The sequence below is a fragment of the Calliopsis andreniformis genome, chromosome 9 (genome assembly GCF_051401765.1).
Source record: "Calliopsis andreniformis isolate RMS-2024a chromosome 9, iyCalAndr_principal, whole genome shotgun sequence".
Taxonomy (NCBI): Eukaryota; Metazoa; Arthropoda; class Insecta; order Hymenoptera; family Andrenidae; genus Calliopsis; species Calliopsis andreniformis.
The window spans coordinates 5,035,797-5,259,703 of record NC_135070.1 but is presented as its reverse complement, the minus strand read 5'-3'; the positions used below and the strand labels follow the sequence as shown (position 1 = coordinate 5,259,703).

Genomic DNA, 223,907 nt, shown 5'->3' with positions numbered 1-223,907 from the left:
ACTTTGGCTTTTGGCGAAAATTAAGGTAAGTATTAGGAGAACATAATGGCAAAGGAGGTATTTGGAATTTTTGATACTTACCACTTTCTGACTTTGGCCTTTGCCGAAATTAAAGGTAAGTATTAGGAGAACATAATACCAAAGGAAGTATTTGGAGTTCTTGATACTTAGCAATATGTAACTTTGGCTTTTGGCGAAATTAAAGGTAAGTATCAGGAGAATATAATAGCAAAGGAGGTATTTGGAATTTTTGATACTTACCAATTTCTGACTTTGGCCTTTGCCGAAATTAAAGGTAAGTATTAGGGGAACATAATAGCAAAGGAGGTATTTGCAGTTCTTGATACTTACCAATATCTGACATTGGCTTTTGCCGAAATTAAAGGTAAGTATCAGGAGAACATAATACCAAAGCAGGTATTTGGAGTTCTTGATACTTACCAATATCTGACTTAGGCTTTTGCCGAAATTAAAGGTAAGTATCAGGGGAACATAATGGCAAAGGAGGTATTTGGAATTTTTGATACTTACCAATTTCTGACTTTGGCCTTTGCCGAAATTAAAGCTAAGTATTAGGAGAATATAATAGCAAAGGAGGTATTTGGAGTTCTTGATACTTACCAATATCTGACTTTGGCTTTTGCCGAAATTAAAGGTAAGTATCAGGAGAACATAATAGCAAAGGAGGTATTTGGAATTTTTGATACTTACCAATATCTGACTTTGGCTTTTGCAGAAATTAAAGGTAAGTATCAGGAGAACATAATAGCAACGGAGGTATTTGGAATTTTTGATACTTACCACTTTCTGACTTTGGCCTTTGCCGAAATTAAAGGTAAGTATCAGGAGAACATAATAGCAAAGGAGGTATTTGGAATTTTTGATACTTACCAATATCTGACTTTGGCCTTTGCCGAAATTAAAGGTAAGTATCAGGAGAACATAATAGCAAAGGAGGTATTTGGAATTTTTGATACCTACCAATTTCTGACTTTGGCCTTTGCCGAAATTAAAGGTAAGTATCAGGAGAACATAATAGCAAAGGAGGTATTTGGAAATTTTGATACTTACCAATTTCTGACTTTGGCCTTTGCCGAAATTAAAGGTAAGTATCAGGAGAACATAATAGCAAAGGAGGTATCCGGAATTTTTGATACTTACCAATATCTGACTTTGGCCTTTGCCGAAATTAAAGGTAAGTATTAGGGGAACATAGTAGCAAAGGAGGTATTTGCAGTTCTTGATACTTACCAATATCTGACATTGGCTTTTGCCGAAATTAAAGGTAAGTATCAGGAGAACATAATACCAAAGGAAGTATTTGGAGTTCTTGATACTTAGCAATATGTAACTTTGGCTTTTGGCGAAATTAAAGGTAAGTATCAGGAGAACATAATAGCAAAGGAAGTGTTTGGAGTTCTTGATACTTACCAGTATGTAACTTTGGCTTTTGGCGAAAATTAAGGTAAGTATTAGGAGAACATAATGGCAAAGGAGGTATTTGGAATTTTTGATACTTACCACTTTCTGACTTTGGCCTTTGCCGAAATTAAAGGTAAGTATTAGGAGAACATAATACCAAAGGAAGTATTTGGAGTTCTTGATACTTTGCAATATGTAACTTTGGCTTTTGGCGAAATTAAAGGTAAGTATCAGGAGAATATAATAGCAAAGGAGGTATTTGGAATTTTTGATACTTACCAATATCTGACTTTGGCCTTTGCCGAAATTAAAGGTAAGTATTAGGGGAACATAATAGCAAAGGAGGTATTTGCAGTTCTTGATACTTACCAATATCTGACATTGGCTTTTGCCGAAATTAAAGGTAAGTATCAGGAGAACATAATACCAAAGGAAGTATTTGGAGTTCTTGATACTTAGCAATATGTAACTTTGGCTTTTGGCGAAATTAAAGGTAAGTATCAGGAGAACATAATAGCAAAGGAAGTATTTGGAGTTCTTGATACTTACCAGTATGTAACTTTGGCTTTTGGCGAAAATTAAGGTAAGTATTAGGAGAACATAATGGCAAAGGAGGTATTTGGAATTTTTGATACTTACCACTTTCTGACTTTGGCCTTTGCCGAAATTAAAGGTAAGTATTAGGAGAACATAATAGCAAAGGAGGTATTTGGAGTTCTTGATACTTACCAATATCTGACTTTGGCTTTTGCCGAAATTAAAGGTAAGTATCAGGAGAACATAATAGCAAAGGAGGTATTTGGAATTTTTGATACTTACCAATATCTGACTTTGGCTTTTGCAGAAATTAAAGGTAAGTATCAGGAGAACATAATAGCAACGGAGGTATTTGGAATTTTTAGTACTTACCAATTTCTGACTTTGGCCTTTGCCGAAATTAAAGGTAAGTATCAGGAGAACATAATACCAAAGGAAGTATTTGGAGTTCTTGATACTTAGCAATATGTAACTTTGGCTTTTGGCGAAATTAAAGGTAAGTATCAGGAGAACATAATAGCAAAGGAAGTATTTGGAGTTCTTGATACTTACCAGTATGTAACTTTGGCTTTTGGCGAAAATTAAGGTAAGTATTAGGAGAACATAATGGCAAAGGAGGTATTTGGAATTTTTGATACTTACCACTTTCTGACTTTGGCCTTTGCCGAAATTAAAGGTAAGTATTAGGAGAACATAATAGCAAAGGAGGTATTTGGAGTTCTTGATACTTACCAATATCTGACTTTGGCTTTTGCCGAAATTAAAGGTAAGTATCAGGAGAACATAATAGCAAAGGAGGTATTTGGAATTTTTGATACTTACCAATATCTGACTTTGGCTTTTGCAGAAATTAAAGGTAAGTATCAGGAGAACATAATAGCAACGGAGGTATTTGGAATTTTTAGTACTTACCAATTTCTGACTTTGGCCTTTGCCGAAATTAAAGGTAAGTATTAGGAGAACATAATAGCAAAGGAGGTATTTGGAGTTCTTGATACTTAGCAATATGTAACTTTGGCTTTTGGCGAAATTAAAGGTAAGTATCAGGAGAATATAATAGCAAAGGAGGTATTTGGAATTTTTGATACTTACCAATATCTGACTTTGGCCTTTGCCGAAATTAAAGGTAAGTATCAGGAGAACATAATAGCAAAGGAGGTATCCGGAATTTTTGATACTTACCAATATCTGACTTTGGCTTTTGCCGAAGTTAAAGGTAAGTATTAGGAGAACATAATAGCAAAGGAGGTATTTGGAGTTCTTGATACTTACCAATATCTGACTTTGGCTTTTGCCGAAATTAAAGGTAAGTATCAGGAGAACATAATAGCAAAGGAGGTATTTGGAATTTTTGATACTTACCAATTTCTGACTTTGGCCTTTGCCGAAATTAAAGGTAAGTATTAGGGGAACATAATAGCAAAGGAGGTATTTGCAGTTCTTGATACTTACCAATATCTGACATTGGCTTTTGCCGAAATTAAAGGTAAGTATCAGGAGAACATAATACCAAAGGAAGTATTTGGAGTTCTTGATACTTAGCAATATGTAACTTTGGCTTTTGGCGAAATTAAAGGTAAGTATCAGGAGAACATAATAGCAAAGGAAGTATTTGGAGTTCTTGATACTTACCAGTATGTAACTTTGGCTTTTGGCGAAAATTAAGGTAAGTATTAGGAGAACATAATGGCAAAGGAGGTATTTGGAATTTTTGATACTTACCAATATCTGACTTTGGCTTTTGCCGAAATTAAAGGTAAGTATCAGGAGAACATAATAGCAAAGGAGGTATTTGGAATTTTTGATACTTACCAATATCTGACTTTGGCCTTTGCCGAAATTAAAGGTAAGTATTAGGGGAACATAATAGCAAAGGAGGTATTTGCAGTTCTTGATACTTACCAATATCTGACATTGGCTTTTGCCGAAATTAAAGGTAAGTATCAGGAGAACATAATACCAAAGGAAGTATTTGGAGTTCTTGATACTTAGCAATATGTAACTTTGGCTTTTGGCGAAATTAAAGGTAAGTATCAGGAGAACATAATAGCAAAGGAAGTGTTTGGAGTTCTTGATACTTACCAGTATGTAACTTTGGCTTTTGGCGAAAATTAAGGTAAGTATTAGGAGAACATAATGGCAAAGGAGGTATTTGGAATTTTTGATACTTACCACTTTCTGACTTTGGCCTTTGCCGAAATTAAAGGTAAGTATTAGGAGAACATAATAGCAAAGGAGGTATTTGGAGTTCTTGATACTTAGCAATATGTAACTTTGGCTTTTGGCGAAATTAAAGGTAAGTATCAGGAGAATATAATAGCAAAGGAGGTATTTGGAATTTTTGATACTTACCAATATCTGACTTTTGCCTTTGCCGAAATTAAAGGTAAGTATCAGGAGAACATAATAGCAAAGGAGGTATCCGGAATTTTTGATACTTACCAATATCTGACTTTGGCTTTTGCCGAAATTAAAGGTAAGTATTAGGAGAACATAATAGCAAAGGAGGTATTTGGAGTTCTTGATACTTACCAATATCTGACTTTGGCCTTTGCCGAAATTAAAGGTAAGTATCAGGAGAACATAATAGCAAAGGAGGTATTTGGAATTTTTGATACTTACCAATATCTGACTTTGGCCTTTGCCGAAATTAAAGGTAAGTATCAGGAGAACATAATAGCAAAGGAGGTATCCGGTATTTTTGATACTTACCAATATCTGACTTTGGCTTTTGCCGAAATTAAAGGTAAGTATTAGGAGAACATAGTAGCAAAGGAGGTATTTGGAGTTCCTGATACTTACCAATATCTGACTTTGGCTTTTGCTGAAATTAAAGGCAAGTATCAGGAGAATATAATAGCAAAGAAAGTATTTGGAGTTCTTGTTACTTACCAATATGTAACTTTTGCCTTTGGCTAAAGTTAAGGTATCAGGAGTAAGTATCAAAAACGCCAGTTTTCGATACCAAAATGGTTGTCTTTGGATGGAAATAAAGGAACATGTGGGGAATATTGGTGAATAAATTTGTAGATCCAAATTGCTTTTACAGTGACTTTTATTTTAATAAGTTATTAAGACGGATTTTATATAAGTGGATTGTGTAATATTGTATATACAGTAACAGAAATTTCCCATGGTTATTTGATGTGGCACTGGGGAGTGTAGTCTAGGAAGTAACAGAGGGCCACCAGGATCCGTACCTTTCGATATCTCAGGAACGACTGAGAAGTATGCAGTTTGTGGAATGTATTTGTCATTTTTGTGTGGTGCGCCAGGGGTATACCGGGTGACGTGGTTAATTCATTATTAGTATTGCCATATGCTGGGGCAGAATGTCCTTCAGTGACGTCAGAAAGTAGAAAAATGGTGGTACCGTAAGCAGTGCAGCCTCTACCTGTGCTCCCTCAATGAAAGATTTGAATGAATACGATGCTTTCATTCAGTATGTGTTTGTCCCTGAAAAAGACAGAAGACATATACTTGTCTATAAAATTAAGGGATCATTAAAATTTGAACGAAAAATGTCATTTTTTGTATTGCTACTTATAACTTTGTGAAAATAAATCCTTCTTGCAACAATCCACTTGCCTTGCTTTCACATCCCAAAGTTGAATTTTTTCTACGATCTCTTTTATATATTCGAAAATTTTACAAATTCAAACAACTATATCGATTTTAGAATACTGATTGTAAGAACGATGTCATAAAGTGGTAAGGTATGATACACACTAAGCATGAGTTAAACACAACACGCGACGTATTAATGCCGGCAGCTCACATTTCATTTAAAATATTGGCAAAACTTACCAGTGATCAAAAATAATGAATGGTCAAGCTGTCCATTGGCCAAGATAGTTCAAGCGGTGGCGACTGCCTAGCGGCTGAGATAGTGCGTGGTAGTTCGAAGGCCATTCAGTCCCTCCAAACTCCAGAGGATCACCAGGACGATCTGTACCCTCTGGATAGCAATGCCAGAATGACGAAGTAGACTTGAAAGTATCGCTTCTTTTATTTGGTCGGCGGTCTGTCAATGAGTGGTGATGGTTGAACGTGACTACTTTCTTAAAAATTAGTTAACTGATAGTTAATCAGTTGTTCGTGTTTTGTTCCTTTTCCTATAAACAAAGAGCGTATAAATCTGTGGTTCTAAGTTAAAATGATCTAAGACGTATGCATTTGTTTTTGAGATGTTGGCGTTTATAGTTGTCAACTTCAGTACTGTCTATGGACTTGTACTTTTTTGAACCCTTACTTTTATTTGAAAAAATTCTTTTAATATAAAATATAAATTTTACATTCTAAAATCTAATTAAGGCTTTAATTGGAATTTCTTGAAAATATTACCTTGGTCGTTTTGCCTTACAGCTACAGATATTAGATTGAAAAAGAAATAATATATGATTGATATCCATCACTGTCAAAAAGCGATATTACTTCTCCATATCCCAATTTGCAATAAATTCATACCTACTTACAATATAACAAATTTGTCAATGACGGGTTATTAAACTCTGAACATACTTTACTTTTCATATTAAAATTACCAGAACTGGGTAAAATTGCACATGGAAACTGGGAATTGAGACATATGAATAAAAAAAAAGTACCACAGTTATTTTCACAATTAGTTAATATTCTCAATTTAAAAATAATATAACAATATACAATAATATAAAAATAATACTATATTAATATCGAATCTACGTACCGTATAAAATCACGTCCAATGCAGCGAATTATCGTAGGTCTTCACCGCATGCAAGATTAAATCACGTCATTAAGTTTACATTGTTTCGCATCCTTGTGTTGTATTTGCTTGCCCATCAACAGCGAAACGAAATTTCATCGTGCATGACGGCTTGCATACCCGTGCCGTCATCGATTTTCTATTCACGGCGCGTAATTTAACCAGCGTCATTATGGGATTACGGTGACGTTCGCATTATCCCACCAGAGTAATTCAATGTTCCTACGGTTATGGTGGCCGTTTTTCCCTTCGATACGGTCCACGTTTAATCGCCATGATTACGCTTGCATGCGACTCCTTCGTGAATTTCGCGCTGCCTTAAGCTCTTTGCAAAAGGGAAACGTGAGACTCGGCGAGTGTGAATTATTTAGCGTTGCAGCCTCGCGATCTTGGTACCTACTTTGCGTGATGACTGCCGTGGGAGAGTCTTTGCGCACAGGATGGGGTTTTCCATGAGACGTCTAGCGTTTATCTTCCCAGGGAGAGTCCTTCGTTCTGTTCTCTGCTCTCTATTGATAAGCAGATGCTTCGATGCGACTTTCCTCCTATGGCGTGGGGGCAGTCTTACGTGTTGTTTCGAGATGTAAGGCGATAGGGGTAATCGAAAAAAGTGGCCATGTAGTAAGGTCTCTTTCTGGCTGTCATATGTTGTTATATGTTCGGTTTTTTCTTTGTAAGCATTCTGTTAGCATTATTGGAAATAAGGTTGGGATATCGAGAGTATCGAGTAGAATGGATGCTACAAATAGACTTGGAATGTCTAACGAGAAAAGCTTCCCAAGTATAATGGACACTTTTATTGAGTTTTTGCTAGTTTATGGAAGTCATCCGACTTCTTTACGATAATAGACACTTCCGTTTGAGAATACAATGTAGACATATTTTGAAGACATATGGCTAATAATTTACGAGATATTAACTATTAAAGTTGATCCGTACATCTTACCATGAAAGATTAGAAAACTGGAATATTTGGAACCTTGAAACGTTTAAAATTTGAAACATTCGAAAATTTAAGATACATATTTGAAAGTTTAGGATGTCTGAAAATTCACATTTCAATAGCATAATTACTACATATATTTTTATTTCTTATTTAAGAATCCATTACTAATCACTAACGATTTGACTCCCGTATAACATGAAACAGTAGAATTACCATCAATTGTCTACGATTCTGATAATGTAATTGCGCACTGTAATTGTCCTTTGCTCGTTCAAGGATTATCCACTTAGGGTAAATGTGTCTTTATAGCAGATTAAAGAACCTGCCCTTTCCCATTTCAAAATTCTTAATTCTGTTCCAATTGCTTATTATCTTTCTACAATTCTCTGGCATGCAACAACGACATTAACATCGACTGTTGTCATCCCTAGATTTAATTGAGTCTTTCCTTTCCTTTCTAAATTACCAACCCACCCATCGTGCGAATAATTCTACTAAAGACTGTCTTTTACCAGTTTAACATTTACTATCACGGAAGACTGAAATTAGCATAAAATACCTTGTTTAACCAGTAATTACATCTCTCTTTCTGTGTTACTGATAAAGGGAACACACATCTTTTTCCAAATGTAACATATTTTTGGAGACTATACAAATATTTCTATATAAGATGTTTCATAACATGTGGGACCCACTTCGGGAGTCAAAATTAGAGTCTAATAATTTTGAAAATTGGTATTGAACAATGCTTTTGTGATGGGCGACTCTAGACCCCATGATTACCAAAAAAATGAACAAAACTTGATATACCTATTTGTTCTGATGTGAATATACAACTATACAAACACGAAGTGAAGTTAAACTAAATCCAAGTGATAAGAGAATATTAAAACAATAAGCAGAGACTTATAGAACGTTCAACATTAATTAGTAGACAATGATTATTTACACAAATTCGTCTAATTAAAGGCACAATTAAAAGAATGAAATTAGGGTATAGATTTGTTTAATCCTCTACTATTATCACGTCTACTTAAATTTCAACCTATTTCATACATCTTTGCATATTATGTACAATCTAAATTTTTGTACACATTTAAAATCGGTAGTCTATTACTTATCATTAAATAAACATTAAGCGTCAAGACCTAACATTTTAACGACAGTAATAGAATATTTATCGCAGTGTCTGTTGCCCTTGTATAGTATGAATACACTTTCAAATTCGCTCTTCCGTATAAATCATGTCGTTAACACATAACGATCTCATTATAAACTCGTGTGACTCCATTGCACGTAAACACAATTCTATGTACCACTGTTATTCTCAAGCGTGAAACTACCTATCTTAATCGGTGCTGAAAAACGATAAACCACATCCACTATATCTGCTTTCCAGATTCGCGTCGGTTTCATGCGCGAAAAAGTCGCCACTAAATGCCAACGCGTTCGTATTACTGTCACGTTGGTATAATTACACCGTCGATTTTGTCGCTGCCGATTTAAGAGGTGCAATTAGTCCTTTGACTGTAGCGTCGTCAAGTATACTTCCCCTTTCATTCTGCCGATTTTATCGCGTTTCAGCCGCATTAAACGCATCCTGTTTTCGTGTACGAACTCTGAACGCACAGAAATAACGATCCCAAGCTTTTATCGTTAGACTGTAACAATCCGTGGAATGATTTGAAATTGAGAGATTAATTAGGTAGGAAGTAGGGTACCATTACTGCCGATTGTTATCGACTGCGGAGAATGTTAGTGATTGTGAAATTGATACAAGTGAATAGAATTTGAAAATTTGGAAGTGTAATATTTGGAAATTTTTGGCGTGGGTAATTTAAAATATTCAGCCTCTAACTATTAGGTCACTTGCTGTGGGATAAATATTTGATAAAATTCAATTACTTTTATTATATTTCTTATAAATAACTTGAAGCTTTTGAAATACCAGAAGCTCGAAATTTTATTATCATTGGAAAGATCAGAGAAATTTAATTAAAGGTTCCTTTAATAACTTTCAGTGAAATTTAATATTTTTGTAGTATTGCTTCAATCAGTGGCAATATCGTATACAGTATTCCACGTTTAGTTTATAGCAAATTATTTGAAAAATGATCAGGGATCACAATTAACGCTTTAGCCGCGGGTGATTTTTCCAATTTCCCGTATAAAAACATTTTCCATTTCTATTCGTCATTGATTTCAGACACGATACATTAATAAATGGCATGTAAACAGAAAAGGAAAAATATGAATTCATAAATTTTGGAAACTATATTTGAGGGGATTTTCGTAGCATTGGCGGCTGGACAACTAATTGGATTGATTTTATGTATTATAACGATAGTATGGCCCCTCGATTTATACAATTAAATTTTGTAATAAACGCTAGTTTCTAAAGAAAGATATTTTTCTCAGATAATTTTTTTCATACACACGTGTCTATATAATGTACATATTTTTAATCCAGCATAAAAATGATATTTATCATAATATTTAAAATTTGTATGTAACTTTCATGAATTTTTTTTTCTTAAGGTTACTTGAAGGTCATAATATTACAAATCACTAGACTTGCCTTGACCTCGATTATCATACCATGATGACAAAGATATGTAGTTCCATTTACATAATATTTGTCCCTTCGAATTAAATAATGTTCTTATGTATAAAAAGAAAGAGAAACTTCTTATAAAAAATAAGCAAGATATTTAAAATGCTAAAGTTAAGTCGTACACCCTGTACATACCCAATATGTATATATCAGTGTTTTGTAACCTTTTTGTTATATCACCCAATGTATATTATATATAATAATATTATATTATATAATATAAGAATATTATATATGATAATATTATATTATATAATATAAGAATATTATACATAATAATTCTTGAATATGTTTAAAGTGATGTCAGCATTCTTTGCTTTATCGCAAGGTAGCAGCTATTATTTTACGACTCATTAAAAATTTAATGCGACCCAATATTGGGTCACGATTGATAGGTTGAAAAATACTACTGTATATAAAACAAACAATAAAATATTGATATCATTCTTCATTTTATAGAAAATTAATCTTACATTTTAGCCGAAAACGAGAATACCGAAGTGTAGCTTCGGGCAATTGAAGGATAAACGGTGAGAGGAGAATGTTTCTAGCTTTCAGTAGAAACAGTCAATGGTCAGACCAAGAGTCGTCTTACTCCATGTACCCTTCAAGCACCTAAAGCTGTATTTTCATGCACTTTCAACTGATCGTAATTCGAACTTAATTTTCTGGAAAGTGAAGCACAATAGTCATCAAATTTTATTGTACATTTTCGACTTATTTTTCATATAGAATCACCATTTCTTTGTTTGCACCATCAGTTGTGAAATTCCCTGTATATAAATATAGTCGAATTTTTAACAGGAAATAAATATCGTTGCCTTTTACGTACCTAGACTATTATTACGCTTTATCGTTAAAAAATCTGTAATACTACTTTATATTAATTTATTAGTGTTGGACGTATTTTTAATTACAAAATATCAGTAGGAACACAATACTTATTGTTTCAGATTGCAGAGGCAACAGAGCTAAAACTTTGTAAAGGTAAACTTCGACTTGCAGAAGTTGGGCTTCTCTGAGTTTGAGTTACAGGGATAAAATGGTGCACCTAAATATGTGATAAGTAATTCGAGTGAAAATAAGTTTAGTTATAATACCGCTCATACGTATTCGATTAGTGTCACATGTTAAGAAAAATGCAGGTTTCTTTGTAGTAACTGATGTATATTCTTTACATTTCTTTCGTATTTCTATTATATCTTAAAATTAAATATACAATAATTATACTATAATTGTATTTTTAACAGTAATTAATAGTTAGTCTAAGCAATAAATAGCAATAAATCTGTAATTTTCCAAACTTGAAAAATCATTCGAATACTTATGGGCGGTGCTGTATATTTTAATTTGTAGAAGTTTTAACATAACGAATTACTGTATACATATAAACTATCATTTCAATAGAAGTTGTGGATATCGACTCTTTCTTATAGACAAAATATGTCTCTTATCATGACAATCCTTAAGCCACCAGTGTACAATAAGAAAACTTCTTTTAATGTCACCTTTTTATTTCAAATAAATGTGTATTTTAAATAAACCGAACAATTTTAACACACAAAATTGCAGCTTAGATTACTACAGCGTCGTCTCTCAAATGCGTCAGACATACCACGTAATTTTGGAATTTCGAAATTACCCTAATGGTGCTCTTCGGTTCGGGAAACTTCTGTAGACGCTGTTAGCGTCTTTCCGTAGTCGAACCCCTGGAACATTGCTTAGCGGTTCAGGGGGTGGCAATTTACTTCGTTAGAACTTACGATGGAGGTACTCTCCATGGTGCAGTTAAGTGGGAGCACAATGATGTTGCTAATGCTGTTTCTGAGTGTCCTCCGGGCATGAATTCGAAGCGGGATGGTTGTGGAAGGTTGGTGGGGACGTTCGACCCAAAAGGTTTTCTAAAGAAATTCGTCAGATGAACATTTGCCGAATATACATTTAATAACTCATCGTTTGTCAGTTTATTCGAATTCTTGGAAGGTGGACGTATCGACCACATGTTGAGTCGCGTGCCTTTATTATCTCAGCTTCATTAAATTTAATTTATACTGAATTCTCTTACAACGGTAATTTTGTGACAGGATAGTGCTGCGTCAGTTAAACTTATTTGAGATGAGGGTCGTTAACTAACCCCCTTGGTCTCTGAAACTGGAGCACTGATAGAAATGTTTGCCAAGTGTCTTAGCAAGCAGCTTAAGCGATCAAAGGTCGTCATCCGAGTCCCGAAACCGTTCGTATTTCGCCACGGGCTTCTGGAAGGTCTCGTAATCCCTCTTTTCGTCTTCCTTCGCCAACGATCGCCTCCTTCCAAGGCTAAGGTATATTAGCAGAGGGCAATAGGTGATGTTCGTCAGTCCGACTATTCGCATCACCCATTGAAATCCGATCGCCTTTACCATTTCGCCACCCAAGATAGGTCCTTAGGCAAACGTTTTCCTTACGTTAGACGATTCTCATGAAAAATATTATAATTAAGTGATTTACCCTAAACTCGTGGTACTAGGATTATGTAAAATTACAATAAATTGTGCCATAAATATTGTCCTTTTATGGTCCACTTTTTGGAGGACTATTTTTTTTTAATTTAATTGTATATGCTTAACTATATGTATAGACAATTTACAAAAAGTTTGAAATTTGCAAATTGATTGTTAATTCACATTTGTTAGTTCTACGTAAAATAAATCTTTTTACTCATTACAAGAAATTCGGGTTATAGAATGTTAAGTGATTATGTGCGAAAATTGAGCACTAATTTTTTTTACAAATAAAATAAAATAATTGAAAGATTTAATCTAACTTATACTGCCCCTGGAAATTTAATTAGAGTTGGATGCAGAATTGTTACTTTCTTAACTAGAATACTGTCATCAATGGAAAGTTGTCCCTGGTTGTCAAAATTATTCTTAAATATGTAAATTAATTTGCAAACACAGCAATTGCCTTTAAAGTATTTAACCCTTATTTACGAGGTGCTACAATTAAGTTAATCTTTCGTGTCTCACTTTGATTTTTAAGTAAATTAAACTGAAAATATTATAAGTTATGCACAATTAAACTAAACTAAGGTCTCCTGTCGGTGTCTAAATATTTTATTATATGTATTCGGATTTCTCTCATGGACAACTTAATTAACCAAAATTTAATATAGAGGAGCAACAAGATATCCCAAATTGTGAAAAACGTACATGTTACTATATGTATAGTCTTGTCAAAGGTAGTCACATCTTCCAGCATTGAATCACAAAAAATGGATATTAAGAATCGCCAATTGTATGGAGGAAAATATTTCACTAACTCGAAAATTTTAAACAATTTTAATTCAATATCCAGGGTCTGTAAAAAATATAAAAAATTAGATTGCTTACCAAGAGAATAAGCTAGACTAACAGCCACTTGTTGAATCGAGTAAACAGGACCGTAGTCGCCATTTTGGTCCACCAAACTGGCCAACAGCGGCACCAATGCAGCGTCTGCCACCCCGATGCCCAAACCCATCCCTAAATGCGGGATGATCAGCTGGGACATGGTGTTGGCCGATGGAATCAAAAGGGTGCTTATACCAACAACGAACATGGCCAGGACCGCGACTTTGCTGCGGCCATAACGATAAGCTATCACGCCGAAGCAATTGGTCCCGACGAGGTATCCGACGCTATCTGGGATGAACACTGTTCCCAATTGCCATTTCTGCAAGAAGTCGTTTCCTTTCATTTTGATCAGCGTCAAATCAAGTGTCACATTTTCAACGAGAAAATTCGGACCTTGGGTTTTATGTGAGTCCGCAGCCATATTGGCAAGCAGGGCTCCAAAATGGCCATTGGCGACGTCGAGCACCAGATTGCTCCGAAGATGATGAGAATGTGTGGATCGGATAGCAAATGTGTCCAGGATGTCTCGCGTTTACCAGGCTGAGCAAATGGTAGAATGTTGTAGAAAATTGTGGACATAAAATACCATCAAACGTGCACGATGAATAATTCAGAGGGATAAATATTCTTAATAAGTTGGAAGGGATGTTTGGAACGTGATCTGTTTCTTGGCAATGCGAACTGTCTTTGGGTCCAATAATCTCGTGAGAATTTCAACTAACCTGAAACCTCTTCTTTTATCTGTGAATATGAGAAAGTTATCGAATTACCTCAGTCTTCATCTCGATGTCCAATGTGAAAATTTGCAAGCCTATTAAGAAATACTAGTTTAAAGGTCAAAACTCAGAGGAATATGAGAGCATTAAGACTTTGACTGCCATGTAATTGCTAAGAATTCTTCAGATTATTCATAAGAATTTTATGCAAAATGAGACTATTTTTATTTATTTCTCTTCTACATTTATTAGTAGTCTCACTTAGATGGCACAATAAATTCTTGTTAACGCCATTTCTTGCCACTTATTACTATTTTCAATTATGTAAATTATTGTAAATAAAAGTGCAACGTGCCAGTCAAAGTGTTAATGCATCTGGCTTACAAGCAATGCATACATATGGCGATGACGATGAAACAGGACACGAGCAAGAAGGGTGCCATTTTTCCCTCGAGATCGTAGAGCACAGAGCCAATTGGATAACCCACGAGAACGCCCAGGGCGATGCTCCCAAGAACGAACCCCATGATCCTTGACCTCTTGTCCTCTTCTGGATACTGAGAGGCGACCAATGACATCCCAGACACTCCGATGCACGCGGAGGATATGCCTTGAATGCTTCGCGCTAAGAAGAGGACCTCATAGGTCTGACCGAACGCGAATACTGCAAAGATTATTGCATTTCAATTTGTTAAATTAATTTATCTAGAGCCAAGGTACTGATCTATGGATAATAGGATGCAGTTCTAAAATTGTCTTGGTATAAATATAAAACTCTTTTAACTTCTAACTTTTACACTGTTAAATATGTGGAAAATTACAAGTTTCTTCTGGCTGATGAATTTTGAAAGGATTTGTTGACATATGAATAAAATTTTCTTCGCCAATAACATTTATGATGAATACAGAATTTTGTCTTAATGCATGAAAAATACATAGGTAAACATTGGCTTGGCAATTTTCACTACATCTGTGACTAGGGGGTTGCCACTAAAATGGTTAAAGAAAGCCTCAAATTTTTTACTATGACACAGAAATTTTTTTATCTAAGAAAAGAAGAAAATAAAAAAGACAATAAGAAAAATTCTCGAACAGCAAATTATAATGTAAATAACAGTTGAATCGTTTCAGTTGAGTTATATTGAAGGTGCAGCGAAGTTGACGATTTTAAAAGTAAAGCAAGCTTACGCATCGCTGCCAATAGGAGACTTAAATTCCCAAGGAACAATGGCTTGGTATATCCTAGAGTGCCAGTCAAAGTGCCCACGGCTGGATTTAGTATTAATTGTACAAGCGCCTTCGAGCTTAACAATAATCCCACTCGACCGTTTTCATCGTCTTCGGTGCTCGTCGTTGAGTTCCCGTCGATGGTGCACAGGTAATCGGGAATAATCGGCACTGAAACGTGTAAAACCCCATGGACGCTAACTAGTCGTAAGACAAAGATTAATAAGGATTAATAGCCCTCGGTTTTTCTCAACCCTGTTCTGTTTTGTGGCTTGTATCAATAAATCTACTTAACTGTACGTCGTGTGAATAATTACTAAATTATTTTTCCCTCATCAATTCTTTTTAGAAAGATTTGCAATCTAATTTAGGTAATCTGTTTCTTATGATATGAAAAATATAGCTAGATTGTTATTTGTATCTGCAGTGGATGTATTTGAAATAATAATTTTAGAATCGATGTTTTAAATTTTGCTAATTGATGTTAAATAAACGTAAAGTTGGTTGGAAAATACTGTAGGATTTTTCATTAGAAGATATGTTGCTATTAATATAATAAATTTATGTTTTAATTTCATGTATGTTATTTATAGTTTCTGTGAATGTTTTTTCATGATTATTAAACAAGATAATTGAATAGACAAAGTTAAGTTTAATAGCATTTTCCAAACAATTTTATATTGTATGTAATAATATAAAATTTGATATGGTAATGCAATATTCAGTGATGAATACTTATGTGCATTATGTATTCCTACATACCTACATATAGTTATTAATAAACTTTGCTATACTATGTGTATCCCATGCATCTAATTAAATTAACTCGTTGACTTTGTACATACAATAACAAGTTCCACAAATAAATTCTTTGAAACGAAGTTTAAAATATTATTTGAAAAATTCTCAAAGAGAACCCAAGTCAAAATATGCCTACTCCAATTTAGAGATCAATTAAAATTAAATCTATCTTAACTACCTACATCTTCATCTTTTCTGATATCAAACAAAACAGTATTATATAATTCTTTTTATCTATATGAAACTATAACTTCCTGCTCCAACCATACAAATCCCCCTACACGCTTCACACAATCCTCAAAAGTATAATCACGATTCCAAAGTATTTACCAACAACAGTAAGAAGAACATTGTCCAGGAAGAGGCTCAGATAGACCACGGTGACTACGATCGTCCTCGAATTCTTCGCATTTTCGAGCATCGTTAATCGTTTAGTCGAACCCTTAATAAGAAGCACGCGATTGCGAGTGGTCCAAACTTCCAAGGGCACGATCTCATTAAGATCCTAAGGATCGCCTCGGTCCTTCCATGTCGACGAATTCTTCTGGTCGATCCAGGCCGATCGTGACGGGTCCCACGAATTCCCGTTTCGATAGCAGGAACAGAGCTGTATATACGTGACTGGAAAGCGAACCGGCCTGGATCGAGCTTTTATAGCGGTCGAAGGTTCGTCCTTGCGCAGAAGCTTTTCCCAGAGCCGCGCGAGGAAGTCCAGCAGCGATCTCGGTATCCTCTTGGGGCCTTTTCACGAGCCGATGCACTTTTCGATTTACCGCAAGGTGATGCCCGCTTATCGTGGCCCGCCAGACGCCGAGCTTTCATTATTTTCCACGGTGGACTCATGGCGTGGAAAAGAAATGTCCCGTGGACGTTTCCACATGAGAACCGCGGGATGGGGAAGCCTTGAACGATTTTCCTGGGTTCCAAGGGAAAATTAACGTGTTCTATTTCCTTGTTCCATTCATGGCTACGGTGATCGTTGCGTTTGTGGAAAATAAAATTGTGGATCTGGCTGTTCTGCTTCTGAATTGTCTGCATCGTTTTAGGTTTCTGATAACCTTTGGTATGAGATGTATTGGTAATGAATTTCTTGAGTTTTATTTTTTTACATTACAATTCTTTTGAGGTTGATTTCGTCCATTTGTAACTCTTTCTTTTTAATTTATATTTCTGGGAACTGAAACTGGACGATTTTCTGCTCTTCTGATTTTCTCGAATACGTAGTATTTTTTAGTTTTATTTTTATCCTACTGGGTTGTGAACTGTGAAATTTCTTTTGTTAAATATTAAAGTCGCGTTACTGGCATGCTTTTCCCTTTTCTTCAAAACATCACAAATGTCAAAGATAGTAAACTTAAACTGTTTAATATGACAATATTTCAAGCAGGATTTGAAAACTTCATTTTGCTTTCATTCAATTTTTTAATTCATCGTCAATTTTCTGCATAGTTATTGGGGCTTTCGTGAAGTCCTACAGACTTCCGGTTGCAGCCCTGTCATCGATATTCCAGCGAGGCACACACCTGTGCCCTGATTGCGGAATTACGATCGTCCATAATGCAATTTCGGCGAGGGAACACGCGAAATTGGTTCTCCGCCCGCGTGTCCTTGCCTCGCAAAAAGGATTTGCTCCCAGTGTTGCTTCGTTTTCTACTTTAATTATAGCGATAATGGCGCCGTCCAAGTGTATCGGAAATTCTACAAAGTCGAACGATGAACAGAGTTCCCGTTTTCACGGTGGAGCTCGTTCTAACTACACTCAAACGCTTCCTATTCTCTAAGTACTTTCAGCTTCAGAAAGAACCGTTTTCCTTTCCTCTTTCCTCTTCCTTATTTTACCGTATTTACAATGCCTATTGTCTCAACACTCCCTTTCACGAAAAATCCTATTTTAAGTACACGAAGACGCTACAGAAAATGCAACGGAAAATCTTGATGCAGCGTCTATAGAATATTTCAATAACGCAACACACGTTTCGTGGAACGGATGAAAGGGGATAGCCGATATTCCAGCGCGGGTTAAGTGATACAAAGAATCTCTCGATAGGGTCGATATCTCCAGAACCAGAGAATTTATTTCATCGCGGGCGCAGCTCTGTGCACGACGCGTGACTACAATATGAACACTGGCGGATTAAGGTCTCAGAATCGCGTTATCCTCGTTACGTTGTCCTCTTCGTCCTCCTCACGGATGGTCGCCTCCGTTTGCGTCAATCTGGGACTGGCGGATCTCACGGGATAAATCTCGTCAATGTGTCTACGACTCGTAGTCCCGTGCTCGTCCTCGACGTACGCGTTCGTCTCCATGTAGCCCTTTTCGTCCTTGCCTCTCTTCTTTCGGCGGCAGTTTGGCCGCGCGTACTGGGAGGTTTTGTCCGTGGTGTTGGTCCTTGGCTGGAAACGTTATTTCCTCAGTTCTTAACGCAACGATATCGCGGCTCCTAAAGAGCTGATGGGTACAATCGGTTAAGGCCAGACACACAATCGACGATTGGTGAACGATCATTTTGTCGAAGGTAGAGGTCACGTAACTATCACCACTGATCGACAGGCACCGACCAAATTTCAGACGTAGACACGACAGGTTCAACATAGTAATTATATTCTGAGAAATAATAATGTTATTTGCAGATTTTCTGCTATGAGTTATCTCTTAAGGGCGGGTCCACTGAGGCAAGAATGAGCAACATTTTGTTGTCGTTCCTTGTTGCTTGAGAAAGTTGCCACTTGTTACTGTAATTTCTTCATGTTTCTATTACTGGTGATAATGTCACTGCTTGTTGCTTGTTTGCATTTGGAACGGTTTCCATTAGCGATGCAAACAAATTTTTCTTCATTCTGTACGTTTTGTCGCCTCCTTTTGTAGCCGCTGGAATGTGTAGCTGTTATACGTACATATGTGGATACTTTGTTGTAAGTAATAAATGTAGTCTACAAAATCCAAATGATCCTTGGATTGTGTTGCTCCAGAGTGAACAAAAAGTAGTTGGCTGGAAACCTGTTAGAACATGTAGCAACAAGAAGCGACAAAATGTTGCTCGTTGTTGCCTCAGTGGAGACGTACCTTCAGATATAATTATTGTATTGAATCTGTAATTTCTATGTTTGAAATTTGGTTGCTGGCTGACGATTGGTGGTGATGGTTGAGTGTGACTGCTCCTTAATAGACGCAATAAATTTTTCTTGTTTGACGACCGTCTACTTCGTTGATCGTGTGTGTAATTTCATTCGAATTCATTATGTTTATTGGAATCGGTAGAATTCGTCTAAAAGGTAGTCTGTGCTAGTATAAAGCTATGCCTACATTGAGATAACATCGAGCAATGTTTTGTCGCCACTTGTGTAAAAAATAAGAAAAACGTAGGACACTTTTAGAGGATAGGTTCTAGACACAAAGACAATGAAGAGTTCAAATGCATATATGCTCAAAAACGCATAGTTTTTTAGTTACACGCTATAAGCAAAAGAGGCGACAAAAGAATCCTCGTTGCTGCTTCGGTATAGACATGGCTTTAAGAACACGGATTGGTATGAATGTGGCTGAGAAGGTTGAAAGAATGACAGATAAATGGGCAGTTTAGCGGCTTTTCCTTTTGAGTATTTCATTTCAGTATTTTCTGGTAGCTTTATTTTATGACTAAAACGAGAAATCAGTTGAGACAAAAAATACAATAATAGAAATGAACTATTTCAACGTCCTCAAATTTCACTTAAACCACCGAAATTACAAGAGGTACGAACATTACGCCAGCCATGCATCCCACATTCCATTGATATGGAAACCTAACTCATCTGGGTGCTTAATTAACACTGGGTGGTGAGTGTGGAATGATGGGTGCCTGGTTAATAGTGGTTGGAGTTAATGCCTCTTGTAATTTCGGTGGCTCAAACGAAGTTTGAATTAGGGAGGTTGAGATAGTTAACTTGTATCATTAAACACCAGGTCACCAAAGAGATGTTTAAAAAAATAACAAAAAATACATTAGTTTTTCGAGCTCCCCCGATTGATTTCTTTTTTTTAGGGATGAAATAAAGTTCCTACCAAAATACAGGAGTGCAATAGCCGAAATTGAGAAAAACTGCTAAACTGTACAATTATTGAATGAGACTACGAGCACATTAAACATAAAGTGACATAGGATGACACAGAAAGGGACGAAATTGTATTTTTATTTGTTGCTTTTTAGAAAAAGGCTGCCCTTTGTTGTGTCATTCTGCGATCAATGTGCGCTTAGTCTAAGGATTTAAAAAGGATCCACAAGATTTTAAGTGAACACAGTCTTAATAGTATTGTAGGGCATTTTTTGGCTGAGCGTGCAGAGGTGTTCGGTTACAGGTACTTTGTAGTTTTTTAGATCTGAAATTAGTCGCAAGAAGGTAGAATATTCTGCTTCAAGTAATAGAATTCAGAAATTTAAGTACATGAAAAGATTTTAAACCATTATTGAATTCGAATATTTGAAAATTTATGAATTTGAATGTTTGAAGATTTCAAAATATGAATGTTTCTATATTTAAAAAATTGAAAACTCCAAAGTATAAATGGGTTTGATTGTTTGACAATATGATAATTGAAAACTTAGAAATCTAAAAATATAAGAACTTTAATGTCTCAAAATTTCAATATTTCAGAATATGAAAATATATTATTTGAAGATTTAAAATCTGAATGGTTTGAAAATTTGAAAATTTGAACTTCTGAAAACTTCAAAATGTATATATTCTTAAATTTGGGAATTTGCAAATGTAGAATCGTTGCGAAAAACAGAACTGATGAGAAAATGAATTTGCCCGAAATTTACCTATACTAATCCACACATTTTGAAACACCCTGTACTCATACTCAGAAAACTATATTTTATATGTTTCATAAGTACTGAGAAAGCGCACCTGGTGTCACGAAACACCTCTGTACGAGTCCCAGCATTAATCACTCTCCAAGCAACCGATCCCATCGCAATAACAAAATTCTATATCCTAGCTTATCAAAAACTACGCTACATCAAAAAGGAAGCCAACAACGAATGTTCCAAAAATGAAAAAATCTCACGTCCGCATCCTCGATGCAGACTTGCGGTAGATTGTAAGAGCTATTCACTTCTCGCATTTCCGTGTGGAAGCCGTAGTTATTATATCCAGGAATTCTCCTGGAATCGACGTCCCTGTAGCGATCGATGTATTTTTGATGCGGACTGGAGCTGCCATAGTAGTTCGGGTACGCGGTTGAGACCGGGATGTTCGTCGTGCTTCCGCCTGGGTGCACGTAGTCGTAAAACGGACGTGTCTGCGCACATACAGTACTTTTTATGAGAATCTCTCGCGTTGACGTAGCAAAAATGCAATCGATACTAAGTTTCACGAAAGAACGATATATTTCTATTGAATCCAACGAAGCTGATTCAGAGCATCGTGCTGACCTGTCTAGTGATCGTGTTGATCCTAGGGTCGGGGCCCAGATCTGTCGATCCGAATCTCTGGCTCAGCTCCTTCCCTCTGGCCAAGTGTGTGACCATGTAGTAGGTCCTTGGAATCAGAACGCCTATTATGATTAGGTATGCAGTGGCGATGATGCCGAAGGAGACCACCGTGTCGCGACATTCGGGCTCGACCAGGATGAAACAGGTGAGCCAAATGGCCCAGGTCACCAGGAGGCCGATAGAGGTCCCGAAGAAACACTTGCCCTCGCGGTAATTGCGCGGCAGTTGGGAGATGAAGAAGCAAACCACAAACAACGCCACCAGCAGAAATATATCGTATCCTGAAATTTGTTTTGTTATCATGCTCTTGGGCTATTTCGATGAACAACACTGCCAGTGTTTTTAGACATTTTTTTTATAGCGATCATATTGTGATGAGTTAGGTGTGATATAATAAAAATTGTTTTAGGAGTTTCTAGTGTTATTCTATTTTTATAATACTATAAAGCTTTTCTGTGGAGGTGGTTATCTGGAAAATTGAGAAAGATTTGATATATTCCCTCGTTAAGTGATCACAAGCAGAATTGTTTAGTGATTGAGGGTTGGTTATGAGAGTTTAGTGTAGTTTTCTTTTATATAGCACTATTGATAGAAGCTTCGTCAGTGAAGTATTTCAAATCATTTTGTAGCCTTCTATTTCTGGTATGCAAGAAAAATGGTTACATTTCCTATTGTTATTGTAAGATGTTTCGCTTTCCATTGCACATCTATCCCATTTGATTCTCACACGTAACTGTACACCCATCATCAATCAAAAGAAAATGGAAAATGTAAGTGAAGTACCTATTGTTTGATAATAGGTATCTCAAGATAGATGATTGTTACCGATACAGGACAAAATATTTACAGTGAAAATTAGTAATACTCATATAATATATTTTGAGCTAAGCAAATTTCCATACACTCGATTAGAATTTCTTGATGAATTTCTTTTAGTGTTACCCAATTATCTCATTACTGAGAGTTAGTAAAAATGGATAATGGACAATTAAAAGTGTGGATAATTAAACATTAAGGAAAGAATAATTTAGTTTGGTAATGTAATGGTTAGAAGGGTGAAGTTTATCGATACTGTAATGAATCTACGTATTCATTAATAATTTTATATGTTACAGAAAAATCTAAGAAATGACGCAGAAAAATTAAATCATGAGCAAATAGTGACAAATACTGAGCATAAGAGACCAAAGCATAGATACCACTAAAGGGATTGAAAAATGATTGAAAAGAAGCACTTTAAAAATGTGATGTTAATAGCATAGAACTGAATGAATTCAGAAATATATGTATAGTAAAGACACTTATTTAAGGAATGGGAAATAGAATGCTGTAAATTATAATGACAAAAGATTACTTATATCAGTTGTTCAAATTAAAACATATATTAAATTACTTGTAGATAATGAGTAAGTTATCGAGTAGGTAATAATTGTATATGAATACTTTTTTTATGTCCTTAATTCTGTAAAATTTTATTTCACATTTAATATTGCTGAATAAAAATAATATATCATTTATTTGAGTAACTGTTCTATTAATTCTATAGATCATAATGAATTGTAGAAAAATGTTTATATAGATATATTGTTATATTATAATACATTCATGAAAAAATTCCAGTTGAGTGTAAAGAAACTAGTTTGTATGTATGAAACTTGAAACCAGTATGTATGTATATACAAAAATTAATGTTAAATTTTTTTGTGCTTCTTACTATAGTCAGCCATGTACAGTTAAACGTCGATTACCCGGCCTTCGATTATTCACAGTTTTTGTTGCTTAGTATTACGCGTATTTTGTGAAGCAACAATAGAAGTATAACAGAAAATCTATTGAGATTAAAATAGTGTTCTACTAATAATCTGTAGAGATAAAACCATCTCTCAAAAAGGCGCTTCAGAATTAAGTCTCGTAGTACAAAAGATAATAAAAGTCATTATACAAAAAAAAGCATCTAGAACCAATCCTAAACATTTTTTCGCTTGCATACATTTCTAATTATCCGTTTAGAATCAATTGAACTAACTGTACTACAAACCACGAAAGAAACTGCATACTAGCAATGTACCAATCGAGAGCGACACAGAAGCTCAAGGATAGCATTATACAAACATGAAAACCATCTCGTGGCCAATTTACCAAGTAGACCAATAAACGTGAGGCTCCTTACGACGACCGCCGAGTCCTGGCTGCTAAGTATGAAGAACATAATCGAAATAGCGAACTGCACGCCGAACATGAAGAAGACCATCAGCCCCTGAAGATAGCCGTTGATGTGGGCAGTAAACACGCCCCCCTTGGAGAACACTAGGAAGAACGCCCTCGACAACATTACCGAGAAGTCGATGCCGAAGGCGAGGGTGGTCACGAGGATCTTCCTCGAGTTTAACGCCTCTGCGCCCAGATAGCTGTCGTTCATGCAGAACGGAAGCACCGTCTGCAACGTAAAAACGTTCGCCAGTATCAGGACGATCGTTAGTGTCGGGTTCCCGTCGAGAACGTCCTCGACGACGAAGCGGTAGATAATGAAGACGGCGATCACGCCGCAGGCGAACGTGCCACACACCACTATCGTAAGGAAAATTGGCACACAGTTGCCGGGCTTTAATAAACCCCTGTCGAGTGTATCTGTAACAAACAAGAACAATGTACTGCGTCGTATTATCGATAAACGCGTCTAAGAGGATGGAGTATCGGTAGTCCCTGATTTTTTTGGAACAAGGTTCGCTGTGATCGTGATGAACGAGGGTGAGGTCGAAAAAGAGAGCACTTTCCTTCGTCCTTAATGAGGGGAAGAATTGATGAAGGTGGCGATTTCTTTTATGAGGAGACAACTTGTAATTTCTTACTTTGCAAGCTGGTAATGTTCAGAGCTTTTGGAGTATATAGGGTGAACCAGCTAAATGGGATCACCTAAATATCTGCTTTAAGTATTGTTTTATGAAAATATTTCTTGGGACAAAATTGCACTGTTTCAAGAGGCATGTGTAATTATGGAAAGAATTTTTTGTGAAGGTTATTTTGTTACGAGATTTCAAAGTTATCAGTTTTTTTTTATGGAATCTAATATTTTTTTCCATATCCGTGTAGAGGACGAAAATAATAATTTCGAATGAGTTTTTCCATATAACAATAAATAAAACATTTAGGTGATTCTATTTAGTTGATCCACCCTGTATATCAGGTGTAGTTACTTAATAATTTTGGAGATATAATTTGTTAATGAAATATTAGAGAGTTTAGTTATTTTAACTATTTAGTTTCTAGTTCGTTTTCCTCTTTTGCCTAATTCCTAGTTGGAGTTAAAGGAAGGGACTACAAAGAAGATAGTAAAGAAGAAATAAGATCATGAAGCTTGAAGATTTATTTCTTTCTACGAGAGATTAAACGTGTAATCTTATCTTTTTTACTTCATCTGTTTTCTTAGACTCCTTTCCTTTCCTCTTATTCTTATTGTTATTTTTTAATCTCTTCCTCCATAATACCAAGATGCTCTCATGCTGCAATTTCTGTTTTAAATAATTGTAGAATCTTTTTGAGAAGCTAATTTTGAGAAGCTAATTTTGAGAAGCTAATTTTGAGAAGCTCATTTATCTTATAATAATTATTTACCTATTAATTAGTTGATTTATATTTATATATTTGTCTTATATTCAAATTCAATTTTTTGATAAGCGTAAAAAATTAAGTAACAAATAATTCTAAGGAAAATCGTAGTGTACGAAATTAATTCCATTTCTTTGGGGTATAGAGGTATACATGTGTATAACTTTAAAAACGAATATCTTCAAAATTATTACGTGTCTTTATCTAACATTCTCCAGCTATCAGCAATTGAGTAATTTGTTCAAAAGTCGGTTCAAACACCACTGAATATTCAACATACAATAGTGGCTCTAAAAATTGCACCACCTTAAAGAGTCAATCTTTTTTATTAAACTCTTACATGAGTAGTAACTGGCTATGTTATTGACTACTAAAAATTTGACTTATCTTTATTATCCGAAGATACGATTTATAAGAAAATTTAATGTAGCTTCTACCTTTGCTGCATATCTACATATTCAATAAACCGTACCTTCAAGTACTGGCACATTTTTTATAGCCACTACTGATCACTAAATTATCCATTAAAATATCAAACCTATAGTCACACTGCGACCACCGAACCTCTTCTTGAAGTTCGAGCAACTCTCGCAATTCTTCGCGTATTTCTTCAAACAGAGCTTAGGCATCTTTGGCACCCTAGATTCTGGCGTGACACGAAACTTGAGATTCGCAGGCTCCACTCTGTACGTGGCCATGTCAATCAGCTCTTGCTGCTGGCTCTTCATCGCCACTATGTACTTGATCGAGTGCAATTTCGGTAGTATGCGAAGCGCGTTGTACACGTCTGCGTTTCGAATGTCCTGCGTCGAGGGCACGTTGAAACGTGGCAGGACGCAGGATGTCTCCAGCTCTCGAGGACAGTTTCGTTTGTGGATGTCCTGGAGAACCTGTGCTACCTCGACTACTGCCTTCCCTATGCCCAGAAGATGGGCTGAATGAATGACGGAATTGCTGACCACTTCGAGGAAGTAGTCCGCTGAGGACGATTCCTGCAGTAGCTCGAGGTTAAACTGTGGGGTCCTTATGGCATACGATCCTGGTGGAATGAGATCTGTAAACGGAAGCTTTTCTTCAAATATAATATATTAGAACTATTTCTTGGGGGTTTTCAATGTGTTCTATGATACGGTAATTGTTTGAACATTTCGATGGATCTTTATATAAATTTATTATGGTTATTCTTAAACGATTTTTCAGTTATAGACATACAGGCTGTTTGACAACAGATGTCAGACATTTTACAAGGTGTTTTTGCATGTTAAAATAAAACGAAAATCAAAAATGATAAAAATTCGTTTGAGGTCTCGTTTCAGAATTATTAATTGTTGAGAAAATACTTAAAATTCGTGTGTGACGAGTCTGATTTAGGATTTATTCTGCTGATTTCACTGTGCCTGACCTGGCTAGTGCACGCAGACAGTAGAATAAGTCCCAAATCAGACACATTTTTCGTATAGGTATTTTAGGCATTTTATCTACAATTAATAACTCTGGAACGAAGCTTTAAACACAATTTTGTTATTCTTGATTTTCGTCCTGTTTTCTCATGTACGATCGCTCTTTAAAAGTTCTGACACCTGTTGTCGAACACAATATCCTTTCAGTGATAGTTTGTGTCATGTATGGATCGCGTAATATGAGTCATATCAAATCATGTAGCCACTTTTTAAAGTGTCTTAAGGTTTTTCCTTCGTTTCCCAGTGAAAAGTAACGAAGACAGACGTACTGCATGTACCAAAGCCAAATCGATCAGTAAAATAAGACACGTCAGACATGTTTTAGACGTACGCATTTTAGTAATTAATAATTTCGGTAATTAATAACTCAGAAATGAGATTTGAAATGCGATTTCGCTATTCTTTATTTTTGTCTTATTTTAGTATGTAAAATCGTTCTTCTATATTTCTAACATTTGCTGTCAACCATGTATGTATGTTATACTCTGTATATTAATATTAATCTTTTAAAGATCGCACATTTCTACTTGTAGAAATACAGAAATGAAAATTATATCATCGTAAAACTTGTGCTTTTTGAGTCAAATTCTTCATACGTATATTGAAAAATTACTATGAAAGATTTTTTGAAAATGGGAGTTCACACGACGTGCGGAGCTCGTTGTTGAGAGGTTAATATAATAAGTATAATACATATAATAATAAGATGATAATATAGGGAGTGCCACGCAATTGGGGTGAATTGTATCACAAATTTGAAAAAAATGCTATAGAGAGATAAATTATTCATTTCTTTTCTAAATGTACAGACGCACCTAAAAAACACAAATGCACTTTACTTTAATAAAATTGCGTCGATTCCGCGAAACATTCTGCGCAAAAAGATATTACCTGGAGTACAATGTCTGAAAAATCAATGTTTCGTGAGATATCGAAAATTTTTGACAAATTATATGTTTCGTGAAAACTATTACAAATATTAAGTGCCGACATTTGCATATTAACATGTCTTCTTTTATCCCCACTTCTATTATTTTAAAATTACACCTATCCAAAAAGACTTTGCGTACAAGGTACACGGAATCCTCCCGAGACTACTCAGATTAATTCTCACCATCAACGTTGGATCCATCAAGTGGTAGAACGATCCAGGTCTTCTTAGCACCCTGGAATTTCTCACCCTTCTCGATCCACTGACGAATATCATTTCTCGCCCCTATTGCAGCGATCACAGCCTCCGTCTCGTTCTCTTCCAATTCGACACTATTCGCGTAATTCTTCACACAGATACCAGCTTCCTTAGTGGTATCCAGAAAGAAGTTCAACGCGAAGTCGTGATTCACTAATAGCAGATCGATCGCCTCAAACCTGGTTGTCAAGTAGTGAACCATCAGGCTTATCAAGGGCTTTGTCAAATTTTGTTCCCTGTAGCTGCTGATGGGAAGAACGCTATAATTGCGTAATGGCTCCAGAATCGCAGAGTATTCTGATGGTAGCAGAAGCCCTAATTCGTAGTGTTCCGTGCAGTCAGAGTTCACTGCTGCCTGCAGTGCTTGTTTGTATACCGTCATCTCATCGTGGCAGGTATCGAAAATTTTAATCCCTGCACGAAATTGAAAGATTGTCACGATTAACTTAACACGAATGTGTTATCCTCGAGGAAATCATGGTTGGGATAGTACAAGGTTTCGATTGCTGTTTCAGCAAGGTTAGAGCTTAATCAGAGTCGGACAAGGTGTCAATTGTGTTCGTTATATCTGTTGATGGGTTTGAAGGTTTCTTTGCGTGTTCTTGCTGGTCGATAGCGCTAAAGTTAACTCTAGCTTTTCGTAGAGACTAGCGATGGGGGGTGTTCGGCTCACCTAATGTCAGTCCAGGTATGAACTCGTATTTGTTCAGTGCTTGCACCACGTAGAGCGCAGTAGAGACTTCTTGGAGACCCTTTGTGGATGTGATGTTGCAGTATGGACCATGATTAATGTCCAAAAGTACTAGAATTTGAGAATGTTAAAAAGGGACAGATTTAAGAACAAAATCATAAGTTATTCAGTAATACTTGAATACTTTAGTCTAAGGTTTGTGGACCTCAAGATTTTTGTTTCAAGTACGGTGTTAACACCATATAATATAGTTGTAAAAGTGGTAATATAATTTGTCTTTCTAGTAGGTACCTATTTATGATTCATACGCTTAACAATTTAAGTCTTTTTATTTTTACTTTTTACTTCATACTCCTTATTGTACTTTGCAAGTAATCAAATTCTCAGAAGATATAATCTACCTTAAATGCATCAGTTCGCTTATGAGAAATACTTATAATTTTGAAATCACATTTTGAAACAAAGCAATCTTCGACCATGTCTTTCTATGTACATATGTGTTGGTAATTACGAATGTGGGTACCTATGTAAGTATGTATATACTGAAGTTATAACAATATCAATGAGGTACAAAAGTAAAAAGTTTCTAATATACAATATATGTATATATAAACATTTCAATATTTAACTCTTCGAACATTTGAGTATTCCATAGGTTGTAAATTTAAATAACAGAATGTTAGAATATCTAAATATTGGAAAATTTGAATATTACAAAATCTTAAATATCTCATAATTAGCATACAACCAACGATGCTTCTTACAAGATAAAACAGCATCACCAGGAACTTCAAACATGCTACGATTCCTCGCACACATGTTCCGATCCTCGAATGCCATGGCCAGCCGAAGAAGACCGAAGAGAAGCACGACCTTGGGCAACATCATCATCGTGTACCCAGCCAAAGATACAAGACACAGCACACAGGTGCTCCTTTGACTCACAAGAACATAGCGATTCGAGTGTCGCCGTGGGCCGAAGGCAGCCTCAAAAGCTAGCAGGTTCCCGACATCGGTCTGTTTAATCGATACCCATCCACGAGGGGGTTAGAATCCGATTTCCGACCAGGTGTGTCTCACTCGATTCCAGTCACGTTGACTGTCATCGTCGAACCACCCGAAAGCTTTTTCTCGCGCCACCTCAATTCAAAGCCTCGTTCTCCTCGCTCACCATCGGCAGCAGTCACATGATTCGATTCAGCTCCCCGAGGGCTGATCCGATCCTTCGCTCAAAGATTGGCGCTCGATCGTCGATGGGAACGGCGGCAGGACACGCAGGACGCGTCACTTATCGCGATGAGTATGCTCTCCGCGAAGCGTTACCCGCTCGGGCGCGAGTCCCTCTCGATCGGATCCATCAAATCGCGTGATAAGCGCCACTCACGGGGTAACAATCGCTCCCGAGCACGCTCATCCGTGTCTTTACGATTACCGTCGCCAGCATTTGACGGTAATAGCAATAGCGCTCTCGAAACCAGGCCGAATCCTCGATACTCCACTTAGCCGCTCTCTTCGCGTGGCAACCCTTCCACCGTCCCAAGGTGTTCCCTTCGCTGAACACGCTGCCTTACGCACTCGCTACGTCGATGAACCATCATCGACCCGACTCGTTGTTAGAACACCGTCACATCGCGCTAATCGTGCCTCCTCGCACGCGAGCAGATCGTTTCGGGCTTATTCAGTCCAGTTGTGAGCGCTGTTCCCTTTGAACGACTCCGAGCGCCGTGGCAGAGGCCCCTCGACCCAGCTACTGAACTTCGCCCTTCAAGCAGAGATGATCGAGCAGGTTCGACGTTTCAGAGTATCCACGCGTGGCTCGGTGCCTCGACTGAACACGTCCCTGCGTTTTCGGTGGCGCTGAACCGACATGAAACTTTCATGACCGCTGCGAAGGGAGCAGCTGGCGCACTGCACACGACAGTGACCACCACGGAAGCCATACCTCTGGCCCTCTCCCTTTTAAACGTATTACAACGTGCAGTCACGTTGGGCGTTCTGCAGCCATTTAATGCCAGGCGCACGCGATCTAATTGACAGTCGGGGTCTTTTCTTGACGGAGAGTCGCGGGAGTCGGTGGAATCGACGGGACCCCTTATCGCGTTGATTATCGAAGGTGACAGAGATAACCCAGATTCGGGATCCACGATGGAATCGATGCTCCGATGAGTCATGACGACTCTTCCAGTGGCGACCTTACTGCCGTGTTTTCTGTTGTCGTTTGTTTTCAGTTTTCAGTGTCGTGGCACGTCGATGCCATTCTGTGTTGAATTAATTGCTTTTGGCGGATTCGGAACGCTCCACAGGAAATTAAGGCTTTATGCAGAATGGATTGATTCTTCTGTCTGTGTTCGGTTCTTCGTTGGGTGATTTATTTCTTTGGAGTTTAATTGATCGAGATTGGGTACTTTGCAGGAGGATTGAATACTGTGCTGGCAGAGAGCTTGGAAGCTCTTACGTATCTTTGATCGAGGTTTCGAGGACGGGTTGCAAAACAATCTTGCGAGAGAACTTCATTCTTTCATAATTTCTATACATATAATGTCTTCTATTTAGTCGTACAATTGTTATATAATAGTTGTCCTTCTCTTCCTACGTCATTTCTTGGAGTCTTTTTTTTATTTTCCCGCAGTTTTGTCTGTGATAGAAAAGAAATGCACATCAGTGGATAATTTTCTGTCATATGTGTCTTTTATTCTTTATAAGCTCGTTGTATGTACTGACTTGTTAATTCTGAACTCATTCTTCCCTTGTAGTTCTCCTTGTAGTTTATTGTTATATGTACAATAAAGGCAAATAAAAATAAGAATAATATTGCATGGTGGAATTTCTTTGAACTTTATTGTAACGTTATATTTTAGAGATGATTTTAGTAATACTTAATATAATACAATAAAAGATAATTCAACTCTTTACATGAAGTCGTCGAAAAAATTAGTAGCAATTTTTGAAATAAATTTTAATATGCAGTTTTTACACTATTTTGTTCACTGTACTTTATTTTAGTCGACAATAGACCAAATACACGTATAAGTAATTCAATACTTATTCCTGAATTTCATTTTTCATTATCAACATAGTCCACGAATATTGATTTATTGTCATAATTTTTTAGAATCTCTGCATTTTTTTAAATTCTTCAACGATTTTTTCCAGTATGATACAAATTCTAAAATAGGTATAATTTTCATAAAAAGAGTGATTTTTAGAAGTTAATTTCATAAAACATAAATGTTTTAGATGACCTTACGATTACATCAATTTATTTAGTAAGAACCTCTTTATCGTCGGTACTCCACAAACTGGTATCCAAACAATTCTGCAGTATACACAGCTAAAGTTCGCTTGCACTGTTTCCAGAAACTGGAGAAGTGTTATTTCAAGGAAAACTCAATTAAAGGAAATTAGATTGGAGATTTTTGTGAAACTGCTGTTCAAGGATTTCGGATAAATATATCGAAGTTGTGCTAAATTCAAAAAACGTCTGTTTTGAAACTAATTAAAAGTTAATCGTTAAAGTAGAATTGCTCGATGCAGATTCTAGAATTTTTAGAGCAACGCGTGGCTTAATTGACATCCAAGGCCCCACTTCTAGCGCGAGGGAAAAGTAGGTGAAACGACAGAGTCTCGCCCGCTTCTAATTATCAGATTATGAGCAATCATAATCGAAGGTGACGGGACACAAGGCTCCTTTTAATCTAAAAAAAACCGACCTACTTTATCATCTCGAACTTCCGTTTCGTGGCCTATTTCATGGAATAAACAAAAATTTTTGACACCAATTTTATAGGCAGCATTATCTTCTTCATTTCAAAGTATTTACAATGGACAACAAAATCCGCTTCATTTGCTTCTCGAAAGGCTGCTTCTAATACTATTCCCCTCCTAAAAATATTTGCATTTGCGTCCAAGTCAATATTTTTCATTCCCACTGAAAGCACTTCTATTCACTCCTCGAATCGCTGTCGAACTATTTCATGACCTAACATACGAGGTGCTCTAAAACCACTAAGTAAGTTTCAGCATTAAATTTTAACAAATCCCCTATTAGTAAACCAAATAAAATGGTATCTATTCTATCGTTACTTAGCTTTAAATTGCCCAAAAATTAAAGAATTTCTAAACACAAAATTTTACGTTTTACACATGTGTCTCTTTTTACATTTTTACTCTTTTTAATTGTAACAAAATTTGTGTAAAAAATAATTTGCAAGTTGTAACTTGTAAATAGTAATAATTAATAACTTCTAACTTCTAACTTCTAACTTACAATTTGTAAGAAGAGATGTGTATTTTCTCCTTAACAATAGAGTCTCAAATTACAGCACAGTAAAAATTCGAAACCAATATCATTTGTCAAACATCATGAAAATTTTTATGAGTTTGTCTTTTCGACTATTATTTAAAAACATCCAATACATTATTTCAACAAAACTAAAAATTCCTCCTTTATAGAATATGTTCCAGTGGTTCAGGACACCCGTTATCGACTAGACACTGCTTCGAGCAACGCTGAGCCACGGGGTACACGAGAGTGCGGTCGCTCTCTAGAATTGTTCATTTATTAGCGTAGTTGTAGTTCAAAATCTAGAACAAACTATGAGGATAGCACACACTAGAGAGAAGCAACGGGCGAATGTCTATAAATTCAGGTCCTAGACTCCAAAACTTAAGATTCTGTGCGCGGGTAGCATCAGCGACGAGGAGGTTGTCCTGAGTCTTCGATTTGTACCACTGGTTGCGTGACCAAGGCGTCGATCCACAGCACTTTGGTTATACTCGGAACGTTGTTAAATACTTCTTTAAACAGACACTTGAATATAAGCTGAACCTAATTAACTTAAGTCAAATATAACTGTTCATAGTTCCTAAAAATGAATCGATGAATTAAAGAACAGCACAAGTTCAAAATTAGCCATTTTCAAATAGTCTCAAAATTATATGAAGACCTCAGAGGCCAAGTGTATTAAGTGAGACAGAAAACAATTGGACTTAACCTATTGAGGCCCAAAGTTAAGTAAACGCAACATTTTATTCGCCATTTTTTTAAGAAATTTACATTACTGAATTCTACTCCTCCATATTACCATTATGTTGCGTTTACGCAGCTTTGGGTCTTAATAGATTAATGCACTCTGATTCTGGGTTCCAGATATGCAAAATGTAGAGGACCACACGTTGAAGTCAAATATCTCAAACTGTGGTTTTTGGACTTGTACTGTTCTTCTACTCACCGATTCAAATAAACTGAATGAAATAAGCTTAGTCGTTAGCCTGGGTGCACACTGATTGCAAGACGATGTGAAGCAGTGGTTTTTTTTAGTAAACAGCGAAAAACAGTATAATACCACACATTATCTTGTCATAAATGCGACACAGTTTGCACTGCCCTGCGTCATCCTGTGTTCAATATGCGCCTAGGCTGATCGTGTCAACTGTGTTTTCAATTCCACGGTGACCCAAGATACGATAATCCATCATAAATAACGTCGCTTACAAATGAAGCGTTCGGAGCAACAAGAACATAATTTATATTGGGTTTATATTGAGCTAATCGACTGCAAAAATTTTCATTAAATTCTGGGATCAGGTACAAATTTATTAACCCTTAACATGAAAGGTGAAATGGAATAAAACTCCGTGTCTTGTGGAGTCCCGGTAGATCCTATTAATATAAGGTCCTTAACACCAAATAATTTAATTTTATTTAGAGTAATTATTTGAATAATTTAATTTAATTTATAATACTTATTAAAATAATTTAATTTTATATTATTTGTTCCACTATATGAAGTGTCAGCACTATTTTTTATTTAGCAGAAAAAGTACACACAATTGTATTGTATATACTTGGAGGCCATGGAAACCTCACTGTCATGTCAAGGGTTAAATTTATGCTGTCTAATGTATTTTCATACAATTCCTGTGGACGATAAGTTTCTTGTTTATCCGCCACGTTGAATTGTGTATGACTTAGCATTTTGTTGACTCAAAATAATATAAATATTTTAATTTGGTAACAAGGAATTTTCAATACGGTGTCGCTCATTTTTACTATTTTCCAATAATTTCGTTACTTTTCTTTTCATGATTTACGATCATTTTGAGGCACGTTTCTACGTAGATACCTTGATCTTTAAAAAATGTGATTTATATCCTTGCAGCACCAAACGCTTTAAATAACAGTATTGTGTTTCCAATGACCCTGCGGTAGCTTCCCGCGGTGGACATGTAACCCTTTCTCAGAGATACTCGCAGAAATGCCATCGGCAGAAACAGAGCGGAGAAATCGTGATGTTTCAATAAAGCAGCGTGTTTGGAGATTGTCGCGCGACATCTGCAATCGAAAATCAGTGGAATTAAGGACAACGTATCACGTTCGAACGAGCTTTATTGTTTGGGATCTCCGAGCCGTAGGATTTTAACGAACGGCAACGATAACGACTGCGTAATATCGTTCCTTTCCCAGTTTCTTCTTCTTTCCTTCGTTTTCTCCGATGGTCGAATCACGCGGGAAATTATCATAACCGCCCGTGTCAAGGCCGGCCCATGACGCAACTGTGCACAGTGGCAAAAGTTTCCGTGTAGAGGAGACGACAAATCGCCGCGTTATTGTCGAACGACATCTCGCCCACTTTGAACTCCGGATTCACCGCGACCTGAAAACGTAAATACGTATATATCGCGTTCGATCATGTCTCCCTATCTTCGCACCCCTCTCCTGTATGGTATCGCGATTTGACCGGCTTCGCCGTCGATTTTATGGACCAAGGGTTATTTATTCGCGTGCGCCACAGACTACAGAGGCGGCACTCTCATTCGATGCGACTGTTATTAATGTCATTGTTGAAGAATCGATTCCACGTTCGATTACGTCTGCTCCCCTTACAATTTTGTTATATAAGCGTTCCTCCAGAGACGATTCTATTCGCTTTTTTAGATAATCGCCGTGACTGTTAGAAAAAGCCTTGTTGATGGTATCATTCTAAATACAGGTTGTTCAAAAAATGTGTTTCGAGACTCTAAAGGCTTATAGTACTCATCGAGAAGAGTGAAAAATGTGTAATCAACGTGGGTCCTATAGTCAATCCTTTCGATGAAAAATTGATATTTAGTGTCTATGTATTATTTGATAGCGTAAATGAGAAGAGTGAAAAATGTGTAATCAACGTGGGTCCTATAGTCAATCCTTCCGATGAAAAATTGAGTTTTATTATCTATGTATTATTTGATAGCGTGAATGAGTTTCTCCACGACGCATTGAATGTAAATAGAGAAATTGATATTAGAAATATTTTTCTGATTGTCAGACCAAGGTTATTAAATTAGCACGTACAAAGATTACTTCATAAATTCAAATGTAGTACTAATTTTCAGTTTTCATTTAGTATTGAGCGTACTTGTGTGTGTAGTGCTGATCTTAGTAGATGTGAGTTTTGCATTGCAACAGAGGGAAGTCACATTGAACATTTACTATAACAAAGAAGGTTTGCACTAAATCTGCATTTATTTATGAACTAATCTTTTTGATGCTTATCGAGTATTCTTGAATATTAAACGTCAATTTTTCGTTGGAAGAATGAAACACTTTTTTTTTAACACCCTGTATATGGGTATACTGGTCTTCAGAAAATTGATATTTATCGATATTGTGATATGTATTGTCAGCACTGTTGAATATATGAGGGAATAAATTGCGTATTGATATTTCGTTACATTAAAACAAATTAATTGAAATTAGTTTTGTTACTTTATACGTTTGTTAATACTGACATTAATAAATTAATGTTTAATGATTTAATGAAGAGATTTAGTAAAACGTAATAAGTGTTATATATTGACTGTAAATATTGATTGTTTGAAGAGAGATACCATTTGTTAATACGTAGAAACTGTTATTATATTGCTGTTGTGATTTGCCTTTCAATGTTTCATTTCATCAGCATTGTATTTTGATTAATTCTTAATTATTAACGAGGTAGAATGATGTTTATATATGTATCATTTAATTAAAAATTGTATAAAAATTTCTAACACTTTCTCTCATCAGTTTTCATTTTCTTTAGTTTCAGATTAGTAGTTCTTCCAAAAAGCATGTTTGACTCAATAAATGTTAAACATGGATATATGAGAGAAAATACCTATTTTGTAAAAGTGAAAACGAAGATATTCATTTATGCATTTTCAATTATTGAAGAATTTTCTCCTAAATTCCCATTAATTATTTGTATGTTATATAATATATAGCGATTACGTATATTATATTACGATCTTTCAATTTCCTCTTTTTTATGGATATTGATGAAGTATAATCATTTTTCTGACGAATACAATTTATTTTATAAACTCACGGATTAAACCTTGATTCAATTATTCGGAGAGGAAATTTTCCCTAATTAATTCGAATAATCAAGTATCTAACGTACTTCAACAGTGTATTGGCTTTGCTTCTAGGTAGCAAGTTTTATGCTATTTTTATTACAAACTTAACACCTTCTTCTATAAAACGATTTTCTTAATAAAACCCTTTCAATAGAGAAAATTGAGAATACTTTTTTTAATAGAAAAAAATGTTTAATTTCCCATTGATTAAATAATATTCCTTATTGATTTTCAAAGTTTCCCACGAATTCATTTCAATGACCCTTATCACTTCATTGCAACTCCTGTCCCTTTTTTCTGTTCAGTGAACACCCTTTATACTACTAACTTTGCAGATTAATCGAATATTCTCTTCTGCTAGAAAGGTATTTCTCAATGATTCGAATGATCCGATATCGGGTATACATAGAAGGTACATTAGTTTCAATTTTAGGTATATCCTACGTTTGCTACTAGACATTGAGCGCTTTCCAGCTAAGATACACTGTGTTACACTCTGTTGTACTGTGTAAAGTACTTGTGGAACACATTATGGTTCCTTAGTGTAATACTCGTTTGAACCTATACACGAATATTTAGCGTATCTGATTAAGTTATAATCTTAATGCTTAGTGAACAAATTTCAAGCTATTTATGACATAATCAAGAAAATAAATTATTTAAGTAAAAAGCTAAATTGTATTGAAAACATTTTTTTTTGTAAGGATTAAATCTTTTGATTTAGATATTATTGAAATTACAGAGAATGAAATGTAAAATTATGTTTTAATTAATGGAAAGTAGAATAACAAGTACAATGAATTCGTCACGCCCTTTGTGCAAAGTGTAAAGGTTTACCATGGCCCTTTTTAGCGTACTTTCTTAGAGCCTTTCCACCGACTATACTATTAGGCGTGAACAGTGGAATCATGGTTACTAAACCAAAATTTTGTATTGTTGGTAGCAAACATGCATCACACGCAATAACTTAATTTTTTGTTATGTCAAGCAGTTTAATGTTGTGTCCCTATTGAAAAATTCTGTGTTGAACACAGTGTTACACTGTGTCGTCCGTGTCTCTAGCTGGAAAGCACCCCTCACAAAGCTAACCGACATCTATATATAACAAATTTTTCCTTCCCACCATTTATCTAACAAAATAAATCTCGGAGCACGAAAAAACAAAATCCCTACAATATTACCAACCAAAAGAAACTCTCCCCAAACTCCCCATTGATTCCTCAACTCCCTAGAAACTCAATTTTAACCTACTTCCGTCTAATCCAATTTCCCCACCTCCATTCTTTCTCCTTCCCAATAAACACTCGTATTATCAATAATTGTCTCGACATCCTGGCTTCAGAGCCTCACAGATTAACCATTCATCCTGCCACCCGCGAGGGTTATTTCCTCCCGCTAATCCGGATGATCAGGCGTCTATCGTACCTTGAAGGTATACTGGCCAGGCCGTAGCTCCGATATGTCCACCCACTGGCAATCGATATTGTGCTTGTATATGTCGCTGCAGTTCACAGAGATTCCTTGGTCACCGTAATTGGCGCATCGGTACCTGAAAACGTGGCTCGGTTTAATTGGTACGCCAATTATCCGCGTCGTCGTGGGCCTGCCCGAAAAATCAGTCGAGCCTACTCCTTCCCCCGCTTCTCTCCCCTCTAGTGTTTGGCCAGCCGACGACGGTATTCGGTAACGAGGCTAATTGCGTTTACCTCGGTTGCACGCCAGGCAGGCATTGATTGTCCTCCAGGCAGAAAGACGCTTTATGCCCCTCCGCAAGTTTGGTGCCGTTCGTGTCGTACACGTCGAACGTGGCGAACACCTCCATCGAGTGGTAATGCCTGTCGTTAACAAGCCGTAATGCGGAATTAATGATCGAGGCGGTAGTGCCGCTTTCCATTCCCCGATTGGAATCGATGCTCTTGCTTATACCTGATAACAGGTACGGTAGGAAGAAGGGGGATTGATAATGGGGCTGCGAAGCGAGGGAAATTGGAGGTGTTGCTTTGACGCTTCGTCGACTATCGACTGGGAAGCGGGAAGATTGTGACGTGGGAACCATTGTTAGTGCTGAATGGTTTCTTCTGCGTTCTTTTTTTCGATCGAGTGGAGATTGGCCTTTAATTGGCGAATTTCCTTTTTCTTCTTCACTTTTAATTTACCCAGTTTGATACTTGCTTCTTTATGTACGTATTTGAAGTGTGTTAATTGTTGATGTTTTAAATTTAGTAGTGTAGTCTTAGAGGAAAGAAAGATACATAGAGGAAATATTTGCAATGTTTTCTGAGAACAATTTGTACATGATCAACATGGCAGTTTGTTGACAATTTTAGTTTTGTTTCAATAAGTAAAACCCAGGCGATTGTTAAAAAGCTGTCAGGTTAAATTGGCATGACTGATCGAATCAGGATGTTTATTTAAAATTTAATTTTAACAAAGTTGATAGAACTGATCTTGCAAAAATTATCCTCAAAAAAATAATCGAAGCAAGGAAATGTTTCCCATATATTTTTTTTCCTCTAAGAGTATACAGTGATAAAGCAGGCGTTACTCCTGATAGTAGAAGGAAATATTCTGTCGTCGAGTATTACAGAGATATAGTTCAATTTTGGTAACTGGAATATGTATAATTAAATTTGAAAACTTCAATAAGGCTACGATTTTGAATATTTTTTTCTGCTTCGTTATTAAAATCTCTGCAAATCGAAATGCAAACTTTCACTCGAATTATTTATCACATATTTAGGTATACTATTATAACCCTGTAACTCAAATTCAGAGACGCCCAACTTCTGCAAGTCGAAGTTTACCTTTACGAGCCAAAGTTTTAACAATGTTGATTCTACAATTTCAAATAGTAAGGGTTGCATGTCCCTAGTGGTATTTTGCAATTAAAAGTGCCTACGTTTAACACTAATAAATTAACAAAGGCAATATTACAGATATTTTTAACAGTAACGCGTAATAGGCTAAGTCTGTAAAATGCAACAATATTTATTTTCTATTTAAAATTCGTTCTACGACTATGTTTATATACAGGCTGTCTCAGAACTGATGGAACAAACAGTATAGTTACATAAAAAATAAGTCAAAAGTATAGAATTAAATTGTTGGACGTCCTGTTTGGATTTCGAGAAAATTTAATTTAAATTGCGATCAGGTACGAGTGTACGGAAGTACATATTTAGGTGATTCAAGGGTCCTCGGGTGAAGGGGTATACTCACAGTCTGACCATTGACTTTTTCTACTGCGAGCCAAAAATATTTCGTTCTCCTCGTTCACTCCCCAAATATTAAAATTGCACTTCGGTACTTTTGTCCTCTACTAAAATTCAAAATTAATTTTCTCGAACGAAGCATGATATCAAAGAATTTTGTTCTATATTTTCAACTTATTTTTTTAGCTAGAATTAGAACCATCTTTCGTTTGTACCACCAGTTCTGGAACACGCTGTATATTGTATATGCACAATAAACTATTAACCTCTAAAGTTCGAATTTGTCCTGCTTGAGCCTTTACAATTTGTAAAATATTGATCCTTATACATAGCGCCTATAAGTCTAATTTTTGTCGGTTAAATTTTTCGTACTCAAAAACTTTAATAAATTGAAACCTTAAAAATCACAGGTGTATGATTGAATCTTGCTGATGTCAAGTCATGGACAAAATTGAAAAGGTTAAACGTACATTGTTCCCAAGAAAAAGCAAATAGCAATTTTTCTAAAACTACCTAAGAGAAAAGTCGAGATCACGTCGCACCGAGCAACTTGGAAACTGGCAACGCGACCGATATTACTTTCCCTCCTCCCCTATCATACTTTTATAAAACAACCCGCTTGCCAAAGGCAGAAGATAGCCCCAGCGTCGTAGCTGCATCAGTCTTAAACTTGCCCAGAAAATGTTCGATAACAACTTCGAGCAGATAAAAGGAAAATCAGGGAAGCACGAACACAATGAACCCGCCTACACCAACGCATCCTACAACCTCTCTCGTGATGAAATAATTCTGCAGCCATCGAAACGGTGTATTTCATTAAATTCCCAACTCTTTCGAACACAATTCATCAATTACGTTCAACACGGTCATTTTATCGAGGTTGTACACCTCGGGTTACCCTTCATCGCCAGGGCCGTATTTACCATAAGGTGCAAATTGGGGCCTCATTTTCTCCATAGGGGTCACTTTTTAAAACTTTATTTAGTCTTTGCAATTATATAGGATGTTTAAAAAAAGTATTTCAAGACTTTAAGGGCTTATAGTACTCAGCTAGAGGAGTAAAAAATGTTGAATCAACATAGGTCCAAAAGTCAATCCCTTGAACGAAAAATTGACTTTTAATATCTAAGAATATTCCATAAGCATTAAAAAGGATTAGTTTATAAATAAATACAAATTTAGTACAAATCTTTTTCGTTATAGTTAATGTTCGATGTGACTTTCTTCTGTTGCAATGCAAAACTCACATCTACTAGGATCACCACTGTACACGCAAGTACGCTCAATACTAAATGGAAACTGAAAATTAGTACTACGTTTGAAGTTAATGAAGCAATCTATGTTCATGCTAGTTTAATAATCTTGTTTTGACAATCTGGAAGGTACTTCTGAATCAATTTCTCTATTTACATTCAATGCGTCGTACAGAAACTTATTCACGGTATGGAATGTACGTAGATAATAAAAGTCAATTTTTCGTCGAAAGGATTGATTTTAGGACGTATGTTAATTAGACAGTTTTTACTCCTCTTGCTGAGTAATATAAGTCCATAAAGTTTTAAACCTTATTTTTTTAACACCCTATATAAAAAACAGCCAAATGTAGAAAATTCTTTAAAATATATCGTGCTACCCCTGCTTTTGAATAGAACAGATGTGTTTATTTGAACTAGGCAATGTAGTTATTACTTTCTTTCTCATTTAATTTTGAATATATTCATTTTTGTACTTTTTTTCATACGAATATCTGAGTGTAAGGCAATACGACCTATGTCACATTTAAAAAAATATTCGAGTTAAAGATTTAATTAGAATCTAGAACATAGAATTTATATTTTCAGAAAAAAGTAAAGGTAACAGAAAAACTTTGTCACTTAGAAATAACAGTTAGTTCAGACGATGTGGTTTTTGGACCGATTCAGTAATTTTGGCGAATCGAAGACAGCGTTCACACAATATATTGATCAAACAAACAAAGAAAGTAGACATACGCGAGAAAGCTGAATTTTGGGTAAAGATATGGTATCATGTGAACGCTACCTTATTATCGATTCGGCAAAATTACCGAATCGGTCCAAAAACTGCATTCTCTGAACTAGCTGTAAGGGTCCAAGAAGACAGAAGTTCATGAAACACTATTGTGGTTGAGAACTCCAAACACTAATATCTTGAACACAAAAACATGTGACACAGAATGGCATAGATCATTTTGTCTTATGACCACAAATATGTGTACCAATACAATATTCCCTATATATAAGCTTATTGCTCACTAGCAGCAATTTTACAGCGTGAGTAAAGTTTTCAAAGTCAATGACGCTTCTGTTCCACTTTGGTTTGTTGCAAAAATTCTAAGCGAGAGTGCACTCAGATACAACCCTTCTACCCTAAATAATTTCAAATTATAACAAATATATAAACGAGACTATAAAGAGGTAACACTGTATTGTGTTATTTGATTTTAGTGAAATCGGTTATTGTGAAAATTTCGACTTTACTTTTCAACAAATTAAAAAAAAATCTGTATGAATTTGATTAATTGAAATAGACTTCTTCTCTTAAGACCCCATAATGATATCGCGCCCAGGGCCTCCAAAGGTGTAAATGCAGTCCTGCTCATCACTCACATGTGACACATGTGCCATTCCCAAAGGTGTTTCGGAATGGAGGGCCGGAAGTCGGCAGTCCCAGCGTTCAGGATCCTCGCCGTGAATCGCAGCAGCCTTCTAGTCTCCAAGTGCCAGTTCTCTGACTCCCTCTGTATCTTATACGCCTGTGAGGCTACGCAGTTCTCTTCCATGGCGCATTGCAGCCAGTAAAGCTGTTTGTCTTCCAGGTGAGCAGTGCGCATCAGCTCGATGTGGTCGAACACCAGATCAGGCATGTCTCGGAGGCAGACGACGCTTGCTACGTTCTCGGCGACTCCTGGGAAGAGAAGTGCGCGAGTTTTACTAGAATTTAAGCTGATTGGCTGCGATTTGTTGCTCCTTAATCTCTAGCACCTTGAGGACCGATGTGATTTGTTTTAACTTTAGCGTTGTTGGTATACTTTGTGACATAAGTGAAAGAGGCGTAAACTTCTGTGTTCGGTCTTTCAACTATTAACTACTATAATATACAGTATCGCTCATAAATATTCGAACGATTTCACAAGTTTGGAAAATTACAGCCAATATACTGTATACGGTCAACTCAAGTGAATCTGGTCGCACTGACTCTCTGTATCTCTCTTTCTATTATTCAATGGCTCTCGTGTAAGAAAGAGATAAAGAGTGTCGGTGCGATCAAATTCGTCTGAGCTAAATATATGTAATAATGCAATAAACATTAGCAGTCTGTCAGACCACCTACTATAGTTACATGTTTCAATGTCCATAGTACCGTCACTGTCCCAATTCCTGACACATAATTTAATTTTCTAAAATATTACATTATCTTTGTAAGAATAGGTACATGTTTAAAAAATCGGAATATATTTATTAACTGTCCTAAAATTTATGAATCACTTTCAAAAATATGTAATTATTTTTTACGAAAATAAATGTGGAAGTTTGGTGGTTTTTACTTTACCCATGTCGACGTCACTTCACTGTTATCCGGTGTGAGATTGAGCTGCGAAAAGTTAAAATTATTTCGGGGGTGTTTGCAACGTCTACAATTTATTGAAACGTGAAACATATGCTTTGATTAGGAATTGGGCTTATACGTGAATTTAGTGATCAAGAATTGAGACATTGGTGGTAGTTAAGGGTCAATAAGACCGAGCAAGCGAAAATAGAAGCGATTGATGGCGCTATGAAATATGGTTTCGAGAACACTTTCGTCCTGAAAACGATTTGTCAGTTCAGAGACTTGAGCCCTAGTTGTCAACAAGATTCTTCATAAGAGACTGTACTCACGGTATGATAATTCTCCACTCTGTTTTATGACTCATGACGACACTTGCCTGTGTAGCGCTGCTTTGAATTCTGTTTGTGAATAACCGACAGCGGTTTTGCATTTGGAGCCAAGCAGGGCTGGGCTGTGTGTTTGAGACTTTTCGGTGTTTTTGTCTTCAGATAGTGGATTAATACTTCGTCGATAGGTACAGTTGAGAGCAGTTGAGTTTGGAGCTGGTTATAGTAGATAGTATGCAAAACACGAGAAGAGATCCACTATTTAAATATGCTTGTTTAACGTTTTGGTTCATTGCTCACTAATCAAGAGTCTTTTTCTTAATTGTTCAGCTGATCAAACTGGAGAGATCTTGGATAGTGAAAATTGAGGACCATTTCATAATAGGTACCTTTATATCCAAGCTTGTTTGTTCTCGACTGTAACTGTATCGAATTACTATGGTCGTATATTGACTGCACTTTATGGCAGATGTCTGGAACTACTATTTGTTTAGAACAGTAGATGTACCAGGAGTGCTTGCTTAGGAAGTACAGGGTGCTTCAGTTGAAGTGATAACTTAGTAGACTATTTTTTCCTAACTAACAGTATGATGTTTTTATAGTCCTAGTATTACTGTAAATTATGTATAGTTATTTATTAATTAAACAACTTACGTAAGGCGAGCTATTTATCCTCTGTATAAAGTAAAAAATACTTTCAGTACATATTTAGTAAATGCTAAACACAAAGAATAGAAACAGCTTAGTCTTCTTTCTTTTGAAGACCTATTTAGTGATGATATACACAGAATTCCGATATCATTTCTTCAACACGATCAAATTCAAGTTTTCCAGTTTCCAAATCCTCAAATTTCCAACTCTTCAAATTTTTGAATATCTAAATCTTTAACCCTTTCGTGGTCGAATAATATTTTTAGAATCTTTTACTCATTCTTTTTTTGATAAGTAGACGTCCATTCTAAATTCAATAACAGAAATGTATGAACGAAACACGTATATATGTTCTACTAGTTACGAAAGGGTTAATTTATAAAATTTCAAAATCTTTTTATGAGTTTAGTTGCTTTAATTTACTGAATTCCAATTCTTAGAAATCCGTATTTTAATTCTGCGCAAATCCTATCTCGATACGATAAGGATTACCAAATCATAAGTAAAAAGTATTTATTGACATCATTAATTTCGGAAGAAACAGTTACTATCGCCTCAATTGAGACATCCTGCATAAAAGTACTTTAGTATAATAAAAGCTAAAATATGGCATCGATAAAAATCAAACATCAATAAAGAATCCAATTACAATCTAAATGTTCTCAAATATCCTTAAATACCGTACTCGACCAATCTCAGAACTCATAAAAGATTAAAGTTTCACTATCTCAAGGAAGAAACCACCTAAAATCTCCCAACGGAGCACAGCTTACACCCAGAAGCCTCCAACACTCCCAATTGCAAAAGCAAGCACATCGCGTAGTAAGCGTGCTCGTCATTCCCTGAAATCAACCCTTCCAACAACACGCCAGCCGATTCACATTCCTTCCTCATTCAATAGAAGCAGAAGTCATCTCGGGAACGCATTTCCGCCACCTTCCCCTCATCGAATCGCATTCGTCATCACGAAACCACCAAGTGGCCATCTCCCCTTCAAGCCCTTCTCTCTCCTTTCTCTCGACAGTTGATCTCTCGTTTACCTGGACAATCTACAACCTTGTCGTGCAAACAATCGCTCAGACTGTTCTCATCCCCGTGACACTGTACCCCGCTGATGGCCATCGGGATCTTCTCGCCGCCGAAAAAGTTCGTCTGAACGGCGTCGGAGGCGTAACCGAGGCCCAATTGCCTGCACACCACGGCAGCCTGGAACAAGGACCAACCGTCGCCACAGACAACGCCCCAATCTGAAATGAGATTGCGTTACTGCCTCTGGTTGCTTCGTTTTCCATGTTCCCCGTGCCTTCGCATTCCGCCGAGAGAGGGATTACGAGTAATTACGTAGGGAACACGGTTGAGGATAAGCCTCGAAGTATTCAAAGTGTTATAAGACACTTGGAAATGAAAGAAGCCTTTGCGGGAGTTGCAATGAAGACTCGTTGCAAAAAATTGCTCAGATAGATCTTTTATGTCGATTGATGTGTTTTGTTGATTGAGAATGGAAGAGAGCTTGTGTTTCATTTCGGAATGAACAGAGCAGGTTTGAGTAACAAGATTTGTTATCTTGTATGAGTAATTGCAATTTAGGACATTGGTTAACAATTGGTTACTAGTCACTAGTCAGTTTGGTTCTTTTTTCAATTATTTTTTAGTTTTAAAGCGTTGCATTCGGGTAGAAGGATTCGAGCTGGATAATCGAGGATTTTTAATAAGCTACAGATTAAGAGAGAAATTCAAAGAGAGAATAGGTATAACAAATTATTTAGGTACGTGTATTATCAATAGACTGCGGATTTTTACGTATTTATGGCAAATTTTGACATTCAGAAATGTATAGAATCTATATGATGAAGAAAATCTACAAATTATCGAAAGTGAAATACAAATAGTTAAATACAGTTTGTTTGGTAAAATAAATCTCCAATTAACCCTTCATCAATAATAATTTTTTTAGGAACTCTGTCAACAATCTGGGACCTTCATGTTTACCAAAGATTTTTTAATATTCTCGGGTTTTTAAAAAATCTGCAAAAGTTCTATCTTACTTCTCAATATTTGCAGAATATCGTCAAATAGTATTCGTTTATAAATGTCACACTATTTTTTTTACTTTCTTTTTAATTTCCAAAAAGAACTCGAAGAGAGTAACAAGGCTTGCACCTCAAAGTACCCAGTTTGCTAACGAAGAATTACATTACACTTCTCTAACTGTATTAATAAAAGTAGGAATTTACATAAACATTCGTAGTCTTAATATCATCATCCAGAAAACCCGACCTTCTAAATCATTATCGGTTACAAAATAACCTAATAATTTCCACGATATTCACGTACGTAGATTAACCAAAACGGATTATCCCGTACGTTGAGGTCAGCTCTTTCGTTGCATCGAATAAAGTAACCCAATTAGGCGGTCCCCCAATATCCAGCCAGCGTAATTTCGTTCATCTTCGCGGCATTAGAAGAACCGTCATCATCGGTCCAGCGAGGCAATAAGTACCTGCGGGTCCTAGCTTGACCTCGACTCTGCCTTCGTTGTGGACCCGTCCACCAGCCAGTCTTATCGCCACTCCCTGCTGATGGATATCCTTGATTTTCAACTTCTCGGGCTTCCTTTTGGGCTTCATCCTCTTTATCGCCTTCCCTTCGCCCTCATCCTCGTCCTGTTCACGGGCACAAATTACACCAGCAGCCTCGCTGCTCTCGCAGTCGGACGTGCCCCATCCGTCGAACCGACATTTCGAGAGCTCGTCCTCGCTGCCGTCGCAGTACACGTTGTCCATCCAGTACCTTCCTGGAACGTTTTTGCCCATTTCCTTTAGCCTACCCTCGCATTTCCTGCAACCCTTTGCGGTTCGACGTCGAGCTGTCTTGCGCATAGCCTTCTTACTCGTCCAGATAAGTACTACGTCCTGGATAATATGGTTCTTGCAGCATATAGCTTAATGGACGTTCGAACGAAAGGTCTCGTAGATGGTAGATGAAAGGACTTTGCTGAGAGGAGATGAAATGTGATGAGGCAGCATTTCTTGATATACTGAGTGGAATCACGTTAGTGGTTGGTTTAGAGTTCGTGTTCCTGGACCACTCGTGATCTTTTATCTGGGATAATTAATTAGCTCTTATGAGAAGAATGATGTACTTACTGAGAGAAGAATGGATGCAAAATGGATGAGATCACACTAGGGTTTGCATTAGAGTTTGTACTTTTTGACCGACTGTGATCATTTACGCGGGGTGACTAATCAGCTCTGATTCGGAGAATGTTAAATTGAACGAATAGTAGACTTAAAATGGATGGGCTCAGTATTGAATTTATTGTTAGATTAGAGGTAATACTTTGGGACTGTTCACGATCTCTTATCCAGAGTAATCAGTACCTGTTTATTCAAAGTGTTCTAAAATACGTTGGACATTTTTGGAGGATAAGTTCTAGACAAGATAACAATGACAAAAGTTTATGTACACATATGCCCCTGGATTTGCTTAGTTTTTTTATTTATACACTATTTTGTATTACGTACAGTGTGATATTTTTTTTGAGATCCATGATCGAAAAGGACCGAAATACCTTTGAGCCTAACCCAACCTTGAGGGTTGGACCTTAAGGGTAGAACCACAGTATCAATACGCTTATGGTCCGCTCACGTTCAATTCTTGGAGCTACACTCTTCTATCACATGGTCGAATAGAGATTACAGTGTTACTGATAACATACATTTAAAAACAATGAAGTACAATTAAATATTTGATGGGACCGTGAACGAAGAATGATTGTATCTGCGCAGATAACTACTCACTTAGTGTTTTATATAATATAAAATAGCATATAACTAAAAAACGTTTGCAAATATATTTTTTAGTAATGCTGAAAATGCATTGTCAGGCATATGTGCATTTGAACTTTCTTCACCGTCTTTGTGTCTAGAATGTAGCTTTTACACCTATCCCACAGGTTTATAAACACCCTGTACAATATTCTACTGAGAGTAGAATGAACATGAGAGATATGAATTAATAAGTTTATTCAAAGTAATCCAAGAGAATTCTTTTTAACTCAAATTCTCGAATGCCAAGTTCATGCAACCAGATTTATGAGTCGTCCCACTAATTACGTACATCAAGTATTCAGATAAATATGATGTAATAAGATAACTCAGTTTACCATTCAATTTCAAATTGCCATACTTTGCTTTCGACTCAAAATTTTATCCAGTTAGTGCACTATTCATTGAGAGTCAAATATTTTATAGTAAATCACATAAAATTGTCTCCTGGCTCAAATTTTCTTCAACAATGAGAATTTCTCATCAGGTCGACAAAACTCGACGCAGAACCGCTAAGGATCAAGTTTCTCTGCAAACACGAGAACAGCGAAGCGAACAGAGGCGGACAGTAGAGTTTCTTATACTTAATCGACAAGACTCTTTCTTTCTCTAATTTGTTCGAAGTAATCGGAGACAATGTTCCCCTCGTGGTAGATTTATCGAAGCATGGAAGGGAGAAGGTATCGATCGGAATGAAGTGGCAATATCATCTCACTTCTGGCCTGGCCGAAGTGACCGTTCGTCGTCGGTTTAATTGCACCGTCGAAGCCTAATTGCCTGCAAACCACATTGGCCTCCAAGTAATCCCATTCGTCGTCGCATATACTGCCCCATTTCCCATCGTGAAGTATTTCCACGTTTCCTGCGCAACCAAATCGAATTACGACGACCTTTACATAGTTTTCTGGTCCTGCTGTAAAGTTTATGAGCGACCACCGGAAATTACTCGATCGAATTTCCCTCGCGATTTCCGATCAACACAAATAAACGGTATAACGACCATAAATACGAAGGTTATGTGACTTTTTGTCTGTTTACCGAATGAGTATGCAGCAAAATTTGTTTACGAGGATCATTCGACTTTTTTGTTGCTGCTTGCAATGACTTTGCATCCAAGTGTGTAGTATTCATTGGTCCACTTATACTCTGTTTTAAGAGGGTGAGTTACAATAAACTGGGTGAGGTACAGTTATCGTTTCATCAAAGATGGAATAGAATAGCGGAACAAAGTATCTCCTAAATTCAAATTTTTAATGAAGTCCTGGTAGAAAATGGCAACATTTTGTGTGGTATTGCACGTATATTAATGTACGTACATTATACAAATATTGTTTCTTTTTGAAAAGAAGAAAGTAAGCTAGTTTATTTAAAACCATTAATAATTTGTATTACATTTCTTATAAATTTCTGTAACACTTTCTGATCTATCTATTGATTTTCCAATCCTTTTTCTATAAAACTGTATAACTATGCAGAATTGATAGTACTACATATGTTGTATTTATAAAATATTTCTAATAATATTTCTATATTTTTCTGTCACAAAAAGTAACAATTTCGAAATATTCTATTATATTTTAAAAAATCTTGCATTTAAGGATGAACTTTTATTTCAATTATATCAATACTGATATATTATTGCATTTCTGAAAAAGAGTCTACTCTGCTGAAAATAAAGATCTTCTCACGATGCTTACCTTTCATCTCATAACATTTCCTCATCTTTAAGAGAGCAAGGATTACAGTCTAACGATACGTTTCTTATGAGTATTCATTAAATTTACCCATTAACAAAATGGTTAAAAAAGAACAGTTTAACGATAACGATCTCATCCAAAGTAAGTATCGAGAGAACATTTAGTCTAGGAAGAAGTCGATCACTTTTAGGAAATGGAAAATGAAAGATACATGTGGATCGTAATGCATGGCATGGGAGAGTCATCAAAATTGTCACGTAAACGTCTAGGGCGAGCTTCCATCCCGTTTTATGGACCAACTTGACGGTGAGACCGTGCTCGTGAGTCGCGGTTCTCCGACTGCGTAACGTTTAGCACGCTGACACATAGTCGTTGACATAAATCATCCTCGAGTTAACCCCTTTTTAATCGTGGTTGCGCAACTTACACGAGGAATACCAGATGAAACCGCAGAGTTTCACGTAATGCTGCGCTTTTATTTTGTCGTCGACGCGGCGGGAATCCCGAATTTTAAAGTTGCGAGGAAAGGTTACAAATGAGACTACGTATTTTAGGGACAACTGAAAGCAGTATATAGAATGACACCGAGTATAAATGGACCACAAAATATCGAAGTAAGGCATATGAAAATATCGTTTTGCATGGGATGGATACTTTGAACGACAGAATTTTATAAAAAGTAATTGTTATTTTATTGGGTTCTCTGGAATTCGTGTCGATTTTGAACGAAAATAAGAAGCCTTATATCTTAATGCATTTTTAATATTTTTTCTACAATCTTTCACCATCTTAGGGATAATTTGAAAATTCCATTTTCCTAGAAGGTGTCAGATTTTGTAGTAAATAATGCATTAAAATATTAGACTTCTTATTCTAATTAGGAATTGGCACGAACTTTCCGAACAACCTAGTAGATATAGATACATGTTTTTCAAGAATATCCATCAAAAGCATTCTTTTCTGATTAAAATAAAGAAATGTCATTGTGAGCTAGCAATCGTTAATTTCATTCAAATCAACCACAAATTATTATTAAAATCTACTATTGCTGTAGAAAGTAGCTTGAAAAGTAATTTTCAAAATTTTATCCCATATTCCTCTCACCTTCATGGCTATTATTCCCACCACCCACTAGCTTCACCGCACCCTCCTGTTTCTTCAGCTTCCGAAAGTCCTTCTTCAGCTTCTTCACCATCCGCGCCTTCTTCTCGCGGATTTTGTCCAAGGCAGGATCGTTGGTCGAGCAAACATCCACCAGTATCACCACCCAGAGGCTAAACAGAACTACCTTTCGATTCATCTTCGATCTCTTCAAGGTGCACACGATCACAGCATGTTCTCGCTCAGAGTCGCGATAGGGTGACCGAAAGTGACAAACTGCGGGACATTGTCTCAAGGGGCAGGCAGATTGTCCCGTGTCTGTGTAAAAGCGTTCTCGATCGAACGACCAAGCAAGATTGATCTCTCCTCAACAAGTGGTTGATCTTCCACACGCAAAGGGATATCGTTGTTGCTCTAGTCGCGAGGGACAACGCTGTTCACATTAAAATCACGACACGTGTCTTTCGTTTACCGTACCAGTGGCAACTGGATGCGTGCTACGTCGATCACGCGATGCAATACGCGTTTGCCCTGGTTGTAAGGCGAGAACATCGCGATCCAAGCGCGTCCACGGTGGAAGCTTGGCCCGCGCACATGGCAAGTCGTTTTTTACGTTCCTTCTTTTTCTTACCGCTCTCTGAACTCTAGATATGCGTAGATCGTTAGATCATCCAAGAGCTATGCGTCACTGGTGTGATCAGTGTGATGCTATTACTAGACTTCCGTGTTTCAATGGGTATATTGTCTCTTGGTGACGTCTTCTGGAGCTCGTTCTTGAGGAAGTAGTAATAACAATAACAATGTTTGCTGGTTTCGAAAACTTGTTAAGCTGAATACTTCAATACTCTCTCTTTGAGGCATGTGGTCGATTGATCGAGCTTCTAATATTTTAAATTCCTGTTCTATAGTGGAAACAGTGGAATAATAGCAATTTGCTGAAGAAAATAAAGCTAGTTACCAAAAGGATACTTCAAATTTAAATATCGTGGTACGTAGGATAAACGAGGTTCTACTGTATTAATTATTCAAATTGATCCGTTCCATTTGAAGATTCAACATTTTGAAAAGTTAATAATATAAAAATGTGCATACCAAAAAGGTGAACACATCAAGATTTTAATATTTGAATATTAAACTATTTAAATAGTTAAGTATTTAAATATTTCGATTCCAATATTTCAATGCTTCAAAATTAAAAGGTTCGAGTATTTATTTAAAATTCTAGAAAGTGTATACCTATTTAAATATTTGTTAAATCAGTGTATTTAAAACTTTGAAAAAATGAATACCTAGAATTTTGAGAATTAGAAAATCTACAAATCTCTCGAGAATTAAGTATCTGAAAAATTACTTAATAATAAATATAGGTGAGGAAGAAACGACAATTGTGACCATCGTGTCCTAGTGCATCAGTGGCTTGTGTACAAAACTGAAAGCGACAAGTATCGTACAATTTCGTTCAACGAATCCGACAGGAGCTCGAGTGTCGTCGGGCAACGGGTCAAACGAGAAAGGCAATTCGATCTGGAGAAAAAGATCCGCAACTTAGAAAGCCTCTGCGGCCGCCAGAATCGTGGTTCTCGTTACTCGATACTCGTAACGTTCGCCATTGCACAATAGTTGTATAGATCGTTTATATGTGGTTCGAAAAATAAGGGCAGTTCGTGGCACTGTTGCGAAAAGTGTTTGGACCTCTGGCAACGTATCTTAACCCTTTATCAGCTTGATAAAATTGCAAATTTTGCTAAAGAAATATTTTTTGTTCTTTAAAATGTTTCTATACGTTGTAACAAACGTACAAAAGATGTTTTATTTTTTATTTTATTTTTATCGATGTCTTGTTACGTCCAAGTCTCACTCGAGAAAAACTGTCAGAAGGTTAATATTGTGATCAAAGGTTACTGTAAAGTAGTGGAATTAAGCAAAGATTCTAATTAAAAAGTATATAAACGAAAAGAATTGCGAAGCTGGAAATAAACACTGTCTACCTTGTGGAAGAATTTACAGTCGAGCACCCTAAACTTAATGAAAATTGTACTTTGTTGAACTGGACTCAACGCAATGTAAATTAGAGTCGAGGGAATAAGAACGTAGCTGGTTAATTGAAAATGGCAGGGATGTCCTTCGAATCAAACTGAAATCGGTTCAGTGATCGGGAAAATGGAAGCTCAAGCGGGCACTGTTAATTGGGATTAATTAGGCACAAGAAATGGCTGAAATTTTAATCGCAGAAGCGAAACCTAGTGCTTGAAACAAAAATTGGGGCCAATTATGACGAGAGATCCTTGAAGTTGAACAGAACCCTGCTTACTGAAATTAACGCGATCAGTGCCAAGGGGGAGCATTGGTGGTTCATGATATAGCTTCTAAATGAAACAACTGGCGAACAGACTGTATTCTTCAATTCGAAGGTAAAACAAAAGGAGCGAAGAAACGCAAAACTGCAAAAAATTTAATAAAATTTTTCCCTAAATTCGAGTACAGTGAAATCTCGAAGTTTGAATATAATTCGTTCCAGGATACAGTTCGACTTTCAAGTTGTTCAATTTTCGAGGGAACTTTCTCATTTTGAATAATGTAAATTGAATTAATCTATTCTAGACTCCCAAAATTGAAATGATACGAAACATTTTACGTGCTCATTGTAAAAGATCATATTATTAAGTACCTAATGATACATGCACGAAGAATACCGTATAGTAATTAATTAATTACCAGTCTTCATCTGGAATCCATCAGTGAAGTGTTGTGGTTCATTAATATTGTATTATCATTAATATTTCCACCACTTAAAAAGACGTGTGACTCTTCTTGGCTTTCCAGCTTTGATTCAAGTTCTACATGATCTTCCTCAAACTTTTTGTCCGAGTTCCAAACTGTTCAAACAGTAAAGCTTTCGAACTTCGAGGTTCCATTGTACTATAATTTCGTTTTCTAATTTAATCTTCTAATTAATCTTAAAATTCCTCTTGACACGAAACGTATGAATCTTGACGGTGGACGGTCTCAAATAACCTTCAAACTACATGAATATTCATCTAGCAGCGCTCTTGCGTAAGAAGCTCCGAATTTCGTCGGCGTGATGAAGGAACGAGAGCGTGAAACGGTTAAGGCACCGTCAAGAAGCAGAATTTCGCGGTCACGCGACCCACGAGCTCTCCTCGTGGAACCTTTTTACCGTTCTCCACTTGATCATGACCTCACCGCCGTCGAGGACGCAGCAAAAAATCTTATAATTCAAGTAACAGGCCGCTTTTGACACGGTTCGTTTCGTGTCGCAACCGCGGCGAAGCAATTATCGTGAGCTATTAACGAAAACGACCCACGGCGAAATTCTTGACATACTTCCGACATGAGGCACGCCGCCAACGGGGCGGAGGGATGAAGAGGAGCTTCTTTCATCCGGTGCTCGACGAGCCAGAGGGAGGAAATTTCGTCGCATGCCCGAAAATTGAGTTTAGCAACACGTTTCACCGTGAAAATTCCGTGCTCGTGCCCCTTAATCAGCGTCGGTACAAATTTAATGATATAATAATTAAGGAAATTTCTGACTTTAATTGAATGGGATTTTCTGACAAGAATAGGACTCCTTGCCCGGGGTGACTGAAAATGAGATCATATACCTTGCATTAAACCCTCGTTTTTCGCTCCAAAAAATTCAACTGGAGAGCACGTCTGCGGAAAAGATGAAAATGCTCTACTTCAGTGTTGCTACGAGTCCTAAATCCTTCAGCTGTGACCGAAGTCTGTTTATTGCATTCACGGTTCTCGTTGAATGTGTTTTGTTCATATTTAGTTCTTTTGAAAGCTTGTAAGCCATTATGCATATCTATGACGTAAATATCTGATTAAATCATTAGATTTTTCAGATCCACTTAATAGGGAATTTTACTTGAAATGCAGTACAATCCTCTATGTTCGGATCTCCATTACCCAAAGAGCCTAATATCTGAACATTTTGTTATCTGAATAGATAGCTTTCTAACGATCTTGTCCTTTGTTATAAATATTCAGTATTTACATGCAATATCTACAAGTATATACTGCATACATTTGATTATAATGGGACTGTTGAAGAATTCTGTTCGATTTCCGTACTTTGTCTATTTATTTAAATTGGACAGAACTTTCTGGTAGATCTAATATTTTTATGTAATATAGACGATATGATTCGTAGACAGTGAAATCATGCATGCAATTCTTACACAAACTAAAACAGCTAACAAAAGTTATTTGAAAAAAGAACTTAGATGGGTTCAGGTATATAAAGAATGTAACTTTATAAAATTGTTTAACTACGTTGAAAAAATCTGTATAACAATATAGAATTCTTAAATATAGAAAACATTGTTTATCTTACTCATTGCGACTTGACTAAATGAAATTTAATGTTACTGTACCTGAGAGCTAGACTAATCAAAGTCCATTTTTTTTTTTAAATTAAGTTTCATACAGCATCTTACTGCTTTCTCTATATTTGATTACAATAATAAAAATCTATTTACGTTATATTATAAATGAAGGAGTAGAAACTACTTCAAATACTACGTTAAGAAATGGGCAATCGCATTTATTTTTCTGCTCTCCTGAAAAATGACAAAAAAAATTTGGGTCAGATTGGTTCTCGGGTACAGATTACAAAATTGATTATTTTATCATTTGAAACTTCTCATCTGAACGCTGTGGTTCCCTATTACTTCGAATAAAAGAGTCTCAACTGGATTAATTTTCGCCATTTCAGGAAAGAATTCACCTTTTCAGAATGGTCAATAGCGAAATTGCAGCGGGGCAACAGAACGATCATCAAGCCTTGAACGAGCAAAAATAGACCGTCTTTCGCTTCAACATGGACAATGGTAAATCGGCTTGCGCGCATAATACGCTACATCGCGAACACACGACCGGGTGAATTATAGTTCTCGATTCCCTCTAACCGCAACCGCAACCATTAATGACACACATGATTGATACTCCAGATGCATTGTTGCATGCGTCGTTCCTCGCGTTATTCGTTTTTGCGTGCTGGAAAGGGGGGTAATTTTAGCGCGAGCCGCGGGAGAATCGAAATCAGGGTCGGCCCGCAGAAGGTATGAAAAATGTCCGCTGCTGCGTCACCGCGCCTTGGAGATTTCAACGGAAAATAAGGTATTGCGATTCGGTGTCTTTTTTCCCCTCTCGGCGTATCTCGGCTGTGGGAAGGCTTACGAGGAATTCGCTTCTGAAAGGGCGCGTGCAGTAGCGCCGCGACTAGTAAATTGCAATGACTCGCAACGTTTCCGCAGAATCGCTTTACCGACCAACACGCGTCTGCGCTATGCTACTAGTTTTCTACCTTCATATGAGAATTATCTTTTCGTACAGAAAGAGTATCGCGATTTTGGAAAAAATTCGTATGATTAGCATTGAACAGAAATTAAAATTGAATAGAAATAAATAAAGTCTATGTAAACTGTACATCGTAAGATAAAAGATAATAAATTATTTAAATTGACTTTCTATTTCGTGATTTTGAATTAAACCTAGAAGATCCAAAAAAGAAGGTGTTAAAGGTAGACTTTTTTTAATCAAATAATTTGTGTTTTCATTTGAAAATTTTTGCATGCTAAAAAGTAATTGTACACGATGGTTCTAACTAAAGATTTCACAAATTTTACTGTGCCAATCCCACCCTTTTAATTTTGCCAAAATTATTTCTAATACTCCATTAAAAATATTTATTCTAAATAATTAAATTCATATATTATTGTCAACGAAAAATACGAAGTAATTTGTGTTTTATTATTCGTGTATGTACAGAATTTATTTTTTAGAAATACAATTACTTTTATTTGCATGTACAAACTTTTAAGAAAAATTAAAAAATATTTCACAGTATCCTAAATAATTGAAACACTTCCAAGGGCAGTGATATCCATTTTAAGGAAAGTGTTCTAAGTAAATGTACACGAATTACAGTATAGGTCTGATCTTAATGTTCCAAAACTTTAGGCTCTTAAGATTCTAAGATTCTACGCACCCAATGATAATCATTCAGTATACGTTTTATAGCTTACAGCTTTTTCTCTTGACAGGTAGTATTACAAAAGTGCTCGAATATAGTTACACTTTCCATGCGAAGTTATAGTTACGCAAAATATTCCTACCGCTTGATATTTTTTTATAGCGTGAGTGATTTCTGATTTTCAAATCCTCAAATAAGAATTTTAATATTTAAACGTTCGAATATTCTAATATTTAAATATTCACAACTTCTCAACTTCTCACTCTTTTCATTTTCAACGTTGTAATTTCTAGAAAAAAAAAACATCTTCCCGCAAACAATTTCACGCACTAATCTAATTAAATGACACCTCAACCAGACACCCAAAAAACCCAAAACAGTCACATATTTTACATTTCTCTCAATTACCCATTTTTTCGACTACAAATAAAAAATCAACCAGCCTACAGTACCTCTCTTAACCTCCCTCAAACCTCACTAAAGCCCTCAAGAACATCCAACCCAAATACCTCTCCTCCCAAACGAAACCCACGATCCTCCATCCTCTCTTCCCAAACTCCCGATTCAAATTTCCCCCGTCGGCGCGGCAGGAAAGATGGCGTCGCCGAGGATCGCACCCGCAGTCGGTATATCCGAAGACGAGCCTAGGGGACTCTACCACGCCCAATCGGAGTCGTCCGCGCGTCTACGCCTGTCTCTGTCCCACGGTCTGCGTCGACGTCGTCGTCCTCGCTCCTCCGAAGATGTCCCCTCCCGCCCCACCGCCTAACCTCTGTTCATCTGTGGCGGTGCATCGCGGCTCGACACGGAGCATGCCAGTCAGTCGGTTTTTATCCAACGAACGGGACGGTGCGCGGCGGTCTGGCGCGAGTGGCAGCGGGTTCATACGATCGGACAGTACGAACCGTCCCTGCGGCTGCGTTCCGTGAAACGGCAGCGAAAACGTCCACGGGCGGTCGCGGTTTCCGTCGACCAGGACGAGGCGTGCCGCGCGCGTGTGTGTCGGAGGAGCCAGACAGACGACCCCAGAGGCGGTGCGTGTGTGCACGAGCGTATCCTCGTGGTCGCGGAAGGATCGAAGCTACCAGCGGAGGTGCAGCGGTCGGCCATTGCGCTTTCTTCGTGTCGCCGTTACGGCCGCGCGGCGCTCTGCCATCGGTGCGTGTTACATTATATACCGGATGTACCGACACCGTGCGCTTCCCTCTGCCCCCCTCTGACCCCCCCACCATCGACTCGCCACCCCGAATGGCCGGTGCACGGCGACGTACGATCGTTTACGCCCGTCTCGTGTTTCACGAAAACGACGATCGCCGTGACTCGTGCTCGGTGACGTGCAGCGAGCACGCAACCACGCGGCTCCGTCGGTAACGGCGTCCTTTCTTCCTCTCGTTTCTCCTCTTCCTTTCATCCGTCGCTTTCTCCGCTGCCGTCCTCTCGATCCTCCCGAAACGGACGGCCCAGCCGCGTGCCTCACGCCCACGCACGCAACTGGACACGCTACGTCGCCGCGGCGAGGCGACCACGGACGCGCGTGTCGCCTCGCGTGACAGTTTTCACCCGGTGTCCTGCACGCCATCCGAGTAGTCACGTTTCGAGAATATTTAGGCGGGCTCCGAAGAGAGACTCCCGCGAGCCTGGCTCGAGATTGAGGGCTGTTTTCAAGTTCAGGGCCGGGTGCAGGTGCCTCTTCCTCTAACGAGGCTTCCTCCTATCCACCCGCCGCCCCTGTTTACGTTATCGGCGATGTCATTAGCGCCGCGCTCGAGTGGCTTCGTTTCCCTCTTGCTCCTTGCTCGTGGCAAGGGGTAACGCCGACGGTGGATGAATTAAGGATACCGTGTTCGGTCTGAATCGGGGCAAGTGTCTCGCAGTCTGCGCTGGATAATAGGCGCTTTCTTTGGTCGCGTGCGATCTCGCGATTTGTTGCACGCGCACAAGGGGCGCTCGGTGCGCGCGGATGCACGCGTGTCTCTTGGTTCGCGGGCAAAAGCTTCTCCGGCTAGCTCGTTCCCTTTCAATGAACTCGCCCGTGCTGCCATCGACGTTCATTGTCTCTCATTCAATCGGGCCCCCTCGGCTCGCGAGCTTTCCGCGTTCTCTCGTTATCGTTGCCGTCTCGTTGCGTGCTTTTTCGCCGCGGGTTCCTCGAGTGCATGTACCGTTAGCGTTGAAATTCGCCTTTGTTCCTGGGGCAAAGAACGGACCCTACGGTCGGCGAGCAAGCTTCCCCCGACGGCCAGGTATGCCGCGGACGTTTCGGCTTTCGTTGGGCACACGCTGCTGACGAGGGGAGGTCACTGTTGAAATGGGGCGAGGAAGCATGGAAGGCGACGGATATAATGAATCTTGGAGTATTGCTTGTTAATGGATTCATTGCTGTACATTCTGATGGTCGTGTGGGAGTTTATGGTTAAGGTTGCTATATGCGCTCTGGGTTATAGTTTGAGTTGGGTAAAATGTTGCTTCGAATAGTGTATAGTCAATAGTTTGTCTTATTTTAGATTGTACGTATACTTTTGAAAAGAAAATATTTCATTTGTGAGAAAAAGTTTCGAAAATAATATCTGAAATATCATTTTATTTGATGGATATTGAAAATACTGATACTTATAATTCTAACTATTATTTATTTTATTTTTTCTTTATTCGTTACGATCAAATATTATCAATACTACTTTTCAGTCAAGGAGTTTAATAAAAGATAGACGTAATTATGTTCGAAACAAATACATTATTGGAAGCTTTCCTTTGCTTTGCTTAAACAATAAATTAATTTGGTTTGCAAATGTTATGAGTTCTTCTAGTCTAATATTAACTCTTTCCTCAATCTATTTTTACTGCCAACAAATATTTGAAATACTATTTGTAATACCAAGTTCAAGTATTTTATTTTATGCCTCAAATTATATTCAAATAAAAGTTTTTTATTTGACGAAATTTTACTTCTTATTTAACATACTACTTTATTAAAACAGTAGAATTACTATTACTTAAGATAGTATTTGAAATATTTTTTCTATAATTTATACCTAGCCCTGGTTATAGAGAAGCATGATATTACTACCACTTTCAGTTTCTTTAGACTGAACGAGTTTTAATTTTTAACTTTTTGATCAATTGATCAGTATTTATATTCAATTTTCTAATAATCTAATATCATGTATACTCCAATTTTCAAATATTGAGATATTTAAATAGTAAAAATTTTTAGTGACCTAAAATTCAAATTTGTTGATAGTTAAACTGTCAGATATTCTATTTATTCAAATATTTCAATATCTATCTATTCAAATTTTCAGATAGTCAAATTTTCAAATATTCGAACTTTTATAACTTTCAAATATGATATCTATTGAGATATCCAAATTCTGATATAGATTTTCAAATATTCCAATATCTAAATTAAATGTTTCAAATTTTCAAATGTTAGACTGCTAAATTTTCAAATAGATACTCAAATATTCAAATTTTCACTGTTTTTATTCCCTTCAATTTCCAAATTCTAATTGTTATAGCAGAATCACCTACTATCTCGTCACAAATAATTTTGCATGCGATTCTGAGAGACAGAGATAACTATATTCGAATACCTTAGTACTTCATTAATTATGCTGGAATTTAAGATCCTCGAGGAGATTTCCTTAAATTAGTGTACCTTTAGATGAAATATTGCAGAGTGGCGAAATCTGAAAGTGATGACACTAATACCTGATTTTAGACCTACAATGATTAATGGTTTAAAATATTCAAGTTCAACGTCTCAACCAAATATTAAATACTAACTCTCGTATTATAAACTCAGCTTTTCGACGATTTTACAGACAGGAACACATTTCCGTGTACAGCTCAAATGCTGATAGTCCATTTCAGTCTTATCAAAAATGTGAGTGACAATGCATGCAAGCAGAACTCGATAAATAATTTCAAACTCCAACGAATATAGCAAGTTTATAACTTGTGACTATCGTGTTAAACAAACTATCACAACAATGTCCAAGTTTAAAATTCTAAAGTTCCTTGTTACATCTGTTTGTCTCGTGTACCAGTTTCAGTCCCCGTGATTCGTTTCATATCACAAGATCGCTGTTCCAAAAATCTCCGCCATTCGGTTCCATCGATTGTTACAACCGTATGTATCCTGAATCGTAAAAAATGACCATTTCGTAGAATATGACGTTCGTTCCCAATAATCGGCCAATTGTTTTCCGCTTCGAGTATCGAATAGCCAATTAACTCGCGAAAGAAGATCCTGCACGGCAGGAGATTCGATTTGCATTTGAAAGGCTTTTCGTTCCCATGTCACTGGAAACCGTACCGCGTATTTAGTTGCGCACGTGTCGTTTATCGTTGCTTTTTGTTGCGCCGTTGATCGTTCCTTCCTGTCCGTCCGACAGTTATTCCTGCTGATACGGAAGAATTAATTTCTGTCTCTCTTCCTCCCCCTTCCTCCCCCTCTTCCTCGTCCATATTGTTCTTTTCTAATACTTTCTCGCGGTTACGCTTCCCCGTTTCCCGCTGCCTTCTTCTTCGACCTCATCTTCCTACCCTCCCCTTCCGCCTTCCTTCCCCACATCCTCTCCCCCTAGTCCGGTCGTAACCACCTCTCTTTTTCAATCTCCTTTCTGCTCGACGTAGTTGGCGATACCGTTCGTTATGAACGAGGAACGCATTACCGGCTGGCAGGTTGCGGATGCTTTTAACGGATATCAAACGTTGCTGCATACGTGCAACGGGATATCGCTCTCGATTGATCGATCATTGGCAGTTTCTATTTCCGAGCATAATCCGCTGGGAACCGGTCGACAGAAAACAAATATCTCATGGCTTCGTTTCCCGTTCCAGCCGTACCTCTGACAGTTTGCACTCGATGGTGGTTGCTTCGCTAGCTGAACGTTATGATCGCTACGACTGTACTCGCTTGGTCTGGCGAAAGGGAGAGCAAGGGTTAAACGCTGCTGGTACAGTGCAGAGCTGTGCAGTCAACACTCCTACAACGCGATTAATTCGTACCGTTTTATAAGAAACTCAGATTTAATGTAAATCAGAATAATTCGTAGCGCGTTATAGGGAAAAGAGGAAAATTCCCCATTAATTTCAACCGTAAAAGTGTACTTATTTCAGAAGCATCGCATTTTAACACTTAGCCAACCGAATGGGGAGATCTCCATTATCTGTGGCGCGCGTAGTTGGCCAAGTATTAAAGCTATTGTTGCTCCGCGTTATAAGAAACTCAGAATTAGTGTAAATCAGAATACAGTAGTTCCGCGTTAGTTGGCCATGGTTCAGGACCAGATCTGGCCAGCTACAGTGGTGCTGGCGTATCGGTCTGGAATTCTCCTGGGTTTACGGTTCGTTTCTATCCCCACCAATTTTTGGAACTGGCACCCCCGAGTGACACACGACAAACCAAGTAGCCCATAATGAGCTTCAATGACCACGCAACCCCCTGTTGGGTGTCCGTGTCTCACTTCCTCTCAGGATTTCTCACTCCACTTTCACACCCGCCCTGATGAAAGCAAGCCCAAGAAAAAAATATTCGAATGTTCCTAAAACTAGGATCACCCTTGATAATGGTCCAGATATGGACCTATGGACCGTTAATCTGGCATCATTGTATTTCGGGAGGTTCACTTCTAGGAATTCCCGAGCGTTTTCTTTCTCCGAGTCGTTCGTCTCAGAATGGATAAATAGGTAGAGTAAGAAAGAATGAGTGCGAGTGAGATATCGTTAGGACATAATGAGTAAAGGGTCTCGTTCAAGGAAGTCACGCTTATTTACTTTAAATTCATCATGCTGAAGACACTTGAAGTCATTTGCAAGAAGCGGTAGGGATAGCGATGGCCAACTATAAATTTTGGTCAACTAACCGGGAGCCACTGTAATTCGTACCGCGTTATATGGAAAAGAGGGGAATTTTTTATTAATTTCAACCGTAAAAGTGTATATATTATGCCCAGTCCGCACTGAAGGGAACTTTTCACGAACACTTCGCGAGCAGCTCGCAAGTAGTTTACGAACGAAAACAGTTACGAACAATTGTAGGCTGTGAGCTTAGGAATAGACCCTTCTACTGGGTCCACATTGCTGTTGGTGAACAGCTCGCGAATTGTGTTCGTCAGTAGTGTAGACATTTTTGTGAACAGCGAACAGTAAACAGCAGATTCCTCAGCGAACAGTGAAAACTGTTCAGATCTGTTCAGATGAGAATAGACTAGAGTTCGTGAACTGTTCGCGAACAGTATGGAAATTAAATTTCCTAGAAACCATCTGTTCGTGTATGTGTTTGTACACTGTTTTTGTATTCTTCCAGTCTTTGTATCTGAAACTTATCCTCCGAAAGTGTCTCACGTTTTTCTTATTTTTTAAGTGGTTTGAATCAGCGATTTATGCAACACCAAATAACGTGTAACTAAAAAACTGAACATTTCTAGACAAATGTTCATTGTCTAGGTATATATGTAGAACCTATCCTCCAAAAGTGTCCCATATATAATATTTGGAAACACATTGTATAATGACTTAGGTGAGGCCCACTAAAGTGATGCGTTATGCAATACTCTTGCAGGTGCAAGCTGTCAAATGTGATCTCTATTTGATTCAGGGCTGTATCTCATGCCGCCATATTTACATTCTTATCCTCTACAAGGCTCATAAGCACTCGTTTGGACAATGTTACTCTAGGATTCCAAAGAACTAGTATCGTACCTGAGCCATTCCCATTCGCCTGACCAGTCTATCAAAACGCTCATTATCAGAGGTGTAAAGAACTTGAACTCTTGCTGTTTCTACGAGGACACTATATTTTCGAGAGGTACTATGTTGTCGTGCGAAATGCATCGTTTCGAGGGAACATGAAGTTTTGACGAAAGTTTAAAAAATTCAGAAAGTGGAGCTAATCATTTTGATCTGTGAATAGTTCACATACTGTTCCACTATTCACGAAAGGGTTAAGAGAAGATAAGCAACCCATATCTCAACACTACATTGTCAATCCTACTTTACACTTCTTCAGACCCACTTTTGGGGAAACTATTTAACCGTTTGAGTGCCATGCAGCGTGACTACGCTGTTCAGATTTGATGTCGTAAAGTGCCAGTGCATTAGCCTGCGATGTGCTATAGCGCTTTTCAATATACGGTATTGCCCAGAAGAAACTTTAAAATCTAAAGAGAAATCATAACATCACGTAAAGTTACAAAATTACTTCAAAATAAATTAATAATATTAATTGATAATATTTAATGATAAAATAAAAATTACTTTTCCATGTATAAGACAATATTAATGTTAAACTTTTTTCTGAAATGAGCAGAATAGCGCCATTTGGCATTTTTCGAGCAAATTTTTGCAACAATCACTGGCACTCAAACAGTTAAGACAGAACAGACAAATTTTTACTTCAATGTAGACATATTCATCTACAATTGCTTAAAAAGCTTTGAAGCTATAAAAGGAATGATAACTAAAAACATATTCCTTGAAACTTTGATCTGAAAAATATTTTTTTGTAATATTATTTATACAACAGTTGCTATTGTGTCCACTGTTTCTAATTTATTTGTGATTTCTTATTGATTACTTACATAAGAATTGCCTAAGCTTATAAAATTAGACCTATCAGTTTAAAAGAAAATGATATCTAATAATAATAAAATATAGATCCGAAAAAAAGTAATTGAACTGTCAACTCATGTAGTATATAAGAAAAAAGCATGGCACCTAAAATAATACATATGTAATCAGCTTTGGAAGAAACAAAAATCATTTTACGTAGAAAAGAATCGGTTTTGGATCTAAAAATTGAATTTTTCTGTCCATTTACTTTCTGTCTCCCCTTTTCAAGATTAAGATCAAGTTTATTATTTATGAAACCGTGTGACTCGGTTCTCCACTCCTGAAAATACCAGTGGTTTGCCTTCTTCCTCCTTAGAACAACTGGATGCCAGTTTGTTCAGTGATTAATCCGAACCAGTCGTTTTCTTAACGTTGTACAACTTTTTCATGATTTTTTACATGAGGAAAAACTCGCATCAACGATATGACTTGTTGATAAGGAGATTCACTGACTTACTGTCAGCGGCTTGGAGAGAAGATACAAATCCAGGATCTGTTTATTAATTGTTTGTTAATAATGTTGAAATAGGAAAGATGAAATTTTATTGGTTTTTACTAGTAATTGCTGTTTTGATTCTTATATTTACCTGGTATGATAAAGTAACAATAATTATGTTAATCAATTTTCAACATTTAACATAAAAAATATCTATTAATATCTTACAGAGATTAATAAACTGAAATATTGTGAACTTTTTGTATAAATAACTATATCAGAGGGTTGAACTGACAATATCTTGATTAATTTTATTAATACAATATTGTCTCCGTCCAAGCTTACAAATTGTAATTAGTTAAGTTCTAAAACGTAAGGAACTTATTTCTGATACCAGCGTGCAGCCTACCAACTCGAACTAGTCTTCCTAAAACTGATGATCAGGTAAAATGAAAGAACAGTTTCCACTCAGCATGAGTGTATCATCAAGCTTAATAAATATACATATTACTCAGTGGAAAAACCAACTGATTTAAATTCTACTTTGTAAAGGAATTCCTGCATTCATATCTTCTTTCGCAGTCTCAAGGTAGATAAGACTTCCCATATAGATAAAGTAACTCCCCAAACGATTTGCTTTCCTTTGTATAGGTGTGCGGTTTCTATAGATTTCGTCCTGTCCGCTAAGAGGACAGCGAAAGAGTTTTATCGTTTGACGTATAGAGGAAACAGGAAAAACAAAGGCTATCGTTATTTCCTTCGTTGTGATGTTCAATTTTTTTTCCCCCCTTTCATTATCATCGCTGTTCGCCGCTTCCTAATCCGGTTTCGCGGAGCAGGAATCGCGTCGTCGAGAAAACGCGTTTAAAAAACCTTTAACGATCCTCGTCGTATTTCTCCCGCTCCCCTCCTTCCGGGGCCCCCTCTTTTTTCGTCCGTTACTTAATTTAGAGCCCGTGTCGGGTTACCCCATTCGTTAGCCGTCGCAGTTTAATAGGATTTACCGGTGTAATGCAGCTACCCGTAAGATCCACTTCGATGAGAATCCATCTAGTTTGAATCTAATTCCGCGGCAGTCCATTCGGCGACTGTGCTGTCGTGCTTGCCTCAGGTCAGGGGCCTGAGGGATGTGTGCCGTACGGATCGGTGGAAATTGTTAATGCAGCCGGAAGTAGGTTCCTTCTGTGAGAGATAACTCGAAGGCTTTGTACGTTCATTTCAAATTTTGCACCTTTGCTTAGTACTTTTGAACCAGTCATCGAATTTAAAGGAATTAGGTTACGAAAATGTAACAGATTTCAGGGCTGTGGAGTTGGAATTAAAGTTCGGGAGGAATTTCTGATCGCTTGAGTTGGAGTCGAAGCAAAATATACTCTGACTTAATGTTAGTAAATTTTATAAAAATCAGAAATGTGTTCGAAATAAATGAATAATTAGTTACGTCTGTACAGCTAGGTGCTGCAATTTAATTTTTTAAAGATGAATAATTTTAAAGATGAGTTATGTAGTTGCTTTAGCTTTTTGTACTGCATATAATATATACAGTATACAAATGTGTTAATATTAAATATCAATAATTCAATTATAATATACATACATATACTTATTATGTTAAGTATCTGTTATAATAAATACAAGAATCGGAGTCGGGGTCAGAGTCGAGAATTTTGACTAGACTCCGCAGCCCTGGTAGATACTCTTTTGCTGTAAGCTCATTGGTATTCACCGTATCGAACGAGTTTTAATTATTATTTGTTTTCACTCACATGACTGGTAATATAACTAGATTCAAGTTACGTGAATTGATTTCACGGTAACTCTCTATAAGTGTAACGCCCACTTTTTAATAAGTCTTCGATAACTTTTAGGATTCGTCGAGCCGAAAGTGCTAACAGCCCCAATTGCAAGCATAACAATTTACGTGATATTAATAATTAAAAATTGCTTTGTGTGATTTGGACGTTCGAATTTTTAAATATGTTAGTGATTAAATATTTTAAAATTGAAAGATTTGCGTGATTGAAATTTTGAGTTAAAAATATCTAGATTTCAATATTTGAATATTTAAAACCCCGATAATGCAAATATTTGAATAGGTATTGGAAATTTAATAATTAAATAATTTAGATATAAAAAATATTAATACGTGGAGATTTAAATATTTCAAGATTTCAAGCTCCGAATATTTAAATATTTGAAAATATATAAATCTTCAAATTTTTAAATCATTTGAAGAGAAGATAGAGAAATTTAAATTATTAATATGCTATGAATTACTAGCCACATACCCTCACATCATATTGCCAAAGTGTGTGCATTACATTTAAAGAATAATTTTCTTGTTTCTAGAAACCTATGCTTTATCATTATAAACACCAATAGCCCATAAATTTGTAGGAAAAGAACACTGTAAATCGTTCACTCTAGAAACAACTCCACGAGCTTACTCTTGCAAAAAGGATTCTCTAGCCGGCGAGTTTCCTGTTTCTCCTAGTTCCCTCGCCACGCACACTTCCCTGCAAAAGGCAAACGCGCAGAAAACCAGATGGGGATCGAAAAAGTTATTAGATTACCGCGACGGGAATTAACGCCGACGATAGCGGTTAGTCGACTCGTTATCTTTAATCCCTGTGGCGCACCTGCTGCGCGCGGTGTCCACGCACATGTGTGCGCTGCAGTTTCGTATGCAGAACAGACGACGATAAGTGCGTGTCTCAGATAAACCGAGGAGAAGCGCGGGAGGAGTATAGTGACTTTTAAAATTCACTCACGCCACGGAGAAACGAATAGGCGCGAACCATCGTGATAATCCTCCTCCCCAACTCACTGAGAACCAGTGGCGTAACGCGACACGTCTTCGTGGCACGGGGGGATCGAACGCTGAGACGTCATCAGCATTGTCGACATTCACGCTACACAATACTACATACATTCGAGCATTTTCACCCTAATAACACGACCAATCTCGAATCTCGTTCCAGAACGTGCATCCTGAGAACCTGCGCGAGGAGCCTCAACTCGGCGGGAGATTCAAACGAAGAAAGGGGCGGAGCCTGAGGATCTCAAGCAGGAGGCCTAGTCTGTATCGGAAACATTGGTACACAGGAAGCAGACCTCCGTCGTTCGTGAACCGAAGAACAATTAGCCATCTCTTCCAGCGCCTACGCAAGAACAAAGAGTCGCAAAGAGTAATAAAGAGCTAAAGCGAGGCGTGATTCGGTGGTAGCAGGAGAAAGGAAGAAACGACACACCGCAGGCATCTCGCGCAAAAGTCATCCTCGACGATCGCAAGCACGATTCCCTCGAAGGATCCAGCGGATGTGAAGGCATCTCTCGCGGTGTCGCTCGAGTGAAAGGCTCCACCGTGCACGCGAGTGTGTCATCCGTTCGTACGCGAGTCCTGCGGTACCCACGTGACATTTTTACGATGGCACGTTAACGCGACTGCGATCTGCCGTGACGATCGTTAGCGGCGTGTCTCGTGCACGATCTCCGCTGGTATTTGAGGGAGACACGCTCCTCTCGTGTACTGCTCGTCGCCCGATTACGTCTCCCGCTGGTGATTCTCTCGCTGATGCGAACGCGCTGCAATCGAGCGCGGCCCAATCGCGTGGAGAGGATACGAGGTACGCCGTGGGACGAGTCGTTCGTTCTGGATGCCTGGTGACGCGCAACTCGCCGAGTGCTGCATCCCCATGAAACCATCTGCGCGGCGTTCCTTTCTTCGCAGATAAGAGGAAACAGAGGTGCACATAAACTAGTGCAAGCTAGTGCCAGCAAGTACAAGCTAGTATAAACTGCTGCGCCACGATCGACGATCGATAACGAGGAATAGATATAGAAGTGGCTGAGGAAAAAGGTGGCCTGCTGATCTAAGGTCCACGTGGAATCGAGAGTTAAGGAATTTACGAGGTGAAAAGTGAACCCTTCGCATCGCAATCTTCTGTAACGTTTAACGCCACCAGTGTACCGAAGCATCGCGGCTTTTGACCGACGACACAAGGGCCAACGAACTCGAGTCGACTCAACACGGTTCCTCCGGCGTTCCACGCAGATCCGCGCGGCCGGACGTCCTCGAACCTCGGACACGAGTCGACTCGAGCGGGTACAAGCGTCCAGCGAGCCTGTCGACGTCCTTCCTGTTGTCCTTGGTCCTCGGTGAAGGGGACCGATCGGCCCTCGTGGTGTCCTGGGGCCGCAGATGGGAGCTGGTCTGACGGAGCCCGACAGGGTGGCCAACCTCGGAAAACGACACCAAGCCGCTGCACTTCCGCTCGAGGCGTTCGCCGCCAGCCCCCTCCCCGCTCGTCTACCGCCGCCTGGCTTCTCCCTCCTGAATCGGCCGCACAAACCCGATCAAGCTGGAATTGATGGAGTTGGAGAATATCGTGGCGAACACTGTGTACTTGAAAGCGAGGGAAGGTGAGTGGCTGCTTTGCATTTATTTCAAGTAGGAGCGTGAAAGGAACCTGGAAGATTTTGTTGCGTTGCTTGTCGTTCTAGGAAATGGAGTTAGCGCGATGGAGGGTAGAGTATAGGAAGTGGTGTGTGGTATGTCCACTGAGGGGGTCATTGACGACTGATCGCGCTGTAGTGGCATGTTTAGAGTCTGGTCACACGAGCATTGACGGACGTCGAATTTTATAGACAGTTGTAGTTGTGTCTTTGTTATTTTCAGCTGGGAAAACAAGGGAAAATATACGACGGACGTCGTGACGTCTATTACAGCGCGAACACACAATAGTGTGTGATAATAATCACACGTCACATAGTATAGCAAATCCATAATGTGAGCCGAGGTTTTCCCCTTGTTTTAGACTTATTTAGCTGTAATATGAAACAAGTTTGCCATAATATGTAACGTGATTCCACGTGACGTGACAGTAATGTGTTTGCACCCTTATATTAACGCTCGTGTGACCAGGTTCACATCAAACGATGCATCTGAAAGCAAAAAGCCAAATCGATATTAAAGATAGATGAAATTTAGAAGACTTTGACGATTTCACTTTGCAAAATTTTGTTTCCAATTCTTCTATAATTAAAGATCTTCTATAAGATACGATTTTTCCATCATAATTCCATACTTTCATTTTACAGGGCCACCATTTTATAACAGAATGCAAAATTAAAATTCGACGATCATCAAAGACTTCTAAAGTTTATCTGTATTTGATATCTATTCGGCTTTTTGTTTTCAGATGTATCGTTTGAGTTAGGGAATGTTCACAAGCAAACGCCTAAAAATAAAACATGTCTCCTACTAAAGACAATGTCTCCATAAATTAATAATGTTTCATCGTGAAAATTTAGAATAATATAGCTAAGAAATGCATCTTTTAGTGAGAAACATTTGGCATCATTTCCATTGACAGTTTTTATTAAAAAAATTCTTAAGCTTGTAAGTTTCCTTTGGGTCTCTAGGTGGATGTAACTCCTTAATCATTTAGAATAGTGGACATATGTATTTGTGGTTGTAAGGCAAAAGCAACGTGGGTCACTTATTGGTATTTGTGAACACTTCTTGTGAGTAGTTTTCAGTCTTAATTCTGTATATCTAATTCCATTTTTATACGGTATATAGGTGTTCCTTTAAAAAATGGTGCACGAAAACTATGCAAGACATATATGTATATTATGGACAAGGTGATCGACAACAGGTGTCAGAAATTTTAAGAGGAGATTCTACATGCCAAAATAAGACGAAACTGAAGGTAGACGAAATTGCATTTCAGTTTGAGAAAACGCCTAAATACGCGTGAAATATGTCTGACTTAAAACTTATTCTACTGATTTTATTGTGTCTGGTTTAACTACTGCATGCTAGCAGTAGAATGAGTTCTAAGTCCGGCACTTTCACGCGAATTTGAGATGTTTCTGTAACAATTTATAACTCCGAAACAAAGCTTCAAACACAATTTCGTCATTCTTTATTTTCATTTTATTATAGTACGTAGTATCACTCTTCATAATTTCTGACACTTGTTATCAACATTATACAGTCACTACAAAACAATAGAAATTTTTGACATAAAAGTTCAATAAGCTGTTTCCAATTAAATTGTATCAAATCTTCAATTTAATCTTTGTTCGACTTTGAATAAAAATTTGCCATTTGAACTATGTTAAACCAAAGTGAAAAGGAATCGATTCTTTTTATGAATCATTAAATTAAAATTGAGGAAAACGAATCCGTATAAAGACAGAATCAGGTGTATTGTAGGCTCATGTTTTATCATATTTTCGTTTCTAAGAGAAAAATTCCTTTGATTAAATCTTTTTTATTAAAAATGTAAATATATCGTATAGATTTTAATTAAGGTATAAATTTATATTTTTTGAAAATGTTAAGTGCTTTACCTTATAGCTACAAGTAATGTTTAGAGTAGGCTATATGCAACGCTAATAGGTTGCCGATGGTTAAACAAATAAGGGCGACAAAAACGGGTATATTTTCGCTTATTCTAATTGCTGTAATAAATAATTCTTTATGCAATATGTGCCACAACTTTGCTGCAGATTTTTCCATTACTCTATTTTTTGTTCCTTTCGTGTGCTAATGCTATTTACTTCTTACATTGTAATAAGACGGTGTAGAATCAATGTTTTCCCATATTAACTAAGTATAATTATATTGATAGAAATTTGGAAAAGTTTCAAACTTTAAACTTTATTCACCCTTATGCAAAAGAACAATTTGTCCTAAACATGTAACTTCTATTATTATTATATTTTCCACATCTTGTTCCAGACACATTAGTATGTATATTAGATACATACTAGAAAGAAAAAATGAAAAGAAAAATTCTTAGCTTAACATGTATTAAGAAATATGTAGAATTCTTTACAAGTCCTTTCAACGAATTTTTCCCTTAACTACATTTTCAATATCTTTAGGATCACAAGTGCTAAATTTCTCCACAAAAGTGTCGTTCTTCCTAAACGAATACAAATTACAAATGAACATTGATTCCTTCGCATAAAGTGGGTGTGATGCGCCCATTAGTGAATCGACGAGTCGATGGAAAAATAGAAGAAGTGAATTCTAATTAGCATAGTGCCGAAGCCGCATCCTGTACGTGTCTATTCGTCGAAGAATTGCAAGCCTGTTGCGTGGCTAGCAGAAAAGTAGGTAAATGGGTTCGCGTGATGCGCCAACGACGTCAATGGGCTTGTAATCGCATCGCCTTGGTGAACTTTATAAATATATAAGAGCAGAACGAGCACTAACGCGACGCCTGTAAATTACGTAAGAACCGCGAACCCGTGGCGGGTTAATTACGAGGGCGACGTTTCTATCGTAACCGTGGACGCGACGGGGATTAATCGCTGCAAAAAGAAAGGCAAGGAACGCGAAAGGGGTGGAGGGGGGACAGATAAAGAAGCAAGAAAAATTGTTTCCATTAGGCGGGAGAAATTGTTTCGTTTTCATCTTGGGAAAAATCTTTAATATCTTTCTTTTAATTCGTTGGCCACAGAGTGTTTCACTGTGTAGGTACTTTTATGTGGATGAATACTCGCTATTTCAATAGAAACCAAAGATCAATTGATGCCATATTAAATGTAGTTGACAGATGAAAAGGAGATAATTTTTTGTGAAAAATAAGTCGAAAGTATAGAACAGAATTTGTTCATATGAGACTGTGTATCTGAGAAAATCGAGTGTGAAAATTCGATAAGTATCTGCTTACTTACATACATCTGTATTTAAGCATAATCTTCGTTCATCCAATTCAATAAACCATTGTCATTCATTTATTCTTTTTTTGTATTTAAGTGCAAACAATGTCAATTAAGATTTTAAAGAATAATGAGTAAATTTTAATAATATATGTCTTATGTCTAGTAGTTTAAGAGATGCTGAAAGTGTCGTTTTTGATATCGCTGCATTATCAGAAACACTTATAAAAAAGTTATTGTTAAATCAAAGAAAATTCTCATACGTTAAAAAAAAGACACTTAAAAAAACAAATTTGACTGTATTATTGTCAGTTCACGATTTTGTAATTCATCAACTTAAACTTTGTTTGCGATATCAAGGGTGACATTTTTAGCATCTTATTGTAAACTAAAATAAATAAATTACTGAAAATTGCCGCTTATTGTTCTTTGAAAGTACAACAAATCTTTACTGATATTGTCTATAATGGAACAAAAGCAGCGCCGAGTAGCGTTGTCTAGCGAAATTGAGTGAATGAAGCAAATTGTATCCAATATAATATGTAGATCAGTGCATACATATTTATCGAATTTTCAAATTCAGTCTTTTTTAGCACAAAGCTCTACATGACAAAATTTTCGACTTATCTTTGTGCCAGAAAGCACTTCCTTTTCGATTGTATCACGATTTCGAAAACATCTATAGAATAAATAGGGTTGTAGTAAGATTCTGATTTTTTTTCTTTTTTATTAAACTATACCATAATATTTCATAAGTTAGACTTTATTTCCATCGTCTCGCAAATTTAGCTTCCAACATTATAGTTTCGAAACAAATTATTAGTGCATAAATTGATTTCACAAAAGTGTCTCTTAGACTCTATAAGTTCGCTATTAGTAACAAAGTTCGAGTCAGCGACGAATAAAGCTTGTATACATCAACTGTAGGAAAAAGTTAAGAGTGTTCTTTAAAAAGAGTGGAGTAACACCTTGAAAACCTTTTAGTGCCTGATTCTGCGCGAGAAGTGATTTGTAGAGAGGAGAAGTCTAGTACATGTTGTCCAAAAGAGAAAAAACATTAAATTCGACAACTCGAAGGTCAGGTTCCCTCCTTGTAAGAATGACGAAAGAATTTTCGTAACAACCCAACACGACTGTAACGCGATCGCTTTTGAAAACTCGTACGTTCGAGTGATAAGAATAAGAAATCGATGATACACTTTACTGTACCGTTAGATGCATACGTGACCTGGTTGCATTCGCAGTTTTGAAAAGGGAGCGACGATTATTTTAAAGGATCACGTTTCTCTTGACGCACGTCGACTCGTCCGACAAATATTAAATTCAAAACTATATAAAAGGTGTCGGCGAGCTGGTGATGCAACCCGAAAAGGGATGGTGCTACGTGAAAAAAGAAGCGAGTCCAAATGAGAGAAGAAATAATGCAATAACGATTGTACAATACTGATCAAACATTCAAAAACACATCCTAAGTAAATTTCTTTCAAGACACTTTTAAAAATTATAGCTAAGTATGTTATTCGTGTCAATACATTAAAATCATTAGCTATAGTATTTGTGTAGATATAATTTTTTAAATTCAACTCATAAAAAAATCATTATTTCTTAACACTTTGATTTCCACACCATGTTCACTAAAAATTCTATCACATACACAGTGATTTTAATTTTAAATATTACTAATTTTATTCATTTTTATACTCATTACTATATTGCAAATTTTTATGCAATTTCATATTTTGATAAATACAGTTAAAGAAAGCAATTTGAAATGAAAATTTTGTTTATCTTTCAAATACTATAATTTTTACTCCGTTCCATAATTTTCTATACATTTCAAATTTCCAGAAATGCATAGAAATCCGCAATCAACTCATTATGTTGTGTCCCTTTTGTCTAATAACTTTCATTATAATCCCTTGTAAATGTAGTTCGTAGTAAGTAAATAATTATACTATTTATTCATAATAGTATAGAGATTGTCACACTCGTGTAGGCGATATGGCAATCGCAGTTAAGTAATTAATTTTAAATTACAATTTCAGTACGCCTATTTGTATCAGTAAATGTGAAATCGAACTACGAATGGAATGAATTTTTTCTCGCTAGAATTTAATTGGGAAAATAACTCTCGCTTGTAATTAAATTTCATTCTTGCAAAAGTCGAGTTTTCAAGATTTCCAATCACTTTTTATTACGTAGAATCAATTCTCCGTGATGCCTACTATCACTTTACTAACTACCATCACACTTTATTGCCATTACTCCATTCTATATACCCGCCATTCTGTTTCGTTCCAAGTTGAAATGGTTATTAAGCTAAAATAGTGTTTCACATCATAAAGAAAGCTCGTATAAAAGTCGCGAAGCCGATTTATCATTGTCACTGTGCTCCTAACATCGTTTCGCTAACAGCCATCAGCGACATTATTTCCTCGGCTTTCTATCCATCGTTCGACAAAGGCCAGAGAAGAAAGAGAGGGGGCACAAACGCACGGATCCCAGAATTAACTTCGTTCATTAATTTGCAAATGTATTCGGGTTGGTAGCGCCGCGTCATTGGCTGTGATGCCGTAATACCTTTATGGCGCTTTAAAGATGAATGAACCGTGCAGGCCGCAACCTTGCGCGATTATTTTCACGAATACTTTCTCTGTCCACCGACCGATTCCGTTTCAGTTTAAATAATGTTCATCATTAATGAAGAGAAAAGCTCTGATGCTAGGAAAATGAATTTCAATCCAATCGTCACTTTCTGACGGTTGATTATCATTCGGAATTCAACACTTTCACATTTTGAAATTATTCTTCCATCTTGTATTGTAAAGTTTCATGAGAAAAATATGGGCGAGAAAACGCGTAAATTCGTACAGAGAAATGTCTCTTGTTTTCTGCAAGCTTATTACTTTTTTATAGCGAGGAAATGCTGTGTACATCGTTGTTATAATATTTGCTGTGTATTTTTGATTAATTTATTCAAAGGTACGAGCACATACGTGCGCGCGTGCATTTTTAAAAATTCGTATGGTGTTTATATGCATGTATGCATGTACGTATTATTCATGTGGTAATTTGAATTTTGATTGGCAAAGATGTAATGAATATTGTGATGCATAAATATTCACCCCGAAGTTTCTCATTGAGAACAAAACGAATTTGATTACATTGAACAAGTATGTCAGTTGAAACAAGAATTAAATCAGCTTCAGCTAACAATCATAAATTCATTCCTGAAAAGGTTAATGGATATTTCATTTTATAATTAGCACTATTCGTCAAAATCACTAACACTGTGGTTTAAATACATACATTGCCAGTTTGATCGTACTTATATGTATCATACTAAACTGCAAGGCAATTTCAATCAATAAAATTAAAATAAAAATGACAAGAGAAATACCTTTGAATTTCATTCTTTGAATTTCATTCCACAAAATTCAGCCATACAGAGATCAGAGTAATTAACTCCATTTTTTGAATTTTTACAATTTTAGTGCCAAAGCGCTTGATTAATACCTAACTGTTTATACAGGGTGTAATAAGTATACATTGAAATACTGATATTGAAAATCCGAGATCCATTTCCCACAATCATCTTGAATTTTCAAAGCTTTATGACAGTAAAATCATAAGAGATATAATAAAATTTATTAAGCCCTTTTTGCTCTATTTCTAATCGTCAATGAATTTGTAAACAGAATCCTGTGATCGTTAGTTTAGCATATAGATACATTAACCTTAAGGCATTACTATTACAAATTGGAGGCATATTGGACGTTACGTCATAGGACATTTTGTGTTCCATTTGAGCTCCCCTACAACCCCTTAGAATACTTCAACGTATACTTGTTACAGTCTGTATACAAAATAGATACAAAAATTTCTGCTTCGTGAAGTTAATCAATTTGGCGAATGAGCGTTTCAATCAACCGATTTAATCTGCATTCAGGAAGAAAAATCACATTCATCTACATGCCGCCAAAAAGGGGTTAATGTTATTTAACGAAAGTGTACGTCCAGTACAACAGTTCATTCATACCCACCAGTCCCCAGAAATCAAGCCCAATTTTGTTTAAAAAGCAACCGCCTCTCGTTAGATCTACTCTGAGATCCGAGCTATGGCACGCTCGCCGGACGCAGTGAGGACGTAATCGTTCCGAGTCCCAATTCAATTAACAAAATTGCCACGGGAGAGAAGCTTCGATCTCGAAGATCAAAGGCGGCCCAAGCCACCGCTATAAGAGATCGTGGCAACCCCTCGGTGATTTATCGCTGGACTTCCCTTTCTTCTCCGCCAAGGTGGCGAAGGAATGCCAGTCCACCCCTCGAACTTCCGTTCGCGCGTCGAACGATCGACTGCACGCGGAAATGTAATCACTTGTTCACGGAACCGCGAAAAACCGAAGGAGGGAGACACTCTGCCCTCTCTCAGACGGCAGCTTGGCCTTCTTCGGGGCGACGATCGATGATGAACGCGTTTCGAGGAGATTTCGTCCCGTCCCCCGTCCCCTCCGTTTCCCCCCCTTTGCAACGAATGAGCATCCTTTCGGGGCCTCGAAAGCCGATTGGAGCCAGCGCGCTTGAATCGCGTCGGATGAAAGACAACGTTAACCCACTTACAGCCCCGTGAAGGGGTGGCGGCGTGATTCCTGATGCGATGGAGGAACGAAGTCGATTCTTCGAGGCGAAGCGAGTTGAAAATGTCGAGTTAGATTTTTGCTTAGGAACCGTTCTGGGGAAAATGCCGTTGTGAGGTATTGTTAGTGAGGGGATTGAATTATTTGCGACAGCTACTCGTGTAGGCTAGGTGAAATGAAATGTAAGGGCAAAGTTCTTTGGATTATTTGTAATCTCTAATAGGGCATAAAAGTTATCTTGTGATAGTGATTTTTTAGTTGTCAATATCTGATTGAAGGAATTACGTAAAAATTATTTTTTATATTTAGCTGTTTCTGTTACACAGGTTGAGGTCACGTAACTGTATTATCTGAATTTTCTTGTAAACTGTTTATTGCAAGAACAAATGTTTTTAACGAAAGGTGTTTGGTATCAACTTTCGTTTGAAACATTTTTTCATGCAACAAATAGTTTAAAGAAAATTCAAGTGATACAGTTGTGTGATTTGCCCTGTATAGTTAGCCTTCTTAGATATTATAAAATGTTATGAATTCTCTTCCAAAGTGATACTAAGTAATAGTATGTAATGATATTTTGTCAAGAAATTTTGTCTATCTTTCTAAATGAATTTCATTGTTAAAAGAAACATGATAGTTCATTTTTGGATTTAAAAAAATCAATAAATACAAAATCCTTAAAATATTTTTAAACGAACATAAAATTTAAAGGATTAGACCTTACAACATCTCAACAATTCTTTTGATAGAAATGAGTTATCGCAGATTAAATTTGCAAGATCGAAGGCAGATTTTGTTGCTATTAGAAAATAATGAAATAATTCTGATTTTAACGTTCTACCTTAATGTTTGTACATACCTTTTATTCTCTTTTATGCTGAGTTTTCTATCTGTCTGTGGGTGTTGATGATCGAGTATACAGCGATTAATGTCCTTAATAATTATTTTTTTGTTTATATATACCTATAAACTGCTAGTACGGAATATTAGTTTTCAAAATAAATTTGAATATAAAATAAAAGTTTAATGATTTAAAATTATTAAATTAAATTTCTTTTTATACGAGGTCGTTTTATAAATTATTGTATCCTTCATATCTTTCGGAACAAATCAATAAAATACACAAGCGAATGGAACCTACTTTTCATTTACGTAGATATAAAATACAATTACCATTACTTTTAATAAAGAAATTGCTGAATAATTCATGTAAAAATAATACAAAATATAGCTGTTATTTTATTTTAATGACCCCGTAGTTTACATCTTCACAAATAACAATTTAAAACCCCGTTTTTATGATCAGATATATCTTGACATATCTGATCTAACAAACTCTGAAGATCAGGAAAATCAGATTTAAACCAAATCGAAACGAAAAAAAAAATGAAATATTAAAGAGGATATTACTGACATGGAACAAGCTAATAATAATTACTTTAATAAAAAATTTTAATTCCGTTAAATTATTTATAATACTAACTTCCTTCTCCCTATCTTATTTTATCATCAAATACGAAGCATATTTTTAAGTTTGATGTGCATCGGTGCTTCAATAAATATTCTAGTTCTAACGGTGATCCAAGTGCAGCAAAACCAGTTAACAGTTACTACAACTTTATTTTTCGACAATTTTTTGCACAAGCTTCCAGAAATTGCGTCCAGTTCTTCCTCCCATTTCGCCCCACCCCTAATAAACTTGCAGTAACAAGTCTCGTAATTTAATTTCGGGGCATTCTCGAGAATTCGATTATTTGGAGGTAATTTTCGCTACGCTGAAAGCCACGAAATGTACGGTCTTTAAACTTCAGGCTCGTGGAAACTCCTAAAACTAATAATTACAGGCTCGCAAAACGGAACCGTGCCACTTCACCTGCGGTTAGTCGAACCGAGAAACTATTTTCCACTAGCCCCGTCGCGTATCGATTATCTGCGAGACTGTTTCCATTCGCGCAGCTCAACGGAAGCGTCGAAAAGCGGATTCAAAAGTCGCCGAACGCGAGCGATTGCTTCTTATCGACACCGCGCGCGATCGATTTTAATTTCTCTCGTTTCGTTTCGTTCGTATTTGTGTTGATAAATGCTTCGCTCTTCCTCCCCGAGAGCTCGAGATTTTTCTTTCGAACTAAAATAAAATCCAAAAAAAAAAAAAAAAAAGAAAAAGAATGTCTATCGTCTCTTAAAGCGAAGCTTTTGCAAGGTTCGCCCTCCCTTTTTGAACGTCTGCCCTTCGAATCGTCGGTGAAGTGAATTGAATGGGATTGTTGGACCGAATTGACTGCGTTGGCGGTGACACTAGATTGAAGTTTTTATCCCCGACATTTTTGGCTGAATGTATGGCCCAAAGAAAGAAGCATTCGTATGGATGGCCGAAATAGATTGCGTGTAGTACACGATGGCGTCAGATGGAGAGGGTTGGGGAGCGATATCGAAGGGCTGTAATACAAAAAGCCTTCGGACGCAATCGCGTGGACAGTGGAATTTTTTATTACACCCATTTACAGAGGGGAAAGATATTGAATCGCTTTGGGAAGATGTAGTCGAGGCTATAAGAAAAGATCAAGAATTAATTACGGATATTAATTTCGCCCTCGAAATGTCAAACTAACTTTCACGTGTTTTTTTTTTGTTTCAGGCGGTGGTGACAGCAACAAGGGGAAAAGTAAGAAATGGCGGAAGATACTTCAGTTCCCACACATCTCCCAATGCATCGGCCTAAAAGATAAGCTTGGTGAGTCTCAAAGTTTTATACGTATTTCAGGTTCTGAAGAAAATTAATTTTTTATAATTATGGCGTAGTAGACAGATGAAGAGACGATGAGTTTAATAACTTGAACGAAGGTTAAATTGGATGTTTCATTTATTATAAATAAATAAAGTAGCTGTTTCTTCTTGATCTTCTACTATAGTCAGAGCGAAAAATATTGGTTGTTGGAGATCGCTAGGAAATCGTGCCCCACTACGTCTAGCTACTCTCACTACCAACATTCAGCTGCCCTTCATTACCAATATTTGTCGCTTTGGCATTGTTTCAGAGAAAGATTTTTAGTAGTAGAAATATGAAAAGTGAACATTTGACAAACTCTCTATCGCTTCTAAGATTTTATTTTTATATGAAATTTCTTTAACTTCTTAAAGGATGCATTTATTGAAGTTAGAAAAAAGTGATTCAAGTTTTTTTTAATTTTACTTATGCAATATTATCCTTACTATACTAAGATAAGGTCACTTAAATCTGAAATATAAAATTTCAAAAATTCTGAAGTTTGAATGTTCAAAATTTTAAATTTCGAGAAATTGAGAATCTCTGTCTTAAATACTCGAAAATTTGAAATCAAGCAAGTTGAGAAAATGTTACGTAGTATTACAACTTATAACTTAATTAGTAACCTTGTCTTAGTGTATTAAGTAAGGTTTAATTACCTGATGGAATTTCTCACTTTCTTCTTAAGAGATTTCCTAATGAATATTCAGTGCATCAGACATATCTTTCTTAACGACGTTTGAATATGAAAAGAAAAGTCAGTACACACATAATGTGTTTGTATCCTTGAAGAGTTTAAATATTGTACAATACTTCTGCATTATCGCATTATTACATATTTCGTTGCAGACGAGCGTTGGTACTGCTCGCTAATAAGACGCTCGGTGAATCCTACTTTACATCGTCTAATCTTCCTGTTCTAATCCGACCAGCGATAACGGTAATAAGATGACGATGATAAGAAGGATAAGCACGAGAGCACGTCTCTGGCAGACACGCCAATTAAAATATCGAGCGAGCGTTGTAACAGACGAGTCAGTTCATGAACTCTCGATTTCTCTCGCGTAAGATATTGGAATTTCAATTGTAAAGAAAAATAAATTCACATCGTATCCCATTAATTAAGCGTTTCAGTGTCCATGACCTATATACGATCTATACTACTAGTATCACGCGACACGTTCAAGTGGCCACATGTGACACGCATATTTTTATGAAGCATTCGAGATAGTAATGAAATAGGTAACTAATTTTTCGACATTTTTTTTATAATCGATTATTGTTAGTATAAAATATGGATCTAAAATTGAGATACTTCATTTACAAATAATTTTTTCCCTTATTAAATCATAAAATTTGTAATTAATTGACAGCATATCTACCCTCCATTACTGATCAACTTACAAATTATTGAATCAAATTATATAAAGCTTATAACAGAAACACGAAAATATAACGAAGAAGAACGAAGGAGGTGGAGGCTGGATAGAGAGACAACGTTTATCCCGCTCACCCACTCAGATAAGAAGCTGTTGGAACTTTGTTGTCTCAGTTAATTAAACCGTAATGCTCGATCGTTGTATTGCCGTCGAAGAAATTATCTCCTTTCGAACAGCTCGAGGGCCTCTTCGATCGAGCTCGCTTCGTGGCTTCTTGTTGGGGATAATAAATGGGGTTAGGGTAAAGAGAGAATCAGGGTGTATTATAATTGGAGCATTATCTAGGTGATTTTTAGTCCATTTCAGTTGAGAGTATTGTTTAATCCCTTGCCTTATAATAATTACACTCGTAATACGAATGCTTCAAATATTGGAGCAGACAATGGTATATCTTTGAACTTGGTAAAGAAGGCGAAATTATATTATAGGTAAAGGTTTATTCATTTAACTTGTAAGAATGGTTTACCTACTGATTATTTAATTTTGTATAAAGTAACTTAAATGTATACAAACTCTAAGAAAAATCGTAGAGCAAGAAGTGTTAAGGAGATTCAGTTAAATTAAATTTTGTGATCAAGAGAAAGAGTTTAATAAACGTAGGGTTGAGGATACTTCAATTTTGAAATATGTTGCATAGTTAGGTTTAAAACATTAAGAATCTGGTCCTAGGTTTAGAAATTCATCCCTTTTACCCAGCACAACTATGGAGAGAGTGAATACGTAATAAAAAGTGGTAACTAAACAATATGATAGGAATAATAATCTTTTAAAAACCTCAAACAGTTAATTTTGTATCAACTTAGTATAACTAAATGACGTACATCCTTTTGGTCAAAAGTTTACTTTTCATGTAAACTAAACCAATAATGTGACTATTATCATTAGACTGCACATTTTTATGTCAATATATATTTTTGAAGATAGTTAAAAAATGGAGCCTAAATAAAAATTTGTTTCACCCCTCAAACATTATAATTTGTACTTCAATTCTCATATTTTGCATATTTCTATGTATTATACACAATCTATTACTTTTCACTCATTTAAGGTTCCCAACACATAAAAATCTGCAGTCTAATTATCACGTAATAATATCATTAAAATTTCTTGACATTTTTAATTACTAACTTGACGATGATTGTAATATTATTGGTGTTAATGCAATTAAAAAAATGAATGAATGAAGAAACTTCATTACTAGTTCAATGAAAAATTTCTTCCTTCAATTCACAAAGTGATTCCATACTATCGACCGATAGCGTGTACGCGTTCTCAATGATCTGTTCAATAGTCAGTCTACTGTATCGAGAGCTGAAGTCTCTTTAATTTAAAAGCCAGAAGTTCAAACGAACCATGAATTTACATATTTATATTCTTCGTTACATATGCATGGTGTATTCGTCCCTTATGGTACATCCTGTAGAGATACTCATGAAGCGAATATCTTAATGCAATATCTTAGGGAGGAATGTTACTTCTCTTGTGTCTTCAACTTTATCCGTTTAATTACGCGTCGCGTGAACATCCTCGCGAGCAGAAGCTTCCATAGCTCCTCAATTATGAAACGTTACGTCGTGAACCGTGGGATTCGGAGGATGGAGAATTAATCGAGGTCGCAAGGGAATATTCTCGACGATGTCTCGCGTGGCTGCGTGGTCGTCGAATAGAGAAGCCAGGAGACTTCGATGCGATTTCGTGATTATCGGGAATCGCGACGGCTTTGAAATTTCGCTGTTCGCTGGCTCGATTGGATTCGCGCTGGAAATTAATTCCTGCGAGTCTGTCGTACACATTGCCTTATCACAAATAATTATCATGTTAAGTTCGAAACAGATGGAACACAACTTAATGCCCGAAGTAAATTTAAAATTGCACAGGCAAACGATATTGATAGTTAAGTTACATCGAATACTACCAGTATGTATAGTAGTGCATGTTTAAATTCCAATAGAGTTGTTTCACCTAAATTCTAATGATTCAGCGCCACTGTTCATTATCTAAAGGATCAGTGTAACCTAACTCTACTAAACCTATTCAAACTCGAGTTTTTTCCTGAATTAGGGAAATTATTTTAAAACTGTTGAAATTTACCACATTCGAGATCAGTGTATTCTGCTACGATTATCTCACTCAGTAGCCGACAATAGTCTCCTAAGCCTTAAAATCAGCGCATAAAAATAACTTAAATGTTGTGACCTTAGCGAATGAGGAAAACTATCTCCTGACCCACCAACAGGTGGGTGATGGGTCTCCAATGTGTTAAGCGAGCACTGCTTAATAAATTTAGGTTTCTCATTCAATAAATACATTACGCTATTAAACATTGAGTATATGAATCGCCTAGAAAAAAGTAGTCCACTTTAATCTTAAATATTGTTAAATTCAAATTGAATCTAATGAGATTCTCTGAGATAAAAGAGATTCAAGTTGAATCTCTTGACTGAAATATTCTAAATAAGATTTTACAATTCGCAAAAATATCATGTCTTCATCGTATGAAAATAGAGTATTTGTTTAGACATCAGGTACAGCTATGTGGTGGACCAGCAGCCGATCGGTCGCTTGTTGTTCAGGCAATTTTGCCAGGACAAGAAGCCGTCCTACCATCGGTACAATCTCTTTCTGGACGCGATCGAGAAGTACGAGATCGAGATGGACGAGAATCGCACCGAGCTGGCAAAGGACCTGTTTGAGCAGTACCTGAAGAGAGAGGGCTCGGAGGTCGTCGACATCCTGAACGACTCCTTAATAGCTCAGTGCGAAGAACGACTCAGCACCGGCGGGAAGGAACTCTTTGTCGAGATCGCGCAAACCGTGAAGAACTTCCTCGCGGGGGAGCCTTTTTCAGCTTTCCAAACTAGCTTCTATTTCTACAGGTAATTCCTAGATATAAGAGTCCTTTATTATCTTTCTTAAAGATAATCCTGAAGCGTTGTACCTCAGTGTGATGCTAGATAATCAATGGATGGTTCACACAATGGAGGCCTCGTTAAATGTTCAACTCATGGTCTAGGTTGCATGCATTTAACGAAGTCCCACTGTGCATTAACTACGTAGCACTTTACGATATTTCTACAGTTCTTGTTCATCTAATTAAGACTGCTTAATATCTACATTATAAAATTGGAGAGTTTTATTATCATTTTTTTGCGATTTGACGCTGACAGAGATTGTCATCATTAGCAAGATTAGCGACAGAACGAACTTTTTGATCTAAAAATCAGAATTCAAGAAAACACAAGCCCATAAGACAGCATTGAAGCTGAAAACTTTAAACGCCAATATCTCGGAAACAAAAACATATGACTTAGTTCGTTCTGCCTTACATTCACTGAATTGAGTCTTAACTTGCACACTGAAATCTGAATACTAATATAATAACCTAATATTTTAGAACACTCTAGATTTATTCCCCACATTTTCAATAATAATGAACCCTCATCAAAGACACTTCGACTTAGCTAACATCTCCATTCCTCAGGTACCTTCAATGGAAGTGGCTGGAGGCTCAACCAGTAACATACAAGACCTTTCGCATGTACAGAGTCCTCGGGAAGGGCGGTTTCGGCGAAGTTTGCGCTTGCCAGGTGCGGGCGACCGGCAAGATGTACGCGTGCAAGAAGCTAGAGAAGAAGCGGATCAAGAAACGAAAGGGGGAGGCGATGGTGCTGATAGAGAAGAACATTTTACAGAAGATCAACTCGAAGTTCGTGGTCTCGCTGGCGTACGCGTACGAGACCAAAGACGCGCTTTGTCTGGTTCTAACTATCATGAACGGCGGTGACTTGAAGTTCCACATCTACAACATGGGCGGGGAGCCAGGCTTCGACATAAATCGCGCCAGGTTTTACGCCGCGGAGGTGGTCTGCGGTCTGGAGCATCTGCACCTGCAGGGGATCGTGTACAGAGATTGCAAACCGGAGAACATTCTGCTGGACGATCACGGACACGTGAGGATCTCTGACCTCGGACTGGCCGTAGAGATCACCGAGGGAGACATGGTGAGGGGTCGAGTGGGCACGGTAGGCTACATGGCACCGGAAGTGATCGACAATGAGAAGTACACCTTTTCGCCAGATTGGTTCAGCTTCGGCTGTCTTTTGTACGAGATGATAGAAGGCCAGGCGCCGTTTCGGGCGAGAAAGGAGAAAGTGAAGCGGGAAGAGGTGGACAGGAGAGTGAAGGAGGATCAGGAGAGGTACTCGCCAAAGTTCACCGAGGAGGCGAAGAGCCTTTGCCAACAGTTGCTGAAGAAGAGCCCGAAGAATAGGCTGGGGTGCAAGTGTGGCCGTCACGGGGCGAAGGAAGTCAAGCTTCACAGCTTTTTTCAGTGTTTGAACTGGAAGAGAGTCGAGGCTGGTATGTGGGAACCGCCGTTTGTGCCGGATGTGAGTAGGTGTCGTTCAGATCAATCCTCTTCTTGCCGTCCTTTCGTTTAGAAGTCAGACAATCGCGACTTGGTTTTTAAATGTATCTAGTCTTGCCATCATTTCTGTTGCAAATGTATCGGGTGATTACAAGAAAATGGGAAACGTTATATTTAACCCTCCCACGCTCAGAATTGCATTCTATCTTACAAAAACTGAATGCAACGTTTGTTTTTCTATAATGCTAAACCTGAGAACCTCGAATTATTAAATTTTATAGAATCATTAAATTTTACGTGAAGGTTTTTAGTTTTCTATCATTAATGACTAATAGAAAAAATTTTTCTTACAGGCCAAAAAGTTTGGTCCTGAAGAAGTTGACTAATCAAAATTTAAATATATAAAAAATACAGAATGCATAGAGGATGTAAAAATACCGAAAATATTCAAAAGTAAAGTACACGATAGTGTTTGGAATGTGAAACAAAGCTTTATTTAGTTTCCATTATTTCAATTGCATTTATGAAGACGTGAATTTCCATGAACAATCCAGAAATATCTAATGAATCATATCCAAGGGTCTTATTCGAAATGATTACCTTCTACCTTGATGTGAGCTAGCAAACACTGCAGTCAGTCAACATCGCAACACGCACGCTTTATAAGGATATTTAGGTGTAATCACTGTTCATTTCTACGAAACACGTGTTGAAACTGGAAATAAAACCTATCACACAGACTGGAAGGTATATTAAAACTCTTAATAACGTTCAGGAACAAAGATGGATTTCCCAATGGAATTCTGTTCCAGCTAACGAAGCAAAAATACAAGAGTGATTACGAAACAACTTTTCAGAGTTCATTACTGCTTAATACGTTCACTTCCAAGAAATTTTTCTAAATTTGTTACACTTTTTATTCGTGCAGAGATATATTACTAAAAGTAAGAATATTTTATAATTTAATTTTTCTCATTTTAATTAAAATTTTAACTATATATATTAAGCTTGCTTAAAGGTTGATGTATGTTAAGATATACTTATACAGATGTTTCTAGAAAAAATTCAATTTAACATTCAACAATTCAAAGTATCTGCCACCAGTAATCATCACGACGATTAATGTATTCAAAATCGAAATTCAAATTCGCTAAACTACACATTGTGATCAGAATTGGAGAATTTCACCTATAGAACTACTCATACAGATCTTTATGGTTTGAAGAAAACATTGATAAAAGCAGCTCGTCAAATATCCTTACAAATCGTACACGTTACTATAACTGGCCAGCCGTAGGGATTGCAAGCTCATATTACAGAAAAGAGTAGTTACTTAGAATCCAATCCTTGAATTTTTTCTTTATAGCATAAATCAATAAATCGTGATTACTTAAAGATATAAACGTCCTTTAACGTCCTTTAACGTCCTTCATTTTCTTTTTATATCACCCAATATATTTGCAACACAACTTATGTCAGGACTACGTATCATACGATAAACGAATTTTTTTTATTCCACGTTTTAAAGTATCTGTCCAGGTCGTGATTTCCTTATATTAAAAGAAGATTCATATAATCTGTAGAGATCATCATCGAGGAACAATTCTATTTACAGCCCCACGCTGTTTACGCTAAGGACGTTTTGGATATCGAGCAGTTTTCCACCGTGAAGGGTGTTAATTTGGACGCTACCGATGACACGTTCTACAGTAAATTCAACACCGGCAGCGTTTCGATCCCTTGGCAGAACGAGGTGAGCCTTTTAAGCACGATTTTCATCTATATCGAGCTGCAAAGTATACGTCATCGTTGCCGTCTCTTGCATCTGTCCACTTAAACTGAAAAATATGGCTCGCTCGGAGTATTCGTGTACGTCAGAGGTCGCAAGTGGCTCGGTACCGTTGCTTTCATTTAACCGAACCTATTTTAACTTTAAAGTGAACTACCCGCTCCACTACAGTTAAACTTTATCGTGTCGTCGTTATCTGTCAAAGAGGCGTACTATGTTCTGCAGATATTTTCTGTAGATGGTATTTTCTATCTTATTCTTCTTTCGTTTCAGATGATAGAAACTGAGTGCTTCAAGGAACTGAACGTGCTAGGCCCTAACAACACGCCCACTCCAGATCTGCTGATAAATCACCCTCCACCAAATAATGAAAATAGAGGCTGTTTCCCATTCAGAAGACAGGTGAATTGATATCCTAGCTTTATTTTCTTTGGATTAGTTGGTAGAAGATTAAGTTTGAAAAATTCGATAAACATAATACTTCGAAAATTTAAATCACAGCTATTTCACTGCTTATGTTTTAATTAATGAGGAAATTTAAAAATTTTCGTCTTTTGATTTTTTCAAAACTTTCGTTCTCCAAAAAAATTTCTACATACTTGAATTCATTGAATTTTTAAGTTTTAGCTCGTATTATCAGATTACAGTTTAGTTAAATTGATTCAACTTTCCGTACATGGTGTTCGACAACAGGTGTCAAAATTTTTGAAGGGTGATTCTACATGTCAAAATAGGATGAAAATCAAGAATGACGAAATTGCGTGTGAGGCTTCGTTTCAAAGTTATTAATTATTCCAAAAATGTCTAAAACTCGTGTGAAATGTGTCTGACTTATTCTACTAAATTCACTGTGTCTAATTCTCGTAGGCACGTCAGCAGTAGAATAAGTTAGGATTTAGGAGTCAGGAACATTTCACTCATACTACAATCATTTTCTAAGCAATTAATATATCTGAAATAAAACCTTAAACGCAATTTTGTCATTCTTGCTTTTCGTCCTATTTTACCACGTAGGATCACATCATAAAATTTCTGGCTTTTATTGTTAAACGCCCTGATTGCTAAACAGAATGCACATTATGATGGAACGAATTTCGTTTCCAGAAGAAACAGAGCGCGCGTACAAAACAAATACCGCTGTCGGAGTGCCATTTGCTAGAGCTGTCGCAGAGTCAGAACTCGGAGATGCCAGCCAGCTGATCCAAAATGAACGCGAATAGTGTGAATCAGCCGACATCGTCATCCCTACGGCGTCGTCGCTGCGGACGACGTCGACGGGCACTGCGATGCTGCCCGAAGCTGCTTTAAAACCCAGGAAAAACGGCCCTACAGGTTTTGGTGCCGATCCTCAACGCGACGACTCGTCGCGCTCGTCCATGTAAGAATGGTGGCACACTAAACACACTTTTCTCAGGTTTCTCGAAGCAAAGAAGAACTACACTTGAAGAGCGACTTGTCGATATTTATTACGGTACACTTCAGTGTGTATTTATCAGTCGTATTTATTCATTCTGCAACAGGAACGATAAAACTAGAAAATCGAATGCCTTCAGTTTTGACAGAAGGAAAGATTGAAATTTTGAAGCTTGGAAGGAAACCTCACAAGCGTTCTAATGTGTAACAACGATGATTAAATGAAAGATTACTGCTACTAGTAGTGTCGTATTTGTTGCGAATGAATATTCCTGCCTACTCATACCTATAACACATCGAATTATGATTTGTCGCATACGAATTTGAACCGGGAGTGTACTTGTAAGCGTGTGCAATGTGCGCGTGTACACTGTGCATGGAATGCACCAACATATACACAAGATCATTCCCATTGAACAGTCAGAGAGCGTACTGTATCGAGTATTTCCTGTCTTGGCCATTTTTACACAATGTACATTTAAGTACATTAACTATCGATACAACATCCATGACGGTATGATGTAGCGTTCACACGTTGACACGTGTGTAATGCTAGTAATGTATGTAAATGCATTTAGGATGCGAGAATATGGTGGGGATAATCGCTCAATGGCCTCAGGCAACCAATAATTTCTTCAGAGTATACCCAGGTGGACGGTTGCCACGTGTGTATCAGGTGTGTGTATTTAATGCAATCAGTGCACACGAGAGGCGCGTACACGCACGATATATATGCAATGCGATAAGGATGATATCATTGGAAGAGAGTATTATACGCGTAGAAATTAGGGATTGTATTCATAAGAAGAAACGTGAATTTTTCGTGAATTAAAATCCATTCGATTCTCATTCAATTATTCAACTCATTAATTGAACATTGTTGTAATGAATGCGTATGCTGGCTCAAATTAATTAGAGCATCGCTTGTTTATCCACTATCCTTGAATCTTAACGAGATCATCCCAAGCAAACTCCGAAAAATCGATACATGAAACATTCTCTATGGTACGTTCTTCGTTCTCAATTTCTGCTTGATTTTGTCTTGAATTTCCAATTTGCGTGAATATATGATCCTTTAGTTATTTTGAGCAGCACAATTACATTTTACTCGGTTTCGTTAAGATTCTTTTCGATACTAGTGGCAAAGGGGTCGAACAGAACGGATTGCATTTAGTCTAAGAAGTCTGCGTTTTGATAATACTTTCACTTTTTGACGATTATTTGCTGTCGATGCGACAGAGTGCTTGTGTATATAATTCTTTTTTAGTACATCTAATTTCCTTAATGAGGAGTAACCCGTCCTGAGATACGCACAAAACGGTAGTGATTGTTTTTCTTCTCTATTTTTAAATGATTCAGTTCAGTGCGATGAATTGATTAGAAAAGATTGCACCATTCGATCGCGAACGATTGAACATGCACCATGGCCTTTTCGAGAAGCGATGAATCGCACAGATGACGAAACGTACACGAATAGGCACATACAAAGATATATTTATACAAAGTCGGGATAAACGCAGATGCTTGTAGCGTGTGATAGAACTTTTTTCTGTCGAAAATTGATAAAGGAAATCGATAATGCTTCAACGAGAAACGAGGCTAACAGTGAATCCAAGTGCGTCTATCTCGTCACTTGTTCTGTTAGCCTCTGGTTCTCGTATTCTTCTCTTTTCTCACGTTAATTCTGTTTTTTTTTTTTTTTTAAGAATTGTACAATATGTCATTATCGAAACAAATTTTATCGTACATTACGAATGAACTGCCAAGTGAAATAGCGATTAAAAGAAATATAAAAATCGATACACATTTTTGACTGATTTTAATCGATGACTCGGATGATCACGCACAGTTTTTGTTGTTAGGTTTCGTTAATTCTGAACAGTCATTTGACAGTCCATTCGCTGGTAATATTTATGTACCATTGCATATTTAAAATTAAACACGGCGTATATGTGTAAGTAAGCGGTAACGATCTAGTAATTTAAACGTATTAATAATTAATCCACGAATAACGGTGCAACCCTCCTATATGGATAGAACATGATCATATCTATCATTCGTCTCGACTCAATCAGTAAACGTTCTAGCGCATTAATAATCGTATTGACTCCTTAGAAAAAGAAAAACAACAGTACGATCGCCAAAAGCAAGAGCGACGTTTAACGATTGAGTTCGAAATTTTCAATCGCTCACGATACATCGTGTCATTCGTACAAATTGCGGTAAAGTTCTTCATTGTACAGCCACCAAAAACGACTTCGAGAAGGATCAGAGATTACGTCACTTGAAAAAATTACGCGATTTCTGATCGGTCAAAAAATTGTTTCAGAAATCGGTAAACGATCGAAGAGACCAAAAGGTGCTTCTTTTCTGCACAAGTACTTTGCACAAGTAATGATATCGTTCAAGTGAAAAAACCATGGAGAGGGTCACTTCTCGAATCGTCGAGGTGGTTCAAAATTTAGTGACGTAATTTTTCATTACTCCGTATATCGTAAGTTAGCCTAAACAGACTAATCACTAACGGGGGAAGAAAGAATATATCGTGTAACGGAGACTGCGGTAGTTTGATCCATTGTTCGCGTCACGCCGCCAAAGTGTGGGTTTAAACTGACACTTCCGATTTTTGTAAAGAATCTCTTACAAGGGGATCACACGAACATCGAGTCACCAATTTGACTCAAGTATTATACTTAACGTATATCTTGTACAGTCACTCGCAAGAGCATCTGTTTAAAACTTTTGTATTTTCCATACGTTCAACACGCATGAAAAAACGGCGCGTGACGATATAGAATTCGCGTCTTTCTTGCGTTTGAAAGTTATAGTCAGGGCGCACGTTCGCAGAGGAGCGAGTTTCGAGTGAAATTGGTGACTTAAATGCCATGTTGTTCCCTTGTCAGTGCTTTCGACTGTGATTTCTCTGATGTCCTCCAAACCATTATTAATTTATTAACCTTCCCACGAGTTACCGGATGGCTACTCGTCTCAGTAACTCGGTAGATCGTGTCCGACGAGGAAAGACGACGATGCTCGTGCGTGTCTTTTGCTCAAAAAAAGAAAGAAACTCGTTTGGACGACGTTCTCGCGAAGTACCTCGAATTCTGGTGGACTAATGTCCTGGAATCTCGTTTTGTGGTCGTCGAGTAGGTTTATAGCATTTTTTTTTTCTCGTTCTTCCTTGGAAGAAACGTGTCTTCGTCCATTCGCCAGTCTCATTGTCTATGTTGTAAAGTATGTATTTAGGGATTTAATGTTCTTCTCCTTTTCGTTTTTATCGAATGTTTTGTAAATTGTATCGTTTCGTGTGCTGTAGGGAGCGATACCTCTTAGAAGAGAAAAAGGGGAAGCGACGACGCGAATAATATTGAATGAAACCATTCCACTTTTCCGTGCAAGTGTCCGAGTGTAACTGTTTTTACCTTCTCTTCGCGCGACTTTTGAGTGCAATGTTGAACGCGTGTGCGCAAGTTGGGCACCTCAAGTGGCATTTTTATTAAATAAATTGCACTGGAATAACCGATAAATACGAATACAGAGTTGTATTTTTTTAATTTTGTTTCGCTTCCAGAAGTTACGAGTCATTTTGATTTGAGCATCTGCACAGATTTGGTATTAGAAAAATGACAAAGTAATATGCTTATGTGTAAATAAGGCTAATTTTATATGTGATTATTTTTTCTAATTTTCTAATTTAACTATTCATTTAAAGTAATGAATTACGGACTAATCTTAGAACCTGGAAGTTTAATATCTTGCACAATTCAGTATTGTTCAAACGATTAGAAATAATTCAATCAATGAGATGAAGAACAGTACAAATCTAAAATTAACAATTTTTAAATAATCTCGAAACTATATCTGGACTCTCGAGCCCAAATGTATTGACTGTAAGTCACACATAAAACAAGTGGAGTTCATACATTCTGGCTCTAGGGCCCATACGTGTATGCAAGATGCACAGAGCTATATGTTAAGACCATGTATCTCGAAACATGATTTTTGGACTTCTACTGTTCTTCAATTCAGGATTCAATTATGCATTCGTCTATCTACTTAAACTATTAAGTCTATACATTTACGAGCCTAATTAAGAGCCTAATTACCAAGAATTAAAAATCTTATTTATGTATATTAACGTACGATTGAAAAACGAAGAATCGTTATTTATAGTCAATATTGATTTGTTTTTATTCCAGTGCGATTGTTCAGTGCACCGACTGCACAAAACTCTTGTCGCTGGAGCGGACAAGCGTTTTCATGTGTGTTCCCGAAGGAGAGCAGTAAAGCTCTGTAAGCACGTGAAGGTTCTCCTTTGTACATACATATACAATAGTAACGATATTAATGGTATAACTATAGTAATCGCGGAACAGGATTGCGACTAAGTATATAGATGCGTGTTTGTATAGGTGCAAGAAAGGAAACAGCGGTAGGAACTTCATCATCGAGAATCATTCGCGAGATGCGGGGAATACCGACGTGAGATTATCATTGTATTTATATCATACACTATCTTTCACGATACTTTTTACCCGCCGCCATGTGCAATTGTGCGCGAAACTATTCGCGCAAAAGAGAGCAAGGTTCAATTCGCATAAATATGTTTCACGAGTGCAGTGGGAGTAAAATAGTATTTGAAATAGGTCAGTCGATTGTCCTCTTTCGTCGATATTTTTCCTTCTTTTTACAAAACGATAGAAGTCATTTTCGACGAATATCTTTTTAAAAATTATTGTTTTTCATTTTCGGGAAATTTTATTTTGTCCCAAAACAATGTTACAGAGAGAGAGAGAGAGAGAGAGAGAGAGAGAGAGAGAGAGAGACATGCAAGATTATTGGAGTATACGATTTGAATTAATTGTTAGCTTTTATTACAAATACTATTTGCACCCGAGATTGCGTATAACCTCGGTTGGATCGAGGCCAGTGCGAAGTATAACTTAAGTTTCATAGGTCGCGCGATGAGCTTATTCTTTGACTTTACGGAGATCAAAGTTATCAGTCGTCTAAATCGCGTTATCAATGTGGCCTGACGTGCAACGCTCAAGATGTTTCTCATTGTTCTGTTTGAATATATTCAGTCAAACGAGCGTGGGAAGAGAGATCGCGGGTTTTACACCTAAGTAAGGCACTAATCGTGAAATTTAATAATTCTCGTGAACTACACAAGTTCGATCTTTATGGCTCTAGTAGATAAGAAAAAGCGGTACTAAACTGATTAGTGCTAATCGAAATGAGCTTTGATATTGCTGATTCAATTTATGTTACTCCGAGTTAAATAATCTATCATTTTTGAAAAGAAGAAAATGTATGCAAATTTTGAAAAAATTGCTAATTCATTTTTATGTTATTTTTGAGGAAAATGTTACATTCTTTCTGTTGTTTTTAGAGGCTTAATCTGACCGCGACTCTCTTTTCATACTCGAATGCATGGTAGAAGTATGAATTAACTGAAATCGTTCTCGAAACTTCGTTTCGAGCTGAATTATTTTTTATAAACGTGTTTACTTTATTCTTTGTTGTTTTGAGATCTCCTTGAAGATCGAGGAGAATCTTAAAAAACAAGAAAAAGCAGATTTTTTGTTCCTGATGCGCCGACGAAGCCAAATGAAACTTCATTTTTTTGTAATCTCTGTATGTTGTACAACTGCTGTGGACAAAGTTATAAATACTATAAATATATATTATATATTATATATATACCTTGTATAAGTTATAAATATGTGAGCGATATATATTTATAACTTATATGTTTATACATACAAATATAGACGCGTATATAACCGAGTGTTTATTATTTACTGCTTTTGCAAACTACCCTTCCAACAACGAATTCTTTTATTGTCGCTTTTATTAGTAACAACTTTGCCTAAAATTTATTTAGAATTTATAACTTTACGAATTTATGCGACCTAAATTGATTAATTTATTGTTCTATAAACACAAGACTGACTTTTAGGTCCTCTGTTTAACACTATTTCGCCATTAAATTTTTTATTATGTAATGATCAAAGACGAGATAATGAGTCCATTGGTTCAATTTGTTTCTTATATCATTATAATAATTATATTACATAGTAATTTGGTGTCACGATTAGTAACAATACCAAATGGCATCGATTACTCACATGGGTTAAACTAATTTTGACATCCAGCTGATATTAATTAATTTATAAAAAAGGGGGAGGGGGAACTCTCTAAATACCTACACAAGGAGACTTAAAAATTAAATTTACAATCGATATTAATTAGAAATATACCAAACTTAATATACCTAATTTTAAATTTGGTATACTTTACACAACTGAAAGTAGCTTAATATACTTAAGTTAACTTAAAGTACCCAAAGATACTTCGAATTACCTTTTTTTAAAATAACTTCATTTTTCATAAAAATATTCTTCACGTATGTTTTATTTATATATGTATATATCTAAATAAATCATATATAAACAAATTGTACATTATAGTTTACGTATTTAAATTTTTTGATACTTATAATTATTACTATTATTATTATGGAATATAATAATTCATTGAAGAAGAAAGCTTCCAAGTGCATTCAATAGTTACTGCGTTAATTGAATGAGCATGGAAAACAAACTCCTCTGGAATACTTTCCCCGAAATAGTATCTACAATCCTCTCTACCCATAGAGACAATCTTATAATGTGCAGCACAACTTTGCGAAAAATGTAATGCAGTTATCTCAGCGAATTTGTGATTTTCAGGTCCCAATATACTCTTTTGAACATTTCTTTCTCTATTTGCAACTAGAAGCGCGGTTACTTCGCTATGTGTCGCGGCTCTAATTTAAAATATAAAAGTGTGTCTTTAAAAAGAAATTAAAAAAAAAAGAAAAAGATTTTATCTAAAAAAAGAAAAAAAGATTATCAATGTTATAATATGTATTCAAAGGAACGCAGTTAATGTCATAGTAATAATGCAATAAAAAATAATTAAGATAATTATGCAATATTAACTGGAAGTAAAACCTCAAAATATAATCATTCCTAGAAAACCGCGACCAGTATTTGGTTGCAATTGCGAGAGTAATTTATCCCACAATTATTTTTCGTAACCATAATTCAAATTACGTTTTGCCCAATATCTATGTGTTGATAGGCTACATCAAATTTAAACAACTACTATTACAAGCGAGCATAGTGACAAAGTAATAACAAAAATGACTCTCCATCCGTGGATGGCAAATCATTAGTAGTTTCCCATTCTTGCAGGGACTCTTCGGCATAGCCTCTTCTGTCTTCGGGCGCTCCGCCCAGCTGGAATTTAAATCTAGGTGTTCGAGATTCCTCAATTCATCGAGGACAAACTTAAGTTCATTGCCATTACCTTAAGCAAGCTCGAAAATACGACCAGCAATTTTGTGAAATTCTACGACTTCCAGAAAATTTCTGTTCATGTACTATACATGATCCCATGAGAAGTGTCCTGGAAAGCACTAAAGGCAATGTTTCCAGGGGATTTCTCATGAGACACGACCAGTACGTATGACAAATCTCGATCACAAATCAACGTTCGAACCTATCCTTCCGACCGCGGCTCAGCAACCCTAGTGCAATGTCGCTGAACTTGAAAAGTCAAGGAGCAAAACTGAGGCAATGGCATACTCCTATCGCGCCAGCTTCACTCTCAACTCTCCAAATGGATTAAACCCAGAGGCAGATCATCACACGAAAATAAATCCACCCGATTAGAGACTGCGATGACCTGCCCTGGCCCTACCTACTTACGTCTAACATTCACGCCAGAGTGAGCTACCTGCCTGCCTAACGCTATATTTAAAAAATGGCAAAAGACAATCACACCAACACATTGCACTCCACGGTTCTCATACATGACACTCGGGTGCAAAGACCTACACTAGGGAGAACGTCCCGGGACGCTTCCGTCACCCGAGTTTGGCACACACAAGCACACACTAAGGTACGTACCATTTTCCTGAAATCGACTGGCAAAGACTAGTGACCATTGCGTGTGTCTAAAGTATAAAAAATTTAATATTGACTTCTAATCTTGTGACTTGAGCTGCTTTATAATACACTAGTCTAAACTAAATAGTAACTAGTTTATATATTGTGACTTAAATTCATTTTGACAATATAGTAACAGTTATAGTATGCACAGTGTATACTATACACACTGTAATATACTGTCTATATTGTAATACACTGTGTGTATTATTAAAATTTACTATACATATTCTTTAAGGATTTATTATGTCATCATAAGGAACAAAAGAATATGTATTCTTGTGAAACTACTTTGAAGGACCGACGCAAATCCACAGCCTAATCACACACACACACCAAGTGGAAAATACGTCGTGCACGATACACTAATCTGTACCAATCGCTAAGAGATATTATAATCTTATGACTAGGTTATCGTGCCCCATCGCCTCCACCCATTCAAGTAACACCTGGGCACGTAAATGAGTTACAGGCAATGAGTACGGGATTGATACCTGAAAATCCTGAGCTAAAAAGACTGATTAGTAGAGAAAATCTAGCGATCTAATTTTATTTTCAAATTTTCAATCAAAATGAGTCAGCTTTATTGAAATCCTTTAATAAGAAAAATTCTTTTTATTTCTATAGATTCAACAAGAAAAGATACTAGTTATATTAAGAGAAATATCTATCTGAAAATTTCTTTATTCAGAAAAATATTCTATGCAAAATTCCTTTTATTAAAGAGGAAGATTTTATTTGAAATTATTTTTATAAAAAAAAGATTCTACTTGAAATTATTTGTATAAAAAAGGATTCAACTTTTTTCAAACAAGGTACTCTACTTTGCATTGTAATTAAAAACTTTATTTAAAAAATGTTATAGTCTTCAAAATCAATCTCAAGCGATCTCGTCGTCAAAGTAAAGTTTCTAAAAACAAACTGAAAGAGAAATTTTTTTTCATGCTGGTTGCTTGACAACGAAATCTACTCCCGAATTGTCTTCTTGTACATACATAGAATGAAACATTTTTAAACGATGAAATTTTAATAACACACTGAAATACTTAAAAAATTCTGACATTGTTAATAAGTATAATGGGTATTCATGCTCATCTATTATCGATAAATAATAAACAATAATAAATAGTGTCAAGATAATTATATTGTACTTAAACTTTATATTCAAGTAATGAAGTCAAAGCATTCAACCTTACTATAAAATATTCACATTTATGTGTACATATATTTTATATTTCATATTAAATAAAATATTTATTTTACTTGTAAGAAACGCGGTGTACAAGAAGACCCTAGCCTGAGCTAATACACGTACAGAAAAAATGTTATTACTCACGGGTATAAACTATACCCGCGGTCACTATGCTCGTCAAATAAAAAAAAAACAATACAACCAGTCGCTCGTGTCGCTTCGGACCTTTGCGTCCTACGACATGGTTGAGCGACCGGAGGAACTGTAAACATGCGTTACCTTCACACCCACGGGATGAAGGCAGCTCGACGATTTACCCAGGGGGTGTCTGCTGGGCCTGAAACGAAAGAAAGAGGAAATATTAGAAAATTAGTTTTCAAATTCCAAATTTTCAAGTTTTTAACACTAGAACTACCATGAATAATTCGTATCACAGCTGGCTTTAGTACTAATCATGCTCAACGAAACACAGCACCACTGCAAGAGTCCGATTTTGTATTTGACAGAAAGAGTACGCAGCATTGTGTGTCTCTGTCTACCCAATACAAAATCGAACTTTCGCAATGTTGCTGTTTTTGTTGCTGTGCCTTAATTACAAATGTCTGTAGAGGTATGTAATTTACAGACATAACGTTTATTCATGTTTCTTTTGTACTATTCCGTATTAACTAAGAAAAAACTAAAGTCTGTAAAAGATAAAATGTGTATAAGGAATAATCAAACTGGTCATTTTGACAGATTTGGTAGTTCTAGTGTTAGATCTTAAATTTTCAAAACATTCAAGTTTTTTAATTCTAAACTCTGATCTTTTGGTGGCAAGTGTTGAATTAATTTTTAAATATTAGTAAAATCAGATAATACTTACATTATTCTTGACGTTCCGGCGCCCGAACTCGCCAACACTGGAAATCATTTCACTGGCTCTAAATACCGATATGAGTCGCCCGAATAACGAACTGATCAATTTCGTAAAATAAAAAACAGAAAAACATAATGATACGATAAATAAGTTATTTAAAATAATCCATTTTAATGGATGATTAGTTTTGTTCCTTAGATATAAGATTCTTAACTATAGATACAATTATGCATGTAAATTTTTCACCTTGCGAAAAATTGATTATTGATCTATGTTTCAGCAATAAAATTGAAATTTTTACAAAAAATGAAATTGATCAGTTTAACTTTTGCAAGACTTTGCAAACTGGGTTTGCTTGCTAATAAAAAAAGTAAAAAAAAAAAAAAAAAAAAAAAAAGACTACTAAAGCGACCGAAAATAATTAGTCGACGAGCAACACTGACTCTACCTATGTACAAAATGCCCAAAACACTGACTCTAATACCACGCGACCCTGCTATGTAACCAGACACTATTGAGCCAACTCGCTCTTCAAAATCAAAACAAATGTTTCTACGCAGCAACTCACTGACTCTACAATCACATTGCGCGTGATCAACAAGTTTGCTGGAAAAAAGGAAAAAAAAGCTTTATTAATGAGGTTAAGGTAGAAGTATAATGAATTCAAGACTTTATATTTTTTCTTCCTTGTAAATGTTCATTTGGAATTATGTACTACTCTGTTTGAAATAATATACCTAACTTTTTATTTTTTTAAAACAAAATGAAATAATTCGATAATATTTAATGAACGAATGAGTTTACAAATTTTCGAGTATTATATCAAATTCTTTTGTTAGGTAAATTGTAATTACAAAACAAACTCTCATGGCTTTTGAAGCTAAATAAATTTGATAGAAACAGTACTGTAAAGAGTTTAATATTGCTTGGAATGCAATAAGATATAAGTACTTTGTTTTTTATTTTCGTATAATTAATATAATAACCGCCATTTCATTTCATTAAAAAAATTGAAGTAAAACATTTCTTGTTTCATTTCATCACTATTTAAGTGACAATAAAAACATAATAGAAATTCAACAATAAACAATAAAAATATATATGCAAATCTTACCACTCCATTGTAATCCGAAGTTCAAATCGTAATAATCCTCCGTGAAAATTTATTTGAATTGATCGTTAACTGTCATGGCGTCGGTTTCACTTTGGCGCCATTTCCTTCCATTGTGATTTCAGTCAGAGATTTCTGACAAAACAGAAATATGAATTTAAAACAAATATGTTCAACTAAATACTCGAATTAAACTAAAATCCAAAATAAATATTCAACTAAATATTCAACTAAGCCCGAAATGTGTTGCATAAACTTTAATTAATATACGTTAATAAATATGGGATACGCAATAGATGAAACCGGTACAACTTTTCTTAAAATATCAATTACACTTCGAATGATAAATGTTATAATATTAAATGGAAGTAACAAAAGAAACCACACGAAAGTATTAATAGTAATTAAAATCAATTATATGTTAACGGATAAACGATACGCACTTTAGTATCACCAGAATGTTTAAAATGTCCGAGCACGTCAAAACACGTCCGAACAATCCGACAACCACCAAACGAATGACGTCCTTTCGTCTCTATTCGCTAGGTTAATGAAGTGGTTGCTAGGTGGCGGGAGGGGGCGACGAGCTATCGCGAAAATTTATTCTTTTTAGAAACTGCCAAACACATCTAAATAATACGTTTGCTATAATTTCAATACAGATTACTTGAACTCTAGCTTAGTTAAAGACAAAGGGCCATAAAAATTGAAAGCATTTCAATTTAACCGACTTGTTTATTCACAAATACTTAATAGACAGAACAATGTATTTTTTCAACATTGTCTTATTGCGAATCCCGATGCTTCTACTAGTAAAAATTTTACTTCATATATATAGAGTTAGAGATAAATTATACATCCTAATTGCACAGTTATAAGATTGAATAATATATTAATAGTTTACCTTTCACTTGGAATCTTATTTTTCATTGCTGAATTAGTTTATGAAATGATTGTAGCACCTTACTTGACGTTGCTTTAAATGTGCAAAAATCTGCCTGTTGAGGGCGCTGTCAACAAAAGCGGAAGTACATAAGTGTACTACAGGATGTTCGATAATAAGTGTGGGAAATTCAAAAAAGAAATTTTATATGACAAAATAGGATAAAAATCAATAATGATAATAATATTCCTATTTTCATCTTATTTTGGTATTTAAAGTCATCTTTTAAATTTTTTGACATCTCTTGTTGAATACTCTGTATATATAATATGAAATTTTTTCAAATAATTTGCAATCTACATAATAACAGTTTTTTACTTCTGGTTAATACTATCAACTGTAAGTACTTAAAAAAGCATAAAATATAAACATATATGTAAGGTTGGTCTCATAGTCATACTATTTATATAGAATATTAATTAATCGTAGATATTCAAAACGATATTCTTACTCATTTGCATTGCTTAATAAATTATAAAACATCTATGGGAGCTGTGGCTGTCCAAATTGGAAATGATTTAATCTCAAAATGTTATTTAATTACTATAATGCATTATAATAAGTGTAAATGATTTGAATTTTTAAGAAACAAGTAACTTTTAAAAATATGGTGGGTAATTGAAATTTTAACAGCTTATTAAAAAAAATTAATCTTTTTACATTTATTTCTATATTGTACTTACCTTCAATTAATTATGCAACATCTATGTTTAATTATATTCTATATTGTTACTCAAAAAGTTCTATCTGCAATGATGATAATAGAAGTTATATTTGCAACTACAACTCATTTGTTACTTATCGTTGACAATAAGCTGATTTACTTATCAAATATATAATAAATATCTTACAATTATGAAGGGGATGTGGTGAAAGTAACACACAACATTTATACAATATAATATATATTGTCACAGTTCGCGTGTTTTTTAGACCTTTTTGTTTTCGTTTCTTTGACTCGTTTAGATCCTAAGCTACTGCTTTTCTTGTGTCGCTTTCCTTTTATGTTCAACAACATTTTGCGGTTTTTAGTTACACACGTGAAAAAATGGTTTGCAACATTGCTATTTAACACCATAAGTTTTTTTCAGCTCTCTTTTCAAACTAAATTTCCTATCAATTCTTTGATAAAAATTTCCAGTTCTCCATATGTGTCATCTCAAAAACCCTATCCTCTTCTCTATTCTAATAGAGAAGTTCTACGTTGTTATATTATTGTTATATGTACAATATAAAAATAATACAACGTTTCTTCTTTCAAGTTCGATCTTTTAAGGCATATTATTAATGTTGCAACCACCATTCACGAATATAGAGAGTAAACAATTGTGATATATTCGTTTTCATCTTTTAACGCGTTCCTCCTCGCATCGTTCGTATTCAAGTACACGCTGCTGTTTCCTCGCGGATCAAAACATAAAAAAAATAATACAAAAATGCATACTCGAATTCTGACGTAACTGTCTCTCTCGCTTCTTTTCTTTACATCTTATCTTACTGCATTTTCCCGACTAATTAATTAATAGATACTTATTGTCACGCGTGTCAGAGTGCCTATCGACGGTCACTGTTTCAGTGTAATGCAAAAATATACGACTTTCATTCTCTAAATTTAACTTATCTTAAAAAACCTCTATGTCTCCTACAGTCAGTCCAGGCGCAGGCTTTTCCTCTTTATTTAATTTGTTTGTTTTCCTTAACTTAATTACAAGTTTCTTAAAAGTAGATGAATTATATTATATAATTGATATACAATGTGTAATCGTTAAAATAATTAATTATTTCGTGAACAATATTGTGGACGTTAAAATGATTAAAAATTACGTTTCAAGTGTCTGGAAATGTTTCGATTTGCCTTATGCGCTTTCAACTATACTTCCACTTTCAAGCGTACTATCTGTTATAAATCATAGCCTAGATGAAATACTGAACTATCAGAAATCGAATAATTTCGCTTCGATAGACACCCTGATGAGTGTTTCAAAGGGATGCATGATCGTCGATATGTGTCCCATAAAAAATAGAGCTAAATGATCAAATCATATCAATTATGATGGTAGCATCGGCGATACGTCTGTATTTTTGTAAAATTGTGCGGAAAGAGAAAAGAGTACAAATTGCATTGAACAATTCTTCTTCGGTTGTGTTATTTTTTTTCTGATAGTACAGTTTATTTGTTGCGTTGGAACGAACAAAATATTTTCTTTCAAAATATTTTTTATTTAGACGAATCGCAGAGGCTGGATATTAGGATGAGTCTGTGAAACAATTAAAATTATTTAAAATTCTACTTGCGGAGACGCAACAGGGCGTTCCTTCAACTAGGTGATATCTAGTTTCAAGAACACCTTGTAGAAAATACTTGGTCCTAGAGAAGTTTGCTATAGATATGCTGGGATTCTGACACTTTATAGTCATAAATTTGTGTTTTAAAAAACAGAAGTACACATTTGATTGCGTCACTTCTAAAAAAAAAAGAAAAAAAATGGATGAACAGCATTCTGGTTATTTTCATATAATTAATTTAACAGAAACTGCTCATTATTATTGAGCGACGCAATCATACTTCATACATCAATAGTACAGAGATGGATAACATGTCTTCTTTTATTGTCCACGCTCAGATCAAGTTTAAGAACAAAAACTCGCGGAAATTACAACTGCACTATATATTTTTCAACTTTTCCAATTATTTTAGTATAGTTTTTTTTCTTTATTTGTAATAGTTTTCTACTGAAATGTATTGTTGTAACTTTTACGAGTTATAATAAATTCCACTCCTCGTTTTTGTACAACGTAAGCAACACAATTGTAATATGTCTATTAAAAGTACTTGGAATTACAGTTTTATTTTATGCTTCTCGACTTGATCTGTTCTACAATAATTCTCTGTACCTAGCCTCTTTTTCTGTACATCACATCCTTTTTTAAATTATTTCGAGAGATTCGTACGAGGGTAGTTATTTTCAGAAATCTGTTCACGAAAATCAACACCCCCATGTGTACAAGTAAATAAAAATCACAGTGCGTAAAGGTGGGTGAAAAAATAAACTGATAACGTGAGCGCGAGATAAAATATTAAGTCTTGATTTATAAAAGATGCGGTATGTACTCGGCTGCCACGATGCCAGATAGTCACACGATTTTGCTAAATGATTGATGAATATCGAACAGGACAATCTTACGAGCTGTGTAAAATAAATCAGCTACAGATCATTACCTCTAGTCGTTATAAAATTTAATCGAAGTATTGTGTATGTAACATACGGATTCTGTCAATTTCTTGTTCTTGAAAGCAAGATCATTGAACAGAATCCTTAACCCTCGACTGGTAGGATGAAATTTATTTAGATCTCACCAAGGAAGTAGCATACTTTTATATTTTTATACGATATAAATTCAAGGTGTAAAAATTATAAATTCAATTTTCTCATCAATAAAATTGATTCTTCAGTCTCTCATAGCAAAAACCAGGGAACAAATAGAAAGAAAGACTTTAAGCTCTAAAATTTAATTTGTACAGGACTGATATAGAATACACGAGATATGCAGAATTTTCAATAGATGACAATAACTTAATATTAAAATGATTAACAGTGGTTAACATGAAATAAGATCAATCATTTTCAGTTCACCCTACCAATAAAGAGTTAAACTTTCAGATTCGCATCTAAATCAAAATCTTTCAGCAAAATGCACGCATAAATGACAAAACTATACTCACGACGAAACAGCTATCACCGGAATAACATTCACCATACATACATTTTGTACAAGAAAGGAATGATTAATAATAAAAAATTAAAATAACGATTCAAAATCTGCTAAAATCGTCCTACGATGATCGTAGGACGATCATCGACCGCGCTTAAAAAAGTATAAAAAATCTAAAACTCGAACGATTCAATATCTTCAAAGCTTTCGAAGAACACTCGTAAGCTTGTCTGTGATCGGTCATGCGACTGAATCTTAACGTTTTTCGATTTCAGATCAATTTTAAACGGTCAGAGTCGTTCGAGTGATATACAAATTCCTTTTTCTAATCAGTAAATTAAGATTTTCGACGATTCCATGGAGATTGCAGAGAACATGTACACGTTCGCGTATATATATATACACACGCACCAGTGGCAGTAAACATGAATATGATAATCTTATTATGCGACGTTGACAATGGAATGCCAGCGCGTAACAACGGCGTTCTCACCTTTCGTTTCTCAGTTTCTAAATCGACAAAGAAAATCTCGTTTCGCGACGCTGTTCGATTGTAAGATGAGAGGTCAAATAGAGAACGATAATAAATTATCAAACGACGATGCACCGAAAAGCTACGAACAAAGTCTAAATCGAAATCTGGCGAAGATGAAGACTTGAAACGAAGGCTCGAGCTACGAAAATGAGAGAATGATACAGCATGGAATGACGAAAAGGTAACACCGTCGACGATGCTTGCCAAATTGTGAAGTAGAATTAGATACACTCGCCTGTCCAGTTAAGGAGAATAGTACACATTTCTTCATCGATGATTGAGTGAATTTTTAATTTTAAAATATGGAACTTCTTTCGTCCCTTTCTCGCGATGACAGTAATATTACTTCCTTACTAGACAGATAAGACTCCAGTTTAGCTAGGATGAAATCCAGTAGATAGAACGAACCATAAGTTCGTTGAGCAACTTCTGATGGCGTCCTGCTTTGATATGGCTGTCTCTTGTCAGGACACCTTCTATTCACTTGAAGAATAAATTCGGATAACATTTTAGTTACTAGATTTCAGGGATAGATTTCGCTTTTGTAATTCATTCTGTTACACTTGCATAACTGAAATTTTGGGTTAATTTAGACACCAAATTGTAATTTGTATCGATATCAATTTACCCTGAAACCTCAATTTACTATTCCAATTAAATTTAAGGTTCCTTCCAACATAAATAACGGTGAGTGACAGAATTTTTTGAGCTATTCTTCGTCTGGTAGCTTCGCTTTGCTTCTTGTTCTCTGGAAACTGGAAGTCATCCTTGTGGTGGCTGAAGACACAATCTGACTGTGTTTAAACCTGAGCGGGTTTCGATTTGCCGACGACCAGCATTATCTTCTGCAGGAACTTCGTAACGCTTACTGTAAAGGACAGTAACAAGTTATTATTTCATTGCGTAAACGAGAAATAGTTTCAGTAGAAGATAGCGGAATGGACAAATTCGACGTGCAGTCGTTACTCCGTGAATTAATGATATCTTCTTAGTAGATGGCAAGTTAATCTCGTTTCAGCACATTATGTATGAAATGACACAGAAATTGATTTATACCACTTGATTTAGTATAATATTTATATGTAACTTTTATATTTTATATGAAACTTTTCAGCATAGTACTATTCCACAGTTGTCTCTTCTGCGAGTAACCATTTTAATACAATTACAAATAAATAACTACTATACATAAGTATATTAGTTGCCAGATAACAAGACCACGCGATGAAAAAACTAGTCGGTAAATATAACGATTCTACATTATCAAAAGATTAATTCCAAAGGTACACCATTAGTCACACATGTTACCAGTGCATTGTATAAATTGTTGTGCGTGGTGCCTGTTGTGTGGGTGCAACATGCAAAATTAAATATTAATCATGTTCGAGACAACTCAAGTAAAAGATAATGAGACGATGAATTAACATTTCTAAACACGATCTCTATAGATCTTTAATTTAATATTCACAAAACTGAAGGCTGTTTTTTTAAACAAGAATTCTTGTTTCCTACTAAATCGGCGATACGTACGTAATCAAAAGTTTCAAGAAAATCCGTGACCGTAAAATTACTTAGAAAACATAAAAGTAACATATGGTTGTTTTAAAAATAATATTGAAAGAAAATTTATAAATACTCGCAGCGATTATGTGTCAAGCAAGATGGTAAGGTGATAACTTAAAAACTGTGAGCACAGAAAATATGTACCAAAGATGATTGAACCATGCAAGAGTGATAAAGAAGAAAGCGAATAGCTTTTCATGTAATGACGATCGGCAATGAAAATCAATGAATGCTAAGCATGCGTGACATGACAAGAGTAAAATTATGTTACAGTGTATTCTTGAACCTTAGTCTTTGGTCCGACGACTACCATCAGCTTCTGCAAAGTTTTGGTAACGGCGCCTGTGGGAATAAATCGATTAAAAAGAAACAGAACAAAACAATGTGACCTCGCCTATATTCCACCCACATTGGAAACAACCCATTGAAATGATAAATAAGGGATGTCTTCATATGTTTAATAAAGTAAGCAACTCAATAATCAAGGGATGAAATCGAGTATCTCGTTGAACAAAGATGAAAACTACATATAATTGTGCATGAAATTTTCTGTTATTATGGAAATACTCGACTTACCGACTCCTTTCTGGAAGAACTTCGGCTTATTTTTCCACGCGACAAATATGAAGTACACCGGTACCGCTGAGAATATCATCAGACAACCGTAGCCTAGAAACGAAGCAATTCATTTCATAAAGTAATTTGTACATTTGTACCAAAGAAAAATTGAAGAGCTCATAATAAAAACGACCCTTGCTAGTTTTTGTCCTTTTCTAGGAGAGCATCTCTAATTCTTGTTCAATTAATTAATGTTCTTCTTAAGAAAATACAGGTTCTAATATTCTTGTTCTAATTCTTGCTCAACTGATTAATGTTCTTTTTAACAAAATATTAATTATAGTAATAGATTTCATTATAGTATAATATAATAGATCTTGTTTCTGATCAGAGGTCACCAAAATGTGTTCTAATTACAAAAAAATCATAAAATCTTACAAGAGTTGTTTGTGTTATGAAATCTTCAATTTAAGGATACTGGCACATATAATTAATCCTTACCTGTTTCTACGGGGCTGGCGTACATTGGTACAATAGTTACAAAGAGGGTGGCTAGCATGTACACTATTGGGAAAAAGAGGTTCACTCTGATCGGCCTAGGCAGATTCGGTTGAGCCCATCGAAGCCATGGCAGACACAGTACTGACACACCTATGCTTAACTGTAAACAATCAAACAATATTCTCCAAGTTTCTGCACTTAATTATTTTATTATTCAACGATCTATCAGTTTCTTTTGCACGCAAAAATTAAATACTGGAAGTAAATGACTATTATGTATCAGATTATTACATCCTACACGAAAAAAATAGTCATATAAATCCTGCAAAATTTTCTTGAATAGATTTAAGCAGGGTAGACTTTTGTAAGATCTGCTATAGACCTTTGTAAAATTAACAAAGGTAGCTTGACTATAATAGGAATAGCATTATTAAATGTACAAAGTACACGCTGATTAACTCACAAATGCTGTACAGTACAGATGCTGTTAAACACACTGTTAGAGTACTTTTGTAAATTCTATAAAAGTCTTCAATAATTTCAGCTTAACATTTTTTTTCGTATACCTAACATACATCATTTTACATACTAACTAAAAAAAATTAGAAATTTTTCATTTAAAAAATAAGAAACATTTGTAAAGAGCTATGATTAATATATCAATGATTAATTATGAATGTAAGAATATTTTTCCAGATAAAATGATGTTCAGATTATTCAGATCTACTTTAGGAAGAACTAATAGAATTGATGAAACAGATCTCAATGGGAGGAAAGAGACAACGTATGATTTAAAAGGCATTGCATTGAATCAAGGTGGGCGCGCGTTTATCGTCGTCCGTAAAGTCGGACAATACTGTCAATTACAACGAGCTGTATGAGCCAATTAGAAAATTATCACTCGTCCGGTCGGGTTAATAATTCGTGCCGAGCAGGTAGTCTCATTCTGCCTGCTGCAAAGTCACACCGAGACATAAAATGCATTTCTTGGAACACAGTAATAAAGACAATCATACGATTTCATTTTCGTCGTAGCGAATCGCGCAAACGAGCCTACATTCATTTATTTTAATGGTCGAACAAATGATGAAAGTGCGTGCGTGGATTGCATACTACATTTCTTGTGTTCATTTCACTTTACTGAATTACGTAGGAACGTAGTAATCTTGTTCTTTTTTTGTAAAAGTTAGACAGCAGAGTTAATTCTTTTGATGTTATACAATATTAGCATATATAGAGTGTCCCAGTTTTTTTCGCAAAACTTTATCAGCATGTTCTACAAGTAAAAATAAGAAGAAAATGTTATATGAACATTGGCTTTTAAATGCTCTGTTAAAAAGTTATAATAAAGATACGAAATGATAACGGGCTGGTGTTTCATTGACACAGCGTACGATCACATTGCTGTTATCATTTTGTGATGTATTTACTGCAGTGAAGGAAGGAAGGAGTTATAACATAAAATATCGATCAAGAAAGCAGTCCGTTATAATTTCGAATTTTTGTGGTAACTTTTCAACAAAGCATTTAAAAACCTATGTTCATATAATACTTTTTTTTATTTCTACTTGTAGAATATGCAGGTAAAGTTTTGCGGAAAAAAACTGTGACACTCTGTATTTAGTATATTTATGAAAAAGAGCACGTACCCAAGTAGCGAAACCAACGTAGTTGATCAGGGCGAAGATGTCAGAAGAGCAGAGATACAACATGGACAGGAGGGCCTGAAATAAATTAAATTCTAAGATTTCAATCATTATTTGAGTTATGATTTTTTTCAACTTTTAAATTGAATACTATAGTAAATTGAGTGCAAGAGTGACTCGTGACTCACAAAGTTCTTGTACTTCAAGAAATGAAATTAATTAAGGCACAAAATAGATACAATGGATAGCAAATATATAATTCTAGAAAGCCTTAAACAATTTTAATGAAATTCTGGTATTAACTTATACAGTAGGTCAACGATTAAAGGACTTGACACAATACCCTAAGTTAGGCTGTGATTAAAGTGGATGCGTTTTCTGGCGAACTGATGTTTCTGATAAATATTTGAACTATTTTTCGTATAAATGAGACAAGTTCAGACATATTCATCAGAACATTAGCTCATCAAAAAACGCATCCACCATAACTGCAGCCTTAGACCACCCAGTTAAAAATGGCTACTACTTTCATGTTTTGTGATGTCCTACTGTGCTGTTATTTTTAATACAGTCCTAAATCGAAAGCTTGTACGCTAAATATCATGAATAATTATGACTCAGATAATCGAGATCCTATTGTACAATTAATTTCCAGTTTTCTACAACATATCGTAGAAAATAGTAAAAATATAGACGTACCATGCAAATAACGGACGGCGTCGGGGTGAGTCTGGAAGTTTGAATCATCGTCAATATTTCAGGCATCTGACCCTCGCAGGCACCCGCATAAAAGAGACGCGAAGATGTCAGAAGAATTCCATTCACTGCCCCAAACGTCGAGAGGGCGACAAACACTGGTATCGCCCAGGCAAACATGCCAAAAAGACGATTTGCGAAAGTCTATGAGGTAAACGAAAAACATTTTTATATATTTTATATTATATATATTTTAATGTTTTAGAAAACTCAAAATATTGGTTTCCCATGTAGCATAGAAATGTCTCAAAAAACGTCTTAAAAACATCCAGTAAAGTCTTAAAAATGTCCACAATACTTTGAAACGTCTGAAATTATAAATCAGTATGTCTTAAAAGACATTCATAAGACGTTTTAAAGAAATCCAAATTAAAAATAGACATTTTTAAGACGTCCAAAAGCGTAAATCTTTAAAAAGTCCATGTAGTGTGTCTTTAAGACGTCTTATGGACGTAAATTTCGGAAGTCTTTAAGACGTCCAAATTATGCCGTAAGACATTTTGGCATAAAATGGAATAGATGTTTTTAAGACGTCGTGTGCTATCTGGGTTAAAATCTTCATCAAAAAAGAACAATTAATAAACTTGTTATTTCTACCCAGTTAAGACCTCATCACGAAGAAATAGCACATATGAAAAATAAATTCGACATAAAATTGCAGGATAACGTCACCTCAATGTGTATAAATTATTATAATTTTTAAGCAATTTACCACTGCCACAGCCTCGCTTCCAAGAACTTCCACGGGGCTCAGAGTCGTGTAGAAGGCCACATTCGCGAAGACGTAGACCAGCGTGACGAGGACGCAGGATATCGCGATGGCTCTTGGTAGATTTCTAAGAAGAAAAGTCCTCGTGACTATCGTTGCGAGAAATTGCAAGGAGACCAATGAATTTCAAGGGAATATGACATTGAAAGGCCAAAAAGAAGTTTAGAAGTTTAATCTTGGAAAACTGCGGACTAGGAGCAAAAACCCTCGGTTGACCTTTTGCCCAAGTCAATAGAGCTGCGCTTTGCGACTCTCCCTTTTAATTAACAGACATACAAGACTGGCTGTTGCAATCACTGTTAATCGTTGCACGAGATTTCAACCGAGGAGGCCGGGTCACTAGTGTTAATAATCTTTCTTTTTAAGTGAATTTATTGACACTGGAAAGGAACGTTATGTAAGCCAGAGATTTATGGGTGAACACGTATGCAGCGAGGGAAAACACGGAAATTGATCGATTGAACTTCTACAACTGTAGTTTACGATGGATTAAGGACGGGAAGTCGTGGGTAATGGCGCAAAAAGTTATCTTAACACCAGAACTACTGAGGCTAATGTAGGTCTATTTTTATCGAAGCGTCAAAATTAAAGTTTTCTGAAAAGGTTTATAAATCACGGAGATAATGTTTATTCATACATTTTCCTACTTATATTCAGCATTAATGAAAAATCATAACAGTTTTAAAGAATAGAATGTACGTAAAAAATAAACTTCTACGACATTTTGAACCCTTTTAATATCTCTTTTTAAAGATCTTGGGTGCAGAAGTTTAAATAATAGGATTTATTTCTGGAGAGCTTTATATTTAAATTTTCGTATCTTTTACGTCTGCTACGTGCAATTAAAGAATTTTTAAAAATACTTTTTCTTCTCTAAGAATTCATTTTTTACTACTTGATTTAAAACACTGAAATTTATGTAAACGACAAATCCATCGTAGATTTTTCATTAGAGGTTGGGTTTAATCGACTTTGTTCAGATATCTAGTAAAATGACTAATCGATTGCTTACTTGACGGGATCCTTCAACTCCTCAATGATGAAATTCAAGTAGTTCCAGCCATTGTAAGCGAACAGTCCCGAATAGAAGCTGAGTGCTATTGAAGTCACTTCTGTGTTGGTGTTCTCGAACGTGAAATACTGCGTATGTCCTGCAAAACAAGTAAAGGTAATCGATCAAACACGTAAATGATCTCAGAGATCCATCTGTCTTTTCTTTCGTAACGAATTCCTTCATAATGATCTAGACAAGAAAATTATGTACTATATGATAAATTCTACAGTAGAAACTCAGAGAGTTCAATCAAAGGGAGGAGATTAAATTGTATCAAATTGGATCAAATTGGATCAAACGAAGTGCTTTAAATTTTGTAACTTCATTTAATTCATTTCAACTTCTAATAAAAGTTGCGAAAATATTATCTATGTTATGAATTTTCTATTTTCATTAGATAATCGGCCTCGATTAACTGTATCTTCCTGAGGGTTAATTGTATTATTTTCAGTGGTCTACTATTAATTATAATTCAAGTCTCAATCGATGTTTTACTGTACTCTTATTGTCTTTACATCGAATTCTTGTGAAAGTGAATAAAACAGACTAGAAATAGCTCAGACACAATTAATCGAGGTTCTCCTGTAATATGAATTCCCTGTCATTTTAAAAATTTCTTTAATCCTTTCATTAAAGCTATCATTAATTAAAACATGATACATGTTTAAAAAGGACCTAAAACATAAATTGAAAGAAAAGACAAGCATCTAAAGTTCTAACACACGTATGGGAAATGCAGTCTTGCCCCAAAACAGTTAATAAATCAATTTTTAATTGAAGTTCCTTTTTCCCTTTCAAAAAGTAGATACACTAAATTGTGTGCTGTAAACCCGACATAGTAGTATTCTCCCCAAGCATTTTACTCGCAGGAGATGAAAAGAAACATCTTGAAGACTAATTTTCCGGTTGCTTCAGAGACGAGGCAAGGCTGCGAGCGTGAATTATCGAGATCAAAGGAGTTCTCACGACGATGATCGGGGCGTGGAGTCAGTTGAAGGGCTGAATAGCTCAATTCAAACGATTCCTTGCACGCGCGTTGTGCGCCTCGAACCGTCCGCGTATTTAATCCACCGTTTTGATTGGGCAAATTGTCTCGTCCGGCGAATGAAAAGACGCCTAACCGTCTTACGCCATTTCAAGGGGTGGCGTGGGTGGCGAAACATTAACGGAAGCTTCCTCGTTCTTGTTGAGACGTCGTTGCTTTTCAAGGGGTTAGTACAACAGTGTACAGTACCTTCCAGACTATTGCAAATTTTTATGTGAAAAAATTTATCTAACTTCGTAGAACATTTATACATGTGCATGCAATGTTTTAAACGAATGTTCTAGTAGATTACAGAATCTATAGAATTAGAAGATTCTAAAAATTGTCCATCTTTCATGTATTGGTCTGTATTGGTCCTTTAAGGAGAGAAGAAGATCAAGATAAAAACGAAAACATTATGAATTAATTTTTTTTTATTACATTAGCGAAGATTGATATGTACTAACTCTTGTTTGATTGTCAATTTTCGTAAATTATGCGAAAAATGATGGCTTTTGCTAATAGTCCTCATCCTGTCATATAAAGAACACAATTAGTAGATTCTATGCTATGAAATCAGGCAATATGTATATGAATTCTAACTGCTAATTAAACACATATAAAAATTAAATATTAATAAAACATTACATTAAATATTAATAAAATTTGTAATACTATTATTAAGTCCTCATTATTTAACATGAAGAATAATCGGAACTCTTAAACAATTTTTTGTGAATACAAACTTAATAATAGAAATTTGAAAAATTTAAAAGAAAATATAAATTTAACACTTGTAGAAGTTAATGTAATTGTCAGCATAGTTCATCGTTGCTTTCTGAAATCTAAGACGAGTGATTTTTCATTGGTAAATGAACAAAAGATAAAATTAACAAATTTCATCGACAACAATATTCTACGAGAGATTGTAGAAAGTAATATAAATCAAATGATAAGAAAAACTAAGTTTCAAATGTCTGTAAGGTATTCTACAGTTAATCATTTTCTTCCAGTAGAAGCGTAAAGAAAATAGGTACATAAATGGTTTTCACATGAGTCAAGTGGTATGCAGAAGTCATTAGGCAAATGGAAGAAGCGATATAAGAACCATTATCTTATCGAAAATAATTCTAAACAATTTTTAACGAATAAATTATATCGAAATGAAGAAATTGTAAAAGCGACATTTCTAGATCTTTTTAGTGAATTTCAAATAATAAAATTAGTTAATCGGAAATTTCAAAGAATCACACAAATTCATTTTGATAAGATAATGTTTTGAAGAAATTAACATTCAATATTAATGTTTTCTTTAAAAACATTACTTTTGTAATTGAAGTTTCCTTTAGAAACTTGACTTTACTTTTCTAATTAAAGTTTTCTTTAAAAACACGACATTTCATATCCATCAATCTAATACAAGTGTTTTAGATCCTCCTATTGACGTATTCGATAATTAACTGTTCTATTTCTTAACTTTCTAAAATATGAAAATCTGTTAGAAAGTTGCAAATTTGTATCTCTCAGCATTCTCTACAGTAAGAAAACGTAAGGACGAGGTGGCACGAAACTTCACGGTCGTTAACTTTTTCCAGGGATACAAGACTCTTGCTCGACCCATCTCAGCAATCGCGATCGGTTCCCTTCCATCTGACAGCCAACAGAGACAATCGGTCTCGCGCGTTTTTGCCCCATATATCGACAGTGACAAAGCAAAAAATCAGTCCAGAATATTTCGAGCATCCGCAGTAATGTATAGAACGTTTTATACGCGAGAGAAAGTCGATCTGATGCAACACTGGTTCTCCCTTTGTCGCGTGTAAGCACGTGGAAAAAGGTTGAGCAACTGGACAAGGGGAAAAAGTGATCGTGCAGAGAATAAGAAACGCGAAGCACAGCCTTGATTTTTATCTCCTTGAACCGTTCACTTTAAACAGAACCGTGGGTCGTTGGACTCACCGCTAAAAAGCTGATAAGCGCCGGCGAAGATGATGATGAAGAGCGCGAGCAGCTTCGCGTAAGTGAAGATGTCCTGCACTCGCGTCGCCCACTTCACGTCCCAACAGTTGACGAATGCCAGGATGCCTGAAACAGGTTGTTGAGGAAACGTTACCAGGTTTTTAGCTGTTAATATTCTGGGAACTTTCCCTTGGTTAATCGTTCGAAGAAGGTAAAGTGACATGTTCTTGGTTCTTGGTAATTTAGTAAACTGGAGTCGAATGAAAGGCTTTAAACGAGTAACTTTAGTAAGATAGGTGATCAATCTGTTACTTTTTATATTATTCCTTGAGGACAGCTCAGTGCGATAGACGCAGCCTGAGTTGTCATTTGTGAATCGCAATGTGTAATTATTGTAACTAATTACAAGACAGCTACCTACAGACTCGAAGGAAAGTATCATTTAAATTTGTATTAAAATGTATTCATAAACAACATAGATATATATCTCCACAGTGTAGGTATTTGTAGACAATCTTCTAAAAATATTAAATAATCAAATAATCAGAGTCTACAGACTACTAATGTCTAAATGCTTTAAATATCAAATTTTTAGATCTTTCAAGACATTAATAGAAGTCGCTAACGACTTTACTTTTCCGATTTCAATCTTAACTTTCTATTGAATACAAAGAAGATATTTCTGTATTTAATGTGTCGCATTTTTCGTCTCAAAATAGTTAGGACTTTATGAGAGAATAAAAAATTCGAAATCACTTAACACATCTTATGTATTGAGTCTACTTCCAATGTTAAGTGAAATCCAAACATCTCACCGTTCCGTGTACACCAGAGTGCAAAGTGAGATGCTTCCCGCAGAATTGAAAGCTTCCATCACTGGACGGCTACGTTAATTAAATTCATCAGCGACTAGAATTAACCGAGGAAACTTATCAACATGATCGCGTTCCACGTTGTAGGAAAACGAGAGACAGTCTGTAAAGAATTTATCGTTGACCATGTGACACGCAACGTTGAACGATGGTTGATGCCAGGAAATTGCCCTGCATGGGGATTGCGATAGTTTCAGCCCGATACGGAAAGGTTAATAAATGTTAATGAAGGTGCGATAACGCGAAACGAAAAAAAATTCATGTTTTTGTTCGTACACTTTGTTCCTTTTTCATGTCTTACAAGCAGAGGTAAGTCCTGAGATGAGTGATAACACTTTATGGGGAATAAGGGGTGAAAATACCACAATTACACTTAGTGGCTTATTAGATTGCTATCTAGTTGTAATAAAAAGATGACTACAGTAGGCCAAGTACATCTTTATCTTTTTTATTACTTTTGTGTTATGTCATGAGACCCCTTGCACAATGCTTACAATAATTTTTTATGTAATGTTGTATGAAACAATATAAGTAGTCCAAAGAAGAGACCTCTTCAAGTATAACATAGTTTTTATATTAACAATCAAAATTGCTCTGTACGAAAAACCTTTTCGAAAGATTTGAAAATTTGGTAATTACAGCACGTAGAAATTAGTAATCTTCAGATTTCGAAAATTTGAATACTTAATAATTAAAGCAGTTGAAAATTTTGACATTTTTAATCTCGAGATTTTGAAGATTTTAATATCTGACAATATGAAAACTTAAAAATTTCAAAATTCGAATGTTTAAAAATTTCAAAATTTCAAAATTTCAAAATTTGAATATTTCAAAATTTCAAGATTTGAATATTTAAAAATTTCAAAATTTAAATATTTAAAAATTTCAAAATTTGAATATTTAAAGACTTGAAAATTTGAATATTTAAAAATTTCTTAATTTTCAAATCTTTTAAGAAAGTAAAATCATAGTAATCATAGTAATCATAGTAATCATAGTCATTATAGTAAAATCTTGTAATCTTTCCCCACGGACCAATTTTAAATTTGCATGCAGTGAATATCCTCTTATATATCTAAAAATCAATTATTTTTAGAGTAAAATATTCTTGAATATATTTTCTTCGGAAACATGATGATAGGCACCTGTGACCTCCGTGGTCATGGCAATCATGACCGCCATACCACTCAAGAAGCTGTTAATATCTCAAATTATCTCTATATTCCAGAACCAACTAATTTTCTAATAAATGAACATACATAACAAAAAAAACAAACCCTATTCAATATCAGATACCACAACCTTACTATAGTCCATTCTCCACATTATGTACATACAGTGCGATTATTGATCGTATCGGTACCTTTTCACAAATAGCAAAAAATTACCCTAATTTCACGTTAACTAATCTCTAAGCCAAAGTAGAGCGATTTCTTGTCGCTATAGTAATAATTTACGTAATCTCTAATACGTCGATTAAACATCATTAAGACATTCATTTGTTCTGAAACCATAGGAGGTAGATCGATAGCATTAGTGTTGTCCAACATTTTATTTCACGAAACCGGTTGTGTGACCAGTAGCCTAGCGTTTCAGACTAACTGGCACCAGTCCAGCCAACCATGACGACGGAAAGGGGTAGAAATCATCATGGATGGTTATCGACCTGCTCGCTTACGAACTGAGAAAAGGGATGGTTTGGACGGCCTATTCAGGCCGGTGGTGCACAAAGCCGAATCTGTCGAAGATCAAACGAACGTCGTGTGTACCTCGAAACGCTGTTGTGTAACTCGTAATACAACGACACGATTATCGATATACTTGAGAAATTGCAGAGGGATGTCACTATGTCAGCTTTTATGCAATCGTTACGTGTATTCAATGTCATGGACTCGCCTGTGATGCAACCAATTATATATTTTGTCTGTAGCAAACGTTGCTTGTTCTAATTGTAAGAGACGACAGTTCGTCACAATATTATCAGGTATGGGCTTATTGTTTGTTAGACGCTTTCTAGTTCGTTAGACGCTTCAGTACCTTCTTCATTATTCATGGTTTTATTGAGCACACCTACGCTAAACTGAACTACATTCTGATCTACAATACTACCTATGTCAATAGTACTAAAGAACTACGACCTCTGCAGTTGGATCGATTTCTTGCGAGGAAATGTTCCGAGCTTGGGATCGGGGAAAATGAATTGGGGTTGGTATACGAAGTTTTCGATTCTAAGAAATGGGATGAGTTCTCTATTTTCGTTAAAAAATAGGAAATTTTATTAGATAATGTCATGTTCGATTTTATGAGTGCTGAAATCAGTAATAAACATGTAAAGCTCTAATGACAATTATCATGTCGCAAATTTTTGTAGAAAATTGTTATCACTTATTAAAGAATTAAATAGACAGTAATTAATTGACAAAATAAAAAATGAAATATCGTACATATCATAAGAATTTCCTCCTAGTCAAATAGTAATTTTTATATCAACTTTCTAAGCAAGAATATTAGAATTTACTAAATTTAAATGTGAAAGATATATTTGACAAGCATCGCGTGTTAATTCAGACCAAAGTACCTATAATCATAATCGTAGACGCACCCGACCAACAATTTTGTGGGTCTGACTAAAGGTTAATTACGAACTGAACAGAATTTTACATATCGATTTTCTTCTTTTCAAACACAAAAGGAACGATTATTCAGACTGTAATCGGCCTTTAGTTAGACCGACAAAATTGTAGGTCATGTGTGTAAACTACACCAGAAGGTTACGAACCTGTCAACGCACCACTACTTCATTTCTGAATAAAAATATGAATAACATTAAGATACAATGTCCTCTTACATTTTTCTTTTTAATATACATATACAGTATAGTCCATTAGAAGGTACTACTCCATTAACCTAGCCATTAACCAAGCTTTTCAATGGCGCAGTGTTTTCTTGGTAACTTAACTCCCAACTATAATAGAAACCCTTCACAGAAAGTTCATTAGAATCGTTGCAGCTACTGACACAGCAAACCATTCTATTACAATAAATGCCTTTCTTTCCAGGAAGCTACATTGTTAAGAGTGGGTGAGTTTTAACCTTATCAGAGTATAAAATTTGAGGAATAATATCATTTACTGAAATATTAACGGTGAACCGTTATACAGGATGTCTTATTTTAATCTTTTTAAACTATTCAGTAGTCCAGTATTTGTTACTTAAGAAAGTACTAGAAATAGAATTCACTTTGCCTCGAGGAGATATCTTACAATGGACACAAGTTTTACCTATGTGGAGGTGCTTTTACATTTTTAGACTTATCTTCATGACTTTTGTTTTTTCATATGAAACCTTGAACAAACGTCATCGAGACAGAATTTGTGACCATTATAAAATACCACCTTCAAGTAAAGTAAATTAAATTTGATGCTTGTAAAGATTAAGATGAGAAAGCCTGTGTAATGTTTTATTCAATAAATGATATGATTCTTCAAATTTTTTACTATGATGGATAAAATCGGATTATATACATTTAAGCACACGTGTAATCCATTACGAGACGAATTGATTGACCTAGAATACGTTCCTCTTTCAAGATCCATCAAAGTCCTTTCTCCATCATTTAGTCCTCCTACGATACCTCCCTCGAAACAGAGTACCTAAAGTGTTCAGTTGAGAATAAAACTATCGTGAGTTACTCTCGAGTGAATTTCTCGCAAATCAACACTGCATTCAAGATTTAGTATCCGAAATGTATACACTATTTAAGAATATTTTAGAAAGCAAGACTATTGTACAAAACTCAAATAAACACATACCTTTTATTCCCAATGCTTATTTGAATAACCGACACTTCAGGAAATAATTTATTAGAAGATTAATAGAGATTAAAATGGAACACCCTTGTATGATACCACCTACAGTAGAACTCCATTTATCTGAATTTCATTTATTTGACACAATATCATGACAATACCTGGTTTACCGAATATTTTATTCGGCAAAATCCAGAAATATGAAACTTATCTCCAATCACATGAATGGATAAACAGCGAAGTAGGGGATAATCTATGAACTCCTATTATTCGACAAATCTAGTTATTTGAACAACCTTGTTCCCCCATCATCTCAGATAAATGAAGTCCTGGTGTATATGAATAAATAATAATCACAGGTACATTACAAAGAAATATTTCCTACAGCAAATCTGAAGCAGTCTTCCACATCCTCTGACCTCACGGTACCTTCCACGTTAAAATTCTGCCCTCTACACTAGCAAGTCAGTGCTTGGGCAAAGGCTCTCCCCAATCGAAATGATTCGAAATCAAAAATTCGCTCGTGCATCGTTGAAAGTTCGCACGTGCTCGCACGACCCTGAAAAGATTCCACCTTACGACTGCACATCGCGTCGGTTGGGCCAGCAACCCGTGTCCTTGGTATATTCGTTAGCAACGACCAAAGAAAAGTAAGAAATTCCGACTGACGCAACATCTCGAGAAATATCGCGAGACTCTTTCCACCCTTCCCCTCCTGCCAGTTCCTTCTTTCGTTTCCCGCCGTTCCTCCTCCATCGCCGCCGTCGAATCAGCGTCCTCGCGCGCGCGCGTCTTCCCATCGTCTACACGCGTCGCGTCTCCGCTGTCCTCCTTCGTCGCCCAGGCTGCGGCCTTTTCGTCTTCGTCCCGTATCCCCCTCGACGAATTATGCTCTTGTGACCGTCAGTTGACACGTTATTAGAAGATTACGTTTAATCGCAATGGGACGTGATTGCTACCGCAGTCTTTTGACTCGGGCTACGCTGACGGCCGCTGTCGATTCATACAAGCTCCCCGACGACGCCAGCCCGATCGGATAGGTCTGTTTCCACTGGCTGACATCGAGGCTAGTGGTCGATGCCTCCGTTTCGCGACAACTCGTGACGTTCGATACGTTAACCCATTAAGGCCCAAAGTTGTGTAAACGCAACATTTCACTCGATATTTTTTTGTGAATTTACATTGCTGAATTCCAGTTTTTTTCGTGTTACTGTTATGAAAGGGGATCTCGAAGATTAGTTTAATATTTTGTTTATTACTATTTTTTATCGTCACGATTTTGATATCTAATTAGGACATAGAGGTATTGTTATGAAAGGGGATGCTAAAGATTACTTTAATATTTTTTTTGTTACTATTTTTTGTCATCACGATTTTGACATCCAAATAAGACATAGGGTTACTGTTATCAAAGGGGTCCCAAAAATTAGTTTAATATTTAAATCATTACTATTTTTCTTTTCTGATCTAGATTCTGCTACGTTTTGAAAATTCTCAAAATTGAAATATTTGTGACACCACAGTATACCAGTTTTTGAAAGTCAGACTTTTTTTTGTGGATTTTTTTTATTTAGTGGACGTCTATATAGTATCTACTATTATAAATTTATTTTATTCTTTTTTATCTCAGCAAAATAATCTATAAGATGTATAATATATAGGATGCATTTACGTTTTTCAACAATGGTGCGTTTACTCAATTTTGGGCCTTAATGACCCAAGCTGTGAGCCTTTCATCTGTTTTCACTGAAGTAACAACAAAGAACATCTTGTCATCTCTTGTCTCCCAAAATGTTTCCAACAAAAACCAACTTGTAGAAACATTTTATCCACATTGAAGCAACATAATCCGTGGAATATTTGGGTTTTATTTTGGTTTCAGGCGAAACTTTTTGTTGGTAACAGAAAGACGAAGAATCCTAGAGAAAAATTTGACAACAAGTGGCGATTTTCTCAAGATATCTAGAAAAGCAACAAAAAGATCCTTGTTGATTCAGCGGAGACAGCTTTAACTGCCTCAGACTCGAGGGGTTACACCACTGCGAGAGGTTGAACGGATTGACTTGATTTAGTTTTCTTCTTGCTGGGCAGATGGTTTTGGTAATCCTTTACCTCTGACTTCAAAGAGAAAGTTTACTTGAGTCGTCGCAGACCTCCCAGGATTACTGATTGTAGTTTGAACAACTGTCTTATAAATCTTAAGTTAAGTTATTATCCTGATTTGGATCGCTATCAGTTACAGTCAAATCTAAAAAATGCTTCATCTCATAATTTTTTTTAGAAATGTTCTTGACTTTTGTTTCTCATTCGAAATATGAAAAAATTACCAAAAGAGAATATTGTTCAAGATATTTGTGACACATGCATTAAAACAGACAATATCGTTATTATTATTATGATGCCTTCATTAAACATTTCTGAGTATTCCATACATTTTCGAAATCAATGCCTTCCAAATAAACAGCTTGTACAAATGATCTTTGTATTGCAATTTAGTTGCGTTCTTCGTACACTTCCTCCTGCGCGCGTGTAAGATTTATGATGGAGCAATGCACAGTTACAGCGAGCCTCTATTGGTTTCAGATTGACAGACATTGATATTGGTTTATCTTCATCTTTAGATCTATAAACAACACGAAGACATCGAGGAGTAATTGTGACACTGTCGACAATAATGCAAAACGCTCTTGTTACAACCCTAAGATAATTGTGGGAACATATTGTGTCAATTTAAATAATAAAATATTTAAAAAAAAAATACATTTCTTGTACTGTGCACTAAAAATAAAATACATGTATCTGAATACTTTATATGTTCCATTATCATGAGAATGTCATTTTCAGAATCACTATTATCTTCTATTCTACTAACACTTTTTAAACATTATATAAAAAAAATTGTGTATACAGTGTTAATTGCAACTGTAAATATGTAAATGGATATGAATTTCATCAGTACACAATGCAAAAGTGACTATTTCCGCAAATAATTGCATCTTGCGTAGCGATCGGTTTCCCCTTGGACTTAATGATTGATCTTCATCACTGGAAACTCGTTCTAGGAACTCATTTTTCACTATACCACTATGCGCGCTCAGAACACAGTCAGAGATATTCTTGGTGTGTTCAAATGTAATCAACCCTTTTCACTATCCACAGTTTGATTATACAGGCCTAGAAAAACTCATTTTACGAGACCAGGAAAATGTTTTATAGGTAAATAAGTTAGAAAAAAAGAAATATGCAATCGCGAAAAGAATTCATCCAAGGGTATAACGAGAATCTAGGAACGAGGAGCGCGAGTAAATATTTAATAAGCCCCAAGCATTCAAAATTCAAGAACTTAATCACTTTCCATGATGTTCGCGGAACTCGTTCGCAACAGCGATAGAAACGTCAGAAAGTCATTCTGTTCCTTACAGGAAACTCTGTCCACGGTTCCCAGAACGATTCATCGGAAATTAAACGGAATGCTCTGGTTTCTCGGAGTGTCTCGTTTCCTTCGGAAGCACGACAGCCTCGCGGTGCTTTGGAAAATCCTCTTAGCGCGTTCCTATCGTAGTTTTCGACTTGCCATTAGGTCGTACTGCGAAGAAAATTCTCGGCAAATGGCAAAGTCGCTATTGTATGCAGAAGAAGAATACCATGTGTTTCTATGAATCTAATCGTAATTAGAATTCAAGCACGTAGATGATTGGCTTAATGAAAAAATGTAAGAAGATTTTAGAGAGCAATAGGATTAGGCGATCATCCATGATGAAGCAAGTGTAATCATGTTGAATGTAGGTGAACAACTGGTTCATAATGGCGACAGAAAAAAGGAGGATTTTGCTAATCTGGCACTGTATGTGTATGTAACTTGATTTGATAATAGTTCGACAATGAGATGTATAGTGGTGGACAGAAAAAGTTAATAATTTCTTTATATGTATAGTAGTCACTACCATACTATATATTTGATCTCGTATTTGAAATACTTAATTATTCTAGCAGTTTTCCATCATTTCCAAGATGAATATTCTGTAGCTCTTTTTTCGTAAAATTATTGTGTCTCTGTTTTATTTAACTAATAAATTTTAATTTTTTTCAAATTCTTAAATTTTAATTTTCGTTTTCGAAAATTTCTTTGGTTAGAAGATACAATTGTTTTAGAATGTTTAAATTTGGAAAGTAACTCTTTTACGACTATACGATTTTATAAATAATTTCTAAAAAAATGTGATTTGTAATATTTCAAATAATTCAAACTATTCCTAAATTAATGACAAAAATGAAAAATCACATATTACGAAAAAACATGAAAGTTGAAAGCAGACATATTGAGCAGTATTTTATGGTTATAGATATGTTTCATTAATAGTCTAATTTTTATTCTTAATATTTCATCAATAATAAGACTACCCACCTCTAATATTCGGAACTTCTAAAAATATTAAATAAAACTATAATGCCAATAATTTAATTTGATCAAAACGCTGTAACTAAAATATAATACGAAATACTGCATGATAAAAGTGCATTCAAATTTAAACTGGCACTATTGAAAATATAACTGAAACATATATGTATAATAGTTAGGTATTATATAATACGTATAATACCTGCTAGGTATTATATTATCAAACTTACATTACAACAATGTAGATAATAATAATAAAATAATCACCATAATAATATCATTAGTATAATAACACCACCACTACAATAGAACCACGTAGGTACTATCAGTACGAATTCCAGTAACAGAAAAATGTTATATAAAAAGCAACGTCGATCCGATCTCGATACGGATTTCCATTAGGCGTGGTGTTCACGACACGCGAGCACGTTTCGTGAAGAAAAAGCATCACTGCTTTCGAAACGATGGAGCGGAGATAATTGGCCACGAAATGCAGGTTTTCGAGGAACACGACGTGTTACGTTATTCTCGCAACAAGAAAGGACTCGTAGTTGCGAGAGGAATTTCCGCGAGCACGTGTTACATGGCGTTTGCAATTCTGTAAAACGATACGAGGCGGCACAATCTTGGTACCGAAGCGGAAGGGCAAGCCACGTATAGACCACGGGAACACGATATCCTCTCTGCGGTTTATTTCTTCTGTGGAAAGGTTCCCCCCAAAAATTCGCTTCTTCTGCTCACCTTGTGGTATCGAGCTGGTGAACATGATTCCGTGAACACTATCGCAGTGTGCGTGGTCAGCGTAAAAGTGTACACGGAAAATAACAAACAGGTAGACGGAGTCGAAGCTGTCTCTCGAGTATCGATTTATGTTTATCAATTACACGGTCTTTCAATCAAAGTACGGTTGTTAAAACGTATGTACTCTTATGGTAATGTGCATAGAATGTTGATCGAATGAGTGTTGTAAGTATGCTGTGGATGTTTATGCAGTTTTGGATAATTTAAATATGCAAAGAAAGTATATACAGTCGTGTGCATGTAGGTATACTAAAATGTACGAAAGAATAATCACACAGGTATTTGGTCTTCTTTAGTAGATCAAAAAGTTACGTTCAAATATTTTCTTGCCTCAAGGCAATTTTAAAGAAATGCTATGAGATGTTAGAAATACCGTGTGAGTGATGTGGCAGTCAAGTTGTTAAAGAATAAAATATTTATATGTGTACATGAAGAACAATCATGCGAATTATCTGGACTTCTCTAGTAGATATGTTAACAATGTTAATCCTCATCTGTCTCTAATGTTAATTTGATATATCTTACTCTCGATATGTGATAAATGCAACAATTTGTGATTATATCACACTTTAAAACCCAATGCACCTTGAACTCTCACTGATATTTCAAATCTGCAATTACTATCAAGTAAGTTACTGTCATCATTTCTATCAAAATCAGAAAATAAATTGAAATAAATTCCATTTCAATATATACGTGTAAAAATGTTCTGTTACAGCTCAATTAAAAAACGTCCATAAAGTAAAAGAACAACAATGAATAACAGCAGCTGTTATGGGATAGTATTTATATTTAATTTGAAATAATTATTAAAGATGTCAATATCGTGTACACCTCAAAACCTTAGTGTCTCATATTTCTACCCCATCTCATATTCCTACCTCTTCTTCTACTTCTGCACTAAAAGGGTTAAAGAAACACCATCTCACGCAATTCATAAATTAGAATTCATAATATTCATTATAAAAGCACCGTATTAAGCAACACATCCAGTACTTCCAATCATGGAAAATACTACGACTAAATTACCTGAATCAGTTCACAGGGAATTCCTAGTGACGACAGTTTCCAATACAGGGCACGGAAATCCTGTTACCACGTTCTCGCAACAAGCCTAGCCTTGTTACCCCAAAAAACGTATCGTTCCCGGAATTCTCGCATAGTCCTCGATAAGTTGCAACTTGATGTTTTGTCTCGCAATTACTCATGCCTGTTGCGCGCAGAGACGGAAGCGACAGCTCGAAGGCCGCGACCACGTGAATTCCCGCTCAGAGCCAGCGTGTCTCTTTCTTTCGACAGATTGATCGCCAGCGAATCGAATTGTTCTCGAAATGGGAACGACGATCCCCCTCGGGAGTTCATTAGACGCTGAAAAAGAAGCTGCCAGCGTCTCCGTTGCTACGCAGGACATCCAGCTCGATCCGAGAGAAAACAGGAAGGCTGGGGGACTCCAAGGCTGGGATTATTGGAAGAATTACAAATTGTTCGCGTAACGGGACGCGGTATTAGCGCTGAAAGCTCCCTGAAGGACGCTGCTTACGCCTAGCTCGCGACAATGGAGCACGCTTTTCTCTGCGGGAAAGCTCGAGAGAAATGACCAAGGACGAAGCCCGACCGCAATTCCATAGACCATTAGAAATATTGCTGATCTTTCAGCTCTGAGAAGATGCGAGAGCGCAAAGAGGCTTGTAGGTTCAGCAAACTGAGCGGGATGGTTGCAATTTGCAGAGGGAATTACATTCGAAGAGAACGTTATGGAAGCTGATATTTTACTATTAATTTAGTTTAGTATTAGAGGAAAGGGGGCAAGATGGGGACGTTAAAGAAAAATTATTACAGACATTATGCTTGCTAAAGATGCACCTCTAATTTATCCCAAATATAGTATTACTATTGGTTTATATTTCAAAATAATTCTCTTACGTGTTTAAGAAAAAGTGTAAAAAAATAATTATTTGCGTAACCATAATGCACCATCTGGCCCCATATCCAAGGCAAGATGAGGTATATAACTATTTCTTTCAGATAATTGAGCAGTTCAATGCATAAAGACTGCACTTGATGATCTGCAGTTTTTAAGTAGCTGATGAGCATTTTATCCCTAAAAGGCTATTTTGTTTCCAACATAGTTTGGGGAACTTCAAAAGTAGCGACTGCCTTACAATAGCTCGTTTTCTTTTTTATAACAGCCTCAATGGCTTGCTGCATTGACGTTTCAGACCAATTTTGTCAATCTGTCTTTTTTTATAAGTTCGTACCATTTTACTTGAATATTAATATTCAGGTGGAAGTGTCCCTGTCTTGCCCTAAATACTATATGTAACCAAAATTAATGATAATATTAAATATTTTGTTATGAATAACTTCCATAAACATAAAACAATATTTTTTAAAGTACACTCTGATTGGTAGTATGCAATAATTATTGTAAATTATAACTTGACAATCGAAATTCAAGAGATAACAAAAAATAAGATCAAAATTTCGCAAAAAAGAAAAACAGTAACTGCACATATAAAGAAGCTATAAACTGACTGAAATCGTTGCTATTGACGAAACTTTTTTTTAAGTTTTACTATACATATCTCTAATACATGACAATAATGATTACAAAAAATACTAATTGACCCTGTTTTGCCCTCTCCCCTTTCCCTGCGTATTTTGCATTCAATTCTTAGTTCTACTATTATTATTCTATTATTATAATATTGAGATATTTATTTTTATTTTTTATTTTATTTTAACCCAGATAGGAGGGTGTTCCGTTAAATTTGAATGTTTGTTAAATGTACATCTCCGTAAAATGGTTTTTATACAATAAAACAATTTATTAAATCACAAATTATCTATTTTGATCATTTTGGAATATGACAGAAAATTTGTGCTGAGGCTCGTCTCATTAAATTTTCTTATAAGATTTAACATTTCATGTCTACAAATAAGGGTATTTCTGAACTTAATAAATGCTAAATCAAACCAAACTATTTGATCTTATATAAGTACACAATACAATACTTTTCAATTTTGTACAGTAAAACCTCAATTAATCGGATTTCAACAATAAAAATACAATATAATATCGACTGAGACTTGAATTATGATTCAGATAGTCTACTGGAAATAATAAAATTAAGTATCAAGAGGGTGCCTTAATTAAATCTATTAAACCATGGTTTGACAGGATTGAAACTATGTAGTATAGTAGGTAATTTGTGGCAGATTTTAAACTTCGCCCAATTCTCAAGTCTTCAAACACATCAGTACCTACGTGGTAACATCCTGGATCAATTCAAATAAAGTCAAAGTGGAGCCGACTCGGTGAATACGAGTAGAGATAAAAGAAGAGGTTGAATAACGTTAAAGCAGAGAAAATGACTCGATTAGCCGACAACCCAACCACGAATTATTGTAGAACGACCTTTCAATTATAACAAACGACACGACGGAGTTCTTGGAACAGCATAAAAATCCAGAGGGTCAATCAGAACAATTCTGAGGGGGGTCCTTTGATGAGACGACAGAGATATGTATTGATTAAATGCTCGAAATAGTATTTAATCGACGCAAGAGATTAATTTCCGTGAGAATAGACCAGCAATGATTATTGCTTCAGATTCTTTTCAGTCCACAATGCAGCGACGATTTAAATTTAAATGTATTGTCCAAACGTAAATGGTTATTCGAAAAATGATTCCATATTGAAAATAATAGCATGCACAGTTTTGTACAATACATGAAATACGTCTTAAAAGACAGGTTCTGATTTTGAGCTTTCAAAGACTTGATTTTATTTAGATTGTTTGCTTCTTTAAAAAATATGTATAGCTTAAAAGAAATTTAATAATTCTAAAAATTACCAAAATTGCTTGCTTTTAAGATTGTCATTTTGCTTATTTTGTTTCTATAAAAAAATCTTAAAAATGATCTTTTTATGGGCGTCTAGATCGGAACTTTCCCTTGAAGCTATTGAAGACCATTGTTTAGTGAAACCTTCAACAATGAGCTTATAGCAACAGTGGATTGAAAAAATAAAAATTCATAAAGGAAAAAAGTGCACTTTTCTACGTTGTAATAGAGTAGATACTCTATTCTGTAAAAGGTAACTTCTTTAAATTTATGGATACGCAATACTCGCATTAACGAGTAGAAAAAGTAAATATGAATAACTAAATGAATAAGTAAATAGAAACATAGTTACTACTAAAACTTCTACTAAAAGGGGAAAACTACATTTAGCTACTGATAACCACTGAAGCATTCTTATCTTATTAAAGTAGTTTCACCCTCCAGTGTGTCTGCCATAAATTCATGAAAATTTATAGGTATACGCCCTCTATTGTTAACAAAAAGAGCCAGACTGACGTAACATCCAATTGCAAGTAAAAGTCGTACATGATTCAAGCTACAATTAGGAAAGTGGAGCAGCCAATTCTACTTAACTATCATTGTCACATATCAAAGAAATACACAACAGGGAGAGAGACAATGCCTTTGAAGAATATAACTGAGATCATTGAAACTGATTACAGAAGATTATAGAAAAAAATTGATTACTCACATATGCAGCAAGCAGCGAGTATCCTCGTTGCATCGTCTGGCGGTGTGCAGTCTGGGAACACTGGTTTCAGAACGTAGACGCTGAAAGTCAAGGCTACGATAGCCTGACTGCAAGGTCGCACTATCATACACTCGACCCAGAGCCTGATGAACGCCAGGAAAGGTCCGAAGGTCTCCATTATGTACGCGTAATCTGCGCCCGACTTTCTGATCATACACCCAAGCTCTGCATAACAGTATGCTCCTACCTGTGATGCAAGCAGAGATCACCTTATATTTTACGGTTGTTTTAATTTCTTTGGGATATGAGAAATATAAATTTTTGATTATGAATTGTTCGTGATACAAGCCTACACGAATAAGTTTTATATGACTTCGTGATTTTAGGGTTTAGTGTGATGCTATTAGAAGAACAATTTTGTATATGAAAGTCCACCGAACTAAATATGCCTTTTGTTTAGATTTTGTGAATTAATTACTTTGGCTGGAATTTAATCAACGACTACGTGACCTACAAGCGTATCATACCACAAGTGGGACATGTGCAATTCAGTTTTAGACCAAAGTAGCTATCACGTGTGGGATATAATTCCGATTCGTGTGCTTAAAATACAGTATTGCCTATAGGTGGACGTGAAAGGATTAAGGTGGGATTTCCTGTTCGCGTCTAAATCTAATTTATTGTATTACTTGTTTTTCATTGATTTTATGGTGACTGTGTGTACTGAACGCTGTATCTAGCCGTAACGCTGAACACACATAGAGAGTTCAACCACAGATGTCAGAAGAGGTGATTCTGTGTAAAAATAGGACAAAAATCGAGAATGACAAAAGTGCATATGGGCCTTCGTTTCAGAATTATTAATTATTGAAAAAACATTTAAAATTTTCGTGAAATGTGCCTGACTTAGGATTTATTTTATTACTATCGTGTATTAGTCAAATGAGATGCAGTGAAATCACTAGAGTATGTACCAAGTCAAACACATTTCACATATAGGTAGTTTAGATGTTTTCTCAAAAATTAATAATTTGGAAATAAAGCCAGGAACGCAATGTCACCTACCTTTACTTTTGTCTTATTTTACCACGTAGAATCACCCTTTCAAGTTTCTGACACCTGTTATCAACAGTCTATATAAAAAGTCTCACCTGTATAGCGCTGAATCAAACCTGCTGTTACAATCTACTTTTGTCAACGTATAACTTTGAACCACCGAAATTTAATGAAATTTATTGAAAAATCTGTTTCAAAAAATTGTATATCTACTTAGTTTCAAATAAATTAACTGATAATGTGGAATTCACCGATTAATCTTTAAAGAAAAATGATACGAAAACATCTTGGGACAAAATATCTACTCAGTTTGCAGTGGACCAGTTCACAAGACAAGAGTAAATAATCACCTAATAAAAATCAAGACTTCGGCATAATTAACACTTCAAAAACAAAGCAGGGTCACCTGCAGAAGCACTGTGCAAATGAAAATACCAATATGTACCATTAACACGCGGAGTTAAGTTCTGTTTTTCTTTCCATTTAGGCGATAACATAAATACTATCTTTTACTATCGTCTCCAGGAATTGACATAGCATTTAACATGTTAAGAGGCTTGTGGTTTCTAAGTTAAATGGTACATATGTGTGTTACATTTAGTAACTCTTTGCCCTTCAACTTTTCTTAAATTGCAGAGTTAATTCAAATAAAAGAAAAATATATAAGTTAACTAATTGATTGTTAAATATATAATTATTACAAGATAAATAAATAGATCTCTGGCTTATGAAAGATTTTAGGAATTTTACTTTCCCAAATTCAGCAATATAACACTGCCTATTCCATTATTTAGAACATAATTTATGTTACCAATGTGACTCGTTACAAGGCAAGAAGTTACAAAGAATTTAGAAAAATTCTTTAAAGAATCTTTTTGATACCTAAATATACATAATGGAATATTTTTCATATTACCTTGAAAAATTAAAATTACTTAAAGCACAACAATTCTTTGTCTAATAATTAAAAACAAACCTACTTTGTTAAATTTCATAAGAATAAAATTTCTCTGCAACATGGACCTTTTTGTTTTCTAAAACTTCGTGCTTCATAGAGTTAGACAAAACTGTGGCACGATGTATTCCATATAGTGTCCCATTTGAAGTTTCGCACAGAATCTTGGCAACCTCTTATAATGTTGGACTTTACGTCTATGTAACGTCTTACGTAAAATGCCCTCCACCTTCTCTTCCTCTTCCTCCTCCTCCTCCTTCGAAATAGAATAAGTTCTATTTTAAATATTTTTTAGAACGAGCTACAAATTGTGAGGTAATTACGCGGAAAACTTCAAATGGAACATGTATACGTTTGACGAAGATATATGAAAAAACGCGAGTCTATAAGATCCACAGACAACGTACGTCCTCAAACGATTAAAAGAGATCAAGGAAAATGGTTTCTCATTTGCTCGGTCAACGACCGCAAGTAAGGGTAGCAGCCATTGCGCAGTTGCGTTTGGTATACCGTGGAGAAAATGCCGGAAGCTGTCCACACCAGAAGACTCGCATTCACGCTTCCCGTGTACTTGAGGACGCCGGTGGGGCTAACGAATATGCCAGAACCAATAATGGAGCCGACGATTACGGTGATACCATTCAGCAGGGACATCTTTGCCTCCAGTTTGATTTCATCGTTTGGCTTGTCGCCTGTCGGGACTGGGTCGTATGGCCCCTTCTCGCCATCCTTGATGCTCCCCGATTTCGACATCCTCCCTGGAATAAACACATCACAGTCACGTTAATACCATTTAGAACACACGTCACTTATGAAGTTATGAAATTTATTTCTGCATTATTGCTCAGCGTCTTCGAGCCACAGTATTGAATAAAGTGAAAGAGGAGAACTTGTAGTTTTATTCTTGTTCTTTTTATGCGTGTACTGTCAAACTATGGAGAAAAGCAGTATCTACTGAAAATACTTTACTGCTACTTTACACTGAAACAAGATTCAAAATGTTCAAAATTATCCACAGATGCGAAACACTCAATTTCATATTTTTCTGTAGTTACTATCGTCCTGCATAGTTGAGCAGTGGAGCGCTTATTTGACGCAACTTCGCAATTCAATAATAAACAAGAAGCTTACTAAAAATGAGAGAAACTTTTCTGTGATTAATTTCTGCGATGTTGAGTCGTTTTTATCACATCAAAGTTGAGAATGAGGAAATAATTCTGGGAAACAAGGGGAATAGGAAAGAGTATACAACCAGATAACACTATAGTTATTTGCATTTGCTTTATAAATAGATATTTTTCTTGGTAAAGTATTGGAACTATTTGGAACCACTCGTTCGAAACCGAAAACGCCACCTGTTGATCGACCCTGAGTGCACGAAACAGCTACAATGCGGATTCAATTTATTGTATCGAGAATGTGTGATTTTTCACTCTTCGATGTTCGATTCATTAGATAAAAGCATCTCGAGCACTGCTGCAACCGCTGCTTTTTATCCCTGCTGCTCTACTTCTAAACGATTTGAGAAACTTCCTCATAGGAATTTCCATCGTTCCCCTGAATAATGCATCCCATAGCACCAGCAGAGAAGCTACCATTCCGAGAGCTCGTTGATTCCAGAGCTTTTACTTTGTAACAGAGGGAACCAATTCATCTTTTAGTCGTTCTTGAAGAAATGACTGGAGATAAAGCTCGGTGGGAGGAAAATCTAAATCAGCAACATGTCTCTTGGTTTCTCAGGAGGTTGAGTTAATTTTGGACTTAGAAAATTCTTAGTCTTCGAAACGTCACAAAGAGAATAAATTTCTAAGCTCTACTGTAGGTGAAACTATTTCTAGGTTTTTCAAAATATCTTGATCAAAAGTTCGAGAATCGATTTAGTACTTGAACTTACTAATTCAGCGTTAGAAAAAATCATGAAAATTCAAAGGATGAAAATGAAAGATTCGCAGAAAGTTTTTCTAATCAAATTCTGTGAATGATAATATGCCGAGGGGAAGCGGACGTAAATATACTTATATTTATGAGATAAGACACGACCTTCGTAATTCTCAAATTTATAGTCGATACCTTCCGGGTAGAAGTCGTGTTTACGGAAGAAAAGAAGATAATTTCGATGTTGCATTAGCGTTGCATACAGTTTCATCAGAATTTTCATATCTGTTTCTTGAAAATGTTTACATTATAACTTATTACTTGCTACGTTTTTCAACCACAGCTTTCGTGAACATTGAATTGCTTGTTTTCCCATTTGTAAGATACCTGTTCCTACCGAAACTTACATATAATTAGATCATTTTAACAATACAGAAATTCTATGAAACACTGGGAAATCAAAGATCTCTCTGATTTGTCAGTAACGAATCACAGAAGTAGAATCATGTTTCTTGAAAAGTTAATGGTCATTGGTTCTCATGAATTGGGCGACAGCGACGAAACACTGAGAAATAAAAGATGTCGCGAAGTAAGAATGCAATCAATGTTGAAGACTCGAAGAAAAGAAAACACAGTTGACAATAATAGAAATAGAACTTACAGGATTAAACAGTTCGTTATTTATGGATGATCAATGATTCCTTGTCGTTGATGTGTACACTTAATTATAATTAAATAATAATCAATGAATTTAGTCGAAAAATACATACTGTCAACTAGCAATCCTTGATTTTTTCTGTTAATACTATTAGCGTCATCATTTGCCCAGGTAGCCACACTCTGTGAACGTACAGTGAGCCAATGAGGTTCATATACGTCAATACACACCTTTCTAATACCTTCCCCGCCTCTTTAATCACTAATCAACATTCGTTTTTTTTTTGGATTCCAGAAATTCCTTAACTGTTTGTTGGTGACAAAGTGATTATAAGCATGTCGAGCTGGAAATGTCGTAGATAATGTTGTTCCAATTTTTCTTCACTCACTAATTTTTTTCTTTAGCCCATGATTAATTAGGGAAAGATAAACAAAGGAGTCATTATTGAGAGTTATTGTCTGTTAATGATAGAGAGACTATATAAGCGTATAGAGCTGAAAATATCGTAATAATGTTCCAGTTCTCTGCTCTCAATTTTTTTTCTTTACCCCAAGATTAATCAGGAAAAGAGAAACAAGGGAGTTATTGATGAAAGGGGAAGGAATGATGCAATGTTCTTTCCTAACTGAAATTAAGGAAATTGAATAGAAATAATGCAAATCATCCCAAAGAAATTTGAACAGAATAATGAATGAGAATGTATTTTGCTCCACTTAAGAAGAAGAGAAGGATTCAAATACTTTTTCATTATGATAAAATACTTCGATAATAATTACAGTATATACTTTAAATCTTTAAAATTGTTAGCAATTTTGATGACTAACTTAAACCTGATAGCCTTATCAAAAGTCTTTGACAAATTAGTTTGAGAATCCTAATGTGTGAATTACTATTATACTATCATACAGATATCTGGATCCCAGAGTCAAAGTGTATTAAGTTACATAGAAAAACAGTTGACTTAATACACTTTGGCTCTGGAGTCCAGATATACAATATTAAATGATATAATAATCGTATTAAATGTAGTTTAAAAATCGTAGAAAGTCTAAATAACCTATGAACTCTTGAATCTTGATAATTATTTAAAGGTCCTAAAGAACCTCGAATAACTTCAGTACCCGAATCTGTCAAAATCTGTTGTTAAAAACTTCTTACTAATAGTATAGAAAATTTACGCAATTATAACTTCTCGTAATCCACTACTCCATAATACTATTCTTCTGAATAGTAATTAAATACAATTTACTCAAAACTGTCTAACCAAATCCAGTCACCTAGTTCATGACGTGAACTCCATACCTACCCAATCTTAAGTAGTATTGCCTCATTTGTCCACAATCTCTTTCTCGAATTCAGGTAGCAAACTTAGTAAAACTATTATTTATAACGATCCACTTATATTCACAGAGCCTTCACTATCACCGATCGTCACTAACAGTAAGCAGAATCGGTTTTTTGACCAGCACACAAGTCGAATTAACCTTAACTTTCGTGGACCGATTTTATCGCGCTGTTCGACAGTCACGTTCTTTCTTCGCCAGTACCAAATCGACCAATCGTATTTACGAACGTCGACACACCTTTCTATCACTTGGCGAACTTGTAACGATAGTGACAAACCTGTTTTTAATACGCTGCCCGTCTCAGTGATCTTTTAATCGCTACTTATCCACCAAATCTCGCAAATTCCCTAATTGCTTGATAATACGTTCCGCGACGAAAACGCGAATCACTGCCACATGGAGCATGCACCTTCAGTCTGAGTTTCCTCCTGTATCCAGGATCAGCGATGAGGAAGCGAGGAAATTAGCATCGTAACTTTCGGAACCAGTGAACAAGATTATGTCACGGTTTATCGTAAGATGAGAAGCTTTGTGGAAGTTGTCTCTTTAAATTTGAAAAGAAGAAGACTTTAATACACTATTCCCTTTTTTTAACGATCATTCAACGAGCATATTAGGATCTTTAATGTCAATTCTAAAAATAATTTCCCTTACAAAAATTATAATCACTCAATCAAATTTCCATCAAATTCCACGATGTTTAAATATTCAAATTTTTAAATTTTCAAATGTTAACATTTTTGAATTTTCAAGTATTTAAACTATCAAGTTTTTAGATACTATTTAAATATTTGAGTTTCCAAATTTTCTAACATTACAATATTCAAGTTCTAAATTCAAATACTCAAATTGTGTAGTTTCCCAGGTTTCAATTTCTCAAATTTTCAAATCTTAAACTTCTTAAATATTAAAATTTTCGAACATGCTAGAACTTGATTTTTCATTTTTCTTTAGTCAATGACTTTTCACAAACTACACATGGAATGTAACCACATAACAAACAGTGATCCTACTTTTGCAATCCAAAGTTAGCAGGAATTATTCTTGTGAAACCAGATAACTGGATCTTAGGTATCTTACTAAAAGAATCTCCTTTCCTCTCAATCGTGAAAGCAGCAAAAGAACAAAGAAAAATGATGAAAAACGACACAATTTGTCTATGTATACAAGCAGCTACACTTGTTTGCATTCACTTATGCTTTAATGCTATTTTCACCAGTACGTCGTGTATATTTCACTTTAATTCCCTAGCTGACAGGCCCGTATTTAACGTGTCAATCACTGTAGACGCTCAAGAGAAAATTCAAGTGGAAGTAGTGGTGAAAATCGCGCGTTAAGTCTCAATGATGTCAGTGCATTCAGTTTACTAAACAGTATAGAGCAACAAACGAGGGGAATCCCCGATAAAGGTTTATGTAGCAGACATGATGAATTACTGTTACTAATTTGTATGACCTTCACGAAATGAAGATAATCCCATTAAGATAAGCGAGTTGGCCCGGATTTGTTCTTTATTTTGGATCAGTACCTCTAGTATATTGTCGATATTACGCAATGAGTTTTTAGTACATGATAATTAGTGTATTAAAAACCCAGTAATCTTCTTCGAGCGCGATATTCTACCAGGAAATTTCGTTCAACTCGTTTAATATTAGAAAGAGCAATCATAGAAAAGTTTAAATATAGCGTGAGTGTAGTTAGTTTAAAACATTGTTAAATTATGTTTAATTTGAGTATTTCAATTGCAAAAGTATTCTGACAGATTTCAATAGAATGTAATTATTCTTGGTAATAATGGGTTCATGAGGTTACATTTCCATCTCTCGTTTTCCACACGCCATATAAAATTGATAAATTTAACCACCACTTTATAAAATTGAAGAGCTCATAATAAAAACAATCCATGATAAGTGTTATGTTTTTTTTAACGAGAACACATTCCAGTGGTCAGAAATGAGGTTCACAACATAATGTGAACCTTTCCCATAAAAAACGCTGAGTGTACTAGGATGAATATGTTGCTAAAAAGAACTTTAATCAAACAAACAAGAATTACAATGCTACAGTATTCCTTTTGCTCTACTAGAAAAAGAAGAAAATTGATAATACTGGTTTTTGTATTTATTGTATGAGTTCTTCAATTAGTACCTATATATAATAAAACTAGATTTAAATGTATTTAGGTACTAGTTATTATTCTGAGATGATAAAACCGCAAAGTGTAACTTTATGAAATTACTGTAACACACGCAATCAAATTAGACTTAATTTATTACTTAAGATCCCAAGATGATTAACCCGCTCTATGGGCTGTAAATGCTAATTAGAATATATTATTTCGTGGTTAGTGCCAGTTATTACGAACCATAACCATTGCTTTCGTTCAAACTTCAAAACTCACAATTAAAAAATAAAATTACGTCAAATACATAAGCAGTTAGTTACAAAATTTTGCGTGCATTTGTAATGTTTGGGAAACTACAAAACCTTCCAAAATGACACAGATACTGAATTATTCAATTTAGTTTTACGAAGTTGACGGTATCAATATTTACAGAATGTAGGAATATTATACTAAATATTTATAATATAGTACAAACTAATAAAAATTATACCATAAAAAAAGCTTCAGTATTTTCTAAAATAATACAATTATACAGACTCTTGTACCTAATCCTACACAACTTTCATAACTCAATGAAACAGATTCAATGAACAGACTCAAGAATAGACTCAATGAATAGACCTACAAAAAAGTGCTTCATATTTTCATTATCACCCGATAGTATTCACCACTATCACCCCGATAATCTGCTACCGTCCCAAGTGCCCCATCCATTCCATCCACATAAACTTACATCACGCGCTCGTCTGCCTCACCGTGCACGTAAATTGCAACATAAGATTCCCGATAATGAACCTATCGCCCAGTTATCCAGCCAACGAACAGTTAAATCGACATCGACAGAGCACAACACGCCGTTATCAGAATCCCCCCGCAGAATCCCTGGATCACATACCGAAAGTCCCATAGTATAACATGTTCCTCATCTTCGTCCTCCGTAGGTTCGTTTCTCGATCAAAGAAGTCCTTGCCGAGTTGCGCGAGCGACGATATATCGGTTGGAGCGAGCGAAGAGCGCGTAAGTGAACGAAACGGCGGAAAGGATCAGCGTAGATCGTCGTCGAGGAACGAATGAAGCGAGGCTGAGCGGAAGATTGAAAAAAAGAAGAAAAAAAACGAGGGAGAGCTTTGCGAGCGTCAGATTCGACATCGCAGACGCGATAGCTCGGCGATCGCAGGTTCTCCGGCGTTTACTGCGCGATTTCCATGGATCATCGCGGAACAAGGGGCCTCGATCGGTACGACTGCATCCGCCTCGATCGCGGTTCACGATGGTAACCTGAGAACAGGAAGCTACAGATTTCAAGGGAATCCTCTTCCATCGAATTTTTTACGCTGACTCGCTGCGCGACTTATCGCTTATCAGTCCCGCGGAGGAGGGAGGCTTCACGAATTCGCTGTAGGAAATATCTTTCTTAGATTCGACTTTTTGTTTTCTTTTCTTTTTCCAATGTTGGGATTCAAGCACGCTTCTGATACGACAGTCGTACGAGAAACCTCGACACGTAAATCCAACATTAACTGAGAATGGAAATTGATATGATCTGATTCAACGTTTCTACGATCGATCTTGAATCACGAATCGCGCGCGCGCTGTGTGGAAACGGATCGAGTATCTGTTTACGGGAAATCGATTCCGTTTATTCAGTATTTTTTCTGATGTTTCGTGACATGAAAATTTTATGACTGTACAGTGTGTGAAGGAGAGTGGCTAGTAATGGTAGGCTTTATTGTACTATTAATACGCGTAGCGTTTTGAAACCTTTGCATTTTATGTACATACCTCGTGAATCGTATATGACACCAAGCGCATTAAAAGTAGTGTTATTACGAGAAATAATTTAAAGATTGAAATTTTTCAGAATGACAATTGTATAGAATTTACTTTATTGCTAATAATAATATTGGTATCTAGAACGCAATTTTAATTATTTTTCTAGTTATGCCATGTCATACAATTTAAAAATTTTTTTTTCTATTATGTCAGTACGCAAAACGATATTATGCTACTGTAATATTGTAATCAATACGCGTACATCGATCATTCAAACTGAAGGACTCATAATCAAAGCAGCTCGTAAAATCTTACAATTTCTTTTATAAGAACTATATTGCAGGTTGGAAGCCAAATTTGCCAACATAGTAAAATCTATATCATCAGAAACAATATATGTTCAATAAAATGAATATTTTACTTAAAAAAATTTTAATTCATTAAACCAGTAGTAAAAATACTAGAATATTATACATTACTCTTTGTCATTTATGGACAAACAAAATAACAAATGATACTATTAGACCCACACGCAGGTTCAGTTTTGTAAATAAGAAAATAAACATTCTCAGACCAAAATACAATCAAAATTCGCTTGGAGATTCACGCATATCCTGAGAGACTAAAAAACAAAAAAAAAAGAAACAGTAGAGTTTGAAACCTAGAACTTTCTTTTTCTCTCACTCACCCTCACTTCTGTCTGGCATATTTAAAACGATGAAATTGCATTCATTCTAACACTTTTATCTATAGAAAAATCCAAAAATTGACGAAGATCGTTCTTTAAATCAACCCCACCATTTTTACTCTAAATTAGTCTACATCTTTCTTCCCTATATTCTGCATTTGAACGTTCCAAGTTTTCAAACGCTGCATTTTTCCTTTTCGAAAGCTGCTTCAAAGTCGTAGCCATACACCTTTCACATTTTCTACCTTCCCTTTTTCTATTTCGACAGCTGATTCAAAATAGTGGTCGTATGTTCATGTGAGCGTCTAAGCTTAGAATGCTGTGTACCACTTATGGTACATGACAGTTGAACGATTTACTGATGGTACTAATCACTGCAGATAGATTGTAGTCCAATCTCGCAATAGAAACTTTACGTCGCCTTAGAACAGAAACTGATACGATGTGATCGAATGTTTCTACAATCGATCCTGATTCGAGAATCGCACGTGCATTGCGTACTTAGAATTGGATCAAATATTTTTCAGCGACGAGATTACAGGCGTTGTAACGAATAATTTTGCAACTATCTCGCGCCACTTAAATCGTGCGTTGATCGTAGGAGGTACGAAACTGACTAAGCAGCGATTAGTGGCGGTTCAAGAAACTTTGATTGATTAAGATTCATGAGTTACGTATAAATTGTGCAACGTGCTGTCGAGTGGTTACTATGTAGTTTCTTTGGAAACGTATGGCGAACGTTTTGGAGCAACAGATATCTTTCCAAGGGTGGCTTAGAAAAGTCTCGAGCGAATTGAAGAAAGACAAATTAGTTAGCGCGAAAGTTTCTTAATGTCAATCAGTAGGGATACCTACACATATGTGTTGAACGAAATTGAAAGTTTTGTTACTGATGATTATACTAAGTTGTCTTGGACAATGGAGTTCAAAGCTATATAGAGTATTTAAATAGATATACAATATTGTTATGGTTCAAAATTCTAGATCAACTTCGCGAAGATATTGTCTAAAATTTTTGGGAGAGGAAATATATATCTACAGTACTGCTCATAAGTATTCGGACGGTGTTACTGTATTTTTAGCAGTAATTAATGGTTAGTCTAAGCAATAAATATCGGTTGCTATCAATAAATCTGCGATTTTCTAAACTAGTGAAATTGTTCGAATACTTATGAGCAGTACTGCGTATACATATCGTACATGTATTACAAAAGTGAGACAACTCAAAGAAATATGTCTTTGAGGGAATGCAATAATTTTACTTAATAAAAGTTAATAAAAAGTAACTATGTGTTACTTGCACTAAATGATATTCTTGTTACTATTTAAATAATTTAGTAACTTACATTTGAAGAGTCCTTTGAATAAATTCTACAATTTTGATTATTAACTAGTAAACTTTTTACAATTAATAGAGATGCATTTACCAAATTGATTAATAGTCATAATTAAAAGATCACGTTTTTTTAGTTATGTTACTTTTGAAGTATACGTGCGATACATTTACTATGAAATACATAATTCAAGATATACATTTAAAACCACTAATTTTTTTTTTTAATTTAGACAAGGAAAATGTATTCTCGATTAACTCGTTGACTGTCACCATTTCAGTCATACATATAATGAGTCTTATTTACGTAGATATATCTAAATAATTATTTAAACAGTTTTACTTAGTATTAATATTACTGTGCATGACTCGAGAACGTTTCTAACGGAAAATGAAAATGCGTTAAAAATTCATACTTTTCCATTATCACATGCTGATAAATTTTCCAATGTTAAGGATATACAATTTTTTCAAACCAATTAAAATTCGTGTCTTTTCACTTTGAACAATGTTAAGAATAACTCCAATATTTATGGACTTATTATTTTCATGTCTATACTTATCTACGTAGGTTCATAGAATAATTTGAAAAACTGAAAAAAATAAAACTAAAAAACTATGAATAATTATTAGGTACTTAAATTTCACCTTTCATCGAAAAACTTATCCTTTTAAATACTGCAGTAGAAAGAATGACATTGTACCTATTGATATCTCTAGTAATTTAAAAAAAAAAAAAACCAACTGTAAGTAATCCTGATGTTCTACAATCCATAATCGATCATCCAGATTAAAAGAGCGAGCTGCGTCGAACGCAAAGCACGTGAGTTTCACTGTCAACGACCATACAGTGCCACGTTTCGTCCCTATCATAATACAGTATCAAATTTCCTTCGTTGCACCTCGTGTTCAGTAGATAACATTTTGTCTCTATCACTAACTACTTAATCACTCTTGTCTTCACGTATGTAACAATATGCATCACAATAACGTAAGACCCGCTGCTAAAAACCTATGTTACATACGCGAAATTTTTCACACAAAGCTCACGATTCAGATGACAATCATGGAAAATAAAATATATACTACAATCGAAACAAAATCAACTGGTCGCCAATGAAACTAAAAGTCTGCTACCACTACTCATTCCTCCTCACTTGGCGCTATCCATTATTATCGAACAAGTCATACAAAAAAACAATGTAGATAGAAAAAGACTCGCATAATCAGTTAATGTTATTCAAATTTATGTTAAATTATGAAGTATATACACTTTAGGTAAAAGTGAGTTAAATGACTATTAGATAACACGGCACAATTTACTTTAAACTATCAAGACTTATGTATACACAAGTATACAACCAAGTAGATTACTAGATCAATCGTGCGCAGCTGGAAGCTCATAAAAGTAATGCGATTAGTCAAATTAATAATGCACTAGTGGTAGCACGGTATACTATTTTTAAACGCTCATGTATAAATTTTAAAATCTGGCTTTTTCATGGGATACAAAATTATGTAAAAATTTCTAAGTGATAACTTTCTTTTTAGTCGATGAAAATTGTTGCGATAGTTACATCTCCCAAAGTTTGAGCGTAAGTAACGCTCGAGCAAACCCCTTTTAATTCATACTCTTAATACGACAGCCTAGCACTCGTACTGCTTCGAGCATGTTCCTCGAACCACACACACGCCTTTCAAAATCACACGCACACATGTAGGCACCGTCATGTGGTGAATCCTTTCTTTCATCGCCCTGTGTGCAGAAGCAACAACATTGTTCGGAACCTATGGCCCCTGTAAAAATCCTTTTTCAGACAGTGGTTTGAAGTATCACCTTTCCCCTAGGGGACGGTCCACCAAACCCTTACAAACTGATTTAAACCTATACAAAAGTTTTCAATGAGAGGCAATGGTTATTCAAAGTTAGATTTGTGTCTGGAATAGACCTTTACCTAGCTAAGAAATACCTTACTCCTTAATACAAATCTATTACTGATTTGTTCAACTATAAGCTTAAAGGAAATGTGTAAAAGCAAGCATAGGTTCTGTTGCTTATAGCAACGTAGTGCTGAGGTTTGTGTTGAGACTTTTTCGCAAAATGTCTAAGCTCTAAACGTAACTTTTGGTTTCACTAAACAGTATATAAAATTCATGATTTCAAATTAAATTTAATTGAACAGTAATCACGAGACTTATAAATTTCTTTAATAATAATTGACTAGACTCTTAGGAATTAGTTTAATATTCAACCAACTTATTATACGACACATTCGAGTCAGAAACAACGATTTAATTTAGTTACAGTAGAATCCCGATTATTCAAAATACCAGGAGATTGAGACCTCAAGTATTATTTTGATAGCTAATTTGCTTATTTTAGGCAGATTAAATAATTATTTAAATGTCCTACCGAATTCTTGTTATTAACACATCAAATATCCACAATTTGAGAAACAGAAACTGTGAATAATCGAGATTCGGTTAATGGGAAAAGGAAACTGGAAATTACTTGTACAGTAGGATCTCGATTATCCGAGTCATAATTATCCATAATATTTAGCATTCAAGCTCCAGATTACTTAATCACTATATTAACGATAACAGTACAGTAGGATATTTCAACAAATGAAAGTATTAACAATTAATTGGATATTTTAATTCTGAATCTTGTATCAAATCGTCTAAAGGAAATTCTACTATAGTGAATATATAGATATGATACAGATATTATATAGATATAAGTTAACCCAGCAAAATACTGATTTCTGTTACTATACTACAAAATAATTGCAAATGAAAATGTTCTATAATCTTTTTTTAATACTTGAATTTTATAAAATTAAGCTACACACTTGAAAGTATTTCAGTGAATTTTTACAGAATTTTTAATATAGTTAAAATGTGTGAAAATCACGCTAATATTTCATTTTTAATAATGAATAAATAACAATATTTAATTTTTGGTTTATACAAGGATTTTTTTGATGATATTGAAAATTTGACGCCGTATCTTAATGCAATAGGCACTGTAACAATCTTTATTTATTCAAATAACTTATAAAGTTATATACCTATAAAGTTACTACTTAAAATAGAACACTTTATCTTCAAAATATTAAATAAAAGCAGGAAAAATCACGTAACTAAAGCTGATCGAAGATGTTAAGCAGTGAAATGAAATAGTAATATTAACAATACGAAAATAATAATAATAAATTTTAGTATTATCAGTATTGCTTATACAGTAATATTCTTTTTGTATTGAAGCTTCTTGAAAAAGTCTTTAGCTGCTGGGCTGCAAAACACTTTTAAATTTCTCCTTAAACATTAAAATTTCTCGTGGACTTATATTATTCACCTGTTTCTCACGAACTTCTCAAATTACTTTCCTGTACACGTTTTAAAAAAATGCTTACATCTCGGAATCTATCAAGAATCCTCTCCTTTCGCTTTGAATAATCAAAATGCTCCATCTTATCTACCAAATGACATCAAAAACAGAAAATCAGAAAAAATGAACTTATCAAGTTCTTCTCCTGGAGTCTTCATTCATAACCCATTGCATCTATTTTGTGTTGGAGATTCTACTGTACATTAATTTGCAACTTAGCTACCATTACAGCCTTCGTATAAATGCTTCAACACTGTGCGATAGAATTACAATTTTAAAAGTTATTTATCTTTTCCTAATGTGTTGATACATAGAGCTACGTAATCGTGACTGATCGAGGAACATCGCAGAGGAACTGGAAGTAGAACCTGAAAGTTCGTTAAAAATAAGCTATTGAAGCGAGACCGTCAGTAACGGTCACCCACGTGTACAGAAACGGAACTCGAATGAGCCTGGAGGCTTCCGAAACTTTCGTCGAACATTACGTCAGTTTTTATTGATCCCACACCGACGCTCTTCGCCGTCTAACGGTAACGCACCTGTGCTTAAGACACTCATGGTAGATAAGCACGCGATATCGATCCCTATGTGCAACGCTGATTGACGGCAATCATCATTGAAGGAAAAAAATTGCACCTCCGCTGACGTACAATAACCACGTCTAACGCTAACTTCTGATTTATGAATGCTTTTTCAGAAAAAGTGCTTGGAATACAAAATTTATGAACGTTATAAATTCACCTTTCATCGAAGTATCTGAAGCTGCTTTACTAGTTTTCATGTCAGCAATGTAGAAGTTTCCTGGAGTAAGTTAGTTAGGAGTAAGTTAGTTTCTTTTTAGTTTACTAAAGGCGAATGATAAAGAAATTTTCAAACCTTTGAATATTCAAATTTAGAAATTTTGAGATACTGAAATTTTGCAACTTTTCAACTTTTATAATTTTAAACACTTTCGTATATTTTTAAGTCTCCAACATTCAAATATGTTTCAAATTTTCATACCTTTGAATACTACCCCTCGGTATGCAAATATTTTTCCCATAAGGTAGACCAATCGAATCGTTTATGTCTAAACCCAATTTTTGTTACTGTTCTACGCTTTTAAATAACGGAAAAAATTTTGTAATACTTAACAAAATTTGTATTATACTATGGAATTATACATTAAGTCAAATGTTTAAAAGTGGTTTTTATAAAAATAAAAGTTTGAGAAATGTGCAATGTAACTTGTGCCATCAACAACCCAAACTGTCTACAGGAGGTTAAAATTCTTAAACTTTCGAGTTTGCAAAGCTTCAGAAATTCAATTTTGAAACTTTCAAATTTTCATAACTGAGACAGGACCATCTGCATGTCATGATTAATTTCGCATATAAGGGGAAAAGATGCTATGTACAACTAGGCATCTCTGTTTACAACATGCAATATTGATCAACATAATTTCTATATATAAAAAAAGTTACGAAGTATATGTCCTCTGTCGCATCTCTAGTTAAGTAAACATATGCTGAATAGATATTTACTACACAGAGGCATGATCCTATTGTTTGCCAAGTTAATACTGTAGGTAGCGACTCCACAAAGCTGTCAGAAATTGTAACTAAACGTTTTCGAATCACTTCAGGTAGGTAAGTGCTATCGATCCGTTTGCTGGAAAACGACCGATTGTTGTGTTAAGAGACGAGGGGCATTTCGTAACGTTAGAATGATGAATCGTTCCAACCGAATTCCATTATTCGGTTTAAGAATGCAAGTATTGTGTTTCATTTTCAAAAAAAGAAACACATATACCATAAATAAATATTATGAATAATGGTACTACATATTCAATCATTAATTTTTTTCGAAAATAACGTACACCATGACCTCGATCGCAGAAAATAATGATCTTAATTGCATCTTTTATTGTATCGCAATATGATCCCTTTCACGATGGAAAGATAAGCATGCTCGAACGTGATATTCGCACAGTGCGCCAAAGCAATGGAGAAAAGGGCAGTTTCCACCACCACGAGCGTCGTGGCGTGGCGGCCAAGAAAATCAATAGGCCACGTGGGTCGCCGACCGGGTTTTCCGAACCCAGTTTTCGTCCTATGTTCGCACTAACTCAGCAGAATCCCCAATAGACATAACAGGTACTAGATACACCAAAACCTAAATACAATCAAAGAAACAACAACACTTCACGTGGAAGGGTTGTTTTCACTCAAACTCTAAACACGCCCCTAGTTCCCTATAGAATACCTCACACCAATTTTATCAAACTCTCCGACATCAATAACCATAAAATCGTCTCCATATTATCTCCATTTCTCGCCAACCTTCAACATCCTTCACTCCCTCATCAACACCATCCACCACTTCCGCAACCTCTAATACTACCTTCCCAATCCCCCATATCGCATCCCTGTTACCTAACACATCGTCCCTGAGCCGTTCACGCTCACCCCTTCAACTTTTCATTCAAGGTTCACCGAAAGACGCAGACGAAGCGTCCCTCGGCGAGGACACGCTCAGCCTCTGCTGACCCGCGGACGTTATCGGGAACTCGTATTGTCTGACTCACCTAGCGTCGTAGCGTCCCGTGGATGTGTGATTTGCTCAGGAATCAGTCCCACTACGAAACTGTCACTGGTCACTGTCGCGTGGTCGATGGATCACGAAGCAAGGACCCGCAGGAAACGTGGTGTGCGGCGTCGACGATCGGCCCACCCTCAGAGCATCGTTCCAGTTTGTGTCGGTCGCCTCGGTTCCTGTCCACACTTCGGACGGCTCGAACGTCGACGGTGCGTACGAAGGATGGCAGGGCGGATGTGATCGGGGCACGGTGGAGCACGAGGATGAGAGGAGCCACGAAACGTACCGCGCACTGGCCGAGCTCTGAATGACTGTCGAACGTCCGTTCGTGGGCTTCGCGCATTATAACGCGCGGCAACGAGGACCGGCGCATGTCGTCTGCTCTCGCTCCCTTTCTCCCTCTCTCTGGCTCTCGGCATGGGTGCCATGTACCGTGGATGCGTGGCTCGCACAGGAGAACGCGTATAAACGCTTGTGCCACCCTAAGTTCTATCGACCGGTCTATCGGTCGTTCCTTTCCGATAATTATCTATCGCCAGGCGTCGGGAGATGACTTTCTGAGTAGCGTTCGTGTCGCCTTGGAAGTTTGATCGAGATGGTCACTGTACTCTTGCGGGTTGGAGAACCTGGGTCACGTGACACTTGGAGGGGATTCCTGTGGAAGATAAACGGTAGAAGAGGTTGAATAGGTATACAGATATCCCCCTATCTGTAGGGAGTAGTTTCGTTATACGAAACTAGGAATTAGGATATAGTATGTAAATAAACATAGGATTGGGATAAAAAATTGCGACCTATTTTCTATAACCTACAAGCATTTCGGATTTTGAAAGTTTTATCAAAGTTAAAGCGTATGACACAGTAAAATGTATTGAGAATTTTTTACTCTTTTTCTGTTCTTTACCCATATAGCACAGAAATGTCCTAAAAGTGTCCAGAAGACGTCTTTGAAACGTTCGAAGTTATAAATCAGTATGTCTCTAGGACGTTTTAAAAGACATTCATAAGACGTTTTAAAGATGTCCGAATTATATTTCATATTATTATTTTATATTATTATTTTTGTTCAGACAAAAAATAGACGTTTATGACGCCCAAAAGCACAAGTCTTTATAACATCCATATAATATATCTGGAAGACGTCTTATGGTCGTCACATTTTCTTTATTCATACTTTTGTAAACATAGAAGAAAGATTTTTCTACATTATTTAATACAATATTAAATATATACCTCCCTTACATGCCTTTTCACTTAAAATCATTCATGTACTTACTGCAAATAAAATAGTCCCCATATGTTTTGAGAAGAAAACAGATATAAATATTATGTACTACTTAAAAAATCTTGACACGAAAAATCAAATTTATAACATATGAAAGAAAAAATTTATGCATACACTTAAATGTGGACACATCGTGGACAGATCAGACCGCATGTTGCATTATAAGAGATCAATCGATACGGTTGGTATACTGGTAATTTACGATACTTTTCTATGTCCGAGCGCTCGTAATTCCACCACTAAATCGCACTACAAGTAATTATTTACAGGCTATTAACTTGTATTCAATCGCTATTAAATTCAAGTCATGACTAAACGTCACTTCCGTGAAAAGAATATTGCGACATTATCGAAGGAACATTCTTCATTTGTTTATTAGATTATTTGATAGAGGATCCTAAAACAGAAATTGCGATCCAAAATTTCAAACCATCGTACCGATCGTTTGAAATCGAATTGACTGGTGCATCAACGTTGCGCTAAGCGCCAAGTAATCACATTACGCTTTGTCGCGGGATAACACCATTGTTTTCGTTTGTTTTACAACAGAATAACATCAATGGGTGCATGATCAACCGTGGAATCGATAAAATTTGAATAACTTAAGAATTCAGTCGCCCGTTTACGGTCCATTTCACCGTCTCTTGTAGATGTTGCAACAATTGATTTATTGAGCAATTCACTTCATGGAAATGAAATTTTTTACCAGGCGATTCATTCATTGCCCTGGGATACGAGAACGGGATTTTCGCATCCATCCGCAACTATCGTGAAATGATGTTATATTAACACAATCTGAAATAACGATAGCGTAGATATTCCTTGGAAAAGACGCTCGACGTCGTCGTTAGGAAATGGTACGTGCTTTCCCATGATTTTTCATGAGAACTCTCGTTCGCTCGCCTCGTTTTTTTTCCTGGATCGCGCGATGAACCATACGTAAACAATTTCGCTGGAAATTGGGTTCAATTAAAAATAATCACTCGGTGAACTCCCGATTGACGCTTCGATATCTGTTCCTTTTTAACCCATTACATGTTGTGTCATACACGTACGAATGACATTTCTTCCCTTGTAGGTCCTTGTTATTTATTTATTATCTTTGTTATTATCGAACAGTAATGTTGCAATTTTATAAAAAAATATATAAAAATTGTTATACAATCAATTTAGTATTCATATAAAAATTTTCCTACAATTCCTAAAATTAAGATAACTTATTTCATCTCCATTTTCAAATATAAATACATTTTTGAAAACGTTAAAAATATTTCTATTTAGTCAAGAAATGACTAGTTTCCGACTCATTGTCGGTTATCAAGCTAATAAATATTTAAAACGGAAAAGCAATTTTATATTATGTTGACTGTTTCATAAAAATTGCTGTCATTGTTTTACTCTAAATATACCTCAACCTTGATTAGAAAGTAAAAGTACAATTTAAAATTTCACGTGGCCCGTACGAACGCCGAAAATTGTCTCTCTGCAAAGTACAAAGGACCCTGCAGCTGGGCCTGGTCCGAGGACTTTGAATAGCTAGACAAAGCAGAGGAGCACGATATAAAGGGGTGCAAGATGGCTCCTACAAAAAGAAACCGTCGAATTGGCTTTCATCCCTCGTAAGTCCCCTCCAAGTCCCCCTGGACCCAGGTGCCTGGTTCCTTTGTACCCATGTCACGACGTTCCAACGTGCAACGTGAATTAACCCTGTAGTATGACGCAATTTTTGTCCCTGAAATATTTACAGGAACGCACATCCGACTTAGAAAGCATAGGCAACTCAGAAAGTTACAATTTTTGAAAAAATTTAACAGGAACAATTACGTGAGTCTTCCATTGTCCCTCACTCGCAGAGTAGGTAGTTTATAACGTAGTAGTTGGTTCATTATGTATGCAAATTGCTGCATAACCTTTCCGTGATAATACACTTGATCAAATTTGGTTAACATTTCATTCACTAATATTGATACGTTAGTATGACCCAGATAATGAAATCGAAGTAAATAATGAGACTTAGTTTTAATTACTAAATTAATTACAGTTATAGCTAAACTGGTTAATTAAGTTGTTCGCCAAGGAGACACTGTACACATAAAACATATTTTCACGTGTTTTGTCAACAGTCTGTCTGCTTAAAAACACCTTACTTTATCGCTGTCGTCTAAACAATTTCTCAGAAAAGTTACCTCGCATATTTGCATTGGAAAACGTTGACGTTATTTGCATCTCTCTGGCTTTTCCTTGTTTTCCGAACGTAAGGAAGAAATGTTCAAGAAATTTTCCTCTACTTTGGAAAAAAGCTGCTCTTTCACTTTCCTCTCGGCTGAACTCCCAATGATCTAATGTGACCAAGCATCGCGTGCAGCAGGAGCAAACGAGAGGGAGTCTCACGAATTCGGCGACAAGCTTGTTGCGTGGGAGCTCACAATGACGTCACGGAATCAATACCGAAGTCTCAGCCGATCTACGTCACTGATGACACACGTCCCAAGCCAGCGAGTTGAGGTACCAGAAACCAGGGTACCGTGTCATCGCGCTTCGCTCGTAGATCCAGCTAAACGTGCCTCTAATGCAATTTGTCGGCTCTACGGAGGCGTTACAACGAGCAGAACGCGTCGAGTTACGACTCAAACGGAATTACACGGTTCTCCTTCAATTTCGTCCCATTCAACTCGCGGTGCCTCGCGAGGCACGTTCGTTTATGAACGCGGCGAGAAATGCTTCTCGAGCGATCGAGAGGTCTCTTTATATGACACACAGGATGACGACGAAATAAATAGTCCTACTTTGATAACATATTCTACTCTTCCTAAGGATGAGAAAAGGTCATGTAAACATAGGTCCAGAAACTGTTTTTTTGGATATAATACAGTTTTTAAAAAGTGAAGTTTCTTTACTGTAAGTATAAGAAATTTACACAAGTATTAGAACTGTATAAAAAATCTTTGGTAATAGGTACTCGATTGTGTTTTGCACTCGATGGAGCTCCTGTTCGTTTTAGTCGAACTACTTGAGATTATTTTAATAATAGTTAGATGCACCAGTTCATGGTGCATAGAGAAAAGGAACCAGTTGCATGGTCTGTGCAGGCTTCCCTGACCTAACTGCTTTGGACTTTTATTTATGAGGATATCTAAAAAGTTTAGTTCATGATTAATGTTGACAATTTGGAAGTATTCTGGAGCTGGATTATTAATGCACGTGACAAACTTCACAATACACGAGGAATCTTTAAATGTCTTCAACAGTCCATGAAACGTCGATGTAAAACATTCTGCATTACAGTATTTCTTCGTTATTATCTCGTTGTCACATTTGCTATAGTTTGAAACTATTTAGAGTAGAAGAACTTTATTTAGCACTGTCATTCACCATTTTTAAGAAGTCCAAAATGGTAATTTTGTAAGCATGAATTTACACACTGTGGACAGAAATTATTTTCAGCAATTTCTTTAAACAAGTTTAAACATTCCTAAAATATTTCTTCATAAGCAAAGAATCATAAGGAATCGAAAGGAAGATTTCCCATATCCACGTTTCTATGATCTTTTTTCATCCTTAGGAGGAATAGAGTACACAACCAAAATGAAACCACCTACTTTGGTGTCACCCTGTATATGCTAGATCGTGTTTTTTTGAAATAATCGAGCGATTGTTATCGCATATCAATGATCAGAAAGTGTAATTAGAATGGTAAACAGCCACCGGCCGCGAGAGACCTTTGCTTAGCGAACTAACTATGCGACCAGACGCGCAATTCCGTTCTCCCTCAACGTGGCAATTTTCCAATTTGTGGCAAAGCTCGCTAGCGTAAGTCTAGCCTGCTCAAGCGATTATTGCCATCTCTGCGCTATACCGATACGTGATCGTTATCCGTGCAGTAGCGCGAAACGTTTCAGTTTCCTTCACCAGCGCCGGATGAAACTGTTAGCGAGAAGTAAAGGGTGCACCCCCCTCGCGTGCTTTATCATCCGCGATGCATATTCCCTATTTCGCGAAGCAATCGTTATATTATGTCGTAAACTACTTATCGTGCTCAACGTGACCGAACTAGTCAGTTTATTCTGGCATTCGTGAATTGAGCTGCTCATTTGCTAGATCGATTAACTCCACAAGATAAAAATATTTGTGTTTATTTCAAACATGAAATGTTAAGCATCAGTCAAGTGCTTTGACGGTAATATTTTTAAAAGTTTAAAAAAGGTGTTAATCACGTTCGCGTATGAACGGCTTAATTGTTTGTTAATGTTTCATGGAAAATAGATTGCTTATCTTTCTTTTAATTGTTTTAAATTTATAATACTTGAATACCTAAGAGTTAAAATTGTATAATTTTGTGTTTGGTTCGGAATTACCAAGTCATTTGCTGTTTACATAATCTTTAATTAAATTAGTAAGTTCAAGAACAGTACAAGTCCAAAATTAGCCATTTTCAAATAATCTCAAAACTGTGCCTATTGGAATCAAATACCTCGAAATATGATTATTGAACTTGTCCTTTTTTTCAACTCATTGATTTAATTACTTGCGTAATTTTGTATAAATTGTTTACATAAGTACTTCTCATTATGGCTAATTAATTTTAATCATACAAACAATACTTTTAGTAATACATAAGAAAATTTGTGAGATTACAAGAAAGAATAATACCTAGAATAATTTGAGAATTTAAAAAATTGAGTAAACAATTGACAAAGAAAATTAAAGTTCACTCGTTTTTCAAATTCCAAACTGCAAGAGAAGTTAAAGTAACATTTCGTTTCAAGAAATAATATCACTCAGATATCGATCGATTAATGTGTTTCAGTAAAGAGTTCTCAAGGAATGTTCTACATTCTACATCGTTTGACCTAGTTACAAAAAGTTATTATGTCGACATACTGATCTACGCTTGAAAAATTTCTTTATTTTCCACCAAAAACATACCCCAAATAAATTATTCCATGTTTATAGCGACATAGAAAAAGTTACTTCGAAAAGTTGTTAAATCAACAGTACTCATTTATTACTCTTGTGTATTGTTTGGGTCAATTTGATCCGATACTTAATTTTAATCTTTGATGCATTTTTAGTATCTAAAAATTCAATTCATATAAAATTTATTGACTTCTAACAAAATATCTATATTTAAAGTATACATTCTTGTATGTAAATAGAATTTGCACTATTTGTGCTCGCAAATTGATTCAAGTCTTGACTGAAATTTAAACTATCGTTTTCGAGGCATTAAAAAATTATTATCGATACTGACGCGGATATTGGAAACGTAATCACGCAAAACCATGCATTATAATAACGAGTAATGTACAATGTTACGAAAGCGATATCGATGAAGAAAATACAAGAAAGAGAGTTGTTCGTGCACGAGCAAAGGATTCTTGCGTAATGGAATTTGAAATTCTTCATAAGAACTCGGAACTTAATAGGGTAGAAATATAAGTTTCGTTTCGAACGATTCTATCATGAATAATATTGAGCATTAATATAATTAGTATATTACTGTGTATTGTATACAAAAAACATAAAGAAATAGTATTACATTTTATCTATTTGTAACAAAAAAGTTGATACCGTCTAAAACTTATTGTTTGGCCGAATCCTCTCGTAAAAAGTTGCGATAATGAGATGATTAAAACTACTATATTATAACGATAATGTTATCGTTTATCAATAACGAGAATTAATCAATTTTGTCATTACTTTCATAATTGTTAATTACCTCCACCCTTTACGTTACTCCATCTTTAAAAACGTAAACAGAGAAATTGCATAAGTTAATGATTCAATATTATATCATAGTACCGTGTCATTATTCTTCATTTGCTTTCATTTAAAATATTTATTTCTCAGAAATTATCTGCAATTCATTGAGAAGTTTAATTACTAAAGAATTCAATAAGAAACTATAACTGATTCCTGAATATTTCGGTCAAATGTTTTACTGACAATACTAAGCATTCAAATTGTAAAAAATTTAATTAAATCGCAAGATGCAGAGCATGCAGAAAATGCATAGTACTGTATCGATTACGTAGAAACTCTGCGATGACGATAGGAAACTTATGCTGCCATCTACTGACAATCATTAGAGAATCATTCGACTTTGATGTAGCCGACTGAGCTTTGAGACCTTCCATCCAAGCACGTGTAGAATGACTTAACCTCGTTCCATTCTTGACATTAAAAAGGACAGAGAAAAAGTATATATCACGTGTATTGGATTTCAATATTTAAACGTGACAGTTGTAAATATCATAGCGAACAATGGGTAAATTAGGGCCACGATTAAGTAGTAGGAAAAAGGCAAAACGCTGGGCAAAGGGTCAAAGCTCCAGTTCTAATCCAGAGACGACTAAGCATCGTGAACAAGCATCATGGATGTTTTTTAAAGAAACTACAGGTTCGTTCTTGTGATCAGCCTATTTAATTTAACACTCACTCTTCGTAACGACTATAGTCATTCATAGACAAATAATCATTGTATACTTTGTCTTTCTCACAGGAAAGCCTGGTCTAACAAAGGAAGATTTACAGAAACATGATGCTATTCAAGGTATTCAGCCTCAATTTGAAAATCTTGATCTCGATGAAGATCATACTGAAACATATACTGAGAATACAGCAGATACATTTAATACATTTGCTACTAATTATAGCAATTGTTCAAATGTGTCATTTAGTAGGTGAGCATGAAATTGATTTCATTTTTCATTTAATGAAAATCTGAGGTTGTTACTTAAATTGTGATGTTACAGATTTTTAAATCATTTTCAATCAAAGTCATTATTGCATAAGGAAATGTTAGCTGTTCTATCAGCAGTTACTGAGATCATAAAGCAGAATGGCGGAAATGAATCTTCCACAGAATATTTTGCTGCATTGGTATATACATTAGATATCACATATTTACACATTGTGAAAACAATTTAATAGTTAATCATTCTAAATATTAATTTTCATTAATAGATGAGTACTTTGGAGGCAGTTGAATCAGACACATCAATTGCAGCTACATTATCCTTATTAGGAATGGGTTTGAAAACAGTACCAAAAAATGTTTTAAATGTACAATTTGGACCAGCAAGTAAAATTTTCCTTGATATCATGTCTAAACATGTATCATCAGAGGATTTCTTGATATTGCGCCATGTAAGTTTAAACAAGATGCAATAAGTTATTTCTTGAATTGCACTTGGTTTGTCTAAAAACTTAAGTGCTATACTTCATAGATTAATTAAACTTCGAAAATGAAATGTGTATAGTTGATCATTATAATTGTTTTGTAGTGCATTCATTGCATTTCATTACTTCTTCGAGCACAAGAGACAGCAGCATGGTCTAATGCATCTACAATGCAAGTATTAGATGCTATTTTATCATTTACTATACATAGTAAACCACGTATACGAAAAGCAGCACAACATGGAATATGTGCCATATTGAAAGGTATATTGGACTATAAATATTCAAGTCAATTTAAATATTATGCTATATCATTAATAATTTATAGGAAGTGATATTATGAAGGGTGATAATCCGCCACAATACCATCCAGCTTCGCCACAAATTGCAAAACATTGTATTAGTCATTTGCAAATTGACTCTGAACCAGGTGGAGTTACTACCCTCCTCCATATACTGACATTATTGAAAGATATCACTCATCATTTACCAAAAGCACATGTAAAGGTATTTATCAACAATATAATTACATCAATTGCACATATTTTAAAATTAACACTAAAAATTATTTTATTTTTTCAGACCATTTGTGAAGCATTGCTAAAGATTATGACGTTGAAAAATGTTTTATTAACATCTTGTTGTCTACAAACTTTCCATGGATTGTTTATCTCTCGACCAGGGGAAGCAGTACTACCAGGACAAAGGAATGCACAAATTATTACTGCTCTTTATGATTACCAACCTCCACAAACTGATACACAACCAACCCTTGCGTGGCTAGCAGTCATGCAAGAGGCTCATTTAAACTTAGCTCAGTGAGTGTAAATTATAAATCTAAATTCTTTAGTGTTACCATGGAAACAGAACTTCTTAATTATCGTTTTTAATTACAGCAACACACTATCCCTGTGTGCAGCTGTTTTACCGAGGATAATACAGAAATGCGCGGAATTATGGCTTTCAGACAGGACAGAAATTATAGCTGGTACATCGAACACAATAAAAATATTATTAGAAGATTGCGTTGGTAAAATGTGTGAAAACGGCGAACAAATGGCAAAGTAATAACAATAACATTATTTTCTGCATATTATTTACTTTCCGACGTTCGTTTTATCAATGTTGTTTTGTTTTAGATATAAAAATACAATTGATCAAGTCATTTTTATAATGCATCAAGAATTAAAATATCAATATGTGGAGGCGTGGTATCATATTCTTCATTTGGTTGCTTTACTTTTCCAGGTAATATTGAATTTTTACATTGAGCCTGAGTTATATTTTCTATTCATTTTTGTAATTCACTTCTTCAACAATAGATAACCGGTAAATCAGGTAGCCCAAATCTGGGAAATATGTTAAAAACATTAGCAGAATTACGTGATTCATATCATTTTGCGTCTAAATACGACGCTGAATATGCCATTGGAGCAGCAATAAAAGCCATGGGTCCAGAGATAATATTGAAATTAATTCCACTACGAGTAAGTGATTTTACGCAAATACAAGTAAAATTAGTATATCATGCTTTTATATCGTTGTTCTACAGGAGTCAGAAGATGTAATTAATTTGAAGAGAACGTGGCTGTTGCCATTATTAAAAGATTGCATAATAGGAGGATCACTGACTTTCTTTTTAGATACACTGCTGCCTTTAGCTACGATATGCGAGTAAGCAATTACATATCTTATTTATAAAAAGTATATATATTTCTCCATTAATTTATGAATTTCAGAAAAAAGATGAAAGAGCAAATAGGAGGAAAAACTTACGAATTTTTACTATCTCAAATATGGGCTATTTTACCCAGTATATGTCAGAATGCTAGTGACGTAAAAGATACGTTCAAAGTAGGTATTTCTATTGTGAATGACAAATATATATTCTCATTAATCGTAAATATATTTTATAGAACATTGCTAAACTGTTAGGAATGACTTTTAATGATAAAAAAGATTTGAGACTTTCGGTTATGTCTGCTCTACGGAAATTAGTTTTAAAAGCAGTTCAAGATAACCATGAAGGAGATATAGCAGAACTTTCTAAATTTGCAAAGAATTATTTACCACTGTTGTTAAATCTGTACACAACTAGACCAAATGGAACCGATGAAGAGGGACATCGCCTTGCTGCATATGACACAATTAAGGTTACTTATAATTAATAATATTTAAGGTGAATATTTTAACATTGTTCTAATGAATTAATTTTAAATCTTCCATTTCAAAGGTATACCTTAAAATAACGAATACTGAATTAGTTCACGAATTATTTGATCGTGCACTGAGTAGGTTAAACGAACCTAATGTTGATGATTTCTTTAAAGAAAGTGTTCATGATATAATAAGATTATTGGTTGAATATACTGATGGCAGTAGATTAAAAATTTTCTATGATTTATGTATACCTTTTATCCGAGACGATTCTAAAGTTAAAGAACAGAAAAAGGCATATAGGTAAGCTTTAATTCTAGTCCGATTCCTATTTTTGAACCATTTTCTTCGCGATAATAAAATATTTCATAAATATAAATTTTCAGATTTTTGGAAGAGATATGCGCTAGTGAAAGGGAGACATGTAAAACTTTCATACAGCAACACAGACGCGAAATGCAAAAATTGTTAATATCCTCTGCAACCAAAGTTACAAAACCAAGTAGAGGAGTAAGTATCATAATCTTATTAGAAAATTAAGATGCTGAAAAATGTAAATCTACTTTTATTTAGGCCCGTTTAAGATGCTTGATCCACTTAATTCAAATTCACCCACAACTCGAAAACACTACCTTTTTGGAAGCTGTAGTTCCTGAAGCAGTGGTGTACGTGAAAGATTTAAATACAAGGTGTCGTACATGCGCTTACCAACTTTTGAACACCATTGCTGAGAAATTTTTAGAAAATCCTGAACATCTTAAAAATTATGTTAATATGTTAACGGTTGGTATATTTGGGTCACCAAAATACTGTACAGCATCTATGTTGGCAGTCACATCCATTACGTACCATTATAATGGTAAGAATTAAAGGTATAAAAATAAATCAGTCAAAACAAACATTGGAATTAGCATTTAAATATTGTGGAATGTTGCAATAGGATCTTTAGGCGTGGACACAGTTAAGGAAATATTAGAACATGCGTGTAAACTAGCATCAAGTTCTACAAGGGAAGTTGCAGAATCTGCACTATCTTTCATTAAAGTGTATATTACTGTGATGCCTTCTCCTATTGTTGCTACAACTCTATCCAAAGTGGTAAGTGAATAATGTATTCAAAAATCGCAATATTAATTGTTTAGACTGAGATGAATTAATTAAATTGCAGACGGAAGCTTTGTGTGTTATGAGTGACGATTGTCATAGACATTTTAGACAAAAAGTACGTGATATTTTAGTAAAATTAATAAGAAAATATGGATTCGAAACTATATCAGGTATGATACCTTCTTCAAATGCAATGTTACATAAAAGGTTAAAGAATATAAATAAAATGGAAGAAGCGAAGAAGAAAAATAGAGAACTTAAAAAGTCAAAGGAATTAGAGACTGAAGATAGTGAATTCAATGCAAAAAGAAGACCTAAGAGGTAATTTTGAATACGATTATGTGTGAACTATTATTTAAAGATTGATATTACCATTGCTTTTATTGCAATATAGTATGGAAGAAATATTAGCGGACAGTGAAGACGAATTTGGTGATACGGAGAACAACCAATCAAAGAAGAATAAGAAACGAACGTCACGAAAAGAAGCTTGGATTCAAGAGAACGAAGAAATTGTTGATTTAATCGATCCGGCAGCTGCTCGAAACATATCAAGTAAAACTACTTATTTTATAATAATTACACTCGTCATTAACGTTATACGTTAAAATATTGAAAATTTTTAGCAACACAACCTAGGGTATTAAAACAAAATGAAACAATTTCGAACCAAAAAGATCGTGGTTTCAAGACTGCACCAGACGGTCGTCTTATTATCACAGAAAGTAATGAGAAAGATGATGAAGTGAGTAACAAGAGAAAAAGGAAAGTTCCATTTTTACATAGTGACTCTGAAGATGACTATTATGGTAAGGAAATGGTATACACTTATGTTAAAACAAAAAGACATGAGAAAGTTACATTTTATGTTATTGCATTTTCAGAGGAAGAAGATGATACCCTATCCATGGTTACAGCACAGCCAACAAATAGGAAACGTAAACATAGTGATAATTTCGATAATGTTAGTGTAAAAAGCGCAGCCACGTCAAAATACCAAGGTATAAAATTCACGAATTTTATTATATTTTGTAATGATCTGTAAGTTACCAAAGTTTATTATTGCTAGCTGGAGGATCAGGAATTCATCGACCATTAAAAAAAGCGAAAGCAGAGCAATTACCTGGAGCAGAATATAAGGCAAAGAAAGCTGGAGGAGACATTAAGAAAAAAGGCAAACCGGATCCATACGCATACGTACCTCTTTCAAGATCAGTGTTAAACAAAAGGTAAACTATGCAATTTAACTTTCATTTCAGATGAAATATAACTATTATATTAACTCATTGGGATTTACAGAAAGAAGAAAAAAAATGCAGGCAAATTCAATAAGATTATTAAAGGTGCAAAGAAGGGTGCACAAAAAGGAATGAAGAATAAGAAACATAATAATAATTTGTGAATGTCATTAAAATGAAATGGCACATAATTGCATTGCTGATAGTCATGTAATTGATGCGATCTTTTGTATCAAAAATGTAAAAATATGGAAAACATTTTCAAGTGAAGAATAATGTAACTACAATAGAATTGGTAAACTTAAATGTGGATTTGTTTATAATAACTTACAGTTAATGTATATTAGTATATTATATTGTTGAAAAATATATGTTGAATCAAGTAGAATACTTTTTTAAAATAAAACGATGTCATGAAAATTTTAACTTTTATGCTTTTTAACATGTTTACAGATATTAAAGTCATTTATGAAGCAGTGATTGTTTCATCATTAATTTTATTTATTACATGTTTTAACAAATCGAATGATCAAAATGGTTTGTAATTGGTACAAAATAATTTAAGATTAATATTAACATAAACTTAGGTTTTGAAAGAAAATTATTCAATGTTCAGTCAGTATCTAATCTTATTTTTGCTAAAGTAAAAACAAGGGCTATCACTCACTCTTCTTAGGCAACATGCTTTCTAATTCTCCAGCTTCACTCATTTCTCTTACAATATCCACTCCCCCAATGAGTTCTCCATTAATATACATTTGTGGATATGTTGGCCAATTACTAAACTTCTTCAATCCTTCCCTAACATCATTGTCTTGTAAGATATCAAATGTCTGGTAACTTGCTTTATAAGAATCTAAGATCGAGACTATTGTTCTAGAAAATCCACATCGTGGACTTGTAGGGCTTCCTTTCATGAACAGCATACAAGGTGCTTGATTTATTAACTTCTTTAGTCTATCCTCTAAATTATCTTTCACTTTACAGGTATCTGTTACACTAGAACGCAAGTCTTTGTTAGCAGCATGCTGTTTAACTTTGTCTGTTACAGCAGAGGGATTAGCTCCATCGACTCTGTCGATTATGGCACCACTTCTTGCTAAAACAACTGTTGGCACTGCAACAATGCCAGCCTTTAACGATACATCAGGTACTTTCTCAGCTTCAATCTTGGCAAATTTAACTCCTTTGTATTCTGCCAGTTTGTTCATTTCTTCAAGCACATCATTTATTTGAGAACACTGATCAGCCCATGGGGCATAGAAATGAATAACAGAAAGATCCTGTGACCTAATGTGACAAAAAAAACATGTTCTTGAGAATCTCAAAGTCTTCTATTTATCACCTCACTGTATCGCTAAAAATTCGTGACTTTCGATCCGAGGGGAATTTCCACTGTGACAAGAAAACGTGACGCACACACAAGCTGAATGTTTCATTTATAATGAAGATTAAATAATTATTCGAATATTATCAGCAGAATAAATTTTGTCTTAACACGACAAGAACGAGTAACATGATTGACAACTTTTTAAATGAGAAGCGAATTTTTTACAGCGGTATGTCAAATCGAGAGAGGTTATACTGGTTTCTTTCATCGAACCAATGAAACTGCAATTACTTACTTGATATATTCCTCATATTCTTGTTGAGAATTGAGATCGGTGACAGCCATTCTGTCACTGCAATGTTCTTTCTCTCGATATTTGTTAAATATACGTTACTAACGAAATAAAAAATACTTGAAACAAGCTTCTACTCCTCACGACGTCTACGTGACTTCTAACACGAGCTTTATGAAGGATTTGAGATTTCAAGGGTTAAGTTGGCGTTCTGCAAAACTACTGCTTCGACGCAGAAATTCACCAATCTTTTCCGAGTTCCAGTAGAATGTACCTGTTTCGCGAACGACAAGTCTAATATTTCAAAACAAGTTTAACTAGTGCCTTAATTATCGTTATCGCGGTACCTGTCACGCAATGATTGCATAATTAACACATATTTAGAATAAACTACCCATATTGTTCGTCTATTTTAACAAATATTGACAATTTCAGTGATTCAACTGAAGCTTGATTCAAATACGAAGGTGAAGTTTAGAATGCATTGTGAACACGTCATTATGAAAGAGGTTCTCAAATAGAAATTTCACAATGTAATGAGAGACAGTATTTCAATATTAAGATTAGTTCTAATAGGAACAATTTATTATTACTGAAGTAAGCATTCGCAGTAGTTCACACATTTTTCTGAACCCTGCACAAATTTATGCATTCCATTTCTAGTACTCTAATCCACTTGCAGTACTCAGAGTTTAAATGGAGCATAATAAAGACAGAATGTTATTATTACTGTTTGTTCAATATAAACTGACAGCTATCTATATCATCTTATTATTCTCTTTTGGAATCACTTTTGTCTCCTTTCTCTTCTTTTTATTTAACAAAGATCATTAAATAGATTCCCAGTCGCGCCTCTGACAAATACAAATACAAATGAATTGTTTCAAATCTCCCAAATTCGCTTCAAATCAAACTAATCTCGAAAATATGTGCCTTACACTATATAAACTAAAATTGATAAATCACGATACTATAGCAATAAAGAACTGTATTTCTCCAAATTTCAGAAATTATGTATACTTAGAATGACTCGAATCAGCGCTACAAAAATCTTCTCTATCTACCAATACAAAGTCCTATCGCTTCCAGGATTCCTGCATTTAGTGTATTATGCATAATAATCATTGCACAAGACTTATGACTCGTAACTACCAAACGCTCATCGACATCCACCAGATGTGTATCAAAAACTGAACGAACTGAATCCGCCACAGAAAAAGAAAGCCATGGAATGAGAGCCACTGACACAGGATTGTGCCCGATAAAAACAGGTGCACCATAAGAAAGTGACCAATCCCAGCCGCCATGGGCAGTTGGTCGTACGGGACGTTCGTCATCGGGGACGTCAGCAGGCAAAGGGGGGGGCGAGGGAGGAAAATACGAAGCGACGGCGAGGGCTGTCAAGACACCTCGCCCACAAAAAGCAGATGCAGATGCGACCGGGCGGCGAACACGTGCGACGATTTTTTTGTGACGGGCGCGCGGACACGCGGGTGCAATGTTCAAAAAGTTGTCGCGGAGCGACGCCCTCGAAGACATATCCAATTGGAGCACCAACGACGTGTTATGCCTGCTACGAAAGGTGAGTAAACTCCGGCGAATGTTCGCCTTGCGCGAGCCGATCCAGGCTCACAATCCTGAATGAACTACCTATTTTGTGCATGTGGAAACTCTCAACGCATTCTTGGATCTCTATTCAGGCACCATCTATCGACCGTAAATCCATATTATCAGGACTACTTGTCGCTAGATCACGAGGGATATAGGAGATGCTGTTGCTCGATTAGTAATCGTTTCTTCAATGAGTTTGATAGGAAAGCGAAGTAACATATGAATCTATAGCTGGAATAATACGAGAAATCAAATTGGTCGACTTTAATTTCTGTAAAATTTGAAGTCTTATCGTCCGAGCACGTGATCAGTGGTTAACTAGAAAAGTTGACGCGCATAAGTATACCTACTGCCATAAAATAATAAAATTATGCGTGGCTGTCGCATGAGGTGCTTATTTTTCAAATTGATTAATTTCACAGAACAAAAATATTTATATTTATTTTAAATATAAAAAGCTAGGCATTGATCAACTTTTACACTAGAATTTTACAAGACTCAAAAAATGAGTTTATCACTTTGGCCTGTGGAGGGGTCATATAACGCTGAATATATTTCTGGAGCCATTCTGATGAATTTGAACACCTTAATTAAGAATACAATATCTTGGAAACAAGACACATCACCTCTTAAATATTTTACCGCATTGTATCACTTTGGTATCGCTAGTTTCCTCTACTTTTCGTTTTATACAGTTGCTCACTTTGACATGTGAGCAGCTCGTATTACTGATAAGGAATTTTTGAACGATGTATCGCTTAGTTCCGATAAAGTAAGAAGCTAGTGGAGTTACACAGAGAATGCAATTGGTAATCGCTTGAAGAAACATGATCAATAGATACGAGTTGCGGTGATTCAGCTCGAGTCGTGACACTTTTAAACGGATTAGTACACCTCGCAGAACCATTGTCAAACAGCGACAAACCGGGAGTGCCAGAGCACATGTGTACAAACACTGGATCACGTGCATATTTTTAGCCTTTAAATAAAACGAATATGCGAAGTTCATGTACTATATTGCACTTTCTTTTCCGTGGGGAGAGTCGGCATAGGATCGTAACGGGAGTAGAGTATGAAAAAACAACTGTACAGGGGTATATAGGGGTCATGTGAACATTTCTGAACAAACGAAATGATATAATGACGAGAATCATCGACTGAATCTATTAAATGTCCTTATATCTGTGTTTTTTAGACAAAATACTATAAGTCATACATTTTCATTTCGAAGAAATCCACTTTCTCCGTTTTAAACTTTAATTTTGCATTTTAGATTTGTGTTTTATTATATCCTCGTTTCGTGATAGGAAAGTTTCTTCAGTTTGATCTTTTTCTGTTAGAAACACGTTGAATATCGCAAAATTGTTCGACGTTCTTCAGGCTATTTCATTTCTTGAAATAGAATATGTTTCTGAATCCTTCGTAGGCATATTTGTTCATATAGTGTAGATAAAATGGATCGTTTATATTCAAGCCGAATTTTTTTACCGTTTTAGACTTTCAAAAAATCGAAAACAAATTCTGAGATATTTATTAATGTCTCTACGATACATTTCTGTTACATGTATAGTTACTCGTATTTATTATGTTTAATATTTAAAATCTAATATTAAAATTAAAAATTTCAAGAAAACATTGGGAAATGTACAATTTTACTTGTGTTGTTAATGATTTAAATTGCTCACCGTGGATTAAAAGAGAAAATAATGAGAACCTATAACTCGCATTTAGCATTTTATATCGTTCTTATTGACACAAGTTTTTCAATATTAGGATTTATTTATTATAACATGTCGATTCTAATCTAAAGTGCTGATCACTAGTGGTGGCCTTGGCATTCAACGTGTTAAATAGTTATTAAAATGTAAACCTACATTTTTTGAAAAATGTATTTTATGTCGTTTTGTCTTATAGTTACGTATCCTCGGAGAATAATATTCGAATAATAAGGTATATAATTTTCTCTACAGCCTCATTCATAGACTAGAATATTACAATTTTTAGTATATCAGTAAGCTTTAGTGATACTTTACATGTATTAAACGCGTTACTATCACAACACTTCCTGTGTACTATGGACAGTAATGATTCACAGATATAGACACAAGCTGTTTTTTTACAGAATGGTTTGGAGAATTGTTGTAATGCTGTTGCAAAGCGACAAATCAATGGCGATGAGTTATTGGTGAGTAAATTACTCGGAAATAATTCCGATGATTTTTTTTTGTTTACGCATCATTGGTAAACGTAGACATCATACTATAGGTTTATTAATATTTGTTAGTAGTGTGCATACTGCATACACACGTTGATAACAACTTGTCGCTTGAATCGATAATGAGACATTCAGCGATCCAAGCGATGCGTTCATTAAAAAATCTTTGGTCTAATAAAAAGACAAATTGAAACATAAAATATTTGGCGATTTATAATAATTCTATGTAAAAAAAATTAGTTCAACGTATGAAATTAAGTTTTGTTGCAGAATATATAATTTTCGAGAAAAATTGATTTTGAAAGTACACGAAACACAAAATCCCAGAAAAGTAACTTTTTAAAAAAGAATGTTACGAAAAATGTTATACTTTTGATGCACCATATTTCACGAATTCTTTTACGAGAATTTATTAATTTTGTATGATTCTATCAGAAAGATATTTTACTTTGTGTAAGAAATACGGGGAAACTGAAGAAGAGATAAATGTACAAGCCGGAAATGAAGGAAATAAATAAATAAGATATGACACAAGTTTGAAATTTAATTGAAAAGTAAAAGGAAAAAACAATGTATAAGTATCGTAAAACTTGAGAATATCAATCTCTATAAATTGAGAATATCAATTTTACTAAAAAAATGGATTCGATACATTTAACTATTTTGACTATAATAAGATTCTAATTAGGCATTATTAAAATACACCATATTCTTTCGCATATAATTGAATACAAAATATCTTAAAAACAAAAATTCTTTATTTTTCCTTCTACTTTTCATAGTTAATCCTCTGAATACATGCAAAACAATTCGTGAGTTACCACATTCTTCTATGCAAGATTATTTTACATAACTCATTGAAAAAAACACTCCTCTTGAAACTAGTACTTGAATAGAATAGAAACTTCAGAAACTTGAGGAAAGTTATAACTGCTGAGGTAGAGAAAACGCGGGGAGTACCATTCATAAACTCGACGCTGACTCGTGTTTCGTTTCGACCGGCGCGTGCTCGCTTATGCCTCTCTTAATTAATTGTAATTATTCCAGCACTTGACAGAAGGGAAGTTGTCTCTGTGGAAGGGTGACCTCACGCGTCCATTGATATGGTAAGAGAACTAAATACATGCGTTGCCTCATTTCTCTGTGCCTTAGTAGAATAGTATAGGCCTGTTCCCAGCAAATAGGATTACAAAGTCTGTGTCACGGTCTAACGGTTCATCTCTGAAGAATCTCCTTGAGACACGCCTCTGGATCACACGGTTGCTTTCATGTAGACCATATGCATCAAAATGTCTAATAAAATGCTTACTGCTGCTCAGTATGACCAAAGGTGAAGGTACAGTTGAGAGCAGTTGAGTTTGGTCTTGGTTGCATTAAGTCGTTTGAACGGTGCAGCTGGATATGCACTGTCTGACCCATGCGTGCCAAATAGAGTGCAACTATGCGTACACTGTCGTCTATTATGCTTTCATTTCTGTACAACACTTTTAACTTGTTACTATTACCTCTTCAAGACATTCAATCTTAAGATTTATGAATCTAAAACTTTTGAAAAGGAAACACCATTTATTGATACTGCATCTTTAAAATTAAATGAAGAAATTGGGTAATTGGATTTTGTAATTGTGAAATATAATGAAAGTATACTATGTCAGAAATGTTGTAGTCTATCTTTATTTGTTCTTTAAAAAATATCATCTAGGGTGAAAAGATACATAAACTTTAGATCCCATTTTCAGTGAAATTTTAATTTTTATAATTACTCTATGTTTAATTTATATAATATAAAGGTTTACGTAACGTAATGTTTTATATGTTATATATGTATCAAACATTTATAGATTCGAATTTCTTTTTACCAGGAATAATTAATTATTACAAACTCTTTCTAGTGAAACTAGCAAGTGTTTTGTAAGAGAATAATATACAATTACAAACAAAAAATATTCCTCTACTCTTATATGTAATATCCTTTAAGTCCAAACTCATTCCCATCTGTAACTTTAATTCTAGAAGTTCGAGGCTCCAGCAAACGCTCAATAGAAAAATTTGGCGAGCGATGCCCGTAGAAAGCACCGTGCGACGCAGTGTGCATATCGATAACGAGGTTCAACGGCTCGAACAAAATTCAAATATGCTGTAGCTAGCAAATCTGAAGGCCATGCTAAGATAATAGTCTCGTCCGTCATTCGATTCGACTACAAGTTGTGCCATAAGCACGTAATTCTATCGTGTGGGCCGTCCTTGATCATTCAATGTATCGTACTGACGCTGGGAAATTTATCATCTTCTTTTATTGAGGAAATTTCATTCGAGAACAACGCGATCGTTAATGTAAATTGTCAGACATATATTAGTGATCATTTTATCGTATATTCAATTTTGTTATTAAATCCTTCAAAGCGTTGATCCTATTCTTTCGAGCAGTACAGTGAAAACAGGAAATTAAATATGACTATTGTCTTCTTGTAGGAGTCTCTGGACGTTTGTAGAAGAGTTGAGGAGGATACCAGAGAAATACGTGAGGGACAAGGCACTCGAATCTCACAAAAATGAGGATCACCTGAGCGATACTAGTTCCTGGGGAACAGATTTCGAGGATGAAACGAACGAGGAAGCCTCCTCGCAAGAAGTCCAGAAAAGACAATCGAACCACGGGATTGTCAGTAAGCAAAGTGTGCAAGACAATACAGACTCGAAGCAGGTGGATATCATCAAACAAGAGGATGAAGGAACCTATGCCAATTGTGGTTCCTTTCAGGGTGAAGAGAACTTGTATGTAAACTGCAAAGAGCCGAAGACTGTAACCCCCAAAAATGTATCCAGAGTGCTTAGCCAGACTGAGAAGTCGTTGGCCGAACAGCTAAAGGAACAACTGCAATTGAGGAATACCCAGAAACCAATAGCTAAGCCGAAACCGCAATCGTTGCTTGACAGAAAAGTCAAAGCTACGTTCTTGGGAAACAACCAGCCACAGAAATCATTTTTGCACACTGCTTCGAAAGCGAAGACAAACGATCTTAGTCGGGCACAAAGTTAGTAGACATTGTAAATATGACTGCAGTTGTAAAGCAAACTGGCACAAGTCAAGCATTTCCATTTTTAGCTATTGACAAGATATCAATAAACTTCAGTATTCCACGTTAAATAGTTCATAGGTAATTTACAATTATTAAAAAATTCTGTTGGAAAATTTTCCTAAACAAAATCATGGTACGATACATTATATGCATTTCGTTGTGTTTTAGAATATAGGAAAAAATGGGAGTGTATACGTCGTAAAGAACTTGTCGCCGAGGGATTAGAAAGTTGAACATTAATTGTGTTTTATAGCTTCTACTTGCTAAAAATATAGATTTCATTTTTAAGGAGAAATTTCGTAACAATTTGACTTATGTTTTCTTGTTTTACAACCACAGATAAAGAAAGTATTACGTTAAAGATTAAGTGTAAATCAGAGTTAACATTTGATTTAATTTATGGTTACAGAAAGGATGAATGTACCCCCGCCACCTGAACCAAAGAGGAACAAAGATCAGTCGGTTTTTGTGGAGAAGTCTAACAAAGATCAAACAAAGCCTCCAGCCACACTGAGGAACCTTGATCTCGTCGCTAATTTACCAACCAGAACAGAAGAGAGTGAAGACGAGTATGAAGTCTTCGATGAACAAATTATCGAGCAGAATCAAAAGAAAAACATGCTAAGAGTGGATAGCAAACAGTCGCTGACCAGTGGCCATCAAAGTTCTGTAGAAAGTGTTTATCAGCCACCTAGTGTTACCAGCTACGAAGAAGAGGAGGAACATTATGAGATTTACGAGTCCATTACGGAAACAGTACGTTTGAAGAATGGTTTTTGCTCTACGATTTTAGTTGGACAAAAAGTTGAACGGCTCTTATGATCTTTTTTTAGCCAGATGATAATGGGTACTATTTAAATCCCATTCAGAGAACGAACACAGAGCCGCCACCGTTGCCTACGAAGACGTCTGCCTCTCCCTCTCCAACTTCGAATTGGTCCAGTTCGGAGAAATTGAAGGGTTGGTACTCTTACTCATATTACGATATTATGATATTAATTGATACGTTAATGGTTTGCAAATCTATGTTTATCAAGACATTTTCCAAGGTAGTAAATACTAAATAAAGCAGTTCTCATGATAAAATAAAACTGTTACGTCAATGGTAAAACGGTCGATAAAAGAAGAAAATAGACGGAGGACGTTGGATAGGGGATGCAACGTGTTACGCTAGGGAGCAAAAAATGCAGGCCACATTGAAATTAAAAGAGTAAAACGCTCGGTAGAACAACTTCCCATAAACATCTGGGCGGCAAATGGTTGACTACGATATTCCTGCAACCTGATGCACAAATGTAATTGCAGTCAGTCATGAACCAACTATGGTTCTCTTTATTTCAAGTTACTTGATTCTTCTGGATGATATTGATTTAAAATGACATAGTGCTTCATTTTCACGTGTTCAGTTAACAAGACAATAGTGAAATTAATTCTTAAGAATTACAAGAATTAATCGTGTGTTCTGATTGTAAGTTCTCTAATATGAAAAACGATAAGGACAAGTGCAATACTCCAAAACCGTTGGTCAAGTTTAAAAAGAGAACCGTAGGGGAATTGTATTTTTTTAAAAGCTGATAAAACATCACAGAATGAAACAAAATATTACGTAATCTAATCAGTAGAGAATCGAAGAGGAAACAGTGTAATGGAATGTGTTCCTGCTTTTATCTAAGGTTGAGCAAACAGCTCTTAGGAGGTTTAGGCGCTCGTCTGGCTGATGAAGTATCCGATATGATAGTGAGGATCAAACGAGGACTCTCTACGTGTTGCTATTCTCAACCACCTGAGCCACCAGGTACAACAACAAACATCTCATGAAATGAATCCTCTGCTCGCAATACTTACACAACTTTCTCAAACGTTGCACGCTTCGAGACTGATCCATAGAATCGCTGTTGCGTTCTCAATGAAATATTTCCTGATCAAATGTTTGCTGTTACCTTTTTTCCTAAATTGGAAGGGAGACGAGGCTTAAACAACCCTAGAAAATGTATATATTCAGAGTAGTATATTTTTGAACTTTGTGGAGATTGCGTAGCCCCATGCTGAGAGACCAACGGATGGTCAAGTTTCATAGTTTAGTCGAGTTCTTCTTGAGTTAAATGTCAGACAGTGCAGTGATTTCGTCGCGGTCGGATCGGAGCGAAAAACGGGAAATTGTGAACATTTAAAAAGATACGATACTTACTAAGATAAAATACTAATAATAAGTGCGCGAAAGGTTTCTTAATTTTGCTTCAATGTTTAAACTGCTACGAGATCTGTTTAATTTGATCGCAACATTTCGTGTTTCGTCGTATGTCAACAAGTTAAAACTTGTGCTAACAAGCTCATGCTCGTAGCCAGATACCTGCAGCTCTATATATGTTTCTGGAATCATTCGATGTTACCTAACAAAATCGCGGAGTGATTTTTTATTTCGTTTTTCGCCAGTTTCGACGTTACCAGCATCACGAAACTGGTAATCCTTGAAGTTGATCTTCGCGTGATTTTGTTTACGGTCATCTGCGAGTTAAAAACCGGCCGCAGGCGCGTTGCTCCCTGCCCAGTGCTATTTTTGCACTAGATTAGATTGGTTGAATCATTTAAGCCGTGATCTTGTTTTGAAACTAAAAGACGCGTTTGTCTTGAGACAGTCATGGACAAAGAAAGATCCGATGACGACGTGCTGGTGCACATACTTCTGTTAAACGCGTGAACGACCAAACACAAACTACGATTTAGGTGTAACACGTTTTTGTGAGAAACGATTTACGAAAATGGCAACCATTATTGGAGATTCGAAAAGGAACGTGTCGTTAAATACTGCGATACGCCGTCAAGCTAGTCTCTCAGAGTGTCTGACCCAAGCAACCCTCACGCAAGCTCGTCTCAATTTAGCAAGTTAGTGATATACTGGTTTAATTTCGTATCAACAATTTTCAAAGTCTTCGGAAGGTTCAAACGTGTTTTAAACGCACCGTCACTCATACAAAAACAATTTTACTGAAGTCATAGTTGCGGTTTCATGACTGATTCTCGTAGGCGTAATCTCTGATGTCTGTTGACTTGTATCAATTTAATAGTGTTTTTGATAATATCGTGAGAAAACGTAGCTTATACTTTAAAGTGTGAATCACTAACAACAGACCCATGAAAACCTTGACCATTAAAATTCAGAATTCAAAGTAGGTTTAACTCGTACTGCTTTCGTTGCAGAACGATCTCCTGAGAAGAAATCAGCGACGCTGCCTCATTCCAACAGTAATACATCATTATCATCGGAAAGAGCAACGAGACCATTGCCACCGCCACCTGAGAGGCATTCCTACATCGACAAACCTTGGTTCCATAATATTACAAGAGAACAGGCGACAGCTCTCATTAAAGAACGTGTGTACATATTTTATTATTTGCGTCTTTCAATCAAAAGTCAAATATTTAGATTTAAGTTTTTTCCAGAAGAAAAGTTTAAACACTTATCAAGTTTCATAAAATCTTATGAGTTGTATTTAGGATAAGGGCACCAATTATGTACTATGTACTGATCAATTACATATATACTGTGGTCACCTTTTTTATTTCCATATAATATAACAAATTGAGCAGTTTGATTTTAAGCAATATTTGATTTTATTAAAAAAATTGGTGCTGCATCTTACATGTGAAAATAAAAGAGAGCAACAGTAATTGATCAACACGCAGTAATTGACACTCTTAGTTTAGATGTTACTTCATTTCTTTTCATTAATCTTATGTGATTTCTGACATATAGAAAGTACTTACGGTAATCCACAAGACGGATACTTCCTTTTGAGACCGTCGACCACGAACGTGAATAATCCGCTGGCCCTAGTCCTCTGGTACAAGGATAAAGTTTACAATGTCCCGGTCAGGAAAAGGCCAGATAACAGGTAAGGATTTACATTCAAATTTGCAAAGCATTTTCTGTCCGTATATATCACAGTTGCGTACGGACTTTTCCTGTAACAAAAATACGCATAATATTTTATATCAATGGTACAGATGTATTAAAAGTATTCGAATACTTGAACAATCTGTAAAACAAAAGATACGACGTATCGCGTGACGAAAACTAACAAACTTAAAGAGTTTAAAATTAAACTGAGAAATATTTGTTTTGCTGATAGGTATGCATTAGGCTTCGCGAAGGCGAATGAACAGTCATTTTCAAGTGTGGAAGAAATTGTAACGTTTTATATGAGGGAAGAGCTGCTACTTCATAGCGGTGGCATGCAAATGGGAAGTACGAAATTGACTGACACACCGCCCAAGTAAATTTATAGATGATCTTAAGCGATAGAGAAACGCAAGTGTCCTTAATACTTAAGATAAACTTGTATAATGCAAATACTTTCCGACCAAGAATCCTGGATAAGGTTTGAGCAGAAGCAATCTATATGTATTTATTTGAAGAGTGCCTTTTGTAATTGTGAGAGAAACTTGAACAGCGTAAATTTAATTTTGTACATTTTTTACCGAGTTGTATTTACCAATGAATTTAAATTGTAGATTATAATATGCGTGAATGAAAATGTTTATTATTATACCAAGAAAATGGATCTCTTCCAGGAAGGTAAATCAAACATGTAATATTTTTAATACGAAGAGATACCAATTGTATTTTTGTTAATTTTAGATTTAAATATTCAATTTTCGAATATCATTATCTTAAGCTACATGTTAGTCATTTTATACACATATCAATACACGACTCATTGTTTTTTATGTGTACCCGTTTTCTGTAAGTTTTTTGTAAGATAGTCTTAAGAAGCAAAATTTTAATTAGCTGATAACGCGTGCTGCATATATGTAAATAAAATGTGCCTTTTAAATTTGTATGTAAGTTAGAGTATTTCGAGATATCGTCGAAGATCTTTTATACTGTATTTGGTTTATTCTTGTTTTTAACTTTATGAAAATAAATCATGCAATATATTTACTGTGTTATTCCTTCTTCGAATCTAGATGGTAGAAAACACTGTTTGGTGTGTTATTTTTAACTATTCAAATATGAACAGTAGGCAATCAAAATATTCATGAATAGACTGTGGATCTTTATGAATTTTATGACAAATTTCGATATGCAAAAACGTACAGAATTCATATAATATACAAAATTCGACAAAATATCAAAAACTATAAACACACTTTATAGCATATTTGGAATTTGAAAAAAATCTCTAATTAGGTTGCACCTCTCTATTTATATTTATAAAAACCGTAAAACAACTCAAGATTATCTTAAGGTTATTTCAAAGTTAAATAAAAGCTGCTTAAGGTTCTTCCAATTAACAATCTTTCGAATAAAAAGAAATTGAAAAGGACATATTGTTACCAAGGTCAAAAGTGAAAGAACAGTACCATTAAGGTCATCTCAAGATCACTTCAAGATTACTTAAAAATCTTCAGTGAACAAAAAATGGAAGAATAACAATTTCCTAAAATATTTTATAAAATATTTTTTAAAAGAAACTTAAGACTTAATCAATCGCAGTCCCCTCCATTCATTATGACAAGCAACACAATCGAAATTCTTAAATACGAATCAATGCCTTCGCCTATTCGTCGCTTAGTGTTTATCTAAATTTTCAGCGATAATGATAACGATAACACCGATTAAGTAAATACTACTGTGGTCAAGTGTTCAGTTTATGAAATTTACAGCAATTGTGTGCTGCTGCGGTCACACATAGTCTTAATCACGAGAACATTTTGGTCGTGCAGTGATAATATACATGTGCATATACATGTGTACATCCATCGTTTAAAGTTTAAGACGTGCATATTTACTGTCAATTTAACGTTTCTTAACGGTGTATTCGCGCGGTGAATTTGTGTATGTACGCGTGAACTTTGAACCAGTTACACAACGATTGCAGGAGAACTAGAAGCACGAGAGAAGACGGTCCCGTGCATTCGACTTATTCGTTAACAATAGCGCTCTTAATACCGCGGATCCTCGCCTGTTCCGACCAAACCATTTATACACGAACGACGGTTGTCCTGAAGGGAACCTCGACCTCTCCAGAGATTATATAACCCAATAATTCATGTGAGAAGCAACAAAATATACTCGTCAAAATTCCATTCCATCCGTGTGCAACGCAGATATAATGCAATAATAACTCGTACGAAAGAAGAAGAAAAAAGTAGAAAATAAACTTACTAGAAATGAAAACCTTCCGGAGCCCTTCCCTATAAGATCTTTCGTTTGCTAGACACTTCGAATTCAACTCCGCGCTATCGAACGAGAATCGCAAGGAAATCGTTGGGAATCGACCGAAACGAGGATTTCAGGGTGAAGCGTATCGCGCGGGAATCGGTGTTCTCGAATTTAATCCCGACAGGTGGAAAGGTAATGCATGTTGAAATTCCCTAGATTTGTCGGTGGTAGTTACTTTCGTGACGTCACGTTGCTGTCGATCAACGAGCGCTGTAGTGGGAGGATGTAGCGATGAAATACGCGACAGGTTGTGTTGTGCGCACCGCCTCGTTAACTGCTTATGACTGAACGCCAATTGAACGATTCATTTAGCTTGTCACTTGGAGCATTTTAAGTAGCGCCTCGTAGATCCAGAGCGTTGGATCCAGCATGATCCATGAATCGTGAACGATCGCGATACGGTTGTCGATAGTGTCGGTCCCCCGTTTCTGAACAGTGACAAAACAATGTTGATACATGAGTAAGCCGTTACAGGTGCGTAGTTTTGAGCGAGAATAGTGGTGCGTTAGATATGAAACGTTAATTATTGGAGAAATCCCCTCCCCCCGGGAAGCAATGGAAGATGAACAACCGGCAAGGGAAGCCAAGATCTGCGGGGTTTGCGGCGATCGCGCGCTCGGTTACAACTTTAACGCGGTGTCGTGCGAAAGTTGTAAAGCTTTCTTCCGTAGAAACGCATTAAAAAATAAGGTGACAAGTTTTAAAGTGCTTCACGTTTCCCTGTTTAGTCCCCTAGGCACCTAGGTCATTAGTCCTATAGGATGTTGTTTAACTTTTCTTTCCTTCTGTCAACACACTTATGTCTTTTAGAGTAATGTTTTATGGCTTTATTTTCTGCTACTTGAACCTGATGCTGTGACGCAAACGGGCAGCATCACTAGTTAAATCAAATTTGAATTTAATTAAGTGATTACCATTCAGCAATAAGGTGACAGAAAAGAGATCAATGTTTACGATCTCTTGAATTATTTATATAGTAATGACAGATACGTTGTGGTTTATTGTATGTGTCAGTGCATTATTGTACAGTCATGATTAAATTGCTAAAGATTTTAATGAAATTTGTACATTATAATTTAAAATATGTATCGCAAAGTGTTTATATTTGTGAACTTTTCTGGAACTTGTATAAAGATTCTATGTATACGTTTCATCAAATCTTATCAAAAGTTTTGGAACTCATTTATATGCTTGTGACAAATTTTATTTAAGATGGTGTGGAGAATATTTCAGAACCAGATGTATAGGATAACATATAGAAAAGTAGTTTTATATGATGCAATGCGAAATTCTGTTTCTGAAATATTAGTTGTTCTAACTTAGAATAATGATTGATCACTATCAGTTAGTCTTCTCATGTTTTTAAGTAGTCTACAAATAGTCAACAAGTATTTTCTACTTTGCTTTTTGAATCTTTTAAAGATTTCATTATAGATCAATGTTTATAGCTATTTGATGTTCTACCAACATGCCTAGGAATCAAATTATAAATCCATAAAGCACTTTTTCATTTTTTATTGCATAAAAAGGGTCTGCATGCTTAAATTCATCCTATTACTTTAGAATATCCTATATAAACTTAAGATTTAATATTGTTGATCAATTAAGTTTGCACTAATAGTCCTGAAATATGTATTCTTACAGGATTTCCGGTGTCCTTTTACAGAAAATTGTAATATTACACCAGTTACCAGACGATTTTGTCAAAAATGTCGTTTGGACAAATGTTTCAGTATAGGTATGAGGAAAGAATATATTATGTCCGAAGAAGACAAAGTATTAAAGAGGCAAAAAATAGAAGAAAATCGGGCAAAGAAACGACCTTTAGAAAATGCAAAACCATCAAAATCTAAAAAAAGTTGCACAGAGTATAGCAAGTTTGATGATGCCTCTGTATCCGTTAATTTAGTTGCATCAACTGTATCAGATACATACTTCTGGGAATCAGATAGAAAATATACTGATTTAGATGCAAATAGGCAAAATTTAACCGAAAGTATGAGTCCTGTAACTGCAGCCAGTGTTCCAAGTCCTTCTAGTCCACCAGAAAATAGAATTATAATTGGATCAAAAACACTAGATATGATGAAAGATTCTTCTCAAAATTTTAGCTCTAGCTTTGAGAGTTTTGATCATTCTCCTTCGAATGAAGAAGACAAAAGTGATGTGAAAAGACTAAAGATGACTTTGCCTTTTCCTACACAAAGTCCTCAGAGTTTCGAAAAGGTTAAGCCTTCGTATCATAGTTCAGAGAAAGAGAAGAAATCAGTAATAAGTTCAAAAAAATTTGAACAAAATGTGCTAGATCTTAATTCTGAATTTGGTTCTACTAACAATGAATTGTTAAAATATTCACCTGAATTCGACAGTATGTCTAGTTCTGATAAATTTCATCATAGCCCTGTACAAAATTCCACATATTCTGATTATTCACCTCAACCCAGAAGAACAAATTTTGATGGGAATGTAGGATTGAATGCAAGTTCACAAACCTATCCAGAAGAGCTGATAGTATGTCAAAAACCACATAAAGAAACGTGTCCTAAGAAAGATAACTTGAGTGCTAAATTTATGGAAGATCCAGAGTTAGTCACAAAACTCATTAATAATTCCAATTTTTTATCAAAAGTATTTCAAAATCAGGAAATACTTTTAAAGATTATGACAGATTCTGCTATTGTTAGCAAATTAGAGGAAGATCCACAAATTTCAGAAATCCTTAGAGAAAATAGTGCCATTGATGAAAGAGAGAGAAAATCTGAGAGCGACATAAATATTCAATTTAAAGATAACTTAAAGCCTACTAGCATTTCAAGTTCTGTATTAAAGCAAACAAATAAACAAAGACAAGTACAACATCCTATCTTGACAGACTTAATCACAAATTCTAATCAAGAAGAATCTAGAAAGGAACAAGAACCTAGCAGTAGTAGTGACTGGAATAAAAATGTAACAGATGTCACAAAAGATGTGGTTCAAGATGTACAAAGGTGAATATCATTAAAACTTAAATCAAAATAGTTTTTAACAACAAAAATCAATATTTCAGTAACTTATCAATTATTAATTTTTTTAGGGTCCCAATTGTAGCAAATTCCATTGAATCTATTTTGTGTGAAGCAATTAAATTAGAGTTTTCAGCATATTCTGGTCTTGGTGGAGTGGAAACTAGGAGAGAATTGAATGATGCTGAAAGAGCAAAATTAAATGAATTAATAGTGGCTAACAAAGCATTATTAGCTCCTTTGGATGAGGACATAACAAATTTAATTGGCGAAGACTGTAAAATTAAGGTAATTTTTAGCGTGATTACTAATATGGAGAAAACTGTAAAATTTATCAGCCATAGTAATTACTGACATTTGATAAAAATATGATTATATTACAGAATATTTTTAGCCAATCTGATCCAGGATTATTAGATGTTATAAATTTAACTGCTATTGCTATTAGACGTTTGATAAAAATGGCAAAGAAAATAAACGCTTTTAAAAATATGTGTCAAGAAGATCAGATAGCTCTACTGAAAGGAGGTTGCACAGAAATGATGATTTTAAGATCGGCAATTAATTATGATGCTGAGAAAGATATGTGGTTGATACCACATAGTCAAGAAAGTATATCAAACATAAAAGTGGATGTTCTAAAAGAAGCAAAGGGGAATCTTTATGCTGAGCATACGCGATTTATTAGTAGTTTCGATCCAAAATGGAGAGACGAAAATATTATTTTAATTTTAAGCGCAATTGCTTTGTTTACACCTGACAGACCAAAAGTGGTACATAACGACGTCATCAAATTAGAGCAAGTAAGTGAATTACAATTTTTTTCATTCCTGTAAATTACAGTAGTGGCATACCATCTTACAAATATCAATGATTTGGACTCAACTGTCAAATGAGAAGTAATCGTCCGTGCTATTTGTCATTAATCGAATTCCCCTTTTTTACTTGAAATTTTTATTTTTATAATAATTTAGATACGTGTATTCAGGTATCACATTTATAATTACTTTCATATTCAACAAATAGTATTTTTAGCGCGTATTGAAATTTTATTGGCCACTATTGTATGTATACTATAATTATCTAAATTAATTGTAATTGTCTTTTTTTTTACAGAATTCTTATTATTATTTACTCAGGCGTTATTTGGAAAGTGTATATCCAGGCTGCGAAGCCAAATCTATGTTTTTAAAATTAATTCAGAAAATATCTGATTTGCATAGATTAAACAATGAAGTCGTTGGAGTTTATCTTAATTTAAATCCATCAAGGGTGGAGCCACTTCTTATAGAGATATTCGATTTAAAACATTGATTCGACGTTTTATCTGTGCAATAGTTTCAATGTATTAGAAGAATAACTAATTCCATTATTTTAACAAATTTGAAAGAAGGCCGTTAGAGGGGTGTTGTAGTAATCGTATGATTTTACGAATAATACACAGTGATAATATGTCAAATACCTAAAAGTAACTGACGTAAAATCATGATCAATTACCTGAAACAGAGTATATGATTAAAAATATATGCACATGTGCATATACTAGACATTACCATCCATATGGATAAACAATATAGCAAAAAGATATTACTCATTTTGACTCCATAAATATATGGAAACAAGATAATGTAATATTAATGTAATTAATTCCTCGTTCGGAATATAAAAGTTGTATATAATCAAAGTTCTTGTGTAAAAAGAGATATCAATTATATCGTTGAATCAATATTTAATAGTGTATGATAAATGGAGATTATAGTTCTAATTGAACATAAAAGTATTTCATCGCATCATTTCTCGAGTACTGATGATAAACGTCTAAACATAGATTTAATGTAAATCTACAATTGTTACAAATGTTATGTATATTTTGTCAAAAGTATCTAACTGTTATGTCTAGAGAGAATATTTGTTATGCTTATAGCAAGTTCTATAACTTCATATTTGATATGTTGTTGCGTGCAAAAGAAGAAAAGTATTTGTTTTAAACGGCTGTACATGAATTTTTGGTATAGAAATATAAGATAGCATAAAGGAATATGTTAGACATGACCTGAATAATGTACGTTCATGTTATGATGATTGAAATGTACACAATTGTGATATCGCGTCAAAATATATTTTTCAAAGACTTGTTATACTTCTCTCTAAACAAATTATTTGAGTCCCTTGTTAATATTGTCAGAGTAATACATGTTACAAATGATTGAAAAATCGAAAACGTGTATGTACCTTCTTTAACGTTACTCAGTGTTGTTGCTTGTAATGTCATAACCAAGCAAATGTAAAAATACGATCAGAAGAAAGCTTGTGGATGCCACGAAAAATGTCACGCTAACGAGCACAAGAAGAAATTGTAGTGAAACCCTAACAATTACTGAACAGCCCCAAACCAGCCAGTCCCATAACGACTTCAGTATCATTTTTTTCACACTTTAGGATTTGTTCAGAAAAATTAAAAAATTTTGTTTTAGATGCGTCATTTTTACGATTAAATTTTCATCACAAAACCAGACATTGTACATAGAATTAGAAGAACTGAATAAGAATGTCAATTGTTATATTAAAACGATAGTTTTATTGCTTTGAATTTCTGCGCATTTGTATATACATAAATATCATCTTTTTTAGATTTGTATAAAAACTGTACAAAGTGTATTCTCATTATAGTCTTTACTGTTTGTACCTTATTTATATAATATTTTCCTTCTCTTTTTTATTTAACATTTTAATTTTCTTCCGCGGTCTTATTACTGCAAGGAACTAAGACTATTTTCGATTCTATCGAACTTTCTGGCTTTACATAATTATCACGTTTATAATGATAGAATATCTCGACATTCTTGTCGTAAGGTTTATCAAATATGCAATCGATTTTCTCGGCGGCGAGGTAACAGGCACCCACCGCTGCTGGTTTTGTTAAACGTAGTAAACTTAGTTCATCCAGAATACGAGAATTATGAATCTCCTCAACGAAACCATCCTGCATAAATTTCCACGATTTCCAAACCGATCCTACACAGATGACGTTTAGGCCGCCACGACTTAGCTTGATATCCTGTAAGAGATGCAATTTTTTAATCATATTCCATCAATTATTTAAAGTCAAAGCAAGGTGCTTACACTATGAGCTTTCTTCATAAGAGCCACGACATGTTTTGCAAGAAGTATTCCACTTTCTCTTAAAATATGCAAGGACAATGGGTCTCCTTTCTCGCAACCGATCGCAACCTCTATAGCGAAGCTGGCGAACGATTTTTTATTAAAATTACCATAGATATGTGGCAGCATTCCTTGCCTATCTGTTACATTAAAGTAATTTCTTATAGCTGGCCAAACATAGTGTATTGGTTGTGGAGCTTGGACCAAACCGTCAATATCATCGAAAACGTATTTACAGGCTCGGTGGGCAATCCAGTACGCTGGAAATTAGATTCAAAATTCAAAAATTGCGCCGCAAGTCTTTATACAATTATTTCAACTACCTAACATACTTTTCAGTTTTAAAACGTAGAATGTACCATTAGTGTCTCATGAGAAGTCCCCTAGAAAGCATATTCCTTAATGCATTCCAGGGGACTTCTCTTGGTACACTTAGTATGTACATATTTCTGTTGGTACATACCACATGTTCCTAACAGCACTTTTGAATCGCTCTTATATAATTTTGTCTATATATACCACTGCCTTCGTCTCCAAGTATGTGTCCCCAGCCTCCACAGCCAATAGTTTGACCATCGGGATTGATCAACAACGCATTGCTTCCGGTGCCAGCGATTAAAATGATTCCGCCACTCTCCAAACCAGTCCTGATGCTGCCTAGAGTGTCTGAACTGACTACATACTCCTTAGCTATGTCAGGATAATTTTTTCGTAATGTGTCCTCGAGAAGACGACTGGTGCTTTCTTCCTCGCAACCGCTCAAACTAAGACCCTGAACATTAAAAGGTAATGAAAAAGAATTCACTTAAGGAAGAAAACTACTGTGACAGCTAAAAATAGAAAAACCATTTTGAAGAATTTTTTGCGGAAAAATTTAAAGTTTTTTCTGAAAAATCTTTAATGCTTTAATAAAGTACATTTCTTGAGCTACTTCTTATACAAATTTCATAAAAAAATATTAATTATTTCAGTCATAGTAGAAACGTGCGTAAAAACTCTTCAAAAAGTGGTTGAAAACAGGCAGACATGTAGCTTTTCACTGCAAGTTCTCAAAAGAGAAATAATTCTATTTTCTTAAGCTATAAGACAGTAGCTCTAGTTGCACATATAGATTTGAAAAAAGAAAAATTCGTTATAAAACGGTAGAACCTTGAAGAAAATTTTGATTCTTTTTAATCAATCACTGTGGTTTCCCTCCTTAATTTTATCAATGATAACTACACGAACAAATTAATCACCCAGTTCAGTGAAATTCTAGATAAGTGATCTTTTACAGTCATTACTTACTAAGCAATCTAAAGGGACTGATTCAGGTATCTCTAAAGCTGCCTTCCCTCTCTGTACCATAGCATTGATCCTCGCAGTAGTTTCCAACATTCCAAGATTCTAAACACAAAAATGAACATGTGTTAGCAAACTGGATGAAACAATAAAGATCATTGTTTCTAACACTGTATAATTACCCAGTGATTGGTTTCGGGTCCTTTTACTTCTGTTAACGTTTTTCCTTTCCCATCTATAATTATCAAAGTGGACCGAGTAGCGCCGCTGTAAATGATTTATATTATAATAATACGACGTTAACCGGTTATACAAGTATGTATCGTACCTCTGGTCATACTACACTATTAATTGTAATAGTTTACAGCAAGGGTCGGCAAACTACGTGTAAGTTGAGAAGTATTTTTAGTTTTAAAAAATTATTAAAAAACAGAATTCAATTTACCTCATTTTCTATTTCTGTTTATCTATTCTATGTATCTCATTAGTAAAGAGGTATTACAAATGGTTGCACTTATGAATGTACCTATTTTAATTTCGTCAATAAGGGATTTGTGGAGAAATTGTTCATATTTTAAGTATGTACCAACATAATTATCTCAATCTTACCTTGTGACCTGGAGAATCTAAAAATATCTAATATCTGATCTTTTACATAAAAATAAGTTTGCCGACCTCTTGTACACAGTATATGTAGAACGTAATACTTGGAAGTTAAAACAAGAAAGCATACATGACCTGTTAGAATCAGTTAAGGTAATTACAGTCGAAGTAGACCATGAATTGCATTTATTTTGTGCACGTAGAAGCTAGATTATAAAATAAATCGAATAAAATTATGCATGTAATGGTATCCAATTAGTTGAAATACCGAATACGCGTATTAAATAAAACATTTTATGTTTAAATTGTTAACAATTTTTCGATTTACATTTATATACACACGCAGGGAAGTGCAATATTGCTATAGTATAAAAATAGACAAGCTGCAGACGTATTTATTTTTATCTTACTTTTGATGATACCGTGCATAAGATAGTTTGCAAATATCCGTATTTACATAAAGAAATATCTAGTGATAACGATAACGACATGAAGGCGAGGACATTCGTAGAAATTTGATTAAAATAACAAAAAACAATACGTCTGGACAAAATATTACGTTTTTACTGATTTCGATAAATTTTGATAAATGTATTCATATTTCTTTAAATTTGTTATCTTGTGTGGCAGTGTTCTGATAAGCATAAATCTAGTACTTAATTGTGATAATGTTGTATCAATTAGATCGTTTTTAAAGGCCTTTCAATCAAGTATTTTTCAATATTTATGATACCATTTAACATATTTATCTAACCATTGAATTAAGAAAAAAGAATGTTTATACATATAACAATTCAAACAGTCCATAAAATGTAATTATTTTTATTCACAAGGAATTCTAAGATTCGAAATAATAAAACACGAATTCTAATTCTAAACATTATGAAAGAAAGAATAATAACAGGTATTCCAATTGTTATATTCAAATCCAAACTCAGTTACCTTATCAACTGAGCAACTTTAACCGTCAACTTCTACATCATAAATTTAATATTTGAAAATATTTGTTCACGATTTCATAAACCTTCTTTTCCAGTTATTCTGAAATGATACCTCACAATTGAAGGGACTAAAGGGACAAGAATCAATTGAAGCTTCACACGAATGCAGAAGTCGATGCGACATTCTTCGCATAAATTAGAAATGACGAATAGAACGCGTAGAATTGTGCACTCGACATAAAACGACAAATCTGATCTTATCGACACGCATTAATAAAAAATGCATGCGTTTATGGTTACGATAAGAGACTGCATTCTGATTCCAATATCGAACAATACAGTTGATGATCACTTCCATAAGATTTACGCAAAGTTATGTACAAACATTTAAATTCAAAGCATTAAAGAATTAAAGTAAACGTTTAAATTCAATTTTATCGAGTAATTTTTAATTACGCACCCTTCGATACCACCGATTCTGATCTGCTCCGCATACTGCGACAAATCCACCTTCTTCGGCATCATAGCCTGCTCCTCAAGGTCCGCTAGGTAACTTCTACGTGCCTGTTCCCTCAAGTCTCTACGAAGCTGATACTCATCGACACGCTGCTTTCCCTTTTGTTTGCGTTTGCCTTTGCCTTTCTTCCCTGCCATTTTTTAAATTTGTTTCTGTTCTTCAAATCTTTCTTGTTGTCTAAGGGATGCAAGGATTTAGGTATGGGATCTAGGTACGCAGCTACGCATGACCAGTCGACACCGTATGAAGATGACGCGCAAGAGTAATCACTTCAAACTTATTATTATATTTAAGCACTGAATATGTAAAAAGTTTTCATCGCCAGAAATAACTGATAAAAACAGAAATAGGAAGTAGCAGTTGCCTTAACTGACTTACGATATCGCGAAATGTAAGCGTACATTTTTGTTTCAGGAAGAGGCGACAATCTACTTAGAAAGATAATTTTCAACATATGGCAATGTCTCTTTAACTGCGACGATTTTTGCCTTAATATCTGCGATTGTATGTTTACATCAGTACTTAGAACTCACTTCGCAGAGGGAATAATTGTGTAAGAATCTAGTTCATATCGTATTTCTTCGCATTGTGTTCTCCGTTAACTTCTCTGAAAATCCTTCTCCCTGATAGCTGCAACGATAAGGTTCTGAACTAATCGCAATTAATGAGACATCACTGTAAAGGTATACAAAGGACGAAGGTATATAAAAATATTCGAAATATAATAAATCCCTTAATAAATAACGCATAAACGACGTGATGCATAGTATTCAAAATTCAATTTTTTGTGCAAACGAAATCTGTGCATTAACTTACAATAAAATTGTTAACGGTTCTCGCATCTTGAATTAAAGTATCATTTAATTATTAATTAATTTATGTGTTACGATGTGATTCGTGGAGTGTGACTCCACATGCTATGGTGCAAAAAATTCCGGCAAACTCACGGAATAACGGATGTGTTACCTGAAAGGTGCAGTGGCTGTCACAGCTTACAGAATCACAAAAGACGATACTGCCTCACTGTGCGAAGTTGCCTTCGTTACTGCTACTTACTGCTTACTTGTTGTTAGTCGTTGAACCTTTCACGCTGAATGCAAGCAGAAGATAGCATCAACTTCAGGTAGATTCACACTATCCCTCTGACTGACAACTGGTTGCCAACAATCGACACTTTTTTCGATGGGTTTTATGTAAACAGTGTTGTTCAGGTTGCACCCTTTGCTCACTGATAACAGGTTATTATTTAAACTCAATGGGAGAAAATTTTGATGATTGACAACTGGCTGATTTATAATGTGAATTAGGCCTTAAACAGGATTTTGCCAAGTGTCAGAAAGGAAAGCGGGGATTTAGCGATCGGGCATGAATCAGATATCAATTTGTAACAATGTAGATTGGAAAATGAAAGTATATTTTGCTGCCATCTAGTAATGAAAACAGAAATGGGCGCGGTAAATTCAAAAATTCAAATCGATATATTACATATATTTGATTTGAAATATATGCCTTCTATATATTATTTAAATATCTCAAAATGAGAAAATTTGAATATTTGAATACAGTAGACTGTATTTGAGGTAATAAATAGATAAAAGTGTTCCGATAAGGGAATTTTCGGATAATAGAACAATCATTTTTCTAATATTAAAATTTAAAATGTATTCATACAGAAATGAATAAAATTTATAATCTTTACAATATTTAAGGATTCAATATCTTTCTAGCTGCTAAATTACGTAAGTATAATTATAGATGTGTAACAAATTTAATATCTGAACATTTTAATTTTTTTAATTAAATTAAGAGATATGCATGTAGATATCATTAACGATGAAGCAACTTTTTTAAGAAAAAATTGTTCTAGTAACTTGGAACCAAATTTTATGAAGGAATGCATTCATTTTAAAGCTTAATGCTTTGCAAAACGATGGTATGAAACTGATACATCGATCAATATCGCGACACAAAATGAATCAAAATACTGGAAAAAAGAAAAGCGAAGAAGGGTGATTAGTTTATTAAATTAAACAAAAAAGAACGATTTCTATACAATACACTCTAAAATGATCTTGCATTTCGTCCTATCAATTATGTTTTTACTCTATTATTTAATATTCCTAATCATTCCCATTAGGATCGCTAGGTAAAATTACCGAATCCGTCAAAAAATTACATCATCTGAATTATTCTGTTCAACTATGGAGAAAGGCACTAACTGCACAAAAATATAAAATTCAGTTTTTTGCATTCTTTGACATTTTTGAACATTGTCTATCTCATTTTAGTGCAAAATAAGAGTAAAGTGTTTTTAGTCGATATTGCCTTTCTCAATACAATTCAAAGTGTACAAAATTGGTTTATGAAACCCGTAACGTGTAGAGGAAACGTTTTCGCGCTTTTGATTTCCTTATGTATTATTTCTTCTTTTAGTATATACCTCTAATTGAATCTATGAAGGACAGAAAGCGATCATGGAAAGTTTCGCAGTGCATTATATTATATTGTTAGCATTTATTAAAAAGTAAATATGATCGGAATTATATCGTGTTTGGTACCATTTTAATCAGAAAAATCTCACCAATCAGTCTGTGAAGTTTTCATTAATGAGAAACTAAAAATAAAGAAATTTTAATAGTCCATTAGTATTGTCTCACCTATATAGAACCCAGATACACTAGTAGAGACAAACCTACACTGGATAGTGTAGAAGATAGACTTGGTACCACTAATGTTTAGCTCCAGAGAGCCACGAGAGAATACTGTACAATACCCGCAATCGAGAGAATGCTGTACTTGAACAGTATTATAAACATAACGAAACTCATACAAACGCATATCCAGTACGCCAATCCGAACCTGTTGTATAGCAAGTTGTATTAGTCCAATTTGTCAATCTGCGTGTGTGGAGAAATATTAAAAAGCTATTTCAAATGAAAACACCTTTTTTTTCAATAAGGGGGAAGGTGTGTAACAGCATGTAATGGTAACTTCAAGGGGCGCGAAGTTTAAACCGAATCACGAACGTAATAGAGAAAGGAGTTAAGAGTGAAGTAGTATAAAATAGATTTGAATTTAGTTTAGAAGATTTTCAAATAGGTTATTTCAGGCAATGAATTAATAAATCAATATTTCCTTAGAAACATTTTATTAAATATAAAAACTTTATCTTTTCCCCTCTTTCTAAGAAAATAGGCTGATTCCCAAGATGTCATGTACTCGTATTTATTAATATTAATAAATAATATTCTCATTGGTTTTTAATAACTAAGTTTTTTAGAAAAATCAACAAGATGTATTTATTTTGATTTGTGAAAGCCATTATTTTGTATACTTAAATCCAGTTAATCCTGATCAGACGCATTTTTACGTTTCTTGCTTTACAAAATCTAATCATTCAAGTTTGAGTCTAAAATTATCTAAATTATTTCTGCGAGCAGAGCGTTTCCCATTTTCAAAAAATCCCTAAATACCATGCAACCTCCCTCAGCAGTGCCACCTTTCGGCATCTTCCGAAACCCTCGAGCAACAAAACGTCATCGAGTGAACGATCTACCTAAAAGTGCGGCTCTCCCGTTAATCCGTGGTTGCGACACCGTGAGAGCCGCGCGGTGGCGACCGCACACTCTCGACTTGGTCAGCGCGCAGCGAGGCGAGCGAGCGAGTTGCATCGAGACGCGAGAAGAGTACGCAGAGGTGGCCGTATGTATCTGGCTCGGTGGGTCGCCGTCGGCCATTGTCTCTGACATGGAAGCCCATCAAAATGGCAGAGGTCGTGCAGATGTTTTTGTTCCTATATAAATCGAAGTACCGTCGGAAAGAAGGGCAGTGCCGTGGTGAAGTGGTACGGGATCAGTGCGGTGTAATTGCGGTGCGGTGGCCGATACTGTGGGCGGCGCTGTTCTGCTGGGTGGTGCATGGAACCGCGGCCGCCTCCACCTCCTCGTCCTCGCTGACGACGGATACGACCTGCGACACGGACACTTGCGTCAACGGGGACTGTGTCAATGGCACCTGCGTGTGCCACGAGGGCTGGCAGGGCACTGCGTGCCAATTCTGCGGCGGAAAAGTCAGGTGAGACGGCACCTAATACGTACACATCTCGCGCCGATGATCGTTCACCTCTCTCGTTCCGCGTGCCCCGTTCCTATTAGAAGACGATAGAAAAGGCCCCTCTGGGATCGCACGCGTCGATACCTCCGTGCCATCTCTGTGCCACCTCTGTCCGAGGCGCGATTAACTGTACATTCGGCGAGCGTGCGTGCAGAGGTGTCGGTTTTTAGGTCGACTTTGATCTAGCTCGCCTACGTTTTCGCCACCCCTAGCTGGAGGAGGCACGTAAATAAACGGCGAAGCGCGGAACGTGCGTACGCGCGGCTCTCTCGGATTTAATTGCTTCGCCCGTGCCGCGTCTCGAGCGCGGCCTTTTGGAAGGGGAACGATCGGTCATTGTCTGCCACGGCGCGAGCAGGCTACGCGATGGAGGAGTAATCGGGACATTTCGCGAATATAACGGTGACAGTGACCGCAGGAATCGGCTGGGTTACGTGGTCACGCCGCGCTGTTACGAGGGCCTCCGACGTCGGGGATTAGATTTTGCGTCGATCGATCGACGGCTTTAAACTTGACAAGGGAGAAACTAGGGATTCTTCTGCACACTGTCAAGGGTAGTTCGCTGTTGTTTTTCTTCTTTCCTCGTCCCGAGATGGGAGCTAAGTTCGAGTCCTGACGCGCTTCAAAATCGAAACGCCGCGGTTGTGCAATGTTTATTCTAGAAGCCCGCGTAGGCGCTGGGAGCATAGAGAAAGAACAGTTAGCATCTCGGCGCCGTTGAGCAACCGCGGTATGAAACACGATGCTAACGTTGTGTTGGGTTACGAGGCCTCTTGCGTTTCGTATTCTGAGGCTGTACGACACGGGGACACAAGTGCGTTCAACCGTCGCGACGATTCAGGGAAACGAAACTACTGTGTGCATGCACGCACACAAATTCGATAACGACATCCTAGCGTTGCTCCTCTCAGTTTTTACGCATCACGCGAAATTTTCACGATCCTTGTGTATCGGGGTTCGCACGCTTGGGACGTTTTACGAGCGGCAGATAAGAGACAATAGATATACAATGGGTCTGGAAGCACAATAATACGCTGACTTACGTTTCCCTGGCTTACGTTAATTCAGAATAAGATCCCTCCTCGTTTTGAAGTTATTAGAAATTCTGTGTATTACAGTCGTTTTCGTGTAGTAAACTTTCTTCAGGCTTTGTCAGGTTCTGATAATGTCCAACGTGTTTAAATGAAAAATGAATGATTTTATTTGATTTCACTTGAACAACATATTTCATGATTTTGTCAAATATACGTACATACTCACTATAGTATGAAGACATGAGTTTAAAATACACATACTTAATGAGAAATGAAAGATAAATTGTATGTTGTCTCGAGATGGAATTAAATCTCTGTATTCGATATGTGGTGACGATTGATTCCAAGGGTCAGTCACAGTAAGAGTCAAAACTGTATGCTAAATTTTGCCTACATACTCGTTTTTATTAACTCTCGCATACCAATGAATTACATCTCTAAAGATTCTGGTCTTTCTACTAATATAGTATATTATACTACAAAACTTTACCTTTTTATTTTAAAATCGATCTTAAAATCAATTAGGTCGTAATTTCAGGTTATTACTTTAAAAAGAATTCGAGTTGGTAAAAAGTCGATTTCTTATAGGAACAACTCTGAAATCTGAAACTCAACATAAGAGTTTAGGTTTTGAAAGTTAAACATTATCTCGTGCGAGTTGAAAGTCGATTAACTGTAATACGAATTTAAATTTCTTTTGTGGGATCACTTGTTCCATAGTTTCACTGTATTTTTTAATTTTACGTTCTTTGCTCTACCACACCAGCGAAGTTTCCTCAAGGAAATTCCAAACGTCCATCCATCTACTCAGCCTCCACTGCGTGCTAACAAACACTGAACGCATTATTAGTATACTCGAAAAATTCGATTTTAGACACTGAACAGCGTTATTTTAACGATGTCAATTGATCAGCAGTAAAGGTCCTTACGATCGCAGACTTAACCTAGATTCAGCGGGAGACACGCCGTCGTTTCAAATCTTCATCCTGTACTCGTGAATAATTGGCGCTGGAAATAACCGCGCCTCCGGGGCCGCGTTAACGCGAAACAGCCACGAAGTACAAAACAGTCGAGAAGGGAAGATGCACTTTTAATCGCGAAATTACGCGTGCATTGAGGCTGATTCCTAATGAACGTAAAAAGTAAGCATTCATGGGAAAAGCCATTTTTGAAAGAAAACATACAGTTATGAATCTAAATAATAATTATTGGTCAAAATAGATTAATTATATTTTTTATTTTTATTATAATAGTAATTCAAAAGCCTGATGCGCAGGATTGTCATAGCTACATGTGCAATAGTAAAGCAATTTTTTGTAAGAAATTATTGTCAGTATAGTAGCATTTGTTAATGATTTTTTGAAGAGTCCGATTCTTCTTTTAAACTCAAATAATAATACTCGCCATATCCTGTATCTGTTGGAGCGAAATGGGTTAACCTGTTAGTTGTGTATGTACAACTGGTATATTTGTCGTATGTAGGTAACAGTGGTATAAAATAGGTACACAATACACGCTTTTAAAATAAGGTTATACAGTTTGTCCAGAAATATAGCGTAGTAAATTAAAGCTTCGTGTGGATAAGCACTCTAATATAAATACATAGAGGAAACGGAGGTAATATGGAATTCCCCAATGAAATAAGTATTGCACTACCACTTGTGTTATAACAAAGGAATATGTTTGTAGGAGAATGAAAAAATAATACAGAAATAAAAGCGAATGAATTTCAATCGTATTTACTTTTGTAGAAGAGTTGAAGTATTTTCATGAAATCGAAAAGTTTCTAATCTTTTCTGCAACTGTTCCTTTTTATTTCTTGAACTGTTGGCGATTGTTGCGAAGTGAAGATAGTTTGAATGCGTATTCGTTTATTGCGGGAGGTTCTGTGAAATTTTGTGATTATTTGTAAAAATTTTAAATCAGCTTGTTGGTGATACAGAATCCTGTTCTATTAACGATTAATCCACGTTATTTGATTAACGATTTTTTTAAAAATTTTTTAAACATATTTGGTTAGCCCCAATGTATCCTATTACCACCAGTAAAACATAAAAGATTATGGGATACAAATTATACGATTAGAGCCTTTGCAGTAATAAATGCAAAGAAAATTGGTCCAAATAAAGCAGACAAACTATCTTCTGTATTCAAAACCATATTGCAAACAATTCTCAACAGTGATATATTAATATGTTCATTCCACAAAATTTGTCTTCCACAAAAGAAAACCAGGGCTCCATATTATCTGCAAAAAACTCGAATGGAAAAGTACATTTTACCAAATAAAGTTAAAATTTCCCAAGTAAAAGTTTTCTTTTCTGTTTAAAGTTCTTAAATATAAGAGAAATGTACGAGAATTAAATTCAAGTCAAATTTAAACCATTTAATGCATTAGTTTATGAAAAATCGTCAAAAAAAACAAATTCGGCTTCCATATTACCACCTCCTCTCCCCTAACAATTGATCATGATCGTGCAGAAGGTTGAAGCCCTCGTCTTCCAATATTCCTGTCTCTTTACTTGCCTAGTGCCCCAGACATGTTCATTTTTCCATTCGATTAATTTTACAACCAACGCTATGATTATTTCTGGACCACCTATATTTAACAAATCCCTCGGATTAACGCAAATGCATTGTTACTTTGACCGACTGCAGCCCCTGAATGATCTTTGTTACTGTCAGTACATTCATATCAGAACGAAAGATATTTTTCAGCCGATTGTATTGTAAGTTTCAGAATTTATCAGGATGGTTTCATCCAGTGATTAATCGACGATTTCGTTGAGAGTGCACGCGGCGCAGAGATCCCTCCTTACAGGCGGTGCAGCTAGGCTTTCGCGTAGCATTGCTCATCTGAAATGTAAATACGATCCATCAGCGGGGTGTGGTGGTCAATGAGCGGTGGCGCGACAATGTTGGTTCGTTAGTCACTGCGTCTCCTCCCCGCCCTGACATGTTCCAGTTTGAGCTGTGCTAATTATGAAGCCAGGAACGCGTGTTTTCGTTCGCCTGCGTTTCGCACCTGTGCAGCTGGTCGAGAGCCCATTATTAAGCGGTCTAATGAACGATCAAAGCGCCGTTCTCCCAATGGCGTCTATTTTCTCCAAGTTTTACGTATTCATTCCCATTCCGCTCTACGTGGTATGTGGAACTATGGCTTGGTGGCCAGTAGCTATGTATGTGCTGTTTAGATTACCGCTTTCGATCGTTTTGGATCGTGGGAATTGTTCAGTGTAATCTTTTATCGCTTAATCTATTACCAACCACTGATAGGCCGTTATTAATCGACTGTGATACTATTTGCTATTAACGATAGTGTCTGTTGGCTGTGACGCCATTCACACTTCCTCGGCTGTAATCTATAATTTCGTTCTGTGCATTCAGATAAATGAATTGATAAACGAGGATCGTGTTAAGCTCTGTTCTCGTGGATCTTTAATATAGGATTAATATTAATTAGATTCTGGGGTAGTCGCTCTTTGAGCTGATCGGTTCGTTTTCATCTTGAGTTAATGAGCATTCGCGGGAACTTTGACAGTTTACTCTAGCTATTCGCACAGTTGAATTCGTGGGCATACTGCAAAGTCTTCTTTTTATTGAAAATGTAAATTTAGTAGCTGATTCCTGTTTTAAAGGATGAGTGATGGACAGTTTGTATACTTATTGAATATTTATTTTACAAGTATGTTATTCGAATATACATATTGTTGATTCATGTTATTGACGAATAAGTTTGGTTTGAAATAATGGAAAATTTAGTACATAGTTTATGTAAGTAACTTTTTTACTGAATACTGTTAATGCTTTTGAAGGGTTATGATTTATAGTTTCTATGGTTTCTATGGTTTCTATTTTGAGAGATTTTTGGGAAAATATTCGATTTGCTTTATACACTAACTTTTTTCTCAACACTTTAATATACGTGGCGTACGTTAATATAATTTTACAATATTAATAGTAAGGTTGCTAAAAGAAATTTGCGCTAACATATTATAATAAGCATAAGAAACCTTAGATTACCTTATTTTCTGAAAAAAATATTTTATTAATAACGAACAGTAGAGTTTTATTAATCGATATACTCTACTTCAGTAGATCATTTTCTATTTCGAGTAGTTTACCAAAGAAGTTTTATATGATCAATGACATAACCTACACATATGATAAGTATTAATATTAAATAGTAATGTGAAATATGAATATTCGGTATGAAACCTAGTAATCAGTATTCAGTATTTATGAAATATGTACATATGTATAATACATGTATATTTTATGGCTTATAACCTAACCTTAAAATATCAAACTACGGTACCTATATTTACACTCGAGTAACACATCAACAGCGCACGAAAACTCATTTTCTCATAAATTATATCTTTGCAAGCATTGCTGTTATTGATCGATAAATTCTGTTTAAGTAAATAATATTCTCTATTTTGAGCTGCCTGTTTTTACTCTCTGTTTGGAGAAATGCAATACGTATTTCGTTCGCTATTTTTTAAAATGTATTTTCATCATTGAATTCTGTTTCTTCATGTTACTGTTATGAAATAAAATCCCAAAGCCAGCTTAGTATTTTTTTCATTACTGTTTTTCTTTTTTGATCCAGATTTTACAGTGTTTTGGAAATTGAAAAAATTGAAGTATTTATAACACTGCAGTAGTTATTTGCAAGCCATAGATTTTCTTTTGTGGATTTCTTTCATTTAGTGGGCGTTTGTATAGTATATATTACTATCAAATGTTTTTTTGTCTCAACAACAGTGGCGTAGCTATAGGGGGACAGTTGTGTGCAGTACATAAGGGTCCAAGGCGAACAGGGGACTCACTATTTATCGAGTGACATTTTAAATAGCAAATAACCCTTTATTCCATTTTTAATACACCTTTAAACTGTTTGAGAGATATATGAAAAAATTTGATCTTGTAACTATATGAAAAAAAGATACCACAAAATTATATTGCAATATTACTTTAAAGGTCAATACACCACGCATAAAATGGTAGTTTAGACAAAATAAGAATAAATATATTTGTATATACCGTGTTTTTATATTTTCATACCGTGTTTTTATATTTTCATACAGTATTCATCATATTCGTAATATAACTATTTTTCAAATAAGAAGTAAATGTGTTTTTTTGCTTTATTTCTTTCTCTGTACTTTAATGGCTTCCTTATTAACTAGTAACTTAATGATAATTTTTTGTTTGAACCTACATTTCATTTTTATAGCGATCATAACGTAAATAATGTGCTTAAGTAATATGAAGAACATAATGAGATGAAAGGCTCAGAAGATTTCTGGAGAAGGGCTAGGTAGTCCCTAACTATGCCATTGCTTCACAAAATAATGTATAAAATGTATAAGGTATTAGAATGCATAGATTTTTGTTTTTCAATATCGTTTACGTAACTTTGGATCTTAATCGGTTAAGGGACATCATTTTCATAGATTTCATCTCTTCACGGGCGTTCAAATTTCAGCGTAGGTTTCAGTGCAGATTTGTTCGTTTCCTCGAAACGCAATTTCGTCGAACGAAATTATTCCAGTCAACCGCGAAACATTATCGCTCACGGTAGCATGGCATCGTTATCTGTCGTGCGTATGCGTTTTACGGCGAGCATCGTTTTTTCATTGTGAACGCCGATGGAACTTTGTTTCCCCGTTGTTCAGGGACCTCCTCCTTCTTCCTCCTCTTGTTTCCGCACGAAGAATCACCCACGTCGACTTGTTTTCCGACGTGTTCTGCGTTGTTACGCGTGTACGTAGCTACATACCTGAAACAGTGCATCCAGTGTATCCATTCGACTCATTGAGACGTTAAAACCGATAACGCTTCGATTAGAACCAGTGCAGTTCCTCTTCTGTAATCTGTTCTTCAGTTATTCAAATTATTTGTATATCCCTTGTATGTCTTATTCATTTCTATTAAGTTAAAAATTAATTCTAGAGCGGTGATAAATACTGTGTATTATATACAGAGTGTACTATTTAAATTGGATCTGCTGATGAATCTTCGCTGTTGGAAGATTAACTTTTTGTTGGTCCTGATTTAATAGAGTGTTAGTTGATGATTTTGATTAATATAGCACTTGTATATATTTATATAAAAATGAATTATAAAAATCATTGAAGTTTGATCGTTTATATGTCAATATGTATATATTATTAAATTATGTTACATTATATTATGCTTATAACTGCATCATATTCTTATATTTTTCGCATGTAACGGGTCTAACATTTTAACATCGATCTAAAATGTGTCTGTGTAAAGTAGGTTAGATTCTTTTCTCTAACCTTCAGAGTAGCTTATCTAGAGCTACTATCCATTTGTGCCATTTTCAAAATACATAAATGATTATGCAGCACCATTTACTAATGAATGTTTAGTCGATTAGAATGTATAAATATTTTGAAATATAAACTGTAAGTTGTTTATAAATATAGAATGCACACTAAATTTTAAATGACAATTATTTATTTTCTTAACTTTTTTCTAAAAATAAATTAAGACTACTTTCACAATAAATGACCCATTTAACAATCGATCATTACTATTACCGGATCTCGTAATATTTTCGCCTGGAAATATTTTTTTAAAGAAAAGAATTCTTGCGATCACTATGGCAGTAGTATTTTGTTTGAAGTTTAAAGTTATTTTATGATCTTTTTATTTTCATGTGAAAATATTAATTTCCTTCAAACTGTGTATTATAGAATAGATTATTGATTTTGTTTTTTTATCCTGCATAAGAATATAAGAACAAAATATGCGACTCCAGAAAATTTAATTTTGTCTTGGACAGTTTCTGATACACCTATAAATATCCCATGTTCCCATTAAATATTGGCCTTCCAAAAACGTTCTCTCAATTCTATTGAATTATTAATACTTCAGGTTTAAAAATATTTGTATTACCAAGTCTATTACAAATTTAATTGACTATCTTTGAACCGAATATAATTACAAGAGATCTGACTTTTGTGAAATGATAGGATAACAGCCATTATTATTATCTGAAAGTGTTAAGTATAGGCATTCAATAATTTTAGACACGATTAATTGAAATGACATATGTATTGACATAGAATTGATGGAGAGTATCTGTGTAATTTATTACTTTGATTACTTGTGATTTACAATATGTTTGCAATTAATATAGTAAAATTTAGAATATTCGAACTAATCATAGCATAGTAATTTTATTTCTACAGAAAGACAAATCGATTACTTTGAATTATTTTACTAACAATAAATTATGTACAATTGGTGTTAGGTAAAAAAGAAAACCTTTCAATAAAACAGTCATTTTCCAATTTTCGTTTTTGATTCAGAATCTTCTTCAAAATATCATATCTTCTTGAAAGATAATAATTATTCGCTATAAAGTTATCAGCGTTTCTATCATTTGTTTCAAGTACTTTCCTCTAGTTTTAGCTTTGACGAGATAAGATCAGGTTGACAACGCATTACTTAGCCTTAGAACTCTTAACTACTAATCTTAACTTCGCAAGCTCATTGTTAGTAATGAGTTGCAAGATTCTAATTAACAAAGTCTATAATTTGTTCTATCATCAACGTTTTACCGTGCTTTACGTATAAAAATAGTGACTTATATCTGTAATTCCTGTTGAAGATCAAAATCATTTTGGAGCTGTTGGAAGTTTTGAATTTCAATTTTGTGTTATGGATTTGGACTTTACTATGTTCTTCGTTTTTGAAGATAAAGATCTCTTTAATTGGATCTTCTTCTGTTAAAAATACAGATTTCATTCTGTGGACTTAATTTTAGATAAATTGAAACTTTTTGAAAATCTGGAAAATCTGGTGGATTAGAATCACTAAATATATTTATATCTGTACAGTATTTGTATGTATACTCTATACCCTGTATATACAGGGTATCCAAAAAGGTTAAGACTAAAAAAAATTCATATAAGCTTATGTCTGAAAATGCTTTATTGAAAAGATATAAGCTTGTGGTTTATGATTTATTATGGCAGTTATAGGAAATGTTCGAAAATTCCTCTCTCTCTACAAGAATGCAGGCTTCCATTCGTCGAATCAGTCATTGCTGACCTCTTTCAAGTATTTCAACTATATTGGAAATAATAGTAAATGCATTTTGAATACATTCCCATATATTAAATCATACAATAAATTATAAATACCTTTAAAAACTTAAATCTTTTTAATAAAGATTTTCGAATATAAGTTTATATGAACTTTTTTCATCTATTTGACCTCAGCAACACGTAGTATAAGTTTGGTCCCATCCTTCTTGGACACCCTGTATAATATACAACGGAAGTACGTCCATCTAGATAAAATTCGTGACCATCATAAGAAGCCTCCCGCGCCATTTTCTTTCGCCGAAATAAAGTAAAATTTATTTGAAATATTTTTTAAAACGAGTTATAGTTTAGGAGGTAATTGCATGCGAAACTTCAAATGGGATATCCTGTATATAAATGAGTAAAATTATGTTTAAGAATAACTTCTACGTGTGAAAAGTATCATTTAGCATATTTTTACTGAGCATGGTTTAGACGAATTTCATTTACAATAAATACTCCAATTTCATCTTTTATTATTTAACTTTTAATGATTGAAAAATGCAAGACTTACGAGTCTCGAATGAAGTCTGTGATGAAACTATTCTTGAATACGGCCAAAGTGGTTTTACTGGTCCTTTGCTTTGATATGTGGTAGCAACTGTTAGGGTAATTTCGAGTGAGATGATTCGTTTTTTTTAGTGTGCCATTACATAACAACTACAACTATTGCAGTTACAAAAATATATTTCTAAAAGACACTACATGTAGAATTAGAATGTACGTGTACAAATAAAAAGTAAGTTTTGATTGAAGAAAAAAAAAAGAAGTTGCAATATATGCAAACTGTTAAATGGTCCGAGTGAGATGACTCTTTTGTTATTCTATTAATTAACATAGTTTATCGCATAATGGTATCAGCCATATCTCATTATAACAATTGAAATATAGTCTCTAAATATTGTATTCATGCACTGCATTCGGGTAAAGCCATTATTTTTTACTAAAACGTTAGTAAATTAAAAATGATAGAACATGCAGAAAATGTTCAGGAGTAGTCAATTATTGTATTACAAATAACTTATTTAATTTCTCAATGTTAAACAAACAGAAGGAACGATGACTTGTAATCAGTATTAACTAACATCACAATATATGGCGTAATATTCGAGTATATTGATACAATTTAAGATTGACTCATCTCACCCGCAGAGTCGTCTCTCATGGAATTACCCTATTTCGTGACCCATAGGTCGAGAAACATTGACACGGGAAAAGGGGAACACCAAGGTAGCAGGATCATAAAACGTACATATGTTCCCAACGCTAGGTCTTCGCTTACTGCAAATACAGGGTGTTTCATTTGGGGCACACTTCGGGGGTTGATTGTATGCTTAAAAACAATGGAAAAAAGTGATATAGATGAATGTCTTATTACCACCCCAATTTCTAAAACCAATTTTGTAAAACTAACGTAGCTTGAAGGTAGTTGAATTTTGAGATTGAAGGGCTACTGATACGTTATCTCAGATCTATGGACTATCATTTTTATCTTTGGTTCATGCAGTTTTTAAATTTCTAGTATGCGTTTTCTTCAAAACAAAAATGGTGGTCCATATTCCCACTTTGTTCCCTAGGACTACTAAACGAAGAGTAGTCTTACAGTACATAGTGACATATCGTACATCTACTTCAAAAGTGACACAACTCAAAAAGCGTGATTTTTAAATTAGCTATAAATTAGTTTTTTAAATGCACCCCTATTCATTATAAAAAGTTTACTATTTAGAGATCAAAATTATAGAATTTATTCAAACAACTCTTCAAATGTAAACTAGAAATTATTTAAATAATAACAAGAAGATAATTTAATGCAAATAACACATAACTATTTTTTGAACTAATTATTTAAGTAAGATAACTTTCATTAAGTAAAACTATTCTTCATGTTAATTACGTACTGAATAAATAATTTTCTCCTAAACTCGTAAATAGTTTTTTGCTTCCCCTCTAAACCATACTTTTTTGAGTTAGGTCACTTTTATTATACATGCGCGATATCTACCACTCATCCAATAAACTCTCGCCATCGTTCCACGACTAATTTTCATTTTCCTATCATTCTGCGCGAGTTGGAACAGGAATTCGCAAATCACTGGACTGTATGGATCCATGGTTGTTGCAGAGCACGCTATCCGATCTCACAATCAGGAAATTGGAAAGCGTTCTAAATGTCACCTCGTCCATAAAGTTACCTTCCCTTCGTTCACGAACGAATCGCCGTTCGCTCGTGTGCCAAACATCGAATCGACTCGACGAAAAACTGTCTTGTCAACTCTGTCGATGACGCGTCTTCGGAGCTAGAATTTTCGCGTGGAGGATCGTCTCGATCGTTCGATCCAGACGTTTAATCGACATGGAGCTACTGGCTGGACAAAAACCGGCCCGGGAACCGGTAGAATTCTGGCCCTGGGACTCGTTACGAATTCTTCGTTTGCGTTTGCCTCCGCCAGCAAGGCGGCTGTTCTGGAAATCGACAGGCTGAATTTCCTCCGTGCGAAAATTAGCGAACTTGTCCGTCTTCCCTGTCGATCGTTATTCCTTGAAACGCGCAATCGGTGGCACTGTGTCGGTTTCCCGACCGAGCCTCGCATTTATCCATTTTATCCTATCATTGAATTATGAAGAGACTGAAACTTTATATAATAGACGCCTGCGGAGGACGACAGTGGGTGCGAGCTAGAGATAGGCATTGCATAGATAAAAAGTTGTTTAACTAACGATTCGACTAAAAGGTGTTTTATCTTTGTTATTCGAAGGTTTTAATAACGCGAGTTATGTTTGTTCCAAGCGCTATGAATGAAGAGATTTACTCGGTGAGCAAAGATACTTTTTTTATTCGAAGAGTGTTTCGTCTAAAGTGTCGAATAAGATTTTTGAATAATCGTCAAATAAAGTGTCCGAAAATAGCCCCAAAATGGTCCTAAAATGATCCCAAAATAGTTCCATAGATAACCCAGTGTGTCCCAAAGTTATCCCAGTGTTTCAGAATTGAGTCTAGAGTTGTCTCAGAGTTGTTTCGGAAGGGTCTCAGAGTTGTCTCAGAGTTGACTGAGATTTGTCTGAGATTTATCTCAGAGTTGTCCCAGAGTTGTTCCAGAGTTGTTCCAGAGTTGTCTTAAAGTAGTACGAAAGTAGTCCTAGAGTTGTCTCAGAGTAAAGGTGTAGGTTCACACTGTATATTATATAACAAAGTTATATAGTTTTTTAGAAAATAGGAAAAAGAGATATTATACATACATCTTTTTTCTTTGCACATGTATAACATCTCTCTTTCCTGTTTTTAAAAAGTTATATGACATTGTCATATACCATGCAGTGTAGACCCTCCTTTATTCCAACACTGGGACATTGGGATATTTTAATCGACGCTTATTCATTATCTTTTTCTCAAATTGTTGAATGAAACGCTCTTCGAATAATAAAAATATCTTTATTTGTCGAATAAATCCATTCATCCATAACGTTTTCACTAAAGATAACCCTAATTATCATAATTAAATTATCTAATCGGAGTTATCTTTATTCGACAAATAACGAATAAAAATTTACTATCTTTTATTTGAACTTCAACATTTTTATCTAAATAAAAATTTGCACATATTTTATGCAAGCGTCGCAGCGGTCAAATAAAATTACAAAATTGTTTGATTAAAAAGGCTGATTTAATACTCGTTCCTCGACGGGATGGAGCGATCGATCGAAGAAGAGTTTTCCTGTGTTTAATCTTGGACAGAGCTGTACACGACCTTTGGTATTTTTTCCTGCGTAAAGAGGGCCATTAGCCGAGTGATATTTGAAGTTCAGGATGAAATGTATTCTGAAGCAATTTTTAGGCTTCGGGAAGTTGTCTCTTTTAGCTTTTAAGATGGTTGCTAAGTAGCTTAAATAGGATTCGAACAAGATACACTAATCTTTAACTGGTTTGATGGAGATCATAGCATTTATGCTAACTTAATTTTTGCGGCAAAATTAGGTAACTAAACAATTGCATCAGAATCGAGTACCAAGTCAATTCTGACCTTTAGAAAATTGTTTTGTATTTTAAACTTACTATTAAGAACAAAAAATACATTACAAATATTAGAAACAAACATGCACAAAACCAAAAGGAAGTTTTTTTTAAATCTGAAAGGAAAGATTTTTATTGTTATAATTCGATGCAATTTGTGAGGAGTGTTGTTTGTTTTTAATAATGGCATGAGTATTGCAAATGAGACGACAGATGAGTCACGAGTGATCCACCATTTACCAGTCGCGGAGGATTAATATTATATACTTGGTATAAAAAACATCTATAGATAAATTAAGGGGATTAATGAAAAGCTGTAAATGTTTGTATTTTAATCTTAATCAATTTTTATAACGCTATTTTAGTGCTTCTATCATATCGTATTATGGTACTGATAATGTACCATTAGGTCGCTAAGACTTCAGTTTAATCCAGAGATCCGTTGAAATTGTTCGTGTAGAGGTATTAAAGTATAAAAGTTGAGATAGGATAGTAATTCTTATATGGAGGTCTATAAACTATCGTGTACAGTCTGTGGATATTTTTAAGTACTTGAAGCTTCAAGGAAAGATTTTTATAAAAATATTTTGAAAATATAGACTAAATTTCTGTACAAGAGATTTTGTTTCCCCAAGTATCGATTTTGAAATTTTCACAATGCGTATACATATATTTATGCTCAGATTGAATTAAATTTTAATAAGTAATTATCATATGCACAATGATATGTTGATAATAGTAAGTGAATCAAACTGTTGAGATATTAATAATTCAGTGGAACAGGTCATTAAAATAAAGAGTTTGATTTAAAAGATAATTTAACTCTTAACTGCCTGGGAAACTAGTATTTCATAGATTTACATTTAATAATTCTTTGCAATCGTAATATTATAAAACACGATTTAAACCGAGTATATTGATCATCTCTTAATACCTTTTTAGTCTTGTTCTTTAGTACAGAAAAAGACAGTACTTTATCTAGAAAAGAAAGAAATTTCTGTTGTATAATGTAAGTTCACGTTAAAAATTACTATATTTCTTCATTAGCGATTCACTGATCAGAAATCTAACAGCAAGTAACACTTGCTTTGAATAATTCTAAGGTACAGAGCTTATAGCAATGAACTTGTGACGAAGAAATACTGTATTCATATCTCTAACAATAAGAATAGATAACATAGTGTAAGTCTTTACTGGCTATAGTTTCACACCTTGTTACTACAAACGAGCTTATAGGCTACATACTAGATTCACATTTCTAGTATCATAAGTGGGGCTAAGAAAGTATGGAACAGTAATTCAAAGACATAATAGAGACAGCGACCAATTTACAGTGAGTAAATACTGCAAATTAAACTTCTAGCTCTGCCAACTGCCACTAGGATTGATAATTTCCTCTCTCTGAATGCCCTTTTTATCAGTCACTTGAATCTTGTCCAACATTCTTGAAACATCTTTTATATCCACGTAAAATATTTCAGCGGAATAAGAAATATCTGTACCGAGAAAGGAAATGGCGCCTGAATTTGCTAAGCTCGGGCACGAGAGTCTCTGTTAACCAGAACGCTCGATAAACTCGTGAATTAAAGGATCCTCGACATTTCTGTCAGCTCTTCGCGAAATTCCGGTCTCGTCAGGACTGAGAGTGCAATTTGCAGAATCGCCGACGTAAAGGCGGGCGAGAAGCGCGCGAAGAATTCATAATGAAATGCGTGATGCTTTCGTTCCTCGGGGCCTCCAGCTAAAGAGGTCTAAAAACAAATTTCGACGTTAATTCGTCGCGGCTTAAGAGCCTGCGCGTTTGCCAGGAAATGGGTGGAACTAAGCTGGCCAGAGGGTGACAGAACAGAAGGAGCAAACAGGACAAAGTATCGGTGTGAACTGTGAAGGAAAGCTCGTGGATAAGGGATGATATCTTGCGAGAGATTTCCTACGATTTAGCTGGAAATTCAGCCTGAGTCCAGCTCTGGCGAGATTTTTATAAGACTTTTAAAATATGTCAGCGGAGGAGATCCAGGAAATTAGTCTTTAGTCCTTATCTTGTGTCATCTGTGGGCCAAGGAAATTCTTTGTAATATCATACCTCCAGTAGTTTTCAATTATACGGGTGTATTGTTAACTGAGAGAACCATTGTAGACTTTGAAGACTTTGCAGAAAAAGTGTACTTTGTTAATGAGTCGTGCAGGCTCATTTTTGGTGTACCCTTTGGTGTATCCTTTGGTGTACACTTTTTTCCCTATCATTAACTCTTAACTGCTATGGTAGGTTTACAGAATTTATACTACCTCACTTTTAATATTTGTTGCGTTAAATATATGTATGAATTGCTTGTAGATGATGATAATAATCATAAACTGGAGAACTGTGAATTTTCTCTATTCTACTGTTAATTATTTTTGATAAAAGAATGGTAGTATGTAATTCTGCCATATTATACTGACTCCTGACATCACACATTCAGTGGAAGTTTCAAATCGTGAAAAATGTTTGAATTTGTTTGAAATTTTGTTTGAAGAATACATAACCAGATATCCAGGATGCACCACCCCTTTCCACACCACTTTTATTATTTTTGCCTGACAGTTTGAATTCAAGTTACTTTTGAATTCTCGAATCCAAGTAACTTGATTTGTGTGAACACGAACTTGACATCGAGCTACTTGAATCCAAGTAGCTTGAATTCAAGGAACTTGACTAATCCGAACAAGGCCTAACATGCGTATAGATAAAAGTACACGAAGTCCAACAATACCAGTCTTCAGTCTTCGCTGGAAAAGGAATCGAGGATGTAGGAAGACGATGGCGATGATAGTTCTTTGTCCCATCAGGCTGGCATTCTCCAAGCGTCGTCTTCGGGTTTTCCAAGTTGGAAACGTGTCCCGCGGAAGCGCAGCTGCGGCCACGATGCAAATTCACCCTGTCGTCGTTACTTTCTCTTTCGAAACGTTCCGCGCGAGCTCGTGAAGACCGCCACTTCCCTTTCCAGGCCCGCCACTTCCGGCGCCTCCAGCGTCTCATTAGCGCGGGGCGAGGCTGGTTCGAGAACCTCGCTCGCTGAGATTGCTCGGCACGATGAATTCCCTTCAGACACAATTTCAGACTACTTCCTCCGTCGTAGAACACATTTTGTTTAGCGGGATTATCGCATTGTCGCGCTTTCTGCACGAAAATCGCCGACAATGGCGTTAAGTGGCATTCAGCGAGTGCAGGGCAAGAGGTTTGTTTCCCGACAGAAAATTCAGCTAATAGTTTCTACTGTTGAGATAAACTGAGAGTGTGTTTAAAGGCTGAATTTAGTAGATGGCGAATTTTTTACGAGAATGATAACCATCATCGTTTTCTTGTCACGTTGTTTTAAGGATAATACATTTTTATACGTGTGGGCGTAACTGTATGTGGTGCATGGACAGTTAAATTTTCGATATTTGTGAAGAGAGATTACCTCCGTAGTGGTAGATGGAAAGTTACGTAGTCAAAGTAGTCATACTATTTCTCTTCTTTACTCAGCTGCAGCAATTTACGAGTATGCTATTAATAAACTAATAGGATAGTTCGAAGGCAGTTTTCAATAGAATTTGTTCCCCTGTTTATTAGAAACCTTTTATGAGCTCAATTAATAAGGTTTCAATAACCAATTAATTGGAATTTCTGATATCCCGAGTTTACGACATTCATTATACTGGCAGTAACACTTCAACAATACCTCAATTAAAACTCTTTAATATCTAATAGATAGTCTGTCGAAAAATAAACATCAGTCATTGCAAAGAGTTTCAATCTTAAATCCAACGTTAAGTTGTTAACGAAGAATCTTGTGTTTTGTAATTGTAATCAACATGCAATAGATTTGCAGTGTTCTAAAATTAGTTAAGTTCGTCTAATCTATGTAATAATCAAATGAAGTTTGAAAAGAGATCTAATACGCTCTATTTCTCCGTTGCGTGTTTAACGCAAGATTTAATTACATCACGACAGATGACCTAATTGACATCTAACACGCTTCGTCTTCGAACTCTGGTATTTTTTTGTCACTCGACATCAGCCGATCGCGGATCTGTCACTTTCTCAGCTGTCTGAGCTTTTATCGTTATCGTGACCAAGGGACGCTTCTCTGCCGCTATCTACGTGGACATCGTCCTTGGCATCGACATCAGCGGGGAACTTTGAAATTGATCTGCATACTGTCTCGAGCGTGTCGACGAGCTCCTCCCACACTCTCACTGTTGTATGTCAAACAATAGTCGCTTGATGGTATCTTCCTTTGCGTTGCTCTGTTCTCGATGAAATGTGCTTGCTGTTCCTTCGCGAAATTCTCTCTTTCCTAAGATAGTTCTTAGCTAAAGGCAAAGGTTGAAGACTTCGTTCATTTGAGGCCCACTAATTTGAACTACAAGAAAATCTTGTGTAAAATATGGAGTCGATTTACCGTATAGTTATTGAGAAATTATTAATCAAAGATGAGGCATTTTATATCGTAATATATGGTAGAATAAAAAAAAATACTTGTCAGACATTTTTTATGTCTTCGGTAGAAGTTATATTGAAATGTTATGAAGCGAATATATTAATTTCAATAATATTGTTTGTATAGTTTTTTCGTAATTGCTAATGAAAAGAGATTTCCATAAAAATTTGTCTGTCAATTGGAATGAAGCTAGTCAATTGTAACTAAATATTCGTCAATTGAATATCCTATTTTCATATTGCAACCATTATATTAAAAGTCAACTATTTTCAATAAATCTAAATAGTGTTAAAAATTAGTACTGCAATTTACATAGTATTATACCAATTTAATATTCATGGTCTAGTAACGAACTCCCATTTGACCAACATCGTTGGCTAAGAACTACCATAAGGATGCATCACGAAACACCTGCTGTTGAAGCGTGATATTACAACGATGCCCCTGAAGATTGCAATAATTGGCGTAATTATGCACAGTTTTTATATTTGAGGAACGTGCAGTTAGTTATTATAGATACTACTATTATTAACGGTCTTAATCCTTGGCTGGTAGCGCTTAGGACTTTCGAGATCCCTGCAGATGGATTGGCTTGGATCGGAATGGGTTCAAGTGGGTTTAATGCAACTTGAAGCAAATTGAAGTGTATTAGAGCTGACTTGAATCTATGAACTACTCATACATAATCAATGAGAGTTACTGGACAAATGTAACTTATTAAATATGGATTGTTATTGAAATATTCTGTTTGACCAGGCGTAATATCGATATTTGCGTCGTACTTGGCGGAATAAAAATAGTCGAAAGATGTTAGTATTACGGATTATGGATAACCTAATCCTATCCAATGGCTAATAAACACATGACTCATAATATATCTTTTACTGTGGTGAAATACAAATTGCATAAAAAAAAGAGTTTAGGTATTAATTAAAATTTAGAAAATACAATTTATGGCTTTTGCAACGATGAAGTAATCTAAAAGTACTTCTTTCTTTTCAAATCAGAACAGGCTCCAGAATTGAAGGGTTCAGGCTTAAGGGATGATAGTGTTATGTTACAAATACGTCGTACCGAGTAAATTGAGTTTAAAATTTTAAAGTCAATCTGCTTGTACTATTTATAGGTATAATCTTGATATACTAAAGAATTATAAAACGAACGTTATTAGTACGTACTGCTATTCAATAAAAAATGCAGTCTGATTAACTTTAAATTCAATTTACTCGAAATGCCATATTTGTAACATAACTCCTTCATCCTCTAAGCCCAAGCTCTTCAGATGTTATAGTTTGAACATTTGAAAGTTTGTTATTCTAAAGTTAGAAATCCCTCGCATTATGGAAGCAGAAAAGATAGGGTTGTCATGAGTAACGATCACGCGGAATGCAAATTATACTTCCATATTTCCAGGCATTTCTGCACTCAGAATACGTATTATTTAATACGTATAATTTAATCAAGAAATTGATCTCTTTAAGATTTTTTATTACTGAGACTATATGGTAAATTACTTTCAATCTTCTTGTATGTTTTTATCATATGTTTTCGTAGTTATAATATTTTTTTCAAGGAGATTCTATTACATATATCGCCTGTGTTTTTCCTCAATCAGCATGTCCCTTTTTCGCTGGTTGATAGAATTTAAGAAAAGTATTTGATAAATTACCTCGAAATTTTTATTATATGGTGAGGTAATATCCCTCTATTGTTTGACAAGACAGAAAAGTAATACATTGTTTATTCTTTAATTTATTACAGAACAATTGGATTATTTTTAGAGTAAAATCAATTATTTATTTAATTATCTAATAATAACCACATGCACATAAAATAAAATATCGTCTTCACTGTTTTACATAAGCTGAAAGAAAGATATACAAACCAGCGGAAAAGGGACATACTGCTTGAAGAAAAATATACCTAGGTGAAATGTTTAATAGAAACTTCTCTATCAAAATATTATAATAAATAATAGAACTTGAATATATTAGGTCTACTGGAAAGTTCCGTCTGATTTCTACATTGTATCTTTATTTAAAATCGGATATAATTTTCTACCTACAGAAAACCTCCAGGATGCCTGAAAATAATTTACCACATAGTTCTATTAATACAAACTCGCAAAGAAATTAATTTTTTTACCAAGAGAAAACGAAATTCTCTCCTTCATAATCCTTCACAATCAATTCATGAGTCACTGGTACACGTACCTAATTATACCATTTTGCCTTCCAAGCATAGATCCAGTCCTACCTATCCAAAAGTTTGCCTCCGTGCTTTAAGCATCCGAACCATCCTCCACATGTTCGATCCTCCCACTCGCTGCAGCTAACTTTATTTGGTCTATCAATGCAAGCATGGTACATTATTCTTGTTCGTTTTGCAGGTTGTCAGAGCCGAGCGGGTACATTCACGACGGTATCGGTAATTACACAGCGGACGTGAAGTGTTCTTGGCTGATCGAGAGCAGCCCGAATTCCACGATACGGATGCACGTGGAGCAGTTTGCAACAGAATGTGGCTGGGATCATCTGTACATCTACGACGGTGACAGCGTCGAGGCGCCGCTGCTCGCCGTCTTCTCTGGGCTGATGCACAAGGATGGCTATCACATACGCCGCGTGCCGGAAGTAATAGCGCGCTCCGGAAGTGCGTTGCTCCACTTCTACTCGGATGTCGCGTACAACATGAGCGGCTTCAATATCAGCTATAAAATCAACGCTTGTCCCAGCAGGTAAACGATTAGCCTTTCCCCTCCTGCTGAGTTGTCTTTGGTTATTGGTGTCTGGACTGCGGACCTTGACGCATTTATGGGAAATTTTAATGGGCAAAAGATGGAGAATTTATCCTGCCCAACTATGGAGGAAGGCAGTAACTGCAGAAAAATGTGAAATTGAGTGTTGCATTTTTGGATATTTTTCAACGTATTACGGTCTTGATTAGTGCAAAATAGTAGAAAAATATTTGTAGTAGATACTGCTTTTTCCATAGTTGGACAGTGTATAGGGTGTAAACAATACACGTGGTGATATTTAAAATTTTAAAGGATGGTAGGAGAGCTCAAATGGAACTCAAAATGTCCTATTACATTATGCCCGATTTGCCTCTATTTTGCAATAATAATACCTTGAAGTTAATATACCTGTGTTCTAAACTAATAATCAGAGAATTCTGTAATTTTGCAGATACATTGAGGTATCTTGGAGCAAACGAAGCAAACAAGTCTTTCATGTTGTATCTCTTGCAGTTTAACTTTTATAAAGCTCTCAAAATCTGAGATCCATTTCCTATGAAAATCTCAGATTTTTAAAGGTTTAGAAAAGTTAAACCATAAGAGATACCGCAAGATATATTAAGACTTTTTTTGCTCCATTTCTGTTCTTCAATGTATCTACAAAATTACAGAAATCTCTGATTGTTAATTTAGTATGTAGGTATGTTAATTTTAAAGTACTATTATTGCAAAATAAAGGCAGATCGGATATTATATCATATGACAGTTTGTATTTCATTTGAGCTCTTCTATCACCCTTTAAAATATTATATATATTGTTTACACCTTGTATAATATGGGAAAATGTAGAAATTAATATGAGATAAATACACTTTATAATATTTAAAGGTGGAGTAAGTCTTGAATTATGTTCCATCTCCCTAATTTTGTGCGTGAAAATAGGAATTTGCATAGACATCCGTAGTCTACTGATATCGATTTTTAGTAAAGCTGTTCTTCTATCAATTTTTTTCCTTCTGGAATTAATGATATAGTTCACGTTTAAAGGCTGATTAATGCCTTAGCTTGAGCATAGTTCAAGTGTGAATTGATTACTTTCTTATATCGTTTTATACCGATCTTTGTGGTAAGATGCAAATAATGTAGAGTAAGAGATGTAGTTAACATTTTGGATTGTATGCATATGGCGTCTGTGAGTGATCGACTGGTTTCTCTACTGTTGTGTACACATGCAGATACGCCTTTGGATATGAACGTTTGTTTTCTTGGGACATACCACACGTACTTTTTATAGCTGAAAGGTTACAACATTATATTCTTTTCTGTGTATGAGGATGTAAATATTGCATAAGACAGATTTTTACGTGAACATACGAGCCATACAATGACTAATGCCTCGAGAGACTAGTATCTGGCAACAATGGTTGACCTTAATATTAATATTCAATGAACGTTATGGATTAGTTTCGTTTGTACATTCATCGGAAATCATTTACGTTGGCGATAAACTTGATAAGCTCCATTAAACATTTTACAAAAGATTAGTAGGCGTGTTTTCATAAGTTTTTTTGCATTTTTTCACAGTTCTCTTAACATGTTTTTGAAGAAACTGTGATACGATCAAGCGATCGAATACTAAAGTATGAGATATGCAAAGCTGTTGAGTTGGTTGTCAACGAAACGTTTGTACATTATGTACGAGGAAGACGCAAAAAAAGAATTAGAGGATTGCGTTGTCCAAGGAAATACATCTGTAAGAATGTTAATTACTTACATAACGGAGTAAAAAATTGTTTAATGACACTGTTCAAGAGCTTAATAATTAACAGATTTCTTTCTATCGATGGTCATGTTAATGTGTTTTAATAGTATAGTGTACGTGTCAGATCAGATAAAAAATAAGTATGTTCTTTTTTTTTATAGATAATAAAACTATTTAAATGATGCAATAGATTTGCGTAAAATAACCCGAAACGTTGATACACTTTGCAAACGTTTACTATTTTGTTGCTCCACCGAGCATTCATCGCACAGGAAGTTCAGACCTGTTGTCACGTAACTGATACCATTGTTTCTGATCAGGAAAAGCACACTTCAAGATGATCGGTCGCGTCCGATCCTTCCGTTCCTCTCAATCACTACCGTTTCCCCCACAAAGATATTTGCTTTATGATTAAATAAACATTTAGTTTGCAACTTGCGCAAATATGATAAGTATATATTGACTTTGCGATTAAGCAGTGGCACATAGTAGCACGTGCAGATGTCCCATCCTCAAAGATTTATTCAGTGTATCTTTCTTTGTTTGTGTGAGGTAAAAAAGAACGAAAGTATAGGATGTAAAACTGGTCCAAATATAAAATTTCAAGGTCGATCCTTGAAAATTGGGGGACATAAAAAATTGTTGAATTTTTGATCATCAAACTGAACAAAATTATATCTGAAGCTATTCATTCTTTTTATATTTTTTAATGATGTTGGGCGAGGGAGGAAATATTTTGCTTGCGACACATGCCTTTGTTTCAATTTCTTATACTTCTATTTAGCAGAATATAAAGATACACGGGTAACTATGTCCTTACATTACATGTCACTGAAACTGGTTCTGGATATTTTTGCTGAATAAATTTCCACTAATTCTCCGTACAGACTTGCCCGTGAAATTCATGACCATCATTTCCCTTATACGTTTTTCATGTCGTGTATAATCCACAGATACTCGCATATCGACTGTTCCGGCCATGGCGTTTGCATCGACGATGGCATTTGTACGTGCGACGCAACGTGGACAGGCGAGGCGTGCGAGGTACAAATCTGCCCAAATAATTGTTCGTTCAGTTATGGACAAGGCGAGTGCAACCGTGAGAGCCATCACTGCGACTGCCTTCACGGTTATAAAGGTGAGGATCCTGCTCCAACTCCTCTGGAAAGTTCTGTTCAATTTAGTCGCATGGAAAACCGATGAGGAGAGTTATTTTTAGTGCAGTCGTTTACAACTTCAACTATTTACATTTGCCATCCCCACACACTTTTTCTAACATATTTGAACCAGAGAGAGCAGTCCCTTAGAACTGTCCTCAGTTTACTCGAAGTTTGGGGACGCTATAGGAGAGCTTTCCTGAACTAACTACTTTTGATAGCACGTATTTCGACTTGAACGTGGAGGATTTCGAAAAAGTTTAAATTCCCTACGAGTAAATGGAATAAAACCAAAGGACACATTAAATTGATCAGAATTACAGTTTTAACATAGTATCTATATAAAAGTCTAGGCAGCTATTGGAAACGACCCATTGTGTCCTATAAAAATGTAGATTGTTTTGAAACTCCATTCCAGGATTTAGATATTGAACAAACAAAATCATCATTCCTTTTTCTTCCTTTTCCTTTCGAGTTTAGACTTGCTGATTTCTCATACGATTGTCGGGTTTCTTTGCTCCCATATTTAATCATGAATTGTTTATATATGCAGGTGCAGACTGTAGCCAAAGAAGCGAACGAGGATTTTGGGAGACGGTGACGTACACAGAATCGTCGCCTGAAGGTTCAGCCAGCCACTGCTCCATCGTTTGGAGGGATTCCTTGTACGTAGTCGGCGGCGAGAGCTTCCACCGTGCTAAGATGATATACGTTTACGACTACAACGGGAACGTTTGGGAAACTCCTCACGTCGAGGGGAAGGCTCCTTTGCCCCGTTACGCTCACTCGTGCGTGCTCTTCGGCGACAAAATATTCATGTACGGCGGGGTTGTACAGAACTCCACGGTGACGAACGAGATCTGGGCGTTCGACGTGTCGGCTAAAGTTTGGGAGAACGTCACTGTGCACGATAACTGCCACAACAACAAAACTATGTGCGGACCCCTGAAGGTGCTTATGCTGTTACCAGTTTCGTAATTTGTCGATAACTGCGTTATCCTTGTGCTTCTATTCTGCTAGTGCTCAAGGCTCCCTAATACAAGTCTTGCCTTTTTGGAATAACAGTCACGACATTTTGGTAGCTTTTATATTGACATGTGTCTTATGGTTTTTATTCATTTAATACACTTGGACTCATTACTCAGTCATTGTTCTTCAATTATTGATCTCTTGTTTGCTCAGCTGACAAATTAAAAAAGTGGGGAAAGAGTGTTTCATTTAATACCTAAGAGATAATCAATATCCTTGAGAGTGCTTTCAAAGAATACAGCTTGCACTTTAAAGTTTTATGCAACAGTACTTCTAGCTATGAAAGTTTTAACCCTTCGTGAACACACTTGATTTTCGCACTTTTCGTGGATACACTTGATTGAGTCTGTTTTGCTCGTGATTATATTTTTACTGTTCTAAGCTTTTAAAAAATCAAAAAAAATCCTGAGATACTTATTGAAGTCTCTATTTTAATCTATTATGACTATTTAAATGGAAATACTCCTAGAATTAATTAGCAAAAATAAAAGCTTCGAAGAAGTTTATAGAAAACGGGGAATTTACTGTGAAAATAATAGAACCACTGTTCCCATGAAGGGTTAACTACCTTATATACATTTCATAATGTACGTCTAATAAATTTCCTAACGTGTGATGTTACACAGGTAGCTGGACATACTGCGACTCTAGTGCAGACACACGGAAAGAAGGAGAAGATGGTAGTAATATTTGGCTACTCACCTCAGTATGGCTACCTAAACGTCGTCCAAGAATACTACATGGGTACTCGTGAATGGCAAATAGTCCAGACCATCGGTTTTCCTGTAAAAGGTGGCTACGGTCACACATCCGCTTACGATCCTCTGACGAATCTGATCTACGTGTACGGTGGCTATGTGTCCGAGTCTCAAAGCACTCAGGTGTTGACCAGCAGATTATACTCTTATCATCCGAATTCCCGCGAGTGGACGTTGCTCACGTCAGCTTCGTCAGCTCGATTCTTTCACACAGCCGTGTTCATTTCCGGCGGGCTGATGATAGTCTTCGGTGGGAACATGCACAACGACACACAGCACTCAGACGGCACCAGGTGCTATTCCGCGGACACCATAGCGTATGACGTGACCTGTGATTCGTGGCATCAGTTTCCTATGCCTAAGGAAATGACTGACTTACCTAGGTACGGTCACACTGCGACCGTGTTCGACAAATCAATGTACATTTATGGCGGATTCGACGGCCAGATGTTGTCCGACATGTTAAGGTAAATCTTTTTCTTGTGTTATGCACGAAAGAAGTTACACATCTAACTATGCTTGAGAAATCTGCGATTGCAAGGTAAAGAAAGAATTCGAGTTGTCGTCTTAATTGAGACCTGGAATATAGAATTGATATTTCTATGAAGAAGAGAGAACATTAAAAGAACTTTTTTACTTAGAAATAGGGATTCAAGAAGATACAAGTTCATGAGACAGTATTGAAATTGAAAACTTTGAACACTAGTATCTCGAAAACAGAAACACATGACTTATGTCGTTTTACCTTACAACCACAGAAATATATTTGAAAATTTCTCTTGTGTCATTTGTTAACCATTCTACTTCATGTTTGCTATGCAGGTACACGCCCGGGAATTGTGAACATTTGATGAATCAGAATCAGTGTCTGAATGCAAGGACAGGTGTGAAATGCGTGTGGGACAAACGCGAGAATAGGTGTATACAAATTACTAAGATATCGCGGAACGTGCTGCTTCACGACGATATGCACGATGGAATTTACATGAGATGCCTGGACGACACGCCACCCCGCGGTATGACATCTCACAAGGAGCTGTGCAAACTGTTGACAGATTGTGCGGCATGTGTAAAAACGTCGTATAACTGCGTATGGTGTGGGAAAAGTTGCTCGCACGAGATATGTCGGGATAACGCGAACTCACCACCAACAAAGGCTATTACAGATCTGGAACAGTGCGACGCGCATACCGGAGTCGAGTGCTTGCAATTGCACACGTGTCACGCATGCTCAAGCAATCCACGTTGCATTTGGTCTTGGTCGAACGGACCTGATCGTTGCAAGCCTCATTCGAAGGTTCGCGATGTAAGTGTTTAAGCAAATTCCATCAATAATAAAATGCATAACAAGCTTCAAGCAATAAATGAACTAATAATACTTTTAGTACTTAACGGCCTAGTACAGTTATTAGGTTGATCATTAAATTCTGTGGATGTCGCCAGATAGTTGTCGCCAGGTTTTGTTACCATCTCTTACTCCTCCAGTAAAAGTTGAATTCCATATCTGTAGAATTCTGAGGGTTTAGATTCAAAGTAGGCGTCTATTTAGTTTTTCATTCTGTCGAATTTTTGAAATAATTGCTCTTTGAGACAGATTTCAATCAATCGAGACAAATGCTAATTAGTGGGTGTTACGCCTGAAAAATAGATTGAGTGAGGAAGAACTTTCCACCCTAACTTGAAAATTAGGACACACAAATTCTGTAGTAATTTAAAGTTGCACTTTCACTCAAAATGTGCGGAACTCACTTTCCTTCCCATTGCACTTATCCTAATTTGAATCGATTTTACATGGCAAGTTTGTGTATTCTAAGCTGCTTTGCAACTTCAACAGTACCAACAGTAACAAATCATCTGTTTCCATTTCTGCTGACCTTTCACTGCGATTTAAAAGTTATTAGGGTGCATTATCGAGCATGCTTCTTTTCAGGAATTGTCTTTGATTGAAACAATTGAATATTTCTTACTGAAAGATTGAGAATCTCAGAATATTTTCTTGTAACAGAATAGCCAATTTACGAGAATCAACATACAATCGTTGTAAATTATATGCACAGCGTATGTCTATGTCATCCATATACAATTCGCAGAACTTAATGAACGACTAATATCTAGCAAAACTGCTATATGCCTTCACTGTGTTAATTAAACAATAAATTTGTATGCAGCAGGTGACTATTTTAAACGGGACTATACAGGCACAGCGACTGTCCATAGACTCTTGTCGTAGTCCATGTGTGGAATACACTTCCTGTAAAAATTGCACGGAATCGGATTGTATCTGGTGTCAAAACGAGAGGAAGTGCGTTGACAAGAATGCATATCCGGCTAGTTTTCCGTATGGACAGTGCCGTGAGTGGACCACAATCGATGCAAAATGTCGTGCCACAGAGACTGGAAAGGAGTGGTGTACGTTTTATTCATCGTGTGCGGCGTGTCGCTCGGATCCGGGATGTGGATGGTGCGACGATGGTTCTGGAACAGGAAAAGGATTGTGCCTGCCAGGTGGAGCACGTGGTCCGAGTAGCAGAAGTTTGGATATGTGCCCGCTTGAGCGATGGTATTTCACTAAATGTCCCAGTAAGTGAATCATATTGGAGACACCTAGTTTCATGATATAGTTTGACAAAACGTTTATAAAATGTTATTGCAACGATTGATCGACGATGAGTTCTAAATTATAATTTTAGCTTGCCAATGCAACGGCCACAGTAAGTGTCTTCCAAACAGCAGCGTCTGTATACAGCCCTGCGGGAATTTGACTCAGGGACCTCACTGCGACAAATGTATCTCTGGTTATTATGGGAGTCCTTTGAACGGAGCGACTTGCCAACGTAAATTCATTACTTTTTTATTAAGTTATTGTATAGGGTGTCTATAAAAGTTGGTGTCAAACTTTGGAAACACGTAATACGCATTAAAATAAGTAAAAGAGTTTGAATAAATAGCATACGAAGCTGCTGCGTGTCTATCTAGCTGCGTATCTAACTTATCGAGGAAGTCGTTAGGTCAAACAAAATAAACACAATACGCATTGCTACTACGTAGTTGCACCGACGTCATTCCGCAATAATAAATAGAAGGATATTGTTACTTTAATAGTATAGCATTTGTGAACATGTAAAGTTTCAAATTCTGTAGTTTGCCTTTACCTTGCCTAATAATGGTTCGTCTCATAATTCCGAAACTAATGATATTCGGGCGACCCATGTTTATTGAGGTTCCTTTATTTTTATTGGTTTCATATCTCTGAAATAATGATATTCTGACCCATCTTTATTAAGTCGTTTTTATTTGTTTTGCTAAGTGCTACATGCCCTCAAAGTTTGGGACTAACTTATAGGAATAGTCTGTATAAAGTAAATCGATGATTAAAATTTTACTCATTTATTCTTTCACGTTACAGCTTGCTTTTGTAATAATCAAGGCACACAGTGCACAAGCGAGACAGGAAAATGCTTCTGTACAACGAAAGGCATCATTGGAGACCATTGCGAACGATGCGACGTATCTAGTCTGTATCATGGAGATCCTACAAACAAGGGATCGTGCTTTTGTAAGCTTTTGCTCGTATAACTTTATTTTTAAATTTGTATCGCTTCAAATATGTCATTTTTCTGCCATTATTTTATAGATGATTTGGCAATCGATTATCAGTTCACATTCAACTTAAGCAAAAAAGAAGACCGGCAGTACAGGGCGATCAACTTCAAGAATTCTCCACCGAAACCTGATATCGATGCAGAGTTTTCCATTACTTGTTCTGTACTTGCGAAGATGAATATCACGATTAAGAAAGCAAATATTCCGGAGATACCGCTACTGCGTGGCGCAAATTGCACAACAAGTATGTTCAAGCATCGTTTCGGTAAAACGGAATATGGTTTCGGCGGTGAGGACAACAACACGTTGACCACGTTCTACGTGTACGTCTACGACTTCCAGCCACCAGTATGGATCCAAATCTCGTTCTCCCAGTATTCTAAACTGAACCTGCAACAGTTCTTTATAACATTTTGCACGTGAGTATTTTAAACTTGATGTTAAACAAACAATTGGACATGTAGATATACGCGAAATTCATTTTTGTTTGTATGACACGTTTAGAAAACATTACTGGAAAGGAAACTAACGAATCAGATCGTCATCTTTATTTTTTTGTGTGTCTGTCTTTTTTTTTTTCAAAATTTTCCACGCTTTTGTGTTGTCCTAAGCCTCAGGCAGTACTTACTTGTAAACTAGAGATTACATGCCACCACCCAGGTGCTTCCTCGCTCTTCTATTGGTGGCTGCTATCCTCTGGAAGGTTAAGCAAAAGTATGACATGTACAGAAGAAGACAAAGACTCTTTGTAGAAATGGAGCAAATGGCTAATAGGGCATTCAGTCAAGTATTGGTGGAAATTGAGAGGCGAGACGTTGATAATTCAGACTCCGAACGAAGTGAATCCGAATTAACCGTTTGCCGTAAGAAGAAAAAGGTGAGCCTGTTCTTCTTTAAAAAAAAAGTTATATATTATTTTTATTAAGTTTTTACTACGATAAAATATTTTATTACAATAGAATTCATTGCAATAGAAAGAAAATTCGGTTTCTTCAATTTGCACTTGAGTGTTTATTATATTTTAATTAAATTAGGGATCTTTATATTTTTATGAGTAATTTCAAAATGCAAAAGTATGCAAAATGTATATAATATGCAAAAATGTACAAAATATCGAAAGTTAAACACACTTCGTAATATTTTAAGGGTGAAACAAGTCTTTAATCGGACTCTATTTCCCTAATTGTATTTATGAAAGCAGAAATTTACACAAACATTCGCAGTCTAATTATAATACTTTAATAGCCGAATTAATGTAATATTTATTTTATCTTACACTATTTTTTACTATAATCGACATTAAAATACAAATTCAAGGGACCGAATTTTCTTGAATTTCTTCAATAAATTCCATTCAAATTCGTTTCAAATTTTGGTTGTATTAAGACGCTATCGCCACCCAGTTCAATATGTTTCAATATCTCTGTCGATAATTCTCCCTCAATACAATTCTCATTCATTTGAACTCTAAGAAGAAGAACGAACCCTGTTCGTCGTGTTTGGTAGTGCCTTTCTGTGACATTTTCGTGAATATTTCCAGGATGCCCCTAGTCCGATCGCGCTGGAGCCCTGCTGCGGTAACAGAGCAGCGGTCCTGTCGTTGCTAGTCAGGCTGCCTACTGGCGGTGAACCGTACACGCCGGCTGGTCAAAGTGCGGGCTTAGCAGTAGCGTCTGCGTTAGTTACACTGGGTAGCCCGCGAAGGCCTTCTCAGGAATTGACCACAAAAGAACCGAAGAAAACTCGAAAGTCTGCCAGTCAGCATCCAGACTCCACTTGCATTTAGCGGTAAAAAGAGAAAGCAAAAGAGAAGGAGAGAAAAGAAAAGCACGAAAGAGAGAGCGAAAGACAGAAAGAAAGAGAGGGAGAGAGAGAGATATAAAGAGAGAAAGAGAGAGAGAGAGAGAGAGAGAGAGAGAAACGCGAACATAGGGACACGTTTAATCATAAAATTTCGCCGTGGGTGACTATAAGCCTTAGAACATGTTTCTGTGATCTTGCCTCCTACGCGAACGTGCAGGACTTGTCGAGAGAGATTGAACTTCGAACTCTGATCGAGTGAAGTGTGACTTGTTTTTCCGCGGTGTATCTTCGTTTCGTTTCCCTCGCCGGTTAAAGAAAAAACGAAATTTTTATCGTATCCACGTGGTGAAACGAGCGTCATGCATCGTTCTCGAGGGTCACTGAGTATCGTAGCGTCGCGGAGGAAACGGGGACTGGCTTTCTCGTTCGACATCGACCATCCATCGCGGTAAGTAGCAACTTCCTTTTTGCGTGTCCCACACGAGTTAACATGACCGATCCTGAATTTTTACTCATCCGATTTTCATTCGTATCTGTGCGAGACTGTGTACAGTGTTTTGTATATAGATGCGTTAGGCTTTTCCCCCCCCTCTGTTTTTATTGCGCCGCGAAATTGTGCGACCGAACTGTCTTCGAAATTGTACGATGAGGACAAGTGTTTTTCTTTTTTTTTTCCGTTGTGTACTGAATATACTGGGTGTTTATTGGGTGAAGTAAGTTTTGATGAGGTTGAATTTGCAGATGAATTGCTTTTGTGAAGTATTCGTGCTCACAAGTTTATATACTTGTCCTTGGAATTTTGAAACACTGTGTATCGAAGAGTTAACCGTGTGCGTGGTCCTTGACGAATTCCCGCGGAAGTTCGCCAGGCGAACAGAAAAGAAGAACGAACGAACAGTTGGAAAATTCGATTTGCCAGTTGTTGTTCGGGGACACGTTTTTTCTTGTTTTGTTTTCGTGAAGCTGTAAATAACGCGCTGAATCTCTGAAACGAAAGCAAGCAACGATTTACGCGGGAATCAAAATGACGCAGATTGAGAAGCAAATTGTACAGATAAATCGATTTGAAAAAGAAAGAGGAACGCAAAGGAGAAATTGACGAGGAGTATATATCGTTCGTGTATTTGTCTCTAATAAAGTGTAAAGAGTTCATTCTAAAAATTAACGGAGATGAATAGAGACAAAATCATTTTTAGCGGAGACACATGGTCTCTGTAAAGTCTCCATATCAGAACACTGTGTGCCAAATCATTTTTCATATTGGTATTATTAGAAAGAAGAAAAAGTACTCTGGCTTTGGAAAAGGAAATTGTTTCGAATCACTGATAAAGTATGCATTTCTTCGCAGCCTCGTCTCTATCCATCTCTGATGGGAAGAAAAAAAGAAATAGAGTTCGCTACACGATCGAAAAATCGTTGACTTTTTGTTATGTTCTTGTATCGTGAATTTTTTGTTTCGCTAAATATTCATATCTTTTTCGATCGTGTAGTACTCGTCGTAGTTTTAATATATTAACGGAATATAAAGAAAGAATGAAGGATGTGGACGTTGCAATAAGCTAATAATCGCGGTAATTGTTCAGTCGACGATACGTTTACGTTTCGCTACTAGATAGCGGTGCTGGTTGTTTCATGTGTACCGAACTTGACAAAACCCCCAAGTTGCAATATTCAATTAGTGGAAAAGAAATGATCGTGTTGTGTTTCTATTATGTGGCTGTGTATATGTTTATTCTTCATTTACCTCCTTGGTATACTGAGATTCGTAGTCGTATGTACATAATAAACATTAGCTGCTTTCATCGTGAAATTCAATATGATCTCATGTTTTATCTCCTTTTCTGAATTCGAAAGCAGCTCAGATGATTTTTGTGTCCCTTGAAAATAATTGAAATTATATCATTTGTCTTCTTTTTCCTGCAGAAAGTCTTAAGAAAACCTCCAGCACTTGCGACAAAAACAGAGTTTGAGTACAAGCGCTGTTTCATGTTTCAAATGATAACTCAGTTTTTAGCGTGAAAGATTATATATTGTATTGCTTAAAATAATTTCAGGATTGGATAAATTGCATCCAAGAAATTAATACAGTATTGGCTAACTCATTTTAAGAGATAAACTTGAAATTATTTTGAGCAATGCTGAAGACTCGCACGTACCAAGTGTGTGTTACTCTACTTTGTTAAACTTCAGTTTGCAAAACATGAGCGATATAGATGTTTTTAATTATTGTACAGCACGGATTAAGTGCAATGCATTTCGTTTTATCATGTAATACTCAATGAGTTTCTTTCATTCTCTCTACTGTAACCAGAGCCTCTTTTGTGAGGATGCAACCAAGTACAGCTGTAATTTAAATGAGACAAAGTTACCTTCCAATCTGAGTCATTGTCAGATCTTTTCAAAAGAAGCTTAGAATTATTATTTATTTTTTAATGTCTCTTTGCTGTGCTCTGGTTGTATTCACGTAGAGCATGGTGTATATTTTATTACCGTGAAGATAATTTAATTTTTTATACAACTGTTTTTTGTTTTTATTCAAGCAACAGGAGCATTTTTTGCTCGCTTAACATACAGTCTTGTTCTTTATGAGAGAATTTAGTTGTATGTATACAAGTAAATGTTATATTATTTAAAAATAGGAATATTGGATATTGCTCAACTTTGAGTAGACATTTTTTGCTTTTAATGACAAATTTAACTAGAAACATTAGGTTTTATATAATTAAGACAATGTTTAGCAAAGTAATACCAGTGGTCTTCAATGCTTCTTCTGTTTCTTTCATTTGCTGCATTTGTCAAGCATATCTTGATACTGCCAAGTTCTATCTAATTTTTACAGTCTGTTTTGGAATCCAAACAAAGTCACTGATCATTTAACCCCTCACTGTCAGAATTTATCCCTATGGCTAAAAAGAATTAGGTATAATGTCAAGGGGAGCACATTTTACCTTAAAATTTGTTTGAGAATGTCCTACAAAACTGTGTGCAAAGCAAGTGATGCAGCTTAAGATTCTGCTAGAGTTGAGTGCCAACACGAGTCTATTCAAAGCTATTGAGTTTTATTACATTGTGCTCCTTCTGTACCACTTTAATCCAGTTGTTGGCACTCATTGTTTGGCAGATCTTTAGTTTCCATTTCGCTTTGCGTTGTCAGGCGACTTTATTTAAGACATTATTCTTCTTGTCTGATGGTACATAATTCAATCCCCTTTGCTTTCTTTTGATTCATTCTGAGGCATGGTTTAAATGTGAAATATCTTCACAGTACACATAATATTTATGTGTTAACCAGTAAACTATTGTCAATACCGTGTCAGGTAGAGGGGTTAATCTCATTTTTTGGAATGGAACCTCACACCATTGTTGTTCATCCACAAATCCCGCCAGAATCTCATCAGTGATCGTAGCTCATGAAATCTCCAAGACAGAGACGAGTTTCTAGAAATCTTTGGCTTCCTCCGACTATTGGAAGATCACTCATACTGGTCACTGATCCAAGCGAGATTAGGCCATGCTCCTTGAATTCGTCCAATGAATTAAAAGAGCGAGCAAGAGATGTTCACGCGAGGTAATCACCAAATCAACTGACATTCGAGTCATAGTCTCTATAATATATATAGACCAGATTTTTAGATTGTTTAGCAGTAAGGATATACGATTAGAATTGGACGTATAGCGTAACACGGTGTTTCCCAAAACATTTTCGAGTTCTTTTGATTCGAAAATACTCAAAGAGGGTTCATACTCGTTCTGATGGAAGCACGTTGACGACCGAGTCGCGTTGATTCACAGCCAAAGCAAACGTACACCCAAAACCTATCGAAAGAAGAAAGTTGAACGATTTCTGTGTACTCCGATGTGCGTCGTCGAAGAATTCGCGAAATTGTACGACAAAGAGCCGCATGAATGGACGAGAGAGTCAAAGAGGCGACGCGACACTGACAAGCACGACTGTTCGCCAAT

At 35.6% G+C, this 223,907-nt stretch overlaps 12 protein-coding genes and 1 long non-coding RNA gene across 23 annotated transcripts; 6 read left to right on the top strand and 7 right to left on the bottom strand.

Moving 5' to 3' along the window:
- Window positions 1-11,549: 11,549 nt before the first annotated feature.
- LOC143182997 (synaptic vesicular amine transporter) lies at window positions 11,550-18,072 on the bottom strand. The gene is made up of 7 exons (XM_076384356.1): window positions 16,715-18,072; window positions 15,545-15,754; window positions 14,754-15,020; window positions 14,411-14,451; window positions 14,034-14,180; window positions 13,638-13,959; window positions 11,550-12,688 (listed from the first exon to the last, which is right to left on the bottom strand). The coding sequence occupies exons 1-7, from the start codon at window positions 16,803-16,805 to the stop codon at window positions 12,471-12,473; spliced, it is 1,296 nt and encodes a 431-aa protein (XP_076240471.1). The 5' UTR covers window positions 16,806-18,072; the 3' UTR covers window positions 11,550-12,470.
- Window positions 18,073-18,434: 362 nt separating this feature from the next.
- Window positions 18,435-29,698, bottom strand: Boss (G protein coupled receptor bride of sevenless). Its single transcript, XM_076384836.1, has 8 exons — window positions 29,572-29,698; window positions 28,790-28,918; window positions 28,042-28,530; window positions 26,006-26,521; window positions 24,001-24,489; window positions 21,802-22,142; window positions 21,435-21,668; window positions 18,435-18,778 (listed from the first exon to the last, which is right to left on the bottom strand). Exons 1-8 carry the CDS (start codon window positions 29,696-29,698, stop codon window positions 18,527-18,529), a joined length of 2,577 nt encoding a protein of 858 aa, XP_076240951.1. The 3' UTR covers window positions 18,435-18,526.
- A 5,479-nt stretch (window positions 29,699-35,177) lies between these two features.
- Window positions 35,178-52,087, bottom strand: LOC143183708 (lysyl oxidase homolog 3A). Its single transcript, XM_076385385.1, has 8 exons — window positions 51,574-52,087; window positions 49,488-49,634; window positions 47,446-47,739; window positions 45,986-46,192; window positions 43,026-43,323; window positions 38,893-39,021; window positions 38,612-38,735; window positions 35,178-35,463 (listed from the first exon to the last, which is right to left on the bottom strand). Exons 1-8 carry the CDS (start codon window positions 51,767-51,769, stop codon window positions 35,341-35,343), a joined length of 1,518 nt encoding a protein of 505 aa, XP_076241500.1. The 5' UTR covers window positions 51,770-52,087; the 3' UTR covers window positions 35,178-35,340.
- Window positions 52,088-58,421: 6,334 nt separating this feature from the next.
- On the top strand, window positions 58,422-94,515 carry Gprk2 (G protein-coupled receptor kinase 2). Of its 2 annotated transcripts, none has more exons than XM_076384613.1 (8): window positions 58,422-58,729; window positions 68,606-70,046; window positions 80,574-80,669; window positions 84,660-85,017; window positions 85,623-86,529; window positions 88,123-88,260; window positions 88,570-88,698; window positions 89,404-94,515. In XM_076384613.1, exons 2-8 carry the CDS (start codon window positions 69,995-69,997, stop codon window positions 89,494-89,496), a joined length of 1,773 nt encoding a protein of 590 aa, XP_076240728.1. In that variant the 5' UTR covers window positions 58,422-58,729; window positions 68,606-69,994; the 3' UTR covers window positions 89,497-94,515. The 2 variants fall into 2 exon arrangements, with proteins under 2 accessions (XP_076240728.1, XP_076240727.1); XM_076384612.1 differs by having other exon boundaries at window positions 89,401-94,515.
- Window positions 94,516-102,564: 8,049 nt separating this feature from the next.
- LOC143183138 (large neutral amino acids transporter small subunit 1) lies at window positions 102,565-148,746 on the bottom strand. 2 transcript variants are annotated; one of them, XM_076384585.1, is made up of 12 exons: window positions 148,099-148,745; window positions 132,851-133,098; window positions 130,330-130,576; window positions 115,891-116,016; window positions 112,866-113,004; window positions 111,797-111,920; window positions 111,028-111,228; window positions 110,332-110,406; window positions 108,683-108,842; window positions 108,200-108,292; window positions 107,910-107,965; window positions 102,565-106,928 (listed from the first exon to the last, which is right to left on the bottom strand). In XM_076384585.1, the coding sequence occupies exons 2-12, from the start codon at window positions 133,091-133,093 to the stop codon at window positions 106,926-106,928; spliced, it is 1,467 nt and encodes a 488-aa protein (XP_076240700.1). In that variant the 5' UTR covers window positions 133,094-133,098; window positions 148,099-148,745; the 3' UTR covers window positions 102,565-106,925. The 2 variants fall into 2 exon arrangements, with proteins under 2 accessions (XP_076240700.1, XP_076240699.1); XM_076384584.1 differs by lacking the exon at window positions 107,910-107,965 and having other exon boundaries at window positions 148,099-148,746.
- LOC143183965 (uncharacterized) lies at window positions 126,061-126,612 on the top strand. Its single transcript, XR_013002696.1, has 2 exons — window positions 126,061-126,398; window positions 126,490-126,612. It is a non-coding gene; the product is annotated as an uncharacterized LOC143183965 (long non-coding RNA).
- Window positions 148,747-155,637: 6,891 nt separating the features above from the next.
- LOC143183718 (RRP12-like protein) lies at window positions 155,638-161,486 on the top strand. 2 transcript variants are annotated; one of them, XM_076385395.1, is made up of 23 exons: window positions 155,638-155,794; window positions 155,897-156,077; window positions 156,150-156,276; window positions 156,361-156,543; window positions 156,681-156,840; window positions 156,905-157,083; window positions 157,159-157,394; window positions 157,473-157,640; window positions 157,716-157,824; window positions 157,899-158,063; window positions 158,129-158,250; window positions 158,316-158,430; window positions 158,493-158,729; window positions 158,810-159,036; window positions 159,120-159,243; window positions 159,307-159,592; window positions 159,674-159,831; window positions 159,902-160,161; window positions 160,235-160,395; window positions 160,467-160,649; window positions 160,725-160,841; window positions 160,910-161,069; window positions 161,140-161,486. In XM_076385395.1, exons 1-23 carry the CDS (start codon window positions 155,659-155,661, stop codon window positions 161,240-161,242), a joined length of 3,897 nt encoding a protein of 1,298 aa, XP_076241510.1. In that variant the 5' UTR covers window positions 155,638-155,658; the 3' UTR covers window positions 161,243-161,486. The 2 variants fall into 2 exon arrangements, with proteins under 2 accessions (XP_076241510.1, XP_076241511.1); XM_076385396.1 differs by lacking the exon at window positions 155,638-155,794 and having other exon boundaries at window positions 155,902-155,947; window positions 156,051-156,077.
- Window positions 161,487-161,560: 74 nt separating this feature from the next.
- Grx3 (Glutaredoxin 3) lies at window positions 161,561-162,921 on the bottom strand. The gene is made up of 2 exons (XM_076385397.1): window positions 162,704-162,921; window positions 161,561-162,368 (listed from the first exon to the last, which is right to left on the bottom strand). The coding sequence occupies exons 1-2, from the start codon at window positions 162,751-162,753 to the stop codon at window positions 161,738-161,740; spliced, it is 681 nt and encodes a 226-aa protein (XP_076241512.1). The 5' UTR covers window positions 162,754-162,921; the 3' UTR covers window positions 161,561-161,737.
- A 1,188-nt stretch (window positions 162,922-164,109) lies between these two features.
- Window positions 164,110-174,532, top strand: LOC143182834 (uncharacterized). The gene is made up of 9 exons (XM_076384105.1): window positions 164,110-164,282; window positions 166,434-166,496; window positions 167,574-167,632; window positions 168,999-169,561; window positions 170,016-170,362; window positions 170,440-170,566; window positions 172,805-172,978; window positions 173,361-173,499; window positions 173,737-174,532. Exons 1-9 carry the CDS (start codon window positions 164,199-164,201, stop codon window positions 173,882-173,884), a joined length of 1,704 nt encoding a protein of 567 aa, XP_076240220.1. The 5' UTR covers window positions 164,110-164,198; the 3' UTR covers window positions 173,885-174,532.
- Window positions 174,533-176,035: 1,503 nt separating this feature from the next.
- Window positions 176,036-181,406, top strand: Hr96 (Nuclear hormone receptor HR96). The gene is made up of 5 exons (XM_076384104.1): window positions 176,036-176,522; window positions 177,477-178,822; window positions 178,909-179,125; window positions 179,221-179,640; window positions 179,954-181,406. Exons 1-5 carry the CDS (start codon window positions 176,388-176,390, stop codon window positions 180,149-180,151), a joined length of 2,316 nt encoding a protein of 771 aa, XP_076240219.1. The 5' UTR covers window positions 176,036-176,387; the 3' UTR covers window positions 180,152-181,406.
- A 5-nt stretch (window positions 181,407-181,411) lies between these two features.
- Nagk (N-acetylglucosamine kinase) lies at window positions 181,412-186,680 on the bottom strand. Of its 6 annotated transcripts, XM_076384110.1 has the most exons (8): window positions 186,405-186,679; window positions 186,158-186,307; window positions 185,285-185,471; window positions 183,463-183,547; window positions 183,287-183,385; window positions 182,519-182,771; window positions 181,961-182,259; window positions 181,413-181,895 (listed from the first exon to the last, which is right to left on the bottom strand). In XM_076384110.1, the coding sequence occupies exons 3-8, from the start codon at window positions 185,347-185,349 to the stop codon at window positions 181,566-181,568; spliced, it is 1,131 nt and encodes a 376-aa protein (XP_076240225.1). In that variant the 5' UTR covers window positions 185,350-185,471; window positions 186,158-186,307; window positions 186,405-186,679; the 3' UTR covers window positions 181,413-181,565. The 6 variants fall into 6 exon arrangements, with proteins under 6 accessions (XP_076240221.1, XP_076240225.1, XP_076240222.1 ...); XM_076384106.1 differs by lacking the exon at window positions 186,158-186,307 and having other exon boundaries at window positions 181,412-181,895; window positions 185,285-185,971; window positions 186,398-186,680; XM_076384107.1 differs by having other exon boundaries at window positions 186,158-186,679.
- A 2,296-nt stretch (window positions 186,681-188,976) lies between these two features.
- Dsd (attractin-like protein dsd) lies at window positions 188,977-220,727 on the top strand. 3 transcript variants are annotated; one of them, XM_076383970.1, is made up of 12 exons: window positions 188,977-189,415; window positions 209,485-209,832; window positions 212,548-212,732; window positions 213,305-213,702; window positions 214,407-215,005; window positions 215,361-215,844; window positions 216,710-217,118; window positions 217,229-217,372; window positions 217,945-218,094; window positions 218,173-218,560; window positions 218,781-219,018; window positions 219,682-220,727. In XM_076383970.1, the coding sequence occupies exons 1-12, from the start codon at window positions 189,105-189,107 to the stop codon at window positions 219,925-219,927; spliced, it is 3,900 nt and encodes a 1,299-aa protein (XP_076240085.1). In that variant the 5' UTR covers window positions 188,977-189,104; the 3' UTR covers window positions 219,928-220,727. The 3 variants fall into 3 exon arrangements, with proteins under 3 accessions (XP_076240085.1, XP_076240086.1, XP_076240084.1); XM_076383971.1 differs by having other exon boundaries at window positions 216,707-217,118; window positions 218,802-219,018; XM_076383969.1 differs by having other exon boundaries at window positions 216,707-217,118.
- A 39-nt stretch (window positions 220,728-220,766) lies between these two features.
- LOC143182763 (uncharacterized) lies at window positions 220,767-222,955 on the bottom strand. The gene is made up of 4 exons (XM_076383972.1): window positions 222,920-222,955; window positions 222,694-222,850; window positions 221,689-221,821; window positions 220,767-220,929 (listed from the first exon to the last, which is right to left on the bottom strand). The coding sequence occupies exons 2-4, from the start codon at window positions 222,734-222,736 to the stop codon at window positions 220,767-220,769; spliced, it is 339 nt and encodes a 112-aa protein (XP_076240087.1). The 5' UTR covers window positions 222,737-222,850; window positions 222,920-222,955.
- Between the last annotated feature and the right edge of the window lie 952 nt (window positions 222,956-223,907).

What these genes read in the sequence shown, in the direction of transcription:
- Dsd (XM_076383969.1), top strand. Translation starts at nt 189,105, where the DNA reads ATGGCAGAGGTCGTGCAGATGTTTTTGTTCCTATATAAATCGAAGTAC. An exon ending in TTCTGCGGCGGAAAAGTCAG is followed by an intron (nt 189,416 to 209,484) that starts GTGAGACGGCAC and finishes TTCGTTTTGCAG; the next exon opens with GTTGTCAGAGCCGAGCGGGT. An exon ending in TTCTTTATAACATTTTGCAC is followed by an intron (nt 218,561 to 218,780) that starts GTGAGTATTTTA and finishes CTTGTAAACTAG; the next exon opens with AGATTACATGCCACCACCCA.
- Nagk (XM_076384106.1), bottom strand. Translation starts at nt 185,478, where the DNA reads ATGGCAGGGAAGAAAGGCAAAGGCAAACGCAAACAAAAGGGAAAGCAG. An exon ending in CAGTCCCTTTAGATTGCTTA is followed by an intron (nt 182,772 to 183,286) that starts GTAAGTAATGAC and finishes TTTAATGTTCAG; the next exon opens with GGTCTTAGTTTGAGCGGTTG. An exon ending in TTATGAAGAAAGCTCATAGT is followed by an intron (nt 181,896 to 181,960) that starts GTAAGCACCTTG and finishes CATCTCTTACAG; the next exon opens with GATATCAAGCTAAGTCGTGG.
- Grx3 (XM_076385397.1), bottom strand. Translation starts at nt 162,753, where the DNA reads ATGGCTGTCACCGATCTCAATTCTCAACAAGAATATGAGGAATATATC. An exon ending in GAATATGAGGAATATATCAA is followed by an intron (nt 162,369 to 162,703) that starts GTAAGTAATTGC and finishes TTGTCACATTAG; the next exon opens with GTCACAGGATCTTTCTGTTA.
- Boss (XM_076384836.1), bottom strand. Translation starts at nt 29,698, where the DNA reads ATGATGATGTTGCCCAAGGTCGTGCTTCTCTTCGGTCTTCTTCGGCTG. An exon ending in TGGTCGCAGTGTGACTATAG is followed by an intron (nt 24,490 to 26,005) that starts GTTTGATATTTT and finishes TGTTTGTTACAG; the next exon opens with ATACACTCGACAGGGGTTTA. An exon ending in TCAACACGATCACTAGACAG is followed by an intron (nt 21,669 to 21,801) that starts GTCAGCACGATG and finishes GTATGTGCGCAG; the next exon opens with ACACGTCCGTTTTACGACTA.
- LOC143182834 (XM_076384105.1), top strand. Translation starts at nt 164,199, where the DNA reads ATGTTCAAAAAGTTGTCGCGGAGCGACGCCCTCGAAGACATATCCAAT. An exon ending in TCAATGGCGATGAGTTATTG is followed by an intron (nt 166,497 to 167,573) that starts GTGAGTAAATTA and finishes TAATTATTCCAG; the next exon opens with CACTTGACAGAAGGGAAGTT. An exon ending in GACAGCTCTCATTAAAGAAC is followed by an intron (nt 172,979 to 173,360) that starts GTGTGTACATAT and finishes TCTGACATATAG; the next exon opens with AAAGTACTTACGGTAATCCA.
- LOC143182997 (XM_076384356.1), bottom strand. Translation starts at nt 16,805, where the DNA reads ATGCTCGAAAATGCGAAGAATTCGAGGACGATCGTAGTCACCGTGGTC. An exon ending in TGTTCTTCTTACTGTTGTTG is followed by an intron (nt 15,755 to 16,714) that starts GTAAATACTTTG and finishes TACACGTTTCAG; the next exon opens with TGCCGATTATTCCCGATTAC. An exon ending in TAGTCTAGCTTATTCTCTTG is followed by an intron (nt 12,689 to 13,637) that starts GTAAGCAATCTA and finishes CGTTTGCCTAAG; the next exon opens with GACCTATCTTGGGTGGCGAA.
- LOC143182763 (XM_076383972.1), bottom strand. Translation starts at nt 222,736, where the DNA reads ATGCAGCAAATGAAAGAAACAGAAGAAGCATTGAAGACCACTG. An exon ending in AGAAGCATTGAAGACCACTG is followed by an intron (nt 221,822 to 222,693) that starts GTATTACTTTGC and finishes ATTATTTTCAAG; the next exon opens with GGACACAAAAATCATCTGAG. An exon ending in AATCTCAGTATACCAAGGAG is followed by an intron (nt 220,930 to 221,688) that starts GTAAATGAAGAA and finishes CTTTCGTTTCAG; the next exon opens with AGATTCAGCGCGTTATTTAC.
- LOC143183138 (XM_076384584.1), bottom strand. Translation starts at nt 133,093, where the DNA reads ATGTCGAAATCGGGGAGCATCAAGGATGGCGAGAAGGGGCCATACGAC. An exon ending in ACTCGCTGCTTGCTGCATAT is followed by an intron (nt 116,017 to 130,329) that starts GTGAGTAATCAA and finishes AACCTGTTTCAG; the next exon opens with GCATCCTGGCATTCGTCAAC. An exon ending in GTTCTTCCAGAAAGGAGTCG is followed by an intron (nt 106,929 to 108,199) that starts GTAAGTCGAGTA and finishes TGTCCTTTACAG; the next exon opens with TAAGCGTTACGAAGTTCCTG.
- Gprk2 (XM_076384612.1), top strand. Translation starts at nt 69,995, where the DNA reads ATGGAGTTGGAGAATATCGTGGCGAACACTGTGTACTTGAAAGCGAGG. An exon ending in ACTAGCTTCTATTTCTACAG is followed by an intron (nt 85,018 to 85,622) that starts GTAATTCCTAGA and finishes TCCATTCCTCAG; the next exon opens with GTACCTTCAATGGAAGTGGC. An exon ending in GTTTCCCATTCAGAAGACAG is followed by an intron (nt 88,699 to 89,400) that starts GTGAATTGATAT and finishes TTTCGTTTCCAG; the next exon opens with AAGAAACAGAGCGCGCGTAC.
- LOC143183718 (XM_076385395.1), top strand. Translation starts at nt 155,659, where the DNA reads ATGGGTAAATTAGGGCCACGATTAAGTAGTAGGAAAAAGGCAAAACGC. An exon ending in CTACAACTCTATCCAAAGTG is followed by an intron (nt 159,832 to 159,901) that starts GTAAGTGAATAA and finishes ATTAAATTGCAG; the next exon opens with ACGGAAGCTTTGTGTGTTAT. An exon ending in AGCCACGTCAAAATACCAAG is followed by an intron (nt 160,842 to 160,909) that starts GTATAAAATTCA and finishes TATTATTGCTAG; the next exon opens with CTGGAGGATCAGGAATTCAT.
- LOC143183708 (XM_076385385.1), bottom strand. Translation starts at nt 51,769, where the DNA reads ATGAATCGAAAGGTAGTTCTGTTTAGCCTCTGGGTGGTGATACTGGTG. An exon ending in GGTCAAGCTAGGACCCGCAG is followed by an intron (nt 46,193 to 47,445) that starts GTACTTATTGCC and finishes ATCTCATTTCAG; the next exon opens with ATTGGGGCGTTGTCTGTGGC. An exon ending in CTGGCCAGTATACCTTCAAG is followed by an intron (nt 35,464 to 38,611) that starts GTACGATAGACG and finishes TTACGTTTTCAG; the next exon opens with GTCGCGGTGAATCCGGAGTT.
- Hr96 (XM_076384104.1), top strand. Translation starts at nt 176,388, where the DNA reads ATGGAAGATGAACAACCGGCAAGGGAAGCCAAGATCTGCGGGGTTTGC. An exon ending in GAAACGCATTAAAAAATAAG is followed by an intron (nt 176,523 to 177,476) that starts GTGACAAGTTTT and finishes GTATTCTTACAG; the next exon opens with GATTTCCGGTGTCCTTTTAC. An exon ending in ACGTCATCAAATTAGAGCAA is followed by an intron (nt 179,641 to 179,953) that starts GTAAGTGAATTA and finishes TTTTTTTTACAG; the next exon opens with AATTCTTATTATTATTTACT.